Source organism: Pagrus major, chromosome 3 (genome assembly GCF_040436345.1).
Source record: "Pagrus major chromosome 3, Pma_NU_1.0".
NCBI lineage: Eukaryota > Metazoa > Chordata > Actinopteri > Spariformes > Sparidae > Pagrus > Pagrus major.
In genome coordinates this window covers 11252120-11455461 of record NC_133217.1, presented here as the reverse complement: position 1 = coordinate 11455461, position 203342 = coordinate 11252120, and the positions used below count along the sequence as shown (strand labels likewise).

Here is a 203342-nt window from a genome sequence, read left to right as displayed (position 1 = left end):
CTTATTTGTTTGATAGTATTTCTTATTAAATCTGATTTATGGTGATATTACAGGCGTTTTTTTACCTAATATTTTATGTATATTTACCCAAATTATTACAATCACCCCACATTATTTTGCTATTTCCTCCTCATATTTAAAATTCTGAAATAGTTGGATTTGTGTTTATTGCCACAGCAGAACGATCACCTTTATTTTGAATCATTCATGTTGTATTGGAGGAGAACCTGATTGAGCCTGCAGCTCGTCTGTAAAGTAAAATGCCTCTCCTCTGCTCGCAGCAGACAGTCTGCAGTCGCTCTCGCTTTGTGTCCCCTACAATTAGCCGCTTTGAATGGCAGAGAGGAGGCGAGGGGGGCGGCACGGAGATCTGAGACAATCCGCATTCCTGTGGGGGTAGACCGGCTCCAGAGCTCTGCCACTCCCGGCCGCAGCCCACCTTCCGGGTAAAATGAAAAAAAAAAGAGAAAAAAAAATGAGGAGGGAGAGAAAAGAAAAAGAAAAATCCTGCACTATTTCACCATGTTATTAGCAGGCAGTAATACCAGCGCTGCCGCTGCAAAACCGCTAAACAAACCGCGCCACTGTGAGAAACACTGAGGATCCTGAACATGGATCTGATTGAATTTCCCTCGGCCACATGCGCTCACATCATACAAGTGTTCCTACAAACAAACATGTTGCACACACACACTGCTGCTGCTCCTGACCCGCACACTGACCCATGCATGTCACCATTTCCACCTGACGCAGGATCCTCTTCCTCTTCCTGATTGCAGTCTTCACACACACACACACACACACACACACACACACACACACACACACACACACACACACACACAGAGAGAGAGAGAGAGAGAGAGACACACACACACACACACACACGCTGGAGCAGAAAACACTCTTCCTCATCCCCAACGTCACCGTGCTTGTTCTTGTTGTTTTCAGCCCTAATTCCTGCTTTATAGGCTAAACGCCGGTCCCGTAATTACAATTGCGCGCAGGTCACTCGAGAAATTTGGGATCTTTTTATTTATTTTTTCACGTGCGCGCGCTCCTGAACACTCTGGCTCTCGTGCACAGAAACACACACACACACACACATACAGGCCTTTATATTATATCGCTCTCATAAACACATATACACACCACTACTGTAGCCCATGTCCCTCACTATCCATCTCTCTCTCTCTCTCTCACACACACACACACACACACACACACACACACACTAGTGGTGCCATTATATCGAGAGCCCCCGTTTATTTCCAACCGAACATTTTCCACTCAGCTAGTTTCCCCCCGTTTTGCAAATCGAGTCTAAATAATGACAGTTAGCTTTACTGGACAGCTTCAACTGTAACACTCCACAATAATTATTCTCCAGGATTAGGGCCTCCATTATCATAATCTGGACATTGACAATTACCTATAATTTGCAAAGATGCGCTTGGTTCTTGATTGCAGAGGGCTTTTTTTTTTTTTTTTTTTTTTCAAGCTCGCCATCACTAAACAGTGACAGTAATAACAGCTAATTTTGCAGGCAATATATAAGAGCTTACCGGGGTGTGCAAACACTTTCCCACCTGGATTTGCTTATTCAACCACCAGCAGTAAAAGAGCGCAGCGCGTTTTTTGGTTACTCGGTGTTATAGAGAAGCGGAGGAAGGTAAGGATGAGTCTTATATTTCCTGTCCTGTGGCTGTTCCTGGTCTTGGATGAGGACTGTGGCACTCTTGGCTGAAAACCTTGAGTCGGCAGAGAAATGGAAGGAATTGTGCTTTTTTTCTGAAAATCTGATTCATGTTGTTATTATTTGTTGGTGTTTGGATTGTGGATGTGTTTTTATGAGGGTGTTCCGGCACTGTTGAGGTATGTAGTTAATGTGGTGATGTGTGAAATCTTGTCAGGTGCTGCTGTAGGAGCTTTTATATGAGAAGCCTGCATATATATATATATATATATATATATATATATATATATATATATATATATATATATATATATATATATATATATATATATATAGTGCATCAGCTACTGCTTCACAGAGCAAGAAGTGACACATCCCTCCCTGCACCCCCCACCCCCTGATCTGTCACTCTGCTGCACTTTACCTCTATCTATCTATCTATCTATCTATCTATCTATCTATCTATCTATCTATCTATCTATCTATCTATCTATCTATCTATCTATCTATCTATCTATCTATCTATCTATCTTCAGTCTGATTCAGCTCATCAAAGGCTTTTTTTTTGCAAAAACATGATGAAACGTGTCACTTCTCGGAGCTGAATGTGTATTTATGAGCTCTGTTGATGTTTACTCCACTGCTGCTCCGGGCTCCCTGCAGCCTGCAGATCAGATCTGGGTGCACATGGCCCAGGAGCAGCACAGGGCCCCCACTCTGCTTTGGGGGGGCCCCAGGTAGGCTGAATGTGCGCCAGTGGGACATCCGCGACTTGACAGCTGCATGAAGCTTTTCAGCGTTGTAATTTCAGATAATATCCCGAGCGCTCACTCTTCTCGGCAATTTGTATATGAATAACCGAATAATTTTCCCTTTTGTTCCATCTGTGCTACCTCAAATCCAAATAAAGATGCCTTTTAGTATTAAAAGTGGTAGAAAATTACAGGTAATTATCTTTGACGGTAAAAACGCTGTAATCAGCGGGCTACATCAAAAATTACCCTAATTATGCCTGCATTTATGAGAATGGAAAAAAAAGCCTCACTTGGATAAAAACCCACAAATTGTCCCAAATATCTCCTTCATATTGAACGCCGCTGCAGCTGGCTGCTTTGTTCAACATCGATCCCGCGGAGCTTGGCATTTAACGGCCTGCATTAGGACGGAGAGAAGGGAGAAAACATTTTGTCAATACTTCTAATAATTGAGGGTGAAATGACAAGATGAGCTGGACCTGGAGCAAATGTCTTTCGAGGTGAATGTAGGCAGCAGCGGGGCAGGGTAAGTTAATTTCCTCCGGTGTTGAGTGCATTTTGATCAGTCTATATACTGTCTTCATCAGCCACTGGGCGCCTTTTTGGATTTATTTAAAATGTTTACTCGGGTGAAATGGGCTTTTCACTGAGCACTGTGTCATCAGCTTATGTTCATGGTGTCTGGAAAGAAGCTTGTGCGCACCAGGGGGACGGGAAATAGGCCTGTTATGGTGTGATGTTGGCCCAATATGAAGCATCAAAGAGGGGCCTAGTTAATTTCTTTTTTTTTTTCTCTGTGGAAATCATGCAACAGCAGGCTTCTGTTTTGAGTCACGATTTACTCAATCTGACAAAACATAAAAAGTGTATGTACAACTAAAATCGCAGATTATATTTACAGACAGACAATTTGCTTGGTTTTGCATGTTGGAGAAACAACCCAAAAAAGAAAAGAAAAGAAAAGAAAAAAAAGGAGAGCAGTCAGGAGGAGTCCACCATGGCTGACAGGTTCAGGTGTGTGAGCAGTCTCTCTCTTTTTTTTGTCCAGAAGTGGCCAAAATGTCACTGATCATATTTGGTATATTGACGTTCAGATGTTGACATGAATGAAAGCATAACAAAGATGCGAGCCCACTGAACTGAACAGCCATGTACGCTTTAAAAAAAAAAAAAAAAAAAAGGTTAGTTCCCTTGTTTGTGTCATCACACCGAGGCTTGGCTGCAGTGTTTTTTATCCTTCAGCATCCAGTCTGTGCGCTGACACAAATTGTAGGCTACGTTGGAAACTGCATGGCGGAGATCCGGAGAGAGAGGAGGCCCCCCTCGTCAGTCTATCTCTGCATCGAGTCCTGATGTGGGGAGGAATACCAGTGAGAGTAGCCGGGCATGTAGCTGTTGGCCGGCATGTTTACTCCTTTGGAAGAGGCCGAGACGTCCCATATCGGTGGGATGGTCGGGGAGCGCGGGGACAGAGACATGGAGCCCGGGATGGGGTCGGTCTCGTGCACGTTGCCGCCTTGCTTGAGCAGCTTCTTGAACTTTGACCTCTTGTTCTGGAACCAGATCTTTACCTGCGGGGGAGAGAGGGCGCGCGTAATTAGCGGGGCACGTGTGGATAAAAGGGCGTGTGAGAGATCAGGCCCCCCCCCAAAAAAAACAAAACAAAACAAAACACAGAAGCAGAAATTAATAATAAAAATAATCCTAATTCTTATTATAATTCTACAGTATGATTTCAAGGAGCTCGAGTACAATAAATCCAGAGTGTGAATCCCTCCTCATACCTGGGTTTGTGTCAGTCCTAGAGAGGCAGCCAGCTCGGCGCGCTCCGGTAAAGCGAGGTACTGTGTTTGCTGGAAACGGTGGTTGAGTGCTTGAAGCTGCAAACTGGAATAAATTGTCCGAGGTTTGCGAATCTTCTTGCCTTTCCCATTAAAACGAATTTCCCCGTTTTCAATCACCGTCGTTTTCTGCTGCTCTGCAACAAAAACAAGCAATGTTATTATTCAGAAAAACCTCTGCCTGCCTGCATGTCTTCATTTCTGTGCTGGGTGGAGAAACTGTTATTTAAAAAAAAATAATACTCCTGCAAGGTGGAGATAAATTCAGATCGAAACAGTGTAAAAAAAATAATAATAAAAAAATGAAAAATTCATCCTGATACACGCTGGCGTCTCACATTGCCTTTAAACGCCGCGGCAGCCACAATCCTCATACGCTGTCATATTTAGGATATTGCTGGTAATGACATGTCAATTAAATGCTAATTACAACATTCGAGGCGTGCGGGCTGCCTAATTTTCACGAGTAGTTGGGTGAGGATTGCACGGTCGTCATGATCACACCCCGGGCATTAAAACAAGGTTTTGTTGGAAACGGAGAGGACAGCAAAAACAGGCTGAGAACAGGCTGCATCGCGAATTATCCGGTGCCATTTACGCACGATTTTTCTCTTCAAAGGTAATCGCCCACCTACGCTTCAAAGACCATTCGTCCGAATTTTTGGAGTGGCCGCGCGCTGGCTTGGGCATGACACCAAGGTTTGATCCCCCCACTGTGGGTCAGCCGTATTAAAAGAAGAAGCGCCGGGGGGGAAATGGACATGAAACGTCGCGTCTTTTTATTTTTTCTCCAAATGTGGGTCTCTTACCTGTGCCGTCTAACCTTGTCTGTCCTCCCGTGTTGTTGTGATAGGATGGCAGGTACGGGCTGTGGTGCGGATGGCTCACGTAGGGGTAGGGTAACGACCTGTTGTAGGTGTTGGTCCCGGTGTACGGGCTGTTCTCGTGCTGGTGGTGAGCGTGTGAGCCGGAGTGGAGACAGTGCAGCGGGTAGTGGCCGCTGGCCATCGACGGGGAGCTCTGCTGTGAGTGCGACTGCTGCCCAAACTCCATGAAAGCAGACTTGGACGAGTCCTGAGCCTCCAGACCGTCAGCCATCGTAGTCATGGTCATCATCGAATTTTCTGCCTTGAGAGCACTCACCCCCCTCTCTCTCAAGACCAAATCGGTTTTTCTCTCTCTCGCTGTGCTGTTGTCTCTCTCCCCCTCTCCACCGCGCGCAGATATTGTCCTATTAAACACCCGAATTTTCCAGAGGCGTCTTTATTTCCCCCCCTCTCGTCCTGTGATATTCTCACTCAAAGTGCCGGAAGGTAGGCATAAGTTAAGGGAGAGATTTTTAGGTGGATTCTGTTAAAATTGAGCCCTTGCTTCCAGACTTGATGCAGACACTACAAGTAAAATGGTTTGTCTCCAAAGGGCAGCGCCTCCCGATTGGTCATCCAACCCAACGTCATCAGTGCTCTGCGCTTCACGGAGACTTGAGCTGGAGTTAACCCACCTTACCAGCTCCCACCGCAACTATGGGGGGAAATAATATATGGTGGGAAAAGACGCTGCATAATTCCTACAGACGAGCTACACAACAGCTCTTTTTGGAAGTCGATCTCGTTTTTTTTTTTTCCTTTTTCAGCCCAAATTACGCACGACGCGCGACATATAGCGCGCTTTGATTCACAGCCTGATGAGCCGGCATTCTATATGTGCCTCTTTCTTTATCTCAGCTTTTAACTCCTCCTCTCCACAGGCATTAATTACTTATAGAAAAGCATCACACAAACATCCCTTTAGAGAAAATAAAAGTCGAAACCGACTTCCAAACCGAAAGACTTTATCAATTATTTACAAGATATCCATCTTCACACGTCATCTGTCATCGTTTGGAGGGATAAATACCTTTTAATTAAATTTATAAACATTTACAAATGAGTGTGGAATAATCCCAGGCGTAAATAAACCTTTAAATATATTTTATTTTTTAGAGATTATACTTATTTATACTGGAGAGGTGATCTGGTTTATGTCGAGGAAACTCCTGAAACAGGTGAAAAGAGGCCTCCAGCTCCACAAATCAGAACTTTTGCACTTATTTTTGCGCTGATTATTAAATAACTTTTTCTCCTCTGCAGTGCAGTCTTTGCTTTGATGTCTCCTAATGAGCAGCCCCCCCTCTTTGAGCAACCCCCCCTCTCCGCCTTGAGAGTAACATATATTATAACTGCTCGTTCCTCCTGGGGGCTACTGACCATATGATTAAGGATCTTCAGACAATTCAAAATCCAGCACATGTGACACATCAAATAACAATATGCCTGAGGTACAATAGGTTATTTTGCAGATAGAAGGGTGGATACGGAGATAAACTGACAGTGTCTTTTATCCCTCTTGTAATATGAGGCTTGATAGGGTCCTCAATATATGTAAATTATACAGTTTGCCTCTGAGGGCTGCGTTGTTCGATTCGCAAATAAAGAATAAAAATTCTGTATCCGCGATAGGTATTCAAATCATGTTTCCACCACAGTTTTTTCGCCGCATTTCAGCGTTTTCACCCCCCCACCCCCCAAAGAAGGAAAAAAAAAAAAAAGAGGAGACGAAAAATAATTATGGTTGCAATCAAGTTACTGCGAAAACCTATTTGATTAGCGGCCACACTTTACTCAAATTGCAGCTATAAAATTAAGAACAATTCGCCTGTAATGATTATGGACTGGATTTATTTTGGGAGGGTGGAATAAAAGTGGATATAGCATAAATTATCCCCTAATTATACGCCAGTGTCGCCTCAATTATCCTCTTATCAAAAATGGTTGTCTAAATGCAGCGTTTAGTTTCAATTTTCTCCTTTTCTGTAACAAGAACTTGGTACCTTGCTATTATCCTCAGCTACGGTTGTTATTTACTTTGTGGGGATTTAAAAAGTGCACAACCCAGCCGGGTAATCATTTTTACAGCAGCGGACCAAGAGAGGAGCTCACAGAGGCAGGGGATGAGAGAGAGCTGCGAGACATCCACACGGATTGGTTTTTATTCTTCCCAGACTCACTTCATTTCAAATTTGTTTTTAAAAAAAAAATTCAGGGAGCTTCTGTTGGGCTGCAAGGTAAGAGCTTCTTCCTGATTGATGTTACTGCCTCCGTTAATTCTGTGTCTTTACGCACAGCAGCGGTAGCGTGGCCACGCATGCAGACCTTTGCAGGGAGACAGCAGCACACCTCTGGTCACCCCTCAGTGATCTGACATAGTGGCCAATTCCCCTGCCCGCGTTCCACTTGGACACGCAGTAGAGAAACCAGATCCTATACCTTTTCTAATCGCCCTTTGAGAGCCACTACAAAGACATGCATGCTTTTTTTTTTAGTGCGGCGATGTTTCCCCCCGCGGGTTAAAATCTCCAGGCTAGATTGGATGAGACGTCTTTATTCTTGTGTGTGTGTGTGTGTGTGTGTGTGTGTGTGTGTGTGTGTGTGTGTGTGTGTGTGTGTGTGTGTGTGTATGTGTGTGTGTGTGTGCCACCGCAGGATTATTAAGTTGCGGGATAACCAGTCCAGTGCGGGTGATGTTAAAGTCTCGGTGTCCCGCAGGCGTGTTTGGAGGCTCACTGAGATTAAGTGAAGTGGTGAAAGAGCGGATTTGTTTGAACAGAGAGAACATGACATACTCGACCTGGCTGCTTTTGAAAATCTGTAAGATGGAGCCCATTGCACGCATGCTGACAACTGTGTCTAATTGTAAAGGCGCGCGGAGGAACCACGGGCCTGTATGGGATGTTATCACTGGACAGATTTTACGCGTTTTTTTGTTTTTTTTGTTTTTTTTTACGCATATGCTTCACCTGCTGTATCATGCCTCCCTGCCCCCCTATTAGCAGTTCATAGCCTTATTCCTGGAGAGAACGATTTTATATTTCACTTCGTCAAAAAATGTCAATCACAAAAATGAACAGCATTCAGCCGCAAATCTAGAAATCACTTTGTCCCTAAGTAGATGATTGACCTTCAGCACAATCAATGGCCGTGGTGGTTTAATAGAAGTGGTCTTTATTTCCAGCTGTCTTATAAACGCTGATGAATGACTCTCTAAAATCACTCCAGGCCTGGGATTTCCCTGACATCCACTGTCTGATACATGGAAACTGAGACCATTTTACATCGCACTGTAGGTGCAACCTAGCGTTATTTAATGGTTAACACAGTCACTGTCAGTTTGAATATTATTAAGGCGGGAGAGGCGATATTTTGGCATTGATAAGCTCCTTTACGCACACAGATTAGATTAAAAAAAGATAAAATATAACCAGCTTCCTCTCTTCTCTCTCTGACTGTGTGTCTCTTTTAACACCGCACGTCTTTCCCGCTACATCTGGCCACATGTGTTAATCATATCTGAGCGTTAAGTTCCAGAAAGACACAGGTCATAATTGTCGCGAGAAGGCAGGGCTTTTGCGGTCGGGTCCCTCTAACAGCTATCGACTGGCTCGCATGGAAAGCCACCTCCTTGGCTGCTCGGGGACCCGGGCGGTTGTGGACGCTGAGGCTTGTGTCACTGCAGAAAAAGAGAGACCGGGAGCCGCTTAAACAACATGTCTCCCCTTCTTCGTCTCCACAACGCAAAAGCCACTGGCGCTGCACAGACAGCCAGGCGTCGACGGCTCTCCATCTCTGCACATGCACGCAGCTGTTAGGATAACACGGTTCATTGTAGCTGGATTCAGAGGGAGCCCCCCCCCCCCTTCCCTCACACCACACACACACACACACACACACACACACACACACACACAAGCCCCCCCAAAACGATCACCGATCAGCCTTTAATGCTCCAGTCGAATTCACCCGTGCCCAAATGGTGGCGCGCCGCTTTTACGCACGTAAATTGCGCACGGCGAGCTAATGCAAACCCACTTATGCACAGCTTTGATGTGTGTTGTAAAAAAAAGGAAAAAAGCGTGCAACTACACCAAGAAAAATTAGTGCGGTTTTGTCATAAAGAAAACCACGCGCTCGCGGGCAGGCGACTGTTTACAATAAGTTTTGCATCATAAATTAGGATCGCATTATCTCTCGAGTAAATAGAAAAATTGGCATATGCATGGCCCCCAGGTGCAGGCGAGGGCCTTCGCCTCGGATGGATCCAGCGTAGCGTGATGGTTAGTGGGAGCTAAATGACCACAAATAAGCAAAAGGCCTGCACCAGTGAGTCTTCACAGCCTCTCACGGACTTAATGGATTGAATTTGGCACGGATGGAGCTGCACTTGTCCCACTCCGTCCTAATTAAGACCGCTTGTTTCTCTTGTCGCCTTTCTCTCGCTGCATATTTAGCTCCACCTGAGTGATTGCGTTGTTCGGTTTCCTGCACCGGGCATATGGTTTTTACATATTTTATCGTTTGTTTCAGAGGTGGTGAGAGGAAAGCAAGGCCAGTGGAGCTGAAATTCAGCCATTAAAACGCAGAATATGAACGAAAACAGCAGAAATGGCAAGATTTGCCTCCCATTTCTGGCCACATTATCAATATTATTAAGACAATACATGGAGAAAAGGCTGAGGAGGAAGATACAAGGGTTTAAATTAGCAGTTTTATCTCCACACAACTCAGCTGTTTTATCGGTTTGGGCCCAGTGACGCTGGATGCGCTCTGGATGTGAAGTCAGTAACAAAAGGAGCTATATCCCAAAAAGTTGATCTGAATTTTATGTTGGTGACAAATAAGACTATAGTGAGCGAAGGGGTTTGCATTGGTCCCCCCACCTTTTCCCCCTCTCTCGACTTAATACGCGACATTATTAAGTCTGACAGCACAGTGGTCGGTCTTGAAGGAGAGGATTTGGTCGATAGATGACAGACAGGAAGGCCAGCAATCATGGGCTCTTTTTTTATCAGAATGTACTGTTCGATGCCGTTTATCCCTGATGATAGAAAATTGCTCTGTTGCCAGGACGCTGGCGCTGAAATAGAGGGCAGGAGCAACATTTCCATTTTCCAGTTTGAAAGCCATTGAAATGAATTAGTAAAAAATGGAAGAAAAAAAAATAAAAGGGAAAAATGAGAAAGAATCCCCTGGTAAACAAAGGGGAGCAAACAAAGATACCATTTTCTTGTTGCCGAGAATCCACCCTCCTCATTTCCCCTGTTTTTTTTGTTTCTGTTTTTGTTTTTTTCCCTCGTCCTGCAGCAGCAGCAGCAGCAGCAGCAGCAGAGAGGGCTTTTTACTTCAACAGTTGCAAATCACATGCTTGGCTTCTAATGTAGTCCGAGGCCTGGGCCTATACTTCAAAGACAATCATTTATTTCCCTGCAACCTCCTGGAATAATTAGAGCGCCTTTTCATCTGTCGTGACAGAGAGAGGGGGAAAAAGAGGAGAGAGAGAGAGAGAGAGAGAGAGAGAGAGAGAGAGGGTGAAATTAAGAAAGACTTGACAACGAGGAGCATTAAGCAAAAACCCTGAGACATTTAACCATTTGGCAAACGAACAGAAACGTGTCACAGTGGAGAAAAAGCTGAATATTGAAGGACGAAATCTACAATGCACAATATACAGTACACAGTACAATACATAAAATATACTAGCCCTCGATTAGTGCACGATTTTTATTATTATTATTATTATTATTATTAATGTTGCATCACCAGTTCGTGTGAAGTGTTTAAATCTTGCATTTGACATCTTTGTATCTTTCAAACCATCCCGTCAAAACACTAAAATGTAAAATATTAATATTTTTTAAAAACAGATAACAGAAATATTAATGCACGAGGTTTAAAAACAAGCATATCATGTCACGATGGAGGATATTTCGAGGCCTCCATTGGGTTTTTTTTTTTTTTTTTCGTTAAGGGAACATAATTATCTGTAATCTGGGGATTATTTATCAGTGACACAGACAGATCCTGCAGAGAGGCCATCATCAGTATACAGGAGGAGAGGAGGGTAGGGGAGGGGGGGTTACTGTCTGTGTCCGAGCAGGCAGGTGGTTTAAAACCCCTCCACAGGCTCTGAGCTCCGCCACACGCTGCATGGAGCCTGATGGATGTAGAAATGACACCCGAAACACTGGATTATAGGGAACCCTTAAGAAGGCATGTAATAAATCGTTCAACATTGTGGTTTTCGTTTGGGAATCAATGGTGATTAAAATTGGCTGGATTTTGAATGAGGTTTGGTACGAGCGCGAGGGATAAAAGGATATTTTTCCTGAATATGCGATAAATAAATGAAGCTCATTAGATCCACACAATTCTCTGTTTCCCACCTCACATATATCCTGTAATATGTAGACAAACATCCCGCCATTTTACCATAAACTGAGTTATATGCTTTCTAAGGTCTGCATGGACTCATGTCAACATATTTTAATGGGATCAACCTGCGTAAACATATATATATAATCTTTATAGGATAATAATGAAAGTGAGGCTTTAAAATGTGGAGCATATGGTGGATAAATAAAACCACTGCTGACCAATTAAGAGGCTCATCTGCAAATGCAACCAGATGAACCTCATAAAAGACAAATAAACACAGAGAGAGCACATAACTCTCCATGTAGAGCTTTAAACTGGCACCACAGAAAATACAGACTGCTAGTGACACAAAGATTTAATATTATACAGGATAAACTTTGACAATAAAAGAAAGAAAACATATCCTCCATGAACAAAATAGTACAAACTAATAACCAAATAGTGTGTGTGCTCCAACAGGAAAAGTCCTGGTTCTCATATAGGAATGAATGCCCCGCTGGAGGAAGTGCTGCACACAATAGCCAACACTGACTGCAAAATAAAAGAGGTTGAAATTTAAGAGCAGAGCGGTGTGAACTGGAGTGTAAAGAAGGTGAAGAGAAAAGGAGTCACACCTGGTGAGATATGGTGTGGTGGGCGAGCACTTCTCGTTCTCAGATGCTGCTCGGGTTCTCAGGAGCTGGTTGGAGGAGTCAGGTGATAGCTGGGGACCTTTGTCTGCTGCACCTTTAGACACACCTACCTGAAACTGCATTTCAGATCAGGCTGGGTTTTGGTTTAGGTCCATGTGCTCTGCCCTCTTTAGTCATCGTCTTGCACACAGAAAGTTGGAGTGACTGAGTAAATGATGTGTGGTGTTTGTGCAAAAATGTTCCGCTGGGGTAGCCCTGCAATGCAAAGTCCAAATTCTGATTCTGTGCATTCATTTCTGGTTATTTTGCACTGAATAAAAGAAAGAAACATTCTTCTCCAGGTGCAAAAGTGCAAAGACCTGATAAATGATCTGTTTCATAGAAAGTACAAATCAGATCACATTATTAAAAGGTTTTATTCTCACGCTGAGAAATAATATTAAATCTATCAAAGCAGCTTTTGTGCACTGTCTAAATATATTTAACATATATTTTGCTCTCAAAAACAACCTTTTTTTTTTCACCTGCGTGGGAAAAAAATTGGTTATTTATTTGTTAAGCTGCAGCTCTTACCTTCATCATCATCACCATCATCATTATTTTCATCATTACTATTATCATTATCATTATTAGCTGGCTCTTGAGGTTTATTTTGGTGCTTGTGTTGTTGCTGTTGCTGCTAATATCATCATAATAATCATCATTACATTCATCACATCTCCAGTTCGTTTAATGTGCTCAGATCGTGTATTTGCCATATTACTACAGCCAGTCTTCAAAACAATACCTAAAAATATAAAAAGGTAGAAAAATATTAGGAGAGCGGATTATTACAGAATATTTTTGTAAGAGGTTTTTTTTTAAAAGACAAGCTAAGATCTACACAGGGACATTTTAAATGCCTTGATGTCACAGGATTATAGGATACACTAAATGTACCCAAAGGAAACTATGGCCAGCTATGTTGAGCATTAAGATTATTTTTTAAATTTGACTATTTGTGTAAAATGATCAGCCTTCTTTCATGTTCTGACTGCAAAAAAAATAAAACTAGCAGACAAAATCTCATCAATCCATCGGCCTGTCAGATTTAGTGACCTGTAGCATTATGACAAATGTTTCCCTCCTGAAATCAAAAAGTCTCCATTTATGAATCAAACTATAAAAACATCACTTGGGCCTTGGAAATCTAAACATGAGCTTTTCTTAGAGAAATATATAAACTGCTGTGGGACACTTGTACGCTGGACAGTCCAAAGTCCACTACGTTAACACACCACAGATCAGAGATCAGCTTAGTGATTTGGCCGAAGGATCACGTCTACAGCCAGACTCATAATATCATAGTTATTAATTCGTTGCCTGGAAAGCCCTCCGAGCCTTTATTTTCATTTGCTCTGAACTGTCAGATTGGAGTGGAGAGATTTTTTAGGACTTGGTCCATTTTGGTGAAGTGAAGGGAGCCAATTATTGTCACCATTGCCCTTGAAAATGCATTACGCCTCACCTGAGGGCTCACTCAATCAAAGAGACTGAAGGGGCGATTAACAGATGACTTCTGACCTTAATCCATCGCAGAATCAGCCAAAAGAGCCAGACAGCAATCAACATTTCTCACCCAGTTTCATGTTGCAAACTTTCTTATTGTTGACATCTGACCTTGGGCTTCATAATGGGGTTTTTGGGTTCGGGACCACGAGCATTGTCTTTTTGTTAATATTGTTTGAAAATGGATTTGTGAGTGAATCAAAGGGAGCAATTTCAGGTGTCAGTCATTCCGCTTAATTTCTATGAAAAATGTGTTAATTTCTTGATTTAATTGGTAGCATTTTCCTGAAAGTACCATTATTTAACATGTATTATTAGACATAGACATTTAATAAATGGTTTATGGCACTGTAATGTAGCTTTAAGCAGATATGAGGACATTTTATTATTTGTCAACATTAACTTTCTCCTGTGAATAAAATATTTTGTAAAGCTGCAACAATTGGTCAATTACTCCATCGAAAGAAATAAAGAAATGCCAGCTATTTTGATAATTGACTAATAATTTCTGCAATTTCTCAAGCAAAAATATCAAACATTTACTTTTTTCCAGCTTCCTAAATGTAATGATTTGCTAATTTTCTTTGTCATTTATGAAAACTATTTGGGTTTTGGGCTGTTGGTTGGACAAAACAAGCAATTTGAAGACGACATTTTGGGCTCTGGCAAATTGTGCCGGGACAAATTAAGACTTAATAATAATAATAATAAAATTAATTGTCAGTGGCAGCCCTAATATTCTGTCATTCATTATCAGACTATACAGCAGCCTCCACAGGAAGACTTTTGGTTATTGATAAATACATTCTAACATTTAGATCTGCTTCAAACTACATTATAGTGCATTATAAACCATTTATTAAATGTTTATATACTGATTATAAATGCTAACAGGCTCCTGATAATAATAAATAAAATGGGAAGCTTAAAGGTGCACTATGTAGTTTTGGAAAAAAAATTAGATATAAGAATAAAATTATTCTTATCATATTTATTTGATCAATATATTTTCCATCACTGTATAAAGGAGCGGTCCTCAGAGGGAAATAAGAACAGTGTTCGAAGCTAGAAAGTGGCTACTTAAACAGTATAAAATTGTTTGTTTATTCAGTCATGGAAAAACAAACAATGAACAATTTTCTCTGATTAAAATTTCTTCCCAAAAAACTACATAATGCACCTTTAAATAGCCACAACATGGTGTGACCAACAGCAAGCACAGAAGAATAAGAATTGTCCATCATTTTGCATCGTCACACCTGAAAATACTCTGTGGCCGGCAGTTTTAATTGAATTTAAATAAGCTCATTGTGCCTTGTGTCAAGCTCTCTCTGGTGTATTGTGGGCCTGGCATTAGCATGTGAGCACAGCTTCCTCACCTGCAGAACTTGAAAGATGAACATGAGTCAGGCCTCATGTCCCACTGATCGCCTTTTCACTCACTTGTTTCCCCCTTGAATAATTCAAATGAGTGAATATACTGCGTAATGTTGAATTTTGTACAAAATGCTCCTGACTAACTTTTTTCCCCCTCTCTTTGTCTCCCTGTTTTCCCCTCTCCAATATCTCTCCCCTGGCTTTTTCCATCACGCCCACCTCCCTCTTATGCCCCCCCATGCATGTCCAGCCGCTGGTCCCCTTCTCTTCCTCTCCATATTCCTCTTCATACCCACTCTACCCCTCTCTTCCTCTCCCCTCAACCTCGCTCCCTCTCCCTAACCCCACACCTCCTTACCTCCCCCCCACTCCCTCTATAGGTACACGCCTCCATCCCCCTCTTGGCAGCTCCATCTCCTCCTCGCCTCCCCCCCCATCCGTCTCTCCTCCCCTCTCCCTGGTTGGTTTCCACAGCTGTGGTGAGTGAGGGGCAGATGACCGGAGAATTGGCCCCTGGGAGAGCGCTGAGCCATCCTGGTGCTATTAGGCTCGTGGCTAATAATAGGTGTTTCAGACCAGGGGAAGATCAATCAGGGGGAATCATGGGGAATGTTCGGAGCAGCGCTTTTTACACATCGGCCCAGATGGATGAAATTACACTTGTCAGTTTTTAGTTGCATTACTCCCAAATTGGTTGTCTACTCTTTTTTTCTCCCTCCCTCCCTCGCTTTCTCTCTCTCCCTTTCCTCTCTTTTCCCTCATTCATGTGTCAGTGGCCTGCTAAAGGGATTCAATGGTGAAATCCCTGTCATTTTTGTCTTTTCCCTGTTTAGCCCTCAGCCAGCAACTCTGTTGCCCACATATGCACTTAGGAGAAATCAGTTTAAGATGTTGTCTTATGGCTCGGGCAATTTCCATGTTAGAGGCAAGTGTGCGGCTGACATCCTGCATGTGTTCTGCATGTGTAATAAAACATGTTGATTGAATCAAACACTCAAGGCAGAAAATTGATCAGCAACTGTTGTGATAATCAATTAATTATGATACTGCCACATGGTCACCAGCTTGCTGCCTTTAATGTGAGCATTTGCTGTTTTTGTCTGTTTTGTATTATTGTAAACTGAATATTTTGGTGTTTTGAGACTGATGGTCAGATAAAACAAGATATTTGGAGATGCTGAAGGACATTTATTCACTATTTTTTGACATTTCATAGACATCTAGAATATAATCTGTCCTAGCCCTGGATCTGAGTGTGAAATAAAAGCTTTATAATATACACTGACTCAAACGTAAAGGTGCACTATGTAGTTTTTGGGAAGAAATTTTAATCAGAAGAGAAAAATCTTCATTGTTTTATTTTCACTTAAACTAAATCAACAAACTTTTCATTTTCATGACTGAATAAACAAACTGACCTTAAAGGACAACACAATTCATACTGTTTTACTTTGTTTATATGCGGCGGACCCTGCCACCCTTCTTGCTTCAAACAGTGTTCTGGGGACCTTATTTTCCTCTGAGGAAGGGTTATTTATTCAGTTATAGAATAATAAATAGCTTGTATTATTACCTTATCAATTTTGTAGATATTACAATTCTGAGTTTCTGAATTTCTAACAACATAGTGCACCTTTAAACCAATGATATACATGTAAAATGAAAATAATTGTATTGTGAATGCAGAAATATCTTGTCTAATTGTAATCATATCTACGAGGCTGTGTACGACTCTTTAAAAAATAATAAAATCCATTGTGCAATACTCCCTCTCTCTGGTGTTAATTTTAAACATGCATCCATTTTTCAAACATCAGCCTACGCCTGAGCTCGATGCAGACATTTTTAAAGGAGGCGCATGAACAAAGATTATCAGGAGGATGAAATGATGCTGCAGGAAGGTGCAGCCACATCAGGTGTGAATCTCGGAGCAACACAATGCCTCTTTAAAAAAAAATCCCCCACCCCAATCTCAGGAGCTCTTTGATTGATTTCGACTCAAAAACGTGAAAATGCTTGACCGACGACGCAGCTCAGAATATGACGGGGGCCGAGCTTGAGATAACTGACTGACCTGGGCTGCGGTTTTCTGTAAGGTGAAAGGGTTCATACAGCATATCATCCAAAGCCCCTTAAGCTCCTGATGTGTTACATGATAACTCGCACAGCGTGTCAGTCAGGAACAAGGTGACTGTGGAGGCTGTGAGATGTTTTCCGTGGCAGCCACACAACAGCTATTTGTTTCAGTGATTTCCACTCCTGACTAGGCGTTGACAGGCTAAAATGTTCACTGTTTACAATGCTTTCCTTGCAACTTGTCCTCACATTAGCAATTTCCCCTTGATGTGGCTACCAGCTATGCCTCCAGCTCGAAGGGGGGTATGGTATTGATATATTAAAGTGCTCGCTCGTGTGAGACAAGCGGCCACTAGAGCCTGCCACCAAAACACTGGCATGACAATCACAGCAGAAGATTGGCCAGCGCGTAAAGGAGCTGCTCTGAATAGCTCACAAGGGAGAGCTCCCTACGCACGCACACTCACGCACACTGGAAATCAATACATCCCCCAGATGTTGCGGGTCTCCCGGTCCACGGCAGCCCTGAGATGTTCCTCGATGTCTGATTGCGCGACGGAGAAGACGCAGAAGAAAACAGAAAAGGCTGAAAAGCTTTGGTGACCATGGGGGAGGGAGCCAGGGCCTGGAGAAAGACGAGAGAGAGGAAAATTAACATTGACATCCTGACTCCCCAGCACAAAACTCGTCCCAGGGCTTCTGCTGGATATTTCCATGGGGCGAGGGAAAGAGAGAGAGAGAGAGAGAAAAAAAGAGATGTTCAAAAGCTGATATAAAGACACACACTCCCTGCTTGTCATCCATTTATATTGAAATGAGTTTTTTCCCTCTCCGCTCGGCTTGTGTGTAGTGAATACAGAGAGTCCTAATGTATGTATTTTGCTCATTTTACTGTGTCTGGCGTTTCCGCGCCTCTCCACTGTGTTTGCCTCCCGCTGCGGTAAACACAACATTGCTATGATAGCACATGCATTTCAGAAAGCTCCAAACACCGCCGAGGAGCCCGAAACATTCATTCTCCCCCCCCCACACACACTCTCAATCTCTTTCTCCCCCCCCCCCCCCCACCCCTCTCTCCCCTCTGCCTCCGTCGGTCCTCTCCCTCACTTCCAGCCAAGGTATTCAGCTCCCATGATTGCAAACACGCATAATGACAGCATCTCCCGGGGGCCGGCGGAGGTACCCCACTGATGCTGAGAGACTCTATCCTGTCGTCACATTGCAGGAAAATCTGTCGGCAGTGCACATGGTGGTGGGAGCCTGGTGAGCTTTGGCAAGGCAACGCCAGAAGCTGGGCTTGCTGTTTTTTTGTTAATAAAAAATGAAGTGCAAATTGTGCCGGGCTCGCATGCATTGGAACAGCTCACTGCTTCCTCCCATTACGAGGCCAGGGCGAGCGCCATGGAAGCATAAGCGTGAATACATTATAAAGTAATGAGGAAACATCCAGGAGAGGGTCACGGGGGGCGTCAAGCGGCTCCAGAGGCCTCACCGAGAGCTTTCAGTGTGCTCCGTGATGGATGATTAGTCATTCGCGTTTGAAGAGCGAGCGCGAGGTGGAGTTCAACGATGTTACACATAGCAACAGTTGCTAAGAGTTGCAGCGGAGCGAGGCCTATTCAGTTTGTGAATATGTACAGTGGAGGCAGGAGCAGGGATATAGGTGAATAGAGATGGAGCTGTTTTGTGTATCAGTGATGATGATGGTGACATTTGCAACAATGCCACATAATATTCACGAACATGGGAACTCTTGCCAGGGACCATGTAGTGGCGGAGGGGGGGGGGTGATGATGTACACCATTCATACCATAGCGGCACGAGGAGTGGTTGAGACTAAATGTCAAAATGACATCGCAGCTCCTGCCATGGCTGCAGCTGGAGCACATCGTCCTAAAGAAATGAAAGCCCATACAGCCCTGGCGCTCGGATCGGCTGGATGCATAAATAAAAATCATGCAAATCCGCTCACCAGCAAAACCAATCCTCCTGACGGGAATCACGAGGCGGTATTTTAAAGTCTCTTCAGCGCGGCGCGCTGAATTCGCGGTGACACACTTAACCGAGAAAAGCCAGCCTTGAGTGCATTACATAGCGAGACTCTCCCTGTCAATCATGCATCACACAAACAGGTCACATTCTATACAATCCCGTAGGCTGGGGTGGGTGGCAGCCAGGGGGAAGGAGGGGGGTGGAGGAAGGGGGGAGGCTGGTTTGAGCCCAGTGCTTTAGAGCCACTTTCGGTTTCTCCGCGGCGCAAACGCCCTCCCATTGGCATTCAGTCTCTGATGAGCCCGCAGAGCTGCAATGGAGTCGCCTGATGGAACGCCATGGCAACGGCCGACACCTGGCAAGAGTTCATCCCACCTCCTCTCTCTCCCTCTCTCTCTCCTCCATCACCCCCTCCTCCCCCACTTTCCCTCCCTCCCTCCCTCCCTCCCCCCCAGATGCTGGAACATATTTCCCTCAGACTGACTGAAAGCCCCTGTGAACAAATAATGGGTGCACGCCAGTCTAAATAAAGTGCGGTTTATGAGTTGCGGTCAGAAACGTCTCTCCCTCTGCCCCTCTCTCTCTCTCTCTTTCTCTCTCTCTTGCTCTCTTTTTAATGTTCTGCACAAAAAAACAGTTGCCAACAATTTTTTTTGGGGCCATATGGCTGCTTGGTGATTATACAAAGCCATTTTTTCCTTTCTCACAGTGAGGCACATAGTCAAATAAAAGAGAGCGGCTCCACACCAGTAGTCTGCAAACCCATTTTCGTAGAATGGAACAAGGCTCCCAAGCCAAAACAAACCAGTGTGTCCCCTTTGCCATTTTTCAGCCTCAGCTTTTCAATATGTTAGACCTTCGTGTTGAATAAATCTTCTGCAGCGTGCTTGGCTGTGTTATCAATTAATCAAATTAATCAAGACTGGAGGGAGTTTATGCAAGGCCCATGCAATTCACAGAGAGGCTGCATAAATATTCAAGTAAACCCACTGTTTGATGGAAACCCCAGAAGTATAAATCACATAAACCAAACTTACTGATGATGGAAGGTCCTGTAATGTTGTTGCAGGGTTCTTTGTCAGGTTTAAGTCTTTGTTATTAGTAATATATTAAACGAGTGGTTCAACATTTTGGGAATCAGTCGTATCTTTTCTGGAGTCAAAACATGTTTAGCCGAGCCAGAGACAGCTAACCAGGCTCTGTCCAAAGTGAAAAGCCTACCAGAATACTCAAAGGCTGACTAATGAGCACATCATCATCGTACATCATTGTGTGTTTAACCTGTAAATAAAATTAAGAAGGACAATTTGTGGTTTCAGCGGGGAGTTATGTGCTGAAGCTTTGCAAACGAAAAATGGAGAAATCGAGCAATCTGAGCTGAACGGATGATCATGACAACAAACCATCTGAGGGGTAATGAGTGGAAGCAGCCTGAAGTTTGAATTTTACACCACAAGCGGAACAATTGTGCATAAATCTAAGGCTATTTGCTGACCTTGTAAAACTCACAGTACCGCCTCACAGTAATGTTAGCTTTTTACCCAAGCAGCAGGGAAAACGCATGGGTACTAGGGTCCTAGCTACTGTGGTTAGGCTAACGTATTTCCTAAAATGTTGAACTTCCTTTAAGATTGAAATGTTCATGGCATTAAAGAATGCAGTGTTATCAAATTAACTGAGAATACTTCCACCTCCGTCTTCGTTCCAGATTAGGATGACCATATTTGCAAACCCTCTTAGCAGAACCCTTAAGTGTAACGTTACTGCGGATTCATGCATGCGATAGCCGTTTTTGACGGGGGACAATTATTTCAGCGCACACCTACCAAGCGTACTTTTCCACACCATGGACGCCATGAACGCAGCATTTTTGTTGCCAGAGAAGGAATAAGCTTCCCGGACCGCTTTGGAAACTTCGGCATGACAGCTAACCGTTAGCATACTGTCTGGGTCTTGTCAGAAAGAGCTGCGATGACTCATAGGCTAGCAACAGCCTTGACAACGACACATTTATTGATGAAACACATTCAGACAAATCAGTGTTGAATTCAGACGGGTGGCATTTGTCTACATCTGGTAATAATGAGTGGGACAACACCTGATAAAGGTCTATATAAGCTCTGAAAACTAGCATAATATTTACCTCCACCAAGGAAGTTATGTTCTCACCTGTGTCGATTTGCTTGTTGGTTTGTCAGCAGGATTAGACAAAAACTGCTGAACAGATTTCCACGAAACTTGGATGAAAGAAGTGTCTCGGCCCAGAACGGACCCCAATAACTTTTGGTGTGCATCGGAATAAAGGGGACGGATCCAGAGGCCTTGGCGGAGGCGTGTGCTGTATTGAGCGCCATTCTAGTTGTTAATTTAATGGTCAAACTGGGTAGTGAATGTTAAATACCGGGACATTTTAATGCTTTACTGACATTTGTCAGGACTTGGGACACCCAGCTTGAAACGAGGACAATCCCTGACAAACTAGAACGTCTGGATTGTAGATATCAAGTAACAGGAGTGATATGCGTCATAGCGTACACCTGATACACCATCAAAAATAAGGCATCACTGACAGATGACAAGACGAAACCCTGTGTCAGATAATAAAAAAAAGACTACTTTCACTTAGTCCCCTGTTGATTTTGCACATTCATAAATAGTATACCAGCTATCAAGACTTGGTTTAGCAACCTGTGATTAGTGTCTGGGTCAGTGCTACGGTTTGGTGAAGTCCTTATGGTCTCAATTTCTTAGGGTCTGGCAGAATTTACAGGCACCCTAAAACCAGTCTGTGAGGGCCAAATCATGCCAGCAGAGAAACCAAGAGGGCTACTGCTGTAAAATCAAGGAAAAAGCTTTGAGGTTTCAGCAAGGAGAATGGCACGACGAATCATATTTATGAATGTAACACGTCAACCATAAATTATGTCCTCCGTTTCAACAACTCCCTGTTGGAGTGAGTGACCAGCACAGAGCTTTCTTTCCATCTTTCTAATGTTTCTGCAGTGTGGCCATCACTAAATTATTTATGCTGAGTTGCCAGAGCCGAGGAGGTATGAAGTTAAAGTGGAACGGAGAAAAACTACAGAAAAACTTTGAATGATGGCTCATAAAATTATGAGACAGAGTAATAATTTTAAATGGTGTAATAGAGCTATGTTTAATTCTAGTTGGTGATCATGCTGTTCTCACCATAATCACATTTATTCATGCACGCGAGGTGGAAAATACCTATTTGTGAGTCTATTACAACAGTACTGTACTAACAATCGCTGCGTGAGCCTAACAACACTCGGCGAGTTGGATATTTTCCTCTAATCCCAGAAACAACAAACTATTGTAACTTTGCAGGAGAAGCAGATCGACCTGTGCGTGGTGTATTTCCATCTTTGTGCAAAACTTTAGAAAACGTGCGGTAAACTTGAATGTAAAGTAACAAAAAACATGTCCACAGCTCAGAGTGAACGCTCTGCTTTCAGTCATTCCGTGACAAATTGTGCTTAATGAGTAATGTAATATGTGTTGATTATTTAAGTGATTTCATATACGTTCCAGTAGCAGCATACTAACTTGATGTTTACGGAGGCTTGAGAGGGTCTGGATAATATATTGTGGCACTGGTGTGTCAGAACGATACACACACTTCTTACGTATCAAAACGTCAAAGACATTTCTGCCAAATTCCTTTTAAATTTTACACAATTTTGGAATTTGTCTTTTTCATGCATGATTTTTCAAGAATGTCTTAATCTCTCATATTTCAGGTACAGGTTCACATCATTTAAAAGGATTTAAGTAGCCAGGACTTAAACCCAAGTCTGAGAGGAGCCAGAAGTGTTAATGAGCATTAAAAAGCTCTTAAAGTGCAATCATCTCCATGGACCCTCGCTCTGAGGTAATGCCTATCACATGGCCTCTGTTGGCACCCTCTCTCCTAACCACAACCCGCTCTCCTCCGGGCCAAGAATCATGAAACCAGAACCCTTGAATCAACCAGCTCACACTACACTGTTGTAGGAGCTTTCATAACCATGCAAAATGATGAAAAAAAGTGAAAATGCAGCTGATATTGGTGTTTTTAGTACAAGAATGCTCAGATGTGAAAATCCAGCCTAGGGTCAAAGTCATTCATTGGAAGAACAAGTCTGCGGCTTTTCATCAATCTGTCTTTGTGGGACCAATTATTAGGTAGTTGGTCTTTTGTATAAATCGGACAATCACATGTTTGTGCATTCACTGGGAAAATGAGTGCAGTTCACAGGAAAAAAATGACCCTGCCTTTACGCTGCTGAATGGACAGGCTGGGATAGATGTGAATGACAGGTGTGAAGTGGCCAAAATACTCCATACACAACCAAAAACAATAGTCTTTGTGTTTGCTGGAGAAAGACAAACATGGGACAAAGAGTTTGTGCGTGACATGCTGCATCAATGTCACATTGAAGGCTCAGAAAAAAAAAAAAAGTGGCAGATGTTTGTTTTTCCTTGGATGGACTGCTGATTTCTGGAATTCCAGTTACGAGGGAAAGAAATTTAAAAGTGAATACTGCTTGTGTTTTACATCAGCCAAACAATCATGAAAAAGTGGATAAAAAGGAAGGATTTCTATTAAAATAGTGGATCTTGGTCTTTCTTTTATGGCAAATGTTCTATTCAACCCTGTCTCATATGTGGCCAGATGTGGAGATATTAAGCATGTGTTCAGTATTTTTCTGGGGGATTACTGGTTTTAACATGCTGTAGGGTACTAACAGGCATCACTGGGAGCGAAACCACCTTGCAATTGAGTAGATCTAGTGATCTGGTCTTTGTCTTGGGTTTTATTCAGGTGGTTTTGTTCAGAAACTGCATGATGAGGAAAGGCCCACTTACGGTAAAACACCCAGTCACTGTGTTTAAGCTGTTAAATGAATATCACAAACATTTGTCTGGCACTTTGACCAATGCTAAATAATTAGTTTGACATAAGTTTCTGACTGGATGGAAAATGTATCATGTTATGCTTATAATTTAGGTTTAGGAGTCTTTTTTTATGACTCATTGCTGATAAATGATAATCATTCAATCCTGTGTTGAGTTGCTAATGTAAACTTAGCATCTGGTATGGTAAACAACAGGACTGCTAACATGCTAACGTAACTACTATAATGACCCATGGCTAACTTCGGTGGCCTGTGTTGTTCCAAAAATACACACCCTGGAATCACCAATTCACTAACGTAACTTAATTCATGTACGTATTTATCCCAAACTATGGACCTTTCTGTGACCATTTCACAACATTAACCATGTGAATATAATGTTACCATGACAGTGAAAGTCACCTGAAAAAGGTCACTGTCCAAATAGACTACGCAAAAAACTCCAGGGAGACTGTGTATTTTCGGGAAAATGGGCCTTCGGGGGAGTGGATCTTTGTCTTTGGGATAACAGGCTGCCGGACAACTGGGCGTTCAGTACAATTGGATATTTTTCGGACTATTGGGATTTTGGAATAATGAGCCGTCGGAACAATTTCATTTATGCTAATGTTAGTTGTGTGAGGGGGCTTCTGTGCTTTTATCCCATGCTGCCCATTAATAGTTTCAGACACACAAAGGTACTTTATTAATACTTGCAAGAGCTAGCTTTGTTTAGTCTTGGTTAGTGTTACTGCTACCGCTACTAGCTAACTGGAACATCATGTTTGCTCGCTAGAACCAACAGATGTCTTCCAAAACTTAGCACTGGAACTGGATCACGCCTGGGGCCCGTAGAGCATGCGTACAACAGGCTAACTTCCGCTTTAGCTCTTAATTAGGAATAAAATTATTTAATTGTGTGGTTCTTCTAACCCTTCCAAATGTTATCAGACGGATCGAATGGATGAAATTCTGGATTCTGAATCGCTTCAAAGCAAAGCACTCTTCATAGGGACTGAGACTAACCGCTCTGAAGAACTACATACAGTATATGAAGGGGAATATATAATCTATACACTAAGTGTATCAACACCTACTGGGTGTAACTAATTTGTGTCACAACGGTTACAGTAACACTAACTCCCACTGCCTCTGGGATTTATTAGCTTTCAGTGCAAAATTAAACAAGTCTGCTTTTACATAACCACCTCAAAATGGCTGTCGTAAATTATCACACATTAACAGACGCTTCTGGTGTGTAACAGTGTTGTACTTCTGCTGTAAGACGAGTCATGTACAGCAAGCGCTAGGGGACAAACATCGCTCTGTCCGCTTGATTACAACAAATAAATACTACTGGGAGACGGATACATCTTCCGTGAGAGTGTGTGTGGAGCCCAGCACCAGGATGTATTTATGAATTGGGGCAAAGAAACTTGAAATGTCAATCTCTCCATGAGCAGCAGGGAAGCGATGGTTGCAGAACATTTTCTGACTCACTCATTCAAACTTTGTTTTACAGCGCTGACACGCACTCATGACAAGCAGCTAAAATGCTGCCTAATAAATATCGCCTCCGTTTTTATGCCTGCTTTGAGGTAGCCTTAATTAACCAGCCACTACACGCGCTCCCCAGTGACATATGTCCCTGCCCGAGCCAAAAATAACACCGCCCTGAGGGAGGACGACGGAGGAGAAGGCAAGTGCTTTGTTGGGTGTCTAAGTTGCATGCGTAGGTATCTGTGTTACGTGCTGTGTGTGTGTCTCCTGTGTAAAAAAAAAAAAAATGTTCCAAGGGCCGCAGTCTCTCCAATTTTTAATTCGAGTGTGGCTGCACATTTGCATTAAGAGTGCAGGCCTGGATCTCTGGTGGAGTCTCCCAGAGGAGTGCTTCAGAGGCCGAGGCCCCGGGCAGTGAGAAGAGCCTGCTTCCATGTGAGCGAGGCTGGGGCACAGCCACCTGTGAGAAGGTTGAGGAGGAGGACGAGGGAGGAAGGGAAATAAGAGATGGTGAGAGAAAGATATATTGTGATGAATAAATTCAGGACAGAGGAGGGAAGAAAAATAATACGGCCTGTGTTATACAGCATTTGTCAGCTCATCCATTCGTAGGGATGCCTGTTGCTGTGGTTTGCAGAGGTGGAGGTGAAGCTGTGTGATCAGGCAGGTCCAATGAACCTATATAACTGTGCAGTGAGGTGAGGAAACATCAGTAAGTTATCACAGGGGTTAGTGCACATAAAGAGCGGTGTGTTTCTACACACCTGAAACAACCTTTCCGCTAAACGGTTGTTTGCTCGGCATCTTCATCTCTTCAATCTCCTCGCTCTACTTTCTGCTTTCAGTCACCTCTCTCCGTAGTTTCCTTATTTAGAGTTCGGGTCGGTAAGACTGTAGAAACCAGGAAGAGCAAGCTAAATTTTGAACAAATCCAACTGAAAAATCTCAAGTTCTCCCTTCAAGCCTCCCTCCAGAGCCACCGACTGCCCCATGGCTCTCGCTGGCCAGCAAGGAGATGTGTTAGTGGCTAGTTTGTTACATTTAACAAGCTCTCTAAGTTTTTTAAATCTATTAAATACATAAATAATGGATGGATATACGATTATATACTGTAAGCACAAGCAAAATAGCCACAGAGAACTTACCTCAGTCCGAAAAAGCTACCTTGCTGGCTGTTACTGCTCACTGCTGAGGCCTTTATTATGCATAGGGTTTGAGGCAAAGCAAATATAATAGCAGTCTGACTTATCTAATGTAGACTGTGGGTATAAGCTGGCCAGTAGCTGACAACTATACAATCAACATGTTTTAGCATATTTAAACAGGAAACAACAAGAAAATCCTAGCTGGCAACCTACACACAAAATGACACAAAATGACAGGTTACCCTCACCCTGACGTGGTTGCTAACGGCATGAACGCAGACAAGCTAGCAGCTGTAATTACCTTTTCTCTTGAATTTGGCCATTTTAATGCCAGGGCTCGCCTTTCCATGTGCATGAGCAGGTAGCATGCAATGGGTTTATCAGAGTGTTTAAGCTGAAAACATCTGGAAATACGGTTGATGGAAGGGTGGAAAAACCAAAACAATACGCTGAAAGACGTTAAAATACCGTGCAGAGCTGAAGTTAACTGCAGAGTCAGGTGATAATTCTCTGTTTTTTCACTATAAGCAACACCTTTCATATAATGAAAACATTAGTGCAGCTTCAGCAGTAGCTGTCTTAGAGCTCCTGCTGCTGCTGGCATGTTTTTTTAGAGTTTCATAAAATTTGTTTTATGTAACTACTGTTTTGAATCCATTTGACAGTAATGACAGAAAACTTGTGGTTGAAATATGGACTTCATAAATTCAAATGTACCCAATTCCTCAAACTAATTGCAACTGTGCGCCGTTAGATTAATATGGCACTTTGCTATTGAATCCAAACCCAGACATCTACCACTAACCCATGAGCCAAGAGTTGAAGAGCTGATCCTTTTAATCCAAGAGTGATAATTGGTTGCGTCAAGTCTGGATACTGTGTGGTTTGAAGAAACAGCTGTTTCTTATACATAGCCTAACAAAAAAAAAAAAAAAAAAACATTTGCACCTATATGTGCCCCTTAATGTTCACTAAGAGCCAAACTTCAGATCCAAAACATAAACCGCTGTTTTGCAGCCAAGAGCTAATTGATATTTTTCCACAAACAGCATCCAGTAAAGTTCTCTAATGGCCTTAAATCTTAATCATTGCAGTTGCTCTAGACGAGACATGACATCATGGCAACAGGTAGCCCAGTTTGTTCCACGGGTCTTTAATCATCAAGATTGCCATCATAATGGCTGAGTGGGCCACTGGTTCACAAAAGAAGGCCTCTCTGTGTGGAGGAGTCAGATAAGGTATGTCTCTGCTTCAAACAGACTGGAAACACAGGAGAGGAGAACAGTGTTTCCTTTATATTGATGATCACGGATAAGACGATACTCCCAAACCGTTTCACCTGGAAGTTGCACTCATCAGCCAAACTGGAAATTAACATAATTTCATACAGAAGATGCTTTCTAAACATGATGCAGTGGACTAAACAACCGCAGATGGCTCTCAGACTTTGGACTCCCAAGACAATCAGATTCAAACCATCACCAATAAACAGACCTCTGCCAAAACACAATCAACTTCCCTGTCAACACATTCGCTGCGCTTCTTCCTCTTTTCTCTCCCCTCTTCCCTTCTCTTCTCCTCAGCCCTGCATGTTGGATGCCTCGGTGTCAGCCACACCAGTTATTCCCCTAATCCTAAACAGATTGGCTTCCGCCACAGAAGAAAACCCTCAGTCTGGCCGTCTCCTCGGCGCTTGCTCCGCAGAAACCCCATTAATCGGCAGCACATGGTGATAGGTTATGGAATGGATTATGGGCCTTGCGACGTATGTGGTCCGCTGGCTGCCTCGATGGTTGGCGTTCAGGGACACACTCCCTAACGAGGAGACAGAATTGATCAGCGCTGTTCTCACTTTTACAGCCTCCACGACTAAAAGGGGGAGGGGGACAGTTGTCAGTCATTCCTAATAGTTGCTCCCCTCAACAGCGGAGTCAATGGCTTTCTCCCTGATGTGAACACTGCATAGAAACTCATGCGGCGGGCTGAACGTGTAATTATCAAACTTGGAGCTGCTTATTAAGATGAGAAAGAGGACAAGGCGATTGTGTTCCTTTTATTTTTTGTTTCTCAGCACAATGGAGTAAGTGGAGGTCTGTGAAATCATGGCGAGGAAGAAGGATCTGAGAGGAGGAGGACAAGAGTGGGAGAGGGAGGGGGCAGAGAGAGAGAGAGACATGGGGAGAACGAGATAAAGGAGAAAGAGACAATCACACACACACACACACACACACACACACACACACAATAGTAGCAGAACATAATAGTGAGGTAACCACAGTTCTCTTTCTTTCTACTGCTGTGCCAGTAGGTGGTATGTGTGAACAAGTGTGTGTGTTTGTAAGTGTGTGTATAAATGTGTCTCTCTTAGGGGGTGGGTGAGGTCTCAGAAACACAGCTGCAAGGCCTGCTCTGTCATTTGAACAGCACTAGTCTGCCAAGGGTGAAAAGTGACCAAAATTATCCAAGAATCCAGGGTGAACCGTGTGTGTGTGTGTGTGTGTGTGTGTGTGTGTGTGTTGTAGGGGGTGTCCTAATTCAGGAGGAAAGGGTGAAAATTACACCTCTGCACACATGTCCAGAGAGTGGATCATACACCGGGGGGTTGGAAAGCCTTCTGAAAAAGGGAGGACAGTGTGTAGGTGTGTGTGTGTGTTGGTTGACAGTGTTGCTTTATTCATTTGTTTGTTTGTCAACATGATACCTCCAATTTCGGCCTAATATTAGAGATTGATACTCAACATAACAATAAAAATCTTAATCATGCTTTAGTTACTAGGAGTGGATACAGTGAGGAAAAGAAATGAAATACATTGACAGCGAACGTTTTGAATAATTAGTGCTGTCAGTGAACAGTTTGCACATAAATCAAAAATTAAAGTCATCACGTTACTTGAATGGCACCCAGTAGAGCGCATACCTCTGCCCAACAGTCCTTTATCTGCATTTAAATTGTACTCACTCGTAGATATCAGCCACCTAAATACATCCGTTTTTTCCTCCATGAGTTGTCACTTGAGAAATTATCAAAATGTCGAAAAAACGCATTGTTCCTGGAGCCGTTCCTTTATCCACATTCGCACCAAGAGTTAATGGGGTGTTTCCTGGTCTATGACTCATCCTCCATACAAGTGTCATGGAAATCCGTGAAGTAGTTTTTGTGTAAATCCTGCTGACAAACCAACCAACAAACGGACACGGGCCAAGGTAATAACATGTATTTTATTTCTTACTTCTTGATTTACATTTTATGTTTCATCTTGTCCTACAGTGTTTGGCAGTAATACATTATTGAGCATGACTTACATTAAGGTGATTACTTAATTTGTTACAGTTTTTATTCAGTTAATCTATGTTAATCTATCCATGGCCTGAATGGGAGATTGATTTAAAGGTGCCCTGATGATTTTTTAACCAGTAGTAGTGCTATTGAGTCAGGTTTTCACAAGTAATCGGTGCAGAAAACATTACTTCAGATTTGATCAGGCTATTGAGATAATCTACAGGTGGCGGTAATGCGATAAAATATGCAGGAATGTGTCAACAAAAGCAATGACCAAGACTGCCAGCAAGTCAACATGGATGTAAACTATGCAGGGATTGAAATGCATTTTGGCGAGCAACACTGAGTGTAAACATAACTGTTGTTTGTTTACAAGAATACTCCACACTGTATCTTTAATTTTTGTATGTGTGTGCTCAGCAAAGACTGCGGTCCAGGACTCGTTAGCTTGGCAAAGGGGCTGGAGGTCAAAGGTTGTAGCTAGCTTCTGCCAAAATAAGACATACAGTATGTGCCAAAAAGTTACTCAAACTTGTCTTGACATGAAATCTCTTTCAGCTGGCTAGCGAGTCGCTGGTAAAACTCTATGAATCACCTGGGTTTTGCTCAGAGTTGTTCCATGTGTGAAGCTGCAGCATAAGATAGCTTTTGATGGTCAGTTAATACCCTAAAACTGCAAGCTGTCTACATGTAAATTCACCAGTGTGTCCTTTTTCTGTGTCAACAGAAGATGTGATGTGTGGGTGTGGTGACTTTGGATATTTAAAGGCATCTCTGCTGGAGTTACGCAGAGTAATGGAAAGTTACTTCCCAAATACTTTTACTGTTGAGTAGTTGGTAAAGTAGTGCAATACATTTTTAAACGAGTAAGAAGAAATGAGTCATCGATCAGATGAGTAACTTGCCCAACATTGCGCACTTATATTTAGTTGAGAATTCTTTATTCAGTAAGTGTGTAGACTTACTTGCTGTATGTGCAAACACATGTGACTGGCCATTACCTCTGAGTGTGTGTGTGTGTGTGTGTGTGTGTGTGTGTGTGTGTGTGTGTGTCTGTGTCTGTGTAGGCCTATGTCTGCGCATGCAAGCCTGTAAACAATGGGACCGGTTCATAGACGCCACTGCAAGCGGCCCAAGGCCAGAAGGACGCCGGCTCAACAACAGCTCATACAGATGACTCCTTGGCTTCTCGCCCATTATCTTCCCCCAACCAGCCAGCCAGAACTACTCTGTGTTCTCTGGCCTTTTACAGAGGCTAATGAATAGAATCAGTAGCAAAACTTGAGGATGATCACAAAGATATCATCATGCTCACAGATTCAAAATGACAGCCTAGCCTGCAAGGGAAAATACTTGATGTGATAAACCCTTCTTAGTGCGCTCTTCTGGCCCACTCAGAGGAAGACGAACAGGTCAATATTCGACAGAGCAACATACAAAGTTTCTAGATTTAAAGCGCAATGACGAGCTCGGTTGCTGTTGTTTTTAATTTCCCCTGATTTTATTACTGCCCAGAATCAGCTGGATTTTTATTTCATTAGTGTTAGGAGCTAACCTCTTCACACCGCTGCTGTGTACAGCGTGTAGTGTTACTGCTGATATTACCGGTTATGTGTTTTTTTAAGCTTATTATTCAGGGCTGTGGATGTTCACATAATGGAAGAGAAGAGGTGTTTCACTGAACAGGTCAACTCAAAGTTACATCATTTTAAACTCTTTATCGTCTCTTCACACAGTTAAAAGCATTTAAAAAGCGTGCACTTTATCACATGAGAGGATTTTTTTGGGAAACTAGTGTAAAACACCTGCATGCACGTGGCTGTGTTTGTGTGTGGTGGGAAAATTGATTCTGTAGCCTTAACGATGAATGCCACTGACTTTTAATTTCTTTATTTAGTTTTCTTGATTTAGTTTTATTTATATGTACAGTACATATATTTTTTGCAGTAAGTGTTTTTTTCAGTGGAAATTGCCTGAAATAGCTACAGAGCGAATACGTTGATGTTGATTAATTGACTCATTCTGGATCAAAACACCAGGTTATCTTCTCCAACCATCTTTTCTTGGCAGGTGGGTGGGTCCCATGAACTTCCATCCTCATTATGAACCACAATCTTACTTTAAAATCACATCGGCACAATTTTAACTTTTAAGAAAAATCTCATTATCTTCTGGAACAGCAGTGGAAAGGATCCCGTGCAGCCCCGAGCTGCCCCGTGTTTCCCCTTTGCGTGTGTTGGGGATCTGAGAACTTCCCACACAATCCCAGACTGCCTTGCTCTTGATCAAAGGTACAGTGTGTTATTCAGAGAGCCTGAAAGTATGATAAAGGGGCCGCTGTTACAATTAGTGGGACGTTGTACATTTTTCACCACCGCCGCTGCCCCTCCCCCGTCCTCGTCTCGTAGATGCGTTGGTCGGACGGTTGTGGACATGAGAGCACCGGCTCTGACCTCTGTTTGACAGTAATGATCGCGCCTTGACCCCGGGCTTTTTTGTCTGAGTGATGATGACCCTGCACGTATTTTGTTGAGACATGACTAAGCAAGATGCTGGGGTGATATGATACACAACACACCATTTGTACGACTTGCAACAGGATGGTTAAACAGGCAGGGAGATGATAGAGTTCACTAACGCCAGCCCATTCTCTCCTCTTTAACTTTACTTGAGTTGCAGCTGCACTTCAAATCTCACATCCCGCTACAGTATATGCATGCATGGGAACTTGTCCTTTTCCCCCTGCAGTCCCCCCCGCCCTCATCCACTTCCTGCTATCTCCGGGGCCAATCTAAAGCTGTGCTATTACGATTCCTGTACTCGGTGTGTTGGCGGCCAATTTAGAACATCAACACCATCAATCAACCGGCCGATGGGGCCGACCAGCTGGCTGAACCGTCCTGTCCCGCTGCCGGACAATTTGTCATCCGACGAGGCCAAGCTGCGTTCATGTAACTACACCTGAACCTCTCTCCTCTCCGTCTCTCCCCTTGCTAAAAACCTCTCTTGATGACTTTTTGACTCGCCCTTTCGACTACTTCCTTGAAGTCTCGGCATCTCAGCTCAAAACCAGCCTCTTAACAAAAGCTGTTTTCTTTCTGTCCCTCCATATGAGGATAATTATAAACACTTATAGACATCCACAGGACAAGGCTCACTTTGGTTTCTCTTGACTTGTTTTTTTTCTGTCGCAGTCTCTTTTATTCACCGTTTTGGCCATTACTTTTGCTGGAAAAATAAACAGTGCATTGGCCATTACAAATGTTTCCCCTTTTTGCTTTATGTGGTTCGCTGAGGTGGGTCATTATCCTCCAGAATATATGGCCAACAAATAAACAAACAAATAAACATGCAGTGGAGAAACATTGAGTCATAGTTCTATAAAACCTTGGATACGGCCGTCCTGCTGACATAAACTACAAAAATATTTGATTTTTATGCATGCTTCCTGTACACTGTAGGGATAATAATAGAGTAGAACAGACTTTATATGTCCATAAAAGTCACAGACAGTCGATAAAAAGGAAGGCTTTTCCCAAACTTATAAAACAGAAGCAAGATTTATCTTCTAAAAACACGCGTCCAAAAAAAAAGAGAGACATTGCACTTTTGTCTGATTAAATTACTGTTCATTATTTGGTAAATTCTAATTAGAGATATGAATAACTGCAGCTACACATGACAAATGGCTTTTATAAATTCCCTGTAACAATGATGTCATAGATTCCTCCTTGCCCCATTGCTCACAACACATACACACTTGCAGACACACACACTTCCCCTCTTAATTGCTCAGTGTTCACTGCTTTGCCTTATTTCTCGGTCGCTCTCACTCTCCAGGCCAGCTGAGAGGCCCCTGGGGGCACTGCGAGGGCCTTGGAGTTGTCCAAACACCCCGAAATGAAGGTCTGGGGAAGTTCCTTGCTCTTTTGTCTCGGCCGACTCTGCCAGGGGAAACAAGTGCAGCACAGTGCGCAGACTTGGGAGTGTGTCTGCTAGGGTCATGATATGACTGCTCGGCGGTCCCTCGCTGTCACGCTACCATTTCTCCCCTTAGCTGGCCAGACAGCCGGCCCCAGCTGCACAACTGGCTGCCCTTTGCCAGCTCAATCAGACGAGGTCACCGACAATCAACCGGCGATGATGCACATCTGTGTGTCTGTGTGTGCCGTCCGGAAGGTATGGAGCAGCATGCCTCGTCCGAGTTTTTTAAATACAATGTATCCCGCACACTTTTACACAGTTCACACGAAAAAATCATGTCGTTGGCGTCTGCAGAAAGCAATTTGGATGATCAACTTTCGAGTGTGTGCAAGGGATTAACAAGAGTCTGCAGCAAATCACAGGCGAGGCTTCCAAATTTCTGAGTGAAAATGATTTCTGCTAAACAGAACCATACACCAAAAACTGGGCGGCTTCTTAACATGGTCGCACGCAACTTTTATTTGCCTGTAAATAATTTTCCAACATCCCATTCAAGAATTGGAGCGTTTGATTTTCGCTTTTATGAGAGCATGTTTTACAAATGCTGCACGAGCCAAGAGAAACTGTACCTGGCAGTCGTGCCGAAAAAGGCTTTCCTCACCTTCTCTCGGTATTAATGAGGCCAGAAACAGCTCGGACTCGAAGCCAGAATAGATTACATGCGGCGTGAGGCAGTTGCTAAGCACGTTGCATGACAGACGTCGGCACAAGTGCTGCTGAAAAGATGCCGAACTGGATTCTGTCACATTTAACAGAGACAGATTAGAACAATTAACGTTCAAAAATATTTCTGTTATGAATCCATGAATCCAAAATCCAAGCTGAAAATGTATAGCAATGTTATAAAAACATTTCTGGTATTGTGAGGTATGTGCTATTTTTGCATTTAATCCTTCTAGTTGCAGCTTGTGTGGCGCGCATTTGATACCTGGAAGAAGAATGCGTTTAGGTGCATGGGGGAGCGATTGGGGTGAAATTATAACAAGCATAAATTGGACCCTTGGCATTGGCCTTTCTTTGAAAAGTCTTAATGACAAATCACCACTTTCCCTTTCACCTCCTCGTGTTTCATCTGGGATCTACCCAGGGTGCTCTGCTCACATCCAGAGCGCCACATCATTGGCTGAGCCGCTTAAGCCTCGCCCATGGCCACATTCTCAAGCAAACATTTTTGGTTTTATGCCTGCCTGGACCTTCTGTGCTAAATGGACTTTTACTGTTACCACTGACTGTTACCGCAGACAGGCAAAGTATGTGGGAATTGTGGTGTTTTGTTGCGGTGCAGGGATCGACTCCCTTGCAAAAAAATATCTTAAATTATAAATCATACATGTCTTTTAACATATGAATGAGAACCAAACTACTGCAAGTGATTGTTACATTTGTTCCATATATAGTTTATTGTAGCCTTTCCTCTCTGCTTCATTTAAGATGTTTATTTTCTCCCTCAAACTTGTAAAATTGACGATGAACAGACACACTGTGCATCTTTGTTTAAAAATTCACTGAAGGAGAAGAAACAATTAACAAACGGTAATGACTTAACCAAAGGGGGGGAGTTCAATGCCTGCTCTTGCATACCTTTCTCTCTGTTTTATCATCAGCTTCCCCAATACAAATAACAACATGAACATGCTTAATTTAAAATCTAGACTTCATGTTGTCCTATTTTGTGGACAAAGTTGGATTTTTTATCATGCAAATCCAAAAAGGAGGATGGTTTCCTGGTTGTTTTGATAAATAATTACATCTTTTTACCTGGCCAGGCTGAACAAACACACGACCCTTGACCTCATCGCAGAAGAGCGGACTGTGTCACATTCACAACATGAAACCACAGTCAGACCTCCAGACCTGACTGATGGCTAAGCTAAATCCAAGTCCAGGTGACCACCAGCGGTCCCTGTCTGCAGCCTCGTCTTGAGGGTCTAACTACTTAATAAGTGGCTGTCCCAGGTTTCCTGGACATAGTCCAGACCCACTGAGGCCCCCTTAGAACGGACGCCCAAAAGGGCTTCATTTATCAATCAGACCAATCACAGACTTTTCCGGGGCTAGGGATGGCCACATGTTGGGGATTAGGCGCGGGGAATTCAGTACAACCAAATTGTGGAGAGTTAGTCAGTTAGAGATTATAGCAAATCAACAATGAAAAGAGTTGGATTACACAGCACTTGCAGCTGGATCGATGTGGTCCGGGTATCATGAATCAATGTAAATTCAAAACTCTTAGAAATTAAACTATATCATTTTCACTAACCAAAGACCACAGCAGCTACAAATGACAATATAGGATAATACCAGAAACTGAACTACTGTTTAGCATTTAGCCAGGGTGACCATATTTTCCAACCTCAAAACCGAGAACCTTGTGACATTCATGCATGTGGACACATATACGCTTACGCAAGCACACCAGCAGGGACAATTATTTCAGCGTTTAGCACACCTACCAAGCACACCTTTCAACACCATGGACACCGTGAGTGTAGCATTTTCATAGCATGGTATATTACAAAGAAATGAGTGAGCCTCCTGGAGCTCTTTAGATTAGACTGACTTTCTGTTTGGCGTGGCAGCTAACCATTGACGCACTGACAGGTCCTGTCGGAAAGAACTACAAGCCTCATAGATATGGATCAAATAAGAGAAATCTTGATACAGTAGCGGGAATAAAATTATTTAATAGTGCGGCTGTTCTAGACTCTCCAGATGTCATTGGACCTAATGGCTCAGATTCTGATAGTTAAACAAATCAGTTTGTGGCCATTTTGCATTGTTTATGTTTGTGGGTTAGGTAATAATGAGTGACAAACAATTATTATTTTAATTGTGGTAAAACAAGGACAATTTTCTTAGTGAATGCTGAATACCGGGACATCTTAATGTTTTACAGATATAGAGTGCTGCAATGATGACATATTTTTGTAGGCTAACCTGTAAGTTAGCATCGCCCTGGTTTCCCGGGTGAAAAAGTGCAAAAAAATAAGGTCTGTGGCAAACACAACTTTATGATACTTAGTAAAAAGTAAACGTTAGGCTTTAAACAATATATATGCAACCAATATACAACTATAGTTCTCACACTTTGCTATAAATTGAACAGTCTACAAGCTGTAAAGTTGGAGTTAGAATAGTTTACAACTTAAGTCCACCTGTAAAGCTGGACTAATGAGCAGATGAGTTTCTGTGTTCAGTAGAATGACGTTAAATGTCATCAACAAACTGCATTTAGCAGCTTTTTAGCAACCACCTTTTTTTGAGACACGTTAATGCTTTGTTATTCAAACATCGGGCTCTTACTGGCTTATTCTATGTCGTAGAACAAAACGTGAAAAAACTCTTAAGCTTGTCTAATTCAATACCCATTCGAAAAACCCAGTGACTTCAAAACGAGCAGAGGTTCAGGACTCATTCCTGTGGCACTCAATTTGTTGGGACTTGGGAAAAACCCAGCTTGAAGCCAGGACTTCTCCGTACATTTAGCTAAAATGCTAAGCTATTGTAAAAGCTGCATAGAAGAGTCATAAAATCAGAAACTTGGCTTTAGACAACGACATTTGTACCAAATTTTGCTAATGTGAGCCACCATGAGCTATGCTGGTCATACCAGGCTGTAACAGCAAAACCCCAAGTGTGTTGAATTGAGTAATGCTGCATTTTGTGGCTTATGAAGACAGCTTTTAATTTAAGAGAGAAATAATTAGTAATTTCTTCCCTCAAAAGTTACACAGTCTGGCCACGCCACGTCCACAGCATCGCAACTCAAATGTCAAAGTGGTGTGACATCACCGCATTGCAAATAAGGTTCATCTGAAAGCTGGGAGTAGATAATTATTGTTACCCAGCCAGCACACGAGCCGCGAGCTGTGCAACTGATTTAGAAGTCGGCGGAGGGAGACGAGCCGTCACCGTCACCTCTGGCATGTTGTGTCACTCCTGCTCATTTCCATCTCTGCACACAGATGACAGATGAGGCTCTGACAGGTGTCGGGGGAGAGCAGAACAGGTCTTGTCAGTTATTCACTCGCTCACCCCCCACTGCGTGCGACATGCACGCTTTGATATACCATGACTGTAACTACGGAGAGAAAAAGGTGTGTCTGCTTCTGTGACAGAGAAATAGGAAATGACTGAGGAAAAGGGAGAAAAATGGGAGAAAGGAGATATGGTTGCAACAAACAGCGTGGAATGGTCCTCTTAAAATAGCAAGCAGACAAAAAACAAAAAACAACTGAAGGAGTATATAAGCATATAATGTCTGCATAAGGACAGTCGTATTTGTTTGGCACATTGGGAGAGCGCGAAAGATGTTTAGAGCAACAAAGGTTAGAAATCCAGGTAGCCAGCTTTACTCCATGTGACACGTGTCATCGCTCACAAAGCCCTTTTGTGGTGCTGGTCTTGGGACACGTGACAGCACAATAGATGCACCTCAGGCCTAAATTAACAAAGCCTCAGTAAGAATGAAGGAGAGAAAACGTGCATTATTTCACCTTATTGGCCTAAATGAAGACAATTATCCTCATACTGCCATTAATTGAAAAGCATTGTGTAAGCAAGGCCAATGAAATTAAGAAGTTTGTAGAGAGTATCTGTAGCCATTTCTGTAACTTTCTCAGAGACGGGTTTATTAGGATATTTATTGTGTATATTTCAGTCATAAATTCATGATTATTTGAGTTCATAAAGCCATTAAAAACTTATTAAAAATGTAATAAATAAGGTGTTAAAAAGGTTGATAAGAAAAGTGTCTAAAGGGGACTTTAAATGTCTTTATGTATGAGGTTTATTTAATGCAGAATGTTAAAGGACCACAGTTTAGTTAAGGGCATTGTGGGAAATGTTGTAATGTCGTGTAGTGATGTCATGGGTCAGTAGCATTATGGGTCAGAACCACCGTGGCTGCAAAGGAAGAACACATGGCTTCAAAATACCGCTATTCTACATGTGGTCCAAGCGGTGCACGCAGTAATTGTCTTTCACTTGTTTCACATTAATGAATAATGTTGTTAATGTTTATGTTGTGTGTGTGTTTCAGACTGCTTATCAATGGACACTATTTTGAGACTTTTTAATGACTTTTATTTTGTAGTAGTCTGCTGAAGAAACAGACAGAGCTGAAATATAACTTCAGAAGTCTGTATGATGCGTGGCCATTACTTCATTGGACCGGTGTAGCTACAATTACAATATAACAAAAATGTACAAAATGAACGATTACACTAAATGAATAGTGAAAAGGCAACCAAATAAACTGATAAAAGACTCACAAAGCCTCACATCTGCACTGTATTAGTCACATAATATGTGTATCATAAACATAATATCAGTATTTCATTTTTTGATATCTTGGTTTTCGTCAATACAGTATATTTCGACACCCCTAATATACAGTACAAGTATCATTTCATATCTGTGGCTTCCACTGCGTCATTTACCTGTAATTTATTTGCAGCAGTCAATGAAAATATGTGTCAATTCGCCACGCACGCACCATTGCCAAAGAAATTAACAATGATTTTACACAGAGGACAGCTTAAGCTAATGACTTGGTGTCAGCATGAGGACAGACTTTGCAGATAATGGGTACTTCCAATAAGAGTGCTTTTCACAGAGGGGGTTATCACCTATGGTAAGAGTGTGTAAGTGCTTTTCACGTACAGTATAGGTCCATGGCATTGGACCGTGGACACAGAGGTAGTACACTATTAGCGCACATTACTGGAAATAAATTAGCATGTAATTTTATCATTTTATTAAATGATATTTTGGAGGTCTAAAAGTACAGCAGCTGTAATTGTGATTGAAAGTGTTTTAAGCGGCAGGATTATCATGCATTTATGCAAAGAAATTAAAAATCTGACACCTAGGTGTGGAATTTGTATCATCTCAGTGTTGGTAATGATATTAATTAATACTGGTAATGAACGATTAATGAGGACTGGGAGTTTATTCCAAGCCTATAGGCCGTCTAGCTCCACCAATAGAGGTGTCATTGTTCCTCAACTCTAGATTTCAACTAAGGGGCTCGGGCGAAAAATGGAGCTAGACCCCCCATATTTCATTTCTCCCTCGCTGATAGCATTTATCAGCAGTGTCCTGATAAAAACAAAATATGCAACTTAAGCCCGAGCAGGGCTAAGCCGCCGAGGTGGACAGGATTACCTGGAGGCTAGCCGGGACAGGCATCAGATTGTACTGTCATAAAGGGCCATTAGCCTCCTGGCAAACTGTACCTCAAGCCCAAGATGACAGAGCTTTTCAAGACGGACAGGGGGGGAAAATATGAAACTTAAATTCGTCATGACAGACATCTCAATGAATGAGACCCCCAGAAAAAGACTCTGTGAAGCAAAACAAACAGAGAGATCCTTTATTATATACCATTTTTATGTTCATTTTGACACCTGTGGGAATTTTAATTGATTATTACTGCTTACGTTTCCGCATGAATTCATCATATCCACTGTTCTCTGCTGGATGTATATGAAAACAGAGACCTGGTTTTCCACACAACACACAATGGAGTAGACTTACTGACTGGCTGGGATTAAATTTAATACATGATCTTGACAGACATATCCTGGAAGCATTTCGCTCCATCTGCAGATTTCCTAGGAGCAAAGCTTACATGTTTTTTCTTGGATTTGCCTCATTAATTGGCTAGCTAAGTCCCCTTAATCCACGATGATCACTTTCTTGTATGTCTAAGGGCATTTCTTTAAGCCCGCATATCCCGTTACTTTTCCTCGCCCTAATACTTCACAGCTTTCGCAAACAAAATGAAGCTCGGAGACAGCTGAACTTTCCGAGGCATGCTCAGTTTTGAGTGGCACCGGAGGAAGCCTCCATTTTGAGTCGGAGGAGAACGGCTATGCAAAGTGTAGCTGTTGGGGGGGGGGGTGTCTAGACAAAGTGTCCGCAGGTACAGCGAGTATACGACTGGACGACGCTGCAGACAGCCGGCTGTCTTCCTATGCGCTGTCACTTTCTCTGACATGAAGAAGACGTCCTGTCTGTTATCTTTGAGGTGGTGATCTGGATTATTTGGTGACACACACACTTCTCTCTTCTCTCCACCCATTTCCATCCATCCACCTCTCACTGTGCACCGCCTCTAGGCCATATCATGAGCCGGGCCTTGTGATAAAGAGCCAGGCAGCCGGTGGGAGGGGGTGTTGTGGAGGGGGGCAGACGTCAGACTGGCCGAGCAGGCTTCAGCTGGAGTCTTCTTCTGTCTGCCCCGTCTGTCTCTTTCAGTGTACTTATAGCGGCTGCCGACCTGTCCTTTCCCAGAGGGCTTTGTGAAAGGACAGAAATGTGATGCTGCTACTCAGACGCAAGTTATAGTGGAGATGTTGTACCCCCCTCACCACTCCTCCACCTCCTCCTATTTTACCCGAGCAGAGAGACTCCAGGCGCCAGGCGCGGTGTAACTGCAGTCTCAGGTATGCTGGGAGGACATCGCAGTCACTTCCCAGGGCTTCACCTGCACCTGAGACTGAGTGACGCGGGCACCGTGATCAGCTCAGGGAGGGCAGCTCAAAAAACAGACAGAGTATCATTCATAAATCAAATTCTGGCCTATTCAGTTGTCGTTGTATAGCTTATAGCAATTAAATTTGACTGGACCCACCATTTCAATCCTATATAAATGGACATTGTGACACAAACTTATTCTGCTGTCAAAAATGTTGTTAGTCATCGTGAGGGCAGCTAATAACTGAAGAGCTTTCAGGTGCTCTATGTATGTATGTATGTGCTGCAGCCAATCTGATAATCGATTAATCAGCTTTCAAGCAAATTTGTGTTCATTCCAGCTTCTCAAGTGCAACAATTAGCTGCTTTTCTGATGTCTTATCTGTCTTATTTGACAGTTAACTGACAGTTATCCTTAAGCTTTGGACACTTTAAGAAATCCGCTTAAAGGATAAGGATAAAGGATACATTTCAGTCATTATCTACTCACCCCCATGCCAATGGAAAGTCAGGTGAAGTTCTGTAGTCGACAAAACATTTCGGGAGCTTCACAGCAAAACAGCGTTGCATCATTCTCCTAAAGCAAGAAGTAGATGGGGACTTGTTTTAAAATGTAAAAAAATGACTGAAAAAAACAACATAAAATGGCTCAATACAGCTCGTCCAGCGCAATCCAACTCTCCAGACGCCCCAGGATCCCAAATTAATGGGAAAAGATGTTATTTACACCCTTGAGGTGCGGTCAAACTCATGCACCCATTTCAGACGGGGTGTACGCTTATGCTTTTAGCTTAGCCACAGTGAAGTCCCCATCCACTTCAGTTGTTTAGAAGAATGCCGCAACGCTGTTTTGCTGTGAAGCTCCAGAAATGGTTTGTGGACTACTAAACTGTAGATAATGACTGAAATTTTCATTTTTGGGTGAACTTAGGTATTTTTCAATATGTTTCAACATTTTATAAATAAAACGATTGACCAGTGAGTTGAAAAAATTATCTGCAGACTAATCAGTGATGATAATTATTAGTTGCAGCCAGTAACAAGAAGCAAGTCTTACTCCTTTAATCATCCCTTCAAATGAAAACAGTATTTTTATTCTTAAGAATTGCTACTTAATTTACTCTAATGTGTGCAGACATGATCTTCTGTTTTAAATGGTGCGTTATAACTAAAACCTGCATTTTTAACAAGCATTTCTACATCGAACTGGAATGAGGCTTTTAAAACACAGTGGCATTTACTTCCTGCACTTTCTCCCCACGTCTCGTTCCTCTTCCCTCCGAGTGTTGTGGCATTGTCATGTGTAAAGGCTTAGGATGATTACAAAATAATTTGAAAATAGAATAAGTACGTCGAGCCTAAGTTGAGGTTTGCTCCGTCTGTCAACATATGACAGCTGCAGAGCAATTTTCATTGTGGTACGAGTGGTTTTGTGGTAAATGCACGCTCTCATTTATCTAAAATACATCCTAAGCTGTGGCTGCCGCTTCATTATTTGAGCAGGCCACATGGGTTACAATGTGCATTTGTTCCTAAATGAAAAATCTTTGCCTGAATTTGACTGACTTGTGTGCATATGTTTTGAGGAAACTGCACGTGGCTTTAGTGGTGCTGTGGGAGAGAAATTCAGAGGGGGAGAGAGAAAGAGTTTTCTGTTTTCCCAAATATTTGCAAGTTTCTTGTAAGCGTTGCGCCACCCTTTGCCTGCCGAACTGTTATTGAAAACCATCTATGCTGACAACAGATGCTTTAGCCCAAGCTCTGCATGAGGGTCTTTTTTTTTTCTTCAAGTTCACATCAAACCAAATTAATCTAGAAGTCTTTTTTGCTTTTCGCATCGTTGCCACACTGTTAGAGTTTGACAATAAAATGATGAAAACTATGGTTTGGAGCCAGTCCCAGAAAGTTCAATTATGTAAGAAAAGTCACTTCCACACAATAAACCTCAAGACACAACATTGCATTGACTACATAAATCTGCATATTAAGGCCCACTTTGCTTTTGATAAAATGTGTGTGTGTGTGTGGACACGCAAATAACAAAATTCTTATTACTAAATCATGTTATGGACAGTGCCCCACAACCATGTGGTGCAGATTACATGATGTCATGCACATCCAACATTTCATTGTCACACCTACAGTGTGACAACCCAGTAAAATGTATTGGTGATACCAGTTAGGCTACTTATTTTTCATAATTATTTCAAAATGTAATAAAGACAAGACTGACGTGTTCACACTGAAGAGTCACTTTGTTTCTGCATTACAGCGGGCAGGTAAGGAACCTCTGGGTTATTTTGTATTTTGAGCTTTCAAACTCAATATAACTCAATATAACAAAGGATTTACATCCTAGCAGATGATATATTGATTCCTAACAGGTAAGACTAAGCCTACTGTCATGCCATCTTTCATAACATATGCATTTTATCAAGCTTGCTGTAGTTGTGACTGTTTCTGTGTTGTCTCACCTTGCCTTGCCGTAAAGCAAGGTTACTGCTGCGCTCTCCTGCGCAGTTAGCGCAACCTCTATCCGCTTGAACAGCTTCAGCCTCCCGCAAGTCCTGCGTTAGAGCCATTCATTACCCGACAGCAGCACAGCGACAGCACAGCTAACATGTCAGACAAGAAACAGACCGTGGACCTGGGCTTACTGGAGGAGGATGATGAGTTTGAAGAATTCCCAGCCGAAGGTAAATAATACAGATAATACTTGCTCTTGTTTGTACTTTTACTGCGCATTGGTAACTGAACTGCTCCGGCTTTTTCTGTGCTAGGCCCTGCTACAGTGACTCAGCTAGCCTAGCCTTATTAGCGTTAGCATCAGCTAGCGAACTTACCGTCAACACCACAGCTAGCTCATTTATACAAGCTAACTTAAACTCTTAAGTTGAAGTCGAAGTCGAAGTCGAAGCTATCTGTCTTCTTCTAGTGTCACAGCCATTGTGCTTTTATTGTTTTGCATTTACTTCTCAGGTGTTATGCTAGCCTGTACACGTTAGCTTCTTTGCTAACGTTTGCTTGCTAGCTAGATAATATAAACTCATGCTTACACGCTTTCTGTGTGTTCAGGTAAACAGAAAGCTATAGTGAAGTCAAGCTGCGTGTGACAGTTTCAGACAAACCTGCTGCTGGAGGATATATCTACTTTGTTTTCTAATATTGTTGTTATCCTAATGTTTTATGTTTAGATTGGACGGGGCTGGATGAGGATGAAGATGCTCATGTCTGGGAAGACAACTGGGATGATGACAATGTAGAGGATGATTTCTCAAATCAACTGAGGTAACATAATCTGGACATTTAGCAAAATTCACAGCGTGTAGCTACACCACACTCTTTGCATGCTGTCAGCGTATCAAGCACAGCAGGTCAAGTTGAGTGCTGGGCACAGTTGAGTCATATCTGCTGTGACTTGAACGGGGCACTGACTTGTTGAAGTCAGTCTCAATGTGTAGTTCACCACAACACAGTTGCAGGTCGAAACCACGTACATGAGACACACAGCTCTTTGATTCATTATTTTACTCAAACTAACTGACCCAACAACACCCAGCATGTGTCCACAGATAAGTACATCAATAAGTTAGTTATAATATATTGATCCTTGAAATATTTCCAGATTTTACTGTACAATTAGCTACTTTTGATTCATGTGTTAACTATCATTGTTAACAATTATTTGGTTGACTTGGCTGTACTGTGAAGTATTACTGTAAAACCAAAGGGTGATGTATTTGAAAATGATTGTTCTGTGATATCTTATTTAAATGTGCACAATCGAGAAATTAGAAACACGAATGAGCAAACAAAATAGCCACATAAACACTGAAACAAATGCTCGTGATAAGACAGAGTTAAACATTGGTGACAGGACCAGGTAAAAGTGATATATCTTTTTCAACTTGCCACCAGATAGATATTTGAAAAAAATAATTTCCTCATAAATTCTTGCAGGACATTTCAAATAAAACTGGAAACTGAAAATCCAGTAGATAGCTTATGGTCTTTTTAATATTGAAAGGGTTTTCTCCAATAGAGAAGATACTATTAGAAGAGTCTTCTCTAATGTATAGCTTGAATTGTTGGAAGCTAGTAAGCTACTTATACAAATATAAAACCTTTTATTTCATATTATGCAGCCAGTGTGCAGCTCTTCTTCAACAGCTTGGGCTTGTTAATTGCTGCTGTATGTTCACTTCAGTTATTGTGCCAAAAACACCTTGAAAACAAAAAAATAGGGAAGACAACTTCTTTAACTATCTTGAGTTTAACAGTGTTACTCTTTTAGTAGAGTTATGCATTACACATCAAATTAATCTATAAGAGTTGTCATGCATTCAAGGCCTACACTTATACTTATTGAATAATCAATAACTGTTGGTAGATAAGTGGCTGCTCTGTTTTTATTTGAGTACACTTTGGACAGTAATATGCTATTGTTTTATTTAGGACAATTATGATAGCCGTGCTATTAAGCTGTTCCTTAAAGTTATCATTATAGTTAAAGGGCACAGCTGCCATATATGTAATCATCAAATCCATAGCTGCACGCATTATGCAATATTTATATATTTTCTCACTCCCATCTCTTAATGGTTCTCACAATCAATAGCCAAGGGTACTTATGCCTCAACCACCCACCTGTAATCATCTCTCCTGACTTGATCTTTCTATTTTCCTCTTTCCTCCCCGCAGGGCCGAGCTGGAAAAACATGGTTACAAGATGGAGACATCATAACGGCTGACAGGGCCTCTTCAGTATTCGAAGACATTGGATATGGACTTTATATTTGAATATTAGTTGTTGACCACACACACCACCGGAGGAGATTCGAGGATCTTAATTTGTTTCTCTCTTTTTTTTTGTAAGAAATATTGATGGAAGTAAAGTGTTTGGAGAAAACCGTTCCTTTGAGTCCTTTTACTGACCACCTATACTGCTAATGTCTACACCATGGCATTTATATGTAATACATTTGCTGTTGTTCACACACTACATCTGAGTTTATTTCACCTTTTTGTGTGTTGAACGGCTTGGTAATATTTATTCTGATCTACAGAGTGCTCCTTGACATCTTACCTGAAGAAATTGAACTGCATTTCTTCAGTAATTATGGGAACATCAGTCACCTTCATACACCCAATTCACGCAGCGTCACCGATAGCTAAATTTAAGTAATGTTCATTACCAGAAATGTAACCCATGTCCCTCAGTTTCACCTAGTTCTTGGACTGCTCTTAGTCCTTGTTACATAAACTAAACCCATCTTGGAGGTTATTAGTTTTTGAATTGAAGATGACTCAGGGTTTGGCTAAAATATCTACAAATTACAGTCTTTGTAAGAGCTGTTGATCTCCGAGACACACCTGCCAAGTCAATCCAATCTGCTTGTAATGGACAGCTTGTTTTTGCCCTCTGACACATTGTCCATTTGTTTTAAGCTACATGTATTTTGAACGATATTGCTCGAGTTCAAATGCTCAACAGAATTTATCATAGACATTCGTGATGGCTTTGTTGCAGCCGTACTTTTTTTTGTAAGGCTCAGTTTATTGAACTGTCAAAGTGATGAGAGGGAAAAGGGAAACGTGTCCACAGGAGGAAATAGAGATGCACATAAGCAGTGTGCAGTGGAAGTACATTCAATGCAAACAAGTGTGTGTTTGCGGCACATGCTGCACACATACAGAGGCAGTTCTTCTGCACTGTGCTGTATAACAGCCCCCTTCCCTCTCAGCCCCACAGCGCAGGGCCGAGTCCCTGAAGGAGAGATTATCCACTGCCGTGTTTGTCAGAGGCAGGGAGGGGGTCTCAGCATGGGGCCTCCCAGCCTGCCTTGCCCGGGCCTGCCCCTACTGCCAGCCAGGCCCTTCTCTTCCGCTTGGCACAGCGGGGACTCCTGTACTGAACCAGAGGCCAATTTATCCCTGCCACACTCCCCCAGCAAAATGATTTCTCTCAGTGTTTTGTCGACTCTCAGTCCCAGGGTCCTAATGAGGTGAAATGGATGCCAGTAAGACCAAGGCTGCAAGAGCAGCTTTCATCCTGAAAACATCCTTCCTCTGCCTCTAGAAAGTGAAAAGTAATCTAAATGTTTACTCAAGTACTGCATTTACGTGTTGTTTTTGTATATTCCTTTTATATTACCATTCTGTGCAACTTCATTTGAGACAAAGAATGGTTTTGAATCCACTATATCGAATTAAAGTAGCTGTTAGTTCTCTGGATAACATGGATTTATTTGCACTCAAACACTCGATAAACTGCATGAAGTGTGTGACAGGAATGTTGGCTCCACATTAACCAAGGTTCATTTATCATTTTGCAACACCAGGGTTGCAACACCAGGGTTGCAAAACGAAACGTAGTTCTTTTATGCCAAATCACAGTCACAACTACAATAAAACAAACTAGTTTAAAGAGTGGAGTGGAGAATGAATCGAGGAGCCTCACAGCCTGAGCAATGAAGCTGCTCTGTAGTCAGGTGGTTCAGCAGCAGATACTTCTGTATATTTTGCCAGATGGCAGCAGGGTGAACTAACTGGCTGGAGTGGGTGTTGTCTTCTAGTGTCCTCAATGAATGTTCATACACTGACGGAAATCCCCATCTTTATCAAGTCATTTCTGCTTCCAGTCTCTACAATTTTTCCTTTTTCAAGGAAAGTTACCGCAGAAATAACCTCATAAACATGTTGAGTTTACAATGATTATCCAAAAGTCCAAACCCATCCCAGCCATAATCTGCTCACCCCGCTGCCGCCTGGCAAAAGATACAGAAGTACCACCCGACTACGATCCTGTCCTTTCATTAGGCCCCTGAAGTCTGTATAGTTTTAGTGTGTGTAGCTTAGGAAATAACAGACAAAAATAATTGATCACAGATCTTAAAACCTTTTAATGCGACAAAAGTGATTTATAACACGTAATATTTATAGACTTTTAATGAAGTGAAGTTTGAATGCAGCAGCTTTTATATAACTATTGTTCCATTATGAAAATGATAATTTCTGCCACATTTAGAATATTTTTTTCCAGCGCTCCCGTGGGTGGCCATTCCTACTAGCTTTTGTTCGCTTCCTCTTGTGGATCTGATTTACCGGCAACTATTTGCTGTTTATATTTGGAAAGAGTCAATCTGCACTTGAAAGTGTTACACTCAGATTTTGGCACTGAAGGCTGGAAGAGGTGGAAGTGGAAATCTGTTAGCTGAGGTCAAGCGTTTGAATGTTGGCAACCGAAAGCACGCTGACAAGCATCTGACAGTCTCTCGTTCTCCTCTGGGATAATACAAAATCCCTGTTTACTACCAGTTATTATCCCAATCAGCTGCATATCACAGCCCAACAGCTCTCCTGAGCCCATATTGTGATTGAAAAACAATGCTCCAGCTGCTACTGATATACATGTCAATAAAGAAAATAAATATTTTGTTGGTGAGTACTGAAGAGAATAAAGCAAGGTCACATATTCATCAAGTGAACTCAAAGAGCTCTAAATCATACATACGCGATACTCCGATCTGTTTATGCCCTTGAAACTAAGGGCCCTGGGCCTGATGATTATTCTAAGGGTTGGGAAGTCAGTGAAGTGAGAGAATCGTTAAGTGAGAGCAACAGAGGAGGACCTGTGACCATTTTGTTTGTGCTGAGAGCATGAGATTGGTCCCTTGTGTTTGACGCCATGAGGGCCTCGATTGGCCCTCAACATTTCAACCTCACACAGTGGCTCTGCGCTACTTCTTCTTTGATCCCATTTAATCCTGAATTTAATTTGTGCAAGCATTTTTGTTGTTCCTTTGTGACCCACATGATTCACCTTGACATGTACGAGAAGGCTCACTGTGGCTGATATTGACTGACGTGGAGGGAGGAGAATAACAATCTGCTGGGTGATTATTCTGGCATCATTGAAGGGTCACGTTTCAAATCTTATAAACAATGCCTTACTTTTTAAAATGGTAGTTTTCTATCCTTGATTTTGTGGTAGCAAAGTTGAGCATTCACACAGTAACCCAAGCCATGTGTAATACTTTCACCAGATTACGATCTGGATCGCTCTATGGGAACTACTGAATGCTCCGAATACTGTAAACCGATTCTTAAAGCCTAGATTCTTCAAAAAGCATTTTCTTATTTGGAAACCGTTTTCCCTCGGCCCACGCAGTTCTGACACCACATGACTTCATGCAAGAGATCAGCCAATGGAACAGTAGCGAGGACTATTTCATAACACTTCATGTTGGGAGATGGCAGATCCATTGTTCTCAAGGCCCACAAGCCTGTGGGCGAGAGTCCCTGCTGTGTCTACACTGAGGGAACACACCAGCCTCCCAGGCTATATTTTCCTCTCTTTTCTGCAAACACTGGAGGCTACTGTGACCGTTCCAGCGTTCTCTCCCCACCGCCGCAGGCCCTGCTCTTCTCCCCTCTCCAATCCCCTCACCGCCGAGCCACGGAGAAGACGAAGCTGTCGCTGCACAGCTAGGAAGCGTGCAGCTGCTACTATAATAGCCCTAATTGCACGTTTCTTTTGTTGAGCTGAAATTATCGGCGGGGCTACAATACTACTTCTAAATCCCCCAAAAACCTCCAAGTAAAGATGGAGGGGAGAGATTAAAAAAAAAAAAAAAAAAAAAAGACACTCCGAGTGCGTTCACCACTCTGAGACTGCCAACCCGATGCCGAATGGCCCACACCTGCACGCTCGCACCCCCGCTAAAGTAAACACAGATAATAAGGTATAATTACTTTAGAAAATAATAACGAGGAGCAACCCTTCAGACCCCCTTACTCCCAGTGACAAAGGGCTGCCTGTTTATTGTGGGGGGTGAAGCAGCCCCAAAGGACGCTGGCGAATGTCCTATCAAAAGACCAGAGGGCCTTACTGAGGGTCCCTTATAGGACAGCCATCAGTGTCAAGGAGGACTGTGGCTTTTAAGTCACTTCTACCCTAAACTGCCTCAATTAACCAGTATGGACTGACCACAGGCTACTTTTCCAGCTCCATTCATTCTCATCAAAATGATCCTGTTGTTGTCTTGAATTTTTCCTTCCCTTTCTATGGGATCAGAATGAACACAGACAATCAAAAAATATACCAATAATATCATGAGCAAAGTAAAATTCTGTTCACAGTAGTGAACTTTGTATGCCGTGTATGACTAAAGACTATAATGAGGAATTATCAGTTCCATCAGTATTGATCTCTGATTGCTTCTGTTCGTATCATGATGTCGTTCCATCATCTGAACTCCTGCATCCTTCTTATTTAAGCCTTGTGTCAAGCAAAAGCATCAACATTTCGGGAAAAATGCTTTAGTTAGAGTTAGCATAGCTTAGCATAAAAGCTGGAAACAACGGGAAACAGCTAGCCTGCTAGCAAATCTCATTGATGGAAAAATGGAATGAAAAAACCGAAGTGTAAAAGCAACAGTTACTTGTTTTCTGAGCGCTGCCTTTATGTATTTGTGTTTGATTTCCTTCCTTTTATTAAGTCAGATTAACTAATAAACTAATGTATAGACATGGCTGCACAGATCCTGCTCTCTCACTGCAGATTCAGCACAAATCATTCCAAACTCAAGCCACAAAAGCCGAATGACCTTTTATTCTAAAACGAAGAGCAAATGTTGACACGTCTTTGCTCTTTAGAAAACGAAGAAGCCTTCACTTTGACACTACTGCGAACATCCAGCACCGTACTTTGATCTAAAATTTCATACTTGTGGTTATGGGGAACGTAAATATCTAAAATGGAAATATTTTAGCCCACCAAGTTTCACATACAACTAACAGATACAATATCTGGGTTGTATTTCACGCTTTGCTCCAAAAACTCTGTGTGTTTTTGAGTCATCACAGCTCAACTGAAAATGAGGATAAACTCATTCGAGCATGTGAACATGACACTGGATAGTTGAGACGGTGTGGGATCACGCCACAGCCTCACCGTCGCTTAAACCCGTCCGGATTTTAACCCGATCTGACGTGCTGGCACACAGAAAGAAACAGATGGGTATGTTTCAGTTTAACGCTATCCCTGGTGGTTGAATCACTATGAAAACACAAGAGTTTGGTTTGATGTCAGGACGGATTATGAGTGCCCTGTTTCAACTGTGCAGTTTATGACATGATCCATCCCACAGGTCTTTGACAGATATAAGTATAATTTAACAAACGTGAAAAACAGAGCACAGGGAGTGTATGTAGGTAGACTATACCACCCTACAAGGATAAAACAACATGTCTGGTCATAATTGAGTAAAAGACCAGAATCAAACCAGAAATTGATTCACGCTCAGGGTGGGAAGCTTGAATGTAGGGGTAGTAAACATAGGGAATGAACGTAGGGAATATGATGAATCATTATCACCACTTTCTGATTGATCAGAAACTGTAAAGACGCTAGATAGTGAAAATCTGGAAGGACATCGGTCTGTATTTCAAGATTTTGATATCCCATCATTCAGTTAGACAACAGCTAATGTTAGCATTCTATCACCTCCTGGCTAACATTACTGTTTAGTGTTATACGATAGGAACAGTGTCAATTAATTGTAAAATATTGATGCACACTGACCCTGAACGTGACGTCAGAGGAAAAATGGCCGCTGTGTGAATACGGTCTATTGTTTGCGAAGAAACAGAATGGAAATTTGTAAGAACTGGAAAATTCAGGTAAAAAACCCTACTGCAGTGACTGCACTCTGGCTAGGTATGGCTAGCAGGTAAGCTAACCTAAGCGAAAGCAAATTCACCTGCTTTTTTTCTTGTTTTCCTCATTTCATGGAATTGAAAATCTGATTTGATCCTCCAGGATCTTAGTAATTGAGTCTGTTATACCGTATGAATAAGGCCGTAGCAGCTCTTTTTTTAACTTCTAACCCCTTGACTATATCTGTAATGAGTTATGTGATCGGTATGTGGAATATGACACATCATGGACCTTGGTAATATCCCATAAAGACCAATACTGCTCATTTCTCGGCTGATAGTAGCCTACAACCTTCCCGCGCTGTGAAATAACAAACATCGCTGACGAAGAAATTCTTACTGAGTAAATGTTTTGTATCTATTTAACACAAGTCTGATCAGAGTCCAGTACTTTTATCAACACAAAGGGGGGATAATAGCCGCTGTGATTAAGAGTTTATTGTAAACTGAATCAGTGTTGCATGTGAGTCATCCTCGTGCCATCATTAAACCACAATGTGCAACCGAGCCAAATGGCCCTGCGAGGATGGCAGCGTGTTTTTAACAGTGACGTCTGTGGCAACAACACCCCCTGCCGCGTATCCTTCCCGTACGCCCATGATACCTGGCAATTAGGGAGTTTGTTTTCTATTTTTGCTCCTGGTTTTTACCCCCATCCCCTCCCGAACCTCCAATATTTGAACACACCAGATCAGCCATCCACCTGTCCTGCTGCACTTAAAAGCATTGGACAGTGAAGGAAGAGAAATTAACAGGGGGGACAATTTAGACACCGGAGAGGCTTTTTCCGCCAGAGCAATAAAGCACACTTGATGTTATTATCATCTCTGGTGAATTATCAGGCCTCTGATAATTGTAATTAATCAATCATCAGACTCACTCATGCACTCCTATGAAACCCAGCATCGCCGTAGATCAACCTGAGCAGTGTTGACCTATGAGAAATCAATGTGCAGCCATAATTCAAGGCAATAAACTAGAGCTTCTTGATCAAGTAATTAGCGCGCGGATAATTACACTTCACGCAGTTTCTGCATCACAACTACACAAGGGAGGGAAACTGTTGTAGGAAAGAAGTCCATTAAAGACCTTTAACATTCCACAATCCAATTCAAGTGCACATAAAAAGGTTGCAGGACAAACCATCCGCTCAATTCACATCGATCATCTTCACCACATTCAACCAAAAAATCTCACCACTTCACTGTGTGGCCGCGTTCAAAACAATAGCACATGTTTAAAAAGAGAGTTCAATGACAGACAAACTCATAAAATGGGACATAACATTCTCGCTCTCTCTTTTGCTGTCTTTGCCTTTCAGCACTCTCTTTCTCTCTCTGTCTCTCCCTCACACACACACACACACACACACACACACACATCTGGTAAGACTGGGTGGGAGGCCTTGGCCCAGGCACAGTCAACTGGTCCCAGTCCCAACAAGGAAACAATTAATCATGTGTGAGCGGCTGTCTGAGTGTCTGCTCTCTGGACAACAACAACACTCAGCCATTTATCTCCCCTCAAGGCAGGACAGCCAGCCAGCGCACCACACAGGCATGCACTCTCTCATCCTCTCTCTCTCTCTGTCACACACACACACACACACACACACACACGCTGATGTGGAAGAACAAAAATACACACACTTCCAAATAAACTTAAATGTACACATGCACGAAAGAAAAAACACATTAATGCAATACACATTCAACAGCAGATGTGAATGACATTTGGCGATGCACGGACACACACACACTCCCACACAGGTGCTCGCTGTTTTGTCATCCTAATCAGATAGATGTCAGCACTTCCTAATGGCCATGATGACATATACAGGAGCTACATGCTGCTGGCTCACTACAAATCTCCCAGATCAAAGAGAGACTAAAACAACTCAACTTTCCTTCATAATTCATTTGAGAGCGAAGCCTTTTACGGCAGCTGCCTTTGATATTTCAAACTATGTTTGCTGTTCATTACCCAAAAACAGAATGGAAGGAGTGGGGCGTTTCCCTTGCACTCTTCTAAGATGATGGAGCAAACTTGAGTTGACAGTCATTTCATTTCAGGAAATTTAGTCCTCTTTAATTTAACTCTTGGTCTTCCGACGTGGCAAGGCAGGTTAGGAGTGAGCTAAAACAGGCGAGACTTGGTGAAATGAAATCGGAAATTTGTCGTTTATCCCTCAGTGCTGCATCTACCTCAGACAGGGGGTGGTTTGTGAGTTAGGGTGTGTGCATCATGTTGCTTTAAAAGTGTGTATCTACTCTTGTGAATTAGTGTAAGCGGGCGTGCATCTGCATACGTGTTAGTGCATGTCCAACTTTGTGGGGAAAAAAGCGCCCTAAACCTCAAGTGGAGCAAACAAAGAGGCCGGTGTGTGTTTCAGGATGGGGCATCTGGATGGCATCAGGAGGGCCTGGCAGATTGGTAGTGACACAGGTTACTCCTGAGGTCCCTGTAGAGAAACACATCACTGCAGTCTGCAGCAGAAAAGGAGCTTTGAAGCACCACTGAAGAACGCATCTGCATTCCAACAGTTTCATTCAACTATATATTTTTTTATTACACCACCCACCTCTGGCTGAATATAGGGTTGCACTTTTGCAGGTGGACCACTGGTAAGAGTTTGTTTGCAATGACAAACAAGTGAAAATCAGTCAGGAAAAGCCAGCCAAGACAGAATACTTATATTTCATGGATGCAGTGCTGTTGCTAGAAGAATCAGCACTTTGAACATATCACACAGACATAGTTGTCTCACAGTAATAGTTTGACATACTGGGAAATACGCTTATTTGCTTACTTGCTGAGAGCTGCTGGATTTAAAAGATCACGTGATCATGTGGTCTTGTGAATCCATCTTGCCAGGCTTCAAGCATTGTGCTTCTGTCTAAACTACAGTGGTTGAACCAAGCATCCCATGATGATCTTCCAGCAGCTACATGGTTTAGGTGTGACAACCAGTGAGATAAGTGACTGTTTAAAAAGAAAAATGGCTGCTACTCAAGGGGTTCGCATAGATGCTGCTTTAACATCTGTTATATCAGAACTGGAGAGTATATTTCATTGAAAGAAGAGTTAAGAATGGCACTGAAGGGTTTTATCAGTGGAAAAGATACCGTCTCTCAACTGGCTTTGGTGAGAGTTCTACCAATGGGCGAAACTGGTAGTGCTATCCCAGTACATCATATGGTTTGGAAATCTGATTGGTTGAGGTTAGCCTGCAATAGCTTCCTATATCGACTTTGCAACCATCTGGCACGTCAGGTTAAACACTTAGATGCGGAGATAGATACCACTCTCATGATTATATGGTAATTATGAAGCTTATGCTTGCAGATGCTTAGCTTAGCATAGAGACTGAAAACAGTAGGAAACACTTCGGCCAAAGGTAACAAAATCTGCCTACGAGCACCTCTAAAGCTCACTTATTAACAGGTTATATGTTGTTTGCTTAAACTATACAAATAAAAGGCATCATAAGAGGCATTGTGACTGTAAAAACAACATGTTTATGTTTTATGGTGGTTGTGTGCAGGACTGTGCTGGCCAAGAAATATGTGGATTTTGTTAGCGTTGGACAGAGCCAGGCTAGCTGTTCGCCCCTAAATCTAGTCTTTGTGCTAAGCTAACTGGCTGCTTCTTCATATTTACAGCTTACTGTCACTATTCCTGAAACAGGTATTATCCCTCAACATAACAGCTAAGAGATAAGATTAACAGCTAACCGACATCTATAAAACAAATCCCTCCTAAACGTTTCATCACACTCTCCTTTGTAACATTCTAAAACTCCCTACGCCAACTTGAACTTCAATTAAGTCATTTCGACAAATGCGACCACTCTCTCGCTCCTTCCTTCTCTCTCTGTCCAGGTGGCAGCTTGACAGGAAGAGGAACAGGAAAGGACTTAAAGATTTGCTGCTGCGCTCGTTCTCCTTCAAAGACGAATGCCCCTCTGATAATTTCCCACAATGCTCCTTGCATGGAGGCCTCTGTGATCAGTGGTTATGAGAAAGCGCAGGAATCTGACAGATAACTGCCTCAACCAGGGGCACAAGAAAAAAAAAAGAAAAGGAGGTAGGCCTCCTCCTTCTCTGTCTCTACCACCTACTCCCCCGCCCTCATTCCCTCAGCCTGGTCGCTCTGCATTTTGCGGGAAGCATCTGGGTTCATTTATCCCAACCCAGGCAGGCTGGAGGACCCCTGTGCCCTCTCGGGTTGCTCGGGTTGCAGCGTGCTTCAGCGTGGCTCCTTGTTGTTGTGGAAGAGAGGAGCTCGAGCCTGCCCACTAGCCCGTCTGGACCATCTCAAAGCGCCCGTCCACCCCTTCCCCTGTTTCGCCAGGCACCCGGCCCATCCCAGATGCCCTGAAGCATGGTTAGTGTAGCGCTTCATCTGAACTGAAAGATGCTAAACAGATTCATCCAGAAGCTACAGCGAAGACAGCCTGACTTGAGGTTTAGGGGAGTTTCATGGCAGATGGAAAAGAGGGAGAGTCTGCAGAGGAAGCAAAGCTGGTGCTTCAAATAAATGTGTGTGGGTGGGTGTAGGTGGGGCCGATGTTAACTTTACGTGTCTCACATGTTTATGAATGCACACGTCAACATTTGCATAATGAGACAAGCGGATGCACACTACATCCGCAATACGTTTGCAGGAAATGCACTCCCATGTCTCAAGACCGCAGGTGAAATGACTGAGAGGTCCATTCAGCCCTTCTGTTTGGTATAATCCAAAGTCCACTCCGTGCCAGACGTCAGTGCGGGTTATCAGACTGCACAGCTGAATGGAAGCAGAGTGAGTCTGGCTGCTTACTTAAAGTCATTGAGAAGTTATTCAAACACCCAGTTATTATGGTGTAAACAAAGGCGGCTTGTCACACGCTATTACAGATATGGTGTTTACAAGAATGCCACTTTAATGCAGTGCATGTTATGTATGATGATTAAGGATAGTGTTTGACAACCGACTGATTGGGGAAATGAAAGTAGATCATAAGCGGCATTGTTTTGTTGTAAGACAGACAGCGGAGACTATGCAAACAGAGTGAACTCTATTATTTTGCTAATAGGCTCCCTATATGACTGATAAAGAAAGGACATAATAGCTTTTATGTATTAGCACAAATAGTATTTTTTTCCTTATGGGAGAAGTAGTCCACCATAAAAAAGCAATAGAATGTCAAAATATACATAAGAAGTACTTTTCTGTTTTGTACATACTGCATATTAGATGGATTAAATGGCTGGTTTCATAAGAATGGCTATTTTCTTGCTTCATTTCTCTTCTCGCCACCTTCTTGTCCTTTATGCAAAACAGATTTGTCTGAGTCGTCCTTCTATCTGGGCAGGCTGTCTACTGTGTGGTTTCTGTGACATTTCTAAGTTATATAAAATTCCCACTTTGGCAAGTGTGAAGTTTGCAATGGTTTCTCATTGCACAATGGAATGAATTTGTGTTATTTTCAAATGCTGCGCACAACTGGAACAACTCTGGCATCAATCTTGTTTCTTACATGAAACCTATTTAATTCGAGGGGAAATAACGTGGTTATAATTAAGTGGTTGCAGGTTTGTAGCCACCGTGTCCATCAGAAGCCATGCATCCTGCTGATGTTTCCTTGAGCAAGCGACAGATCTGATTAAGAACATCAGCTAAAGTTGTACAAAACAAAAAGTGATTCTTGGATGAATTAAGATGTGGTTTGTCAAGGCCACCCAACTGGGGACATATAATTTGTTTTTGCCATTCTTGATGGGAAATAAAGCCCATTTATCTCCACCTTTAACTGTTTTTAGTTTAAAATAATTGTGCTCACGGAGTTAATAAATCAAAGTCACAAACAGCTCATTATATGGCCAACAAGCTCATAAAAAACACATTTCTCCAGTTTGCCGTAAGCTATTTTTGACTCAACTCTGCATCCTGGCATTTAACCTTTCATGCTCTGTACTACAGCTGCCATTTTTGACTAATATTTAAAAGATAAATCTTACATTATTTGACAGTATTCTTGTTGAAAAATCCCATTAAAAGACCCAAACTAACAATGTGTTCATCCATGTCTCAATACTCTCTGACTTCCTTAACTTATCAGTGGAACTCAACCCCGAAGCCATGGAGTGCCACAGAAATGAGTCCCCAAACCAGGAAATAAGTTGGCACTTTTTCACTTCCTGTTCCCTCCTCTTGAAGTCAATGGTTTTTTTTGAATGGGTTTTCAGTTAGATGCCTGAAATAAGGTCTGTGGTTCACACAAGCTTGAGATATTTTCACGTTTTGTTCTTCAACATAAACTATGTCAGTAAATATTCCAAGTAAAGTATTTATGTGTCTTTCAAAAGGCGGTTGCTAACAAGCTGCTTTATGAGACTATAGAGGTTGTTGGAGGCATTTAACATAGACGCATCATTTATTTCAGATCAGTGTTATGGGGTATGGCAAAGGCAAAATCTGCAGTTTTAGAAATTTTCAGTTCACTCATATTGGTTAGCATGTATGACGCGTACTGTCAAAAACTAATGAAATCTTGCACCTTGAACACAACCCATTTACAGATGCAACAGTATAATACAGTACAATTTACCATTGACCCATGTTCTACATCAACCCTAGGAAACTATTTTGGCAGGAAGTGACAGATCAATACATTTCTAAGTTGATTCCTCATTTTTACTCTTCTGTTTTTTGCTTTGTCTCCCCATCCCATACATTTACAAATGACAATAGGAATAGAAAGTATTCTTGAATTGTGAAAAACAGGACAAAGCCATTGCCACAAGCGGCCTCTTTTTTTTTTCAGGTCAGAAATGTCTTACAAATTTGAATCTCATTACCATGTCATGAATACGTCTTTGGGAATCCATTAGGCATTTCCTGCCTAAAACTACAATGAGAATTCACACTCAAGCTAAAAAGAAAAGAAAGAGAGGGGGAATGAGAATAAAGCCTGGGCGAGAACATTACTGTAAAGCTGTTTTAGCTTTTTCAGTCCACTTAAGAGGAGGCAGAAAAAAAAAGATGTGAGTGACTGACAGATGATAGCAATAAAAGTAAGAACAAACTGGCCATTTTACTGCGGTAGGGCCATTTGAGAAGGGATTATTAACTTGTCAGCATTTCAAACCGAGACACAACTTTTTCTCCCCCAAAACACATCCCCATGTCTCTGTTACTTTTATTAGAAAGTCTTTAAACCTTTTGACCCCAGAGGGCCTCCGTTATTGGCTGTTAATAGGGAAGCGCTGGTCAGTGGGGAGACCCTAAGTGCCCTATTAATCATTTGTTTAGAGCTCGGGCCTATTTTGGAAGCACTGTGTTTAGTGTGGGGTTAAAAATAGCAGGAGGCAGATTGAGATGGCCGTCCGCCACTCATCATTCAAGCTGTCAGGACACGTGGGCCCTTGGGGACGTGGGCAGGAGACCCCTCGAGCCACCGAAGTTCAAAGGTCGGGAGGTTTATCATTATTACCCACATACCCCGTGGCGCTTGACAGAATCATTGTTTGTTTGATTTCTAAAAATAGAGGCTGAATTTCTCTTCTAAAAAAGGTAATTTTTAAAGAATTTTTCCACATAAACAGTCAAGAGTTTCATGTCAAAAACTGCTAGACATGGTAGTTTACATGTCTCAAGTAAATTTTGCAGTTCATGAATAATACACGAGCAAAGCAAATGCTGCTACATGCTTCCTACACCAAATGCCACAAGTAAGTGAGTTGTTTGCCGGCAGATTGACAGTGATGGGAAATAAAATGTCATGGGATCAAATCATTAATCTTGTCAAATATTGTCATATGACAGGGGAAAATACAGGTGTGGAGATTGCATCGGCTGATAAAACATTACTTACAGCCATTTTTCCAATAAGCAATGGACTCAGTGCTGTCAATATTTGGAGGGGATGCGAGGTATGCCCTAGCGAAGGCCATTTTGCAAGGAGCAGAGAGCCTGCTGGGAAAAATACAGTGGTTCATGCTGGGTCTCCGGGAAGCTGAAAAGCCACCGGCAAAAAGCTATGAATTATTTTGAGCGCAAAATACATTTTCTTTGAAGACTGTCGGGCCATTAGAGCCCTTTTGCTCCCTTTTAAATTGTTTTTATGCTGTGAGTAATGTTAACCTTTGCTTTTGTAGTCATGAAATTCTCTCTGCACCTTTTTCCCTCCTGGCACAAAGCACAGATGGGCTGGAAAAGCTGGAAATAAAGTATAGGAACCATTTACTGCAAGGAAAGAATAGGTGTGGGGAAGGAACTACGGCTTTTATTCCGACGTCTGCAGACCTCTGTTTCTTAGTACAGCGGAGACTCACTGTGCATAAGAATAAACCCACACGGTTATTTCTGTGTTATCATGTGTAATATATAATAAAGCTTGGGGCAAAGATTGCAGCTGAAACTTTTAAATACTTTGCTGCTGCCGGAGGCCAAAAATCACGTGCTGTTGAGTATGATGGTGATTTTTTTTCAAGAGGGAGGAAGTGGTCAAGTTGTTTACATGATCATTGTGGATGGGCCCCCGGGCACAGACACATAAAAGTCCCCATCTCTTAATACCATCGCAGCCCCCTCACATTGTTAGCAGTCACTTTGCATGCTTTACACATTAAATCTCAACTCTAAGGTTTTGTTGTTGGTTAAAACATTTTTTTGCCCATGCTTTGGATAAAGAGAGGCCCCTATCACTCCTTTTCATGGATAAAAAATCCAGTACAGCCTACTATCGCATGCAAAATATTAATTCTATTATATTCTGTTGATATCTTTGTCAACAGAAACGTATGATAAAGATTCCTTCAAGCAAGGATGTTTGAATTGCTTTAGTAGTTTCTAATGTAGACTTACTATAGTCTAAGTATGCATTGTGTAGCTGTATAAGGGAATTTTAAACCAAAATATCACAAAAAATAGTACAAGATGAGACAGCTGATGCTCTATAGTGAAAAATCAGGAGTACTAAAGTGACCTGTGCCCTGGAGCCCTAATGAGAAATGCTTATTAAAATCAATTCTAACATATGATCTTGCTCGGGGGCCCCAAGACACCTTGGGCTCCTGGGTCTGTGTCTTGTAGGCTCATTCAGTAATCCATGCACAACATATCCAGGGACTGGGGCAGGAGGTGATAATAGACAGGATAACATTAAATGCCATCTTCATGTAGTTGGTATGTAAAGTGTATAACAAGACACCAGGGCAGAAGTAACTCTCTCTCACGCTTACATGGATCAGTATACTGTATGTATGAGACGTGCAGAAGACACTGACCACTTGACCTCTCGTGCCCCCACCGTGCACCACGTGCGCAGCTGATCCTCTCTCATCCTCCTTTCACTGCACCGGCGCGTGATCTCCATGGGAACGTCGTCACGCAGGAGGAAGTGAACGGGACTGTCTGACAGCGAGCTTGCTTAGCATGGCAGCAAAGGTAAGCTGGAGACTTTTTAACACATCAGTTTCTCCTCCTTCCGGGGGGCTGTCGCCTTGTCGGTGATGTGCTCGGTCCTCGGAGTGTCTGCTCCGGAGCTCTCCGCCCGCTAGGATGTCTGGCCGGGGGGGTCGTTAACTGCCGGTTAGCCTGCTAAGAGGATGTGCTAGAGGTTACCAGTGGACACAAGGGCGTAGGTTTGGTCTCAGCTTTGGTAGTGACATTACCAGGGGTGGACTGGGACAAAAATTCAGCTCTGGCATTTTCTGTCCAGACCAGCCCACTATATTATCAGCGGACACCACGAAGAAGTCCACAAATCTCGTGGCGTCCTTTCTCACACATACTACAAAGGAGAGTCATATTCCTTGATAGCAGTTAACAAATAAAGCACGTAGCTATGAACTCAAGGACTAAAACTGACAGCTATAGCAATCAACCAATCAATCTTTGTTCATTATAGTGTCAAATCACAACAGAAGTTATGTTATGACCAGGGGTGGGACGAGACTAACGGGAAGAACCCAAAACCAGAGACGGGGTGGAGTTTTTCTCACATCATTACTTACATTTGCACAACAGTTGGTGCATTTCTCAAAACAATTAGTACAAACTGCAAAACCTTGTTGATAACCTGCAAAAGCATGTCACATGCTCAAAATAGAGGTCATTCCTCAAAACCAAGTATTCCTATCAATGAAAGTGTGTGTGTCATAAAAAAAAGTCCTGACACCATCATTTATGAACAAGGTAGTCAAATGGCTTTGTCGTGTTTTCATTAGGACACTTTACTAGTGTTTCCCAATGCAAAAAAGCCAGATCTTTGTGACCTGAAAATGCTCAAGACTATACACTAACACTATACACAGCCATTTGAAAACTACAGTAAAAGTAACACATTTACACACAAATTATACCTATTAGATAGTTATCACCTCAGTAAACAATAAATGAATTGAAAGATTACAATAAATTCAATGGTAAATATTGCAAATTAAATTTATTATTTGCTATAGGTTTACTTGTGTTTTGTATCTCTGTTTACAGCTCATCAGGCCACGTGAATGTTTACTGTTGCTATGGCAACAAGAGACCGCTGACGTTAGCATCTGTTAGCTAGCTTAGCTAAATCATCTGAACAATAGTAACCCATAATATCACAATTCGGCGTATTTGAACAAAATCAACCACAACTACCAACAGTCACAGCCCTTTAACTCTGGGCTGATGTGCTGCCACATGTTAGATTGTCAAAGTTAGAAAATAACGACTTCAGTCCCTGAGGAGCTACGTTAGCATTAGCGGCAGCTGCGTTAGCATTAGCGGCAGCTACGTTAGCATTAGCGGCAGCTGCGTTCATCAGTATGCAGTTAGTGAGGTCGCATCACATTCAATGTAAAAACGTTTTTTTACTTTGTTTTGGACATGTCTCAAACATTTAGCCGAGCCAGCCCCAGGCTGACGTTACTGACCCTGTCTGCCTCCACTCGCTCATCATCGTCAGGTCCTCCTCCCTCGTCTCCCGGCGCAGCAGCACCTGTGGCTGCTGGCGGGTCGGTGTCACTGGTCCCGGCACCAAAAAGCTCCGTCAACTTCGCACATTTAGCAGCCTCCACCTCCAGAGACTTCAACTTTTTAATCGCTGTTTCTCAGCTGTTTCTTCCTCTTATCCATTTCAAGTAGCGGACACAGTTTGGAAGATGCTCACTACTACCACTCACTAACGTTACTACTGGCTCAGCAGCAGACAAATATTGGTAGTGACTATTTTGCAATCCTCGAACATTGGTTGTGACATGTCACGACCATCTATATAGAAACCTACGCCCATGAGTGGACACACGGCAATGACATTGAGGCTTTACTGTAGCCGGTTAGCTAGTTAACGCTAACTAACTTAAAGTGCATTTCTCTAATGGTTACCAAGTCAAACTTGCTGAGCTGTAGCTTCAGCAATGGCGTAGAGCTCAGTTATGATACTGTTGCTGCTATTTGTTTTGTTTAACACTTTGGGCCCCGTGTCCGGTTTACTGGACTGTCTCTGTCAGAAGTAACCGGTAACCTTTCACAAAGTAACGTTAATCAACTTACCGGTGCCAGGAGTCGTTTCACTGCCTTGTCCTTGTGTGTATACAACCAATGGACTATGTTTAGAGAAGGGTTTAAATTACACACACTCATGATGTACTATACACAACTTCTTATCTGGATCATCTAATAGTTCTGTACCTATGGAAGCCCATTTGCGCCAGTTAAAGAAAACATAAATAAAACGTAGCCTTGATTTAAAAAAACAAAAACAAACCCAATTGTAAGGCATAATTATGAGAGAAAAGTCAAAACCACGAGATAGAAAGTCATTAGTATGAGATAAAAGTTGAAATTATGAGAAAAAAGTGATGATTCTGAGATGAAATGCTGAAATTCTGCAATATAAAGTCATAATTATGAGATGAAAAGTCATAATTGTGCAATCAAAAGTTGAAATTGTTAAATAAGAAGTCAAAATCATGAGGTAAATGTTGGCATTTTATCCAATCACACATCCAATTATGACTTATCTCATTATTTCACCTTTTTATCTCTTAATTCTGTTTTTTTAATCTCAAAATTGAAATAATATTAATACTCAATAATTATTTATAATAATATTGAATTGTCTTCAACCAGAACTTCCATAATTTACAGCCCCTTTGCTTTCTGGTGTTTAGAATATTACCCCAGAAACAGCATTATGGTCTACACAGCAGTTCCCAACCAGGGGGTCCGGACCCACAAAGTGGTCGCAATTTAAATCTGAGGGGTCGTAAAGTGATTGAGGAGATGGAGAAGACATTACAAGAAAACTAGAAACATTTTTCCACACAAAATATGTGAAATAGCTAGAGCCCGACCGATATATCTGGTGGCCGATATTGGTTTATCAGAGATATATCGATATCTGTATCTGTATCTGTATCTATATCGTATACGTATGTTGTGCGATATGAGCTGACATGAAAACTATTTTACAGAACAATACAGAAACAGATGATCACTGAAGTTTACTGTTTCAGTATCATTTTGGGCAATAAGTTTTATGGTTTAACTGTAAAATATCTTTCCTCCATTACATACGTATCTTTGCCAAGTGTTTGAGGGATCATTGCAAAAAATGTGTATTAATGTTTATATTCTGTGTATATAAGAATATCAGCCCGTATGACAGTATCTGAATTTCTGAATCTAAACTCAAGTTTTCCTTGAACTTTCTAAGTTTACTGCCCTTTTCAGTGACTGGAACTTGCTCAGTTATCATCACATGACCTGCAGAGCAACTTCATGTGATGACACCTGAGCAAGTTCCCCAGAGTGATCCAGAGAGCTCCATAATAAGTGAGAGTAAATTAACCTTGAGTTTAGAATATTTAATCTGAGATATGTGTTCCCAAAGAATGAATCTCAAAGCTCAAAATTATATTTAATTGAGTTTTTTTGTAATCTTTCTCTTTGATCATGAAGTACTGGGTATGTTTACATCTTCAGGCCCCTCAAAGTACTCAAATTAAACATGTCTGAACTGCTGTTCTGTCCTGTTTCTCAAACAGCGGTGCAAAATGAGCTGTTGTATTCACTTGGCGTATCAAAGTCGTATTCACAAAATGTTCACTTATTGTCTTGCAGGCAGGTCTGCCTAGGAGGGCCGACCCCACTGAGTTGAAAGCCATTTTTGAAAAGGTAGGATTTTACCTATGTATTCTTTTTTGTTTTTCTCTTTTGTGTTCGCTCTCTTATCAAAGAAGCTTTTCACTTGCCATTCGATTTACGTTTGTTTCCTTTTCGATCAGATTCTAAAGCTCAGCGTGCGTCCTTGCATCTTGCGTCTGTTTTTCTCTTTACAGTATGCCAGCGTCAAGAAGAATGACGAGTGCTTCATGTCGCCGCAGGACTTTGTGAGCCGTTTCCTCCATGCCCACACAGATATCCGACTGTCAGACGAGGCCACGAATCTGCTGGCTGGAGTTGTGGATCAGAAGAAAGATGGGTTGGTGCTCTGATATTTCTCTTTTAATAGGATCTTTTGTTTCACATAAATGAACGCGTTGGTACAATGGGTTTAAAACAGAATTTATCAGATGATTGTTGCACCTTGGAGGATTTACTTGACTGTGATACAAAGAGGGCACATATAGTCATAGATTCTTTACAAAATGACAGAAATAGAGGATCAACAACAGTTCCCATGAGGATTGACATCATTATAGTTTGAAAATATCTGTGGCAGAAGTTGCTGTGAAATTGCTGTGCTTCTGCATCTCTATTTAAGCCACAAATTTATCTCTTCTCATTAATATCAAGCCAACTGCTAAGTAGTGAGCTAATGAAGGACTCTTATTAAAGCTATCAGTACATGTATTATGTATCCCTTTGATCTCGTGTGACTACCTTTCTAGTGTTATTTTGCATTTTATAAACAAACCTATGACTGAATCCTTTGGTGTAAAAAAAATCACAGAGGGATGCTCATACTTGAATTATATAGCAAAGAGACATCAAACCACCAAAGGGCCCTTTCAGGTGTTTCCTTCTTTGTAGATATACCCCCAATTTCACACTTACTCCTCCCCCCATCCCCATCACCCCTGTTTTTTACATTAATATGTATGTATTTAATGATACATAATGATGGGTAATAAAATGTTAGGGTAAGTCAAAAAAGATAAAAAAAACAAAAAAAAATACACATTGCCATGGTAACCACCTGAGCTTCTACAAAGAGCAAAGTGCACATGGGTGCGTAGTTTCATGTTATTACATCTGCTTTAAGGTGTGTGTGACTGTTTGTGTGTGTGTGTGTGTGTGCAGAGGATGGTGAGATGGAGTAGTGGGGGTTTTGGAATTGGAAAAAAGAGAGAGCAAGGCAGCCACACACGCACGCACGCACACACAGACATAAAAAAAACACACACATGCACTGTAATTGCCCATGCTATTCAGGAGCACTCGGTTGCATTGTGTGGCTTTGGAGCAGGATAAATGGTGGCCGTGGCATCAGGGTAAATCTATTAGGAACCCATGGCCCAGGCTTTGTATCTAAACCTCATTTTGGTTTTGTGGAGGGGAATGGAAATGATACGGGGGCAAAACAGGGTAAAAAAAAAAGTCTGTTTCGACCTTGGTTTGGATGTGATTCCTTTTTCTTTTTTCTTTTTTTTACAGTTGACATTGTAAAGGCCTTATGATGCTCATATTGTGTGATGTGTTATTTTCCTCCTGAACTTTGATAGATAAATGATTTGATGAGACAGAGTCTAGATGATTATTCTGCAGACCTGTGTGTCGTGAGCACAAAACAAAATGGATATAGAAAAGTAGAGACGCGGCAACATCAGCGCCGTGAGCGCTAGCTGGGGACATGAATGCATTGTTTTTCAAGCGCTCATCCGTGCAGACCTTATGAAAAGAACAGGCGCAAGACAAAACAAACCACTTTAGTGTTCCGATCTCATGCAAATCTGTTTGCGAACAATAAGATTTGGTTGGTATATGAGTGTAGTATATTCCAAGCTAGTGCGCCTGCTGCTGTTTTTGCCAGGTAGGACTCCATTTCGGCAAGATGAGTCAGGGGTAATAGATTTAGCAGGGGGTCGGACGGCAGGCAGCGTGCTCGCTTACTTTTCTTTTGGAGTGTATCTCTGTGAAAGAAATTTAACTTAGATGTGTTGTTTGAGTGTGTATGTGAGTGTGTGTGTGGGGGGATGTAAACAGTGAAAATGCATTTGTCTGCCTCCCCCCTCTGCGACTGTGTAAATCAGGGGATATAGTGACAGTCGTAACAATCTGTTATGTGGAAATCACTTTTCTCCCTCTTATTCTTGCCGCTCCCAGTGAGACAGAGAGACAGATAAAGAGTAGATAGATAAAGAGAGAGAGAAAGAAAGAAAGCGTTTGGAGGGTAGAGGGTCTCAATTTCCAGGAATCAAATGTTTTGTGTATGTGTGCACTGACATACAGAACTAAAAGATGGTTTAAAGATTTTCCTCCTTCACCCAACATACTTATGTCCTCTCTTTTTTCGCCTTTGACTTTCTTTGCATTTCTCCGCCCTCATCATCACTCTCTCTTCACTCTCTTACATACCACGATGCACTCTGAGCTCCCTCCGTTTGGTTTTGGCTCCGACTCCCTACCTCTCTGCCTCTCTCTGTGCCTTCTTCCCTCTGATATTTTGATAGAAGCATCTGTTCAAGTGTGAAAAAACCCACTTCCCCATAGACTCTTAAAAAAAACAGGGAAAAAAAAACTTTGTTAAGGGAGCGTGCTGGGAAAATAGCAGTCTGCCAGCCGCTGTGGACATTCTGGACTCGGACTTGGACCGGTGGGTGTCCACTCTTCGAAACCGAACAGATACTGGCAGATAGCACTCACCTGGGTGTGTGTATGTGTGTGTGTGCACAAATGCTCTAGGTGGGTGGAAGGCTGTCAGTAACAATGCCAAGATGCCAGGGACAGGGGATTATTGAAGCCCCTCTAGGCCCCTCTCTCCCGCTACTATCAACGAAGGAGAGCTGTCTTTCTATCAGCTGGGCCTAACCAACACCATGCATTTACGTTACTTGTAAACAATGTTTCCAAGCCTGGTTTTCGGTTCAGAGGAGTGTATTTAGATGCCCGCTGAGAGGAGATAGAGATAAAAGCTGGGTGACAAAGATGAGATAAAAAACAAACAAAAATATATGAAATATAGGGTGGAGTTCTGATGCCGGACAGATGTATCACAGACAGTTTAAATTGTATTGTATCTGCACCCTAACAAAAACATCATTCAGCTGTCATCTATAGAAGCACATGATAGAATCAAGTCTTGTGTGCTACATCTCTCGGCTGACACATGTCACGGATATGTCTGCACAAGATTTAACAAAATCACAGGAGTAAAGTAAGTAAGTACACAGAACACTGAGGAGATGCCATGCGCTAGTATCACATTAGCACTGTCTCCAAAGTTCATCCCGGGCTGCGTACATGTATCGGGCAGCCCTGGATGCACGCCATAGCAGTTGATGGTTGGGAGATGCTGTCGGTTAATTTGATTATTGAGTGTCTCGTTGGGGTTGCGTCCACAAAGCAAAAAAATGGCTCCCCCTTCTGTGGGTAATCATTTTGCAGTCGTCATGGCGCTGCTAATCAACCATCATAAGCTTCATCCCCGGCTACAAAGCAGTGTGTAAATGCTCACGTGGACTGCTTCCCGTGTGTGTGTGTGTGTGTGTGTTATGGAGATGCCCCCTGGATCTTGTCTGGGCTCCTTGGTCTAAATCGTGGTCCAATCCCTTCATGATCAGCAGCCCTCTCAGTTACACTAATATGCTGATTATCAACGTCTGGGAAAACACAGACGGGACGACCGGGTGTGCATGTAAACTGATGCGTGTAAAAAAGAAGGGATCTGACTTTTTCCCTCGGTTCTGCCCCAGAACTAGTGCTGCACAAAATGGTATAAAGAAATCATACTGCATTTACTATATTACATATATACATACAATATGCATATATTACATTTGCAATATGAGTCATGATTAGTGGGAATTGTCATTTTTGCATCACAATTTTAATTTTAATTTCAAAACTATTGAAATCATGGTTATGTGGTGTAGGCAGAATATTTTACACTTTATCAGTAAACTTTATTGTCTAAAATGACAATAGTGCACTGAAAGTGATGGGATTCATATTGGACAACAATATATATGCGATAGGCCGACATCGGCTGATTAATACATCGGTCTGGCTCTACTGCAGTACTTGATTGAAATACTGATTTGTCACACATTGTATCTTTATCAAAGAAAACTGCAACTTCTGCGATTTGGATATTGCACTTGGGCACATTGCGATTTCGTTAATATTTTGATTAATTGTGCAACCCTACTGGGAATACGCTCCCAGTCTTTGTGCTGCAACCTATACCTGCTCTACTCCTCTATTAACCTCTCTGAGGTATAATTTCAGACTGTACTATACATTTGTCACAAAAAAATTATCATTAATGCAAAGTTCTATAATATTCCAGCAGCGTCTGCAGCAATGGTATTGGCTTTGTTTCTAACAGTGGATCCATGGTCGCAGCAGTGTGCTTTTGTGCCCCCTGCCACCTACTTGCCATCAGCAGGGCCCTGCTCTTAAGAACTACCTGCTTAGTTAATCAAACAATTTGTCTTGCCTTTGAAACAACGACAGCTCATTTGATTTGCCACAGAGGAAATCTGAGGGAAATGTTCTCAATTTTATTCCCTCTTTCTTATGATTCCTCTGTAGCTCTCGCTCCAACACACACATCTGCTCCTTTCTGGAAGCATATAGAAGCCATCATACCAGTATGTATTTATGAATATACTCAAACCAAGAATTAATCTTGGTCTTTTGTGCTGACTATTTTGGCCTCTTGGTTGAAGGGAAGAATAACATTTTTAGCAGACTACATTCATGAGTCTTTGAAGCCAGTAATCTAAACATGCTTTTCAGCCTTTATAAGATATCAATGGCACTCGCCATTTTTAAGAATATTTCTGTTTTCCTGGTTATTACTTTGATAAGGGGTACTTCTTGTCAGTGCACAGCTCTTCTCCTTCTCAGTCCGTACATATAAGTACATTTCAGGATGCACACAAGCACCCACATGAAAACCTGAAACAGTCCAAACAAACACCTCTAAATTTCATCAGTACCATAATTAATTACAGCAAACAGGAAAATGTAGCCATTGCATCCCCCCTCCCTCCTTCCCCATACTCCCCCTTTGGAAATTGAAATAGGTTTAATAGATGGATGCTCGGGGACGGCTCATTAGCACTGACCCCTGCTGTAATTATCAGAGCCATTTGTGAAATTCATAATGGACTCGTGGCAACTGTGAACCAGGGCCTGAATAAAGGCTAGACTGCGTGGTCCAGTTCCCCGCAGCAGGATTCTCCCATGGGGGCTCACAGGCTCTCACACAATAGTGATGTTTATGGGTTTTTTTTAAATTTCTTGTTGAGAAAGCATGTGGGCATTTGTGTCACTATGTGGAGAAAGGAGATAACATTCTGCGTACACTGACAATATTAGAAGAAAAAAAAGAAGTGTTAAAGAGAGAACTCATCTTTTCTGTTTACTTTCAAGTCATGACATACTCACATTGATGCAGACAAATCAATTTCCATCACTTAAAGTTTTTACCACCTTGGCTTCTCTTGAGTTACACTCTAAACCACATATTGTATTAGGTTTATATTGAGTGGAATTATATTTCCTTAACTGCCTCCTGACTCCCTCCTCGCCTGTCTACTTGTTTAAAATGGCACGCTAAAATATGAAACTTAATAATTATTAATACCTCTTTTTTTCCTGTTGGTGTAAAGTTGGCCCTCTCTACCAGCTGCCAGCTCAGACCGGGAACACACACTGAGCTTTTAAAAAATGTTTTATTTTCTTACTGTCACACTCAATGAGTTTATGACATTATATACGGAATAACAGACTACTGGATAAAGGGGCCGCTTGAATTAGGCGTAGCGCAGATTGATAGGTTGTCTCAGTGTGCTGGTTTGCCACTGTGTGGCAGTAATTACAATGGACTTTGTGGTTTAATGCAGTGTTAAAATAGCTTGTTTTTTAATTGAATATTCCATTTTATTAGTGCAACTTAGGTTAAACCGTAATTACCTATTACACAACTAAATGAATATCAAAGACTCAGTGTCTCACATGTGTAGCTGATTAAGTATTTATACAGGGAACTTGAAACATGACTACCACATTGACAAATGAACTCAAATGACAGCATTTACCAGTCTTTCACAGTATTCTCCATTTTTCTGCCCTTCTCTCCCCTCCCAGTTTGATTTCCTTTCCGGAGTTTGTAGCATTCGAGTCGGTGCTGTGTGCCCCAGACTCCCTTTTCATGGTTGCCTTCCTGCTGTTTGATAAAGCGGGCAATGGAGTGACCACTTTTGGTAAGTAACTCTGCTCCTGATTTATAAGGTTATATAAAATAATACTGTAGACACATGTTCTTTTGGCAAAATGTATCTTATTTTTGAATGCTATTCTTTGAGGCACTAATGTCAGCATCATCTTCCTTTACACTTTATATAATTGCTCTTTTGTGTTTTGGATTTTCTGTTCTTAAGTTAATGTAATTTTGAGCAATCTCTGGCACACCAATGTCCTCGTAATTAATAAAGTTGTATCTTATCTTAGTGAGGTTTGCACAGATGTGCCTTGCATTTTACTAAACCATTCGCATGTGCTTTACAAGAGATCTGGAATTATGTACTGACCCCTGGAAAGTACAAATCCCAGAAACACATGAACAAATATGTTACGTAAAGACATTTTTTTGTAATAATTGATAGTGCTGTTATGGTATTAAGTATGTCTTGTCCTCCACTCTTCTGTGAGTATTGTTACTTTTCCCATATAAACTTCAGGCATTTCACTTTTTCTGTAATTTCCACAAAACAAGATAACCTCTCATCATCATCTTCAAAAATTGTGGAGCTGTGCATGTTCTTCCTCAATAAATAAAGTTGTAAGTCAGGAATATTTTTAAAGATTATTTAAATAACTGTAATGTTCTTATGTAACTTGAAACAAAAGTTCAATCCTAAACACTTTGCATTTGACATTTAACAAAGACTTATTCAGCCAGTGCTTACAGAGAGCATGTTACTCTTAAATGCACCACGAAAGAAGTTTTCATACAAACTCCTCTTTTATTTATGTGAGGGTCTGACCTCCACTCATCTATTCTTCGTCATGGTTGCATCCACAAACAAAAATACTGTTTGCGGTCCTGTATCTTGCCTGAAAAGAAGATAAGGTTAGGTTTGGAGGTGGAGAGGGCTGGTGGCAACTAAACGATGGAGATGAAGATGGAGGGAGGGGGTGGGTAGCTCTCTGTATGTGTGTGTATGTGTGTGTGTGCATGATTGGCACCATTACTCTGATGCCTGGAAGCTCCGAGGTTGAAAAGGGAAGACATTTGTACTCGTTGCTTATTTCACATTTGCCTAATTGATTTAAACAAGTCTAATGCCAGCCTTCTGTAGGTGTGCGAGGCGTTAGCGCATTAGGCTTGATTTGAAATGCAGCGCACACATCCCACTCGCAAAACAGGGAAGAGTAAGTGAATTTCATTTTAATTGTTGCTGTCGACAGGGTGCAAGATCATTGCGGCTGATTATATATGCACATATGTAAATTTTCATATTTAAAAGGATCAATTAGAGTGACGTTGTCTCGGTGGCAATTAAAAGGTCTGCTGTTTTTCTGCGTCTCCCAAAGGTTAATGAATATCCCAATGCCTGTGAGTTATGAGACTCACATACAAGTGGAAAATTGCATGAAAAACATAACACACATCATGCCGTGCACAAACACTGACTTCAGTGTCTGCCACTTGTATCGGGCTAACGTTTCACCAAAAGCAAATAACTTGTGACTCAGATTATAGACTTGTCAAAGTTGCTTTATTGTGATACATTACAGAATTCTCCCTTTTTCTCCCCCGCTCCCTTTTTCTCTCTGCCGTTCATTAGATTAAAGCACCACAAAATCAAGAACTGCCTTCTTTATTACCTATTAAAAACATTAATAGCTGCAGCTTACATTGCATTAAAGGCCCGTTTGTTTTCCCATGCTATAAATGTCTGTACTCTGATTTCTTTTTATTTCATTTTTCTATAAAGCCTGTTTTTATTTGATAATAACCTGAGTAATTTCTGTTAAGTACAGGCGGCACAGTGCTCTGAATTTTTAGCACTCGAAAAAATAAATACATAATTTGGTGGAATGTAGAGTTAATAAAAATTGTAACACAGCAAGTGAAATGCCGCTGTGCCTCTGCCAGAAAAGACAAAAAAAGAAAGAGGACTGAGTGTTGACAGGTCTATAAAAGCTGATAATATAAACGGCGAGCTCTGAGGCGGCCTCTCCTTTAAAGAGTTAAAGGCTGTATATTTATTGCCTCATTAAAGTGTAAAAAAAAAAACAATGCACAAGCTGTCTATCTTCAGAAGGTACGGCTGAGCTGAAGTAAATATCACCTTTCTCTCTCTCTTTTTCCCTCCCTTTCTGTCTTTATAAAAAAAAATTGTTTCTTTCCTCCTCTCCTTTCTCCACTCGTTCAGCGCAGCTTGTTTGGTAATAAGAAACAGGTCGCTCTATTGGTTTGTTTTTGTTTCTTTAGTAAGGCTGTAATTTAGGAGTCATGTTCAGTGTCTCTCCACTCCACCGGCTGTAGAGGCTTAGAGGGTTCAGGCAGAGGAACACGAGTGAGAAGAAAAGGCTTTTCCTTCTGAATACAGAGCCTACACAGCTCAAACAAGTTCTGCCATGTGTCATTCAAGACTGATTTAGAGTTGAGGAACTTAAGGCTCAATCAGAGCAGAATTGTGTTCTGGAGATTGACGTTGACATTTTGTCACAAACAGTCGCAGACATTTTTTTTTCTCCCCAAAATCAAATAATTACTAATGTTAACCACATGATAGGAAACACATGCTGTTTGTTAAGAGCTGACTCACAAAGCTTTGTCCCAACAGAATTTAGGTCTTTATTAGAGCAAACTAAAAACTTAAGATGGAAGAAGTATTTGATAATTGCTTGTTATGTAAGCGTGAAGATACAGAAAGGATAATATGGAAGGATTTAAATAGTGGTGAAGGCCCTATACATGGTGAATGTATGCTGGTCATTAGCTTTAAAAGTAGGGTGTAATCTGTACAACCTAAACACAGCTGTTATTCTGTCATTATAAAGGATTTAAAGATAAACTGTTTTGCCTTAGCCTTGGTTTCTGATTTTGGTTTAAATTGTGTATATTTTATATACTTTTACACAGGAAAACAGTGGAGTATAACTCAAATACAATTTTGAGAGGCTTGCATTTGACTTAAGTGCTTTTATTTTATGTTAATTTATACTTCTACACTGCATTTCAGGAGGTGCATTTATTTGATAGCTTTGCTATAAAACACATTTGTTGTTTTATTGTCTAATAAAATATGACATATTGTTACACTTTAAACTACCAAAGATATATATTGTGTACAAAATTAGATCCAGCTTGACCGCCTACAACAGTAAAAAGTTACTTACACATTGATGCATAAGCAACAATAATCCTATAATATATAATAATCACATGGGCTGTTTGTTTGTATCACAAGTATGTTTACTCTGGTTACATTTACTCATAATACTTCTTTACATTTACCCCTTGAATGCTTTTACTTCTAATGGAGCATTTTTACACTGTTGTGTACTTTCTCTGAGTAAAATACTTCCTCCACCACTGCAAGCAGTTCTGGTACGCTCCAGTATTCAGTTGCTGCATCTTGTTATTAGGCTGTCAACAGCAACTTGTCATCATTCAGTCATAATTAATTGTCTTTTTTTGTCTCTGTTACAGAGGATGTGAAACAGGTCTTCAACCAGACCACCATTCATCAGCGCATCCCCTTCAACTGGGACTGTGAGTTCATAAGGCTGCACTTTGGGACACAGAGGGACAAGCAGCTCAGCTATGGGGAGTTCACCCAGTTTCTCTTGGTAGGTTTCATGTAGATCACCTGCTCCCCTCGCCATTTCTCCCCTGCTCTCTTTTCTCTTTTTCCTCTACATTTCTGTCTTTGGCCCTTTGTGTGAGTCTGTCTAACTCTATCTTATTTCCAGTGACCATGATTGATAGTCAATAAATCTTTATTATTCGATTTATATGTCTGTACACGCAGTCTTATCCTTGCATGTTGTTTACAGGGTGCTTATACAATCCTGTCATCTAACTGTATTGTCAGATACTTGTCTGAGCTTGGCCAGATGAATGTAAGCGCATACTGTACAGAGACACACAGGTTCCCTTCCCCTCTCAAACACAGCCCTCCATATTGACCAGATTAGTCATTAATGAAACACTGAGGTTATATATTTGAGACGTTTTCTGCATTTGCTTTCCATTAGCTGACGTCGTACACCTAGCATTACTCCGCTCCACCTACTCTGAGGCAGGTAGAGACGTAGTTCTACCTCCATAAATAGTATAGCTGGAATATTCCTTGTGTATTTGTGGTGTGCGAGCCATTTTCCAATATGATGTCTAGACTTAAACCGGGCCTGAGCAGAGGGAGAGGTGGTGGAGGAGGGTGGGAGAGAGAGGCCTGAGCTGTGCCAAGTTTGCATCCACACTCACCATGTATCTGAATGAGCTTTTTATATTACACTTAACTTAGACCAGATGGCGTACACACAGTGGGCAGCAGCGCATGGATATTGGGACATTGTTGTATGTGCGTGCGTCCTTGGGTGTGTGCATTTGTATGAATGTACAGTATGTGTGTCTATGCGTGGGTTCTTCGTGTGCGTGTTTATCTTACTTATCTGCTTTACTTTATGTGTGAACAGTGGCGTGCAAGCTTTGTGCATCTGTGTTTATGTCTGTGCTTTTTTTGTTGTCTCTGTGTGTGTGTGTGTGTGTGTGTGTGTGTGTGTGTGTGTGTGTGTGTGCAAGTCTATGGCATTGTGGCCAGTGGACGCTGTACTTTTACATTGACAGCGTGCCCGGTTCTCTCCCAGTCAGTCACTCAGTGGTTTCCAGCTCCATCACAGCAGCAGGCCAGCAGCCAGCTGCACTCATTGCTCAATATGAAATGCACATTTCCTGCTCATGCTCTCTGTATTTGATCATTTCTCATAGCTTTTGATTCATGTCTTAATAAGTGACAGAAGCGAGTGACTTTCACATTATTGTAGGATGCCTCCCTGTTTAGGTAAGGGTGAGGGATGGTTAACAGAGAATTTATTTTACATGTTGTAAATATTTTCATGCATTTCATCCTCTAGCACTTGCTTCACTAGTCCACTGATACTCATAAAATAGAAATATTATGAAGAATATTCGAAATATTTTAACTTGAGAGGTATAATGTTCGCATTAAAAGACACATTAATATCACTGTGACAGTGTATTGATTACTGCAGTTATCCTGCAGTGGCCTCACTAGTGAAATTTTTTTGCCGTGTCTTAACTGAAGTTTCAAAGATAGGAAAAAGATCATGCTTTTCCAGAAGCAATTCCTAAACTAATGACTGTGTCCTAACCTTTCTCAGCCCTTGTATCTTATCCTACGACATCTTATCTAGAAGTGTAAACTCAATTCTTCATTCATCACTCGCCCCGTCATGCCTGTATCTGTGTTTAGAGTGTACACAAGGCTGCCTGTCAATGACAATGGCTGTCTCACTTAACTTGTTACTGGCTAGCTAGCCTGCTGAAACGGAAAAGAAAAGACGGGTATTCAGTTTTAGCTTTGATGAGTGTCAGTGGAGGAGAGGATAGATATAGTGGTGCACTATAAACACAAGTTTACAAGTTTTAAAACAACATATCTCATTTGAGCTATAGAATAAAAAATCATCCATTTTTGCTCAATACATTGTAGCCTTTCTTACCCTCAGGTGTGCATAAACCACAGGTTAGAAACTTTTTTTTTAAATACGAAAATGCAAAATTGACAGTCATTGTATTGATGTTGGCCTTGAGAAAGTGGCAATTGGTTGCATTCTACATCTTCGTTGTCATTGCCTTGCACACCTAACAACAGTTGTGCTGCCATTTTTAGCAGTGCTGAAATTCTTCAGTTAGGACAGTTCTGTAATAGGCTCAATTTTCACCCTAAGATAAGATAAAATTTTCTGAAATGCAGTTAGTGATTTCAGATAGGATTTCAGACTCAAGACAGGTCAGTAATGAGGCTCTTGAGGCACAGGTAAAATTCAGATATTGGAAGTTCACTCTATAGTGTGTTATCAGCTGCTCCAGTGATTGATGACAGGGCAATTAGGGTAGGCACAACAACATTTCCTCAATCAGAATTTAAACCTGTGCAATTACTGCACACTTTGTGATTGCACTACTACCCAACGCTGTTATGATACTTTTATTAAGAGACAAAGCATTTGTAAATGTCAGCCAGAACAACAAAGGTGCACTCAGCAGCTATAAAAGTTCTCAGAGCTGTGAAAACCAACACTAAATATTTTTCAGCTATTTTTTATAATTCCCTACCACCTGGCCTTTCCCCTTCCAAGAATGTTCCCATCCTTTATTTCCCCCTCTTCCTGCCATACATGCATGTGTTTATTGTGTTTTTCTGCCATTGTAGCCACGCCGCTGCCAGATGCTCACAAGATGGGATTATCGGGGAAAACGTTTGCACCGCATATTTCTCACAAGGGCTCTCTCTGGCCAATTACTGTCTTGATGGAAGCCAGAGATTCTCACCAATTACACGCATTTTTCCCGTCTCACGTGTGGACGGCGGCCAAGGCTCACTGTCAGCGTGGTGTTGTCTCTGGCAGTGGTATTACCAGTGTCCAGAGAAGTGGCACATAGTAGCCCATATTATAAATCCTGGCAAGTGAAGGGCTCGAATTACACTGAGGGGGACACCACATGTCCCACTTTTTTTCCTAAGCGCTCCAAAAAAGTGAATTGTTGGCATTGCTCAGATTTTAAAAGTCCCAATTATATGTTTGACTCTCCCAAGAATCAGTGGCCAGCCCTTAACATCACTGTGTAGAGGGCTCACTGGCAAACATGTAAATAGCAGTTGTGCTAAAGCTTCTCCTTGTAGTAGTTTTAGCTCTGTGCTGATGAGAAGCAGATATTGGGAAAAGAGAGAAACAATCCTGCTCCACTCATATTGATCTTTTAAGTTTTGAAGAGACTCGGGTGGGTGAATCACAGCCATTGAAAGCAAACAGAGGTGGCTCATCATGTGTTTATATTCTCGTCCAAGGACAATTAAAACGACTTGCAAATGCCTCAGCGGTTGCTGGCTGTCTTAAGCCCCCAGCTTTATGTCTCCTGCCTCCCTCGCTCCCCTCCCAAATAAAAGCCATGTCCCTGCAACACTCATACAGTTGCAACAAGTTAAGGTTTTAAGAGGCTGAGACTATAAACTGCTCCATCCCATGGACCACAGTTGTTTTGCTGCTCTGTGTGGTTGGTGTGTGTGGCTTTCCAGACGCTTGACTTGTCCAGAGAAACTGGATCTAATTTTCTGTTCCTCATATGACGATGTACACAAAGACACAGATAATGCTCACCCTTGTTTTTTGCACATGCACACATTATCTTCTTCTTCACTTTCCTTTTTTTGGTTTTGACTTTAAATATCCTCCTCCCTCTTCTCGTCCCAGTTTATTTCTCACCAAAGTGTTTTGACCTACTCACAACCGAGCACAGAAGTGAGTCACGACATTCGGGATGCTGACACCAAAATATCTCACCTTATTTACTTTGGGAGTGTTTATGTGTGTCAATCTCTCTTCGTTTCCTTGCCTTCCTTTCACTTATACACTCTCCGGAGCCCCTGCTGCGCTCATAGGTGATACTGACACACGGCTGCTACATTTGCTGTTTTTGCAAATCTGCCTCTTTTGTTGCAATGTCTATTCTTACTCCCCTCCGGTCTCCACTCAGCTTTGTGTAAATGTCACTCTTCCCCAGTCGTTTCTCTCAGGCGCTGCGAATTGAGAGTTCGATCAGTTATGCTGTCAGTGAAATATCACTCAAATTCAGCACAACAATAAGTCATAGCCTCATAGGGTTTTGTGTTGTGGTAATACCACTTTTTTGAGTTGCATTTAACATCTGAATCAATCAGTTGAATAATGCCATGCATGTTCAAGATTCAATCAGTCCCCCTTCAGCATTTTTTGTCCAACATGTGTGGCTTGAAAAAGAATGTCCATTCTTCTTGGACAAATTGTTCATCATTTATTTTGAACTGAATTACTAACTTACTTATTGTACTATAACTATGTGCTTTAATAAGAAACGTCATTTATAAACATCCTCCCTCCCCTCCCTTTTTTTTTGTATAAAACTTTAACAATGTTCCTAATGGATATAATCTTATTTAGTTTTAGGATACTTATGGGATTATGTTGATTATAAATTAATTTAATATGTAAGTTGAATGGTGCCTTTTTAAATAGAGAAATATTTCATAATCTTCTACGACATGCATGTAGGGCTGAAACTACGATTATTTTCATTATCAATTACTCAGCTGATTATTTCCCAAATTAATCATGGGCCCCCCAGGCCAATGTTTCCCTGCCATAAGTGGGCCAGATCTCTTTTGTGAAGAAAAAAATTAAAATTAGTTTTAAAACATTATAATAATGTTAATGTTCTTTTATTGTTTACAAAGTAAAATTCTCTTTAAACAAATCTTCACTTTTAAGCGGCTGGAAACAGTAAATGTACTAGTTTTTGAAAGACAAATCAATTAAAAAAAATCATTTCAGCTCTACATGTCTGTGGGAATTTGCAAAATAGAATTTAAAAAAAGCTCTCCAAAACATGTTTACATGGGTGTTTCAGTTGAGTAAACACATTGATGTGTGCTTTACAGTAACTAAACTTGAATTGGTCATTGAGGCTGTTGATATTGTGTCACCGTGTGAGAAACCTCATGAGTAAAAATACTGTTTTTGACCTAAAGGCTGTGATACCCTTCAAGTGAGTCAAACAGTCAAACCAACCAGTTTTAGCTCGCTGTCCTAATGCCTATGGCCTTATTTCACAAAGTCTCTTTGTGTGTTATTATTGTTCCTATATCCCCAAGTTTCTTGTCTTAAGACAGAGGAGTGCTGGTGGCAGAGGTTTGTTTACAGCCTCCCTCTGTAGACTTGTGGTTGCAGGTACCGATAATGGCTGCTAATTTCAAAGGCCTTGTGGGATCTGTCCCCACCGCAGCCTGCTCTCGTCCCCGCGGACCTTTTGTGTGTACGTGCATGCAGCAGGAAGAGAGACAAAGTGAGCAGTTGGGTGATTAGCCATCTTGCCTGTGTGTGCACGTCTCTGTGTGTGTATGTTTGTATGTTTCTCCCTCAAGTGGGTTTAATGGGGATTTGGGGAGGGTGTGAAAAGCCCAAGCGACGCCTCACAGTAGGCAAGCCGCTGTTGGGAGAGGAGACGAGAGTAAAGCCTGGCCAAACGCTGGCTCCCCCCCGTAACTGAGAGGGGGAGACGACACCAAGGGGCCCATCAAAGCAAAGCCTGTGTTTTTTTACGCATATGTGTTTATATGAGTGAGTTTATGTGGATTTCAATTTATGAAGGCAACTTAAAGAGGTGTATGACCCACATATGTGTACAATAATATGCATTTACTGTATGATCTAACACCTAAACTTCCCTCCGTTCTCCTCTCCACTCCCTTCCACAGGAGATGCAGCTGGAGCACGCGAGGCAGGCTTTCATCCAGCGGGACCAAGCCCACAGCGGCTCCGTGTCAGCCCTGGACTTCAGGGACATCATGGTCACCATCCGGCCGCACATGCTCACATCCTTTGTGGAGGAATGCCTCGTGGCGGTGGGTTTTTGTTTAGCTCCGTGGTTCTCTCTTCCTTTTGTTTTTCTGTCATCCACAAGCGCCAAAGTCAGGCTGGATAAAAAAAATAAATAGAGGGATTGGTCACGGCTGTACACCTGGGACTTATGGTGCTTTGTCATTAAATGTTAAACAAATATTGTGGGATAAATAAGCTGTTCCTTTATAAAAGCAGCACACAAATTATAATTTTTATCATGGCACAGCCTGATGTAAAATTCGATTCCTCAGTGTTGTGTACAGAAAAGTATCTGCATATTTACCAAAATCTTTGTATGATCAAATGTAACTGAATTTTCAAAAATGGAGGAGTGCCCCTATGTTAAGGCAATATTGCGATAATTTCTAGCTGTATTTCAATACACAATAAATATCTTGATAACCTTGAAAACCTTCACTAAAATCATAATATTTTTGACCATTTACCTCGATAGTGATATTATAGGGATGGCTGTTAATACTTTAATAAAAAATTAACACAATGAGATTTTTGATAAATAATCATCAATAATGTGGATATAATGACTAAGTAAGTAAAGGCAAGTATTAGGAGAAGTAGAACTGTCTGATAAGTTCAGATAATTACAGCACTACTGCAATGTTGTTGTTAAAAGCAGGAAAAGACAACACTTCTGCCACGTCACGATATAATGATATCCAAACTCTGAAATGATGTATAGTCTCATATCACGATAACAATATAACATCAGTCTATCCTATATACTTTATAAACAATGTTTGCCGCTGATTCAGGTGCTAATTCCTACTAGGCAGACTGGCAACCTAACATTACTTTATTCTCCATAAAAGAGTTAAAGGCAAGACTCTCTTTCTTTCTTTCTTTCTTTCTTTCTTTCTTTCTTTCTTTCTTTCTTTCTTTCTGTCTTTTTCTTCTCCCAGTGTTTACTTCTTTCTCTCACACCCCCGCAACCAAACACCGTGGCTTTCTCTTTCCCATCCAGCTGTCCATCGTTCATTCCTTCTTCTTCCTCTTTACTTTTTCTCTGTCACCTCTCATCCGTCCTCTCTCTCTTCTTCCCTCCCCTCATTTTTTTCTCCTTCTCTCTCTCAGCCTCCCTCCCTCCCCCGTGTCTCTGTCTCTCTCCCAACATGTCATTAAGTCTAACCTCTCTGGCAGTGTCAAAGCCGAGCAGGCCAGCTGAATGGGAAGATAGAGACAGAGATAGATGGCGACTGGAGCTTTACAGTCCATCATCTTTGCCCGTGTGTTTGTGTGCGAGTGGCTGTGCGCGTGTGCTCTATTTGTTTTGAACTCTGAGATGTTTGTCTTTTTGTGTCCTGTCTTTTCTTTATGTGTGTCAGTGTTTGTGTTGCGCGTGTGTGCGCCTTGTGTCTGTGTCCATGTCTTGCCCCATTTCATAAACACCTTGTAGACTCTGTCATTTTCTCCGCTGTGTTTACCTCACCGACCAGACATCTTGGTGTGCTGTTAGTAAACTCTCTCTCTCTCTCTCTCTCACACACACACACACACATTTATGTGCACATTTTTGCACGCACACACACACATACACACATATAAAAAAAACCATAAACACCGCAGACACATTAAAGGTGGTATTATGCTAGAAACAGCAACCTTTAATCCACTCACCAAACATGCTAAATGATCAGCGCCTCACTCTTTTCACCCAAATATTGTTCTCCTCTCCCTCTGAGTGAAAGACTCAGTGTTGGATATGGTGGGAAGATCCATGCCTATAGGCTAATAGATATGAACAGATAAAGTGTCTCTCTGTTAGAGAAGAGCTTCCACCCCTTGTTGCAAACACAGCAAGCTGCAAGTAACCTTCTTGAATGTGTCTGTAAAGCAAACAGTGCCATCTAGTGAAAGGACGCCCTACATTTTTTATTGCCTCAACCCTCAACATTGTTAAGAGCTGCAAAAGCCTCCAGGCTCATCTGATCCTCTGGTCTAAGCTTTCCAAAACAGGCAACAGCATCTATGAAAGGTACTCGAACAGACAGAAATTAGAGTTGCTCCTTGAAGAGTTTTGAGAGCCTGATTTGATAAAGATGAGCTGCTGGTTCACATAAAGAGTTTCTACGCAGTCTGGAATGTCCTCAAGAACCCAGCGTCTATTTTTAATCCGTTACCTTTTTTTCTATTTTCTGTTCTTTTACCACTTCCTCCACCTCATAAAGAAAGTTAATTAAACTCCCTGAGTGTGTTCGTTGTACGATGGAAAAAGTAGTGGTTGAAGTAGGTTTACTTCTCCCCATGGAGCGATGTTAAAGAGGAAAAGTTGATGATTAGACACTGGTTTTTGTCAAGATTTCCTCTTGACATGTGATGTTTTAGCATATTTCTTCTGTGTGTACATGTCATCATCATGCGTCTCTCAAACATTTAATCTGATTGGAGTGTAGTGTGATTGTGTTTGTAAATGTGAGTTATTTTATGACTTTACCGTAGAGTTGCAATGATTAATCGCTTTGTCGTCAACTATTAAATTAATGGTGAACTGTTATGATAACTGAATAATCAGTTTGAGTACGCTATCGAGAAAAAACAAGGTAAAAACTCCCTGATTCCAGATCCCACATTGTAAATATCTCATTTCAGTCTCTAACATTTATGGACAAGACATTTTACAGACCCAGCAACTAATCAAATAATCGAGAAAATAATCAACAGACTAATCAACAATGAGAATACTTGTTAGTTGCTGCCCCACTTCACTGCATGTTTAAATGTTTACGTTTCCATCCTTGCCCAGGTTGCTGGTGGCAGCACTTCTCACCAGGTCAGCTTCTCATACTTCAATGGCTTCAATTCTCTTCTCAACAACATGGAGCTGATCAGAAAGATCCACAGCACCTTGGCTGGCAACCGCAGGGACTTGGAAGTCACCAAAGGTACCCGACGAGGATAAAAACATACATAAACTCCAACACAAACTTACATTACTTATATATATATTGCCACATGCAGCAAAAATGCAGATGCACATTTATGAGTATAAGTACACACAGGACACATTCACAAAACAAATGCGAGCATGCACTGATGCAGTCCTGCACTACAGCCAGTATTAAATGTGTTTTCCAGATAATGTATTTACATCTGTGTGTGTTAAGGGGAGGGTGGAAACTTGTTTTTGTTTGGTTTTCTTTCTTCCCGGTGGCATTTAAATGGGCACGCTGGATCCGACCCAGCACACGTACTGCATACCCACAATCCCTGATGGAGCCTGTCTTGTCTATTAGACATCCTGGCACTGATCTCTGGACCACTTTATTTGTCCTGGGGTGTTTTTGGATGATAATGAGATTTTTTTAGTTCTTCAAAAAACACACAAAAATGAGGAATGCTTGCTTTGTCAAAATCTTCTACTCAAGGTTAGGCAGTTAAAAACATTTTATAAGCGGTTTCTTACCTATTAAATCGCCTACATTTCTGTGAAGATATAAAGCTACAAGGTGATGAGATTGAGGTATTTTTATCCATTGATCCAACAGCCTTTGTCTTTTTCAGACATTGTCTCTCGGTCTCTCTGTCTCCCATGGTTAGTTCCTTTCAATCCTTATCTGTCTCACTTGCTTGCACCACTTGCTGTCTCTCATTCCTTTCCTCAGCACTTGGCAGGAGGCCTAGTTAGCTTTTTCTTTCTTTCCACCTTTCTCTGTCTCTTTCTGAGTCTCTCTCCAGCTCTGGCCTTCTTTAAGAAACCATTCTGACCTCTCTCCACATGGCCCAGGGCCACCAGTGTAGCCTTGTGATGCTATCTGAAGCCTTATCAGGGGTGTGGACCAGAGCCGACCCAGACCAAGAGCCCATGCTCTCCCTAGGCTGTTCCCACCATGGGTACACCGAGACTGGGCTTGGCTCGACCCGTGGTGGCCCGTAGCCAGCCAGACCTCCACAGCCACCACCCTCTACTCCCTGAGTCATTAAGGCCTCCCTTAGGACTGCAAGTGCTCGGCTACATGCACTACTGGCTGGCTGACAAACATACAGTACACACACTTGCATGTATCAAGTGTGTGCGCACTTTGTTACACACTATTTCAAACATTTCTCACGTACACACAAGCATTCGGATACATTAACAAAGCCAAGCCTGCACACATGCGTAATAATCCTGATTGATTCCGTATGTGCAGCAAGGCCACTGTTTTGCCTTGGGGACGCCATTACAGTGCTTAACGCCTACACAGAGTGCACACATGTGTGTGAACGTTTGTGTCTATACGTGCACAAGAGACCTTTAGAGAACACACCTTTTATTGTGGCAGCAGTGTACACCACAAGGCAAATCATGACTGTGCATGTTTGTGAACAGGTTTTAAATTATGTGTGTGTTGACAAAGTAAACATAATACTGTGAATGCATCTTAACTAGATAGCACAAGAAGATATGATATGTGAGCCAATTAATTGTTTTGAAAAATAATTTGCTGTGACCAGGTTTTTGCCCAGAGGGTTTTTTTTAGCGACATGGTCCTAGGGATGGTAATGTCAGTTGGTCAGTCCACTATTTTTGTCTAGACCAAAATATCTCATTAGGTATTGGATGGAATGCAATTAAGTTTTTTTCGTGACATTCAAGGTCCCATGAGGATGAATCCCACTGATTACTGACTGGTCCCTGACTCATGTATGATATTACCATGAGTTTGACATTTGTTGTTTTGAGTCAAATGTCTGAAAAACTATTAGATAGATTGCTGTAATATTTAGTGAAACATTCATAGTTCACTCAGGATACATTTCAGCAACTTGGATCATCCCCTGACTTTTCATCGCGAGCGATCATCAGATCAACATTTTATATCCAAATACCTGCAAAAGTAATAACATTCAATTCAGTCAAAGCTGTACTTTGTGTTTGGTGCTAATTAGCAAATGCTAGTTTGCTAACATGCTAAACTGATGATGAAGATGTTGCACATTATACTTAAATATATATCTGCTAACATACAGTACAGCGTGTTAGCGTTGTCATTGTGAGAATGTTAGTCTGCTGACGTTAAGTACAGACTCATGGAGCAGCTAATGTGGCTGTAGACTGTTGTTAAAATGTTCTTTATTTCTTCTCTTTTTTTAATCCACTTGTAATGTGCTTTGTAATTGTTTTCGAAAGTGCCGTATAAATAACAATTATTATAATGCTTTGAACAGACCTCCATTAGGCACTCATTAACAACAGAGCGCCAATTGCCTTAACAAAGGATGGTGGGAAGAGTTTAATTTGAATAACTCTGTAATATTTAGCTGCTTAAATACTCTTAGTCTTAGGTTGTCTCAGTGTCAGTCCAAAAACGTCAGCAGCTACTGTATGTCCAGCCATGACCACTTCAAAGAGAGACAGGTAATTGTAAAATGTATTAGGTGTGTGTGTGTGTGTGTGTGTGTGTGTGTGTGTGTGTGTGTGTGTGTGTGTGTGTGTGTGTGTGTGAGTGTGTGTGTGTGTGTGTGTGTGTGTGTGTGTGTAGTGGTGACCACAGGCTACAGGTAGACAGGTTATCAGCATTGTGATCTGTGATCTCCCCTAGACAGAGCTCGGTCTATGTCTGCCTATGCGTGAGTGTGTATGTGTGTGTGAGTTTATTCTTGTGTGAGTATGCTATCTTACATGCTTGTGAGCATTACCTGCATGTACCCATGGATATGTGTGTGTGTGTGTGTGTGAGTGTGTGTGTGTGTGTGTGTGTGTTTGTGTGTGAGAAAAAGAGAGCATGCCTCAGGGGTAAGCTGAGCCTCGGTGGGGTGAATGGCTCCAGTGTAGAACGACTTTGTCACAACCCCAGCCTGCTGCTCTTTGAATAAAGCGGGTCAAACAATGCTGACTCCTCCACTGTAAGCCAGCCTACAGTCAACCTGTTCTTTATTCCACCAACAATAGACCAGGTCTTAAGTTACGGCATACTAAAGCTGCCTCAGAAGAACTCTTGAAGTCCATAACTCTCCGTGGCCATATCTTATATTCTTTTTTCATATCAGAATGTTTCCCTTCTTACTCGAAAGCTACAACCAAGTCACAGAATGTAAGAGGTGTGAGTGACAGAGCTTTAGAGAAAAATCACCATAAAACAGAGTAACATTTAAAACAGGTACTGGCAATAAGTCATGCCAGTCATCATACTTTATGTAGCCTCTGTATTCCTCTACAATGGCAGGAGCAAAAATAAGATAATGAAATGCAACGTTTTACCAAGAAGCACAATCCACCGTAAATTATCTCAATGGCCATCTATCTGAATATAGATGAAAGATACTCATCACAGATCTATCTTTTCAGGAAACATAAGAAATCACTGGCTGATGTAGACGTTAATGAGGGCTGGTTATGGTAAAATGGTAACACCAAAAATGAAAAATAGCCAATTAAAGGTACAACACGCACAAAATAACTTGTTGGATTGACATACAATGTATTTAACTGTACATTTTTGATCTTATTGCACATCATAATAGCAGCAAATGTGCAGTTGATCATATTATGTTGGTGCATTGTATGTTACATAATCTCAGTTGATGATACTGAGTCTAGGATGCAGTATCATGCACGCTTGGTAACAGAACAACAGAGACGTCAGTCAAAGTTGTCAGTCAAAGGAAACCACTCTTGTTTTGATAACAGATTTTGGTTTTAGGTTATTCATTCAGCTCAGTACTGCATATTTTGACTCATTTTTGTGTTGTAGCGGCTGTGTGTAATATATCACACATTGATGAAAATATATCATGAGGAAATGAATGTACCAACAATCCGTAGGTAGATATTAAAAGCAATGTGGTGCTTTTCTGACAAACTAGTTTATGGTCTATGACATTGGCATTGAAACATACCAACAGTCTGACAAACCAACTAACGTGGATGAATGCATCATCATGTTCCTTTACCATGTAAAAAAAATGAAATACTTTTAACATATAGCAATGCCTTGAACCTAAACTAAAAATACAGAATCATAGAAGGATTGTTTATTGAGCCTTGGATGTGGCAATGAATAATCTGTCCTGGTTGTGAAACAGCGGACCAGCTATTCACCCTTGCATGCAAACTGCTTCGACAAAATGGGGTGCCAGTCCGTGTATAACTGCTCTGAGTGCTGTGTCTGTGTTCTCTGCGGTAGGTCAGACATGTTCTCGGTGGGATTTGAGTCCACCAAAACTGTTCTTCATCACCTATGATGTTTGTAATATCCATGGACAGAATCTCAAAGCTCAGCCAGGGAGTGGAGAGTATTACGTTTGGTGACATCTCAATTTCATGGCTCTTTGCCAATGCTTAAGGTCTGTTGGCTCCATCAGGACATGACCTTCTGCATGCACTGGGGCAGTTTGCAGCCAGCTGTGCAGCTGTTATGATATACTGTCAGCAAATTTTAGGCTGGAAAAAGACCAATTGCCTGCTCTCACTTAAGACAGAGTTACTGCCTTGAGTTTATAAGCTAGAGATAAGAAGTTGAAAGTGAGGGTATGTATAAAGGAACATGAGATGAACAGCCAGATTGGTGCCCCGTCCACAGTCTTGTAGATGTTGTACCCTTGTACTCTCATGGTGACTGGTAACCTGAGCTTAAAAGCAAAGCTCTCGAGTCACCTGTTGATCTATGTTCCTTGGTGGATTCTCCAGATCACATGATCACACGAGAGTCACGACATAACGTGGGAATCCATCTTGTCGGGCTTCAAGTTATGCGTTTGTGGCGGAACCACAGTGGTTTGGACCAATCACAGCCAACCAATGGGGAACTTCTGGCTGCAGTGGAATTGGTTGAGATGTGATGATGGCAGGAAGAGATAGCGTGTGATAGACAGTGATAGACAGATGGTTCATCCAATCACCTGCCAAGTATTTTTTGAAAGTGCCTGTCTAAACTGTTTCCAAGGTTGACTTATCAGATGATTCTGTGTACAGCACATCCTCTACGAGCTTAGAGTGGATATCTGAGAACTCAGACATCAGAAGGAGCTCAGAGATTGTGGCTGGATAGGTTGTTCAGGCAGATGATGCTCTCTGTGTGCCTCGCTTTGAAAGTCCCCAGATCTACTGCACACTGATGGAATTGTATTTATCCCATCTGGCCTGAGAATAGCTCTATATAGGGGATGTGGCTGAAGAGAAAAGTGTCTCCTGATGAATCTGCTGCAACCGTGACCTGGACACAGATGGGCAGTGGAAAATGATTAGATTTGGAATTTAGATAAACATGACAATGCTTTTATGTTATTGTGTTTCTCTTTTTTTATTCCATTTTCATCTGTATGCCTATCTGTAAATGTTGGTTTGGATCATAATAAGGTTTGGTGCACATCATTTTAGTGAACACTAAATAAAAGTCTCTGTTTCTTTGTAGAGGAGTTCATTGTGGCAGCTCAGAGGTTTGGCCAGGTGACCCCCATGGAGGTAGACATCCTCTTTCAGCTGGCTGACCTGTCAGAGCCCCGTGGGTAAGAACGACACACACCGAAAAACAAAAACACACAAAAATCATGCTAACTTTGGTTTAATATCTCAATTTTGATAATATGACAGTGCTTTGGGTACAACTTTCTTTGCAATATTAAATCTGCATATAAATATGCAGTAATGGTGGAATAGCATCTTACATCTGAATTCATACCTAAGTCGTGTAACTTTTTCCTCAGTTCATCAGGGAGTTGTGCAGAGTAAGTCTATCCCACACTTGCCCCCCAAAGCGCACCTTTAGCCCCAGGGTCCAGATGAGCTCTTTCTTCCCTCTCAAACTTCTCTGCAAAGGATCAAAAGAGTCAGACATGACTACATCAGTGCCAGAGAATCCTCTTTCATTCCAAAACCAATCCGAACTCCCATTTATCTTTAAAAAAGGGGCAATTCTATTCCCTATGATCCGTGGCACACAACAACTGTATGCGTCTCACATTCCCCCACTTCCTTTGCGTCTGCCTCGCGGCCCGACCAGTGTGCTCATAATTTCTAACCCCGGCCTGGGACACCACCTGATTATTATTTCTGGGCAATGGGATACTTTAATAGCCCTCTCCACTCCCCTTGATTGGAGATGCGGGAGATAATAGCCCCAATATTCGGAGGAGAGGGGTGTGTGTGTGTGGGGGGGATTTGGCTTTCCCGTTCCTTCAGCCTGGGAATTCTGGGACCGTCATAGAGATGAAAATGGAAAGGCAATAGTTTTACATCCAAAGGTTTAATATCTTTGTTATACTTGGATGTAGGCATAAAGGAGTGGGAGTTGTCAGCTCCTATAGACCTTACTCAATCATGCCAAGCGCAGGTCTGGATTTTTGAATGCCACAGTGTTTTTACATGGAATGATGGCAAGTATCCGTAAACGTAGAGAAATTTCAGCCTGACAGATGGTGCTTCCAAAGGTCATGGACACGGTGATTCATTGATGAAATATTATAATCCTCTGAGAGTTTTTACAAGTTACTTGAGACTTCTCATTCTCTCTCCTCATCAGACGTGTTGGTTTAGCGGACATTGAGAACATCGCTCCTCTGGAGGAAGGCGCCCTGCCCTACAACTTGGCTGAGGTCCAGAGACAGGTACAGAATATGAAGACTTGTTGATGTGTTTGGTTTCCTCTTCCACACTGGCAGCGCTTTTCGGTCTCAGCACATTCTCTTGGGCTAGATGTCGCCATGTAGATGACTAAGATTAATAAGATGATTAAGGATAATGATATCTCCTGTTCACATGTAATTAATCCCTCAAAACAAAGCATCCATTTGATTATGGTAAGAATTGCACAATTAATTCATTGAGATGTTTTAGAGTTGTGTGTGAGTGAATGAAAACAAAAGACATGCGACGCAGATCCAAACAAGTGGAATAAAGTTGAGAGTTTGCCCGCAAAATGCCATTCGGCCATTGCTAGTCAGTCCTGCTCATATTCAAGAGTTCATACTAAGGTTTAGACCAAGTTGTGTCCAAGTCATTTCCCATCCCAGACTTTAGGAGACTTTCTTGAGAGAAAACATGATGAGACCTCTCCCTGACATGTGGTCTTAAAAAAACATACACACCAAAGTCACAAATCCAGGGAAATAAAGACGAGTGGAACCTTCCTCGAAACTTGATGAACCTCTAACGTGCTTCAAGTTGCAAATAATAGATGTGAAGAGACTTTGCAGTAGTGAACAAAAGCAATTTGTAATGAAGAAGAGGAAGATGTATGGAGAGCCAGACAGATGAGCAGAGGACTGTTTTCCCTCCCTGGGCCTGTTTGGTCAGAGTTGTGTTGCCTGGTGGGTTCCAGCGCTACAGTGAAGGCTTGGCCAGGCCATATTGGAGCAGGCGGGGGCCAAAGGGGAGAAAGCAAAGGGGCCCAGCACTACACAGACGCCAGTCCCACCACAATGAGCCACTTTAGGCCCTTGTGGTTTGGCCTCGGGGGCTGGCCGCCAGCTAGCTGGAGCTCTCTCTCATCTTTTGCTCGTTCTCTTCCATTTCCTTTTTTTGATCTACTTCTCTCTCTCTCACTCTCTCTTATTTCTCTACATGTTTGTCGCGTCGCCCTTTCTTGTTCCCTCTTTATCCCTCAAACATCCTGATTTTTGGTATTGCCAAGTTTCTGTCCACAGGCAGACAGAGCTGAAGAAGATGGTAGAGGTGGAGGAGGTTGTGTCTGAAGGAGACATTTGGGGAGGAAGAAACTATAGTGTAGATGGGGGTGGGAGTTTACTCTGGCAGGTGGACCTGTTCTAGAGACTCCCATCCCCCTCAAAGGCACACACACACACACACACACACACACACACACACACACACACACACACACTCACACTCACATGCTTACAACGCTCCAACTCCCGCTCTCCCCAGGGTCGAGAGGCCAGAGCTGGGCAGACCAGACAAGCAACAGGTACCTCAGGTGGAGGGGGGAGTGTGGCTAATGTTACTGTGTGTTACTAATGCTGGCTACTAACACTCTTTTGCTGGTTGCATAGCATGGTGATGATCACAAGGCTATACTAAGATCACTTTGAGTCCAGGTTTAGTTCACAAATGTGCCGACACACAGGTGTAGACTGGATTAGTTAGGCATGGTGAAGTGAAAATAAAGATGATCAAATATGCCCACAGATAATATAAGCATCTTTGCATAAATCCTCAGTTAGTGAATAAACAATGTGTGCTCGAAAGAAGTCATTCTTAATTAAATGTAAGGGGGAAAAAAACTTTTAATCAGTAGTTTAATAGTGTTTCATACAATGGTCTGTTTTAATTTCTACTTTCTAATTTTCTAACCTAGAAAAGCTTAATATCTTCTGTATTTCTAACCCTAACTCAAGATATATCACACACACCCTTGAGTAGACCCATTGGAAGTTCATCAACAGTGGCTTCTACTTTCAAACTTTACTAACCCTGACAATTTGAATCTACCATCTGACCACTTGTGCAGGGCTTTGTGTTGCTTTCACCAATTATTTTCTCTAGTGCTGAAATGAGTTTTCTGTTAGCTGATTAGTCTATCAACAACAACAAAAAGACAATTTTGATAACAACGTATTTATTAAGTGTTATGAATTAATTGGGTTGAGTGAGTACCAGGTTGGGACAGGTAACTGGTACAGACAATGTATTTTATAAAGGTACGAGTATCATTCAAGTAAAATGTGTACTCGTTGACTGAAGTTCATTTATTCAAATGTATATAAAAACAACTTGTGTTAGTAGTTCTCTTACTCTTGTGATCATAAACATTGAAGCTCAATTCTGAGGCTGCTCTGTAAATATTTTTCTATAAAATTAAAAATATTGCAACTTCTGATCAACTCATATTGATTCAGGCTTAAATTGACAACTTTCAGTCAGTCCTACCTGGGGGTAGCTGCTTTAAGCACCACCTACTTCTGCTTTAAGCCACGCCCATTCCGGGTATGAATACAGATACAGATGATGGTGTTCTTACTCATCCCTAATAATAAATAATAAATTCATCCCTGAGTTCATTGTCTGGTTTCAGCTTTAATGGGCACTTTTTAACCTTTGTGTAGCATTTAAAAAATAAATTAACTATAAGTTCGTAAAGAAAATGATAGTTAATTGCGGCCCTGAGTTGATCTTATAGTACTGGTATATTATAATCAAAGACTGAATGTATTTACTTTGTATTAAGACATTTGTGTATTCTGTGACTTTCTCAAAAACACGTACATACTCTTACATTCAAGCATCTTCCCACTCCCACTTTTTTGTCAGCATAATTTCATTAAATGGCCATTATACTGTAGACCAATATCCATCATGACACTTGGACTTGCTGTCAAACACTGTACAGCAGGTGTGACAAATGATTGATATAATAGCCTGTAATTTAGCTTGCAGGGTGGTGGAATTAGATGTGTAGCATGCAACGTTTAATGTGAAACAGTATTGAAATATCAATGTTTGAAACAGTGGCCTGTCTAGAGTCATGTCTCTCTCCGGTTGTTCCATCCAACAGTTTTTATTTGTTGTGTTTCCCTTCTGCACTAATGTATTTGTTGTCTCCTTTCCATGGTCGGAGCAGCAGTTGGGCAGTGACCACTCCCGGCCCATCCTAGTCCAGGTGGCAGAGTCGGCCTACAGGTTCGCCCTTGGCTCAGTGGCAGGGGGTAAGAGTCACGCCCCATTGGCTTCCTGCATACCTTCACCCCACCACCCACCTACTTGCTTACGTGCCTACCTGCCCCCCGCCCTCTGCTGTCCTCATAAGAAAAGGGTGAGAGAGATAGAGGACAATGGCCCCTCTATTGCCCCTTACCTTGCTTACAAGAGCAACAGTCGCTCCCCTGCTTAAAGAGAAGTGCTCCCTCTCTTTCTTGCTCAATCTCTCTCTATCTCTTTTCCCGCTCTCCACCATCCCTCTGTCTCGCTCTGTCCTGTCCCTCGCCTCTGTGCGTGCCATGGGAAAACCCTCCTGTGTGGATTCTTTTGTACCTGTATGAGTGATCAGAAGGGGGAGGATGAAGGTGGGGGTGAAGGGCGGCGCCTGGGCCTTGTGTTTGGCTTCAGACTCCCCACTGTTTTCCTACTCCTCCTCCTGCTCCCTTCCTTCATTCCTCCCTTCTCCTCCTCCTTCTATCCCAAGGGAGACAGCTTAATAAGGAGGTATGGGTCCGCCATCCCTTCTTCTCTCTCGGCCTCTCTCTAATTAAGTCTGTCGCCTTGGGTCGGTTCTTTTTGTTTGTGTCCGTCTGACGGGCCAAAGACACTGGGACTCAAAACACTTCAATGTCGTCCTTAACATTACCCTACAGACTTCCCCTTCCTCCTCCGCCTTTTTCCTTTTCTTCCTCTCAAAAGGTCCTGTCACCCAGATTACAAAGACATATTTTGTCACCTATCTCGAGTGGAATTTAGCAAAGAAGTTTTCGTTTTTCACCCCAATATAATGATATTCTTACCCTTAATCTTTTATTACTTCTTTTATTGAGGTTCGCTCGTACCAGAGCTCCAGTTGGCATTACCAATCCGTCTTAACCCCTCAAACGTGCCCTAGATTGCCAGTTTCGACCTGATGAATGCTACCTTTTCATGAGTGGGTGTGTGTTCATGAGATTTGTTTCATTCATGAAAATGTCACCAAAGAGTTTCAAGAAAAACTTCATGCAGCTGCATCATTCCTAAGGGATATTCATTCTAAAATTGTAATTAAAAAAAAAAAAATCTTTCATTTATGCTGTGTGCCAACTTAATTTGCTCGGACCCAGTGACATATATACTTGTACTTACACATCTGAACAAATATTTCAAGTGTTACCTTTATTGTGATACCTTGATTATTCAAATAGACCTTGCAGTTGCAGAATGTGACAAATTCTCTTCTCTTCATCTATTTGGACAATGAACCCACTGACAGTTTTTATAGTTCTTTCTACTCAGAACTACTGTAGTCCCTACGAAAAAGTTCGTATTTCTATGCCTCCACACTGGCGATAATTTAATCAACACGCACTTCAAACAGGTTTTTCCCAATAGTTTCATAAGAAACTGTAGCTTAAAGTCATCATCTAATATCATGTGACATAGAACAACACTTTTTTCCCTTTACTCCTCTCATCTATCTCTGTAGCGTTTTGCACCATCATTTTTATTACTGATGTCTTCACTCTCAACACAAATGTGTACTGATCTGTAGGCAAGAGGAGGACAATGGTGGCACAGTCATATCAGTAAACCACTTAAGCGAATATTTGTATTGAAATAAACAAACAGTGCCCTTTTAACAGGTTGCCAGTATCTAAATAAGCTTCTTTTTTTGTTTTCTCTGTAGCTGTGGGTGCCACAGCAGTGTACCCCATCGATCTGGTGAAAACACGCATGCAAAACCAGAGGAGCAGTGGCTCCCTGGTTGGAGAGCTCATGTACAAGAGCAGCTTTGACTGCTTCAAGAAGGTGGTGCGCTACGAGGGCTTCTTCGGCCTTTACCGAGGTCAGTATGCAAGAATAAAAATTCACAGCTCCTTTAAGTGTGTAAGGTGTAATGTCCACAAAGTGTTTGTTCAGCAAATAAGTTGTGGTTGCAGAATGGAAAGTTGAAACCATCTTTGAGTTCTTCATGCATTATCTGCAGCATTAATAGTGCAGCAGCTTATATACTCCAACAACAGGATTTTTTAACATCATGGTGGTTACCATGGTCATGCTAGAGAGCACTATACCAATGTAGTTTTAACATACATCTTATTAAGTCAGGCAGTCAAATCCACAATACAGGTTTAGAAAGAAGGGAGCTGAGATGGTAGAGAAGAAGGAAGTAGTGAGTACAAGGGACAATAAAAGAGAAGAGGAGACGAGAGGAGAAGCAAAGTGTAGGGTGGATGGAGGGCGTTGTAAGTTCACCTCTCTGCTGACCTGTCTCCTTTGAAGTGATTACCGGCTGGCTGGGGACTTTCAGAACAGGACAATGAACGTCACACGCAAAGCCACATACCTTTAGGCCTGTGTCACGACGTGGTGATGTCGCATGTCTGGACTTACACACTCATACAAACACACACACAGACACAGAGCAGACGCACAAGTATGTAAGCATGCACACACCGATGGCAGGTGACTTCTTGGGCATGCAGGTACGCACATACCGGGGTCTGACATCCCTAATGACTACCTGCCCTGTCTTCAAAACAGAGGTTAGGATGTCTGTGTTGGTATTGTTCGGGTCGGATTGGAAAAAAGGTCCCCTGGAACGGTGGCTGGGGGCCTTTTTTAAACCTCATGGTTTTGATTGACAGCTCTGGGCTCCCGAGAGGAAACCTGAATGCTTGAATTTCTGTAGGAAACACAAAGGCCATCAAGAGTGGAATGGCTTCACAGACACAGAGACAGACAGGTCCGGCTCCAAATAGATGGCCAGACAGGTATCCTGCCAGCCAAACTGTAGTTATGTAATATAAGTTGAAAGTGCCTTCACTGAAAACCACGGGAAAATCTGCTTAGTGAAGAATGTGGAATCAGAAGCACAAAATTGACACAATTGCTAATGTAGTATGATGCCAGAAGAGATTTCATAAAAACATAGCAGCCCAAAGGAATGAGGAGAATCTTTCCAGGGTTTTTTTATGGAGAAGATTTTACAAAAATAAATTAGATGTGTTTTCCTATATCCTTTTGTGTCTGTATGCATGTACATTGTGTGTTGAATAGGGGAGTAATGATTCTGAAACTGAGACCGAAGACGCAATACAAATGCCACAGTCTCAAGTCCTGTCTCCTGAAATGATCCCTGACAACAACCTACTGCCACACATCACATGGTCATCACTTTTACTTCACTTTTAACCTGACTCACTTCAAGTGTTCACCTTCAGTCCTGTCCCCAAAAGGACAATAACTGCGGAAAAATACATTTTCCCCCCCAAGCAGACTCCTTTCTTGTGTCTTCACTCTAGTTTTGGTGGACTGTTGGCCCGCAGTAACCAGCTGCTTGCTTCTGTTGACTGACTGCGCACACACACACACACACACACACACACACACACACACACACACACACACACACACACACACACACACACACACACACACACACACACACAAAACAAACACACAAACAACAATAGCTGAGATATGAACCAAACCATGGATTTGGAGAATCGTTAAACCCCTTGTGTTGAAGAAAGTATGTGAGCATTTTGAAAAAAATGTTTCAAAAATGATCTTTGTTTGCTTTTTTATGAGGTCCAGGCAAGTCCTTTCGCCAAAGCTACAAATTGAGTGTATGATTATGTGTGTGTGGCCTTGTTACACACACACTACTGTAGATTATTAACTGTGTTTGTTACTTTTAGGAAATAGTGTGTATTTGTGTGTGTTTGGGTGTGTGTGTGATTCTTGCCTTGGGGCTGGGTAGGGGGCCAAGTTTCATTGTGCTCTGTTGTGATTATTTTGTTTATTTTTATCCTGCTTTGGGTTGTAATTGAGGTCTGCGTAAACTTTTGGTCGGTTTGTTTTATACTCTGCCCTTTTTTCCTATTTTGGGAAGCAGTTTCTCTCTCTTCATCCCCTCTTTCTTCCTCTCTCTCTCTCTGTCTCTCTTGTTGCTACTCTGATGTCCCCACACTCCACATCAATAGATTTCATTAGCGTCTGGGGGATCTTGCAGGATCGGACGCATGTGGCGGGAAGCCGCACATCATGTGGAGTGTGTGGAAGTGGTATATGTACTGTATATGCATTGCTATGAGTGTGTGTATGTGAGTGAGTAGGGGTACCACAGCACTCTTTTTTTCTAATCATTTCGTCGTTTTCTAATGATAGGTCTTGTACCACAGCTACTGGGTGTGGCGCCCGAGAAAGCCATAAAGCTCACAGTAAGTCACTGCGTTAGAGAGCACATAGACACATGCATGCACATTCACACAGACAGAGATCCATGAGCTTCTTCCATCACTCCAACCTAATGGATGGATTTTATATTATGTGATACAACACACTTAACACACCATTATGTACTGCATAGTTACACATGCACACAACCTGCTCAGCCTTCCTCTTTTCCTGCATCTGTTAATCAAGCATCTTGATGAAATGCATTTACAGCTTTTGTGGGACAAACAGCAGTACTCTTGTTGTTAAAACACGTCTGCTCTACACCTGCTGTTTAATGCTGCATGCTTGTCAGTATAGTTATTTAGTATAGTTAACTCTAAATGTTTTTGTTCTAAATGTACAGGTCCTACATAAAAGAGTGTATGCTGTATATTGATTGTATATTTATATTGTGTTCCACTATTTCCTGCTTGATCTTGATCTTTGCCCGATATTTGTGTTTCCAGGTGAATGACTTTGTTCGAGGAAAGACCAGACAGAAAGATGGCACAGTCCCATTGGGAGCTGAGATCTTGGCTGGTGGATGTGTAAGTCTCAAGCCAACTGTTGCATTTATTACATTTTGTAATGAGAACTTGTGTGCACATTTGAAAGTATAATGTTGGACTAGGACAGTGGTAACAACCTGGACAGGACTGAAGATTATTAAGTGTTACATTCAGAGACTTTTTTTCATCCCGACAGTTACATTAAGCCATGACCCAATGTAAGAAAGTAGACCTCCCTCTTACTATTTTACAGGCAGAGCTTTAGTTTTGAATAATTATTGTAGAATCCAATCCAACCTAAGGTTGTGCCATATCATGTAGTTCATAATGACACTGGCAGATTGTTCAGTGTGATAACAATTTGTCATGTTAGGAATAATAATAATTTTATAACAAATACACGTCATTACTACATACAACAGCAGCAAGCTCGGCTGAAAGTAACAGCACCGCAGCCTCCGCTCTTCACTCCAAAATAAGAGGCAACTTTGGCAATATAAACATGGTTTTATGGCATTATGTGACTGAAAAAGGTAGCTGCAAAAAGGGGCAACAGGATAGGATAGGTAGATAAGGTCCTCACACCCTTTACTGTGAGGCAGTGTTTTCCTCCTCACATGACTAGCTGCATTTTCTTTACAAAACAAGTAGAGAAGGAAATAGTTCACATTACATTGGAACTCAAGGATTTGCATTTATGCACTTGGGGTCATGCAACTTGGGGAGGAGAGCTAAAAGCATAAAGTGGAGAGAGGAATATATGCGATATATTGAATAAATGTTTTTTAAATCACTTGTCAAAAGCATTACGTTGCTCTCAGTATTTATCAAAGAGGGATGTTCATATTGGTATAATCATGATGTCTGGTTCTACATGTGAATTCTGAATGATTAAAACAGCAATGCTGAGAATTTTTCTGGATCAAATGAGAGTTTCTAATCAGACCCTACAGTCACATCTCTTCACCAAGATAAAAAGTCCCCTTAGTTCTTGTCCCAAATCTCTCCTACAAGATCTGTGAGAGTGTTGTCAGTGTGAATATGGCCACAGATATTCAGCCTGCAAGTACTCAGTTCAAATACAGTCAACATTACATATTTCAGTGTTCCTTGTTCCTTAATTTTTCCATAAAAGCCCAAACATGGAGCATCTGTCTCCCTCTTCATCATCTAGGCTCTTCAACGTGCACTGTGTTTAAATGATGCTGCACAGCACACAGACACTGTATACAGTACTAGTGCAGCATACATCTCTTAACTATGTTTACCTGTCTCCTGAGTGCCGCCCCTCTGACAGTCGAGCAGACAGACACGGACCTGTTTGGACGCCAGAAGCCACCGTTTGTTGATGGAAACGTGTAACGATCACACATGAAAGAGCAAATGCGCATACTGTACATGCTCGCGTCTGTGCATACGTGACAAATAGAAGAGCATGCAAGTGCACACACACACACACACACTCACAGGGAGGAGAAGGTGATTGACAGCGGCTGCTACCTGAGACTCCCCCACCACCACCACCACCACCACCACCACCAGTCTGTTACCTGCTCCCCTCCCATCATAGGTTTTGATCACTGAGCTGTCACAGCCTACCCCCAATGCATTTATGCACACACACACACACGGACACACACACTCTGAGTCCACCAAGGCCGGCAGCTTTAGCCTGAGCAAATGAAAGAAGGTCTTTCACTCAACCCTCTTTTGATGCTGATCACTAAAGCAAAGTATTTCAGGATACACAAGTCATTATGGGTTTAGCTCCACTCGGGCACATTCAATTGACCCTATTAGTTTGAGGAGTATGTTTAAGAAATGTTTTAGCACGGCACATTTGCTGCAACTTAAATGTAGCGTTCCATTTTGGATAGCTATGTTGAGTAAAATGAAAAATAAAAATAAGGTGTATTAACTACAGGAAAGCAAATGCATTGAAGAAATGTTTAGCACTGGACTAGGTGTGAAAAGTAGCGGTTGTCTTATTTTTATACAACCCATATGGATTGAGAAGCAGAACCATAACAGATGCATATGGAGAGGAGAGGATAAATGTAGAGGAGAGGAGCGTGGACGGATGGATTTTTCCTCTTTTCCCCCCCGAGAGCCGTCGTGACAGCTCCTTTCATCCTGGCTGAGGCCCCGGTGTTAGTGCTGGCACTGCACTCTGCCTGCCACTTTATCTCACACACTCGCACACTCACACACACACCATACACACATATAGAAGTCGAACCCTCCTGAACCCTTTTTTAGTGAGGCTCCAGCCACAGCACATGAAATCTGTTTATATCATTTGGTAGCTGTGAAAGTGTTGGTTTGGACCACAGTGTCAGCCTAAGGTCCACAGTCTATAAAGCAAAAGACACAGAGAGAGAAAAGAATGGAGCGAACAAGGGAATAGTTACATTACATGTTCGCTTTCTGTGTCCTAAACTTGTCTAAAGCAACTTCGTTATCTCCTCAAATGTGTCGAGCTGCAATGAAGTGTTGATTAGTTGATAAAACAAAAAAAAGCGTTTTTCAATAATCTTTTTATCATTTAAGTAAGCAATTTGCAAGATATGGCCTAAATTTCCGTTTAAAACATAAAAAAAATGAACTAACAACAGTGTTGAGGTCAAAGATGTCTATGTATTTTTTTGCACACATGTCTACTGTAGTTAGCATGCTAACCAGCTAGCCTCTCTTCTACCAAACTAAGATGAGCTTAGTTGCCTCATTAACTCATCGTAAAACACACTTCATTCAAACTTGACATAAACTCAATAAAACTCACCAAAACAGTCTCGGTTTCGTCTTTCCACAATCATCTCTGGGTTGGTCGTGGTGAAAGATGTAAAAATATTACTTGATCTACACAGCGTTTACACCCGCTGCTGATGTCCGACTCTCTTTCCCTTCTCGCCCGCTTACTAAGCCATGAGCCAATTTGCTAACGTTGACTAGCGACAGCCAAGGATAGCTACCAAAGAGCAGCAGTTGTAGGTTACTCTGGTGATATGCTGCCCTCTGTGTTTTTGGAGCTGCCTTTGAATTCTACAAATCATACCTTTAAGCAAAAATGTCAAACATTTGCTGGTTTCAGCTTCATAAATGGAAGGACTTGCTTTTCAGAGTAAATGAAGAGTGTTGGGTTTCTGGCTGTTATTTGGACAAAATAAGCAATTTGAAGACGTCACCTTGGGCTCTGGGAAATTGTGATGAGATCTGTGAATGTGCTGCTCTCTCTTTCTCTGCTCCTCTCCTCTTCTCACCTACCTATTCCTCTCCTCGCCTCCTCCTCTTGCTCCTTCCTCTATCCCTCTCTAAACCCTGTGGCTCAGCACCATTAAGCTCCAGTGCAGGTTGCCAGTTTCTAATGATTATTTGGTAAGAATGGCATGCTCCATCGACTGAGCTGGCTGGATGCTTATCTGGCAGTTCCTGGCCTGCATTTTAGGACTTAAGTTACACAAAAATACTTGGTGGGTCATTGCTGAGAGGAGAAGAGGGCTAGGAGTGAAAAAATACAGTAATACTTTGTTCGTTTGCACGGCTGGTTTACGTCTTTGTAATGGGTTTCTTATTCAGGCCTGATGTGAATTATGAAGACATTATCAGAGAATCTAATAAACACAAAAGCACATGTAGCATGAAGGGTGTTAAGCAAAAATAAAAGTGTGATTGTTATTTATTGATAGCGGCTAATGTTTTCAGTCGGTGCTAATCTGTTGTATGGCCTAAAGTGAGTGGTTGGCGTGTGGGAATCCTCAAACTTTACTAAGCTCTTTCTGCATCACACTCACACATAGCTAGGAGCTCTGGTGCGTGCATAAGGTGCTGACGTCCCAGGTTTCTAAGGATCACCTTGCCTTGTAATTACCTGGGAATCATGAGAGAGCCGCCGACGCTGTCACTCCATAATCACAACCCTCAACCTCTCCGCCCCAACCTCGACCTTCCCTCACTTCTCTTGTTTTGACTTACTCCTCTCACTCTGTTTCTGCCTCTCTCTCTCATTAGCTCTGTTTATTTGTCCGTTTCTCTCCATTCTATCTGTCCGGGATGTTCAGAAGTTTTTGAGTGATTTTCCACAGTTTAGAGGAGACGTGGGACGGCGGAGCACACAAAATGATCCGCATTGTCACTCCTTTTATCTCATGTTGTCAGGCCTAATTGTCAGCTCGTCTCTCTGAACAATGTTGTTGTTTACCCAAGGAGAGTAAACAACATCTCCATCTCCTCAATCTCCAGTCTCATTAGTATCCGATTGAAGCAGCCAACGCTGCTAGGGGCCGGAGCCAATAGCCTCTTAATGCTTTAGCTATTAGCCAGCATGTAATCAACTAGGTTATTTCCATAAAACAAGTCATAAAGAGTTTAGCTGTGAGATTTAGCAGCTTTAGAGCGGCAGCCCTCCCGCTATTCACAGTCTCTCATTTGTCGGGTCTGGAAGGGAAGCTATAGTCCACTATAGCGGCTGCACACACCTTCAATGAGACTATTATGATCTCTGTCTCTCCCTCCTCCCCTCTCTTCTCTTAGGCAATATATGGTAACACTTAAAACTGAGGGACATTTAGCCCCAAAAATGCTCATGTTGCAGATTGGAGCTTGATGCTTTCCCGTAAGGCGAGAGGCGACAAGCACAATCCATCATTCATAACGCAGCGACTGAAGGAGGGGGAGACAAGGACAGAAACAACAACAAACAGACCAGGCCTATTTAAGACACAAACGGCGCCATGGCAACCGATTGCTATCTAATTGCGATGAGCCGCCCTTTTTTGCGTGTAGCTACAGTAACCACTGGCAACCGTAGCAAGAGCAGGACAATATTAGAGAAGATGAGAGAGATCGTTTAAGAGGAGGTCAGAGAGAGACAATACTGGAGAGGAAAGTGAGAGCAACAATTCAAGGAAAAAGGAAGACGCACAAGTCAGAGAAAGACCACTTTCCAAATAAAAACCACTGTAAACATTTCTCAGCACCAAGAAGCTTTTTGGAAATGTCGTCATGTTCCCTGACTAGACACAGTTAACCATTTGTCTTGCCACAACCCAGCAGACCAGTCTGAACCTGCTGCAGTATTGTTGCCCTCCCCTTACAAGTACAGGTTTGGAGGATGGTGTGAAGTGAGAGGTTAGAGAGAAAAAGAGAAGTCAGAGTCCCCCGCAGGGTGTGAGTGATGAAGACAAACAGCTGACAGACCCGAGCTGCATCAGCTGGATTTCCCGGTACTCTCCTGAACTCTCCTCCTCTCCACATGTTTGTTTTGTAGCCGGTTGCTGAGCCAGCACTATTAAGTTGCATCACTTCCTGCAAATTGGCCCCAAGACAGATAATGGTTACATTGTCAGTCTTGATTGTATTTTGATGATTTTTGTTCATTTAGTAAGTGTTGTGGTTTTTGAAATGAACACCTCATCTTCAGTAGAAGACAGACACTCAAAATCGCATAGTAAACATATACAAAACTACTGTTGAAAGTCTGGTTTTGTGTTCAACTCAAGTATCCAATCAAGAATCAAGAATTTCACTCCTCTTGAAGTTCATTGCATTCATTTCTTTTTGTCCTTCTGTTCATCCAGGCTGGTGGCTCCCAGGTGATCTTCACCAACCCTCTGGAGATTGTAAAGATCCGTCTGCAGGTGGCGGGAGAGATCACCACGGGGCCGAGGGTCAGCGCCCTTTCTGTCATCAGGGACCTCGGCTTCTTTGGACTTTACAAGGTGAGAAACGTCCTTGGGGTCAGAGGTGCATGTATAGATGAATACAATGCACTAAAGCCTCATGTGTAGCTGATGTAGTTGAGATATCTTCTCTTTGTGAACTACAATACTATTTTTCCCCCGAGAAATTAGTATTAGGGCTTGAATGGTTCATTTTGATCCTTTTGATGTGTCCTGGGTGAATTTTTCAACTTTACAACTACTGGATATTAAGGCAGACACTAGTTTCTGACCAGATGATCACAAGCAAGTAGTTTGTGTAAAGTGCTGCGTAGAAAAACAGCAGCATAATCCTCCAAAGCAGCAGCTAACAGACTACATTATACTGAAAAAAACCCAAAAACGATACCATGGCAAGAAGAACAAAAGTGTAGTGTTACAGGATTCTGGGAATTTAGAGGTGTAGAGAATTAATTTTTCCTCCATTCCTCTTCATGGCTGAATTGTCACCGTCATAACCTCTCACTTGCCGTTAATGCCAAAACCTCATTAGAGAGTGTTGTCTTGTTCTGCGTAGTTGGGATCATCGTGTAATTTGTTGTCAACCTCTTGGTCTCCTATCCCAACATTTACAAAGCCACTTTTTCATTTTGTCTTACTCACATCTCAGCGTGTAGCGAGTTAATGTCTGTCCCAGGAGTGATGGGGACAGTTTATACACTGTGAAACAATGAACGCTTTGTGAATAGGCTGAAGAAATGAACTCAAAGCAGTTAAAAATCAATCCACTACAACATATTAGTAATTGGACATTGACTACTTTGGCAATAGGACTAACAGAAAGTGGACATAGTTTCATTCAGTTTCCACTGTAATCACTTTTGCCTTTAAATGTTGTAAATAAAGATGTAGAGGAAGCCCAGAGCCATATTTATACATGACACTGAATTCAAGCTAGATTTGTTGCTACTAAATTAATTGGCTAATTGTTGCCAGACGTCTCGTATGCATGATTTGATATCACCATGTTGGTCTTCCTGGAGTATCATAATTAAGGTTGCTCCAGGACCATAATTGCAACTGACAAATCATGTTTTCCTAATGTCATAGCTTTGGGACTCTGGGAAAAAAATGCATATGGGAAAAGTTATCCTTTCACACGTGTGTTTAACGTTGTGAAAGGGCGTTTTTAACCCTAACCATGTTTTCCTGTTGTGTTTGTTAGCAAAAAACAACAGAACACTGAAAAGAAATAGAAATGGGATCCAAACCCCAGTCACCTGTGTGAGAGTCCTACCAATCAGATGTGGCAGCTCGGTCTAGAGGAGAACTTTGGCGCTTTTTCTCAAGTTGAGATGATGTTGGAGCAACATTAGTTATGCTTCTCTAGGGACAACACCATCACGAGTTGCAAAGCTGTGATGCCATAACAGCTTGACTGATCGGTTGCAGTTATGTTCCTGTAACTACATTAATGCTAATATTGTAGGAACAACACCAACACTGGGATATCAGATACACCCGTCTGGTATCCATTCTATTATTATTTTGATCAGCCTTGCAATTTTTACAACAATCCATTATTTCTCATTACTGTGATTTTTCGATTAACTATTCAACTATACATTTTATGTCGGCCCACGTCAGCTATCATTTATATCAACAATTCCATGTGGTCCTCTGTTCAAGAACAAGAAAAGGCACAATTTATGCTAAAAGCTGTATTTAACCTTAATTACCATAATTGGTATTTTTCTGTGGCACGGGGGTTAAAAGAAGGAAAAGCACAAAAGTGATTAGCGAGCCGCGGGAGAAGGAGGGGAGGGCCGTCTGAAAATGAATCTTGGAGAGGGAAAGGGAGCGAGACAGACAGACAGACAAACAGAGATATGTTGTTGTTTTTGAAACAATATTTTCTGTATTTTATAATCATTCTTATAAATACTATGATTTCTAACATCAGTCTGTTTGAGAGGTGCACACACACAGTCTTCTTTGGATGCTACAAGATGCTACCAGAATAGGAATCAGTGCATGAGCTGCTAACGTTGGCAGCTTAACTGGCGAGCCAGTTAGCCCTCAGGTAAAACAGAGCATGTCTAATTAAATTACATAAATAAGTCCTAATGGAGCTTGGCAGGGGAGATTGTGCTTCAACCGTAAACACAATCAACTGTGAAAATGTCAATCTCATACCTGCGGTTGTGTTAATTTGCAAGTAAGATGATGGCACTCATTCCAAGTTGTAAACTATTTTAAGAGAGGATTTAGCTTTCTTTGGTGATTATTAGCTACACTGTGAGTGGACCTCGTCACACCAAATGCGTCCCAGGTTCGTGTTTCTGCTGTTGACCACCTGTCAGCACAGAAAACTCCCATGTAAACCTTTTTGGCTCTGTTAGCAAGGCTGTAGTAGATTGTCTCTGTCTACCTGCCCTGATTTACAATGATGTCAGAGTGTCCTTAGCGACTGTCTCCATTCAGCTGTCTTTCTTGAGTGCATGTAGACGTGTGCATGCTCATGCACATGCTTCATTGTGTTCGTGTCCTGCACCTCGGATAGAGAGGAGACAAAGTGCATTGAGAAAGCAGTAGCAGTGTTGGTGGTGGTGGTGGTGGTGGTGGTGGAGGAGGGGAGGCGGGGAGGAGACGAGCTCCAGCCTGCAAGCCCCAGACGGGCTGGCTCCGGAGGGGCTGCACCCAGGCACAGAGCTGCCTTTGTCAGGGTAATTATCCTGACGCTCACCCTCTGCTGGTGGAGCTACCGGTAGGGTAGGGTGGCTAACGCACTAGCGCCACCATTCATCACTGGGGGAAAGTTGACAGTGTAGGAATATTGACCTAGATGATGTTTCATGTTTATGGACTTGGAATTGCGATGAACTTTCTTGCATTTTCCTACTCAGCTAAGTCATTTGGTGTTAAAGTTTTCTACACACACACACACACACACACACACACACACACACACACACACACATACAAACACGCTCTCAGACAACCCAACAGCAATGCCCTGATATTAAGGCTTCTCGTCCCAGTCCCTGTGACGCTGCTTGTCTGTCCTGCCTCGATAGAATCTCCCAGCTTTCAGCAGCCGCTCGGGCCCCAGCCAGCCTGCAAGAGGGACAGGCAGACAAGAAGTGCCAGAGGAAAGAGAGGGAAAGAGATAGCCCAGGTACCTGCCAATCCTCTCTCTGTTTATGTGTGTGTGTGTAGGAACCAAAGGATTATCCCATAGGAGTTAAATGAAGCCTGTCCAAAACAGGGAGACCCTGCCCAGCTCTTTAAACGGCTTCTGTTGACTGTACTTGTTGTATCAAGAAGGTGGCAGCGAGCCAACAAGCTTGAAATACAGCAGGAAACTTAATATGCTTGATGATGATGTAGTGTTGTTTACAGTGGCAGACAAGGAGTCATCTTCGTCAGCCAGTCTGTCTTTCTCTGGTTTTCCCACTCCTTTTTTTTCTGTCTGCCAGCTCTGCTTGTGGAGCTGCCTCCCTCACCTGCTGCTGAGGACACAGATCGTTTGCATAGAGAAAGACATGTCTGACATGTTGCGGTCCATATTTCACTCTGCCATAAGGAGTCTTTTGGAAGTAGTTTCTTTGGCGGTAACATCAATTGATGCTTGAATAGCTGGTTTGTGAGCAGGCAGTTGATGTTACATATGACTAGAGACTCGAGCCAGAAGTCAAAGCTTGAATCCCCCGAGCCCCATCACTCTTTCTCTGCTCTCCTTTACATTTATCCTTGTCTTTGTTTAACTCTTAACCCTTTCTTATGACCCAAAACATCTCCTTTTCCTTCCGTCTGCCTTTCTCTAGGGTGCCAAGGCCTGTTTCCTGCGAGACATCCCCTTCTCAGCCATCTACTTCCCCTGTTATGCCCACACCAAGACTTACCTCAGTGATGATGATGGACAGATAGGGCCAGCCAAGATGCTGTTTGCTGGAGCGCTATCAGGTAAAATACTTCAACAAAAAACACATAAACAATAGTATCAAGATTAGAGGCAAATTAGTTTTAATTTTCCAGATAATATCAATTTTTCCTTCTTGCAAGAATTGTACCTGCGGGGTCCTTGATTAAAAATCAAAAGCACCTGTGTGTGCTCCCTGGGACGCTGTTGTTAAAGTCGGGAACATACTGTGTACATGTATAGTCACTAGAAATAATAAAGAGCAGGAACATTTTAATTTGCCTATTTTTGTCCCTGTAAATGGTAAAAAAAAAAACAATATTCATGCATTTGTGTTGTGAATTGATAGTGTACCTCATCTGGTAGGCAGCAAAAATGAGCTGTAAACAAAACTCTGATATATTATCACATATCATGTGAAGTTGATATGAACTACTGAGCAAACCTGTTAACACATCTGGCCCTTATAGAGTGACATTAGAATTCAGTTACAGTCATAGTCAAATATTCACTCTAATTTTAGCTTCACCAGTACGTTCACCAGCTAGTGACTAACAGTGACTGTCTGCCTTTTGGTATTGAACAGGTAGCATATAGTGAACTTTAAGAGCTTTTTCGCTGCCCACTGAGGCCAAAACAACACTGATGAGAGTGGTGATAGTTAGAATTTAAGGATAAATTCCACAATCAGGCACAGTCCAAGTATCCGTAAGCCCCAAGATCCCAAATTGACATAAAAAATATAATTTTTACCCCTTTTTATATCACAAATCTTCACTGAAGCTGCTTAGCTAAAAGCGTTAGCGTGCACCCCGTCTGAAGTGGGTACATGAGCTCAGCCCCCAGGGTGCATATAACATCTTCTCAAACCTTTTTGGGATCTCAGGGCTTCTGGAGACTTTGATTACGCTGGACAAGCTATATGGAGACATGTTATGTTCTACTTCAGTTGTTTAGCAGAATGCTGCAACACTGTTTTGCTGCAAAGCTCCAGAGATGTGTCGTGGATGACAAAATTGTACCCAATTTTCCATCAACATAGTGGTGAGGACATAATGACTGAATATCCCTTTTTGCATGAACTTATCCTTTAAGTATAATGCTTTAAGACCAAAACAATGAGCTGAAACACAGTAAAACGCTTATTAGAGTTGAGAGAAATGGAAGAATCGGGGTTATAATTCCCTGTGAAAACAAATGTGTAGCTTTAATGTAAAATTTAATTTTTGGATCTCCTCTTATGAGACTTTATCCAAGATATTTTACACTAGACGAAAAAAAACAATGAGTCACTCAAATCTCAGACTGTAATCAGTTAAAATACAACATGCCTTAAAAATCCTGTCATCACTGTTAGTAGTTGGTAGAAGAGTGGATCTAGTGATGCCAGAATCCTTTCCGTTCATATGTTTGGACTCTAGTTTGTCCGTAACTCTAAAACCAGTGTTTTGTCTTGTAAAATATTTGACCTTTCACAGTGAGCCAAAAAGCTTCGGTCCCTGAGGCAACGTGTAGATCTCTGAAGTTTATGAAACAAAATCTTTGGCCAAGTCCAGTTTTAAACATTCGTCTAACAGTGTTAGAGCAGGTCTCGCTCTGCTCTCCCCTCAGACCTCCACAGGCCTGCAGTAACAGTAGCAGAGCCCAGAGTTTGGAAGGCAGGCAGCCTCTGACCGCAGGCTCCATGGCGGTAGCTGCTAATTAGAGCGCTGCTCAGTGATTGGGGACTGGGGTTTTGGAGCTCTGCTGCAGGGAAGCGCCTCAGATGCCTGCCAACCAGGCCGGCAAGGAGGCTTTCCAATCCTAATAATATTGTACACCCACCCACACACACACACACACACACACACACACACACACACACACACACACACACACACACACACAACGGCGAACATGCCTGTGCATACTTTATACACGTTCACCCTGCAAGAATGCATACAGTCCTGTCTGTAGGTTAGTCATAACAGTGCACTGATGACTTAACAACTTTATCCTGAAAATATGAGCAGAGCTTTAACATTGGATTCATCCCCAAAGAAAAACTGCAATAACAGACCATCACTCCCCTGCCAAGTTAAAAGGCTTTAGAACATTTGCATAAAAGACTTAATATTTGTTTTGAATCCTCGGAGATGTGTCAGCAGCACTCTCTTCTTGACGCAGAGGCTCAGCACAACACGGAAATATCATAAATCCTGACTCCCTCCTCCGTTTTTTACTCTGGTTTCTCACCACAGGACTGGCAGCCACGGCCCGCAGACTCCGAGCCCAAACGAGCCTCATGATTTCTTTATTTTTTTCATGACTTCGACACATTTATCATCCTTCTTTCATATATATTTATCAGCGGTTACAGCATTCTGGCAATTAGTGTTTTACAGTCGGCACAGGAAATTGAATTACACGCTCAGTTTGCACAGCATTATTTAGCTAGGCATTACTCTGGTCTATGAAGAACATGGTGTTGGCCATCTCTAACTCACATTAGCTCTGTACGTTAGAAAGAGTTATGGAGGGAGTTTTGGCCTGATTTGCTGTGTGGTCTAAGGAATATCCATGTTGTTCAGTCCGACTGTTGGTGAATATCCAGACAACTCCTGGCCAGATTACTATGACATTTTTAATGAATATTAATCTCCAGAGAATGATTTCTAATATTTTTGGTGAACCCCTTTAATTTGCTTTAGCACAGCAGTTAGGTCAAAAACTTTTGTCCATGATAATGTAAAGACTCATTTTAGTCATTTATAGCTGAAACAAGTCAACAATAAGTCCGTTAACAGAAAATTAATCTTTAAATCAGCTGAGTCACTTTCTAAAAGTAAAAATGTCAGACATATGCAAATTCAATCTTCTGGAATGTGAGTGTTTGCGACTTTCCTGTTTTATATCAGTGTTAAAGGTGCAGACCACTGCTCTCACAAAGAGAATGGGTCTCTGTTTTGTTAGTATCGTGAATGAGGACACGCATTTATGCAGGAGCTGACAAGATTCACATGCTTGAAAGCTGGTCCAGCGTCAGGAAACACAGCAATGCAAAAAAAAAAAAAAGAGCAAAGGATGATGAAGAAACGTGAATGTGAACAAAAACATGAAAATAACTGGAAATAGGCAACTTTTCAAATTTCCCTGTGGTGTTACTGTTAGTGCCACTGGTGCAACGACAGACTGGCCACTGGCCAAACAACACAATTTGATCTATACATCATATATGCTGATCTCAGTGCTATGAAAAGGTAGAGTAAAAAAGTGTTGGTTTTGTTTCTTACTGATCCATCCAGTTTTAAACTGTCCTGGTGGTAAGGGGAACAGACTTTAACACAACACTGGAGCGCTCTTCATCGAGTGATGGTTGCGCAATGGCAGATGAGCCTCCTTTGTGCCGTCCTCCTCTCCTCTCCTCTCCTCTCCTCTCCTCTCCTCTCCTCTCCTCTCCTCTCCTCTCCTCTCCTCTCCTCTCCTCTCCTCTCCTCTCCTCTCAGTTCAGTGCAGGTGGTCAGTCTCCACCGGGTGCCAGTCTGCTAGCTAATGCTGAGTTGATTAGACTCGCTGAATAGCTCGTTTGGCCGTTACAAAAACCAAGAAGTCAGAGTAAATCGTCAAGAGGGCAGTTGATGGTAATGACCGAGCCATCAATGATTGAGTCCATTCATGGCTGAAGTGGCTGGAGAGGAGGTTTTGCAGTCACTCCCTTCAGTCAGCCAGTCACTCTCGCCGACACACGGGGCACAGTGTGCATTGCTCTCATTACCGTCCATTGTCTGGACCCTTTCAAACGGCTCTAAGAAAAGTGGGAGAGAGAGGAAAGGAAGAAAAAAGGTAGAGATTAAATAATGGCCTTGCTGGTGGTATGGATTGGTTGATGGTGAAGTGATAGGAACTGGCCCCTACTTGTGTATAGTGTATGTATGTGGCAGAGTTCCTGCAAGATGGTCAAGATCCGTGATGACGTGTTTTAAAAGAGGGAACAAAGGATGCTAAAACCACTCTATCAGATGCACTTAGGAAGATTTCATTGGCTCGCTGATGGCTGCTTTCTACAAATCATCTCATTTGTTTGGGGCTGATTTTTAAATTTGGGCTTATTTAGAATCAAACACATCCGGCTGTTTAAAAGAAAATGTGTCACACGACTGTAACAGCTCTTGTGCTCTCCTCTCCAGGCATGCCAGCGGCCTCTCTGGTGACCCCAGCTGACGTGATCAAGACCAGGCTACAGGTGGCGGCACGCGCCGGTCAGACCACCTACAGCGGGCTGGTGGACTGTTTCTGGAAGATTCTCAGAGAGGAGGGACCTCGGGCTTTCTGGAAAGGAGCTGGAGGTAATGTTCACCAAGACCTAAACTTTTACCTGTCAGGCTGTAGACAGGCTGCCCTGAACCTATATTTTTATTCACAGGTATAATACTTCTTAAAAGTGCCAGATTGGACATCAGTCAGAGATAAGGCAGTAAAGGAATGTGCTCCTTGTTTTAACGTCATGTTATACATATCACAACATAATTATTTATGTACTCCGAGCTACCAGTCTGATCAGCTAGCTGCACGGCTAACTGAGCTAACTACCTTACGGCAGCTAGAGTTAGCAGCAGTTAGCGGTTACTGTGTTGATATGCTCCCTGTTTTTTGTAGTTACTGTCAACAGGTGGCCAATTCTTACATATTGCACCTTTAAAGTATGTAGAAGTACATACGTATAATGTTTGTTTTCATTGCTTTTGCATACGTAGTTTTTTGGTGTTTGATAAATTGCTTTGTTTTGCAATCCCATGTGGGATGAACCAAATGTTTGGCATGGCACGACACAGAAATACAAACTAAGTATCTTGTATTTCTAATACTTTTCAGGATTTCAAGATTATCATGGAAAGCATGATAACCAATTTAATCATTCTTTACTTGCTAGATTGATATAAATATACAGAAATAGTATTACTTTGCCGTTGAGAAAGCTCTGACTTCATCATGTACAAGTCACTTCTAAAACCAAGCTTAGATTATACACCTTGCATAGATAAGTGCCCACACAAATTTAAATAAACACATTTGTTCTCCTTCCTGCAGCTCGTGTGTTCAGATCCTCGCCTCAGTTTGGAGTGACCTTGGTGACCTATGAACTCCTGCAGCGCTGGTTCTATGTTGACTTTGGAGGACAGTAAGTCTCATTTTCTCTTACTGACCCTCCAACAAGCTCAGTTTCCCATTTTACTTTGCTGTTACTGTGGTCACAGAGCTCTAAACCTCCCCGTCATCTACCAGTGAAACAATAAAAAACATACAGATATTTATTCTTGCCTGTGTTTTTTTGAAGACAGAATACGACAGTGAGCTCATCTCGTTATCAGAGACCGTCTCCCACCAGAACAATAGAGTTAATTTCAACAGACAGTAGCTGCTCCTCCCTCCTCCACCAGAGAGAAAGAAATGCCACAAGACCAAAAATAATTTCTGTGCACATTCGCCGACAGAACTCACTCAAAACTCTGGATGTGACAATTTTCTCCAACTGGAGAGAGTTTTACCGCACGGTGATCAGGGCAGGCAGCACCCATTTGACTTGTGCACGTACTTTGCCCCACTTCTGGGATTGAAACAAGCTCATTTTCCTCCTCGAAATAGGTCCCTCTCAGGAATAATTCACCCCTTTTTCTACAGTTAAAAAGGTCCAGCGGGGAAGAGAGGTGGTGAACCTCTCAAAGTGAAACTCAGAAAAACGCTTCTTTTAATGGACAGCTGTTTTGCACATGCATGTATTTGCTGAATAGCTCGTGACTTTTACATGAAGCTCCCTCTTGCTCAGAGACAGTGAAACAAAATCAACTGCAGATCCCATGAAGATGTGGTTCTGTGAGTCAATGTGAGCTGTGTCTGGCAGCGTATCACGAAGCTGGACGTGAAATTGAGGGATTAGATATAGATCTGCTCTCCGGGAGAAATGTTCCACTTCAGATTTCCTATTAAGATTTCTGTGGTGAATCTGATAATATTAATAAATGATGATAATAAACTCCCTTTCTCCCAAGTCGTGTTAAAATAACATCTGTGTTTATGTTGTTTAACACTCTCGCTCACCTTTCTCTCCCCTCATTTTTTCAACTCTCTCGTGGTGCCTCTGGCTTCCTCCCCCCCCCCGTCTCTCTTTCCCCGTCTCTCCACACCACAGAAAGCCGGCTGGCTCGGAGCCCACCCCCAAGTCTCGGATCAGCCTGCCGGCGCCCAACCCCGACCACATCGGAGGCTTCAGGTTGGCCGTGGCCACGTTCGCTGGCATCGAGAGCAAGTTTGGACTCCATCTCCCACGCTACATGGTGCAGACGGCAGCAGCAGCAGCAGCGGAGGCCCCCTCCAGTGAGAGCACCCCCTGAACCTTCACGGGTGGGGGAGGGGGGTGGAAGACTTGACTGTTTTTTCACCAAGTTATTATTTGTAGTATTTGTAATTTTTCCTCTTTTAATCATATATATGGTAATTTAGCTAATTAGCACGGGTACACGAAGACAACGCTTGGAAAGTCGTGCAGTATTTATTTTACCGTTCATTGACATTGTATTGAGTCGTATTATAATGCAGCTGTTTTTCATACAGTTCAGCAGGTACAGTATATGCACACAGGCAGCAGAAGGGCTTAACTGCACGTTTTTTGGAAGCTGCAGCTTTTTCCCGTGTCTTCCTTTTGCACATTCCTCATATGATCACCTCGCTGGCTAATAACCGATCATGAATGTTGCACATCTGTACATAAGAGATATCCAGAGACATATTTTCATATATATACAGCTATTTTAGTCCTGCGTCGCTCTTTCAGTAGTGTGCTGATCACCATATATGACCAAAAAGTACTTGAATGTAAAGACTATACACAATGTTTACTGTTGTAACATGTTTGGTTTCAGGTCTAAATGTAAGCAGATGTGTAAATATGCGAGAGACAGCTGGCACGAGTATTTAAATCTGTACAGTACCGAGGATGTAGGAGTTACATGTGGTGTGTAATCATCGTGCCTTACTGTACGTTTGGCAGCAACATGTGTACCGAGAGTAAAGAGAAACTTATATTAGTTAACTGATGTTTGCTGGAGTTTTTATTTCAATCCCCAGTTTGACACACAGCAGTTCATCATTAGCTATGCTTTAATATTAAACATAGTGGGTTTGACAGCGAGCACTCTGCGTTACAATATATCTCTTGATAATCGTTACAGTTCATTAAAGAATATACAGTTGTCGCTCTCATTAAGAACAAAAGACAAAGTGCTAATATCACACTTCCCCTGATACACTGACATAAAGCAGCCACGAAGCCCCACGTGTGGAAACGTCACCATAGTCACCCCCCATGTTTATGCATCTGGAATATTTCAGGATTGTGTCGCATGCAGGCAGAATACAGAGAAAAGAAGCACAACATAAAGTGAACATGACGTTTTGTAAACATTACATGACTAGTCTATGGACCCTGCTTTCATTTTACGGTAGTGCAAAGCATCATTACAGTACACATATCTTCATAAGGCTATAAGACTGCCACTTTGTATACACTGTAGGCTCACGAGTTGCAAGCAACACATCATCTTAAATCGTTCAACAAATAAATAAGGGCGGACAAATCGGTAGAGGTCAACAGTTTACCCATCAACAGACAGTTTGCATCTACAGGGGAGCAAATGCAAAAATACAGTTTGGACCAGACAGGAGCTGTACATAAAGGTGTAGGAACGAAACAAAACTGAGTGCACATGCTACAGTGACATCGATAAAAGCACGCCAGGTCTCTGAGTCCCTCCGCTTTGGTGTGGAGTGCCGCTCTATGAAGCCAGCTCCATAGGCCCCTCCTCCTCGCCGTCCGCCCGGTTAGCACGGATCTCCATCAGCGTCCGAGCGAAGCGGCCCCAGTCGTCAGTGTGAGCCATAGACAGCTGTAGGAGACATTAGAGACACAGGTACAGGGAATTAGCATACTAGTTTTGATACTTACATACTTGTTTGAGTTTAGTTTCAGTTTTTCAGAAAGGTTTAGTTTTAGTTTTTATATATTTGGTTTCAGTTTTAAGGTACTTTTAGTTTGTTTTTGTTTTGTACATACTGTACAAGCTGTCATTTACACTGCTGACATGTCGCAATCACTTTATAGAAGCATAATTTGTCAAAAACGTTCTGAAAAATTGTGTACACCAAGAACAGTTAAGTCAAAAATGAGAAGGCTTGCTCGCCATCAGCTGAGACTGGCTGTGGGTGTGAATTAGAACAAAGTTTTAAACCAGGAACTAATATTCACTACACGTTCACTACAGCCTACATGCGTGCAGGAGAATAGATCAATATATACAGTAAAAATCAGAAAGAAATACATCTAATGGACTAATTAGCAAGCCAGCTAGAGTAGCCTAAGGTTTGCAAACATTGATCGCTGCATTTTATTTGTTGGATCTTATAGTGACTTACAATACAGTACTGCTGCCAAAGGACGTCCCCTCCCTTTTTCATATGATTCCCCATCACATTGCCTGAATCAGATGCTGTTTAACATTTAAAAATGTTTTGTCATCTGAGCCCTTATGGCTCCAACAACTGTCAACACAAAGTGAGGCCTTTGGTCAAAGATCACCGAAGTTATTACAGTTCATCCAGTGGAGAGGATAAATATGTGCACCAAATTTCATGGTAACTCATCCAATAGTTGTCAAAACATTTCATCCAAAAACACAGAGTCAACCTCACGGTGACGCTGCAGGAAAAGTAAAATAACCAAAATCATAAGGATTCAAACTCTGGGAACAATCATAGACTGAAAAAAGTAAACAAACAAACAAACAAAAGTCCATCAAATATTTGCTGAGATATTTCAGTCCAGATCAAAGAAGTCAACTGACCATGAAGTGCACTGACCGTGGTGCTAATGCAGGACTCTGTTCCTCTTTAAGAGTCGTGCACTGTGGGACTCAGAATGAGTGGGACAGAAGCCGCGACCGCCACCCAAGCTGTCTGCAACCGCTTTGCATGGCCAGGCTGTAATTAAACAGGAACCAGGAGGAGGGAGGCAGCCATTTTGAACCCCCCCCCCCCCCACACACACACACCCACCCACCACCACCACCACCATCCAGCCCCCCACAGAGCTGAGCTGGCCACAGCAGGGGGCTCTGACAGAACACTGTGTATATGGTGCCTGAGTGACTTCAGTTTTAGCAGCGTTTTAAACAGAGTACAAGAAGCTCAAGTGTCAAAGAAGCACTGCTGGATTTTGTATCGTCAGGCTTTTAAAAACATTTTCATGTCATGGAGCAGCATAAAGCCACTGACCCCAATCTGAAAGACTTTAGTTTTATGATTTGGACTTTCCATACAGAGCAATAACAAGTAGAGGACTAACCAAAACAGTCCAAATCCCTGCTGATAAATTACATAAAACTAATTTGTACTGAGTAAAATAATACTGAAATATAAGGATTTGGTATTTTACTTTCCTGGAATCGTCTCAAGGGTCTCTGTTGGTCTCACGGAACTGCTGCCATGAATTTTTTCATGCACTGTTCCTAGTTTTAGCGATGTGGGGGGAGTTTCGAGTGAAGAAAATACCCCCATCACCACCACACACACACACACACACATACACACCCCCTCTTTGGAGTCATAAAACCTCTCAACCCCGCTCACTTTTATTGATGACTCTTTGTTACCATCAACCCAGCGTGGAGGCCACCAGCTCAGCCGAGCCTCTCTCCAACTCACCACACAACAAAAAGACGCTAAAATTAGCTGCGCGGCTAGGCTAACGCGCCCTCACATGGGGATCCTAACCAGAGCCCTCCAAACATGAGAGAACATACAGGCTCAGGCAGGGTGGTTGGCCGCTTTGTGGTGATGGCAAAGTCACGCGGAGGCCATTTTACAGGGAAACGAAAGAGGGAGGGAAGAAAAAGTCAAACACGTACATCCATGGCAATGCTGACAGTTGGGTAAACATACCGGGTTAAAAGACCTAAAACGGTCGGTTGTGGTGCATGTGGAGGTTTTACTGTGAAAAAAATGCTCTTACTTCTACTCCAGCCTTCCACTAATGTCAGTGAACCACATATGCATGAAACACAACAAGAGTACAGTTTGTATATACAGTCATGGAAAAAATTATTAGACCACCCTTGTTTTCTTCAATTTCTTGTTCATTTTAATGCCTGGTTCAACTAAAGGTACATTTGTTTGGACAAATATAATGATAACAACAAAAATAGCTCGTAAGAGTTTAATTTAAGAGCTGATATCTAGCCATTTTCCATGGTTTTCTTGATAGTAACCAAAATCACTTAAGTTCTTACATCAATAGCTATGGCACTGTACTGCCAAAAACACTGCTTTTAAGCATTCCATGTTTTCTTTTCTGTTTGCTTTAAACACATGATACACACAGGAGTTAGTACTTGATTGCGTAACCATTGTTTTTGATGACTGAAGCCATGCGTCTTGGCATGCTCTCCACCAGCTTCTGACATTGTTCTGCTGTCACAGCAGCCCATTCCTGTTGCACAAATTCAAACAAATTTGCTTTGTTTTTGGGCTTGTGGTTCTCCATTTTGAGTTTGATGATTTTCCATAGGTTTTCAACTGGATTCAGATCTGGTGATTGAGCAGGCCAAGGCATGGTGCGAATGTTGTGGTTCTCCATCCAGGCTTTAACTGACCTTGCTGTGTGGCAAGGGGCATTGTCTTGTTGGAAAATCCAGTCATTCGAGGCAGGAAAGAGTTTTCCAGCTGATGGAAGAAGACTGTTTTCAAGAGTAGCCCTGTACATGACCTGGTTCATTCGCCCTTCACACAATTGCATTTGCCCTGTTCCACTCATACTGAAACAACCCCAGATCATCACTGATCCACCCCCATGTTTTACTGTAGGGGCAAGACAGTCTGGTTTGTAGGCTTCTCCAGGCCTCCTCCTAACCAGTAAGTTAGCTGGAGTGGGCATCAACTCAAAATTGGATTCATCACTGAAGAGAACCTTAGCCCAATCATCAACAGTCCAATCCTTGTGATCCCTAGCAAAGAGTAACCGGGCCTTCCTGTGCCTTTCGTTGATGAAGGGCTTCTTCCGTGCTCTGTGTGACTTCAGACCAGCTTCAACAAGTCGGTTTCGAACTGTCCTTGCCGAACAAGTCACATTTCTCGACAGTGCCCACTCATTTTTAAGGTCCCTGGAGGTCTGACGACGATTCCTGACACAGGAACGGACGAGTGCACGGTCATCTCGTGGGGTAGAGAGACGTTTCCTGCCGCGGCCAGGTAGCAATTTGGTAGTGCCGTGTTCGGCTTGTTTTTTCTTGTTGTAATGAACAGCTGTCTTGGAGATCTTTAGTTTTTTTGCTACCTGTCTCTCACTCATGCCAATTTCCAGCAGTGCCAAGATGGCTGCCTTTGTGGCTTCACATTATTCTTTTGTTTTAGGCATTATGTGAGAGCTGACAACTTCTGAGTTGTGCTATGGCTTGAATGTAAGCAGGAAACCACTCTAAGCCTTTGCATGTGCAGTGCTGCTTATGACATGAAATGGCCTCTTATATACCCTGGGAATACAATTAAGCTTAAGAATGTCAAATAGGACATAAAGTATTGTGTGATCAGCTGCATTTTTTGTCGTGTTCATTGTATTATACCTTTAGTGGTACCAGGTATTAAAATGAACAAGAAATTGAAGAAAACAAGGGTGGTCTAATAATTTTTTCCATGACTGTATTTGTAAAATCATGCTTCAGTTAAAATTACATACATAATTTCCATATTTGCTGCAGTTTTCCCACCACATGGCAGTTTATCTTGGTAGAATCAGGAGAGAGCGAGAGCTGTAACTGATGTTTCATTTAGCAACGTCAGTGACTCAAATTTCAGGCACTAAAATCTCTCAATCTCCTGTAGTACAACTTAATTGCGACAGTGCAATAAATTTTGGTCATTGTAGTTCACTCATGCTTTTGGCACCTAGGGTGTAATTAAATCTTGATTGTCTGAAAACTAAACCCGCGAGAACCACCAGCTGCATGCATCAAAGCGCTCAAAGTGAATCCAACAACAATGTACTCAACTGTTTTGTTTTTTTTTAAACCAGACCAGGCTGCCAAAATATTAACAGTATATCAGCACAACACTATTTAAAATGTCAGAGATTTTACTTTGTGATGATTAAGACTACACCTGAAGAAAGGAGGGCTCACTCTGTCCTTACTTCTCGGTACAAAAAAAGATTCTGGTCACAGACAAACAGCATGTTTCTGCCTTACAGTAAAGTTATGATGTCATTCATCTATACCCCAATTCAAAAAAGTTTGGGACGCTGTGTAAAACATGCAAACATAAGCAAACAAATTGTTTACCCACAACCAGTTCTTGTAGTAATATTGTTATACAATCATGTGTTTCACACCCCATCATGACACTATCACCTATTATCACCCAGTCTTTTGTTGCCCCTTGTTTGAAACATGTTGCTGGCATCAAATTCAGAATAAACATATATTTACAAAAATCAATAAAGTCGATGAGGTAAAACACTAAATATTAACTGAGTTCATTTCAACAAGGATTAGCAAATTATCAAATTTGTTTTATCAATTTTTTACACAGCTTCCTCACTTTTTTGGAATCAGGGTTGTGCTTAATAGTACACGACTATCATCTGTACCTCTCCGGTGTCGTAGATCCACACTCGGCCTTCGGAGTCGCCCACAGCCACCTCCTTCCCTCCTGACGACCAGCGGACTCTGTTGAGGGCCGACGCGCCCTCGATGGTCACGCTGGCAGTTGGTACCTGGTGGACGAAGAAGAAAACATACAAAACCGGGAAAGTATTCAATATCAATCCAAATGTTATCATGTAATATTGTACACTTCATTGCATAGCTAGGATGTACTGCATAATAAACAACATATTGAGACAACAAACTGCAAAGACCTACGACAGCTCCAGAGGACCTACAGCACATTGTGCACTTTGGTAAGAAGTTAAAATACCTCAAACGAGGCACATAAACTTTTATAAAACCCTCTAAAAATCCATTAAAACAACAACACCTCCAGCCTGCCGCCTGCAGGAGAGTGTTCATACATTTTTTTCTTAGTTACAGCTGTTTGTGTTTGAGTACGCTGGCATTTTATATTTACCTGGTTGATAAATGCAGCTTGCTGTCTGTGTAAGTTAGTAACAAACCAGATAAACCAGAGCTTCACCAGTTTTATAGATACGTACTATAAATTCCTATTTTTAAACTAAACACACTGAAATAATATTTACTTTCACACCACGTCTTTATTTAATGACCCTAACTGCAGTTTAAGCTATTCTTAATGTTAATTGCAAATTGGGAGCATTTAGTCATTACAGTCTGATTTAATACAAATACTCTGGAGGTTAGACAAACATTCTGTAGCTGTCAAATTAACCACTTCTCATCCAAATGTGGACACACACGAGGCTGTTTACTGTATAATAACTGAGCTCATGTTTGCTGTTGTGGGTGAGCCGATGCCCCTTTTTTTAGTAAACAGCCGCGCTCGTGTTGCACCTTTAAAAACCTAAAACCATCTGCAGTGTTTCCATAAACTGTTCCTGACATGTGGCAGGCGAGTCTGACACATGTCACCAGTGGAGACAGAGGCCTTGGCATCATGTCGCCTCACACACCGAGCTCCTGCGTATTTAAAGCAGCGCTAACCACAGACTGACTGCCATTAGCCTGCTAGCTTCCACCACCGCTCCGCCCGAGTGCATCTGAACTGAGCGCTTTAAATTGGCTCTCTCTCTGTGTGTGTGTGTGTGTGTGTGTGCGCGTGTGTGTGCTGGAAATGAGAACCAGGCGCGCCGCACTGCTCCGTTAGTGTCGTTATGCCTGTGTGTTTTTAATATGATGGCAACAATGGAAGTCTGTTGCTATTAGTCTGACTGTGTATGAGCGAATGTGTGTGCTTGTGTTTGGTACATCCGTTTGTGTGCGTACGTGTGTGTGTCTGAGCGAATGTTTCTCATAAAGCACATTGTTAGCAGAGTTAGGCAGTCGATAATGAAGTCTTCCTCTGTCGGTGAAAAGGCTGCTGTTTGGGGAACCATGGGAAACTTGTCATCTGTGCTGCAGAGGGAAGACACTGGTGATTGGACCAATGAGGCAGTGTTGAGGTTAAAAGATGAGACGTGACAACTGAGATGTGACATAATGACGAGTTGGGAATTTTATATGTGGACAGCAAGAGGAGGCTGCAAGGAAATGAGAAGAAGAGTGAAAGACCTGATGAGGGGAGAGCATCTGTAGAGCTGCAGACTGGTATTAAGGCTGAAGGAGGATGGAGGATCCTTTTAGCCCTACTTTTACCCGAGTGATCAAAGCTTTGGTACCCACTATCTGAATTATAAAAAGTATGGTTTGGAGACTCATGGCTGAAAATGTGTTTTCCCGATAATGCTACTTTTTCTTCCTCAAAGGAAAAGTTCAACATTTTGGGAAATATGTTTAGCAGTATTCGCTTTCTTGTCCAGGGTGAGATGAGAAGATCAAACTAAATTTGAAGCTTCAGTCAGTATATAATGAGCTTAGCATAAAGATAAGAAACGTGGAAACAGTTAACCTGACTCTGTCCCAAGTAAAACAACATGTAAACTAACAAGTCTCTCAGAAGCTCCCTAATTAATATCTTCTAACTTATTTTCTTAATCCCTACATGTGTGAACAAGTGTGGAGCTTTAGAGGTGCTGGTATGTGGATTTCGTTTCCATTTGACAGAGCTGAGCTAGCTGTTTCCCGCTGCTTTCAGTCTTTATCCTAAGCTAATGCAAAGTTCACACTACAGGATTTTGGCCCTGATGTCACCATTGCCAAGATCAAAGACGCTCCCGTGAACGACGATCAGTTTGTGTGAACTGTTCAAAGAACCATGATCCAAGCAGGCACTTTTTTTACTCCAGATCCATCCTCTCGCTCATATTCTTTACTTTTTCTTCCCTGTTTTATTGCTGCAAATCAGCAGGCGCAACACAACTTTGACTGCTTGGGCCGCGTCACGTTTCACTTTTGTGATCTTTGGTGTGACCCCCTGTCGCTGATCAGTTATGTAGTGTGCAAAGCCCAACGACTGAATGATTACAAGGCAGAAAGTTGTGTTGTGTGAACAGCACAGCGATCTGGCAACTGTGAAAGTCATGTAGTGTGGCCAAGACATAAGCAAACCAGCTGCTGACTGTAGCTTCATACAGTTTTTTAGGGCTACAACTAACATTCACCACTGATTAATCTGCTACTTATTTTGGTGATTAATGAACTAATTGTTTAGTCATAAAATGTCAAACTTTTTAAAAAATAATCTTAATTCAACTCAAAGTGACGTCCAACCAACAATCTAAAACCCAAAGGCTCTTCATTTACTATCATAAATGAAAAATAAAAGCAAATTCTTACATTTAATAAACTGGAACCAACAAGTGTGTGACACTCTACAGTATTTACTGTACAGACACAAGACTGGTGCAGATATTATTATCACATTTTCTGCAAGAAAGTTAAAACGTGCATGATTTGTAGAATAAAATTACCACAATAGAGTTAAGATTGCTACTCTCTTATAAAAATAGGTGTGTAAGTTATTATTTTATACTATATACTGATTATATTTTATTCAATGTTACATACTGTATATAATTAAGCTGAATAACAAAATCTTTCCGTCACTGGCCTCAAATGCTCTCTTCTGAAAATAAATGTCGCCCCACAGCACACAGAAACTCAACCCCTGTCTTGAACTTTCTCCTTTATGTTCATGGGACTGCGGACTGAGGGCTGGGGCTCTCTGCTCGCGGTCTCCTGCACATCTGTGTGCTTCACTGAAGGGACAGAGTGTGGGAGGCAGATGAGAAGAGGCGGCGGGGTCCTGAGGTTGCCTGAACGTTGGACAGAGGTTGCTGGAATATTATAGCGGGACGTCTGGGTGGGAGGCGGGATGAGGAGATGTCACTAAGTCTGATTTAAAGTGAGGGCTGTGGGAAACGCCCACGGGGGAATCTTGAATTCGTGTGTGTGGCGAGGGATGTGGAGGAGTTGGCGGTGGGGGGCCGGTGGGAGGGAAAAGGCTTGGGTGTTTGGTTGTGCGGTTCGGGCCGAGGCCCAGCAACAGGCCCTGAGAACACCAAACAAACACGCACATCAACACAAAGAGTTGACACTGAAAACACGCCCGTAGTGACCTATTTACACACACATACCTCAGTGTCGTTGTTGAGGTTCCACAGGTCTAAGCGGCCCATGCCATCCACGGCGGCAAAGAGCGCAGGATGCACGGGCGACCACATTACGTCATAGACATAGTCTGCGTTGTCCTCAAACGAGTACAGAGGCTTGTTGTGCTGAAAGAGAGAGAGAAAGAGAGAGAGAGCGTCAGGGATTATAGTAGATGACACAGTAGAGATAGAAAGAAAAGAAAGACGGAGAGAGAGGGAGAGAGAAGGAATGGAGAGAGGGAGTGAGCGAGCTTCAGACAGAGCGGCGCTGCCTCAGCCTTGGGGCCTGTCTGGGTGCAGAGCCTAATTAAAAAGCCTCGCACATTCACACAGCACCATAAAACCGCTGGGAGAGATGAAAGGGAGGGCCCCTCCACAAGGTGTACTGTAACCTCAACACAACAGCTGTCTGAGGGAGAGATGGGAAGAGATGGAAATGGGAGGAAAAGGAGGGGTGGACAATGGACGGAGAGGAAGGTGCTGGAAAGAGGATGTGTGTGTGTGTGTGGAGACCGGCTGATGGATTTCTTTAGGCCTATAGTAATATTAATTTTGAGAGGAAAAAAAAAAACTTGATGATGACTTGTCTTTTTACACAAACACACATTATGTAAGAATTGGTTCATAGACATGCACTGACTGGCATGTTTTTTTTCCAGTGAAAAATAAACATGTCAATGCTCTCTGATGGAAAAACTATTACATTGTGACTTACAACATACCTGAGGCATTTCTTTATTGCAGTTTCTTGTTACTTATTGGCCAAAATATCCACCAATTACCGATATACCTGTGATAAGGTGATATGGTTTTACTTCTAAATATGTAAAGCTGCAAAGACAAAATGTGCTAAAAAAAAACAGAGCAGGATGACAAAAAAGTAGGTTTAAATATTTAAACGACTAATTCCTTCCTCATTTAAGGTTAGGCTCGGAGGGCTAAGGAACACGTGTGATCAGTAAAGGTCTTTCGAGGTGTACTAAAATTGTGTACACATCAGTGCAGAGAAACAGCTTTTGCACCCACTCTGTCCATCATGAGCTGCACTGACCTGGCTGAGGCTACTGCTTGTGCTGCAATTAAAGATGGAGTATGAAGTAGTAAGTTAAAGGCTTAAAGGATAAGTTCACCCAAAAGTGAAATATCAGTCCTTATGTTCTCACCCCCCTGCTGATGGAAAGTTGTTTTTTAAGTTTCACAGTCTACAAAACATTTCTGGAGCTTCACAGCAAAACACTGTGGCAGCATTCTCCTAAACAGATGAGGACTTGTTAAATCGTAAAATACAACTCAAAGTAAACATAAAATGGCTCCATTCCAGAAGCCCCCAAGATACTAAATTGATTTGAAAAGGTATTATTTACATGCTTTTTTAGCCATTTTTTTTTTTCAAATGTAGCTTCTAAGCTAAATGGACTTTAGAACAACACTTGTCACATTCACCCATTGATGGTACAGGCTGCCATGCAAGGTGCCAACCTGCTCATTAGGTCCAGTTTCTTGCGTGACATGCAGCCAGGGGTGCAGGGATTTGAACCCCTTCCAATTACTGGACGACACGCTCTACCTCTTGAGCTACAGCTGCTAAAAGGCTTTAACGTGAGTGCACAAGCTTCACCATTCATTGAGGGTGTATATAACCTTATAACTTTTCAAACCAATTTTGGATCTCAGGGCATCTGCAGACTCCAGATGAGCTGTATGGAGCCCTTTTATTTAATTTATTTATTTTACATTTTAAAACAAGTTGTTTCAGTTGTTTAGTAGAATGCTGCAACGCTATTTTGCTTTGAAGCTCCAGAAATGTTTAGTGGACAACAAACCGTCAGCCAACTTTCCATCGTAATAGGGGTGAGAAGATAATGACTGATATTTTCATTTTTGGGTGAACTTATCCTTTAGTACGTGTCTTACGTGTGTGTGTGTGTGTGTGTGTGTGTGTGTGTGTGTGTGTGTGTCTGTCTGTCTGTCTGTCTCTCAGAGCGGCTGTTAGGATTCCAGAGGCTTACAAACTGCATTCCTGACAGGTAGAGTGGGAGGGGAGGAGGAGAGGAGACAGGTTGGCTGGAAGAGCAAATGAAAGAATGTTGTCCCTCTCTCTCTCTCTCCTGCTCCTCCTCTCATTCCTCCTCTTTTTCTCCATCACCTTTACTCTCTCACTCCACGGTCGTTCTGAAAGGCTGTGAGACCTGCAGACAGATAGCAGTGCACACACTTGCACGCACAAGCACAAACAAACAGAGCCGAGCCAATTTCAAGCCTCGATTGAACCTGTTTTCCAGCCGGCGGGGTGACAGCAAAGGTCATTTTACTCCATCTCACAGTTTCAGCATTCGATCAGCTGAGCGATTCCTGTTTATGTTCTCTCTCTCTCTTATCTTCTCCTTGTTTTGGTCCCCATTATTTGTAACTACACTACGCTCATCCTCCAGCTCTTGAGTATTTCATATTACCCAATAAAATCATTTTTTATTTTGATAATCCGCCTCAAGCTACCTTTCTGAAATATCTCCTTAATGATATATTGGGCCATACACTTCAAGCAGAACATCACATTAGAGTTGTGACGAATAAAGTACTCCTTGTATCGACCGACTTTTCAAAATGTAAACTACTGTTTTACCGTAGTCTGTCCATAATCTACCTGTCTTAAATAAGGTGATCTGGAGCAACAAGTCTTAAAACTAATCTTAAAATGAAGTTTAATCCTTGTGGCGCCGCACGTGAAGCAACTGCTTGTCATTATCTCTCCTGTGCTGAGAAGCTGGGGAGCTTCTAGCACGTCTGAACTGGAAAAACCATCACGGAAACTCTGGATACTGGCAGTTTACATCACATCGCTATGACAATTTATTGACATAAAGCAGTTTAGAAAATACATGGATGGTTAAATTAAGTATTTAATCCTTGGGCTCTGACAGTGTGAGTGACATGGCGACATCAGTGATCATCCATGGCTCACGAACCGTTGGCACTAGACGGCCCTTGTCGGCGCCATTTTGGCCGTTTGATCACGCAGAAATGGAGGCAGCTCGTCGGTGAGAGAAATCCCTGATTGGCTGTTCAGGTAAGCAGATCAGGGCAAGAGAAATGGAAAAAGAAGGGAAAGGCCTCTCGAGCCTGTTGTGGAAGTATCCATGATTTCACTCATTTAGCGTGGTTTCTTCTTATTTTTGTCCTCTGCCTCTTTGCAGATTATCAGACAAAACAAATAAGAAGCTGCTATATTAGCGAGAGATGTCAAAAAATGCAGATTAATCACAACAGTTGTTTGTATATCAGCAGAGAAACCAAAATAAGAGGACATTTAATAGGGCAATGTCTATGTTTTACCTGAAAAGTAGATTGTGGACACCCTCAAGATCGATCCCCATCTAAAATCATCAGATCAACCTTTAAATGACTTTTCAGTACTACAACAACTCTCGTTTTTGGTTAGTGTCTCGAAATTCAGACTATGGCTGAACAAAATGTTTGTTTCAGTATCGTCATCGTAAGCCAAACTAAGGAAAACTGGCACAGTTCTGATTTCAGATGACCATCTACAAGAGGAGTCTGTCTGATATTAGATAATTTAGTCCGATTTAAGAGTTCTTGGACACGGGGGAGTTTGTTGCTCGTGAGTAACATGTGGGCTCTGCATGAACAGCGAATCACCAATCACAGTGATTCTTGATCAATATGGTTGTTTGATCAAATGAACAATATACAGCACAACAAAATCAAATGAATCATTCTGGAATGATCAAATAAATCTACTCAAGTTATCTGAAAATTCTTGTATTTTTCATATTGCAATATATTCATCACAGAAAACAAAAACATCACAATGTCAGTTTTTTTTTCCAATGACGTGCAGGCCTGATTCAGACTCGCACAGTCTTACAGAAAACCCCCAACACTTGGACTTTAAGCTCGATCCAAACCATCTTGTCTCTGCAGCAGTCGTATAATTATACTGGTTCCATTCTGGCTGCATCGGCATCACAAGATAGCATGTTCCCTTCACACCAGATTTAATAACCAGACACTGAGGGGACTGAGATTTTGTCCTTAAGTTAGGAAATGTTTTGACGCCAAAACCACCCCCAGAACAACACCACAAAATCTATCACTGAACAACCAGATCTCATTTTCAGTACACAGATACACATTTATAATCACCTGAGCTGACAGAGATTTAGGCCTTTAATTAACTTCTTAAGAGAGCAAATGTGTAATGGTTATGCCACATCCAATCACTTATTAGATGCTGGTTTTGGGGTCAAGAGAGCAAGAACGGTTCAAGTTATGCACAATCATGAACCAACTCCCAGCTGTCGCGACGTCCTCACACTCTGGCTGTCTCAAAATGTTTTTGCTAACCACAATATTTGCGCCGCTGAGTGTAAAAACATCAGCAGACTTCTGTGCGACGGCCCTTTTTGAACCGTGAGGGCAAACGTGTGTGTGAATGCAAAGAGAATTCACTGCGAATGTGTGTTACAACAGTTGGGTTGAAGGCAAACCTCGAGGGGGTTTTAAGTAAGCAAAGGCAGCTTGCTTAAGGTGCACGAGAGGCATGAGTGGTGTGTGTATGTTTACACACACGCACACACGGACGCAGGTATTCCGCCTGCCCACACACAAATATGGGTTATGTGGGATGAGAGACAGACACACATTCCTGCGGTGCCCCTCAAAGGAAAGGGAATTCCCAAATCCTGAAAAATAACACACTCTTCTGATGAAAATCCACAGAAATGTTTTAATATGTGTCGCGGGACCCTTGGTGGAAGACTTATGGACTGGCTGCATGCAAACATGAGCTAAAATTCATCAGAATGCTTTACTGCCTGTCACAGCCGAGTATAAAAAATGAAACTGGATCTTGCATAAAGCTGAAGGTATTATGCAATATACATTATGTATTTTCCTCATACAGAAGAGGTCTCTCTTTGATTTCTGGCTGTGTTTGCTGTTCGACGCCCTGCTCATGTTGATCCCTCTGTCCTTCAACGTTAGCATCAGCTTCACTATAAAGAATTACATTTTTTTTGTCTTACCTCCCGGCCCTTTTCCCCTCACTCTCCCCCCCGCTGACTCTCAATCCAGTTTCCTGTCTCTCACTTCTTCTGAGTGCAGGCTCACCTGTATTGCTACGTCTTGCTGCTCCATTACTTTTCATCCTTACATTCACACTGAAACATCTCATCCTATACTCTTGTTTCCATTGCAGAATTTCTTCTCTTTGTACCTGAGCGTACTCCTCTGTGTTTCACCACCACCCCCACAAAAGTGTCTTTGAATGTATTAGCTAACTTTTCTGTTCTCCAACACTCACTTTGACAGAAACAGTGACAGTTTGCTTTTTACTGCCACTGAAATGGAATTTGTCACATCAGTTTGAAGGGAGAACAAATGCAGAGTGGACGAGGTCACTCAAAAACCAGCGAGAGGAGGAGCGTCCACTTTTGGAGTGCCTGAGGTGCACTCAGAATCTGACACTCAGTGAGGTGCACAGTGTTTAAGATCTGATGAAGACCGTCTGATATTAGTAACTGACCTGATTTAACTATAATGGGTTAACAGAGCTTTGCAGTTAAAGATTTCTGAATGATCTTTTTTTTTAATTTTACAATGCCGAATAGTTATTATTCACTTGAAATAATCTGACTATAGTTAATTTCTGATACTAGTAGACAATCTGACTGTTGAATGAAATGACAGCTATTCACACCACAACGGAGCGTCGTCTAATGCTTAGACAGTTACTATCACTTGCTGCCGGCTACTCAGCATAAGACATGTGAAAAATATGACACGTTAAGATCAGAAAGGACCCAGTAAGCTCACTATTCACAGAGGAAGCACCCTGCCTTTTCCCTGATAATGCTACATTGTGTACAACAAAGCCATGTTGAAAATCAGCAGGAGGAAAGCTAGTTAGCTGTCAGCAGCCCAATGGGCAGCAGAGTCCTGCGGTGTGTTTAGCTGACAGAGCTAACAGTTAATGGAGCTATTAGATTACAGCTAACAGAGCCCTGGCAGATGATAAAGTTCAAGCAGCTAATACGGACAAAGTTTATTAGTCACGTAATTTTATTCATCTGCCAGTCTGCTGCCACCACCACCTGCACACCACCTCAATTCAGCCCCACAGCAACGAGTGTCATCTGGTCTGCCAGCAAGAATCTATGGAAGAAGGGAGCTTATTTCCTCTCAAGTATTTAAACCAAGCAAGACTTGACAAAGTAAGTTTGTTAACAGAGACATAACTATTAACTAAAGTTTTATGAAGTGTTGCCCAATGTCATAAATGGTATCGTCTACCCCTGTGAAATACCAGAAAGGTACGAAGGTATGAAAAAAATAGGAGGAGGAGGAGGATATCTTCCCCTTCAGTTAGGCCTCACAGGCAAATCTTCCTCTGATGTAGTCAAGTCATCCGGCTTACTTCTGCAGTATTGGCTGTACACCTGTTCTCTACCATCTATTAAACTTTGTTAGTAGGGTTTACAGCGGGGGCAGCACACAACGTGGGAGGCTAAATTCAGGTTGTAATAATCAGCGTGCCAAAACAACTTGTGGAGCTAAAAGTGCAGCTTGTCAAAGGCTCAAATTGTGTCACTCTACTATTAAATACTTTTACTACACAACCTCCAGCACTTGTACACTCAGTATCAGATATTATCCAACTTATTCTCACTCACACATACACACAGATGCATACAAGTTGTGAGAGAAAGACTGATTTTCCAAGAAGTTGCTCCCCTACAGTACTTAGCCCCCCTCCACTAACTAGTTAGTTCTCTCTCTGACACACGCACACACATTTTTTCTCTCTCTACAACCTCTCTGGAGTCCACAATCAACCCCCCACCACATCCTCTCTCTCTGTCTTGCACACACATACAAAAACACACACACACACACACACCATACCTTGGTGCTCCAGAGTTTGACGGTCCAGTCAAAGGAGGATGTGATAAAGAGGTGGGAAAAGTCGACGGTGCCCACAGCACTGTGGCAGCTGATGCCCGTCACGGGCCCCTGGTGGCCCTCGAACATCTCACAGATACCTGCCTTACTGGGGAGAGGGACACAGGTGGTTCAGCTCTGCTGTGTTTAAGTGGTCGTAACTTTTTTAAATACAAGGCAGTGAAGTGGTTTGCACCTTACTGAGGGTGCTCATGCTCAAAATAAATTAGCAGCGCAGTCAGGGAGCTTTGATTAAAATTAAACGATTAACTCCTTAAATTGGGAGAAAATAATCCATTTAATTTTAGTAAAACAATTCTAACCCTACTTGTAATTCTGAGTTTATTTAATTTTCAAAGGCAACAAGGCAGAAAAAACACTTCAATGTACGTAATTTAGAAAGACTCTTTTTTTTATGTTAACTACCTGAATGTTTTTTGGTTTCTTTTTTTGGGGCAGAGTTCTTTTGTCATGATATAATTCTTTATCATCTGGGCAAAAACATTAGAATTGCATATAGACTGAATGCAACAGTCAAAACATACATAAATGATCCAGTAAAGATTTGTCTCATGTTTTGTTGTGTGTGTATGCGTGTGTGCGTGTGTGCGTGCGTGCGTGTGTGTGTGTGTGTCCACGAACCTGCCATGTCTGGATGCAGTGTACACAGTGCCCTCCTCACTCCCCACCACATAGTTGTTAACGTCTCCCGTGGGAAAAGCCATGCCTGTCACCGCCACAGGTTTGGATTTATTGTACACAAGTTCCATGGTCTCCTACACACGCACACGCACACGCACACACACACACACACACACACACACACACACACACACACACACACAGAAGGAAGCCTTATTGTGAGCCTATTTAAACACATTACAACATTTATAGAAATACATGTGGAATTCCAGATGCATTAACACTAAAACTCATTTTATCTAGCATTGGGCAACAAAACACTGTTTACCCTTAGTGACTCAACCTTTGACTCACTGAGTCTTGAGCTGTCAGCAGATTGTGTGGACAGTGTGCTAAGTGTTGTGTACCTGTGGCTGGGAGAGCATGTCCAGACTCCAGGAGCACATCCTGCCGTCTGTAGACACAGTGATCAAGTTGTTGGCATTCTGGGTGCCAACCACGTTTACGCAGTACACTGGGTGCTAAACGCACACACACACAAAGAGACAAAGACACACAAAATGGAGGACATGGGTTGAGATAAGCACTTGCACAATACAATAAATAATGTTTTCAATATGATTATGATATGACTACAACAATCGCTCCACTAAATCTCTCCACATCTGGCATCTTGTATAATAGAATATTTGGTTAATGTCATGGACATAAAATATTTACATCATTTGATATGTTACTATTAATAAAATAAGATTTGAAAAATGATCTTAAAACATAGTTTTAACCTTAAACACATGACATCATTAGCTACTGTGTGGACCAGCAGATGCAGTGGTCACACAGACAGCTCACATGCCAGTGTGCAGCCGTTCCTTCCTTCCGTTTGGAGACATGCGCTGCTCTGCAAATCCACAGCAGTGTGTGAAAGCATTATGTCATTACTGGGCAGTAATTGATTTGTGTACCGGACGGGCAGCACAAAGAATCCATTCAGCAATCAGCAACATGCTAGCAGGCTGGACCCACTGACTGGAGAGGACGAGAGCGACGGCCTCATTATTGGGGTTTAAACCTACAGCGTGGACGGCATGTAGTGGTGTGTAGTGGTGTGTGTGTATGTGTGTGTTTCTACATGCCCTCTGTAGCTGTGATTATAAACGGCCCCAGGTCTTAAGATATTACTAGTGTATAGCGGTCAGTAATTTGTTGAGGGTCAGTGAGTTCACTGGAGCATCAAAACTGAGCTGTCCTTTCAGTTATGTCGTGTGTGTGTGTGTGTGTGTGTGTGTGTGTTTATCATACGAAAAATGCAATACTTGGCTCTCAAAAACAGTATGTTGATACATAATTTCATATCTGAACATCAGGATGTTTATATGACAATATTTTAAATCTTAACTCTCTTTGGGAATTTTCCTTCTGAATATGTTTATTTCTAATTGTTTTATGTAACTAATCAAAGCACGACAGGGAGCTTTTTCATTTAGGTCAGGGCTTGTTTCAACAGGGCTGCAACAAACAATTGTTTTCATTTTTGATTAAACTTTTGATTATTTTTCTTCATAATAGAATTAATGGTTCAATTTATAAAAATATCAGAAAATAGTAAAAAGTCAAAATTTATTCAAATTTCAAAATTCAAATTTATTCAGTACTCAAATTAGTAATCATATAAAACAGGGGAAATTACAATATTTTCACATTTAAGGAGCTAAAACTAGCAAATAATTGACATTTTTGCTCAATAAATGGCTTAATTATTAAACTGATGATCAAAATGTGATTAATTTCTCTCGATCAACTAATCAAATCATTTCAGTGATAAAAACAACACATAGCCTGTAAAAAATTAAGAAAATACTTCAAAATTGAGGCATACATCTAATGCTTTTTGAAATTATTTTTTTGTATGTTTTGTGTCAAAACTAAAAATATCAGCTGTGTACTGAATCTACCATTGAGTGATGTGAGTCGCAGTCAGATCCCTGCTCACAGTTTGTTGTGTTGGACTTTAACTGTATGTCATATTGACAATGAAGCCAGCCTTACAGTGTGTGCAGCAGCTGACAGAGGAGTCCTCTGGACAGGGGTCCGGCGGTGACTGCGGTTGTCCCACAGGACGATCTGTCCCGAGTATGTCCCCCCCACCACCAGGTTGGGATGAAACCTGGCGAAGCCCACAGATACTACAGGAGACTGAGGAAACAGAAAGAGAGAGAAGAGGAGAGGATGGGATGAGATAGCAGAAACATAACGCATATTATTCTGGTGTGAGGTTATATTTTGGGAAAAGTTATGAAAAAGACAGAATATCATGAATCGACAGAGCAAGGAACATGGTGACAATTGGAATGCTTCAGTCAGATGAAATGTGGAGATAGAACAGCAGACAGTGAGAAAAGAGCAAAAACAATGAAAGATATGAAGCGAAAACGGTAACGCTAGACGGAGCGTGAGCGAGAACGAGTGATCAAGGCAGCGTGATGGGTGGCAGATGAGGGGAGATAGACGGCGAGGGAGATGATGAGTCTGGCTACGGTGAGGGTCCGCCGAGGAGAGGAGAGAGGGGTGACGCTAGGGCGGAGACCAGACAAAGAGGGGAATTGTAGTCCTCTTTCCCCCAGCCGTTTCACATTACAGCATCAAAACCCCAGCAGCCACTGGAGCGCTCACTGTAGCCTCCATCATGACAAGCGCACCCTTGAACTCCCTCCCTCCCCGATGCCGTGTTTATTGAGTTTTGGTTCCTCTTCAGTGCTTGTCCCATATGGGCTTCTGCGTGCAGCAGCTAGCCTCCCCTGACCCAGAGCCAATGAAGCATCTGCACTGTGAAGTTATGAGAAATTGTTTCAGCATCGTGGTGCTACAGGAGGGTAAGTGGTGTTACAAATTCATCCCTCTATCCATCCATCTAGTAACGCAGCATGATCATGTTGAGAGGAATGATAATTTATAGTCAAGATGGGGCCATGAGAGCATTAAACAAGAAGCTCACAAACATGCAGCACAATTAAAAACAGTAAACTATAAAAACATGCAGGGTGAATTTCGCAAAAGCATTGTTGCCCAATATGGTCGTAGATTTTGTTGGAAGAGCTGCCACTGACAGTTTTAGTGTTCCTGGAAACAGTTTGGCAGATGAACAGCTCTGAGACGATGTTTGGAGAGAAAGCTTGTTATTAATTATCAGAACCATCCAAAATGAATAGCTGTATTAACAAGTTAATGATTCTAAGATGTATGTAATACATTTACAGAGTTATGATACTACTAATTTGATTTGGTTTTAATAGCCAGTAAGACGACAATGAATGTGATTCTAAGAATTAATTACCTCTATGATGATCCAGTTATGGCTTACATGAATCCCCTCATAGGAATGACCTCTAATATTGTCCAATAATTATATTGGTGTACATACAGTATATAAAAAAACTGCAGAGGCTGCAGGATGCCACTGTAATCATACAGTTATTACATAGTTATTACATCTTTGTAAAACATCAGTTTGAACCTCATATACATACTTGAAGCACAAGGGTGCACAAGGAACTACTTTTCCAGTATTCATTGTTGTCATGGCGTTTTGGGGAGCAACCCACCTGCGGGTGCCAATAAGCCAAAATAGATAATAGTTCACATCAGTGACTGTGTGATTTTCATGTTCCACACCAGTGAGACTGAGCTAATACTCAAAACGATGGGTGACGTCAGCTTAAAGTTAGACTATGTATCTTTTGCTAAACAGCAGCTACGAGGGGACAACTATAGGCTAATGGCAAACACTAAATCATACTGTAAAACTATCAAAAGTAGAGAATAGTTATAAAGTCAGCAAACTAACTCAGTAATAACTCATAAATATATATTATATATTATTATTTATTATATATAAATATTGCAAAACTCAGCTAGATTCTAGATAAAGTTTGCTAGCATTAGCTCACCTTAGTGACAATAAAGGTTAACTGACTGTACTAAATTTTACATTTGGAATATCTCATCCTTCATTACTTTTCTTTCAATAGTTTCTTATACCTCTAAAGTTATGTGACCACATAGATATTATTTAATAACAGAGCAATTGTGTTAATGCGAAATGTAAATGTACAAATCAATTTATTGGGACCACTGAAACCTAACTGTGCTAAGGTAGCCTCAGACAAAGGGCTCACTCACACTCACAACATTTGTTCTTGCTCGAAGTAGCTCAAGAGAGTTTACCTTAATATGAAGCTCAATAAGATGACCTTACTGAACTGAGACAACCTACAAGTATTCAATAGTTTAACATTTGTCTTGTTTTTCACTTTTCTCCCTGGCGCTCCCCCTCTCTCTCCATCCCCGCCACCACACCATGTGTGAAGCAGCCAACTCCAACCCCAGTTCATTTTGGAAGGAGACTGGAAAACAAACCATAAGGAAAGAAAACACTCTCTCTTTTTTGTTTCTTCTGAGGAGTCACGGCCTCTGGACGAATGGCTCGGGAGTTGCTTCAGATGTCAAGACTCAAAATAAACTGAACTTCAGTGATAAAAATAAAGTCGCTCTCTGAAAAGTTTATCTGAACAGTCAGACTAAAAGGGAATTCAGGTTTATTAGCATGCATTAGCACACAAGATTTGAAGGCCAGAGGCTACTGACTGAAGGGTTTTTTCACAGTTAAAAGTACCATAGGCCAAATGCAAAAACTACAGCACTCACACTCATATACACATGGATGAGTCTGCCTTGCACTAGATCACTTTTAATATCCTAGAGTTTTGGGATGACCTTTACACTCGTGGTCTGACAGGCTGCTGTCTGAGGTTCGCCCCCCCCCCCCCTCCATCAGACTCCATCCGTGGACTAATGAAACCAAGTCCTGCCCTCTCTGTCATCTGTGTACACAAACACACACATCCACACACACTTATGCACGCACATGGTTCCACCACCACAAACATTTATCACTCTTGCAAATAGGCTTATTTGTTTTCTTGCCAAGAGTTAGATGATAAGATCGATACCACTCTCACATGTTTGTTAAGAAAATGTGTACAAACAACATTATCAAAGCTAGCTGTTTCCCCCTGTTTTCATCCTGAGCTAAGCTAACGGCTGCTGGCTGTAGCCTAATATTTTCCCAGCAGATATTAGAGTGGTATCATTCTTCTCATCAACTCTTGGCAAGAAAACAAATCGAAGCATATCCCAAAACTACTGAAACAATTATTTTTCCTCCATCGTTGATCACTCTCTTGAAGTCTATATCTTTATCTACATGCCTAAAGAGATAGAAACCATAAGATGGCTATAAAAGTGTCATTTCCAATTTGAATTTTGAATATTTTTTATTTAATGGGAACAATCTGGAATGCAACATCGACAGTATACTACCTTTGATCTATTACTATATTATCTTTAAACTCACTATCGAAACTTTCATCTATTTTATCCTTCCAGTAAAGACCAGTATGGCCCTACTTTTACTATTAACACCAGCAAATAAACACACAAATCCACAAGCAAATAGAAAACATCCCTGCTCTCTACTCTTCCTTGTCGTTCTTCCACCAGTTATCACCCTAAATAAACATCTCTACCCCACATGAGTAATGACAAAGAGAAGCCAAATCAAATCAAGACCCCCCTCTATTTGCTCCATATGTTAGTTTAACTCCTAAGCCCTATCAGTGTCCCCATCTTAAGAGGAAAAATCCTGACTAAACTCTGAATCCCCTCTTTGAGAAACCACAGGTTATGCCATCATTCCCCTCGTGTACTGTCGGGCTTAGTGAAAGAGCTACTGAAAATTAGCCCGACTTTGTCCCCATGGCGCGCTTTGAGGTGCCTGCCAGCAGCGACTTGGATTTAACATGAAAGCCATTCTCCCTAAATGGTTCTAATCAAATGTCACATCAGCACATATGTTTTAGAGTTATGTGCCTTTTAAATGTACTGTATGTCATTTGGTGCTGAAATAAGATCAATTTGTCCCGCGCTATAAGGAAGTTTATGATTTAAGCTCGAGGGGAATTGCTTGACACTCTAAAGTGGATTCTCAATTTGAATGTCATGTAAAATATTAATGACTGAGTTTAGAGCTGAATTATGGAGAGCTTGATTATGTTTCAACTGGAAGTCTTTCTGTAGACTTTTTATTCATTCATGAAGCTTTGGCATCAATGACTCAAATATTGTTTTTTCATATGTATTTCTTGGCGAGAATTGTAAACATGACTGAATCTGAGGAAAAGTTTGACATTTTGGGGAATATGTGTATTCACATTCTGGCTGAGAGTTAAATGAGAGGCTAAATATCACTGTCATGTCTGTACAGTAAATACGAAGCTACTGGTTGTTATATCCATAATATATAATATCCTGAAACATCTTTCAACAAAACATGAGCTTTAAAGCCAGGAACAAGTGCCACTGCCTCCCAATTGAGCAGCACATCCATTACAGAGGGTAAATATCCTATGTTATAATAACTTTAGTGCCACGCAGTCAGACTAAGCACATTTATCCACACAGAAAATTGATCAAGAATGAATAAGAAATCAAAAAGAATTTGACCGACAATCAGTATCGATAATGGCATTGATATCAACAGAGAGTTATCAAATCCTATCCCTAGTAACACCCTGGTTTTAGTACCTACAGTATTAAAAAGAAATACAAATCAATTAGCGAGTGTTAGAGGTGCCGGACGAACTGTTTCTCACTTCCAATCTTTGTGCTAAGCTAACTTAGCCTGTTGCTGGCTTTAGCATTCATACTTAGTGTACGAACCAATCTAGCTCCGTAAGAAAGTGAATATTTTCCCCAAAAACTCGATCTTTTCCTTTAAATGAAATACAGCCACACTCCTCCCATCCCCTGCAGCTCCTCTATATTTCAGATTCATAAGTCTGGACATACCAGTCACACGAGCACCACATCTGTCTAAATAACACCTCAACAACTCTCGTGTCGGCAATACTCCCGCTATGATTGCATCTCCATATCAGGGGCTGACTGGATACCGAGCCTGACATTTCATTTCCAAACGCAGAGTGGCTCTGTGGATGGTTCTCATCTCACATGCGGCGCGGGTCAGACACCTGCCAAGTCATCTCCTGCCAGCCCAGACGGAGAGGATGTGGGGGAGTGACAGCTCCCGGAAGAAAAAGCAGCAGAGAGAGTCACTTCGGTATATTGGGCCTGAGATAAATTGTGGAAGTTTTACAGGGAGACGCTCACGCAGTCAGAACAGTGGGTTTCATTTCTTTCCTCGGGCAAGGTCTGTTCTGTGTGTGTGTGTGCATGATGGAGAAACTCACACACACAAAGTATCATCTACCGTATCTCACACAAGGCTCACAAGGCTAAGTGCTTCTGGCAGCCCTTATTATATTAATGGGAAGTGTTCTGTAGAGGATAATACACACATGGTAGGCTGTGATGAAAGATGGCACCCAGCGAGGGATTAGGGAGGTTTGGAGGAATGACAGAGGGAGAAAGAAGGCTAGAGAGAGTCGAACACTCCCTCCTTTGTTGCCTCCTCTTCTCTTTCGTTCTTTCCTCGGGCAACAAACTGTTGCTTAAGTCGGCTTGGGAAGGCAGAAATGGATCGAGAGTGCTATGGTGAGAAGAAAGAGGGAGACAGGGTGGGGGGGTGATAGGGCACGCCAGACAGTATATCCTCCCAAGTACATCCACGCTCCATCCCTCCTCTCCTCCCGCCTCTCCCCACTCGCTCACCGCACTCATCTGTTTTCCACTCTGCCTTATCAGGACCAGATGGATCTGACTGTCTTCCCTTGCATCCCCTCTTCTCAACCTCCCCCCTCCTCCCGACCACCTTTCTCCTCCCTTTCTCCCCCTGGCTTCGCTCGTTTATGACACCCCACGGATTTTGTCACTCTGTGGTTTCTGGCAAGGAGAGAGAAATACCAAGCCGAGTCTCGATTTCAGCAGGCAAAGAATGAGGGTTTGACAGAGTGAGAGCTCTGGGAACACAAACAGGCCTTTCTCTGCCTCCTACAGCTCCTTTCCCTTTATTTTCCATATCTTGTTTGTTTGCTTGGCTCATATTTTCACTCTTGCTGGTTTGTGGCTTTAATGCTGGATTCCTGTTATAAATATAATGTATTTGTTTCTATTCTGCTATTGAAACTTAGATAGATATCGATACTATACTAAATATAGATGGTACAAATTCCTTCTCCCGAAATTTATACAAATCGCATTTTACAGGATAATATTGCCACATACACCAAACTTGGGTGAGAGTTTTATAGAACTGAAATGACATAAAATAAACATAAAATGTAACTGTTAAGGACTCAAATGTGTAATTCCTCTTGAACAATTGCTGTAGTTTCATGGCTGGGTGACAATATTTTTCCATATTGGTGCCAAAACAAGAGTGAATTTTTGGACTCCAAAGCGTGAAGGTCCAGTATGTAGGATTTAGGGGGATCAATTCGCAGAAATGGAATATAATATTCAGAGTTATGTTTTAATTAGTGTATAATCACCTGTAACTAAGAACCATTTTGTTTATGGTGCCTTAGAATGAGCCTCCTATGTCTACAGAGGGAGCAGGTCCTCTTCCACATAGTCTGCCATGATGCACCATCATGTTTCTACAGTAGCCCAGAGCAGACAAACCAAACACTGGCTCTAGAGAAGGCCTTCCCCACCATTTAAGAGGGTGACACGTTGCAATCTGAATCTTAAGAAATTGTTTAATATTTTAGAAAAAAGGATTTTTGTTCTAATTAACCAAGGGAGTGGCAGCGTGGTAATCAGTGAGCTTTAGAGGAGCTTGTCTGCTGATTTTGGCTAGCTTGTTCCCCATTTCCAGACTTCTGCTAAGCTTGTGATAACTGGCTGCTGGCTACAGTTAAGAGTGGTATCGATCTTATAATTGTACTCTCCGCAAGAAATCAAATTAGCATATTAAGCAAAACATTGAACTCGTTCAACTATTATCATTTCAAACCATGCCAAAATGCTGAATGCATGAGTACTGAATAAAGAATTTTTTGCCAGTTTTCCATACTCATATACACCTTTCGGCTGGTGCTTAAATGGTATTGGGTCTGCAGACTCTGTAGTATAGTTTCTCTGAGTTCTTCTTGCACAATGAGAAACACTTGAAAGATTGACTGTCTTAATTTCTCCATATAATAAAATAATCTAATTTACCCCAACCTCAACACTCTAAATGATTTTTGCCAACAGAAGTGTGCCACAAATAATAAACAGTCACATAGTTTTAACTTTAGCACTTAGAGGATATCTTTGCTATGCCTTCTGAACACAATGCAGCTTCATCCTTCGGTGCATTTTCAATCGGGTTTGAACTTAGACAAGGCCTGTGATTAATGTTGTTGCACAGTTCTCTCTATAACTCTCTCTACCTTCACCCTCCCACTCCTCCTGCTCTGCTTCTCTTACTCAACCTTTCTAGAAGTGCCAAAGGCCTAGGGAGCGACGCAAGGCAGCGAGATATTAATAAAAATATGACTGAGTCCAATGGGATATGACAGTAGCGGCGGGGGTTGTTACAGGCAGGCGTGTGGTTTGGGGGGTTCAGCAGAGGTTTTAAGTCAAACGGGCCCTTTAATGTGGTGTGACTTTGCCCACTTGAGAGGCTGGTGTGAAGTTACAAGATTGGACCCAACTGGGATGGGGCGATGATGGGTCCAACTGCTGGGATGGCCATGATGAGGGAAGGCACGTTCAACTGGTACCAGAACCCACAGCGGCGGCAGCCCCTTTCCTAATGTACAAGCCCAACCCACACACTGATGGCTCACACACTTCCTCCACTATATTACAAATCAATGGCTCTTTAAGTGGGGTCATGAAACTGCCACAAGCCCTTAAAAAGATCGTAAAAGGTCCTGTAGTGTACTGAGATACTGTTTCATTTCAGTTATAGTTTATTTACTTAATTAAACAGAGTAAGATAACAATTATATTTTTAACTTGTATAGTGCAGTTCATGATAAAAAAAAAGATGTTTTACCTTAACCAGATGTACATAGTAAAACATCACAAAGAGCAACAATAGCTGAATGAAAAAGGGGCATAAACAACCAAATATTTGCAAATATATAACTGTATCTATGTATGAAAACTGTTTTGACCACATTTTTTAATTCTCCTACTAAAGACTACTTTAAATTGCAATGTTGAATCTGCAGAAATATATTCTAAAATTGAATCTTCAATTGCTTTGAATGTTTTCGTTAGAATCCTGAGAACCTTAAACTTAAAGGCCAGAAATTTCTGTGAATGGCTGCAATAAAAAAGACTAAGGTCACTAAATAAGAGCTTGAGGACTGGAAGATATGATGCAGCAAAGCAGGAAGAAAACAAAAAGATGGAACACTGAATGCATAACTAAAATCTGTTGAGTCGACAGGGGAACAGCATTTGTCAAACCAGGACCTATCTGTCCAACTATTGCATTGCAGTAGAATACAATATTACAACACTGCTGCTCATTGCCAAAACATTTTATGCACAATCCCCAGACTGCACTTGCTCAAAGGCAGACACACTGACACTCCCAAAATCAAACCGACACCAGCATTTACATTTTTCACTTTCCACTACACCAGCACGTCAAGGACAACGCTGATGCAAAGTAAATATAGTTAACTTGAGAAAAGATTGTAGGGTCCAGTGCAAATAAATTAGATCATTATGATAATCGATATCAAAATTCAGCACCAAACAGTCCAGAATAAAAAAAAATGCACTGGAAACACCAGAGATTAGGCAAAACATATTTTAACCCTGAATATGAGGTTCAATGTTGTTAAAAAGGACAGTTTTGCATTGCTAAGCCCATTCACCAAACTGCACACAGCCAGACAAGAAATATAGAAGCCTGACCTCACCGAAACCCCATCTGAAACATGAAGCCTTCTATAAGCCATAGCCTTATACAATAAAGCTCCTGCTGAAGCAGACCTCAACCACAAACCCAGAGCCTCCAATACTGACCCAGCACTGTCATTCTTTTGTATCCTCCACACACACACACACACACACACACACACACACACACACACGCCACAGCCTTTACAGATGTGTACAATACTCACATATGCAACATATGCATAAACACAGATACCTATCCTTCCAACAGATGAAAGCAGCTTCTGTGGAAAAAAAATGGCTGAAATAAGGTCTACTGTAGGCTGCCAACACTAGTAGTGAGTGCCAACTCATATATATTTGTGTGTACCTGCAGTAAACAGTGAGTGTGTATGATTACAGATAGAAGGAGAATGCACGTGAACAGCTTGTTCCTCTAGCCAAGGGTGGGAGGTGGAAGGTGAGAAGAGAAATGGGAGAAAGTAGAGACAGAGAGGGGAAGAGGCGCCCGGCCCTGTGGTTTTGGGGGGTTAAACGGCAGAACATGCTCGCACATTAAGAGCCATCTGATCCGCGGCTAACTAGAGAGTCGCGACTTTGTTTGCAAAAGGCCCTGCAGAAAGAAAGAAAGAAGGAGCAAGGAAAAAAAAAAGTCTCTCCTCTCGTCTAACCGCTCCTGTGCTCCTTTCATCCAAATCCAAGAGTGACAGGAGAAGTCGTGGCTGATTCCAAATGACTTGCAACCTCTTCTTTCCTTTTCTTTCCACTCAATTTTATCCTCTACTGTTTGTATGGCCACTCTATTTCTAACTCTATCTTTCTATCTATGTTTCTCTGTTTTTCTGTCATTCACTTTTCTTTCTCCCCTCATGAAAAGAACATGGCACAACCCCAGGCCACACAAACTCCCTGACTAACATGTGTGGGGGGGGGCAGGGTAGGAAAGTGAGGCACTTGGGAGTTTCTGTTCTTTCTCAGTTTTTCTTATGTCTCTTCTCCATCTGATATCACTTCATCTGATGCACATCTTTCCAGTAAACACTCACTTAAAACCATTCTCATGGATATGAACAAGTTTGTGCTTGTAGAAGTGGTTTGTATGTGTCAGAGAATCAGAAACAAGGTTTTTGGTTTTTTTTTTTATGTTACAGATAACGATTTCTCTATTCCAGTGATCGCATTCCCAGCTCACCTCTGCTGTAGACATTTGCCGCTGATTGCCCCCTTTTGATAAACCGAGCATTTTATCGGCTGCTTACACAAATATCCTTGTTCCCGAACGTCTTATATTCAAACACTGACAATTTACAGATCAGCATGCTCAGTAAACCGCACTGTTAATAAAGTCAGATGTACTGTACATACTTCCTCAGAGAGCCACATGGAAAAACTACTGAATCCTACAGCTACAAGATGCATAGCTGTAATCTATCCGTGAGACCACATGGATTTCAGCAGCGACATAAATTATGGTGCAGTGAAAGAATGGAGCGCTTTAAAAATCCATTATGGAGCTGGTCTTATATGGCAAGCGTCATATCGAAATATTTGCACGCAGCGTGCGGTCTGCAGGAATATGTGGTTCTGTGTGTGTTTGAGAAAAAGTGAGACTTTTTTTTCCCTAGCTGAGACTTGAATTTGAGATTACGTGTGAGCATTTCTAACATTATTTCTCAGCAGTGAGGTGAATGCCTCTGACGTTAATACTTTCACAGGTGTATTTTCTCATTTCCAGTGACGTGTATGAGGAAGACTTGTCAAATATTGGGAAATGCAGCACTGCCGACATTAGGCGTAGCATCAATGTGGGTGGGCTAACACACACATGCAGCAGCGTCGGATTAGGAAGTGGTAGGCCACATCACATTACTACCAAGACGTCTCTATATGGCCTCGCCTGTCTCGTGGGAGCCATGAAGCCCTCACACCCAATCCTTCCACCCATTCTCTCCTCCCTCCCTCCTTCCACCATTTTCTCAGTGTCATTTGCGATTAGCATCCCGCCCATCAGTGGGTTTCTTTCCCACCAAAACCAAACTTTCTCGCATTAAAACTGACCTCCAAGCGGCAGCGTTCACCTACAATCCAGTTTCCAATAAATGTATGTGGAGCTGCCTTTCATTTACCTCCTCTTTACTCTTTGTGTATAAGTCACAACGGTGCTGTTGTCATGGAAAAGTGTGGAAAAGAGTAACAAGCTGTAGATTACTGGATGCGGCGAAACTCAGGTTGCCAGGTAAAGCCTGACAAATAATGGAGAAGCTTTTGAGTGTGAAATTCTGAGCTGCAAAACAAGGACACAAAAACAAGATGTCTTGTTCTTTTTTCCTCATGCAGCTCTTCAGCAGTTGTTTGTAGGTTTGTGCTTTCAACTAGTCGCCCACAATACAGGGGTAAACAAAAGAAAGAGCACAACTAACTTCTTCCCTACAACGACCTGCAATCATGACTCACATCATATTCCCCAGCTGAGGAAAAACGCCTGAGGTTTGATAAGTATAATTACCTGACAGTGAAAGATGTACTCTGGCGTGGCCTTCTTAAATTTGATGTTCCATACTAGGGCAACACCATCCGGTTCATGAGGAGCATCTTCGTTATTGTTATAAGAGGCAACCAGCAACTCAGGATACTGAGAGAGAGAGAGAGAGAGAGCGAGAGAGAGAGAGAGAGAGAGAGAGAGAGAGAGAGAGGAGGAGAAGAAGGAGGAAGAGGTGAGATGGAAACGAACAATACAACAAACAATAATTTCAAACATTAAAAGCAACTTATGATAAAACTCGCATTATCGCTGCTAAGACTTTTCTGAGCTACATACACAAGGCTACAGGACTCACCTGAGGGGACCAGTCAAGGCAGGTGATTACACGATGTTTTGACCAGTGTTCATCATAGAATAGTCTGCTTAAGGACAAACTGGAGCCACTGCCCGAGTCTCTGAGAGAAAGATATGAGAGAAAACAGTCAAAGGTTACTTTGTGAACAAACCTGAAGACAACGGGTTTGTTCCAGTCGCACAAGAGACATGAAATAGGTACCTGCCAAGAAAAAAATGCCTTCTGTCTGCAGGAGTCAATTGTGATCACTGCTAAGGTATCTTGAGTCTATATATTTACAAAGCGTACCAGCCATAGTAAGTACGGAGGAGGAGGAGAAGCTTTTTTACTTTAAAACATTGCAGACAGGGCCTGTGACAGCTGACACCAATCACTGATTCACAGAGTTACACTACAGTTTACTGACTTGTAAAGTGGAATTATATATCATATCATGACTTATGTCAGAAATACAAATTTACTGAGATGGATTTAGTCAAAAGTAGTCTTTACGGAACAAGGTCTTTCTGTTTAACAATCATACAGTATTTATTATTTCAATAAATTGGTATTTGATCTCCGCAAACGGCCTCTAAGCTCCTGATAGGCCATGTTGACAGTTGGCAATCAATGTTGTCTAAAGTTTAGAGTTGCAATGGAAAGCATATTAAATCGTTGATAATCAATTCATGTTTGTCACTTTAAAAGCAAAAATTTCTGAATGTTTGAATATCTCCAATTTCTTAAATGTAGGGATTTTAAGAATCTTTGGATTTTGGATTGTTGTTTGGACAAAGGAATCAATTTCAAGACATCACTTTGGACTGTGGAAATTGTGATTTTCATACTTTACGTGATGAGCATTTTTCTAAAAGATTTATTGAATAATCCTAAAAATAATCAGCAGATTAATCTAAAATGAAAATAATCGTTAGTTGCAGCCTTATAAAGTTTCAAGTCAGTCTTTAACAGCACCCATTGGCTGATTCAGCATATTGACTTGACATGAGAGGAATTTGGAGAGAGAGCTGTCTGACTCGCTGTCCACCCTTGTGAGTCAGTAATTTCAGCCAACATGTTGCCTGCGGTCAAACTAGATCCTGTACAGATTGCCACTGGCCACTTCAGAATGTTGCATCACCACAGTTTCCAGGCCTTTAATTGTAGATAAACTCCTGTTTGAGTGGTAACTACAACAAATTCTGTACACTAAAAAGTGCAAATGGTCCACTTTGTCTGCAGTAGTATGTGAGAATGAACAGCAATGGAACAAGGTAGTGAAATGTAGGTTATGTTGTTACAACTTCACAAATAGCACATCCATGGAAAAAAGAAGAGGGCTGATGTGAAGCACTGGGCCATGGCCTGTTTTAGACATAATCTCTATTTGACCACAGGCTTGATGCTCCTCTGAGGCTGCAGTGGTCAAAGTTGAAGTGAGCTGGTGAAAGCAGAATTCTTCTGTAATAGCAGCTCTGCACTTATGACTTATAACTTCAACCAACACTTTGATAACCTCCATTTGGAGGCAAGCCTTCAGATGGCAAGACAATGCTCCTTAGGACTAAGTGGTTGTCAGTTCAGAGGAGTTTTTAACCCCCTGAGATTGTGACATCAGCAGGAAGAAATGTATTTTGAAGAACAAAGCAGCTTCCAGGCCCCTAGAGTGACACAGTGGGCATGAGTCAGTCTGAGAGAACATTTCTTAGTTGGAGGCATGTGAGTAAACACTCACATGTGCTCGCTCACGTCCAAACACAGACGCCTTTCCTCCCTCCCTCCAACCCTCCTGCCTGCTCACCCCTCTTTGTCCTCCAGGTCCCGGCCGCTGTAGTCAAAGAAGATGTCACCGTCTTCGGCCAGAGCTCTCTCCATCACCCGGATGCTGCAGTCGAAAAAGCTCTGAAACTCAGAAGAGTGCAAGATCTGCTGCCTCTCCTCCTCTGTCAGCTCCCGCAGCACAGGAAATGAGCCTGTTAGATGGGACATAAACATAAAAACATGTGCCTTATTATCGAGTCATCTCACAAATATTTTAAATGTTTTTTCTGTCTTCTTCTTTCTTCTTGTTCTTAGTATCTTTTCTGTCAGAAAGCAATTAATAATGACCATCACACTTTTCTAAAGCACAAGGTGACATCCTAAAATGTATGTTTTAGCCCAAGTTCCAAAGATATTACATTTATCCTAATTATAAGAGAAAGAAAAGAGGAAAAAGTTTTAGGCATTTGTGAGGACTATATACGGTATACAAAATATAATAAATCTAATAGAAACTAAATTTAAGTACATAGTATTTGATATGATGTGTAAAGTATAGGTATGTTCCTATTTTGAAATAGCTGTTCAGGAGCCTCAAACTGGGAAGGGTCCCGTCATTACTGACAACAGTACAGATATCTTACTGTATCTGACAGTACACAGTAAAAAATAAAAAATTGAGTACATCATGTGCTTCTGATGTCAGATTAACATTCACTTCATCTCTATCAAAACCAGAATCACATCCAGGACATAATAAACTACAAACAGTCCCTAATGCATCTTTTCTAATAAAACCCTACAGTAAGAACTTCATAAACAAGAGAAAAACAAAGCCCTCTGAGCAGCCCGCCTCCCTTTGAACGTAATGGTCGCACAGCACGGCGTCCTGTTTTTGAAGTCACTGTCCCCAAGCAGCACACATGCGATTTTACACACACAAGCACGCACAGACACACATATATCGACCTTTACCCTGCCTCTTGACTTTGATCCCCCTCCATCCCTTTGTATTTCTTACGAGTTGTCAGAAAAGAGCCAGTGAATCGAGTGGCAGAGATCAAAGGCCAGACCTTCTAATAGGCCAGGATGGAGAGGAGACGGATGACTGTGTGTTTATGAGTGTGTGTGTGTGCATACATCTGTCTGTGTGTGTGTGTTTGACTCACATCCGGCTCAGAACTGTGTATGCAAGTGAATATGAATATGTTTGTGCATCATGCATTGTGTTTTTACTCACTCGAGGCCTTCTCTCCATATTTTACTACGTGAAACTACCACATACGCATGCACACACACACTTCTCCATGCCTCTCGACTTTGAAGTGTGGTCGGGGAGGTCAAGTGACAGGTTTTTAATCAGTGCTGACCCCCACATGCCATGGAACTGATATGCTGGACCCGCCTTAACCTCCCCACCCTTCCATCTGATACACCCACTGACTGGATGCGGGTGTCACACACAAGTGACCACATTTCGTGACAGTTTGACCAACAACATGTGAGAAGTCGAGGGAGAAAGATCGCTCTGTGTTGGTTAACTGATACATAATTTGGTATCACTTTATATTAGGGTACACGTATTAACCACTAACTAGTTGCTTATTAGCATGAATGTAAGTAGCATATTGGCCCTTTATATACCGAGTTAGAAAGATTTAATTTAAGGTTGTTTGGACACAATTAACATTTGCAGATTTGTGTTTTGTTACTAGGGGTGTAACGTTCCATCAATCTGGATCTATTTATTGAATCAATGATCAACAATGTGATCGTCGATGTCATCGATGCACAGTGAAAACGCAGCATACCTCCTTCCGAAACATTCAAACCGTTTCAGCGCCAGTCAGATAATTGCAAGCAGCCAAGAAAACGATGATGACATGTTCGCCCTCTTGGGAATCAATAATCAGTGTGGAAATATTTTTGATTTTAAGGAAAAAACTGGTCAACAGACAGACAGAGCATCTGACTCTACAGTCTGCTAAATTGTTGCCCTCCCTAGAGCAGTATTAGCTGCTCTGTTTCAACAATTGTTAAGGTATGTGTATGTATATATAATTAGCAGTATTGAGGAGGTTACTGAGGGAGAACTCTTAGCTAATGACCAAGTAGTGGTAGAATATGAGCATGCAGAATGGGGTGTTAATAAATGCTTTATAATCACTAATAAAGAGCCAATATGCTTCAAATATGCATGCTAACATGACTTCAAGACAACTTAATTAACAAGGTGGTTCAGGATCACTACAATTATAATAATTGATGATTTCTATTCTTCCATCATCCATCCATCCTCCCTTTGTACCTTCTTTGGTTTCCCTGTTCTCGTCATCATCTTGCTGCTCCGACTCGGGGCCCGGCTTCGCCTCCATCATCTCCTCATCTTCCTCTTCCTCCTCTACTGAGAGAGAGTAAAATAAAAAGCAAGAGAGAGAGAGAGAGCACTCATGTTAATCAACAGCTGTTCCAATTTTCCTCGACCTCCCGCTGTGTGCTGCCTTCCCCCCCTCCTTACCAAAATAATCACTCCCAGACATGCACCGGTACACCTGACTAACTAACATTTGGTCCAAATGGGTTTCATTTACAAACACACGCACTTGTATTTGCATTTCTTCCTTTTGTTTTTTCAGAAAACAAAAACATGTGAAGCATAAATGCTGCAGAATCTCTGTTACTTTTGCACATGAATATTAAGTATTAGTTATTGGGTAGTCTTGGAAGTAGAAATATAAACTAAGCCTGAGCTCATTTTCGGTTGTAGCTGTAGCATGTGCTCACATGGTCTGCATGTGTGGACATATTGGTCACTCTGCATGCAAATCAACGACACACACACACACAGAGACACACACACACACACAAACACACACAGCAGGAAATGTCAGTTGTGTGCGCTCTCCTTTTTCGCTCACCTTTGACCCCAAGCAAAAAGATCCAGTGATGTGTGTGTTAAAGGGGATTCCCTGTGCATTCCCTCCAATCAGGCTCTGCAATTACGCTTGCCTCTCCAGGATTTATTGTAAGTGTGTGCAGTGTGTGTGTGTGTGTTTGTGAGGTGGTGGGGTTCAAGTATGAAGGGTTACTGTCAACATAGGCACCTGCTTGTGAGCTACTACCCCCCGCTCCCCCCATGAACAAGCCCCCACACCCCTCGGGGTATGTGTTGGTAACCCTCGCCAACCTCTCCTCCTCTTTTTTGTCCCTCCCTCCCTCCGAAAACAGATGCCGAGAGTCAGGGAAGGGGCCTCTCAGAGGACCTCTTAACACCCTGACACCGTGACCAGACACCTGTGGTCTGCCAACACACACACGCTACCCACACACACACACACACACACACACACACACGTACAATCTGTCTTTTCTCTCTCTCTCTCAAGCACACACACCCGGGGCCCTCGCCTGCCATGCCAGGGGTGGCGAGGGGTTAACTGGCGCAGGGTCAAGCTGACAACAGTCGCTCAGTCCAGTGGGAGGAAGTGACTACATCACACCCTCAGACGTGTCATGTCTCTCTCTCTCACACACATGAACTCAAGCATACACACACACACACGTCGGGGTGTGTTTAACTCAGTTGGAGTATAGCCCGGGGCACTGTTGAAACCACTCGCTCAAGGGCCGCCCTTGCACCGGATGAACTGTCCATTTATCACTCGGACTCGCCTGAGCTTTTGATGAACTCACTGCTGCTCTTTAAAAGGTACAAATGCGATTGTAATTGGTGGAACACTTCAGTGGTTGTATTACTATGATTGCACTCATTTCTGGCCTTATTTCATTTTTTTTATTTTAGCCTTCCTGGTACATCCTTCTCTCACCCTGTCTTCATGTTTGCTTTTCTTTGTCACTCCCAACCTACAGTTTTTGATAGATGACTTTAATTTTCATACCGTGTGTGTATAATAAATGACTAAGCTAAATCAAACACATGGCGGCCAGGCTCAGTCCAAGTCAGTGGTTAACAGCCAGCTGTAGTGATCCAAACACCAGTGACCCACCAGTATGGAGGAGAGACCAGAGAGGACCAGACAGGCAGACTGCCAGACTAGCTCCATGTCTGAGCTGCCAAAACAGACAAGCTGCAAACAGAAAGGAACAGGAAAACACTCCTTTCAGGCCCTTTTGTCTCTCCATCTATGCTTTATTTCCTTCTGATGGTTTTGGCATCCGTCAGGCACCTCTTCCCCTCCACAAACTGTGGTCATTAATCTGCAAGAGCCTCGGGATGTGAGGCAGCAACTGGGGTACTGCTAACCAGCATTGGAAAAGATACATTATACACAACTTCTATTCTATCGCTTTCTATTCTATTCTATTTTCTTGACCTTACGTGACCGGTCCGGTGGTTGGAATGTGTGGCGATGGGAATGGGAGGAGCGTGAGTGGAGGAGAGAAACCACATTGAGGAGCGGTCAAACCGTCAACCCCCGGGACCACAGGACTCCGGAGCAAGGCAGCGTGATTCATGGCCTATGGGTTACCTCACTGAGGGGAGACGGTCCAATTCCCGCATGAAGATACTGCTGATGTCGTTGCCAGCGGCCATGCATCAAGTTGTTCTGTCAGCACTGAAAATATCCCGGATATTTCTTTTGAATGGAAATTTTCTGATTCATTTGTGTGTGTGTTCAAAGTAAAGCAAAAGCTATATTGCAGAAAAATGATATTTGAAAGGAAGACTCATGGGTTAGAAATGATAATATAAAACTTTATGTAAAATGTGCATGCAAACACACACATAGACGCACTGCAGGGTTTCCTGTTGAGTTGCAAAAGAAGCAGGGAAGGGAAATCAAAAGAGACAATCTTCCACAGTTTGAGTGTGTCTGCCTGCTACCCTGCAAGTATCCGCACACTTTCTTGTTTCCACCTCATTCTAGTCACGGGATGCTTTCTCTTTCCACCTGCCGCTTAATACCGCTCCTCACTGCAGGACAACAGGTTAACTGGTATCCTCCCCCTCGCCACAGACGGGGGTCCACCTTGATGAAACTCCGCTTGGGGGCTCCCGTTTTGGCCAGCTACACACCCGGGGTAATGATATCCTCGGTAGCCCGGTGCCGCCGCATCTGGCTGCCTCAATCTTCCCCTGGCTGCTTACTCATGCTGACCGGGCCCAGTCAATTCAGTACAGCCCAGCAGGTATGTAGACACACAGATCCACAGTGTGGAGATACACAAGTACACACAAGACGTGTAAAGGTGTTTGTAAATGCATATGCACACACACACATGCACAACAGAGGCACGAACCCACACGTCTGAATCTGTTAAATTGTTTGGAAGCACAAAAATGTTACACTCTGCTAACAAGAAAGGAAAAACAACATTACCTAACATAGCCTTTCATATGCTCTGTCAGACTCTACCTAAGTGTTGTGCTAGAAACTGGACAATATGCTGTCAGTTAGGGCTGGGACAATAATTCAATATTATTGTATAAATCCAGGTTGCACCAATCTATATGAGTGCAATTATTATAATATCAGCCATAAAAATCTTTTGTCATTATCATAAAAAAAAAAAAATTGTTATATTTATTTGACAGCGAACTCAGTTTTCATGCTACTTAACGATTAAAAATGGTTCCATCAAGTTCTCCACAGAAAGGGGGTAACTAGGGGAAAAGGGAGTACTGGTATCAACCTGGTACTTGGTATTGTATATGTATAGTATATATTATTTCTGTGTATATAACTCAGCGACATTAGTTGGTACCACATCAATAATCTTCTAAGACACATCTCTCCTCCAAATTTACTCTCCTCTTAACCCTTTTCATCAGACAAGATAGCTAACTATGTTTCAATGCAATACTGTATTGAGACCAATTAGCACTATATAATCATGTTTCTCTTGTTAGTCGGTATAAACATCATTATTGCTTTTATGGACCTACAGAAGAGTGAAATAGTTCAGGTGAGAGTAATGTGCTGATCTGTTTGTGGATTAAAGAAAACATAGCCTTAACGAAGGGGTGATACACCGCTGAGAGTTTCATTAGCTTAAACATCTTGTATTATTTCACAGTAGGCAGCTACTATTGCGCATGTGGCGAGAAGAGTTTTGAAGATACTGACAGCATATAAAAGACGTACACGCTTTCTTCTGCTCCCCCTTCGGCTAGTACATGAAGCACAATGGTGCGGTGTGTCACGGCAATAATGTGCTAGCATGTGTTCTGTTTGGTAAGGATCAAAGCTTGAGCTAACCTTTTCTTCTGAACCAAATCCACAGTAAGTGCTAGTGTGCTGAAATATCTTAGTGCATGCTTGGAGCGACTGGCATAGTTATCAAAGAGACCTGTGGGTGTGTGTGTAGTGGAGAGGATGAGACCGGGCCCCAAGTTTGTCATCGACTACATTATGGGAACAGAGCTGCAGACTTATCATAGCCGTATGGAGGTGACTACTAAACTGAGTCACACACAATCAAAGTTGACAGTACTCATAATTTTTACAGCTCTCTATTGTATTAATCACAAAGAAAGACAGATACTGATATGAGAGTGAAGAGGCGGCGGAAACACAAGACAAATACAGCAAGATTTTGGGGGATCCCACGCGCTGGGAATAACCCTACAACATTATACACACATTCATATGGACACATACACACATTCAGAGTTCGCAGGGGTTCTGGGATGTTAGCTGTTGAGCCGACCACAACACATGCACTATTGCAGAGGAGTAGGAGGAGGCTGACATGACTTGAAAGGCCCCTCTAATGTGGCCCTGGCACGACACACACATACTCAAATGAATTAACTACACTGAGAACTCTTATTGTCAGAGAAAGACTCGACACACACATACTCACACTGCATCCACTTCACCTCTGCATATATTACACATGACCTGAGGCACCAGGGGAATTCTCTCACTTTTATTCATCCCACCTCCAGTAATATAATCCTTGTTATCTAAAGTGTCAAAAGATGATTTATATAGCCATAATGAAAGACAGTATAAATGATAGAGGTCACAAATAAAATGATGCAATTCTACAAAAAAGTTATATGACAGGCCTACAGGAAATGTGTCTTGCCACATGGGATATCATGAACATTTTTAAAAGTTATGTAGCTATAGGATGATTCTACAAAATCTGGAAAAACTCTCAGAAGACTGTTCGGTGACTCATTTGGCTAAGAAGGACAAACATCATATTTTAGGCCATCAACAAGCTCATGAGTTTAGACCCACAGATTAAAATACACACCGCTAATTACCTCATTTTCATGCTCACAACAGTTAAACCAGTCATCTCTTTTAAATTCTTCTTCTCACTCACAAACTGAAGCAAAGAAAAGACTACAAATCACTTCTGTTCAGGCTCACTGGCATAAGTTACCAGTGATATACAGAATCAGTTTTAAATTCTTACTATTTGTTTTGAAAGTGACAAAACAGATTAGCTCCACATTACATTATTTATCTGCTAATGGCTTTTTCTGTGCCCAGGTCATGTAGGTCATCCTCACAACAACTCCTCTCAGTCCTTCACTTATGCCTCTAAACCAAAAGGTGAACAGGCTTTTTCTGTTTTCTGCTCCAGATTCGTCATCCCATATTAAGTTCTGTTCCACCATTTACAATTTTAAATCAAATTCAAACACACAGTATGTGATTTCTGCTGCTATGCGTCACTAACCAACAGAAAACAAAGAACTTAAGTAGCGTGGGATCATGGGAATTGTTCAAACATTGTTAAACAACCACCATATTGCAGATGAAAAATATCCACAGACATGGTCATTTTTAAAGTTGATATCACATTATGTTTTGTCTCATTCCCTGACTCTCTGAATGTCTCTCTTGGAAGTAATACCGATAGGTGACTGTTACCTTCAGTAAAATTACGGATTTCTGTAATGCAAATACACAACATGGCTAAATATGTGACAAAGTTTTGAAATATTTTAATTCGGAAAGGTTACTTATTATATTTATATTACATAAGACCCACCTTTTTCTACTCTTACTGCTTTTTAATCTGCTGTTGGTTTTCTTTCAATTTCTCTTAATTTCCTTTTTATTATTTTCATTCAGATTTGATCATCTTACTAGTTTTAGGTGCCTTCTCTGTATTATATATGTACTGTTTCATGTATACCTGTGTTGAGGCCGATTCTAACTTCTCCTGTTGTTAATAAATGTGCTATATATATATAAAAGTGACTTGACTTGACAAGCGTCTTGGTGAACTAAGGCAGATCCCTGGATTTTTGTTAAAACTCAGTTGGACTCACACCCATAACTCTCTTTCTGAAAGAAACACTGCTCACACTTTAAGGGACCTCTGCTAGTCAGGTTGGACAGCAAATTGATGGGTGAGAGCCAGCCACGCAGTAAAGTCGAACAGATCTTTTTCTGAGAGGTGAGAGGGCGGTCCAACCCTGCTGAAGAATCTCACTGTTCGGTAGATGGTTGAGACAGACAGGACAGACTGTGGACAGAAGTGCAACAGTGCGAGTCGACAGTTGTAACTTCTTACAAGTTAAATTGTATTCCTAAGAAGTGACTTAAATGGTGAGTAACTGCTTGTAAAAGGCTTTTTTCCCCCAGAGTGGCCCAAGATTTAATTTAGCTAGAAGTGAAAATGTGTAAAATATTGGTCACTTTTCATTCTCTCTACCCTTGTACCTTTGTTTGTTAATTTTATTCCGTGTTGGGTTTTTTTTTTGTTTGTTTTAATAGCAAATAATGTTTAAAATTCATCATGGTTCATCAAGTCATGATTACCACAGTAGGGGTAAAAGTATTTGCCACATACACACACATTAGCAGCAGGACTTGATGTTAAACTGGTGAGGCTAAAACCCGCAGGATGATTTAGATTAATTCATCTCTTCACCACACTTCGCCACACTGATCAAACATTGTGTGTGTGTGTGTGTGTGTGTGTTCAAGTCTATGTTCACCGGAGTCTGCACTGTATGCACACACGCATGCCCACACATAATCAGCTTTGGTTAATGCAGCCCATTCAGGCCTTTGGGGGTCTGCGGCCAACTCTGCTGTGTGCTGTGGATAGATTCTGCCCCCGTCTCTTTCTCTCTCGTTCCCTCTGTCTCTCTCTCTTTCTCTCCCCCCCCCCCTCTTCCTAGCAGTGCCACCCAGGCTTGGCCCCAACCCAGACCCACATCTTTAAACTGAGCCATCATGCCACGCCACGCCATGCTATGAGCCCAGCCGCAAGGCCCCTGATTAAAACCTATGACTTCAAACTTTCCAAACTGTCAAAAACCCAGTCAGAGAGGGAGACCGACAGAAAAAATCTTACATAAAAATCACCGCTGTGGCATCGACTCACTTTTCAACGCGTCATCTGAGCTGGGATTTGTGTCACTCAGAAACAGGGCTGTGTGCATCTGTGTGTGTGGCTCAGGATGCTGGTGTTTCATTTTGTTTTGATGAGGGACGGATGGGCAGATGGGCCAGTTTTTATAGGCGTGCTAAAGGTTAATGCTTGTGGTGGAAACTTTTTGGAACGCAGTAAAATAGACACAATTATTCAGAGCACCTCAAACCCTTATTCTGCTCAATACCTTCACCAATCAAAAATCTAGTGGGATTTTGTCAATCAAACTAAGAACTGAAAAGCCAACACATGTTTGAGATTAATTGTAAACTATTATTTTCTAATTCCAATAATTTGATTTCATCTAATACTCATTTCTAATAAAAATCTCTGACATCTTTGGTTGGTGAGACTTTGAGGGAGCCCTCAAGTATGTGTGCCAAGAGTGCTCCCTGCTGGAGCGTTGCAAAATAGCATGCAACTGCAGCCAAACAGAAAATCAGCATGGTTATCAAATTTCTCTTCTATCAGCTGTCAAGCCGTAAACTGTGATAATGATCTGGAAATGTAAGGTTTTAATCGGCTGCAACCGGAAACAAAATGAGCTGATTTGAAAGCCTGTTGAATTTGATTAGAAGGCTTGACTGAAGAATAATTGAAAACAAACTTACATGTTTTCAACCTAGATTTATTTTGACTTGACAAATAATGTTTGGGGTTATATTTTTAACTGACTGCTTAAAAAGGCACCAATTCTTGAATTAAGAGTATAAAACAGTGAAAAGGCACAAACATGACAGACAAAGGGTTAACAAACATCAAACTGAAACAACTAAAGTGAAGCAGGGCTATAAGCTGCAGGCTAGCTGTGGCAGTGAACCGCTACACTCTCAAATGAAAACCCCTGGAGAGGCGAAAGGGATCTCGGAGTACAAGGGAGACCACCCAGGCAAACGTTCAAGACCCACTGTTGTTTTACACACGTATAAAAAATGCAACAGGGAGGGGGGGGAAGGGTGGGGCACACATGTCAAAAAGTCAAGTTCAACAAAATGCGAGTGAAAAGGAGCACGATTAAAAAGAGAAAAAAGGGGGCACATGAAACTGTATTCCTACTCATCTCAAGCACTCATCAGATGGCAAATATTATTTTGGATGATGGCCATTTTGCCAAAGAGAGAAACAAAAAGCCGGAAGGGAGGGAGATGAAGAAGGGGGTTCATGTACCTTATTATACGGTGGTCATAGGGGAAAATTGCAATCATCTGTGACTCACTTGGAATACCTTACACACTGTGAAAGACATTATTTTTCTCTAATATCAAGAGTTTTCTCTGGGTTTTGACTGCCATGGCCATTTTGACAGAAACCGCCTGGGAACCTCTGCATCAATTTTAGAAATGAAACAGGAGTGAAGGCTGCGCCCTTTTGAGGGCGATGATGATGAAAGTAAAACTCAAGAGTTGTTTTATGAAGAGAGAAAGTGAGAAGCGGCCGATTATGTGTGTCTGCAGGGAAAAGACGAGGGGGGATCATAATAGCAAAGCCCAGGTCCGATCGGGAGTTTGAGTTTGTGTGTGAACATGCACGTACAGCACATGCACACTTGTTTTAAAAAACACTTCTAGAAGCTACCTTTACTCTTCCAAATGTCCAAAAGTCACCAAACAGAGAAAGTCAATTTTAAAATTCACTTTCAGTGTAACAAATTTAAAATAAAACAACGGAGTACATTTTGTCCTCTGGTTACACTCACTGTGGTTATTCTCTATTTGACTTGAATTTTGACTGTAGAAAACACACGTATTCTCTCTCTCACACACACACACACACGTCCTCTGGTCTGTTCAGTCACTGTTGTAGCCGCCTGGCTGGAACAACAACAATGTATGAGACAACCGCTTCCATATGTGGCTGCATACACATATATGCGCACATACCATACGCAGACACATACAGAAACATATAAGTACCTAACCATGCAAAACACACACTCGTGCAACCACATTCCTCCCTTCAGGACCATGTAGACTGCCCACAAACCCCTCAGTCATGTCGGCTTCATATAGACTGGGAGTGTGTTTCATTCACTGTTTTTATTTGAATGCATCGGTGCTTCACTGGATTGTAGAAATACCAAAGACAGACACATGATAAACTGACTGAGTTGTGAGTGTTTTGCTCTGAGCCTCAGCCCACAGCCCAACACAGTAAGAATTTCCTTTTCGCATGATGTCCTGTTGGAGAAACTGCAACAACACAGACCGCAAAATTCTAAAATGTTGATTGAACACAAGACTCTGTGAGAAGAATTTGTACAGAAATCTGATTAAAGAAGCATCAAACAAGATGACCAGACTACTAATCAGAACAACTCTAATGTTACTGCATTTCAAAAATAACAACATCCAGGCTATGATAGTTGGCTTACTTGCTTTAGTGTTTTTTATTATTATTAATATAACTTTTCATGGCTGTATTTGATTGGACAGGCAAAGAGTGACAGGAAACAGGGAGCGAGAGGGGATTATACGCAGCAGAGGGCCACAGGTTGAAATTGAACGCTGGGCCACAGCGGCAGGGACACAGCCTCTGTACATGGGCTGCACACTGATCTACTGGAGCACCCCTATGTCAGTTTGATCAGTCACATTTTACAACAAATCATGGCTACAAATGCACCGATATGAACTCAAATTTAGTTGCTCACATTTTGAAACAAATCATTTAAAGTTTTATCAGGTTGCAAAGAATAGAATAAAAAGATTTTAAGGGTCTGTTAAATGAACCAGTTAGAACTGGCAGTATGGTTTAAATCAATATCGCACTTATTTTCAGTCCAGCAAACCATGTTCCCCTGTTACGCAGCATAACAGACAAAGTCATCACATTCATGAAAGAAAAACTTCAATAACTTAGTGCTGTGGCAGAGCCTTTTTGTGTGGAGTTTGCATGTTCTCCCTGTGCTTGCATGTGTTTCCTTCGGGTGCTCTGGTTTCCCCCATCATCAAAACATATAGATAAGGTCAATTCTCTGGTCACTGCCCTTGACCCGGGTTGGTCCCCGAGCGCTTTACGTTCGCTGGCAGTTTCATTAAGTTGTGAATTGTATGATGGTTTGTGATAAAATAAAGATTCTTCTTTTATAAACTATTAAGTCATATAGTACTCGAAATTAGTTTCAGACAGATATTCCAATACTTTTGGTGCCAATTTAAAGTCATGATTAATACCTGAAGGACATTTTTGCTCAAGTGCTGATAAAAACCAACCAGGTCAGGACTTGTTGAACCATATTCAATATATTTAGAAGTTTGTAGAAAACTCTAACCAGACCAACATGCTGCAAATATGCAAAGATAATTTCTTAAATTTGCAGTTTGGTTTCTTAACTACTCTACTATGGTATTATGTAGAGCTCAAGTCATGTGTGTGGCCACTTTGCCTGCGTGCACATGTGTGCTTCTATGTACACCAGTGTATGTGCATGCTTGTTTATTCCCATGCATGTTAGTCTGTACATGTTTGTTTACATTTATGAATCAGTCTGCTTATATCTGCATGTGTATGAGTACATTCACAAAAATATATGTGTCTTTTCAGATTAGTGCTTGGAAATGGGGTTTCTCTTGCAATTAGAGGCCATTACCAGCCCACCACATGTCAAAAGAAAAACCTCTCATTGCCGTAAATATACTTAAGGAGTGAATTACTGACCAACTATACACTCAAGCTGTACAGACCCTGAAAACTAATGGGCCAGAAAATACATGAGGTGGGGAGAGTCATGCACACATACTTTTGCATACGGATGCACAAACATTAACACACACTCTTGACCTTGTGAACTTTTAACCCTAAATAATAATAATGGGGTTTTCAAAAGTTGCAACATCAAATTATACACAAACACACACACAGTTGTATTTCTGAAGGCCCACTGGTGGTTTACTGCGAACAATTACTGCTGTAATATCATAACTGCAACAACATCCCTAGGTGGCCTCGCCTGCTTCTCCTGTTTTTTTTCTCTCTCTGTTTCTCCTCCATCCCTCTATTTATTCTCTCATGTCCAAAGATTTCTCATCTTCTTTTATATTCTCTCTTTCTCCCTTCCCTCTATTTTCTCTCTATTTCTTTGGCAACCTTTCCTCCACGGCCTATTATGGATCTTTTAAGGCTCCACTGAGCAAAACCAATTTCTACAAACTGGGTCAAGCTCACACTGCACCCATGCCAACCTGCACACATGCATACGTGTACAAGCACATGCACAAAATGGCTTCAATCCCCTTGACCTTTCTTGCTCTTGCCAACATTTCAAGTAAGCACGCAGACACACACACACACACACACACACACACACACAGATAGTTATCTTCAGATTGGGATCAGCAAAGTAAAAGAGTGGGTTTGTCACAGTACTGACATTCATTCTGTTCATGGCCAAGTGGGGTTGGCCAGTCCAGAGGAGGGATGCAAGGAGAAACAAAGCGAGAGACAGAAAGGTTGCCCATATTTTGCTGAAACTATGTGAAATCTCACACCCTCCACCCATCTGTAGAACCTTTAAAACTTGGGTCTATAAAAAATGTTATCAGGCCTGGGGAAAATGGAGCTGGACCATTGCAACTGTTGTGGTTAAATAGTTGACATGAGAGGGGGTTCAACAGTGAAGATTACATTTTGTATTTTAGAACATGAGGAAAAATATTGCATAATTTTCATTAAGCATAGGCATGTGTTTGCAAATAATGCTTTTAGGACTGTCACAACAGAGTAAAGTTTTGGTCAAGCCCAGAAACAGCTTACACATGACAATGGGCGAAAACCCTGTTAAAACCTACATTTTTACTACACTGATGGTATTAAACTATACGAATATAGCCTGGATTTTCCGTAGTCTAAGAAGCAAACAGCAATCTGTTTAACTCTTGTTTAATCTATTATTATCCCAAATATTTCCAACAATGTTGTTAGAATGTTACCCTTTACAGTATCTTAAACCTGCACTAATTGATGTGTTTTGGCCACACCTCATGAAGTTCCTTTGGCAAACATGTTGGTAAACAGGCTATCTGACTAGTGAGGGAAGTATCTGACTATGTAGCTACTAATGCTAGGAATCAACCAATACGTTTGTTTCAGGGCTGATACCTAATTTTCGTAACGATGGAGTCCAATAACCGATATTTGAAACCAATGTGCATTTGCAATACAAATGAAAATCTTGATAGCTTCAGTTACTAGTTACTTTGTAGATTCATATTATTCAGTTTTGACAGGCTATTTATCATGACATGTAACCAATCAGGAAGTGTTGTAGGCTAGATGTTGAGTGAGACCAAAGAGCGGTGACTAGAGACAGAGAGACGCAGCTGCATTAGAGTCAAGATAGCACAATTTAAATCAATTTAATTAATCTGGAACCTCACACAAAAAAGCACTGATTCTGATAATGAAAAATGTTAATATAAATAATAAATAATTGGCCAGGCCAATAGTCTCAATATCAGGCCAATTTATGAGGCGATATATATATATATATCGTGTATCACTAATAGAAACCAAACCAATAAGCTGAAAGACACTTAAATGCTCCACAGAGCTGAAAGGAACTGCAGAGCTGGGTGACAAACAAGTAACCACTTTCATATTACACACGATGATTTGATCCGGTGTCAGTATGAAAATATTGTCCAGCTTCAAATGTTAGCTATAGCTCTCTCAAACACTGCCACAGGTGTGGTTAAAGGCATCCACCTGTCACACCATGACCACTGCCACACCATACTTTTGAATACTATTGAATGTTCAAACTTTACCAGCCACTCCACACATTATCACAGATTTTTGGCTGGTGAGTGAAGCAAATCTATCAGGCACTTTGCATATTTTGCTAGCATTTGGCTGGTGGCCGGTGCTAATTTTGAGCCTTGCTTGTATTAAGAAAAATGTATTAAATTACTTTGAAGACTAAAGCCAAGAGTGTAAACCAACCAACAGTATTGATTTATATTAGATTCAATTAGAGGTGAAAAGTAAATAGTCACCTTGAAATAGAAACCCGTTCTCTTTCTCAAGAACATGTCAACATGGTTAGGCACAAGATAGAGGCATGAAACAGCAACTACCCAACACACACTTTGTTTGACCTCAGTCGGTTAGGTTACTATCACACACCACATTAGACCTTACTTTATTTCCCTGCTATGTCGTTAGACAAAGCGTCCGTCCCTCGCGACAACCGTGTCCATTCATACCCATTAGGATGGCAGTAAATAGTTGGAGCCAACCGTGACTGGGGCTAATCTGATTGACTGACACAATGGACACTTGGGATAGACATATGAGTGAGCAGCCAATGGGAAAACGAGCACACATAGACCAGCTACACATCACGATTATAGGAAGGCAATTGGTCACGGAAATGAAAAGCCATATCATTAACTGGTTTAAATGAGAGTCACACACACAAACCCCATGGGAGCTTTAAAACACAAACTCTTGTGTAGAACATGCACACGCACAAAGTCAGATCAAATCAAATTTGATTAAGCTGTACTCAGTCTCCAACACACACACTGCTCTAAAGCATACTCACGTCACACACATGCACTAAGGTCAGATATGAGAAGTGTTGAGGTCAGAAGTTCATGAGGAGAACGAGCTGTGAGAAACGCTGAGTCATCCGTCAACCATTTAAAGTGATTACGATGAGACAACACTTATCCTTCCGTTCACACACACTTGATATAAATATTACAGTTTTAATGTGAAACAACCTCTTACATTGAGAGTCGTCAAGCAAATTCAGGCCCTAATAACATATGATAGGGATAACAATGAACACAGTTATAGAGATTGTATCTGAATTATATAAAACGCATCAATTAGCCGCATGTGACCTTTAAAAATGTTTTATAATAGAGACGACTGTTGAAATTAAATGCAATAAACACAATTTAACAACATACAGCGGTTTAAAAGGAGATACAGGTCCCTCCATGGAGCTTTATACAGTCCTGAGACACAACACCATCACTGAGACAAAGAGACTTCTTCTGTTCATTCCCCCACAGCAGCCAGCTGGGTTTCTCCCCCATTAAATCCCACTCTTTCTTCTCTCTGTTTATATGGTTTAGTATAAAGCAGAATACAGCCTTAGGTACAAGAAGAGTAAAAATACACTGAAATGGTGCCAAGCATAATAAAATTAAGGTGGACAAACAATTTTTTTTCCCTTTTTTTGCTGAATTAGAGGGAGGAATGGCACTTTTCAATGTGTAGAGTTATTTGTCTGATAAAAAAGAAATACATGAAAATAAATAACTTTTTGCATACACGCAAATCCTAAATTAAAACTAAACTATCTTTGGTTCAGTGATTACCCTGTTAGCACAGTATTATCCTGGCCATGTCAAATCTGTCAAGCAATTAGAGTACAGCCTTTAGAAACACTTATCATCTGCATGTGAAAACCACCAGGAGCTTCAAGGTGAGCTCACTGGCTTTCTTAGATCAAAGCTACATACACACTGATGGCCTGCATAGATGTACATGAAAGACAAACACAATCACACAAACGCAAAAACACACTGACAAATACTGAACATAAGCCTGCATTTAATACCTCATACTTAATCCTAGAGGTGTGCGACCTTACAGTTCACCTCAATAATACTATTATGTGAATCATTGTAGATCCCTAAACAAATCCACAAATGATTTGTAATCAATATTAGTCTTCCTCCAGTCAAAAATATGATTTTCTTCTTGTCCCTACAGTTGGATGTTTGAGCTTAACTGTTCAGAAAATGATGTGTAGAGTTGTCACTAGAAGGATGTTTTCACAGTTAGTGCTGAAAGTGGGAAGTTTCTCTGTGCTCACTGAAAATCAGATTCTAAGTGGTGGGCCTACAAGGGTGATTTATGACATCACAAATAGTTTGGAAGCCAATCCTGGTCAAATTTGCAGCTTATGAAATTATGATGTAAAAACCTGAAACCACCAGTGCACATACAATGAGAATGGACTTTGGTTGGCTGGTTGGCCTTAATAATTATGCATGCAACCTGTAACTGCAACCTGAAAATGAGATGCATGTTAGGTTCAGTAATCAACAAAAGGAACTGGCCTGAACAAATATACATCCAGAAGTGCAGGCAGGTGCTACCATCAGCCTCTTTCCCTCTTTCTCCAGACACACAAGCTTTGTGCTAGTCTGCAAAGACAGGGTCTCTTAAGGCCAGGGTCACCTCCCTGTAGACCACCACAGCACTACTCTGGCTCCCAGATGTTCACGCACATACACACCTCCACAGGGACCTCCAGAAAATGAAGTTGGAAGCTGAACACAAACAACCTTAAATGGACCGACATAAAGCATCGCCAGAGGCAATAACCAGCCACAGACTGTGTATTTGTTTGCATGTATACGCAGACTACTTGACCTGTGTATAGTCACTATTGCATGTTTATTTGTTTGTATGTTTTCTTGTTAGTGTTTATCTTTCTACTTAATTGCCTTCTACTGTTTACGACAGTTGTATTGTTTGTTTGTGTGTGTGTGTGTGTGTTGTTTTGGCGCTCCACACAGGTACACTGACAGCTTTTGTAAACAGGAGTCCTTGTATGTTCAAGCGAACTTGGCCAAAAAAAACCTGATTCTGATTCTGGCGCGAGAGCATGTGTGTATTCATGTGTATGTCTCCCAGCAAACACATGTGAGTCAGTGCCTGTGCACTTGTTGAATAAACGATCTATTCCTGGGTCTGTCAAGGAAGTGGGGGGAGTTGAGGCGGGCCATTTGGATGCTGATCAGGACAGACGTGTGTGTATGTGGGTGTGTGGTGGTTGATGGTGGAGGAGGGCAGTGGAATCCACACCAGACCATCTATTATAATGACAGGAAGCAGGAAGTACAACCCCTTCACAGTCACATGGCTGCCAGCTGTCTTGGCAACTACAAGAGGGAAGATAGAGAAGATGATAGGGAGCATGTGTGTGTTGTGTGTGTGTGATATATATATATATGTATATATTTATATATATATATATGTATATATTTATATATATATATATACATATACACATATATATATACATATATATACATATATATATAATTAGGATGGAGAACGTGTAAGTGGAGCAGTATCTGTGCATTCATACACGTGAGGATGGCATTTCTAAATGGTATATCTGCACTTGTAATAAGAACAAAGGCTTGAAGTTTAAATAAGTGGAACAACTACAACTGTCAACCATCCAAATCTCCATTGTCTTTCTCCTCCATTAGGAAAAATTCGGATGTATATGCCTTGAATTTACAACCACCAACATGATGCCAAATCCAGTGAAGGACTAACCTCAGTTTTCACCATATGGATGTGTTTAGCAACTGCAGCTCAGAACACATGTGCACGCCTACTTGAAGAGACACATATATGCACACATAACCTCACATGCAAACACACTCATTCACACACACGCACAGAAGCACACATAAGTTTTCCTGCATACCATCTTCTTCCAAATCTATTCCATTATTACTTCCAGACTAAAACATGATAGAATGACGCTCAAATATCTGGTAATTACTTTAATACATATACAATTAAAATTTGAAAATAGGATAACTCTCAGAATAAAAAAGGCACAAAGCAACAAACCTGAACACAGTCAATGTTGGAGAATGTGCAGTAATATGTCTGCTGGCCAATTTCATATTCTTTGGGAGTGTCCTATTATTTCTTCTTACTGGGCACATGTAGGAACAGAGATCAGATCAATGATAAGCTCAGACCTTGATTTTCATTTCAGCATTATGTATTTGGGCTGAAAAAGCAGGAAAGATATTTAATACAAATACTAATAGCAGGTAGCAAAAAAGCAATAATCAGGAAATGGCTGTGTAAGACTGTAGAGACTCCAACCACACCTGAATGGAAACAATTAGTTTAGGACATTTATAGCATCAAACAATTGAGCTTTTCTCTCAGACATGCTACTGGAAAATGTGAAAAATACAGGAAAACATTTAAGTGATTTCCTTACTATGTATCCATTTGTTTTAATTCCTTCTGCAGTAAGGAGAACAGAATCAACGGCTTTACATGACTCAAAGTCATGGACACTGCATGTAACCTAGCTTCATTTCACTTCTAGTTTTTGATGTCAAGAATTTCACTTTCACCTTTGATGATCCTGTCTGTCGTCCCTTTGTCTGTCAGTTGTATTTTTGCCAAAAAACAATTAAAATAAAGTTGTTTTTAAAAAAAAGCTGAAAATAGGACTGCAAAATATGGTAAAAAAAATCAAATTGCGATTATTTTGACAGATATAACATTCGTGATATGATTTATGAAATAGTGGGATAGATTATTTCAGCATCACAATGTTCATTTTCAATAAAACTATTAAAATCATGGTGATGTGACATTTGTTGGTGTCTGTACCAATCAAACATGTATTCTTACATTTGGAGAATAAGATTTGTACGACAGGGGTTCTTTGCAGCACTACAGTGCTTAAACTGTCAATAGACAAGTTTTCTGCTTCAAGATATCATTATGAAGGGAAGGGAAGGGATATAGAATAATAAAACCATCTGTGTGACACTGGTTGCCTATGGACCTCGCTGGCTGTCACTTCACAATTTTTTCTGCCATCAGGCAAGCAGTCACCAGGCAAGCAGTCACGTTTTGTCCTTTGTTGTTGTTATTTGCGACTCTGACGAAAACAGAAACAATCCAGCTGTCTTTGCAAAAGCTGTGGCAACAATAATGCCACTTCGAAACACTCGGGGGGGAAAGTTATCTGTTGCCACTTTAATAATAATGCTGTTTTGTCACACATTTTATCTTGGATATTGCACGTGGCCATATCACAATTTCGATAATATTTTAATTAATTGTGCAACCCTATTTAAAAACTTAACAATTTGAAGAATATGTAAGACACATACACAAATATATATCTATGTGTGCATACCACATGCATACACACAGCCATGCTCCCACATCCTTAAAGAATCATCTTGGCTCACTTTCATCTGTCAGCCTTTAAATCACTCCAGGTTTCCAGGCTGTGAACTGGCTAACCGAAAGAGTATCAAATTCAACCACACAACGACGACAATCACTGCAACATGAAACCTTTTGTTGCTTCTTGCAACCTCTGCTGCCCCATGGACCCTAAAACAGCTTGAATCATAGACTATAGATTATAGGAACGTCAAGAGGAATCACTCATGCACATGCATACACATATACTCACCTTCGGACAGGTGGGCAGTTAGCGGTGTCTGTGTCTCCTTGCAGTAAGAGACCACCTCTTTGGGAAGGAAGTCTACCTGTGTGATCTTAGAGGCCCCCAGCCTCTGCATCCTGCGCCTGGGTAACAGAGACAAGATGTTCCTATTAGCAGAGTTACATTGTCTACATACAACACAGTACAGTGACATTTGTTTCAAAGTTTGAATCAATAAATAACATGTAGAGCTCAATATTCAGAACATTGGGTCATTAGAGGAAAAGGAAGATGTACCCAAGCTCAGAATCAGCCTGCAGCTGCAGCACAGACGGGTCTGTGTCCCACTGCAGCGTCCTGATGTCACCAACAGGGGGGGAAGAGAGGACATGCATGTTTACAAAAACATTATAACAAACACACAAACACTGGCCCACATGTATGTGCACACACACACTCACCCACAGACCACTTATCTAGAGAACAGCTTAACACAGGGATTCCCATCGAATTCATGCAGGCACTGTTAATGGAAAATGTTTAGATAAGTGGATATACTGTGGGAGGGCTATACATTAAGGAGACATTTTATTTCATTATTTTTCAACGTATTCTATATAATCTATCTTGTATTTATTTAAAATCTCTGCTTATCTCTTGTAATAGATTTTGTGGTCTTCTGCCAGGAATATACATGATGAAAATACAAATACTGTATATTTATGGACAAACAATATTTCATTGTTTTGTGGAAGAAGGTCAAACTGATATAATTGTTTTCAGTGGAAAACCAACTTAACAAGACAACTTTTAAAAGCTGATTTGGATTTTTTAATCTTACAAAGCATCTAATTTTAGCAACATATTGTGTTTCTTTTATGACATATTTTGTCTTGTTGTTTCATATGCAAATTTGTGCCAAACGATACAATCTCAATTCCAAAAATGCTGGGACGCTGCGAAAAATGTAAATACAAACAGAATACTGCGAAATCCTTTTCAACCTATATTCCATTGAAAACAGTACAAAGACAAGATATTGATAAACTTGTGAATTTGATGCCTGCAACAAGCAAAGTGAGAAGAACCACAGCGTCCCAACTTCTTTGTTATCGCGGTTGTACATGAAAACCATGAGCAATGTATCAGCTACATGACTTCCACCTCACACCCACAGCACAACATACAGTGTATCATCTTTGTACATACAGTATATTCACACAATAACAATCAGCACATGAAAATCAAATTAAAATGCATTTATAAAGATTTAGCTTGCTCAACATGCATGACAAGGTACTTGCCATGCATGATCAGTGAGTTTGACAAACCATGAGTAAACTGCTGATCTCTTTAGTGCATTTGCTTGATTCTTCAGCAGGTATAACTTGCTTTATATTGGGGAGGTAGGGATATCTTGCCTACAGGGAAATCAAACAGCAAGTGAAACCTTGAGAGAGTTTTATGACAACTTGGCTGGAATCTACTGGCTGTGAAAGGATAAAGCTTCCAACATCGCTTCACTTTTTGATGATACCTTTTAGGGCCAGTGAAGACGCCCACTGGACCTTCAGCTTGTGCCACACCGCGCCAGGTGAGAGTGTCAAGGCATTTCTTTAAGCCTGACACACCAGCTGTTTTTTCAGTAACAGCGATGACACTTTTTAAGCAGCAGATTGTCAACTCTGTGAAGGCTGAAATGACTTCTGTGGCTCAACTCATGCGAGCAGAAATCTTTGGAGCTGGTATTAAGGGAGACAGCGGGGCTTCAGACAGGAAGTCACCAGGGGAGAGCAGAGGAACGAAGGAAACAGAGGCACTGCGCCGTTTTGATTTTGCAAATCACGATGGGAACACATTGCTAAGACCACTGACAACACTGTGGGTGGCTCTCAGTGTTCACATGTGGGTATACTCAAGTAAATAATAGAGGTGGGGGGGATTCCTGGGTTTGACGTGTAAATGCTTACCTTGAGATCTGTGCTTGGGACTTGTTTTTAGAGAAACCTGACCTATGAAGGGACACACATACACAGCCACAAATGGAGAAGCTCAAAATGGCATGCCATCATCCAGGGTGGATTTGGGGGAGAAAAAAAAATCTTTCATTCCAGACACTGACTCACCAATTTGTAAAATCCAATTGGTAAAATCTAAAAAAGAGCAAAGAGTCTCATGCAGTATATGATAATTTATTATTTATTATTGCTGGGAACTTGAGCGAGTTCCCACACATTCTTCATCCCCAATTCCACCCCTGGCCACACCAGAACAACACATCACTAATGACTCCTGAGGGCATCACTCACACGCTGACCTCTACAGTCAGCTGCCATTAAAAAGCAAATGGAAAGCGCTTGATGACCACTCTCTTCTCAACTGTGGGTTCAATTGACCAGAGCAGCCATGTGCAGACCTTAAAGGTGAATTGTTGCTACACTGGTCTTGGGTGTTGTGGATATCTAAGACTTAGACTTAGACTTTCTTTATTTATCATTCAAAATTACACTTTACAGTGCAGATCAGAACAAAGTTTTGTTGCATTTGGCTCAGTATAGCACAGGATAAAGACAGCAGTGAAGAAACCCCTACAAAACAGTGACAATGGGAAAATCTTACATTTTGTCACTTGTGCTCAAATCAGCTATTTGCCTTTCCAGCAAATGTTGACGTTAATGCCTATCGGGCTCTATATTCAAAACATTTTCCATGAACTTGCTCACTAAGGCTTCTTTCTGAAGGTTTACATAATGATATAAATAATATCTGGACATTTGTGTCTCTAATTAATATCAAACCAACAACTAACAGACTTACCTCAAGATCAAACCTAACATCTAAGGACTATTCATGAGACGCAACAAGCTGTGCTACAGTGGTCATCAAAACACCAGATGCCATGACAAGTGACAGATACCACATTTAAAACCTAACAAGGCACCACGACCTCACACTCATCCTTACCTAAACCTGCTGTGCCATTGACAAAAAAAGGGGACAGAATATTTGTCAAAAGTGTCTAGAAATATCCACAGCCCAAAGCAACTTCACATCTTCATCATTTTGAAGAAGATTCTTTCAAGTGTAAGACTCAGGCACCACACACAGTTTACTGGTTACCTTAATGAGGTTGATAAAGTGTGATATTTCTTTCACATTTATAGTATTTATTTTTTAGAAAAATATTAAGGTATTTTAATTTTTTAGCTTTGTAATTTAAAAAAGGATTTTTCTTAACCCAAGTCCACATTTCAGCCCGGGACACTGAACTCTGTGTGCCTTGTTACCTGCTTGCTGCTCCTCCATCAGCTGAATCCTGGCTTCCCGTCTCACTGGGCGTGCTCACTGATTTGGATGGGGACACAGGGGTCGGGACTAAATAATGAAAATAACATGAGTCGAACATTAAAGGCTGTAAAGAATGGACTGCTCAAAGAAATTGTGATGAAAAGCAAGTAGTAAAACGAGTGATGGACAAATAAAATTATTAAAAGAAGGAGAGGGAAGGCAGGGCATTAAATGCAATGCTGATTTTATATTCATTATTCATTCGTACTCAGCTTCGTTTAAGGATGCATTATAAATAACTTAAGCTGATAACAGGCGTAGCAGTGACCCAAATTTAAGGTGCTGATGAAGGTGTTGTTACAGTTTCCGACCACTAGAGTACAGTGCTTCTAGCTTACTGGAAGTGACAGACACCCAGGAGACTCAACCTGCAGTAATTTTAAGATTTGTGGCACAAGTAAAAGGAAGAGCAGCAAACTTTTCTAAATACATGTGGGCTTATTAGAAATAAGCAGATTATTTCTGCTGTATGCTGAGTTCAGTTTAACTATTTAAATGTTCCTCAGAGGCTGTTATTAATGAAGTTTTGTGTAATTTAATATAGGTAAGGTCGTAACTGCTAACTACACCTTTTGCAGCACAGTCACAAGAGAACAGTGAAAGAACATTTGGGAATTCATTTATTGTTTAGGGTATAAGACCATCATGTACCTAGAGGAGGCTCCGGTGAGATGCCGATACTCTGTAGCAGGGCCTCAGTCTCTCTGCGCTTGCGGTCTAAGTCTGAATCCTCTGGGGTCATCTCTCTCTTCTGCTGGCTCTCTGACTGCTCAGGATACATAGAGAAGTGTCAGCTTATCATCACGTGTCAAAGAACAAATAAAGACATGCACGTGCATGCACATTTTGATCAAGAATTCTAAGACCAACCTTCTGCACACACAGAGATGTTTGTATGCACGCATGGACACACACAACCTCAGCCTTTTTTGTGTCACGGCCTGACAAAAAGCAATCGAACACACAAACAACACACACTAGAGTGCCATACGGTATGAGTGCCAGTTGTATGATTTTACTCACTTTTTTCCTTACCTCTTTCTTCTTCCTCTCCTCCTCCTTTCTCTTTTTCTCCTCCCTGATTTGGGCGAGGCGCTGCTTCTTGCGCTCCAGCTCCGCTTTTAGGTCGCTTTTGTCCGACATGGCGTCCTATAGGGCTTCAAGGAAGGAAGAGGATCAGACAGGGATGAACTATCTATGGCAATGTCACAATATGCTCTGTTCTCACTGTTACATGATATCGTATAGAGGAGCATAGGTTTATCCAGTGAGCTTCAGTGATGCTTCAAAGAGCCCACTGGGTGTGGCAGTTACAAGGACTTGATATTGGCAAAAACAGCTGTCGATACTAGGCCACACTGAGCCGAGAGGGACTTTCACATTGGTGTGACACTTGAATACCTATTCCTGCAGAACTAGTCCAGTGCATGTAGGCTATATTTAGACAGCCACTTCTTCTTCTGTTCACTTCCCTAGTTGATCAAGATATTTGTCAAATACTCCCCAAATGTGAGTCTACTGTACTTAATAATTTGATGATGATTTCATAGTTAGGTGTAAAATATTAACACTTCTATTGCCACTATTCAGGTTCGCTGAACATTCAGAAAATACTAGTGTGACTAATTCAGAAGATAACTGAGTCTAAGTGGGGGGAAACATACTAAAAGTAGCCTTATGATTGTAGGCTCACTGACTATGCACTGAGTTATTTCAGAAAGGTGGGCCACCTATTTATAGCAGTCTGCACCCAGGCCAGTGATTTGCTGGGTATTAGGCCAGTGTCACATCCCTACATACCAGACAATGCAAATGAATGGAGGAGGCTTGACCCTGGGGGTTTGAAAACGTCTGTCAAAGCTATTTGTAACAATAAATGGGAGATTAATACATGTATGTACGCAGTTACAACATGAAAAATAAGGGAACTGATGCATTTACAGAATAAACACAGCCATATAGATAATTGTGAATATAGGAAGAAAAGAAAAACAACCTTTACGTGGTCGTTTAACTAGCTAATTGACGCTAGCAGGGCATGCATACATTAGCAGCTAGCTAATCACAAATATGACAGCATTTGTGATTACGTCAATGCGTTTAAGGCCTTGAAATAAATACTATAATGGATTCTGGTAACGTATACCCAACAAAAAAGGGACTATTTTATCTCAAATAACCGTATGAGGCACTGTTATTGTTTCACTCGTACCTTGTCCACTCGCACTGATAATGATGTGTCACCCGGCAAAGATGCTGTCTCACTGCTGCACCCCGAAAGAAAGGAAATCAATCGAGGCCTCTCGTGCACCAACGAATAGGTCGTTTGAACCTTTTCGTGTGGCTATTGGTGACACTGGTTGAAACGGAGCATTTCAGCGGTCGATGACCCAAATAAGACATAAAACAGGTGCACAGCACGCCGATACATCCCTAGGAAGAGTAGGATGATGCTGAGCAGGAGGAGAGGAAATCCCACCTCCTCTGACACGCACCGTCATCGTCTCGTGGCTTTTGCAACGCCGCCATCTTCTGGCCATTTGGAGAAGTGCGTTCGAGTAGCCAAAACTGATTATTAAACAACTGTTAATACTTTTCAGACATAACTTAACCATAATACGCCGTCTGGAAAGTTTTGGGACAGGTAGAAAGGATGTAACTCGTGGTCGAACCCCTTCCTGGTGAGTTTTAGTTAGCGGACTGTTGATATTTAATACCGAAAAAGTGAAGCAGCAACGTGAGTTAGCGACGTTGCAACGGCTGGTCCAACTGTGTCCTAAATGAAGACCTGTATTATCTCAGAAATAGTCTTTTAAATAATTCGACAAGCGTTGAAAAATGTTAAATAATGTAAAGGTATTTTGGTTAACTCGTCGGTAGGGGATGCTGTAATAAAGGAGTATGCTGTTTTACAGCTCGTTGGATGTTGGGAGGAAAAAAAGGCTTCTTCTTCTTCTTCTTCTTCTTCTTCTTCTTCTTCGAGGTTTATCGGTGCTGGCATCCTTAGTGTTGTATTACTGCCATCTCTGGATCTCAGTGCTTCTTAATTATTATTTTCTTCAATATAATGTCCTGAACTCTGATTTTGAAAGTTTCATACAGATGTCTTTTGAATTTAACAGCTTTTCTTCTTCTTCTTCTTCTTCTTCTTCTTCTTCTTCTTCTTCTTCTTCTTCTGTGTTGCCATCTCTTGATCCAAGCGCTGTTGCCCCTCTTTAATGATTTTCTTCCATATAATGTCCTTTCCCTCTTATTTTGAAAGCACTTATTTGGGCAAGAACCCAAATCAATGTGACCCCTTAATGCTATCTTTAAAGTCTATCATTACACTGTCTGTTATTGGATCTTTAGATCCATAGGTCAGCATCTGCTTAATCTTGTTTGTCAATCTGCACTTTTATTTCTTCCCTCAATTTGAAGCAATTCCAAATCTACCATCAGAGATTCTAGTCAACACATATATAAGCTATATCCCAGGTGGAAAAAACTCCTTTTCCTAGTCTCTTGCTGCTGCATCTTATAGCCAAGATTTGTTTTTGATGTTCTCTCCTCTTCCCAGTAAGCTTTAGGTTGGGTGTCTCCATGATCTCTCAAATCCATCCAATAGTTGACTAAGACTTGCTCTCTCTACTTAGTGGCATTTCTCATGTCTCGACTTGTAGGGTACACACAGGAAGGTCTTGAGTTTTTGAAACAAAAACTCAACTGAAAACATACATTTTTGTGTACACTAGCTTTTATAAAGTTATTTCTTTTTTCTTTGATTACATTTATTTCCCCGACAACCAATAATTATAATACATATTTAATTAATTTAATTATTATTGTCATACTTTGCAAACAGGTTGGCCAATAATATTATATCACAGGCACTCGACTTGTGTTGACTTGACACAACATGTGACTTGTCTTGGGACTTGAACCAAAATTGAGTCACATGTCTGCAATAAAGCACTATAAGGGCTTATATGTTTTGTGTGCAATATCTTAATTTGTTGTAAAAAGTGTGTTCAAGTATAATACATTAAGTATATAAAGTACTTTTTTTATTTAAGTACAGTATTTGTTATAAATGTCCACCACATACTTCAATGCCGGTGTTGTATCGAGCTCTGTTTCCTCGTTGAGATGTGTTTCCCCTAGTCCCGCCCCAAGGGTGAAGGAAGCGCGCGTTCACAAAAAGCTCACCCCGAGCTGTTGTGCTCGTACCACAGAGGCACTGTGGAGAGAGCTAAGGTTCAAAACTGACTTTTTTTTTGCGAGTTTTATCTGAAGATGTTGTATTGTAGAAGTGAAATCCAAATTTCATGACTGTCTAGTTACATTTTTAAACTGGGACAACAGCACACATTTGTGTTTTGGATGTTTTCTTTACAAAACCTATATGAAAATTTTCATATTTATAATTTTTTAAAATTATTTTGATGTTTTTGTTGATGTGTTAAATATTGCACATTTTGCCATTTAATTTTGTATTTATTGAATTTGAATAATAATTGTATGTTCTAAAAAGTAAGTATACATTATTTATTTTGTTTTAATGTTATTAAAGTCTTTAATGCTTGTCTGAGCCTCCTTTCATATTGAACAGAGGGGGAACAGTATCTGACAGTAATACTCCAAGCTGTCAGGATGCGTTCTCCCTGTTTTAAATGGTCAAATTGAATTATATCAGCCTGAAAATCACAGGACTTATCTGTTGTGGGGAAAGAAGTCAGCAATATGAATTTGAAAGATGTGTGAGCTTCCTTTCATATTGAACAGAGGGGGAACAGTATCTGACAGTAATACTCCAAGCTGTCAGGATGTGCTTAACCTGCTAAAATGGAGCTGGATTTAAAACAAATATGATAAAATAGCGATTTATATTTAGCCTATAAATGAATGAGCACACTTTCTTCCAAAAGTCCATAATATTCAAAATGAAAAGTCTCTCACAAATATAATATTTTTCATTGATAGAAATAACAGTAGTTGGTTGTGTTAATAAAGACATAAAAACACAAACATATGTGCTGTTGTCCCAGTTTAAAAATATAACTAGACAGAAAATTGGATGAAATTTGGATTTCACTTCTACAATACAACATCTTCAGATAAAACTCGCTAAACAAAAGTCAGTTTTGAACCTTAGCTCTCTCCACAGTGCCTCTGTGGTACGAGCACAACAGCTCGGGGTGAGCTTTTTGTGAACCTTCCTTCGGCCTTCGGGCCATTTTGGACGGGGGCGGGACTAGGGGAAACACATCTCGACGAGGAAACAGAACTCGATACAACACCTAAAAAACTCTTTGCCCTCATTGGTTGACTTTGACGTCAATCCCGCCCTCTCCCCGCCCAACAACAACACACGTCACTCGGCGCTGGAAGTAGTGTTTGAAGGGCATTCAACAACTTGCCGAGATGGAAGGAAACTGCCCGAGAAAAACAATGATGGGGAACTCGTGAACAGCATCCGTACAGATGTCAGTTTAACGAAAGGTTTCTTGTTGGTTTCTTGTAGCTTTAGCCCTGCTAGCTTCACTGTGGTCAAACTGGAGCGTGCTGAAGAAAGGAAGGAGAGTTTGTCCCTGATTCACTGACACTTGGAGTCTGTAGGTTAAAGGAGAGGAAACATGAAGTTCGCTCAGTTTTTGCTGAAAAATGGCTCCGTCGCTGGAATACCGAAACAAGTGGAGAGGTTTGCCAAGTTTTCTCCCTCTCCCTTGTCCATGAAGCAGTTCCTTGACTTTGGTGAGTGTTTGGGGTGGCTTGTATTGGACACTGCACGTTACTTATAACTCTTTCCCACACTCACACGGCAGTTGCACAACTCTACAGTTGTGTAGCTACAAGTCAATAACAGAGGACCGCAGTTGTAATACACATGCAGAGGGTTACATGATCTGTTTATTGTGTCCTTTACTGTGTAAGATTGTGAGGTTACCACTTTGACCTCTGACTGATTGAATCTTCAATAGTGGACACAGTTGGGTCCTGCAATGACTATCAGAAGAAACACAAAGACTGATGTGGTTTATCTCTGCATTGACATTTGAACCTCTCATGTTTCTGCTACCTCAGCAAAAAAAATAGGCATACAAATATGCACAAATAAGTCCACAAATAATTCTGGACAGATTTCCTTGTTGAGGAAAAGCTGCTGTCTTTTGTCAAGATGGGGTCAAAGTTGGATGCTTGCTCAGTAATTTCCCACCTCTCTCTGTCCCTCATGTGACTGCAGGCTCGGCCAATGCATGTGAGAAGACCTCGTTTGTGTTCCTGCGACAGGAGCTTCCTGTCAGACTGGCCAACATCATGAAGGAAATTGATTTTCTCCCTGACAAGCTCCTCGGCACTCCATCCCTAAAGCTCCTCACCAGCTGGTAGGATCCCTAGACCCCACTGCAAATCTTTCTATAGCCCTGTAATCTGTCGTACCAAAAAAATCGGTGTCACCAAACTCTAAATAACAAATCTTCTCTGCAACACATTGTCACATCTTGTTATAACAAAAATGAGAAAAGGGAACATCAGGGTGCCGAGAGACCGTAGACAGAAAGCCCTGCTGTGTGTCTACTGTCACTTATTTTCATGTTCCGCAACTATACAAGGTCGTACAGGGTTTGGTTCTCCATTTGACAGGGGATGGTTATGAAACAGTAGTGTCTGGGTCATTTAAAGTCTCTCGTTATTGTCTCATAAAGCATTCTTCACTTGTATTCCAGCCTTCTGATACACTGTATGCAGTTTGCCCCCTTTAGTTTTATTTAATGCCATGATGTAACTACTTTATTGACTTATTGTACACATCTTATCTTACCGTACACATCATATCGACCTATCAATTGTATGTACTGTACATGACCTCAATTGTTTTTGCTGACCTCGATATTGCCTGTTGTGTTTCCATGCCAACACGATCCCAGCAGGGTTTTCCCTGTCATTATAAGATTTGGGTGCAGTCCCGAAGCATTCTTTCATATTTTATTTATTGTTTAGGTTGTATGTTTTCATTTTATTTCTGTTTATTATTTATGCTATTTTAGTGTTTTTTCACATTACAATTCCAATGTCTAAATATTAAAGGATTTAGTGGCATCTAGCAGTGTGGTTGCAGATTACAACCACCTAAACACATCTAAGCACAACTATTTTATGTAACTGCGAATATTATAGTCCATTTCTGTCAATAGAGCCCCATAAATCCTACACACTGCCCCTTTAAGAGTTGATAGTTCATTGCTCTTTGAAAGGATGCACTTGCATTATTATACTATTATATTATCGTTATATCAGTGGCATAAAATGGTCATAAAATTACAATAATATAGTTTATTGCAACTATCTCTGGACAGTATACGTAGTTATTGTGGCAGGCCTACTAGTCACATGCTTCCAGCTGTGATCTGCTGAAAGCTGTTGATGTTGTCAGAGGTCGTGTGAGGTTTGTCCTCGTGTCACTCCCCTCCTGCCTCACAGAGCTGCTCTCTGTGCACTCGCTCACCATTGATCTGGGAACATGCTCTATGATCTTTGTTTGGATTAGATAGGCAATGTACTGACTAACCTCCCAGCCCCTGTTGTCATGTTATGTAATAGACCTAAATAGATTAGGTGTCTTATGTAGATTATGTATAGACTCTGCGATTTCATGTTGTACCATAAAGATGCAGCACAGACTTTGAATTGTACAGAAAGCATACAGCTCACCACTTCCACAGTTTTTTGTTCGTTTGTGGTTACAAGCCTCAGACAGAGTTATACCAGCATGTCCACACACCCATTTCTAAGAACACTTGAATATGTACACATGCTACAATGAGTGCAAGGCTGTAAACATTGAGTGTGTGCACCCAAGTATAGGTGTGTTTATGATAATTATGTCTGTCTTTGGCTTTCAGAAGTTAAGCCTGGACGCACGTGACTGGGTGGAAATCAACCACACTCTCCTGTCTTGTACCTCCAGTTTGTTACTTATACTGCAACGAATAAGTGCTAAAGAAGACAGCTGTAGGAGAGCTGCCAGATCTCTCTGTGGATTTCTTTTTTCCACCACAGCTGTACTTCCTGTCAGCATTCTGTTACATCACAGTATTCTACTGTAAACCCGACCATACCACGTTGATTAGGTTAGATGTAAGAGTCACGTGAAGACATAAGGTCAATACCCAGCCCCTGCCACAGTAGCGTCTGTATTTGGCCCCTGCACCTCCTGGACTGTACAATGCTGCAGAGCTCTTTGGATTCACAGCAAAACAGTTGATCTGCCTCTTGTTAATGTTGTTGACCAGTTGAAAGAGGCAACGCCATGATATCTGTTGGCAAGCTTGCACAATTACAAGCAGCAAAAAGTCTATTTCAAGGTGCACTGGCCTTGTTCCAAATCCAAGAGCCGAAGGTCAGTTGAGGGACAAACTGAGCATGTAAAAAATCCCAGCCACACTGCTGTTGTTCACCTTTCACCCACTTTTTCTGCAGAGACAGAGAGAGAGAGTGTGACTTAATGAGCTCAGCACTCTCAGTCTTCCTCATCCGTGAAGAAGTGTACTGATAAAACAAGCAGCTGTTATATAAAGAGTAGACTGCTATTTTAATCATTTGGAAATGCTTTATGCCTAATTACAATACATTAATGTAAAGGCATAGTTTCACATTAAAGCAGCATTACGTAGAAATTGGACTTTTGTGTGATTTGTCACCCTCACATGTTTCTGTAATAATATTGTTAGATGTTAGTTGTTGATGTAAGTAAAGGTACGTGCTAACTACAAACAAAATTCTGCAGCATCTTACCAATGCCATGTCCTTATTACTTATATTTTGAAGTAAGCATGCATGCTCAGTCCTTCATTGCTGTGCGACAGTCAAAGTTTGCACAAGCTTGCACATAACTCAGAACAGTGAGCTGAGCCAGAGACAAGCTGAGACAATAACACCTGGCTCTGTCATGCTACCGGATAAATTGGTGTCTAAATGGACTGACTTGGCCTAGCCCATTGACTTTGCACAGGCAAACATCAAGCAAGTGCAACAACACAAGAAGTAAGCCAATAAAATTACTAAATAGTTGAACAGCAACAAGTCCAGAGCGGCGTCTGGAATGCAGCCTTTTATTTCGCAAACTTTCCACCTAGGCTTTAGATAATGTTGCTGTAATGTTATCATGAGATGTTTATTTCATTTGAGACCCTTCCTTCTCTGTCCACCAGGTATTCACAGAGTTTGTTGGAGCTCATAGATTTTTTGGAAAGAGATCCAGATGATAAGGATGTCCTGAAAAGGTAAGTCATGTACAGACACTTTCCACCATACTTTTTACCTGTGTAAACCTTGAGAATGTCCCTGTCCGGTGAGCCTGAAAACCGCCTGTATTGTAAACAGGTGTGGTCATATAATTTATGTTCAGCATACAGTTCAATATTTGCTGCTTTGGTGGGGACTTTTTATTGGGCACCGTCTGTTAGAGCTTTTGAATCTTTGAATAGGGTTACTTCAAATTGATGATTGAATTATGCTGTTATAATTAGCACTCCTGCAGCCACCAGTGGACACTTCAGCACTGCATTGAGTAGATTTAACTGTCTGACTGCTTGTGCTCTCTTGTTTGAAGTAGCTCCAGTAAATAGTGGATAGTCAGGTGGAGGATAACACTTTGTAAGAGAGTTTAGGATACATTCATCCGAGACAGGAAAATGAACAAAGTTGCTCAGATCAGCTCCAATTGAAGTAGTAGATATTGGATATTGGTAGATCCTTAGTAGGCTGGTCTGTGCATGTAAGTGTATGCATGTGCTAGAGCTGCAATGATTAATAAATTAGCTGTCAACTATTAAATTAATCAACAAGTATTTTGATAGTTGGTTTGAGTAATTACTTTTGGGATTAAAAGAGTCAAAATCATCTGATTCCAGCTTTGTAAATGTTAATATATTTTTCTTTACTCCTCTATGACAGAAACTAAATATCTTTTGCTTCTGGACAAAAGACATTTGAGGGCATCATCTTGATCAACATTTGTCACCATTTTATAGACCAAATAGCTAATTGATTAATCAAGAGAGTAACTTACTCCACAATGGCAGATATCATTAGTTGCAGCCCTAGTGTGAGGGAAGTTATTGATATTTATTTTTGCAATACAAAAAACACACAACACAGCAAACGCCATGAAAGTTCTAGTTTAAATTCCCCTTTCAATACAATTAGATATAAAACCAACTACGTAACTTTTTTCCACAAAATGCCCTGTTGTCATTTGAATATGCTACAGTTTGCCACGTACCATCATATACTCACATATCCATCACGTCTTTGCCTCCAGCTTCACACAGACTCTGGTAAACGTCCGTAATCGGCACAACAACGTGGTGCCCACCATGGCTCAGGGCGTGGTGGAGTACAAGGAGGCCTTTGGCGTGGACCCCGTCACCAACCAGAACGTCCAGTACTTCCTGGACCGCTTCTACATGAGCCGCATCTCCACACGCATGCTCATGAACCAGCACAGTCAGTATTGCACTGGGTGATTGACTGTGAGTTAATCAACACAGTTGCTCACACTCGAAGCTCATGTCATTAAATTGAACTCAGAGTGCTGATGATGCTTGAGAGTGAGCATTCAGAGGTGTTAAGGCTCTGTTAGCAATAAGTGCTCCAGCTGCAAAGACCTCACTCAGCTTGTACTTTGTATTTGATTTGAATATTGACAATTGTACAACATCTGTACATTTTTGAGTCACACACATTTGTTGCATTGTGCCCTGTAGCATTAATCTTCGAAGGCAGTGTGAACCCAGCCCATCCCAAACATATTGGCAGCATTGACCCCAGCTGTGACACTGTGGAGGTAGTAAAAGGTAATGAGTGATCTTCTTCAGCTATACACACACAGACACACACGCTGATTGTGTTATCTATATTCCAGCCCTGTGTTTGTGCAGATTCATGACAGTTTGACCTTCTTATTATCAGATATTTTTAGAATCAGTATACAGAGTGGGGAAGTGGAAACGTGTTATCGTCATGTGCATGGCTGTAATAGACCTACATTTGAATGCTGTGTGAACTAATTCACTAAAAAACAGTGTTCTTCACCATTTCAGCATGAGTCTTAAGAATTTCTCATGGTGAAAAGTAACCACAGATGTATTTTGTTTCACTTTGCAGATGCCTATGAGACGTCAAAGATGTTGTGTGAGCAGTATTACCTGACCTCTCCTGATATGGAGATCACAGAAGTCAACTGTAAGTCATGCAAGACAACCATGATGTTTTTCTTTGCAGGTATTTTTTTGTATGTGTTTGTCCAAATTTTTTATAGGTCAAAGCTCTTGTCTACGCTGCATTTTTCTGCATACCGTCTGCTGCTAGGATTAATCTTTGTTGATCTTTGAGGCCCTTTGTGTCTGTTTACTGTCAGCTGAACCTGCCAAGAGCCAGCATTGGCATTTGACATTCCACAGTTGAGAAAAAGATGACCTAATCAGAGACAGACCAGGGAAAGACTGGAAAAAACTGGGGGTAGTATGATTAAACAGATTAAATAAGACTAATATACTCAAAATCCTGTTGCAGTGGCTTTAAATATGAACTGTACAGAATGTTCTTGGCAGATGAGATCTGCATAATATAAATCAAAATGATGAATGAAGTTATGTCTTGTACTTTGCTTGATTTGGCAACAGTGGCTCTAATCTTTTTTAGCTGGTTGGTCTTAAAAGAGTTAGTATGTATTTTAGGTCTCAACATACTGCGGCACACTCACTGGTGTACTTTCAGTCATGTGAGCAATATTTTAATGTCTTTCACAGCCAAAAACCCTGGCCAGCCCCTCCACATTGTCTATGTGCCATCCCATCTCTACCATATGCTGTTTGAGCTTTTCAAGGTACAGTACCCAACGAACCTGAAGATGTATATTATTCTCACCATGTGTCTGCTCTGTAATTTTCTCATCCACTGTGATTGTTCTCTGTCAGAACGCTATGAGAGCTACAGTAGAGACCCATGAGACGAGCCTGACGTTGCCCCCGATCAAAGTGCGAGTCTCACTGGGAAGCGAGGACCTCACTATCAAGGTAACTGAAGACACAGAGTGTTTAGATGGAGAACAACTGTTGTACTAAAGGTGCTATTTCACTGGATGTGAACCTGCTGACAGAACAATGAGAAGACCCTTGTGATTCTTAACATACCTCTCCTTTATTTTTAGATGTCTGACAGAGGAGGCGGAGTCCCTCTGAGGAAGATCGAGCGTCTGTTCAGCTACATGTACTCCACGGCTCCCAGTCCAGTCCACGCAGACAACTCTCGCAATGCACCTCTGGTGAGATTAAACCTGTTTTATAACCACTTTATTGCTCATGTCTTGGGTGTTGATGAGTGTCTTAGTGCCCATTGTGTTGCAAAACTACAAGCTTTAAACATGAGATGCAGCTCAGTAAAACCTCCCTGTGATGTTGTAAACTGGGATTAAAAATAAACTAAATTGAGACTCACACAACTGAGCATGGTTGCATATTAGCTTATTACAAAGAGAAATGCGGTCAGCCTCATGTCATTGGATTAAAGTGTAACCACATGAGAACTGACAAGTTGCTACAAATAAAAGCCTCTTCGACAGTAGCTCAGTATCTAATTTTCTATATTGATACTGTAACCATGTTAATTTTCCTTCCCTCCCTCCCTCCTTCCTTCAGGCTGGTTTCGGCTATGGCCTTCCCATCTCCCGTCTGTATGCCAAGTATTTCCAGGGAGACCTGCAGCTCTACTCCATGGAGGGCTACGGCACCTCAGCTGTTATATACTTGAAAGTGAGAACAGCATCACCTCTTTACACTATGTCAAAAATAAAAGGTGCCAGGATGGTGGGAATTTGACAAAAACATGGCTTTCAGTTATCACATTGTGTCTGATTGGCTTTACACAGCATCCTAACTTCCAGGTTTCTGAAAAAGTCTAGAATTAATACCATGTTTTGGTGGAACAACAACCTACACAATGAATGTTTGACATGGTAAAATATGGTTTTCGTAGACTCCTCGTGGACATCTTTTGAATGTTCGACAAAGATGTTGACTCCAGACTAATAAGTTCCCTTCTGCTCTGTATCACAGGCCTTGTCCTCAGAGTCAGTGGAGAGACTTCCTGTTTTCAATAAGTCAGCCCTACGGCATTACCAGACGACCACAGAGGCTGACGACTGGTGCATGCCCAGCAAGGATCCAAGGAAACTGGGCAAGTATGACAGGTGATGGTGGGCCGAGGCAGGAAATGGAGGACACTCTAAAAATAGTTTGAATAAAAGAATAATAGGATTAAGAAGAAGGTCCATGTTGGAAGAAATGAATCGACTTGTACTGTACGTGGGAGAAGGCATCAAATGCTTTCAGCACTTTGCTGGAACTGGACTTGTGTGAGAAAGGAATCCACATCACATCTAGAAAAACCTAGATGGACAAAACACTCGCAAAACACAAAAACGCTCATTGTTGGTGTCAAGAATCAGATAAATGCAGCTGGACTATTACAGCCAGCCTCTATAGGCAATTTAACCCAACAAACAGTCACCTCATTTAATTTCATTATACACTCTTAAAGGCTGCTAATGGTAATGGAACTAGTATTAATGTCTTTTTGCCTCACTCATTACACACTTTTCAGTTATCTAGTTAAAACAGCATGGTTACACTGTAGATCAAGCATGCAAGCTGTTGTGTTTATGTCAGGTTTGCCTTTCAAAATGTATAATTTCGTAATCTAATGACTGGTGCTCTCTGGTTAATTGAATTACTGGGTAACGATGTGTTTTTGCATTCAGTAATGTATTCTAGGCCTTAAACACAGGGGGGATATGTTCAATGACTCCAGCATACACACAAAGGGAACAAAGTATGTTCCATTACGTTTGTTCATGTAGGCATTTTCAGTCTTTGCAGCATTACGCACAACTTTGACATTTCTCCAGCATTTCAAAGACACTATAAGAAGAATTTGCACTGGTTATACATTGGTGTATAATAGAATTATTTTATTATTCAAACAATTGTTCAATTTTTAAACATTTAGCTTGTTCAAGATAAGATGTAAACAAAATACGATCATTTTTAATGGAGGATTCTGTTTATTAATGATCTCCCTGCCTTGTGCCTTAGCGATCAACACATGCAAGCTGAATCATTTTTAAAAGATTATGAATATTGAGACAATGTATTGTAAGACGTGTAGGCATTCTTCCACAGAAGCGCTTTCTGTTAAAACATAGTATTGCAACCTATTTGACGTTTATATGTATGGTTGATGTGTGAGTAATTGTATTTTACTTGGAACAACTGCCAAGGTAACCTCAACTTTCACAAAAAATTTCCTCTGTTGAAGCGTGTTTAATGACAGTAGGAGCTAAAATACACACATTTTTAACCTTTTCCAAGAGAATTTTCTGTGTTTGTCTGCACGTTAAAGGTCATTAATGATAATTTCACCCAAATTGTTTTGTAATGATGCATGCATTGTATATTTAAGTAACTCACATTAGAGGGTGTTGAGGCCTGTGTGAGATGTTAAATGTTGCAGAAACTGTACTTAAGCTTTCTGCCGAGTGACATACTGTAAACCATCATGCTCGGGTTGGTGTAATAGATTAGGATGATAGACACTGACACAGAAAGGTGCTTAGACATTGCAAGCTGTATTTGTGTAATAGATATTTACGTATCTGTATCCAACAATTTCACATTGCTGTGTCTTTATAGCATACCAGACTTTCATTCACTTCACTTGTAAGAGCAAATTTAGTCTTTGCCAAGTTTGAAATGTTTAGAATTGCCTTGGGAACTTGCTGATTAATTCATATGTTTTAGATTTTTATGATTTGGGAACATTTGTGTAAGAAAAACATCACTCTCAAAGGCCAAGTGTTACTGCACTGAAGCTGTGGCTCACCACACAAAGGACCAGTGAATGTAGCAAATAAAAATCTTGTGTAACTTCTCATGGCATCATTTGGTATTCTTGTGAACTATTTGCCCTCAGTTACTGGTTGTTGTATGTTTGTTGGCATTTTGTGACAAATTCATCCAGGCAACATGAAAGGATCCAGGTTTCATTAGATCTCAGAAGTAAGTTGTTGATTCCCTCCTTGTCCCTGTTTCCCTCTTCTCTCCACAGCTTGTTTTCGGAAACTTTGCTCTGTCTCTCTGTCATCGTCGCAGACACAGTTCAGTGGCTTTTCGTGGCCGGCTGCCAATAGGCCAAGAACAGGCTGTCCCATTCTGATTTGCCCCATCATTAGTGTGCCCACACGTTGTGCTGGTTCTGGTTGTGTTACTTTTCTCTGTTTGTCTCTTTGTTTTCCAGTTGAGATGTTACTGGCATGGCAGCAATGAAAAGACAGTGTTATGCAAGCTCACTCTCAAAGATGAATGAATTCTTAAAAAGTCTGAGTCACTATGACAAAGTTCAATTAAATGTGAAACTAATTTCCCCTTCCCGGTATTGTAATACGTGATTTAAGAATGTAATCTCCGTTGTCTGACTTTTACTGGTTTATTTTAGGATGTCAGGGAGCTGGTCTGACTCTTTAGTCATCCAGACAATGTTGCTTCTGCAGAAGATGCCTAGCACACATTTAGACTTACAGAGCAACAACAGAGGCCCCTTTTAGACCGTTACTTTTTTTATAGGCTTTCATTTCAATGGAAAAGAAACTGCTTTAAGACAGTAATAGGCTGCTTTCTTAATTTATACTTGTGCTGATGTAAATGAAGAGTAAATGTTGGAACTACAGCGCACCCCTGTGCTTTGTTATGTTAATTAAACCCTTGTAGGGTCATTAGTGCAGGGCTTTACAGAGAGTTAAATTAAGGCCTCCAGCGTTGAACCTGATCATTTCCTTGCATTCACACATGTACAAGTCTGCACGAGCTGAGACGCAGCAACATACAATATCGATTAATTTATGTTTAATTGCGTTACATACATTATTTACAGTTGAGCTAGACAGTGAAGTCAGTTACCAAGTGGCTTTTAATGTCATAGGAAGAAAAGATAAGGCACTGTATTTGGAGCACTGCAGACCCTCGAAAGAAAATGTTGGCATTTCTTGTGTCATTTGTATGTCGGGGTAGAGGATGTTGGTCTGTTGCAGCTAGGCGAGAAGCCATGACCACTGTTTGAGAAGGAGTTTTAACATTTGTAAGTATGAAACCACTGAATATTTTAAACGAGATGTCGGGACATTTTCCAGCTGTGCCAGTGGCCCCAAAACCTGATATTTTTGGCCAGATGTCAGAATATTTTTCTTATATGTGTATCTGTGTGATTGGAGATGAAGAAAAAGACAAGTAAAGTAAGCTGCATTTCCTTTCTCCTGCACTAATTCAGCCTTCGTTACTGAAATCATGATGTTTCCTGAAGTACATTTTCTCCCTTTTCTGCTCCTCAACAAAGCCACTAATAGCTCAGCAGTGCCTCTCTCAACAGGCAGCAGCCTCAGCCTCATGAGGGCTTCCTTCTATAGCACACTGGCATTATCTCCACATGTTAAATTAGCCTCAACGCCTGGATAAAAGAGACTGAGAGGCTCACACCATTACTGCATGCTGGTGTGACAGCGATGATTGGCCCAGGTCACGCTTCGTACAGAATTAAAGGTCCACATGAGACTTTTCAAAGTGGTTTAGTGGGCTTCCTCTAGGGGGGAAGTCCAGAGTGCATTTTGGGAGTAGCTTTGAAGGTAGAAAGCAGTTCTAAAATAACATCTGCTGCTGATATGAAGTTACTGTCACTGTATTTGCAGAGTGACCACTGTTTTGAGGGAGCTGAGAAAATAAGCATCAGTTTGCCTCCTTGTGCTGTGTTGTTTAAAGCAGTGGGAAGTAACTACATATGTTTACTCGAGTAGTGTCCATAAACACAAATTTTGAGGTACTGGTACTTGACTTGAGTCTTTCCCTTTCATTCCACTGTCTACTTCTACTTCACTACATCTAAAGGAGAGCTTTACAGATTCATATTTTTGCATGCAAAAGATATGAAAAGGGTATAAAATATGATGTTTTGTTATAAATTAAACTTTCCACCAGTCCATACAAGTAGAGCTGAAATAATTATGCCAATTAGTCAATGATTAGTCAATTGACAGAAAATAAATCTTTTTTAAGTCATTTTCATGCAAAAAACATTTCATGGTTCCAGCTTCTCAACTGTGAGGATTTGAGCGGACTCTGACCTTTTTAAATTTCAAGATCTTTTACATGCACAAGAATGAAAGCACAATAAGTCTCCTTTAATATTAGACCTGAATACTTCCTCCATCACAGCTTGTTTAGTATTTCTGACAAACAGTATTGGTCCGTGTACATGTCTACATGTACAATCCACTGCAAACATAAGCCCTTGTTGTTGAGGGCTTTGTCAAGTGTTTGTTCTGCAAACAGTGGAGTTTCACGAGAGCACGAGCTTGAGAGTGAGCATTAAGGCATGTTGCCAGGTAGATTTGGATCCTCTCAAGTATGAGGCAGCACTGTTGGTGGAAAATAACTGCAAATTATTCTTACTGACACTCGTGTCACTTTCACAGACAAATAGGGCCTCTATAGAAGGTGAAAGGTATAAATAATACAGTGATCACATGGTTCCATGTGGAGAAATACTCAGTAAATTGCCATTTTCTCACCTGTCCCTGCATATTTATGGTTGATTCATACTTTTTTTTATTAGTTGGATGGCGTCCTGTGTTATGTCCAGCCTCAAATCGCTTTTATAAATCAGTATTAGGGCTCCACTCCTCTGAGGGATTTCTTACAATCCTGACGAAAGCCACTGGGAATGGTATGCATGACAAAAATATAAAAGGTACACATGTTGGTGCCAGCTCCAACTAGCAGCACGTTCATTCTGCACAGTCTGCACATTAGAGAATCAGCCCATGCTGTAGTTGAATTTTATGAACAAAAGTGTCTCTATCAGTACAATATCCCCTCAGGCTCCAGCAGTAGATATTTCTTCATGGGAGATGGCAGAGGCAGCTGTGCTACACCTCTTTGACAGAACCCACCCAGGGCGGCTCTGATGGCACATCTGGTCAGGTGGAGCAGGCTGCGAGGCGTGTTGGTGCAAACCGCAAACACAGAGTCGTAGAAGTCTTGATGTCGCTGAGGAAACAAAGAAAAACAGAAGACAATTTAGAATGAACTGAATTATAATTCAAGGTAAGGAGAGTTATTTGTTTTACAATTCACGTGCACAGTGTTTTTCTGCCCCCTAAATCCTACACACTGGGCCTTTAGCAAAGAGAGTAGTGACACTTTACTGCTTGATTCTACACTGAAGACACACTACATCACTTTCCTACCTTGTAGCAGTCATCAGGAATAGCAGCTCTCCACTTCCTTGTGGGCTTTAAGCGTTCATAAGAGTTGACCAGGATCTCTACTACTCTGGGGTAATCATGGCAGGTCTGCAACACCTGCAAAAAACAACACAAAACATGACATTAAACAGCACAATACCTTTTGCTATCAACATTTAATTTGCTGTAGATAGTGTAGTTAATAGGTAAAAGACCACATGTCTGTACCTTGTGGAACTGGGGTGGGTAGATCCGTGCTGCATTGTAGTTGAGCAGCAGCTGATAGCAGAGCTCAGGTATGGCCATGGGCCTGACGCCAGTCACTTTGAGGACATACTGAATTGGGGCACATCCATTGATGTCCATGGCTCGAGCATCTGCTCCAGCCTCCAGCAGCATCTGCATCAGGATGTGGTCGCAGTTCCAGGCTGCTTTGTGGAGAGCTGTTTTATGGTCCTCTTCTTGGAGGTTTGGATCTGCAACAGAATGGCAATGGAATAGAAACCAAAGCCTCCATGGTAAACCACACACAATATGAGTAAACAAACTGGAAATAATGTACAGTTGTTGGTCCAAAAACTGACCTGCATGGTGGTCCAGCAGGAGGCGACAGACAAAATGGTGGTCCTGACTGTAGTTTTGCTCTTTAGTGTCATAAGACCAGAAGACTGCAGTCATCAGAGCCGTCTCCTGGTTGGAGTTGACCACATCCACAGACGCTCCGTGGGCCAAGTAGAGAGCCAACAGCTCTGGGACACCAAACCTGGCTACTGTGTGTAGAGGTGTGTCCTCCTCATTGCTGTGGCTGGGCACATTGATCGTTGCACCTTCATTAGAAGAAAACAACAAAGTTATTTTGTTGTTTTGGTTGTCTGTATTTGCACTTTCATCCATTCATCCATCCATCCCTCCTCACCTTTGAGGATGAGCTGCTTGGCACAGTCAACAGACTCCGCGGTGACGCAGTAGTGCAACGGTGTGTGTCCGCTCAGTGACAGGCTGTTGACCTTTGCCCCGTGAGCCAAAAGCAGTGCAACACAGTCGCTGTTGGCGACCTCGCAGGCCACGTGCAGCGGCGTCTTCCCATTGGGCATCCGGTTGACAGCTGCACCATTCTGAAGGAGCACCAGTGCTGTTTCCAGAGCATTGTACATCACACAGACATGAATGCCCATCGCCCAGGACTTCTCCAGTTTGTAGCCTGGGAGCCAATAACCTACAAAAGAGTCAACCAGTAATGTTAAAAGGTCTGATTAGCCCCCTTTTTTTTTTTTTTAAAGAAAAGATGAAGGCACTTACTTTGGTGTTCTCTCTTTACCTTTCTACTTTTTTTTTTCCTTAAGATGACTCTTTATTATGCACGTGACATGAACTCTGGACTAAGGAGTTTTCTTATTTTGCCCAGTGAATGTATTCATTTTGAAAGGCATCACAAGTCTGCATCTACCAGTGGGCACACTAATATTTATTATTTCTTGTACAGGAGAGACTTAATGTTCACTGCAATTAAGAAAGAAAGAATGTGCACACATCAGCATCGGCCAAAATGAGTTGGAAAATATTGCCATCTGAGATAATGGCAGTGCATTCCGATTTATTAAGGTAAAGATCAAATGTGCATTTCTCATTTCTGACTCACAGTAGATTTATATCTCATAATGGCCTCGCTGTTGTGTTGCAGTCTGCTTATTCACCAATAGCCTGCAATCCACCTGGTGTCAACAGTGTTTTTGTAATGTCCAACATTAGGATCCATGGGGATTTTGCACCACCTAGTGGATAAACTACAGAACTAATCCTCTAACAATGACATTCAGGAGGTGTTTACATTCAGTTTTTCCTTCTGTTCTATATTTATAAATGCTCTGTGAAAATATATCTCCCGCTCTTGTTAGACTTATCTTTCTGGGCCTGAATGCTTTATAAACATACAGTAAATCACCATTCATTTTAATGCTGCTGTTGAAATGTGGGTCACTCTGTACCTCTTTACCTTGTTTGTATGAGGCCAGTACCATGCTGGGGTCGTCCACCTCCAGCACAGTGTCTGTCAAGTTCTCCTCCAGTTCAATTTCCAAAGGACACAGGGACAACTCAAATTTGTGACTCAATCTTTTATTTTCTTTTTGGCTTTGTCAGTCGATTGGTCTTTTCAGTTAATTAGGTTGTAAACCTTTAAAGACAGAAACAAAAGTTAACATTTTAATTAAACATTTTTAATGAACTTTAGATGAATTCAAACAATTAAATATTTTAAATGAATTCAAACATTTAAAATGTATTCAAACATTTAATTAAACATTTTAAATGAATCCAAACATTTAACTAAACATTTCAAATGAACTTAAATATTCAATTAAGCATTTTAAATGAATTTCCCAAATTTTTAGTAAAGTTTTAACATTTAACAGAATTTTAACATTTTTAACTTTGTATTATCCTTTTGTACCGTATACTAGTTTTCCAAACTCAAAATGATATATTGTTTTAGCACAAACTCATTTACCACAAAATCAATTAAGTCACTGCTGCAATGTGTTTCTTAACCAATCTACAGTTAACATAAACTTGAACATATTGAGCAGCATTTCAAACACCATGAAATTAAATAAACATTTCACCGACCATTGGCGTCTTTAGACTGAACCTTTGAGTGAACTTGCCGCTTCTTCTCTCTGAAGTTTGTTTCTCTGAATGACTGAGATCCTCCATGTCATCACAGGTGCTCCAAATCAGTCACAATGACTGATGATCAAGTAACCAGCAGCCAGTTTGCTGCTGCTGGTGCACTCTGGGAAGTGTAGTTGACCCATTCCTGAGATTCAGCTCAACACCTCCCACTTGAGCTCCTGGTTTTTTCAAACCCAGAGAGGTCACACAAGCCCTTTACACCTCTGCTTGTTCTTCAGTGGGGAGTAGAATGACAAGGCGTCTGACATCTCTATGAAGAATTGTGGCTGGGATTTTGGTTTGGAGCCTCTTGGTTCTTTCACTGTTTGCTTTTGTGGGATTGTTGTGCCAGCAATGTAGACACCCATGCTTCACATGGTAAAACTGGCACTGCTGTCTTATCTTCGTTGAACATCTGAATTCTGCCTCCACAAACTAGCAGTCCAGAGTTCTCATCTTTGTATACTGCCAGTCTGCTTAGAGTTGTGTCTGAAAAAGCTGTATCTTCTTGAGCTGCGAGGAAGAGGTCTTTGAGTGTATCTTCATGTTCTTTGACAGTCAGCACAGCTTGCTTGGGTGATTTTACCTCCCACTTTGACTGTTTCGGGGTCCGGCACTTCCTCTTCAGCCACTGCTTGGCAGCTAGACAAACCCAGGCAATGACTCTCACCAGTTTGGACAGGCTACTGAATCTTCTCACTTCCACAAGATCTTTAACCCAACCAGTGGGCTTCCTTCTTAGAAGAAGAATTGGGTTTACCACAGGTTTTTCCTCTTGAGTTTCACTCTTTGGACTTTCCTGAGTGGCTTGTAGGTTTTCTTTCTGCTGACTCCTTCTCGCTTGAGCTCTTTTTAATGCACCTGAGAATGCCTTCCTCTGGAGCTTGTTTACAGTCTCCCTGGCATGAGCTGCAACCTCTCCAGCTGATTTTATAGGCCACTCCTCCACTGGCCACATCAGGAACTCTGGTCCATTTTGCCATGTGGAATTCTCCTTTAAATCTTCAGGAGCGCCCCCTCTTGTTATGATGTCAGCTATGTTCAGGTCTCCACGGATCCACCACCAGTCTTGCACTGGTCCAGCCTTCTGGATTTCACCCACTCTATTTGCAAAGAAGGTTTTGTACCCATAACTGACTCTTTGAATGGCTCCCAAGACTGTTTGACTGTCAAGTAGATGGAACCATCTCTCGATCTTCATTCGAGCATGCTTTTCCACATACTTCCTGATCCTGGCTGCGAAGACAGCGCCACAGATCTCAGCTTTTACAGCTTCTCCCTTCTGATCCAGGGGTGTCAGCTTGGCTTTTGATTCAACAAATCGAACCTCAGTGCCTTGACTTGTCTCCCATCTTAAGTACATCACAGCTCCATAGGTTTTGTCACTTCCATCAGAGAATGTGATGCCCCAAGGTTTCCCTTTCCAGCCAGCTGGTGTGAGGCTCCTGTGGAATTTCACCTGTCCAAGCTGCACATATTCTTCAAAAAGCTGTATGGCTTCTTCTCTGAGGCTTTCTGAGAGAGGTTGGTCCCAGGTTTCTTGGGTTAGTTTCCCACCCCCTCCCTCTTGGAATGCTTTTCTAACAAGAATTGCTCCCTTCTGTTTGGCAGGTGTAACTAAGCCAATTGGGTCGTACAGTCCAGCTACTTGGCTTAAGAGAGCCCTCCTAGTCAGTGGATTAGGTGTCTCAGTTCTCACCTCCTCCTTGAGAAGATCTTTTCCAACTCTCATCTTCTTCTTCCTTTTGGAAAAGTTAACTGAGGTTAACATGTAGAGCTTGTCTTCATCCATTTGGTAACCGATGCCCAAGGCTTTGTTGTCTTCGTCCCTCATTTGATTTGGAAGAATTAAGGTTCTACCTTGTTTCTTTGTTCGAACCTCCGTCTCCATTCCTTGCCTCCCACTTTGCCCTGACCTGACCCATGGTTTGAGGAAGAAACCTCCAGCTTTCAAGATCTCTTCAACACTTGCTGTGATTTTGTCAAGTCTATTTAGGTCATTGTGGGAGGTTAAGAGGTCATCCACATAACTGTCCTCTTCAATGACTCTGCGTTCATCCTCCAAGTGAATAAAGTTAGGCAGGCGTGCTGTTTCCCTCATAGCCAACTGAGCAATGCAACCAGCAGGTCTGTCCCCAATGTTGACTCTGGTAATTGCATATTCACTTATCTTTTCATCTGGGCTGTCCCTCCAGAGGAACCTGTGAAGATGCATCTCACGCTCCTCCAGCCATACAGAGTTGTACATCTTTTTGATGTCTCCTAGAGCTGCATGCATCCCTTCTCTGAACCTCAGCAGAACAGCTCTGATGGGGTTGAGAACGTCTGGTCCCTTCAGAAGATGATCATTCATACTCACGCCTTTGTATTTCTGGCTACTATTCCATACAATACGAACTGGTGTTGTCACCGAATGAGGGTTTGGCGCCACCAGGTGGCTTACGTACCACACTGGTCCATTCCACTTGTCCATGATGTTGTTGTTGAGTTTTATGGCTGCGCCTCGTTCGACCATCTCATGGATCTGGGTAGCATATGCGACTTTCCAGTCTGGCTCTCTGCTTAGTTGCTTTTCCATCCTTAAGAAACAAGCCTGGACTGCACCTTTGTTGTTTGGGAGAGAGGCTGGATCTACTGTCCAAGGATACTTTGCATCCCAATGTGGAGCTGGTGTGTGCGCATCCCCCTTCTTGTAGGTGAGGCCTCCTTTAATGATCTCAAGCTCCCTCTCCTCTGCCAGGGTCATTTCTTTTCCTCCTGGTGGACAGTTTCCACATCGGCATCCTCCACATCTTGGCTCACATGCAGCCCCGATGCTGTCCCAGTGCCACCACTCAAGGAACTCCCGGTTACTGGCAGCTGTAAATTTGGTCTGAGCCATATTCTCCTGCTGTAGCTGGGCTGTGTCAGTTCTTGGACTTGTGATTTCTTGATATTTGACAGCTGCTGTCCTCATGGAGCGAGCAAAGTGTGTTTTGGACTCATATGCTGCAACCTCCACTTCTTCAAACAAGTCGGGATGTGCTCCACCCACTGTCTTCCCCAATGGACCCTCCCACAAGACAAGGTCTCCGATGATTTTTATCCTCTGGGGAGCGAGTCTTCCCTCTCGGTGGCTAATGAGAAGTTCGATCTCTTCTGGTCTTTCCAATTCTTTAAGTTTGACTTCTGGGAAGAATTTTTTCAACTTCTCAGGTTCAATTACTTGATGCACTCTGGCGATTTCATCCAAGCCGTAGCAGACCATTTCATGAGCTCTCTCTGTTCCTTTAGGAGTCTTGACTCTGACTTTGAGGAGATACCTTTGTGTGTTCACCTCCATGGTCATTCCACCAACCCCATGCACAACTAAAGTTATCTTCTCACTTCTTAACCTCAGTCTTTCAGCAGCCTTATGGGTGATGTAGTTTGTATCTGACGCAAGGTCAATTAAAGTCCCAATCTTCTGCCCTGCGTTTGCAGTGACTTGCATCAACATCATGACAACAGGAAGTTCACAGAGCCCATTTCTCTGCAGTAGCTCAGACTGGCCTGAAGCATCAAGTGACGCTGCGGTTTTGTTGGTGTTGGTGAAAGCCTTTCTACATCGATCTGCCATTTCTGGGGAAAGTTCAGACAAGATCTCTTCTTGTTCCTCCGTTAGTTTGCTTTCACCTTTGCTGTCTTTTCCACTCTTTCTCTCTTCCCCTCTTTTGACTTCTCCTTTCGGGCAGAGGAAAAAATGATGGTCTGGGGCACCACCTCCCCTTTTACAGTCTTTATTTCTGCATAGGAAAGTGTCTCTGCAGTATCCATCCTCATCATGGCATCCGAGACATTTTCTGCATGCTCCCAGCTTTCTCAATACAGCTTTCTTTTCAGGTAGCTTAAGTCTTTTGAACTTTCTACAGAAGAAGATTTTGTTGTTGTGCCCACTATCACCACAGACACCACATACATCATCAAGCTCTTCTTTCTTTGTGGTTTTTGTTGAGGCAATCTTTCTGTCATACTTCTTGTCTGAACGATCTGATTTCTCCATCTTCTCCACAGTTCTGAGCTGTTCAAGTCTCTCTAGTATTTCTTCTTGACTTTTCAGGAACTTCAGGAGCATGTTAAAGTGGTTGTCTGATGTGACATTGTTTCTGGGTTCAACCATGAACATCAACCAGTCTCTTTTAATAAAGTCAGGCAACTTGCTTTCAATGGATCTAATTACCAGTGGGTTCTTTATGGCTCCAGAGTTTCCTAACTCTGTGAGATCTGCTAGGGCCTTCTCCACTGACTGTATGAGGTCAATGACCTTTCTTGGCTGGTTCCCCTTCACATGTGGCATCTTCTCCAGCTCTTCAAGGATTTCCACAGTGATGGTTGACTTGTTGCCATATCGGTTCTCCAGGACTCTGAATATGTCATTGGCAGTGGTGTAGGTTGAAAGTCTGAGGTCTTTCGAGATTGTGTCATCCACACTCTCCAAGAGTTGAATTTTCTTAACTTCAGTTGATCCGGATGGCTCTCCCTGCTTTTGCAGGCTTTCCCAGTCTTTCCTCCATCTGTGATATTCTCTCTTGCTTCCATTGAAGATAGGTAGAGTGGTTGGCTTGATTCTTACTATTGGTGTGGATGTTGCCGGTTGGGGTGGTAGTTTCACTCCTGTGCCTTGCTCTTTGATCGTCCGTGCAGTGGCAAATTCAGCTTTCCTTAATTCAAGCCTGTAGTAGGATGCTCTTACGTCCTTGACTCTTCCATCTAATTCATCCTTTAATTCCACAGGGATCCATCTCTCCCATGTTAACATTGCTGAGATGGCCTCTTTTATTCTCTTGTCCAAGAGAGCGAGGTGCACTTCATAGCCCTCTAAATTGGCACTTTCCACAGGTACATCAGCTGCTTTATCATTGGCTTTTTCTGCTTCCAGGATTGCCACAAGAAGTTCACTTTTCCCATACCTCGACCACAGGTTTGTTTGAACAATGTCTCTTATTTCTGCCAACTTTGTTTCGCCTTCTTTTACAGACCTATCAATGTCGGCCTCTTGCTGTTCATCAAGACCTGCTTCTTCATCCTCAGTCTTAATGTCAGCCTCCAGTCCAATCCTGTAGTCCTCATTGGCATCGAGCATCTTTCTGAAACAGTCTGAAAGCTTATTGAATTCCCCCTTTAACTCCACTTGAAGCATGCTGCTTGCTCCTCTTGAAATGAAGTTGGCTTGTCTGGTGAAGCTGCTTTTTGCAGTGGTCCTCTCCTTTTTGAGCTGCTGGACCGACTTCCCCAGGGCATCTTCCGCCATCTTGACTTCCTCTGCATCAACAGCTTATTTCTGGATCTGAAGCCGTTTATCTTCAGGGCCAGGCCGCTCCGCGTGGTTTACAACTGTCAAGTTCTCCTCCAGTTCAATTTCCAAAGGACACAGGGACAACTCAAATTTGTGACTCAATCTTTTATTTTCTTTTTGGCTTTGTCAGTCGATTGGTCTTTTCAGTTAATTAGGTTGTAAACCTTTAAAGACAGAAACAAAAGTTAACATTTTAATTAAACATTTTTAATGAACTTTAGATGAATTCAAACAATTAAATATTTTAAATGAATTCAAACATTTAAAATGTATTCAAACATTTAATTAAACATTTTAAATGAATCCAAACATTTAACTAAACATTTCAAATGAACTTAAATATTCAATTAAGCATTTTAAATGAATTTCCCAAATTTTTAGTAAAGTTTTAACATTTAACAGAATTTTAACATTTTTAACTTTGTATTATCCTTTTGTACCGTATACTAGTTTTCCAAACTCAAAATGATATATTGTTTTAGCACAAACTCATTTACCACAAAATCAATTAAGTCACTGCTGCAATGTGTTTCTTAACCAATCTACAGTTAACATAAACTTGAACATATTGAGCAGCATTTCAAACACCATGAAATTAAATAAACATTTCACCGACCATTGGCGTCTTTAGACTGAACCTTTGAGTGAACTTGCCGCTTCTTCTCTCTGAAGTTTGTTTCTCTGAATGACTGAGATCCTCCATGTCATCACAGGTGCTCCAAATCAGTCACAATGACTGATGATCAAGTAACCAGCAGCCAGTTTGCTGCTGCTGGTGCACTCTGGGAAGTGTAGTTGACCCATTCCTGAGATTCAGCTCAACAGTGTCAATGTCTAGTTTCCCAGTGTGCAGAATCTGCAGGACCTCCTGAGCATTATTGGCCTGCAGGGCCTCCAGGAACTGTTGCTTCAGCTGTTTGACAGCCAGTTGTCTGGGGCTCAGCTCCTCCATGAGCTCACTAAAAGAGAGGACTCGCTCTCCGCGTGCCACTGCCAAACCAGCCGGCCAGTCGGACACTAACGTCCTCCACACAGCATGGAGGAGATTGGAAATAAAGGCACAAATGGTAAAGATGAAAGTCTCAACCATACCCACAACGGAAGGCCTCCATGAGCCCAGCCATCAGATATGAGAGGTTTATGAGGAAGGAAGATGGAAATGAAGTAGAAGGAGAAAAAAAGGCAACAAGTGACACGAGGGAGAAATTAGACCTGGAGTGAAATTAGGGTGAATATAAATAGAAAGGAGAGAGGGAGGGACTGCAGAGCTACAACTGACTGTGATGACTCCATGTCAGCCAGTCTGCTCAGATGTCCACTGAGAAGTGGATGGCCACATGGTAAAAATAACATGTCATGTGATTATGGCATGCAGTTTTGGAGAGAGAGCTGTTTATCTTTTACTGCCCTATTCTTCTATCTTAAAGGGACAGTTCAGCCCCAAATCAAAAATACACCATTTCTCCTCTTACCTGCAGTGCTATTGACCCATCTAGGTTGCTTTGGTGTGAGTCGTGAATATTGTGGAACTAAATAGTAAATCAACTTGTGGTGCTCAAAGCACCCAAAAAATACCATCTGAAAAACTCAACAGCAATGTCTCTTTTGAGAAAGCATGACCCTATTACTTGAGATGATCTACCGGCCTTGTTGTGAGTTTAAAGTCGGAACTATTATTGTTTTTGACCGAACTACATCTGCCAGTGGCATCACTGTACAGACAGAAAACCTACATCTACTCATGGATGAGAAACTAGCTAACTAAGCTAGCTAACGCTAATACATATTTTTTAAGATTGTGAACTATCAGGTTTACATTGACAAAATATAAACTGAGAAAAACAATAAAGTAACAATCATAAGGGTCATAAAATGTTTGGGGTTTTTTTTGACTGCAAGTGACAGATTTCTGTCTCTGGCTAACAAATTAACACTGAAACTCAGGAAGAGAAAGTCAGACAAGTGGTGAAAAAAGTAAGAAACAAACTATGGACAGTGGCTGCACATTTTATTCAGTGTGACAGGTAGCTGCCCTTTCAAACTTTTTTCTAGAATGCGAAAAGAGAGCAGGGTAATGACAAAAGAAGGAGGAAGGGGAGGAGAAGCACAGCTTTTGAGAAGAGTGAAAGCATGGTTAGCAGTTTGTGGCGATTATCTTTTGCTCTTTATGCACACGAAAGACAAACCCTTCCAGACACGACTCAAACACATGTGTATCTGTTGCCTGCCAGGAGCAACAGGGTCTCATCCATAGTCAGTAAAGCACGTAGAAAATATCCGGAATCACATTTTGGCCTCAGGTGGGACCTTTTAGCCTCCTCAGACAAACTGTGCACACACACGGACAAAATAGAAAACAAGGCTTCTTTAGGATTCTTACAGCGTATTGCTCTCAGTGTTTTACTATACATACAAAAGAGTCAAAGGAGTGCAGTCGGCTGACTGACTCGACGGGGGGAGGGGAGGCAGGTATCCACAGAAAGGTTCAAGAGTTACAAAATTTTCCTAAGAACACGTCATGAGCAGTGTATTGGACTAGCACTACTGGAGCAGCACTATGGTTGTATTAAAGGAAAACCACAAGCACGATGGGAAAGTTTTACTGTGTTTTCTTCAAATCCTCCATTCGACAACCATTGGAAATCACTTTTCATGAACAGTTTTAATTATGTTTTGGCAATAGGAAGTAATCATACAATTCTGGATAAATCATTATTAGGTGTTAATAATACTCTTATTTTGTATAAGTTATCATAAACAGTAGTCAGTTGCTTCATTAAATACAGAAATAAATAAATAATAACATTAAGAGATCAGTGATACCTGTGTTAATGTGGCATTGCATGGAGGTATCTGTAACTATTCTTCTTGTTCTTAACAGTGCACCAGGCAGGGCCCTTGTAGGACAAAAAGGGACTCAAATAACCAGAGCTGCCTTAGTTTTTTTATCACGGTGACACTGGAGTCTCTATATTTCATGTAAACCTACGGAATGATTCTCGGGAATGATAAAGAAGTAACACAGGGAACACGTCTCTCAGTGAGCTTCATAATCCTAAAACAAAGAATTGCATAAAATACATATGTCAAAATAATTTCAAAGGTATATTCTTTTAAATCTAACAAGTTAATCAAAAATGTTAAGTCTTACTGAACCGGTTTCATAAGAAAATCAAAACTATATTGCATCTATCAGGTGCAATTTCCAGTGTAACACCAGTAGTACGATTATTTTTTAAGACAATTTCCGGACCCACTGCACGTGTCCTTCTATATGGCAGCATTCCTAAATATTATTCCAAAGTAATTTGCATGGTGACCTGTCATTTTAATGAAAGAAACAATAATAGACAATTAGAAATGTTTAGTCTACTGTATGTGTTTCGACACTCACACAGAAGCGGGTAGAGTTCAGAAAAATTCTACTACTCTAGAATTTCTAAAGGCAGCGGCGGGGTATTACTTTGTTATTGAGAGAGGATATAAAAAGAGGTCAAAAGCAGGTTACAAGTGGAGTCAAAGCAACATTATGCATATAAGCAGGAAGCTTCATTTTAACTTTTTTTGTTGTTGTTTTTGTGGTACGGGATTGGTAAGATACAAATTTCATGATTATATTGTACCTGAAGTCTCCATTAGAACCAGTCCAGTGAGCACAATATGTCCTTGTCGTCATTCATACTTTGTGAATTGCTTCAGTATGGTACATGTATACTGTAAGGAGCATTGGACAAGCCAGAACAGAGGTTAAATTTACAGTGTTTGCACTTCCAGTGTTCATTTGTTTCTCCCTCCTCAGTTCCAGTGTTGCCTTCTTCAGTAGTGAGAGTAAGCAGCATGGGGACACCCAGTGGTGGGAGATGAATACTGCCTCATATGTTCCACCACACAGGCTCGACCTGTATGTGAGAGACTCCGCTGATCTATCTAGCTGAACAGGATATACACAAGTCTATCAAAATGGCACGTCAGACATATTAGTATCTGTATTCATCGCTGTACATGTACATGGTCGTCATGTCTAAAGGTGCTGTGGTGGGTAACACAGACGGCTCTGAAGATGATATGGGATGAGGATGAGGTGCACTTTCACAGACTTACTCTGGATAGGAATAAATAAACCCCATTTACAGCAATAAACAGCAAAAATAAATAGAACTGAGTAAATTCTTAAAATGGCTAAAAACACAGGGTGGGCGTAAAATGAGGCAAATGAATGAGCGGGGTAGCATCCTATTATCCAACTGCTCGTTTTGGTTTAATTTGCTTGGTGAAAAAGTCACTCCACAATGTCCGACAGTTGGGTGTGTAGCTCCACCACTGAGAACTATTGAACTACTGAGTAGGCGTCCCTCAGGGTTCACTTTTGGGGCCTCTTGACGTTCCGTTTCTCGAGATGCTACTTGGTGTGGTGCTACAGTAAAGCAGGAGGTGATCTAAGAGTTCACTTCATTCCGTCGCGCACTCTTTGCGCACCTCTCTCTGCTGCTGCTGCTCCAGCTCTCTTTTCCGTAGCTTCTCCCGCTGTTTCTCCACTTTCTCTCGGTTCCTCTTGGCCTTCTCCATCAGGACTTTAAGGTCTTTGATCTTTTTCTTGATCAGGGCACGGTCCTGGGAAGAAGTAACTCCAAGGGCCTGAAAGAAATGAGTATTGATATTACATCTGTGTCCGTTTGTTGGTCAGTTTGTCAGCAGGATTACACAAAAACTACTGAACAGATTTCCATGAGACTTGGATGGAGGATGGGTCTCAGCCCAAAATGGACCCCATAACTTTTGGTGAGGATTGGGATAAAGGGACGGATACAGGAATTTTTATTCTCACTTTCTTTAACATTGTGTTTTTTTGACATTTTTGATCATTTCTCAGGGAATAACTTGTGGAACTTGACGGAAAAAAAATCAGGCATATTTAGTGCAATTTGATGCAGATCCTAGATCTGGTGAGCCTTAATTACTGTGAGCAGTAATGGGTGTTTTAAAATTTAGAGTGACGCTTGCTCTCTCTAGGGGTGCATGCGTCGCAGAGCAAAAATAATTACAGCAATAAAACAAAGTGTTAAATTAAATAAAAGTCAATAAATATATAAAATAAATTAAGACAATTCATTGAATAAACATGATAGCTGACCTTGAGCTCAGGGCTCTCCAGCTGTAGCAGCTGTTCTCCATCTATGTTTTGGGCAGTGAATTCTGGGATATGGTGTTCTAAGTTGAGGCCCGTGAGCCAGCGGGCCACTTGCTGGGAGGTCCACTCTGTGATGCTGCAGCTCTGCCACTGATACTGCTTTGAAAACTGAGCCTCGTCGAGGATCTGAATAAATACAATAGAGAGAGACAGACGGGGGCAGTGAGAAAGAGGCAGAAAACTTTCCAACTCGAACATATTTAACTGTGTTTAACCGTGTACTAACAGTGAACCTTCTACAGAAGGCTTAATCACAACGCTTGTTAACATTTAATGAGTTCAGATGAAATCAACAACACATTCAACACATTTCCCAAGTGACAGTATCCTGTAGCGACACATATCACCCTGCGGGACACGTAGAGAAAAATTCACCATGAATGATGCGTGGGAATGAGACGCAGACAAATGGCCTACACTCAGCGGACACAAAAACACGCATGCAGTAACACACAATCCTCTGGAGGCCTGTAGCCTCAGCCTCACCTCATCATCTATCATATCCAGGCTCTGAATGTGGCAGCATTGGAAACAAAAGAAGATGACTGGCTTGTTAGCAGAGAAAAAAACAAAACAATATGGCTTTCACTACGGCAGCCTCAGCCAGCGTTTGAATACAATGAGACTTAAGTGGAGCGTTGATTTGTAGCTTATTGTTTTCTGCCAGAGGAATGTGAGAGAAGCTGCAGAGAAATCCATAAAGATTATAAATGGGGGCACAAATGACACAAATG

The 203342-nt window shown here is 41.7% G+C and overlaps 6 protein-coding genes and 1 long non-coding RNA gene across 8 annotated transcripts in view; 3 read left to right on the top strand and 4 right to left on the bottom strand.

Annotated features, from left to right (window-relative positions):
• Positions 1-3782: 3782 nt before the first annotated feature.
• On the bottom strand, positions 3783-5408 carry dlx6a (distal-less homeobox 6a). Its single transcript, XM_073463473.1, has 3 exons — positions 5102-5408; positions 4236-4429; positions 3783-4022 (listed from the first exon to the last, which is right to left on the bottom strand). The coding sequence occupies exons 1-3, from the start codon at positions 5406-5408 to the stop codon at positions 3783-3785; spliced, it is 741 nt and encodes a 246-aa protein (XP_073319574.1).
• Positions 5409-44027: 38619 nt separating this feature from the next.
• LOC140993728 (uncharacterized) lies at positions 44028-46367 on the top strand. Its single transcript, XR_012178680.1, has 3 exons — positions 44028-44149; positions 44648-44741; positions 46155-46367. It is a non-coding gene; the product is annotated as an uncharacterized lncRNA (long non-coding RNA).
• Positions 46368-61595: 15228 nt separating this feature from the next.
• slc25a13 (solute carrier family 25 member 13) lies at positions 61596-114271 on the top strand. Its single transcript, XM_073462793.1, has 18 exons — positions 61596-61611; positions 65275-65324; positions 65489-65631; positions 71469-71584; positions 75046-75185; positions 80873-81019; positions 83779-83917; positions 89369-89462; positions 90476-90560; positions 93533-93617; positions 95279-95437; positions 97765-97817; positions 98283-98363; positions 103901-104041; positions 107809-107947; positions 112070-112228; positions 112971-113061; positions 114070-114271. The coding sequence occupies exons 1-18, from the start codon at positions 61596-61598 to the stop codon at positions 114269-114271; spliced, it is 2040 nt and encodes a 679-aa protein (XP_073318894.1).
• Positions 114272-115439: 1168 nt separating this feature from the next.
• LOC140993699 (cytoplasmic dynein 1 intermediate chain 1) lies at positions 115440-173406 on the bottom strand. The gene is made up of 17 exons (XM_073463214.1): positions 173318-173406; positions 172141-172262; positions 171757-171871; positions 171045-171132; positions 168055-168114; positions 167785-167900; positions 149500-149592; positions 147232-147403; positions 145452-145551; positions 145121-145246; positions 133798-133944; positions 132156-132269; positions 131749-131882; positions 131071-131215; positions 124132-124272; positions 120571-120696; positions 115440-115822 (listed from the first exon to the last, which is right to left on the bottom strand). Exons 2-17 carry the CDS (start codon positions 172246-172248, stop codon positions 115712-115714), a joined length of 1896 nt encoding a protein of 631 aa, XP_073319315.1. The 5' UTR covers positions 172249-172262; positions 173318-173406; the 3' UTR covers positions 115440-115711.
• Positions 173407-176483: 3077 nt separating this feature from the next.
• pdk4 (pyruvate dehydrogenase kinase, isozyme 4) lies at positions 176484-186075 on the top strand. Of its 2 annotated transcripts, XM_073462863.1 has the most exons (11): positions 176484-176838; positions 177329-177470; positions 180297-180368; positions 181409-181593; positions 181854-181943; positions 182254-182331; positions 182898-182974; positions 183066-183164; positions 183299-183412; positions 183786-183899; positions 184203-186075. In XM_073462863.1, exons 1-11 carry the CDS (start codon positions 176721-176723, stop codon positions 184338-184340), a joined length of 1227 nt encoding a protein of 408 aa, XP_073318964.1. In that variant the 5' UTR covers positions 176484-176720; the 3' UTR covers positions 184341-186075. The 2 variants fall into 2 exon arrangements, with proteins under 2 accessions (XP_073318964.1, XP_073318965.1); XM_073462864.1 differs by lacking the exons at positions 182254-182331; positions 182898-182974; positions 183066-183164; ... (1 more) ...; positions 183786-183899; positions 184203-186075 and having other exon boundaries at positions 176622-176838; positions 181409-181619.
• Positions 186076-189050: 2975 nt separating this feature from the next.
• On the bottom strand, positions 189051-198510 carry asb4 (ankyrin repeat and SOCS box containing 4). Its single transcript, XM_073463331.1, has 7 exons — positions 198244-198510; positions 191430-191493; positions 190353-190652; positions 190021-190263; positions 189665-189912; positions 189440-189553; positions 189051-189239 (listed from the first exon to the last, which is right to left on the bottom strand). The coding sequence occupies exons 1-7, from the start codon at positions 198508-198510 to the stop codon at positions 189051-189053; spliced, it is 1425 nt and encodes a 474-aa protein (XP_073319432.1).
• Positions 198511-201767: 3257 nt separating this feature from the next.
• ppp1r9a (protein phosphatase 1, regulatory subunit 9A) overlaps positions 201768-203342 on the bottom strand; it is a 53780-nt gene continuing 52205 nt past the window's right edge. Inside the window, exons 18-20 of the mRNA XM_073463606.1 lie at positions 203095-203118; positions 202552-202734; positions 201768-202055 (exon numbers count right to left, since the gene is read on the bottom strand). Coding sequence (XP_073319707.1) covers positions 201870-202055; positions 202552-202734; positions 203095-203118 — 393 coding nt within the window. The 3' untranslated portion in view covers positions 201768-201869. The remainder of the gene's footprint in view (positions 202056-202551; positions 202735-203094; positions 203119-203342) is intronic.

Excerpts from the sequence above, each read along its gene's own strand:
- pdk4 (XM_073462863.1), top strand. The coding sequence starts at position 176,721 with ATGAAGTTCGCTCAGTTTTTGCTGAAAAATGGCTCCGTCGCTGGAATA. Across the intron at positions 177,471-180,296 it reads CTAAAGCTCCTCACCAGCTG|GTATTCACAGAGTTTGTTGG; the intron begins GTAGGATCCCTA and ends TCTGTCCACCAG. Across the intron at positions 183,165-183,298 it reads GCGAGGACCTCACTATCAAG|ATGTCTGACAGAGGAGGCGG; the intron begins GTAACTGAAGAC and ends CTTTATTTTTAG.
- LOC140993699 (XM_073463214.1), bottom strand. The coding sequence starts at position 172,248 with ATGTCGGACAAAAGCGACCTAAAAGCGGAGCTGGAGCGCAAGAAGCAG. Across the intron at positions 171,872-172,140 it reads AGGAGAGGAAGAAGAAAGAG|TCAGAGAGCCAGCAGAAGAG; the intron begins GTAAGGAAAAAA and ends TATCCTGAGCAG. Across the intron at positions 147,404-149,499 it reads GAACAGGGAAACCAAAGAAG|GCTCATTTCCTGTGCTGCGG; the intron begins GTACAAAGGGAG and ends CCCATCTAACAG.
- slc25a13 (XM_073462793.1), top strand. Across the intron at positions 65,325-65,488 it reads TGAAAGCCATTTTTGAAAAG|TATGCCAGCGTCAAGAAGAA; the intron begins GTAGGATTTTAC and ends TTCTCTTTACAG. Across the intron at positions 83,918-89,368 it reads GGACTTGGAAGTCACCAAAG|AGGAGTTCATTGTGGCAGCT; the intron begins GTACCCGACGAG and ends GTTTCTTTGTAG.
- asb4 (XM_073463331.1), bottom strand. The coding sequence starts at position 198,510 with ATGGTTGAGACTTTCATCTTTACCATTTGTGCCTTTATTTCCAATCTC. Across the intron at positions 191,494-198,243 it reads GGAAACTAGACATTGACACT|AACTTGACAGACACTGTGCT; the intron begins GTTGAGCTGAAT and ends GAACTGGAGGAG. Across the intron at positions 189,240-189,439 it reads TTCCTGATGACTGCTACAAG|CGACATCAAGACTTCTACGA; the intron begins GTAGGAAAGTGA and ends TTGTTTCCTCAG.
- dlx6a (XM_073463473.1), bottom strand. The coding sequence starts at position 5,408 with ATGATGACCATGACTACGATGGCTGACGGTCTGGAGGCTCAGGACTCG. Across the intron at positions 4,430-5,101 it reads GACAAGGTTAGACGGCACAG|AGCAGCAGAAAACGACGGTG; the intron begins GTAAGAGACCCA and ends TTTTTGTTGCAG. Across the intron at positions 4,023-4,235 it reads TAGGACTGACACAAACCCAG|GTAAAGATCTGGTTCCAGAA; the intron begins GTATGAGGAGGG and ends TCTCCCCCGCAG.